Raw genomic sequence first — 244,796 nt, forward strand, 5'->3', positions numbered from 1 at the left:
GATTTGCTTGGATTTTAGGAAAGCTTTTGATACGGTCCTATATAGATTCAAGAACAAAATGAGAAGCTTGGGAATGGGTGCCAAGGTAGTAGCATGGAGTGCAAACTGGAGACATCATTTAATAGTAAATGGAACCTACTCGGAAGGTAAAGTTTGTCTATTTGCGGATCATACTAAGATCTGCAACAGAGTGGACATGTCTGAAGAGGTAGAGAAAATGAAAAGTTATTTAAGAAAGCTTGAAGATTGGTTGAGGATTTGGCAGCTGGGATTCAATGCCAAGAAGTGCAGAGTCATGCATCTGAGGTTCGATAATCCAAAAGAGCTGTATGTGATGGGCGGTGAAAGACTAATGCGCATGAACTGGGAGAGGGACCTTGCTGTAATAGTAACTATCTGGTGATCTAAAGACAGAGAAACAATGTGACAAGGTGATAGCTAAAGCCAGAAGAGTGCTGGGCTGCATCGAGAGAGGAATATCTAGATGGAATGGGACGATCCTTATGCACTAAAATGCAGACCTCCTACTCTGTGAGGTTTATGATGCTGCCCGTACCTGTACCACCCATACTCATTTCAACTTAGGTTCAGCACGAGAGAGATGTATTTCCTGTAACTGTGCTATATGTGCCTGAGATTTCCTTAGAAACTGCAACATCCTCTTCCTCTTAATTGGGTTGGAGACTCTGGATGCTCAATGAGACTATTCTAATCTGGGCCATATAGTAGTGGAAGAAAAATGAGATCAAATAACATTATTACACGCAAATATCGTATAATGAAGTCACATAAGTCTGCCATGTCTCCAACAGCCTGTCTGCAAATAGATGCAGCATTTAGTGTGCATTACTTGTTTCTGGAGTAACAAAAAATCCCCCCACCCATCTTGTAGAAACTGTCTGAACCTTAACTTTGTAACCCCCAGGTCACAAAATAAACCAGATCTGGTCAAACAACTTAACTTCTAGACTACCCTTATAGGTAATAAAACTAGGTAGCCAACTAAAACTTATTCTGGCACCTCTTCACAAAGAGATTGCCATCGGAATGTCTCTGAGCGGGATGCGGGTCTGGACCCAGAGACTCTCCCAGCATTGCATCAAGTATCCAAAGATATATATTCTCCAAACTTACATCCACCCAAACATTCCCCCTAAAACCCCTCCTCCAATCCAAATGTTATCTTCCCTTCCTATACCTCCCTCCCATACCCTCATCTGTCTTGACCCTGTCTCTCATACACCCCAACAAGGAAGAATAATAATGCAAAAAAGCATAAATCTGACTTATGAAGAGTAATAAAAACAATCCAAGGTGGCAGGTTAGTTTCTATGAGGTCAATATTCAAAGCTGTTTAGATGGATATCTCACAAGTTATCCATCTAAATGGTTAGTTACCCATCTAACTCCAAGTTATCCATCTAACTCATGTTATGCATCTAACTCCAAGTTATCTAGTTGACTCATTGTGTGGTGCACACATAGAGAAACAACATATATATAATATTGCATATGGCAATGCAAATACAGGAAAAAAAGCTTATCTGTGTTAGAAAATGTAGTATCTTTCTGCTTGTTCTCTGCAGTTACTGAGACAAGTACTGAAAAGAAAGTCTGTTAAAAGCTGTAAATTATTTCTGCCCACTCCCTGCTGATTTCCTGTTCTGATAACTCTGTGAAACCGCATGGCTAAGAAAGATATACTATACAATACAGGCACTGCGCTGCATTTAGATAGTTTTCTCATACTGTGAGCAAACAGGTAGGAGGGTAAAAACAAGTTTGTATAATCTTATAATTTATTTATTTATTTATTTATTTAAAGCTTTTTATATACCGGCATTCGTAGGACACATCATGTCGGTTTACAGGTAACTGAGAAAGGAAAATTACAATGAACGATGCATAAAAGGAAAGTTAGATAACACACGAAAGAACATTTTATAGAGGTCAACGAGAGTAGTAGAAACTTGGCTAAATAAAATATAAACTTATAATCAATAATAGTAAGGCATGTGAACTTATGTACAACTGAAAGGCGAACGCAGAGGGGGTGAGGAGGGGGGGGCGGGGAGGGAACTAAGGCGGAGGTGGGTGGGGAGGTGGAGCGGGGGGTAGAGGAAGAGGCAGGGAGAGCTAGGGTATTTTAAAAAGGGAGGGGGGGTGGGGCAGGGTGGGAGTGGGGAGGTTAGGCGGAGGTCACTGACTAGGTTTGAGAGGAGTTGGGGTAGGCCTGTTTAAACAGCCAGGTCTTGATTCCTTTTTTGAAATGGCTTAGGGATGGTTCTAATCGGAGCTCTGCGGGAAGGGAGTTCCAGAGAGTGGGGCCAGCGATTGGAGAAGGCTCTTTCTCTGGTGGTTGTGAGGTGAGCAATTTTGAGTGAGGGGGTGTGAAGGGTGCCTGCACGGAAGTTTCTGGTGGGGCGGTTGGTTTGACGGAAGTGTGGCATGTCTTCGATCCAGGGGGAGTTGTTTTTGTATAGCGTGTTATGAATGATGGTGAGTGTTTTGTATTGAGAGCGGAAAGTAATCGGGAGCCAGTGGAGATCTTGTAATACAGGAGTGATGTGATCAGTTTTTCTTGTGTTTATTAGGATTCTAGCCATCGCATTTTGTAGGATTTGAAGGGGTTTGATGGTGGAGGCTGGGAGGCCTATGAGGAGAGAGTTGCAGTAGTCGAGTCTTGATAGTATGGTAGTCTGCATAACAGTGCGGAAGTCATGTGTGTGGAGGAGAGGCTTCAGTTTTTTGAGGGTTTGGAGTTTATAGAAACCCCCTTTTAGAAGCGATTTGATGTGGGATTTGAAACTTAATTGATTGTCTAGGGAGACTCCTAGGTCTCTGACAGTGGGCGGGAGCGTGTGTGTTTGTGAGGCGTTTTGAGATATTTGGTGGATGGAATCGTTCGGTTGATTTGTTAGTATAAGGATTTCAGTTTTAGAGGCATTGAGTGCAAGGTGGAGATTGGAAAGGAGGGAATTGATAGATACAAGGCATGTTTCCCAGAAATGTAGGGTTTCTTTGAGGGATTTCTGAATGGGGATAAGTATTTGTACATCGTCTGCATATAAGAAGAATTTTAGTCCTAGTTTAGAGAGTAAGTGGCAGAGTGGGAGTAGATAAATATTGAAAAGTGTGGAAGATAGAGAAGAGCCCTGGGGTACACCTTGTGATACACCTTGTGATTGTAAACATTATTGGAAATAGAGTAAATACAAAATAATGATTGTACCGGAAAGAGTAAATTGGTAAAGCCAGGAAGTAAAACAGAAAGACAGGCGGGGAAGCAAAAAGCAGAGGCAGGAAAAGGAGTGCGTGTCATTGTGTCACCACTAATGAGAGAGTAAAACGCAGAAAACAGAAAATGTGAAGAACTTTTTGATGCAAATTAGGCAGTAATAAGGATAGGGAGACACATCCAGTAAGCATAAAAGACTGTGATGAGAACCAGGAAATGGGAAAGCCAGCAAGCTACCAATCAAACACAAGTTTGTGCATGAAGGCCCCCCTGTTTTCAATCATGATCCCCATCCTTGTGCAGTGACTGTTTCGCTTCCTGACTGGACAGTCTTTTCAGGGAAGTACACGGCCACTGCTTTGTACATGTATTTAGCTTTGATATGCTTTTTTCTACTTGTATTCTTTTGTAATCTGTGATTTTGTTAAGAGAAAAATATAATCACCCTCTCTATATCATTACCCTCTCTAGAATAGGAGAGGAAAAGGGGGGATGGTAGATGAATGTGTGATCGGTTCTTATAAGCTGCCACATTAGTAACTGGAATTGCTCACACTGGAACCCCTCAGTAGAGGTACAAAGTTGGTCAAAATCCAGGAGATCCTTGAACCCGTGCACATGACACATATAAGTTATCCATCTAACTCCAAGTTAGCCATTTAAATATTTAGTTTTGAATATTGACCTCCATATGTCTGAAGAGCTGTGCAACCAAGCAGCAACTTCTGGTTTTGAGCCCTGGGGCCACAGATGTCTGCACAGGTGACTTCTGGAAAGGCCTTCATTCCAACAAAGGTACTAACCTTGCAAATCAGCTCATCACCATCTGAGACGAAGCCCATCTGAAGAAGAATGAATGAAGGTACAACCTGACATCAAATAAATGAAAAATCATTAGTCCATGGTTTAATTCAGAATAACAGGACCATATATCAAATAAAGTAAATAAACAAGGCACCAGCCCACTTTTTTTTTTTTCAGTTTCCACTCCGTTTATAAAGCCAATCTTGATTATCCTGCCACAGTGTTAAAATATAATTTCTCTCATATTGCTCTATAGGAAAGAAAGACCCAAGAGAGTCAATTATATCCCATTTATTGAGACACCAGCTGTTAAGAAAATTGTTCTGGCCCTGTTTTGTTCAGGGTAAGATGCAGTGGCGTAGCTATGGGTGGGCCTGGGTGGGCAGTGGCCCACCCACTTTCCATTCAGGTCCACCAAAAACAAGGGAGAAAAAAATTAATAAGACCGCGGAGGAGTCTGTGCACACTGTGCCAGCGGGACCGAAGGAAAGAAAAGCGATGCTGCCAGCCACCACCGGAGACCAAGCTGGCGGGCTGAAGATGAACTGCTCACCTGGGGGCCTGTGTGTGTGTGTGTGTATTTGAAATCGGAAGGGTGTGTCTGTGTGTGGGTAGAGTGTATGTGAGAAAGGGAGGGCGCTTCTGTGTGTGTGTATGTGAGAGTGGAATGGTGCTTCTGTGTGTGAGATAGGGAAGGTGCTTCTGTGAGAGTGTAATGTATATGTGAGACAGGGAGGGTGCTTGTATGTGTATGTGAGAAAGGAATTGTGCTTCTGTGTGTGTGTGTGTGTGTGTGTGTGTGTATGTGAGAGTGGAATGGTGCTTCCACCCCGCCATCCCTGCCATCGATCTATTTCCCTTCCACCCCCACCATTGATGTAGTTAGCAGTACTGGAGCTGCATCTAAGTGAAGTATCTAGCTAATTGTTTAGGGGTAGTAACCGCCATCATAGCAAGCTACTCCCAGAAGAGGAAGTATACCAGTCAGACGAATACGGACCAATATTGATATGATGTGGACAATTTGTTAGGTATGAACTGAACCAGTTTAAAATAGTGTCTGTTAAGCCAATAGACTATAACTGGTGAAGAAGAATTTTGTGATTTAGTGGGTGGCTGAGATAACTAGAAGCACTAAGATATAATCAGTGTTGGTGTCAAAACCTCTTAGTAAGGTGACAAAAGAGGAGAGTAGTAATGTCTCAGTGCTATGGCCTTTATGAAAACCATGCTGTTTTGAGTGACGAAGAGCATTCTCGGATACATATTCAGAGAGTTGGTGTAAGGCTATGGATTCAAGAATTTTCGCTAGAGAGGTGAGAGAATGTTAGCAATATTCGTAATGTTCTTGTTTTTTTTCTTGGGAATTGGGCGAATAGATGTTTGCTTAAGTATGTCTGGGAAAATGTCAGAGTCTAAGGATTGGTTTACAAGCTGGCACAGAAAAGGGCTTGCAAGTTTGCCTAAGGCTTTTAGAAATTGGCCAGGGCAAGGATTAAAAGGAGAGGTTGATATTTTGATTTTGTGTAATATACGAGTGATAGATGAAGGATTTACATGTGAGAAAACAGACCAAGTGCAGATTGGTGAAGGGAAAATTGGTTGATGATATGAGGGTTGCGGGAAGCTACTGGTAATTTTGGAGATTTTATCTTGAAAGTGGGTTGTGATGCGGTTGCAGAGAGTATTGTTAACATCAGAGTGGTCAAATTGAGAAGTGGTAGTTAAAGATTTTACAATTTTGAACAAGACAGAGAGGTTTCTGTTTGCAGCAGTTATTTTTTGAGAATAGAAGGATTTTTTGGCAATGTCAATTTATTTTTTGTATTTCCTCAGGCAACTAAAATATGAATTGTTGGCCAAGGTTGTACGATGTTTGCACCAGTGACGGTCGTGACATCTAAGTGTGGATTTCAAACAGGCCGATACAGTACAGTGCGCTCCGATGGAGCGCACTGTTAGCCTGCTCTTGGACGCGTGTTTTCCCTTACCCCTTATTCAGTAAGGGGAGGAAAACACGCGTCCAACCCGCGGCACCTAATAGGGCCCTCAACATGCAAATGCATGTTGAGGGCCCTATTAGGTATGCGCACGGGATACAGAAAGTAAAATGTGCAGCCAAGCCGCACATTTTTCTTTCAGAAATTAGTGCCGACCCAAAGGTCGGTGCTAATTTCTTCCGGCACCGGGAAAGTGCACAGAAAAGCAGTAAAAACTGTGCACCCTCCGACTTAATATCATAGCGATATTAAGTCGGAGGTCCCGAAAAGTAAAAAAAGTAAAAAAAAAAAAAAGTGAATTCGGCCCGCGGCTGTCGGGCCAAAAACCAGACGCTCAATTTTGCCGGCGTCCGGTTTCCGAGCCCGTGGCTGTCAGCAGGCTCAAGAACCGACGCCAGCAAAATTGAGCGTCGGCTGTCAAACCCGCTGACAGCCGCCACTCCTGTCAAAAAGGAGGCGCTAGGGACGCGCTAGTGTCCCTAGCGCCTCCTTTTCCCCATTTTTACCGCGTCACCTAATTAAAATTCAGAATCGTGCGCACCGGCGAAAGGTCGGTGCGTGTGCCGGGAGAGCGGGCATTCGTCCGCTCTCCCGCGGACTTTACTGTATTGGCCCGAAAGTTTGTAGAGAAGTTGAGTACCAGGGGGATGGTGCTTCGCTTTTATGATTGAAGGGACTAATGGAACTGTAGCATTGAGTGTAGTATTGATTGCTGAATTCCAAAGAGATACAGTATTGTTTATGTCAGAGCTAATTGTTGAAGGCGTGTTTGGTAGAAAGGCTTCGATAAATGTTTCTGTAGTTATTTTCTTTCTTCTAAGGTGGATCTTTATGTTCTTGTTGGAATTGAGATTTAAAGGGTTGCCTTTAATGTTAAAGGAAAGGTGGAATAGCGAGTGATCAGACCAGGGTACAAGGTGTACAGAAAACATAGTTGGGGGTAGGGAGATAAAACTTGGGTTACAAAACACAAGATCAAGGGTACGGCCTAATTTGTGGGTGAGAACATCAATGATTTGTTCCCAGCCAAGGCGTTCCATGGCATCTAGGAAAGAAAATGCAGACGGATGAGAACAGGAGAAGTCTAAGTGGATATTAAAATCTCCAGTAATTATGGTTTTCGAGAGGTCAACCAGTAGGCTTGAGATGGTTTCAAGTAAAGGAGATGGGTCATGATGTAGAACGCCTGGCGGACAGTAGATAATCACAAGGCTAACAATAGCTGTGGTAATGAGAAGCATTTCATATGGATGAATCAGGGATAAAGATTTTATGAGAGGTTGCAAGGACGATTTGACGAAAGCTATAAGCCCTCCACCACGGAGATAAGGCTAATTAGAAAACAACCAGGGTTATGCTCATTAAAGAGGTCATGAATAATTATAACATTAAGTTCTTATGTTCTTAGATTGTGAAAAATAATGTAGGACTCTCTTCCAGACCAGCTTTGACTGACTGAATGTTGTAAGTAGTTTAGGAATTGTTAAAATAAATTACCTGTTTACTTTAGCATTTGACTCCAGTTGAGCAGCTCCAATCTGAGTTATGTCTTTTCCTAATTTTTTTTGTTGATTGTTTTGGATTTTATTATGTATGTACCCTTGTTACCCACTCTTAATGAATGATGCTCGCAGAATAGAAATTTAAATAAATATGAGATATGGAACTGCAAGAGGACCTTGAAAGGCTGGGGAATTGAGCATCTGGAGAAGTGCAAAATGATACATATAGGAAAGGATAATCCAAACTATAGTTCCACAATGCTGGGTTCTGTATTAGGTGTCACCACCCAGGGAAAGGATCTTGGAGTCACTGTGGAAAATACTTTGAAATCCTCGGCTCAGTGTTCGCCGATAGTCAAAAAAATAAATAGAATATTAGGTGTTATCAGAAAAGGAATGGAAAATAAAACAAGATGATATAATGCCTCTTTGTCGATCCATGGTGCAACCACATCTTGAGTATTGTGTGCAATTCTGATTGCCCCATCTTAAAAAAAGATGTAGTGTAACTAGAAAAGTTCAACCGAAATGATAAAGTGGATGGAACAACTCCCCTAGGAGGTGAGGCTAAAGAAGTTAGGGCTTTTCAGACTGGAGAAGAGATGACAGAGGACATAGGAGAGAGGTCCATCAAATCATGAGTGGAGTGGAATGGTTATTTACCTTTTCAAATAGTACTAGGACTAGGGGACACTCTATGAAGCTAATAGGTAGCACATTTATAACAAATCAGAGAAAATATTTTTTCACTCAGTGCACAAACTGTGGAACATTTTGCCAGAGGATCTGGTGAAAGCAGTTAGCATAGTTGGATTTAAAAAGGTTTTGGACTAGTTCCTGAAGCAAAAATCCATAAACAACTATTAGTCAAGCCATGTAGGCTTTGGAAACCCACTACTTATCCTTGGTTATGAGCAAGAAGGATTGAATCTATCATTTGGGATCCCACAAGGTACTTATGACCTGGATTGGTTACTGTCGGAGATAGGATGCTGGGTTTTGATGGGCCTTTGGTCTGACCCACTATGGCATTTCTTATATTCATATGTTCAATCTTAGCTGCCAGATTCTACACCATTTCTCAAACTTCGCTAATTCCCTCCTCATGTTTTTCTCATCTTCCTGGTTGATATCATTGGCAAAAAGACAAACTATTCCTAATAATCATTCAACAAAGGTTTACCTGCCTTTCCACCAGCCTGAGCCGTCCCACTGCCGCGTGGGTTTTCCTGCCCCTTTCTAATATCATCTAGGGATGATAGCATAAAGGGCCTGAAGCACTGCTGGAAGCGCCATGTGTGAAAGGTGTGCAACAAAGGGGAACACACCTTTGTGAGCTCCCTTCAGAAATTCAGTGTGCCACCTACTCTTCAAGTACAAATCGCACTTCTCTACAGCTGATTATCTTTTTCTGTCAATATTATCGTTCATTACAAAGCTTGTTTTTCTATTAAGCCAACTCTAGACGATATGGAGATCCCTATGGTATCTGTCAAGGGTAGATATGGAAGCCTCTGTATTCTGTACTGTAAACCAAAAGGTAATGATCGTAGCTGTCTGATTCCTATTGTTCCAACTATTGTTAACTCTATGGCTGTACTCTCCTCTCTCTCCCTGCTAATTTGAAATGCACAATCACTCAGAAAAAAACTGCTATTAGTGAGGTTTGGGTGGACCCTTGGACACTGTGGCAGCTGACCACGTCCACAGGGGGAAGTCCCGTGAGGGGCCACAGGTCAGGCTCAGCTTAGGACACACAAACGCAGAGATTGATCTTTTATTAGACAATGTGATGAAGCCACCAGAAGTGGCAGTAGTGAGCAGTAGAAGTAGCCCGGATGGAGTAGTATCCCTCAGGCACTGGAACAGCGACTCTTCCGGTAGCAGTGCTGTAGTGGAAAGAACTGAGAATAATGAGTACAGTGGAATATGCACAAAGCCCCAGTATGGAGAACCCCAGGATAGGGAGAGCAGGCCCTCGAGGAGTGAGTACCTGATCCCTGAGAGGCTTGAAGGTAATGTACTCACACAGCGATTCCACGTAGGAGATGGCACTAGGGCTGAAACGGAGGCAGGCCCTCGAAGAGCGAGTACCTGATCCCTGAGAGCTGAGAGGCTTGAAGGTAATGTACTCACACAGCGGTTCCACGTAGGAACATAAGAACATAAGAATATGCCATACTGGGTCAGACCAAGGGTCCATCAAGCCCAGCATCCTGTTTCCAACAGAGGCCAAAATCAGGCCATAAGAACCTGGCAATTACCCAAACACTAAGTCTATTCCATGTAACCATTGCTAATGGCAGTGGCTATTCTCTAAGTGAACTTAATAGCAGGTAATGGACTTCTCCTCCAAGAACATATCCAATCCTTTTTTAAACACAGCTACACTAACTGCACTAACCACATCCTCTGGCAACAAATTCCAGAGTTTAATTGTGCGTTGAGTAAAAAAGAACTTTCTCCGATTAGTTTTAAAAGTGCCCCATGCTAACTTCATGGAGTGCCCCCTAGTCTTTCTATTATCTGAAAGAGTAAATAACCGATTCACATCTACCCGTTCTAGACCTCTCATGATTTTAAACACCTCTATCATATCCCCCCTCAGCCGTCTCTTCTCCAAGCTGAAAAGTCCTAACCTCTTTAGTCTTTCCTCATAGGGAAGCTGTTCCATTCCCCTTATCATTTTGGTTGCCCTTCTCTGTACCTTCTCCATCGCAACTATATCTTTTTTGAGATGCGGCGACCAGAATTGTACACAGTATTCAAGGTGCGGTCTCACCATGGAGCAATACAGAGGCATTATGACATTTTCCATTTTATTCACCATTCCCTTTCTAATAATTCCTAACATTCTGTTTGCTTTTTTGACTGCCGCAGCACACTGAGCCGACGATTTCAATGTGTTATCCACTATGACGCCTAGATCTCTTTCCTGGGTTGTAGCTCCTAATATGGAACGTAACATTGTGTAATTATAGCATGGATTATTTTTCCCTATATGCATCACCTTGCACTTGTCCACATTAAATTTCATCTGCCATTTGGATGCCCAATTTTCCAGTCTCACAAGGTCTTCCTTGTTTGATAGGAGTTTGATAGGAGTAGAGCTATTGAAAGGAGAGTTGACGTGGATAGGATCCATGAAAAAATATTTAAAATTAAAAGAAGAATAAGAAAGAATTTATTCTAAAAGGGTTTACATTATAGTTTTCAATAAAGTAAAAATGGTGGCTGACTCCATGGGAGAAAGTCATTTAGTGGTTTAAACTCCGGGCAGGGGAAGCAGACATCAGAGTTTTGTCAAGGACATAGAGCATCGCTTTCATATTGTTTTGTGTTGACCATCATCAGGCTCATCAGCGTTTAGTTCCCTGGATCACCCCCGAGCCCTTTTTAAAAATGGGCATTACATCAGCTGCCATCTAAAAATGCAGTCATGCATTTGAGCAGCAAACCCCAAGGGAGCAGCACGGTATAGGGCGAGAAATTCTTCTATGCACAAAAGGTGTTTGTATTTGATGGTCTCAAGGCAATTAAACAGGTGAATAAAGCAACGGTAAAAGCCAGAAAGATGCTTGGCTGCCTAGGGAGAGGAATGGTCAGCAGAGAAAGGGAGGTGATATTGCCCCTCTATAGGTCCCTGGTGAGGCCTCACTGGGAACACTGAGTACAGTTCTGGAGGCCTCACCTTCAAAAGGATATAAACAGGATGGAGTCGCTCCAGAGGGAGGCTACTAACATGGTCAGTGGTCTTCATTCTAAAGCACATGGGGAGAGACTTAAAGATCTATGCTCTTCTCCAAAATCGATTACTGTAACTCGCTCCTCATAGGCTTACCCAAAAATGCCATCCACCCCCCACAAATTCTGCAAAATACTGCTGCCCAGATCCTCACCAATACACGCAGCAACGAACACATTACTCCTGTTTTAAAAGAGCTCCACTGGCTACCAATTTCCTCCCGCATACAATACAAGACTCTTTCAATCATTCATAAAGCACTACACAACTCCGACATGAACTGGTTCAAAGACTCCCTCCAATTTCACATTTCTTCCAGACCGACAAGAAACCAATACCTTGCCACCTTACGCACTCCCTCTCCCAAACTCACCAATCTTGCCTCCACCAAAGCCCGAGCCTTCTCCTTAGCCGGTCCCGTTTTATGGAATACAATGCCCGCAGATCTGCGCCAAGAACTAAACCCAAAAAATGTTAAGCAAAAACTCAAAACGTGGCTATTCTCACAAGCTTACTCCTAGCACAGCCAGCCAATCGGAGGAGCCACAGTCAGCCAATTGGGCTGCCCCAAGCAGGCATTTAAAAGGCTCTTCACGCCGGCGCTGCGATCTCTCTGCCGAACGACCGACCTGACCGAATGCAGGCCTGCGCTTTCGGCGCCGGAGACCCGCCGGGGTAAGGCCTAACATTACTCTCACTCACCCCAAACGGGTCCCCGGGCCGACCACGAGGCTCCCACGCCGCCGATTCGCGCCCGAGCCGCCTCCCTGCAGCGCTCCACTTCCGGCTTCCAGCAGCGCAGCAGCAGCACAGCCAGCCAATCGGAGGAGCCACAGTCAGCCAATCGGGCTGCCCCAAGCAGGCATTTAAAAGGCTCTTCACGCAGGCGCTGCGCGCCGAGCGTCGCGCGCCGAAGGAGCGCGTCAAAGGGGCTTGCCCCTTTGTGCGCCCCTTAGTGCAGCCCCGCAGGGCAGCCCCTTACCTTGAAAGCGGATCTTGAGCAGCCCTTAGAGGTAGGACCAACACCGCATCTTACCGCCTTCAAAAAAAAAAAAATACCCTACCTGCTACCATGCACTCCCTCACAATTCCTATTATCCACAACCAGATTTGGAGAGCACCCAAGCCCCCTTCCCTCCTTCACAGCCGTCAACAGAGGCTCAGGCCCATCATGCTAACACCTGTCACCCAACTACTCGGCCTGGCTCTATTCTCACTCACACTGGTCAACGCACAGTCCATCAACAAGAAATCACATATACTCAACGATCTCCTCTCCGACACCAAACCTGACATCTGTGCCATCACAGAAACCTGGTTAAAACCCACCGACACCGTCTTAATAAATCAGCTCCCCATTGAAACCTACGACTGTCTCTCTATTCCCAGGCTCAAAAAAAGAGGAGGAGGGCTCCCTCCTTGTAGCCAAAAAAGGGCTAGGTCTCACATTGCAAGCATCCAATAACCTATCAAATATCGAATTTGCTCTATTCAATTCAAAACATCTAACAATCGGCTTAGTATACGCTCCTCCTGGTCTACTGGAATCAGACCCTTCCCCAATCATTGAACTAACAGCAAAACACCTCAATACCGGGAAACCAACCATTCTGATGGGAGACTTCAACCTTCACGTGGATGTCCAACCCCACTCTTCCAATTGCAAAATTCTTCTCTCCTCCCTCAGCCACATGGGCTTTAGACAAATTGTGAAAGAGCCCACCCACAAAGCAGGACATACGTTGGACCTTATATTCATAAACGAAGGAATATCACCCCAAACCATACCTACCTGCATACCGGTACCTTGGTCAGACCACCAAATCATTTCCACTTTGTTAGAGATCAAGGAGCATCCTCTACAAACAACACAATCAATCACAATATCCGTCAGGAAACAGTGCTCAGGAGATCTCCTCAGCGAACATCTGACCAAGGAACTAGAACATCTGGACCTCTCGAATGCCAACTCAGCCACGTCGTCATGGATCAACATCACCAACAAGGTTGCAGACCAAACGTGCCCCATGACGACAAAATCCCTTAAGCCAGACAAAGACAACAGGAAACCATGGTTCTCCCCGGAGCTGAAGGCACATAAACAGGAGCTCAGATGTAAGGAACACAAATGGAGAAAAAACCCATCTACAACAACACTCCTTACCTACAAATCATGTCTGAACTCATATAGAAATGAAATCAACAAAACCAAGAAAGAATTTTTCTCCAAAAAGTTACACCACTTCATATTCGACTCAAGAGCCCTTTTCTCTTATGTATCAGCCCTCACCAAACCAGCCACACCAACCATACCAGATGAACAAGCTCTCAACAAAGCCAACGAACTGGCAGACTTCTTCGAAAAAAAAATCACCTCACTAGTCGCTCCCATCACAAGACCATCTCCGCTCCCAAATGACTCAAGCAATCACAGTACTCAATCATCGCACCCGACCGTCCAACAACCCAAGTCAACCCCAGCAGTGCTCGACTCCTTTGAACCCACATCCACCTTAGAAATAGAGAACATCCTTAAGAAGATAAAACCATCATCTCATCCTTTAGATCACATTCCCTCCAATCTGCTGAGTTCGATTCCTAACAACATTGCCAAACCCCTTGCAGACATCATCAACTGCTCTCTCGCACAAGGCCAAGTCCCTAACCAACTCAAGTTGGCAATGCTCAAGCCTCTCCTTAAAAAACCCAACCTTCCCACCACAGACCCAGCTAACTTCAGACCCATAGCAAACCTTCCAATGATTGCCAAAGTTATGGAGAAAGTTGTAAACAGACAACTTTCAGAATTCCTTGATGAAAATAACCTCCTCACCACAAACCAATTTGGCTTCCGTAAGACAAGAAACACCGAATCGCTATTAGCCACACTAGCAGACACCATTATCTTTAACCTGGAAAAAGGTCAACCTTGCCTCCTTGCACTTCTGGATCTCTCCTCAGCTTTCGACACTGTGAACCACACGTGCCTCCTTCAGTGTCTCACCAACATTGGCATCACAGGAGCAGCATTCAACTGGTTCAAATCATTTCTCGAGAACAGATATTATAAGGTCAAGATAAACAGTAAAGAATCCCACCCCATTGAATCCAAGATGGGGGTACCCCAAGGATCATCCCTTTCACCCACTCTTTTCAATATTTATCTTCTCCCGCTCTGTCATTTACTAACCAACCTCAAGCTTATTCACTTCCTATACGCGGATGACATACAAATTCTCATCCCTATAGTGGAATCTCTACACAAAACCATGTCATTCTGGAATAATTGCTTCTCAGCAATTAACAACCTACTCGCAAGCTTCAACTTGGTTTTAAACACAAACAAAACTGAAATCCTCCTTATCGCTCCTGAAAATTATGTCTGGCCCACCTCTCCTTCTACCAGCCAAAGGCATGACACCACCATGAACCCAACTACGCCTCAAGTAAGAGACCTGGGTGTACTCCTGGACGACAGACTCAGCTTCAACAAGTTCGTAAATAACACCACAAAAGAATGTTTCTTTAAACTTCAAGTATTGAAGAAACTAAAGCCTCTTCTACACTACAAAGACTTCCGCATGGTTCTACAATCAATCATACTCCCGAAACTGGACTACTGCAATTCTCTCCTTCTGGGCCTTCCCGCTTGCACTACCAAACCACTTCAGATGGTCCTGAATGCCACGGCCAGAATACTTACAAACGCCAAAAAAAGGGATCACATCACCCCAATCCTCCAACATCTCCATTGGCTCCCGATTAAATTCAGGATTCACTTTAAAACTATTATGATGATACACAAGGCCCTACACAACATCGCTCCTCTCAACTTAACTTTTCCACTGGAAATACACACTTCCAAGAAACCAACTAGAAGTGCATACAAGAACATGCTCATCTCCCAGACGGCAAAAACCTCGCTGAGAAAACGTGCACTATCGACAGCGGGCCCTACACTCTGGAACGCGATACCGCCAGACCTGAGACTTGAACCTTGCCATAGTACTTTCAAAAAAAAACTTAAGACTTGGTTCTTCACCCAAGCATTCCCGGAGAGCTAAGAACAGGACGAATGACATTATCAGCATAGTCGTTGTCCCCCAGCCTTTCTGTACATATGCCCCTTAAGATTTTGTCAGTATTAGTACTATAATTCATGTATGTACACTCTAAGCTCCACTAAGATCCTCGTCATGCCGCTGTAAATTGTTAACTGTTATAGGTTACGGTTTAATTGTTTATTTGTAAATTGTTAAATGTTCAATGTAAAACGCCATCGAGGCGACAGTTTCTTTCTTGTAAACCGGTGTGATATGTATACTTTACAGGAACATCGGTATATAAAAATTAAAAATAAATAAATAAATAAAATAAATAATATCTACACCTTGACCCCCTACTCTCCGCACGCACACATCCTCTTTGCCTATCCTCCCTCAATCCCCCCTTAGCTAACGCCCTTCTTTGATTCCCTCCCTCCCCTTTTTAGTCCCCCCTTGCAGTCCCAATGCATCTAGCTGTTACTTAAATTGTATATATTATATAGCATTGTTTTGCCATTATATATATCTTATAACTCTTATACTACCTTGTTATTCTATGTTACGCTATTCACTCAAGTCTAAACTCATTTATGCTCTCATGTTTATTGTCAAATGCCTACGGCGCCATACTCTTGTTCAATGTACACTGACGTGATATCCTCTATGAATGTCGGTATATAAAAACCATCAAATAAATAAATAAATAAATGTGCACCCTGGAGGAAAGGTGAGATAGAGGAGAAATGATAGAGAATCGGTGGTTGAAAACGCCCTTTATTTGGTGATGCCCGACTCTGGCCGAGTTTCTCTCTTTTTCATAGAGCTGCCTCAGGGGCAACTGAAACCAGATGATATATCTGGTTTCAGTTGCCCCTGAGGCAGCTCTATGAAAAAGAGCGAAACTCGGCCAGAGTCGGGCATCACCAAATAAAGGGCGTTTTCAACCACCGATTCTCCTTGTTTTTACTGCTGTACAGCCAACTGGATCGGCTTCCGCTTTGCTTTTTGGAGAAATGATAGAGACATTCCAATAGCTCAGGACATGAGCCTTTATCAAAGGAAAGGAGGCTCTAGAGCAAGGGGTCATGGGATGAGGGCAAAAGGGGGTAAACTCAGGAGTAATATAAGGAAATATGTCTTTACAGAGAGGGTGGTGGATGTGTGCAACAGCCTCCCAGTTGAGGTGGTGGAGACAAGGAGAATATCTGAATTTAAGAACACAAAGGGCAAGCACAGGAGACCTCTGAGGGAGTAGTAGGGATTGTAGAGTTGAGCAGTTGATGTGGATGGGCAGACAAGATAGACCAGTGACTGTGAACTCCAGTCCTTGAGTACCACCAACAGGCCAGGTTTTCAGGATATCCACAGTGAGAATATGCATGAGATAGATTTGCATACAATGGAGGCAGTACATGCAAATCTTTCTCATGCATATTCATTGTAGATAGCCTGAAAACCTGGCCTCTTGGTGGCACTCGAGGACTGGAATTCGCCATCACTGAGATGTGGTTTTTTTCCTGCTGTCATGTTTCTAAGTTTCTAGTGAGTTCTTAATGTAAGTAATACACTTTGGAAGAAGTGGCCTAGCTAAGGTCACACTGATTAGAGGAAAGATAAAAGTCCAGCTCTTAGGGTCACTCAAACTCTTCTGGCTGGAGACAGGAGACATCCAGACTGCCTCTATCAGATTATTATTTTGCCAAGATGAAACTGACAGGCCTGTCCCTGAGGCTGTGGCCCCTGGCTCAGAGCAACATTGGTTGGGACAGGCCTGTGCAGAATTGCTATAAATGGCCTCGGTGTAAAGAGAGGAGCTCTTATACTCACCAGGTCTGGTGTCCTCTGAGAATCGTCTGCAGCTGATCCCACTTCATTCCTGCCTTTCAGATGCCAGCAGAGCCGTGTGAAGATCTCAGCAGCAGCTGTGGCCTGGGATCACAGTACAGGGCATAAAGTGAAGAGGGTAAAGTGTGGTGGGCCTGCGCTGATGTGTGAGCACTCAGTGCCTTCCTCCCAGTGACTGAGTGTGGAGCTGATGTGTGAGCACTCAGTGCCTTCCTCCCAGTGACTGAGTGTGGAGCTGATGTGTGAGCACTCAGTGCCTTCCTCCCAGTGGCTGAGTGTGGAGCTGATGTGTGAGCACTCAGTGCCTTCCTCCCAGTGGCTGAGTGTGGAGGTTTGGTCACGGGGCGCTCTATGGATGCACATTTCAGGTCTCCCTGTGTGTAACTGGGTGCAGGCCAGGATCTCGCCAGAAGAGACTGTTTTCCTTCTTTGTGATGCAGAGTTGCTTGTGGCAGCCTATCTACCAGATGCTGAATTCAACACTGCCAGTTCACAAGAGTTAGAAATAAGCACCGTCCACTTCAGGCATCCTATTCGCAAGGCCGAGACCTGGCCGTGGTCACCATGCAGTGTCTGGTACTCTTCATGGACCTGCAGCTCAATCATGCTTGTAACATCCAGACCTTCATCCCAAAAAGTTGCAATGCTGCACACATTATCCAAACCTTGCAGCGCAGCCACTCTCCCATCAGTGCACTGATTCTTTCAGGGTCACCGGGACTCTCCCCTTCCTTCAGTCACTGCATGCAGAATGAGCGAGCGAGTTTTGCAGCTCTCAGCTGATAATCCCATCTGCAGCCGTACAGAAAACTGAAAGTCCTAGCGTAGCCCAGAGGAAGTGCCTGTCACACTGCTGCAGGGGGAAGTAATGGGGCTGTGGCTGCTGCGAGGCACTAAAACCAGTACTGCAGCCGAGGCGAGGCTGCGCTGCAGATCGGCACAGCCTTTCTATTGATTTACTGTAGAAATGCAGTGAATTAGAGTGAGCAGATCTGAAAGGCTGGAGAAGAGGAAGAACGAGAGATGACTGAATATTAATAGGAGAGCGTTCCACAGTCTGGACTGCAAAACAGATGAAAGGAACGGAGATTTGAAAATTCCTCAATACATAAGAACAGTGTTTTAGGAAAATTACAGATGCTTTGGAGCTGAGAGAGTGCAGACAGGAAAATAAATCATTCCTTACCCACAGGACAAAGCATATGAAAACAGCAGCTTTTCTTAGAGTCTGGACTGAGGTGCATTGATAGAGCTCTGTGTGTGTGTGTGTGTGTGTGACTCAGTTATCTAATAGCAGGGGTGCAGCACAATCAGAGCTGTATGAAGGGATCTCAGCAGTGCTGCAGGGCAGGAGTGAGGTGCATGGATAGAGATGTGTGTGCCTCAGTTATCTAATAGCAGGGGTACAGCACGAGCAGAGCTGTATGAAGGGATCTCAGCAGTGCTGCAGGACAGGAGTGAGGTGCATGGATAGAGATGTGTGTGACTCAGTTATCTAATAGCAGGGGTGCTGCACGAGCAGAGCTGTATGAAGGGATCTCAGCAGTGCTGCAGGGCAGGAGTGAGGTGCATGGATAAAGATGTGTGTGACTCAGTTATCTAATAGCAGGGGTGCAGCACGAGCAGAGCTGTATGAAGGGATCTCAGCAGTGCTGCAGGGCAGGAGTGAGGTGCATGGATAGACATGTGTGTGTGTGTGTGTGTGACTCAGTTATGTAATAGCAGGGGTGCTGCACGAGCAGAGCTGTATGAAGGGATCTCAGCAGTGCTGCAGGGCAGGAGTGAGGTGCATGGATAAAGATGTGTGTGACTCAGTTATCTAATAGCAGGGGTGCTGCACGAGCAGAGCTGTATAAAGAAGGGATCTCAGCAGTGCTGCAGGGCAGGAGTGAGGTGCATGGATAGAGATGTGTGTGTGTGTGTGACTCAGTTATCTAATAGCAGGGGTGCTGCACGAGCAGAGCTCTATGAAGGGATCTCAGCAGTGCTGCAGGGCAGGAGTGAGGTGCATGGATAGAGATGTGTGTGACTCAGTTATCTAATAGCAGCGATGCAGCACGAGCAGAGCTGTATGAAGGGATCTCAGCAGTGCTGCAGGACAGGAGTGAGGTGCATGGATAGAGATGTGTGTGACTCAGTTATCTAATAGCAGGGGTGCTGCACGAGCAGAGCTGTATGAAGGGATCTCAGCAGTGCTGCTGGGAAGGAGTGAGGTGCATGGATAGAGATGTGTGTGACTCAGTTATCTAATAGCAGGGGTGCTGCACGAGCAAAGCTCTATGAAGGGGCCTCAACAGTGCTGCAGGGCAGGAGTGAGGTGCATGGATAGAGATGTGTGTGTGTGTGTGACTCAGTTATCTAATAGCAGGGGTGCAGCACAAGCAGAGCTGTATGAAGGGATCTCAGCAGTGCTGCAGGGCAGGAGTGAGGTGCATGGATAGAGATGTGTGTGTGTGTGTGTGTGTGACTCAGTTATCTAATAGCAGGGGTGCTGCACGAGCAGAGCTGTATGAAGGGATCTCAGCAGTGCTGCAGGGCAGGAGTGAGGTGCATGGATAAAGATGTGTGTGACTCAGTTATCTAACAGCAGGGGTGCTGCACGAGCAGAGCTGTATAAAGAAGGGATCTCAGCAGTGCTGCAGGGCAGGAGTGAGGTGCATGGATAGAGATGTGTGTGTATGTGTGTGTGACTCAGTTATCTAATAGCAGGGGTGCTGCACGAGCAGAGCTCTATGAAGGGATCTCAGTAGTGCTGCAGGGCAGGAGTGAGGTGCATGGATAGAGATGTGTGTGACTCAGTTATCTAATAGCAGGGGTGCTGCACGAGCAGAGCTGTATGAAGGGATCTCAGCAGTGCTGCTGGGAAGGAGTGAGGTGCATGGATAGAGATGTGTGTGACTCAGTTATCTAATAGCAGGGGTGCTGCACGAGCAGAGCTGTATGAAGGGATCTCAGCAGTGCTGCTGGGAAGGAGTGAGGTGCATGGATAGAGATGTGTGTGACTCAGTTATCTAATAGCAGGGGTGCTGCACGAGCAAAGCTCTATGAAGGGGCCTCAACAGTGCTGCAGGGCAGGAGTGAGGTGCATGGATAGAGATGTGTGTGTGTGTTTGTGTGTGACTCAGTTATCTAATAGCAGGGGTGCAGCACAAGCAGAGCTGTATGAAGGGATCTCAGCAGTGCTGCAGGGCAGGAGTGAGGTGCATGGATAGAGATGTGTGCGACTCAGTTATCTAATAGCAGGGGTGCTGCACGAGCAGAGCTGTATGAAGGGATCTCAGCAGTGCTGCAGGGCAGGAGTGAGGTGCATGGATAGAGATGTGTGTGAATCCCAGTTCTCTAATAGCAGGGGTGCAGCACAATCAGAGCTGTATGAAGGGATCTCAGCAGTGCTGCAGGGCAGGAGTGAGGTGCATGGATAGAGATGTGTGTGACTCAGTTATCTAATAGCAGGGATGCTGCACGAGCAGAGCTGAATGAAGGGATCTCAGCAGTGCTGCAGGGCAGGAGTGAGGTGCATGGATAGAGATGTGTGTGACTCAGTTATCTAATAGCAGCGATGCAGCATGAGTAGAGCTGTATGAAGGGATCTCAGCAGTGCTGCAGGGCAGGAGTGAGGTGCATGGATAGAGATGTGTGTGACTCAGTTATCTAATAGCAGCGATGCAGCACGAGCAGAGCTGTATGAAGGGATCTCAGCAGTGCTGCTGGGAAGGAGTGAGATGCCGACCTGGGCACTGAATGCGCATTGTGAAAGGATGGACCCAGGTTCGGCCCATTCCAGGTGGATCCTGCCATACTGCCAACAGATGGAGATGAAGCAAGTTGACGTCACAGTATATATACTCCTGCAGTGACCCCAGCCTGCCAGAGAATCCACCTACACAGCCAGGGCCACCCCCTTAATCCAGCGAGCTATTTCAGCCAGTAAATCTGATTCTCCCTGCTTCCTTCCACCACGAAGGACAACAGGCAATCCATCTTCCGGAAAGGTTCTGAAACCTCCAGTTACCGCACAAGTCTCTCGACATCCAAGTGTTATGGTTGTGGACCCTTGGGCCGGCTGAGACTGCAGGTGTTGTATGGTGGGAGCCCACAGTGGGCGTCACAGCCGGGAGGCGGCGCTGAAGAGGTGTTCCAAAGAAGGCTTCACCACTGGAGACCCAAGGTCCCCCCAGGAGGGGCCCATAGGGACCCAGGCCTCTTGGACTTAGGTGTGACCCTATGCGACCAAGGATCAAGGAAGCGGCTGAAGAGATGGTCGATGGGAGCGGCTGGGCCCTGGAGGCCAGAAGAGTCTTCACCCTCGGAAGCCCAGGGCTCCCCCGGGAGGAGCCTGTGAGAGCCCAAGCTGCTGGGACTTAGGAGAATCCTCTAGGCAAGCGAGTACTGGATACCTGTAGACGACGAGGAAGCTGAAGTCGGAGTCAATGGACGAAGCAGGATCAGAAGCCAGAAGCCCGAAGCCAAAACCAGGGGCGGCAGCTGAAGACAGAGTCGATGGACGAAGCAGGGTCAGAAGCCAGAAGTCCAAAGCCAAGCTAGCCGGGGGTCCGGGAACAGCAACTAGCAACTCCTAAGAGCAAACCTCGTTGCAAGGCGAGGTAGGAGTGTGGCTGTAGGGTTTAAATATCCCTGCAGCATCTGACGTCAGCTTGAGGACGGTGCTGGAGTTTCCTGCGCTGGTCTCTTTAAATGAGCTCTGGTGCGTGCATGTAGGGGGTGTGGCCAGCCGCAGCAGAACGCCGGTGTCTCCCTCGAGGAGGGAGCGCGGCGTCGGAGGCCCTAACAGGCCCGGATGAGGAACCAATGGCCCAGACTGGGGCAGAAGGAAGTGAAGGTACCAGGGCATGGCCCAGGACCGCAACAGTACCCCCCCTGCTACGCCCCCTTCCCGGGGGCTTGGGCTTGGCTGGATGATCCAAGTAGAACTGATGGAGGAGACTCTTGTCCAGGATATGAGACGAAGGTTCCCACGAATTCTCCTCTGGACCATACCCCTCCCACGAGAGGAGGTACTCCCACCGGTGACAGTGGAATCGAACGTCCAGGACGTCCTTCACGGTATAAGTAGCACCCTGTTCAACTGTAGAGGTGGTCGGTTCAGGAGGTTTGGCTTGAAATGGGGAGAGGACCACAGGTTTGAGCAGGGACACATGGAAAACATTATGGATCTTCAGGGATGGACGGCAGTCATAGCAGATAGGACACTGCCTCAATTCGTTCTTCTCCCGTGAAGGACCGATATAGCGGGGAGCCAGCCGCATGGAGGGAATGTGTAGCTGAAATTTCTTGGTACTTAACCATACCTTATTCCCCGGATGGAAGACCGAGGTAGGACGTCGTGACGTGTCTGCATATTCTTTGGCCTTGGCGGCTGTCAGACGAAGTTTCTCCTGAGTGGACCGCCAGAGGTTGCGCAATTGTCGTGCCGTAAGCTGTTCTGCCGGAGACGGTACCATCAGAGGCAATGGCAATGGAGGCCTGGGGGTCTTTCCGTAGACCAACTGGAACGGGGACCGGTTAGTTGTAGAGTGTTTATGGTGGTTGTATGAGAACTCTGCCCATGGTAACAAGGCGATCCAATCATTTTGAAGGTTTCCGACGAAGGCCCGGAGAAAGGCCTTTAGAGTTCGGTTCGTACGTTCAGCTTGGCCGTTGCCCTGGGGGTGAAAGGCGGTTGTCAGGTCCAGTTGCACTCCGAATTTCTTGCAAAGAGCCTTCCAATATTTCGCCATAAACTGAGGACCACAGCCTGAGGAGATGTGCAAAGGGAGTCCATGTAGTCGGAAGATATGCTGTGTAAAAAGGTTAGCCAACTCTGGCGCTGTAGGCAGTTTAGTGAGAGGCACGAAGTGAGCCATCTTTGAGAATCTGTTGACCGTGACCCAGATCACGGTTTTTCCGTCAGAGACGGGTAAATCCACAAAGTCTGTGGACAGATGAGTCCAGGGCTCGGTAGGGATGGGTAGCGGCTGAAGGAGTCCCCAGGGGCGACCATGCAAAGGTTTCTGCTGGGCACAGGTAGGATATGATTGAACATAGAGCCGAACGTCTCTCTTGACCTGCGGCCACCAGTAGAATTCAGTCAGAAGTTCTAGTGTCTGGGCAGTTCCTGTTTGCCCTGTGGTCAGGGAATCATGGGCCCACGCTAACACTTTCCTTCATGAACGAGTGGGCACAGCTGTCCTACCCACGGGGGTCACCTCAGACACGGCTAGCAGAACTTTGGCCGGGTCCAGGATATATTGAGGTGGGTTGATGGTATCTTCTGTCTCCATTGTGCGGGAGAGAGCATCCGCTCGGACGTTCTTAGATGCCGGTCTGTAACGGAGGGAAAAATTGAATCGGCTGAAAAAGAGTGACCAGAGCGCCTGCCGTGGGTTAAGGCGTTGGGCACAGCACAGATACTCCAAGTTCTTATGGTCTGTGTAAACAACTACTGGGTGTTGGGCTCCCTCCAACCACTGGCGCCATTCCTCGAATGCTAGTTTGATGGCCAGTAGCTCTTTGTCCCCTATGCAGTAGTTTCTCTCTGCGGGCGAGAATTTGCGTGACAAATAGGAGCACGGCAGGGATTTACCATTCTTGGACAATTGTCTTAGGACGGCCCTGACTGCCATGTCGGAGGCGTCAACCTCCACGATAAACTGGCATTGAGGGTCCGGATGTCGGAGGCATGTGTCCTAGAGGAAGGCATTCTTCAGTTCCTGAAAGGCTCGTAGGGCCGTTGCCGGCCAGTTCCTAGCGTTGGCCCCCTTTCTAGTGAGGGCCGTCAGCGGGGCCACCATGCGGGAATAGTGTGGAATAAATTGCCAGTAGAAGTTGGCAAAGCCGAGAAACCGCTGAAGCGCCTTGACTTCCACAGGTTGAGGCCAATCCTTGATGGCCGTGACCTTCTCTGGGTCCATATGGAACCCTGTGGAGGATACAATGTACCCTAGAAAGGCTGGTGATTCTTGCTCAAATTGGCATTTCTCCAATTTAGCTTAAAGTCTATTATCTCGCAGTTTCTGTAGCACCCATTGGACATCTTGGCAGTGCGTCTCCAAGTCCTTGGAATATATTAATACATCGTCAAGGTAAACAATTACTGAAGTGTGTAGTATCTCCCTTAGTACCTCATTCATGAGGTTCTGAAAAACTGCCAGAGCATTGCAGAGGCCGAAGGGCATGACCAGGTATTTGTAATGGCCATCCCTTGTGTTGAATGAGGTCTTCCACTAGTCTCCTGGCTGAATTCTCACCAGGTTATACGCCCCACGGAGATCCAATTTTGTGAACACCTTGGTTCCTTGTAGCCGATCCAGAATTGGAATCAATGGTAGTGGGTAGCGGTCACGTCGCGTGATGCTGTTCAGACTGCGATAATTGATACAGGGTCGGAGGGACCCGTCCTTTTTAGCTACGAAGAAGAACCCGGCTCCGGCCGGGGAGTTGGACGGTTGAATGAACCCTTGGTCCAGGTTTTCTTGGATATAAGCGGACATGGCTCGCATCTCTGGGAGTGACAACGGGTACACCCAAACACTTTAGTGCACCCACCTAAGGTGCTAACCTAAGCGGCGAAATTGAAGCGCACAGTAAGCGTAAGCGCACAGGACCACCTGTATGCATAGGAAAGTGACCGGCCACTATGTGTCACTTAACATGGGTGCACAGACTACAAGACCCCACTGTGCGCCCAAAAACCGTGGTTCCCATGTGTCACGCGCAGAGCAGGGCCCTCCCAGCTTCAGTGCACAGACCCTGCAATGAGGCTGGTGGGGAGTCGGCTGCCACTGGGGCCCTACACTTACATTGCCAGGCGCGTCTCCTTCTGCGCCTTCTCTCACGGCGGCCCACGATCGGCACACACCGAGCAGAGGGATCCAGGAGTCTGTGCCCAGCTGGAGTCCCCTACAGGACTCCAGCTGGGCACAGGGGTGGCGTCATGCACAGTCACCCCCCGCTTCCTCCTTGAGGCTGCACGCAAAGGAGGAAACCTGAGCAGTGAGCACCTTCCTCGCACCCCCGGCCACTATCTGCTACGCTGAGCTCCTCTGCGGACGGCCCCTGGGCAGGAGGAAGGAGAGGTTTTGACCATGCACAGATCGCCCGGCCGCAGACACCTGCCTCACCACCAAAGATTTCTAGCCGTGCCGCAAAACAGAAAGCAATCTGATTCCTGCACCACGGTGGGGGCGACCTCCCTCCCCAACCTCCAGCTTCTCTCGGATCTCTGCACTGTGTCAGGGGAATCACGAATCGTGCAGCAGCGGCCTTGCAAAGCAGGAGCTCTAAGCAAGGAACAGAGAGAAGAGAACTCGAATCGCACTGCGTCGGGGCCCAGGATGGAACAGGCCCAACAAGGGAAGCTAGCGGTTTTTAAATTTCCCGCTGGTCTCTGCCCCCCCCCCCCCCCCCAAGTCATCGCACCGCTCCTCTGGGCCAATCAATGGTCCAGTGTCACGGCACATTATGATGACATCACCACTCCCGGCGCCGGACCAACGTCACAAGGAGCGCTGGCCCCACTGTCTGCGGCGCTCCACCCCCCCTCCACCCTGTGTGAGGGGACACATCTAGAGAGGTAGGGATCAATTAAATCCTGGCTCATGTACATCTGAGGATCCTGGATGTAACTGGACATTTCATTTCTGGCACCTCTTGATTATTTTGAACTAAAAGTAAACTTTAATTTGAACACCCATCCAGAGAGTCCAGCCTGGTTTGCAAGTGTACCTGACCCAAAGACAACATAAGAACATGCCATGCTGGGTCAGACCAAGGGTCCATCAAGCCCAGCATCCTGTTTCCAACAGAGGTCAATCCAGGCCACAAGAACCTGGCAAGTACCCAAAAACTAAGTCTATTCCATGTTACCATTGCTAATGGCAGTGGCTATTCTTTAAGTGAACTTAATAGTAGGTAATGGACTTCTCCTCCAAGAACTTATCCAATCCTTTTTTAAACACAGCTAAACTAACTGCACTAACCACAACCTCTGGCAACAAATTCCAGAGTTTAAATTGTGCGTTGAGTAAAAAAGAACTTTCTCCGATTAGTTTTAAATGTGCCCCATGCTAACTTCATGGAGTGCCCCCTAGTCTTTCTACTATCTGAAAGAGTAAATAACCGATTCACATCTACCCGTTCTAGACCTCTCATGATTTTAAACACCTCTATCACATACCCCATTCACCCCCACAGAAAAGACCCACCCTTTGAGAAAAGAATGGGAGTCAAGAGACTGAGCAGCTAGCCACAGATGATAAAATCTTTTATGGACCTTAAGAAACATGCCCCCTGCCAAAAATGGGTTACACAAGAGAAAGAAAGCATCTGACTGGTGAAAAGTAAAGAACAGAAGGACAAAAAAATTAAGAACATAAGAACTTGCCATGCTGAGGAAAAGTAGAGACGGTTTAGAGGAAAATCTGGAATGGCTCATAAAAGAAAATTGGTTCTTACCTGATAATTTTCGTTCCTGTAGTACCATGGATCAGTCCAGACTCCTGGGTTTTGCCTCCCCACCAGCAGATGGAGACAGAGCAAGTTTTCACAGGCTCTGCCAAATATACTCAGGTGCCACCCACAGTCTGCCAGTATTACGTATTGTCAAAGCAGAAAAGTATCAAATCAAACTAACTATATACAGGAACCAGAACCCAAAACGGATCACTAACCCCAACTGCGAACCACGTTCAGAAACCAGGGGAATGGAACAGCTCCCCTATGAGGAAAGGCTGAAGAGGTTAGGGCTGTTCAGCTTGGAGAAGAGACGGCTGAGGGGGGATATTATAGAGATGTTTAAGATCATGAGAGGTCTTGAACGAGTAGATGTGACTTGGTTATTTACACTTTCAAATAATAGAAGGACTAGGGGGCACTCCATGAAGTTAGCAAGTAGCACATTTAAGACTAATCAGAGAAAATTCTTTTTCACTCAACGCACAATAAAGCTCTGGAATTTGTTGCCAGAAGATGTGGTTAGTGCAGTTAGTCTAGCTGGGTTCAAAAAAGGTTTGGATAAGTTCTTGGAGGAGAAGTCCATTAACGGCTATTAATCAAGTTTACTTAGGGAATAGCCACTGCTATTAATTGCATTAGTAGCATGGGATCTTCTTAATGTTTGGGTACTTGCCAGGTTCTTGTGGCCTGGTTTGGCCTCTGTTGGAAACAGGATGCTGGGCTTGATGGATCCTTGGTCTGACCCAGCCTAGCAATTTCTTATGTTCTTACGTTCTTAAGAAAAATAATCTGCAGACTCGAAGAATCAACAATTATAGAAAAAGCGGACTCTCCTTTACTTCTCTACCGAAAAACGTGTGGGACTCTGGACTGATCCGTGGTACTACAGGAACGAAAATTATCAGGTAAGAACCAATTTTCTTTTCCCTGTACGTACTCGGATCAGTCTAGACTCCTGGGATGTACCGGAGCTTTACTTACCTGGGATGGGAACCGGAGAGGTCCGCTCTGAGCACTCCTTCCCCAAAATTCCCCGTACTGAAGCCTGAACATCCAGGTGATAATGCCTTGAAAAACTATGCAAAGACTTCCCTATAGCCGCTCTGCAAATCTCCTGCGGCGAAATGTGAGAGCATTCATCCCATGAAGCCGCTTGAGAACGCACATAGAATGCGCTCGGAGACCTATGGGTAAGGGTCTGCCTTGCAGCAAATACGCCGAATTTATCGCTTCCTTGAGTCCTTGCTTCTCTTTGTGCTACTGCTCTGCAAGCCAGGATCCAGGGCTTGGATTGAGCTTTCTCCTGTACCCAGCCCTCCATTGGACCCTCTCCTCCTCCTCCACCTCGTGGCTGTTAACCCCTCCCCCGGCTGGAAGACGGCCCTGCAACTAACGAATCCACCTTTAAATCTCTGTGCTGGATGTTAAGACTCATATTGATGACATCACTGATGCGCGACAAAGAAAAGAGTCAACTATAAAAGTCAAACTAGGCTAGGCGTCACGCGCCGAAGGAGTGCAACAAAGGGGCCTGCCCCTATGAGCGCCCCTTCGAGCAGCCCCGTCAGACAGCCCAGAAGGAGTTTGTGACTGTGTCCAGGCGGTATCTAACCCTTTGCATGCATTGCCATCGCTTTTGCTACGCACCATTTCCGGAAATCGCAGCTGAGCTCCCGGAGGACCAGCCCAAGCAAAACTAGGCTAAACAGTAATACTGGTGAAGTATCTAAGACCAACCATTCTCAAATGGCATTTTGAATTTATGAATGATATATCCTTGAATTGTATCCCATCCCTTACTGCTAAATATGTATACTACCTAATCCTCTGTACCATTCCTATCCTCCCTCCCCTTACGAAAGTTAGATTAACAACTTAACTGCTCCTTCCTAAGACCTATCATGCTAGTCTTGCTATTCATTACAACATTAGCTTTTTTGTAAATTGCATATTTTTGGTGCCTTATGTTTTGCATTCATACCGGTACTCTTACCTGTATTTTGCATCTGGTTGTTTTGCTTTCATTCCTGTACTCGCCTAACCCTGCTACTAGCTTTACTCTGTAGTGCAACAATGCCTCCTTTTCTCGGAGATTGCGCCTTAACATATCAAACAGAAGTCCACCCATATGTTTCCCTCTCATCCACTCATCAAACCACACACCACAAAACCCCTCACAAAAACAGAAGACTCATCCCTATACACACCATCACTCGCACTCAAGCTATCAGCCTCTCTCTCATTTCCATTATCCTTTTCAACGCACAATCTCTTCAAAAGAAAACCCATCTTCTACAAGACATTCTCACTGATTCTAATCCAGAAATATGCGCTGTCACTGAAACCTGGTTCAAACAGCATGACACTCCCCTCATCAACCAATTACCCTTGGATATCTATGATGTTTTCTCAATCCCGAGGAAGAAGAAGAGAGGAGGTGGCTTACTCCTGGCTGTAAAAAAGGACCTCCAACTTTTGTCCCATAAATGTGACATCCCATATCAATATGAAATTGGCTTCTTCAAATCAAAATCACTCCAACTGTGTCTCATTTATACCCCCCCCCCCCCCCTGGTCTCCTAGAGAAAGATTCATCACCCCTTATTGAATTCTGACGTACCCACGATCCTCCTAGGAGATTTTAATTTACACGTGGATACCTCACCACAATCCCCTGCCTGTGAAGCTTTCCTTTCTTCACTCGAAGCTATGGGCTTCCAACAGATAGTGAACTCTCCCACACACAAAGCTGGCCACACCCTTGATCTGATTTTTATCAACTCCCCCATCAGCATAACCAATCCTCCATTATGTATGGCAGTACCATGGTCTGATCACTCTTTAATCAAGACTAAACTTACACTTCCTCAAAGCTCCATTTCCGCACCCCGTCAGCCCATATCTTTCAAATTTCGTAAATCCTGCGATGTAGAGACCATCACACTAGCATGCTCAGACATAGACAAGCAAATTGACCTATCATCCCCAGATAATGCATTCTCCTCCTGGGTTAACCTCACCCTCAGCATTGCCAATGAACATTGCCCCCTAATAACAAAAACTGTCAACCCCAACCGTAAAAATAGGAAACCCTGGTACACGCCTGTCCTCAGAAATCTTAAAATCCAACTCAGAGCTGCGGAAAGGTCATGGCGCAAACACCAATCCCCCGCAACCAAAACTCTCTACTATCAACGTATGCACGAATATAGAAATTCCATCCTACAATCTAAATGGGAATACTACGCCAAAAAAATAAATGGTCTGCAATATAACCCCAAGGCTCTTTTCACTATGGTTGCTGACCTGACTTCTCCCACACACACGCAACAACCGGCTAACTCCTCTAAAAATCGTTGCAACGAGTTAGCACAATTTTTTAAAAACAAGGTATCTTCCATCACGGCACAATTCTCGCACAACAACCTCAATATCTGTCTTCCCAATATCAACTCTCCAGTCTCATTCTCCTCTTTTGAATCCTCATCCTCCCTAGAAGTAGAGAACATACTAAAGAAAATGAAACCCTCAACACATCCTTCTGAAACCATCCCTTCCAAACTCCTACTATCTATACACAATGTGATCGCCAAACCTCTTTCAAATATTCTCAACTGTTCTCTAGAGCATGGCATTGTCCCTAATTTTCTTAAACAAGCAATAGTGAAACCGCTACTCAAAAAACCGAATCTTGACCCCGCCACACTTTCTAATTACAGACCGGTGTCCAACCTACCCCTCCTAGCTAAAGTTCTTGAAAAGCTAGTTAATTCATGCCTCTCCGATCACCTTGAACAAAACAACATCCTCCCTTCCACCCAATATGGTTTCAGGAAGCATTTAAGTACTGAAACATTGCTCCTCTCCCTACACGATACCCTTATCAGAGGAACCGACTCAGGATCCTCCTATCTGATCGCCATGCTTGACATCTCGGCTGCGTTCGACACAGTCAATCACGATGTCCTACTCAACATCCTCAGAAGTATTGGGATCACTGGCAATGCCTTCACCTGGATTCAATCGTATCTCCAAAATCGCTTTTTTACTGTCCTAGTGGACAACTATGAATCTGATCCCATCAGTCTTCCCCAAGGTGTGCCCCAAGGTTCTTCACTCTCCTCGACGCTATTTAATATATACATGATTCCCCTTACCACGCTTCTCACTAACCTGCACATCAAGCATTTTATTTATGCTGACGATGTGCAACTCATCTTCCCTTTCTCTGACTCTATCCAAACTGCTTTACAAAACTGGGAATCCTGTCTTTCCTCCATCAACCAACTCCTAAAGGACATGCACCTAGCTCTAAATTCCAACAAGACTGAGCTATTAATCCTATCTAATAGGCAACCGCTCCCAGACATCCCACTTGCTTACTCATCCACCAATTTCCCATCACACACTCGTAATTTAGGAGTCATTATTGATAATCACCTTTCTTTTAAACCATTCATTAAATCCATCATAAAGGATTGCTATTTTAAGCTACAAACGATAAAGAAACTCAGACCCCTACTACACTTCACTGATTTTCGTACAGTACTCCAGTCTATTATTTTATTGAAAATTGACTATTGCAATGCACTCTTCCTTGGCATTCCCGCAACACACACTAAGCCGTTATAACTCCTACAAAATGCCGCCGCTCGGATACTGTCAAACACAAAGAAAAGAGATCACATCACTCCCACACTTATCGAACTACACTGGCTCCCTATACAGTCACGAATTCTATATAAAACACTATCTATCATACACAAGAGTCTATTAAATTCCAACCTCAACTGGCTTAATCCCCCCCTCCTACCTCGCACTTCCAAGAGACCTACCCGCCCTGCTCTCCAAGGAACACTTCGTGCCCAATCTATCAAATCTTTTAAACTCTCCTCTACTATAAACAGAGCCTTTTCTCTTGCCGGCCCCACCATATGGAACTCCCTGCCCCATGATATTCGCATGGAGACATATACCCCCACTTTCAAAAAGAAACTTAAAACCTGGCTCTTTCAACAAGCCTACCCCATGTCACCCCCTATTACATAAAACCCCTCTGTGAATTTTACAATGTTATTTTGTTATGAACGCCTTATGTCTGCTGATTTTGTACTGTGCACTCTCATGTATATAGTTATAGTTACAGTTCTATTGCATTGCATCTACCCATTGATGTTTGTTATATGTAAGGACTCCTCCCAAAAGTTAATTGTATTTTTCCTAGTTCACTAAGTTATCTGTTACCATGTAAGGGCCCCGCCCAAAAGTTTTTGTTTTTTGTGAACCGATGCGATGTGCGAACGGATATCGGTATAAAAGAGATGTTAAATAAATAAATAAATAAATAAATAAATAAATATCGTGGCCTTCGAAGCCATATTCCCTCGTTTAGGACCACTCCAGAGCACGAACAGATGGTCGGAAATGCGAAACTCATTAGTGACTCTGAGATACCGCAGCAACGTCCAATGCACATCCAGCTTCCTTAAATCCTGAGACAATGGATCCGAACTATCCAGATCTGAAAAGGACGGAAGCTCCACCAAATGATTCAAATGAAAAGCGGAAACCACTTTCAGGAGAAAAGAAGTAACCAAAAGTAAAGTAACACCCAAATCCGAAATTCGCAAGAAAGGCTCACAATATGACAGGCCTGGATCTCCGATACTCTACGAGCTGAAGCAATTGCCACCAGGAATAGCACTTTCAACGTGAGAGCCTTCAGGGTTGACTGATTTAATGGTTCAAATGGAGCCTTCATAAAGTGGACAGAACCAAATTTAAATTCCAGGAGAGACAGGGCAGATGCATTGGAGGACGTAAATGTTTCACTCCCCTAAGAAAACGAGAGACATCCAGGTGCGTAGCCAAAGGGAACCCCTGAATGGGATCGTGCAAACAACCCAGAGCCACTTCCTGCACCTTCAAGGAACTGCAGGATAAACCTTTAGCTAGCCCTGCCTGAAGGAAACATAAAACATCCGAGATGGATGCCTGAGTGGGGACCACCTCCTGAGCTACACACCAGGACTCAAATACCTTCCAGACCCAGACGTAAGAAAGGGAAGTGGAAGTCTTATGTGATCTCAACAGAGTAGCTATGACCGCATCAGAATATCCCTTGCACTTCAGACGCTGCCTCTCAAAAGCCATGCTGCTAGACAGAAGCAATCGACCTGGTCGAAACATACAGGACCCTGATGAAGAGATTTGGCAGACACGGGAACCGTAGAGGACCTACTATCGCCAGATTGATCAGATCTGCAAACCATGGACGGCGTGGCCATTTGGGAGCCACCAGGATCACTTTGGACGGGTATGCTTCTACCCACCTGAGCACCTTGCCGATCAGAGGCCAAGGAGAGAAGACGTACAGCAGTACTGTCGTCGGTCACGGGAGCACTAGGGCATCCACCCCTTCCGCCCCCGTGCTCCTTCGGTGGGCATAGAAACGTGGAGCTTTGGCATTTCTGAACGTCGCCATTAGATCCATGCAAGGTGCTCCCCCCACCTGTCGCAGAAGAGTTGAAACGCTTTGTCCGCCAGCTCCCACTCTCCGGGATCGAGATGATGGCGACTGAGAAAATCTGCATGCACATTGTCGACTCCGGTGATGTGAGATGCCGCTATGCAGGTCTGGTTCTGCTCAGCCCAGCTGATTAACAGCCGAGCCTCTGCTGCCACTGGACAACTCTTGGTACCCCCCTGGCGATTGATGTAAGCCACCATGGTTGCACTGTCTGACAGCACCCTGACCGACTTCCCGTGGATAAGTGGAAGAAAGGCCTGCAACACCAATCGGACCATTCTGGTCTCAAAGCGATTGATGGACCATCGCGCCTTCTCCGAGGACCACCGCCCCGTACCAATTGTCATAGACAAACTGCCCCCCACCCAGAAAGGCTGACATCTGTGGTGACCACTGTCCAGTAGGGAACCACTAAGGGAACTCCCCTGATCAAATTCTCGGGAACAAGCCACCAATCCAGGCTGGAGCGAGCGGACTGTCAATGGTAGGGACTGGTAAAACTGTTCGGACACAGGATTCCAACAGGAGAGTAAGGCGGATTGTAAAGGACGCATGTGAGCTAAAGCCCAGGGAACCAATTCCAGAGTTGATGTCATGGACCCTAGAACCTGTAAATAATCCCAAACTTTCAGAGGATGCTTGGCAAGAAACGCGCGCACCTGACCTTGTAATTTTAGCACACGATTGGACGTAAGGAAAACTCTTCCCTGTCGAGTGTCGAACATAGCTCCCAAAAATTCCAGGGACTGGGACGGGACAAGGTGACTCTTGGCCATATTCATCACCCAGACTAGCGTAGTCAACAACTGCATTACTCTCTGGACCGCCCTCTGGCAAAGCATTTCCGATTTTGCTCGGATCAGCCAATCGTCCAAATACGGATGCACTAACAACCCCTCTCTGCGAAGTTGAACCGCCACCACTACCATGACCTTGGTAAACGTTTTAGGGGCTGTAGCGAGACTGAAGGGCAAGGCTTGAAACTGGTAGCGTTGACCCAACACCACAAACCTCAGAAACTTCTGGTGATCCGCTCGGATCCCGATGTGCAGATATGCTTCTGTCAGATCCAGAGATGCCAGGAATTCCCCCGGTCACACTGACGCAATTACCGATTGTAACGTTTTCATGCAGAATCGTGGAATGCGAAGACACTGATTGACCCGTTTTAAATCGAGAATGGGCTGGAAGGACCCCACTTTTTTTGGCACGACGAAATAAATGGAGTAACGTCCTTGACGTTGAGCCAACCGGGGAACCGGGACAATGGCGCCGAAAGCGAGGAGGCGCTGCAAGGTCAGCTCTACCGCCCCCAGCTTTGTTGCATACCAGCATGGAGATATCAGAAACTGAGGACGCGGACGGTGTGCAAAATCTAAAACGTAACCGTGTCTTATCACCAAGAGAACTCACTGGTTCAAAGTGATCTTGGTCCACTCCTTGAAAACCAGAGATAGTCTGCCCCCTACTACCGGAATCAAGGAGTGGACCGGCTGCCCATCATTGGGTAGACTTTCCGCTGGCGCCGGGTCTAACGAAACGCTGACTCTGAAAGGATGGTGACCAGTCCTGCGGTCAAGAAGTGTTCTGCAGATAGGAAGGAGCGGACGTGCGAGGTGCTCGCGACTTGCAACTCCCCCAAAAACGGGATCTGGATGAAAAAGATCCTCTGGACCGAGGTCTATCTTCAGGCAATCTGTGAACCTTATTCTCCCCCAGAGACTGAATCATATCTTCCATTTCTTTGCCAAAGAGCAGCTTGCTCTTAAAAGGAAGAGAACCCAAATGGGATTTGGACAACACATCCGCCGACCAATTACATAACCATAACAAGCGCCGGGCCGAATCAGCAGAGTCCATGGACCGAACGGACGTCCAAAGGAGGTCATAAAGGGCATCTGCACTGTAAGCCACTACCGCCTCCAGGCGCCCCGCCTGGCGAGCCTCCTCCTCAGATAGACCCTCGTTGGCCAGCAACTGCTGCACCCAGCGAAGCCCGGCTCTCAACGCAAAATTACTACACATGGCCAAGACCTCAAGTATCTTTTTAAGTTGCAGCTCCAGCTTTCGATCCTGAAGATCCTTGAGAACCGTGGACCCCGTGACCGGGACCGTCGTCTTCTTCATGACCGCAGACACTGCCGCATCCACTTTTGGCACCCGCAGAATTTCCAGTGCCTCCTCCGGTAGAGGATAAAGCTTGTCCATTGCCTTTGTAACTTTCAACCCTAACTCAGGGGTGTCCCATTCCCTAAAAAGGAGATCCATAGCCGAAAAATGGGAAGGGAAGGAAGTAGGCGGACCCCACAGTCCAATAAAATGGGATCCATAGACCCCAACCGAGGCTTGGCTGGCAGCACCTCGATCCCTAATTCCCCCAAAATGGTGGGAATAAGGGGGAGCCCAGTTTCTCCTTGCGGAACAAACGGACAACCTTAGGATCATCGCCTTCGATGGTCTGGGAGCCTCGACCAGAACTTTGCTTGTGGTCCCCATCCCCCTCGACCCCCCTCGGGGGCTGGGATGGAATATCCTGGCCATCCGGATCCACGTCCTCCGAGGACGAGTCCGAAGTCTCCTGCTGAGGGATAGCCCGGATAGGGTGCTTAGCCTTGGGGGCCCCCCCCTGGTCCGCTTCTGAGGCTGAGATAGTGGGACAGCCAAACTCCCTCTGTCAGCTTCTTGTTTTTTACTGAGCTTCTGTGACTTAAAGGTTTTGTGCATCAATAATACAAAGTCTGAAGTAAATGACGATGAAGAATCACTAGAATCTGTATCAGGAGGGTCCCCCTGTGCAGCTGAGAGCAGCCGAGCTGGAGATTTTGGTCGCAGAGGCAGCTGCTGCGGTGATAATAGCGGCGGGAGATTCCCCCCTGTTATCTGAGCCGCTGAGGAGAATGCAGACAAGATGACGTTGTTTCCCGCGCTCAGCAGGAGAGGCAAAGGAGACGCGAGAGGCAGGGCTGCAAAGCCCATAGACACCGTCCGACCCTGAAAGACCACCCCCTGGGACTACCAGAGGGCCCTTCGCCACCGGGGATGCAGGCTACGCACAGCCCATCCCGTGAGAGCTGACTGTGACCCGAGCCACACACCTGACAGGCCGCCCTGCGTGGCATGAGTCCGTCTCCGCGAGAGACAAGAAAATGAAAACTGAGAATAAAGAAATGGAAACGCGCCAAGCAACCCGCTCCCGATCCGCTGTTGGCGACAAGTAAAAGAGAGAGTGAGCGAGAGCCCCAAAAATGGGACGCCTTCCTTTATTTATTATGATTTTTTTTTTCTAACCTGTCACTGTGTCTGCCACTGATGCTGAGGTGATCCCGTTGGGGTGAGTGATCCGGGTTCCCCGGTATCACCCCAAGCTCTAGGGCACTGGTGGCAGAAAAGGGGCCCTTGACCCTAAGCCACTGCCGATGTGCACACCGGGAGGGATGGTCCCCTCAGAACCTGGCCAGCTCCCGGGAGCCTGACGGACACCCTTCCCACTGAATCTTGCTTCTATGGGTTTTGTTTTTTTTTTTTTTAAAGAACTTTAACAAAGGGAAACAAAAATCCCTAGCTCTAGCTCCTCACAACTTTACTTACTTTCTTTTTTTTTTAAGGAACTAGTACAGACTGTGAGAGTTGCACCCCTACCATCTGCTGGAGACAGAGTAATACTGGCAGACTGTGGGTGGCACCTGAGTATACAAGGCAGAGTCTGTCAAAACATGCTCTGTTTCCATCTGCTGGTGGGGAGGCAAAACCCAGGAGTCTGGACTGATCCAGGTACATACGGGAAACACTGAAATCCTGGGATCCTGGAAAACTTTTCACAGTGCAAAATTTGTTGCAATTCCCTCTGTGGGTGTGGTAAGACACACAGCCACCTCCCTGAAGGACAAAGAAGACCGGAGTTCTGAAGGCTCCCTTCCCACAGGCTCCACCACTGTGAAATACCAACGACCACTGCCAGTATCCTACAGGCTCCCCACCTGACAATCATACACTTGTACCCTGAGTCAGAACAACTGCAGGTTCCAGGATAAGCAGAGTTTTATTACTAATGCTAAGTTACATTCCAGAAAGCACCGCAGCAAAGGTAATCCAAAACAGAGCAGAGACAATAGGTGCAATAATATAATACAATTATTAGGAGGGCAGCTGAAAGTTTGGGATTCTCTCTCTCTGTCTGTCTGTCTCCTCTCTTTGTCCATGCCTCTGTAAGTTATACCCTTTTCATCTACACATCTGAAAGCATGTTTTGAGAGATGCATGCGATTTCTCAAAACATGATTCAGGGAAAGAAAACACTTGGCTCTGTCTTGTGACTCTAGTCCCTCTCCACAGAGCCTTACTTCTTCCTTTCCCACCTTGGTTGTGCAGTCACATGATGTAGAGTCAAGGTGAGAACGCAGAGTCCAGTGAGGTCCTATCTCAAGTATGTCAGACATAGGCCAAAGCAATACCATTATACACACTCAGAATTCCTGTTCCCAGTCCTGTTTGCTTGCTTGCAAGAATGAAATGTATTGTCTCATTCTTTTAGACTACGATATACATTTATAAAAGTATGAGATGTACTATAGTGTAGTTTCCTTTGCAGACTCTTGTTGCTTATGGTATAAAACTAAAACAGTGCAACTAGAAATAATTACCATAATTAGCTACCAATCTTATGTTCTTAAGCTCTGCCAGAAATTTACTTAATTTGTTCTATTTCCAGAGGACAAAAAAAACTAAACTAAGCAGATAACTTTAGGAAATCTGAAGCACAATGTTTGCTGGACAAATTTATCAAATTAAGTTTAAACTAACAGGGTAAATTCAGCAGCACATCAGAGGCACTGAATATCCTGCCTAAGTCAGCAGATAAGTTTCCCAGTGGGTGAATATGGGCCCTCTCGATTTCCACATCCATATTTGCTTATTGCTACTGCTGTACACCACCTTAGCGAATATTCTTTCAAAAAGGCAGGTATTAAATAGTAATAAATTATAAGGATTACCCCTGCTTCACAGGTTTACGCAGAATAATGAATGCTGCCCCTCAAAGTCGGGAGGACCTGAATTCTCCTCAATCCCCTTCATTTTCAAAGACACCCACAGATGCTAGCACCTTCTGAACGTTTCGTTTCTCGACGAGTAATTCCTACCTCATTCCTGGTCTCCAGATCACCTTGGAATCTGCTCATCCATCTTCAGCCAATTCCGTAGACAGTAAGTGAATTCCCTGGAGACTTCTCCAACCTCGCAGTCTCCGATACCCTACAGCCCTGGCAGGAACCTAAACCTAAATATATACAGGAGAGGCTTTGCTCCCAACCTACAGCTGAAGAAATAGCAGTTTCCACTCCAAAGGCAGAAGCTCTCCCCGCTAATTCAGATTTTACAAACTCTTCCGCTGCTCGCATCTCAAACCCTAACAGGAACATGGTTGCAATGCAGAACATCAGTGTACCTAGCCTGAGAGAATATCCAAGCAACAGGAGCAGGAAATATATACAAATTAAAGCTAGGACATTTTATTTAAATTTATAAACAAAAAAGGTTTACAGAAAGAGGTCAGATTTCCTGATAAAGTGTGTGTGCAAGGCCTTCCTGAGTCCTCGCTCTCCTCCACAGCAGAAGAAAATATACAGGACGGGCACAGCTCAGACTCCTGACTGCCCCTGAGAAGGTTCTAGTGCTAGCACAGCAGGATGGACGCATGTCCAGTTAGCATCTCTGTCTTCACATCTGGCTTCCCGTGACCACTCTTGCACCTGTGCTTTACCTAAAAGTAGAGAAGGTTGGTCGTTTCTCATCACAGCTGTTAGCATTCGCTCTCCTGATCTCGGCAGTCTGGATAACAATGGTGTCCATTTCCTTGGCATGAGCTGGTGCTGGTGGGGGTGCTGGAGGGTCTTCAGAAACATACTTCAAGATGTGCAGGTTGCCTTCATGATGCCTGAAATACTCAAGGCTTATGAGGTGCATAATGCAAGACAAAACATCAGTATGACTGCAGGAAAACATCAGGAACTGCAGCTCGCTTCCTGACTTCCAGTTCTGGCAGGCATCCACTACCTGGTCAGGAAAAGAGAGCAAGATAAGTATCATGGAGTTACCGGACACCCAAACTATCCCATCACAAACCCCAATTCCTAAACGCTGTCCCTCTACAGAGCTTGAAACCTTCTCTGCCATGCCTCTCCTCTCTCTACCATACACACTGCTCTCTGTGCTACCTTCATCCCTATGTACCATGCCCTTTCCTCTCTCTATGCTGCTCTCTCCTCTCTCTACCATACACACTGCTCTCTGTGCTACCTTCATCCCTATGTACCATGCCCTTTCCTCTCTCTATGCTGCTCTCTCCTCTCTCTACCATACCCACTGCTCTCTGTGCTACCTTCATCCCTATGTACCATGCCCTTTCCTCTCTCTACGCTGCTCTCTCCTCTCTCTACCATACACACTGCTCTCTGTGCTACCTTCATCCCTATCTACCATGCTCTCTCCTCTCTCTATGCTGCTCTCTCCTCTCTCTACCATACCCACTGCTCTCTGTGCTACCTTCATCCCTATGTACCATGCCCTTTCCTCTCTCTATGCTGCTCTCTCCTCTCTCTACCATACCCACTGCTCTCTGTGCTACCTTCATCCCTATGTACCATGCCCTTTCCTCTCTCTACGCTGCTCTCTCCTCTCTCTACCATACACACTGCTCTCTGTGCTACCTTCATCCCTATCTACCATGCTCTCTCCTCTCTCTATGCTGCCCGATGCACTCTACCATACCCACTGTTCTCTGTGCTACCTTCATCCCTATCTACCATGCTCTCTCCTCTCTCTATGCTGCCCGATGCACTCTACCATACCCACTGTTCTCTGTGCTACCTTCATCCCTATCTACCATGCTCTCTCCTCTCTCTATGCTGCCCGATGCACTCTCTACCATACACACTGCTCTCTGTGCTACCTTCATCCCTATCTACCATGTCCTCTCCTCTCTCTATGCTGCCCGATGCACTCTCTACCATACACACTGCTCTCTGTGCTACCTTCATCCCTATCTACCATGCCCTCTTCTCTCTCTATGCTGCCCGATGCACTCTCTACCAAACACACTGCTCTCTGTGCTACCTTCATCCCTATCTACCATGTCCTCTCCTCTCTCTATGCTGCCCGATGCACTCTCTACCATACACACAGCTCTCTGTGCTACCTTCATCCCTATCTACCATGCTCTCTCCTCTCTCTATGCTGCCCGATGCACTCTCTACCAAACACACTGCTCTCTGTGCTACCTTGATCCCTATCTACCATGCCCTCTCCTCTCTCTATGCTGCCTGATGCACTCTCTACCATAAACACTGCTCTGTGTTACCTTCATCCCAATCTACCATTCCCTCTGTATTCTGCTCAATGCCCTCTTTACTATAAACACTCATCTGTGTGCCATCTGCATCTCTATATTCCATGCCCTCTCCTCTCTGTGCTGCTCGATTCCCTCTCTACCATACACAAGCCACTCTTAGCCATCTGCATCCCTATCTATCAGACCCTCTCCTTTCCGTGCTTCCTGATTCCCTCTCTAGGCTACACCAGCTAGACTGTACTTACTCAAAGGTTCAGATCTCCCAGTCTCCCCCTCCTCTAAACAGAGTGCACAGGTACCAATCTCCCAGTCTTATCCTCCGTTACTCAGAGTAATCTAAGGAAATATTTCTTTGCAGAGAGGGTAATGGATGCATGGAACAGCCTCTGGATTAAAGTGGTGGAGGCAAGGACAGTATCTGAATTCCAGAAAGCATGGGACAAGCACGGAGAATCTCTGAGGGAGAAGAAAGGGATATAAAGCTGAGCAGGTGAGGATGGACAGACTGGATGGGATGTAAGGTCTCTCTCTCCTCACCTCATGATCTGTGTTTCTCTGAGGGAGAGGAAGGGATATAAAGCTGAGCAGGAGGTGAGGATGGACAGACTGGATGGGATGTAAGGTCTTTATCTCTCCTCACCTCATGATCTGTGTTTCTCTGAGGAAGAGGAAGGGATATAAAGCTGAGCAGGAGGTGAGGATGGACAGACTGGATGGGATGTAAGGTCTCCCTCTCCTCACCTCATGATCTGTGTTTCTCTGAGGGAGAGGGAGGGATATAAAGCTGAGCAGGAGGTGAGGATGGACAGACTGGATGGGATATATGGTCTTTATTTGTGTTTGAAGATATAGGGAGCTTGTTAATTAGTGGATCAGAAGATTACTGTATGCAATGGAGGGGTTAATAGTGCATCAAAGCAATCACCAATAAATTTACAATTGTGGATCTCTCTCTCTCTCTATATATATATATAGAGAGAGAGATATGTGGATCTCTCTCTCTCTCTCTCTATATATATATTTAGCACTTAACTTAAGCAGAAGGATCATTAATTCATGAAAATGCAGTATATTGTCTTTGGGTTTCTTTCTAGTCTGCCTGGCACTAACGAGCTGAGATAAGAGCAAGGAACACATCTGTTCTCTGTCAGCTAAGGCTAGTGAGGACCAGTGCTTCAGATTTAGGCACAGTTTGATTCTAACAATCCATAGCCTAACGAGCTACAGCTGGGCATAAATCTTGTCAAAGTTGTGAGTGCAAATTAGAACATCTAAAACTTGCAAATAAACTTGAACTAGAGCCAGAAAATGAGAATATAAGAAGCTGCAATTGATAATATACTTTAGATGTGCCACAGACGCGAGCTGGTAGCCAGTTCACAGGGTCTCTGGACATGTACTGTCTTTCGTTTCCCAAGATACACTGTCTCATTGAAAGAAAGACCTATGAAGGAAATATCTTTGTATAAAATATTTCCTTACTTCTATCTTTATTTTTGTAATCCTATTTACCTGTTTACCTTATGCGCCATGGTTCAATGGAAATGTATTAGCTTGTAGATGGGATTTAAGGAAATCAGAAAGACATTGCAGGAAGAATCTTGGAGAAGAAAATAGGTTTCAGTATAATATGCAATTATGTGAATATAGAAAGCAATGTAAATTTTTTCACAGTAATTATTATGCCAAGAAGACTGAGTCCTCGATGAACCATCCATTAACTTTATTTGATGCAGTACACAAGCTAACCTATCATTCTAATGTTGATATTCAAAAGTTTCTTTCTTGTGAGAAATTAGCACAATATTTTGCGAAGACTGATGAGATTAAAATGCAAATTGGGGTAGATTTTCAGACGAGCGCGAACAGCCTACTTTTGTTTGCGCTCCAGGCGCAAACAAAAGTACGCTGGATTTTAGTAGATACGCGCGGAGCCGCGCGTATCCACTAAAATCCTGGATCGGCGCGCGCAAGGCTATCGATTTTGTATAGCCTGCGCGCGCCGAGCCGCGCTGCCTCCCCCCCGTTCCCTCCAAGGCCGCTCCGAAATCGGAGCGGCCTCGGAGGGAACTTTCCTTTGCCCTCCCCTCACCTTACCCTCCCTTCCCCTACCTAACCCCCCCCCCCGGCCCTGTCTACACCCCCCCCTTACCTTTGTCGGGGGATTTACGCCTCCCGGAGGGAGACGTAAATCCCCGCGCGCCAGCGGGCCTGCTGCGCGCCGGGCCGCGACCTGGGGGCGGGTACGGAGGGCGCGGCCACGCCCCCGGGCCGTAGCCACGCCCCGTACCCGCCCCCAAAACGCTGCCGACACGCCCCCGCAACGCCGCGCGCTCCGGCCCCGCCCCCCGACACGCCCCCCTCTGAGAACCCCGGGACGTACGCGAGTCCCGGGGCTCTGCGCGCGCCGGGAGGCCTATGTAAAATAGGCTTCCCGGCGCGCAGGGCCCTGCTCGCGTAAATCCGCCCGGTTTTGGGCGGATTTACGCGAGCAGGGCTCTGAAAATCCGCCCCATTGATCTTAGGGCAGATTGTTCACTGGTAAATGGAATGGAGCAATCTGTTAAGTGGTCTGTTTTTAGAGAGGTATCAGAAAGGGATCTCTGTGACTTCATTAGTGCAATAAAATCTTCAGCCATTTATTTAGATCCATGTCCTTTCTATATTGTGAAAAATTTATGATCTGAAACTTTTACAATTTTGAGGATGATAGTAAATAAATCAATGTCAGAGGGTCATTTACCAACTCAATTAAAAGAAACTTCTGTGAAACCTCTTGTTACAGATAAGGTTGCTTTGTCTGAATTAAATAATTGACAAATTTCTTAACTTCCTACTTTGATGAAAATGATTGAAAAATGTGTTTTAATGCAGCTGGAAGGATTTGTGGAAGTGAATTTAATTTTGGATGATCATCAGTTTGGATTTCATAGGGCTCTTAATACAGAGCACCTTGTTCTGTCTTACAAATATTTGTATCGAAGGTTAGACAAAGGGTTGTACTAACCTTTGTTAGTACATTTTGATATTGCATTAGCATTTGATATGGTTGAACATCATCTTTTGATTTCTCAGTTAGCAAGTTTCGGGATTGGGGGTGTAGTATTGAGCTGGTTTGGGACTTTTTTTGGCAGAAAGAAAGCAATGGATAGTAAATGGTGGCAAACAATCAGCGTGGCGGATTGTGTGTAGGTGAGTACCAAAAGGGTCGTTTCTATTTCCTGAATTGTTCAATATTTTTCTGGCTCCATTGGATAAGGTGATGGACTCTCTTGGAATTAAATACTTTATGTATGCTGATGACATCCAATTTTATATTCCTTGTGAAAATGATGATAGTTTACCTTATATGTTATTGGAAAATTTAGACACAATAAAAAATTAGTTACTTAGTAGAGGGCTACTACTGAATATCAAAAAAGCAAAAATTATTTGGGTAAGTAAGAATATTCTTAGCCCAATGAATATTAGGTATCATAATGAAACGTTATTGTTACATACTGAGGTTCGCAATTTGGGGGTCCCTCTTGGATTCCCAATTATCATTTAAATCATAAGAACATAAGAACATGCCATACTGGGTCAGACCAAGGGTCCATCAAGCCCAGCATCCTGTTTCCAACAGTGGCCAATCCAGGCCATAAGAACCTGGCAAGTACCCAAAAACTAAGTCTATTCCATGTAACCATTGCTAATGGCAGTGGCTATTCTCTAAGGGGTAGATTTTCAGAGCCCTGCTCGCCTAAATCCGCCCAAAACCGGGCGGATTTAGGCGAGCAGGGCCCTGCGCGCCGGGAAGCCTATTTTACATAGGCCTCCCGGCGCGCGCAGAGCCCCGGGACTCGCGTACGTCCCGGGGTTCTCGGAGGGGGGCGTGTCGGGGGGCGGGGCCGGAGCGCGCGGCGTTGCGGGGGCGTGTCGGCAGCGTTTTGGGGGCGGGTACGGGGCGTGGCTACGGCCCGGGGGCGTGGCCGCGCCCTCCGTACCCGCCCCCAGGTCGCGGCCCGGTGCGCAGCAGGCCCGCTGGCGCGCGGGGATTTACGTCTCCCTCCGGGAGGCATAAATCCCCCGACAAAGGTAAGGGGGGGGTGTAGACAGGGCCGGGTGGGTGGGTTAGGTAGGGGAAGGGAGGGTAAGGTGAGGGGAGGGCAAAGGAAAGTTCCCTCCGAGGCCGCTCCGATTTCGGAGCGGCCTTGGAGGGAACGGGGGGAGGCAGCGCGGCTCGGCGCGCGCAGGCTATACAAAATCGATAGCCTTGCGCGCGCCGATCCAGGATTTTAGTGGATACGCGCGGCTCCGCGCGTATCTACTAAAATCCAGCGTACTTTTGCTTGAGTCTGATGCGCAAGCAAAAGTAGGCTGATCGCGCTTCTTTTAAAATCTACCCCTAAGTGAACTTAATAGCAGGTAATGGACTTCTCCTCCAAGAACTTATCCAATCCTTTTTTAAACACAGCTATGCTAACTGCACTAACCACATTCTCTGGCAACAAATTCCAGAGTTTAATTGTGCGTTGAGTAAAAAAGAACTTTCTCCGATTAGTTTTAAATGTGCCCCATGCTAACTTCATGGAGTGCCCCCTAGTCTTTCTACTATCCGAAAGAATAAATAACCGATTCACATCTACCCGTTCTAGACCTCTCATGATTTTAAACACCTCTATCATATCCCCCCTCAGTCGTCTCTTCTCCAAGCTGAAAAGTCCTAACCTCTTTAGTCTTTCCTCATAGGGGAGCTGTTCCTTTCCCCTTATCATTTTGGTTGCCCTTCTCTGTACCTTCTCCATCGCAATAATATCTTTTTTGAGATGCGGTGACCAGAATTGTACACAGTATTCAAGGTGCGGTCTCACCATGGAGCGATACAGAGGCATTATGACATTTTCCGTTTTATTCATCATTCCTTTTCTAATAATTCCCAACATTCTGTTTGCTTTTTTGACTGCCGCAGCACACTGCATCGACGATTTCAATGTGTTATCCACTAGGACACCTAGATCTCTTTCTTGGGTTGTAGCACCTAATATGGAACCCAACATTGTGTAATTATAGCATGGGTTATTTTTCCCTATATGCATCACCTTGCACTTATCCACATTAAATTTCATCTGCCATTTGGATGCCCAATTTTCCAGTCTCACAAGGTCTTCCTGCAATTTATCACAATCTGCTTGTGATTTAACTACTCTGAACAATTTTGTGTCATCTGCAAATTTGATTATCTCACTCGTCGTATTTCTTTCCAGATCATTTATAAATATATTGAACAGTAAGGGTCCCAATACAGATCCCTGAGGCACTCCACTGTCCACTCCCTTCCACTGAGAAAATTGCCCATTTAATCCTACTCTCTGTTTCCTGTCTTTTAGCCAGTTTGCAATCCACGAAAGGACATCGCCACCTATCCCATGACTTTTTACTTTTCCTAGAAGCCTCTCATGAGGAACTTTGTCAAACGCCTTCTGAAAATCCAAGTATACTATATCTACCGGTTCACCTTTATCCACATGTTTATTAACTCCTTCAAAAAGTGAAGCAGATTTGTGAGGCAAGACTTGCCCTGGGTAAAGCCATGCTGACTTTGTTCCATTAAACCATGTCTTTCTATATGTTCTGTGATTTTGATGTTTAGAACACTTTCCACTATTTTTCCTGGCACTGAAGTCAGGCTAACCGGTCTGTAGTTTCCCGGATCGCCCCTGGAGCCCTTTTTAAATATTGGGGTTACATTTGCTATCCTCCAGTCTTCAGGTACAATGGATGATTTTAATGATAAGTTACAAATTTTTACTAATAGGTCTGAAATTTCATTTTTTAGTTCCTTCAGAACTCTGGGGTGTATACCATCCGGTCCGGGTGATTTACTACTCTTCAGTTTGTCAATCAGGCCTACCACATCTTCTAGGTTCACCGTGATTTGATTCAGTCCATCTGAATCATTACCCATGAAAACCTTCTCCATTACGGGTACCTTCCCAACATCCTCTTCAGTAAACACTGAAGCAAAGAAATCATTTAATCTTTCTGCGTTGGCCTTATCTTCTCTAAGTGCCCCTTTAACCCCTTGATCATCTAACGGTCCAACTGACTCCCTCACAGGCTTTCTGCTTCGGATATATTTAAAAAAGTTTTTACTGTGAGTTTTTGCCTCTACAGCCAACTTCTTTTCAAATTCTCTCTTAGCCTGTCTTATCAATGTCTTACATTTAACTTGCCAATGTTTATGCTTTATCCTATTTTCTTCTGTTGGATCCTTCTTCCAATTTTTGAATGAAGATCTTTTGGCTAAAATAGCTTCTTTCACCTCCCCTTTTAACCATGCCGGTAATCGTTTTGCCTTCTTTCCACCTTTCTTAATGTGTGGAATACATCTGGACTGTGCTTCTAGAATGGTATTTTTTAACAATGACCACGCCTCTTGGACATCTTTTACAAGATTTTTTTGTATTTTCTATTATGTAATATAACACCATTCATGCCACCGCTTACAATCTGCCATCTTGTTCTGTGTTTCTATGAATTCCTTTATTATTTTTGTCTTCAGTACCTCCACTATGAAGCTGTTCTATGTATCTATTACGCTTTCTGTAAAGAAATATTTTCTCCTGAGTTTATGCTCTGAGCGTCACACTTTTACCTGTTTTTCTAGAACAATCTTTCCTCTGAAAGTAAAGTCTGCATGTGCAAATATATGCTCGATTGTCCATAAGCTAACCCCACAGGTTTTTAAATTGGGGACAATTGTGCCCTAAAACCACCAGATATGGAAGCATGCTGTGCTTGTTTTGTAAATTCATGGGTAATAGGCCAGGTACACGCTAAAAGCATAACATCCCAACTCCACTCCCGCAACTCCTCTCCTCAGCAAGTGTAAAAGTACATGTGAAAATACTTCCATTTCATAACAGACACTTTATGGGCAGGGAACCAGGTTTAATGCATGTAAATATCTTTGAAAATTTATAATTTAAAGGTGAAAATTCCCTTCTAAAAGTCTCATCTGATATGGATCCTGCAGCCGACCTGTACCATTCTGGCAGCCCTTCTCTGCATTGCCTGTATTCTCGCTATAGGAGATTTCCAACCAGTGCACTGTGGAGGAGCCTCAGGAGTGCTGTGGAGCTTTGGCCCCCTTGTCAGACGTTATGATAGGCCAATGATTCATGAAAAACGTCAGCTTCCCTCACACGGAGCAACTCTGCAATGCGAAAAGAAATACTACCTATACTGGATTCAGTCAAAAATCTGCTCTGGATTTTGACTTGGCAGTATTCTAGGGTTTACAGCTTCTACATTCATGTGGGTGAGGTCTGAAGCCCTGCTGGTGATGAGGATGACAAACTCTGGAACCTGGGAATTCAACAATGACAGTGCCATCAGATGATATCACCCAAGTGTAGCTGCTTGTCCTGGGAAGAGTGGGATTCCCACAACAGGAATAATCTGTAGCCTTCCTCTACAATCTGGAGAACCAAAGGGTCAACAATTCCCCAAGAGTCTCATTGTGTTCTTCTTCTTGAGCAGTTTCGTGAAGACTTGATATAAATTTAAATAAATACAGTTGCATGGAAACGTTTAGGCACCCTCTATCAAAGTGAATGTTGCAGTGAATGTCTAAGAGTACAAAAAATGGCACAGCTTCTATATGGTGCAAAGTTAACATGATGTCTTTCTGCAATAGATCGACAATAATAAAACAGTGAATATGACATATGCAGGCAAGCACAGATTACTGCAACACCCTGTTTTTAGGATTACCATATACAACTATATATATATATATCTATATCTATCTATACATCTATCTATATATCTATATTCTCGCTATAAACATCTATCTATATATATTCTATCTATATATCTATATATCTATATCTATATATCTATATCTATATATATATCTATATCTATATATATATATATATATTTGTGCGAAAGTTTTGTTATATGTAAACCGACCTGATTCGATACTTGTATTGAGAATGTCGGTATATAAAAATCCGAAATAAATAAATAAATAAATATATATATCAATCCTAATATTAGGCAATACTACTCTCTCTTCTTGTGCCTATTAAATATTAACAACCACAAACACTCATTTCAGAGTGGAGTAAAAGCACAATTATATTCTCTCTAATATCTCCTTTATTTAATTTTCATATCAACAAATATCACAAATTCAGACTTTAATAAAATGACACATATCTCATCTCTACCTCTCTAAAATCAACATTCATTCATACTCATCCACACATTTCTCACTTTGTGCAAAATTTTCAAAAATAGAAATTACATAATATTTGCTTTAAATACTATAATGATAAACATTAATGTAATTTTATACAACTTGATGTAACTCAACTTTATATTTGCAAATTTCAGTAAACATACATGTTACCGATATTTATATTTAACAGCTCTGGATGATCACAAAATGCATAGCACTTTGCAAAATAGGCGCGCGAGTGCCCTACGCGCGTAAATCCAGCAGGATTTACGCGCGCAGGGCTTTTAAAATCTAGCCCAAAGGTTGGAACATCCTCTTCCAATTGAATCCTTACTACCTATTTTTAAAATGTGTTAATGTAGCACCATGAGCAGTCAGAGCAGCCAGAGGACAGATTCAGGGAGGACTCTAGCAGAAATCTTACATAAACTTCTTTAACAAACAAAAGCAGCTCTGCTATTTTTTGCATTCAAAAACACAAATGTAATATTACAGCTTATAGTTTAGTGGTGTTTCTTTTCTCTAAGCTTCCTTCTCTCCCCTGGGCCTGGCTAGTTATGCCTCTTCTCAAGGATTCCCTGCCTAAGGTGGACTGGGTCTGCTCCTTTAAGATGTTTTGGGGTTTCTTCGTGCGCACTCCTTCACATCCCCTCTCCTCCTCAGCTCACACTTCTTAGACTGAGCGCTTCCTCCCATTCCTCTCTTCCTTCCCAGCCCTATGCTGAGGCTGTTTAACCCATGTAAGGTTTCCCCCCTCTGCATCCCATTTGAAAAACTGTTCATGGGTTCGCGGGATTCCTGCTGTTCTTCGTTTGTCCCAGTAAGTTCCTTTACTTTGCTTACCGGGTTATCTAGAATATCCCAATTCCTTCTGGCAACAGTGCCGTCAGCTTCTTGCTGACAAGCCATCTGGCCTGGCTTGATTGTCCATAACCTGACCCCACAGGTTTTTAAACTGGTGATAACTGCACCAGATATGGGAGCCCGGGAAGTAGTCCCACGTCCATAATGGTTTGCCCCGCTGGAGTCGTCACTAGAACCTGACTAGTTGGATTCTGCTGCTGGTCACCATGTACACTGGCGAGTGTCGCCTTCCTCGTGTAATTAATCTGTTCTTTTCACATCCTGAACCCATCATTCAGCTCCACAAAATTACCAAGTCTGAAAATTCCCCTCATTCCCTCAGCTTTGCGTTTTTGTAAAAATATTTGCCCATTCTCGCTCCCATTGAGGACAGTTCTTCCTAAGGTGCTCGTCTGCTCCAAATTGGGAGCAGGCCTATGGGATTTGTTCCACTTTGATTTTCACAGGACCTACAAAACGTTTGGCTCTTCCTTCCTTCAGGAGGCTGCGTTCTCTCTTGCTCTGCTCTGCTAACTTGCGCTTTCGTTCTGTGATCTCCAGTCAGAGACAATCCTCATCGGCATGGTTCTTCATCTTACTGAAGGAACATGGCCATGACGCTTATTCAGTTTTAACTTTACCCCTTCTTTGTCCTGGGGCAAAACTCTTCCTCATGTCTATTCCTGGCACAAAGTGACCAAAAGGAAAATCTTTTGGCCCAAGGCATTTAGGGAGCTGGGGAAGTCACTTCCAGTCTTTAGAAGCTGTTTCATTTGGAGGTTATGAATTTACTAATTACTGTGTTAACTGAGTTCAGGCAAATGATTGTAATTTGTGTTCTAATTATGTACATCGCTAATTTGAATAAATGTAAAACTGTAACTGTTCCTCTCTCACAGTCCTCACGGACGTCACTCTCAGGAGGTTATATCTCATACTGGAAAAACAGATGGAGGATTGAAGTGGTGTTCAAAACTAATTTACTATAACTTAATATAAAGTCCAGTCCAAAACCAGCAAAAAGCAACAACACACAAAGGATAATGAAAACTCCATGCGATGTGAGTTCCTTCTCTTTTCTCAACCTCTGAGCAAGAAAAAAAACCCAAAACTCTTCTCCAAGGGCAGGGAGATGGTGGTGGGAAAAATCTCGCTTCTTCTCACAGGCAAAAACGTCTCTCCAAAATCTGTTGTTACTTGTGGGACCTTGCTAACCCCACTTCCCCAGCAATACTCAGGCAGCTGCAACTCTGCTTTAGCGAGGAGCAGAGTACAGAGCCTCAGCTCACACCCCCCTAAGACAAGGGGTAAATGGGAGCAGGTCAAACGTAGAACCCACTCTCTTCAAAACAAAAAATCCACTCTTCAAACTCTTCTGGCACAAGTCACAACTCCTCAGAACTAGAAGGGCCCTGGTAGAGCCAAAACTTCACCAAAACCCCAAAATAGCAGGTTCTCCAGCAGCTCCCCTCCTTCCTCCACCAACCACACTGCTCATGCTGAGACCCCAGGTTATATAGCCTGAGCTGGACCAACCCCAGCACCCATTGGTGGGAAAAAGTTAGGGATGGTCTCCAAAAGATGATAGCAGTTCCTTAGGGTAAAACCAAAGAAAGGTGGTTAGGGACAGAAATGAAGTGTATGGAGGCTGAGATGTCCTGCTCTGAGGACTGTTGGGGTCCCTTGCTCTCACTGCCATGATAGGGAGCCTGTGCGGATTCTCTCTCCAGTCTCCACACTACGTCTGGCATCAGCTGAGTCTGATGAAAGGCGTCTGCCACTTCCAAGGCTTTCTCCAGGGTGAGCCCTGGGTGTCGACACACCCAGTTCCGCATGGGTCGGTCCAGTTCATCCAGGAACTGCTCCAGAAAGACCAGATTGGTTACTTTCAGGCTTGTCTTCGCCTCAGGCTGTAGCCACTTCCATTCAGCATTTCTTAGCTGATGGAAAAGGCTTTATGTGGTTTCCACTGGCTGTAGGGTACTCCTTCGGAACTTCGGCCAATAAGTCTCAGTCGTATAACCCACTGTTTCCAGGACGGTGATTCTGACCACTGAATAGTTAGCTCTCCTTGTGGGATTGGTTGTTTGGAAGGCTACTTGAATCTTGCCGGTGATTAGGTTTCCTAGTTATGTAGTCCAACTGGCCAGCCTGTCAGGCAGGCAGTTCTTTAGAAATTCTTTAAGAGTACATACGGGTCTTCCCCCGCCTTCATCTTGTGGTAGGCATGCCCTGTGTCACTGTGGTTTGCATTGCTTGTGCCAACTGGGTCAGCAACATATGCTGGTTGCTCACCAATGCAAGATGCTGGGCCACTTGTTCTGTGAGGGTGTGGACCACACTCTAGTTTGTCTGCTGCTGCCCCTCGGTTAAGGCCTACATAGCTCTGTCCATGCCAGCCCACTGGCTCTGGCCCCACGAAAGGAAGCTGAAGGGCTTTGCCCTGTTCTGGAACACTCAGACACAACTTCCTTTCTCCTTGTACAAAAAATAAGACAAAACGTGCCTGTCCCTCACTCCAGACAAAGCTATTCTTCTTAGCCTGTTTGTAAATTAAAAGTTTCAGCTGCAGTTGCAGTGAGGCCCAATAAAGGAGAAAGTAACAGAAGGAAATAAAAATGTCCCCTTTTTCTTCTTTTGGCATGATTTCTCTGCATGTGCAAGTCTTTAGCACAGAAATCCTTCTGACTTCATATGTGGCACTGTGAATAGCCGGAACACAGATTCAAGCTGGACTCTGGCAGAAACCTTGCATAAATTTATTAGTGATAAGAAAAAGAAACAAAAACAGCTCTGCTATTCTTTGCAGTTCAACAACACAAATGTAAGTATCACAACTTACAGTTCAGCAGTGTTCTCTCTCCAGGCTTCCTTCTCTCTCCCCTGGGCCTCCTGTTCCCTCCTGGCTCTGGCTAGTTATGACTAATCCAGAGGAACTCGGCAACATTTAAATGCCAGACAAATGTTATATACATAATTTTATTTAACAATCATATCAAAAATACAATTTATACAGGTACCACTATGTACTACGAAAGATACCCACATTAAAATACTCACATCATCCATCCATCCACTACCATATCCCACACCCCAATATCACATTAAAATACATCATGTAAACTAACAATGCTTATAACCCATGCTGTACTTATACTATATCACACAATATTATATATTATATTCACATTTGATTTTCAAACTGTTAGGACAGATACAAAGTATCTACAGATATTCACACAATAATCATGCAACACAAGGATGCAAAATTGACGTATGAACATTGATGAACCTGTGCTTCGAAGACATCAATACATGCTTGTTATTTAAGCCAGATAGCATCTTTCCCTGAAGAAGCCCCAGGGGAGGGGCGAAACGGGATTCCCGTTGGGTATTATATTATTCATTACAACAGAGCTTTCCAAACTTTTCATGTTGGTGACACACTTTTTAGACAAACATAATTTCGGGACACAGTAATTCAGTTTACTAGCAAACCAAAGGTTAAAGGTTAAACGAACTAAATGTATTTCGACAATTTATGTATGTTTCCTTAAATATATAATAAAATGTTTCACGACACAACCTATCTTGTGAAAACCTCTCATTTATATTAAAAATATATAAGATTCCAAGATTAATGTTATTGTTATAATTTATGAGTAACAATAATAAAACAAAGTTATTGTGTTATTCAATTTACCTCTTTAATGAGATATATGAGCTTGATGGGATGAACACAGATTTTGAATATTTGGTGTTAATAAGAAAGTCCAAAGGGTCTTCTGCATAATTTTAAAAAGCTGGCCAGTTTCACACTATATAATTATTTGATAGCCTCATTCAACTAATTCTATTTGGCTATGAGAGTGAAGACTGGAATTTATAGGAAGGGACAGAATGTCAATATAAATCCTGCACCTCCAGTTCTGTAACTCTGTGCATCCACTGAAATTCCCCCAAACAATGGAGCTTGGATGTTTCCCTTACAGCTCATCATACTAATAGATATTTTCATATTCTGGTGTCACCTCACAGTAACAGCAGCACAAACACCTTCCACTGCCAGGCACATTGTGAACTAACACAAAACCTTGCAAAAAAGACACTCAAAATCTATACTGCAATCCCATCGTAACATAACAGTAATAACACCAAGGACTCAAACAACAATAACCCTACCTGTGAAAAAGCAAGGGTAAATATTACACTGGGTCCTAGAATACCAATACACCACCTACTGAGGAAACAAAACAAATCAGATTGCTATAGATCCCTATGCTAGCAGAAGCTCTCATCATAGTCACACACACAGAGCAGAGACAGACCCTCACCAAATACAGAATACAAAATAAAGGGGCACAAACTGGAAAAAACTGAAATGGAAACCCCAAGAAGCCAGACTCTGTGTATTAACAATGGAAAAATAGAACCACCATTCCTCATAAAACAAATAAAATCAAGAAACATAAAGCATCAGTTATAATAGTAAAACCATACTAATAAAAGAATATTTTAAAACTACTGATAAATAGAATTTCTATTAATTAAAATCATATACATTTTTTACAATTTCCCAAATACCAATAAAATATTTAAAAACAGCACGTATATCAAACACCCAATAATTAAAACTAATAAGAATTTTAAAAAGCCCCTGCTGTCCATACGTGGGAGCTCTTGATTTCCAGTCACCCTGATATTGTCAAGGATTAGGTTATCCTCTCTCTCTCACACATACTCACATGTCCATTCTCTCTCACACATACACTGTCACATACATACATATTCATGCTCTTATACCCACCATAACCTCTCGCTCTCACAGACACTGACACACTCTCAGGCTCTAAGACACTCTCTCCCCCTCCACACCCCCCCCCCACACAAAGTCTTACTCCCCTGGATTTTCTCATACACACTCATGCTCTCACTCTCTCTGGCTCCCTCACATAACACACAAACACACACACCCAGGCAAGTTCCCAATTCATTTTCACACCACTCCCTCACCATCCCCCATGCATGCACACATTCATTCTCACACAAACAGACCCCCAGGCAGGCACCAATTCATTCTCACACATACAAACCCCAGGATGACACCCATATATTCTCATACACAGACACACCCTCAGGCAGGCACCCATGCATTCACACACATACACCCCCAGGCAGACTCCCATTCATACACATGCACACACTAAAGGCAGACCCCCTCTCTTTCTTTTGCCAGCAACCTCAAGAGCCTCTCTCATTCCTCTGCTGCCACTGTCACTGATGCCGCATGGCTATTTGGGAGGCGCTGATTGCTGCTATTGGCACTGAAGCCCATTCTGTTGCCTCCTCTGTGTAGGCCCCGTGGGTTTCCACTTCCTCCATGTTGATCTCGTACATTGTGAGATCTGCATAGAGAAAATGCTACTTTTGCACATTACCAAAAATTACATGTGCCAATCAGTAAAAAGTATTTTTTTTTTTTTACCTTTGCTGTCTGATCTTAGTTTTTTATCGGTTGGTCACCGGCTTTTTTGTTCCACCTTTCCTTTCTTATTTTTTTTTGCCAATTCCTTTCATATTGTCTTTTTTTTCTATTTCTTTTCTCTCCATCTATCTTCTTCCCTCAAACATACAGTCAGGTTCTCATTCTCACATGCTTTCTCTCTCTCTCACATACACACACACAGGCTCTCACATGCTCTCTCTCATACAATCATTCATACACAGTCTCTCTCTTGCACATGCTGTCTGACTCTCACATACACAGGCTCTCTCTCACTCCCACATGCTGTCTTGCTCAAGCATAGACTCTCACTGTCACATGCTCTCTCTCATACAATCATTCATACACACTCTCTCTCTTTTGCACATGCTGTCTGACTCTCACATACACAGGCTCTCTCTCACTCCCACATGCTGTCTTGCTCAAGCATAGACTCTCACTGTCACATGCTCTCTCTCATACAATCATTCATACACACAGGCTCTCACTGGCACATGCTGTCTCTCTCACACACACACAGGCTCACATGCTGTCTCTGCAAACATGCAGGTCCTCACTCCCACACACAGTCTCTCAACTCATCTCATACATGCACTCTACGGGCCCTCAGCCTCTCTCTTACCTCTGGGCTCCTCTTCACGGGTCGCTGCAGGATGGGCTCTGCAGCGTCCCTCTTCTTCGTGGGCCGATCCGCGGCAGCGGCGTCCCTCTTCTTCGCGGGCCGATCCGCGGCAGCGGCGTCCCTCTTCTTCGCGGGCCGATCCGCGGTGGGGACTCTGCTACCGGGCCTCCTCCTCCTCTCAGCCCGCTGCTCCTCTTCTGCACGTGACTGATGCTCCACCTCCTTCCTGCCCGTGCGGCTACGGCAACATTTTTCTTCCGGGGCCGCGTGGGCAGGAAGAAGGAGCACCACGGCCCACCGATCTTCCTGCTGTGTGTCTCCGGCACACAGCACAGCCCAGCCCAGCGAAACTTCACTGCTCAGCCGCCAGTGGGATGAGGTCCACCGGCGGCTGCATTGGTTCCCACTTGCCGGTGTGTCACGTGCATCGGGCTTGCGCGGCACACCTCAGGCGACACACTAAAGTGTTGCGACACACACTTTGGAAAGCTCTGCATTACAATATAAAGTATTACAAAATTGTTTGCTTAAAAAAATCTGTAGCTACTTTGTATCTGTCCTAACAGTTTGAAAATCAAATGTGAATATAATACTGTGTGATATAGTATAAGTACAGCATGGGTTATAAGCATTGTTAGTTTACATGATGTATTTTAATGTGATATTGGGGTGTGGGATATGGTAGTATGTTTGGTATGTATGGATGGATGATGTGAGTATTTTAATGTGGGTATCTTTCGTAGTACATAGTGGTACCTGTATAAATTGTATTTTTGATATGATTGTTAAATAAAATTATATATATAACATTTGTTTGGCATTTAAATGTTGCCGTGTTCCTCTGGATTAGTAGTATATTGACTCTAGTAACAGAGGGATGCACTTATGTATATGATCTGGCTAGTTATGCACATTCCCAGGACCAGGATTCCCTGCTGTCTTAGGCTTAAAGTAGACTGGGCCAGATCTCTGGATCTGGTTCTTTAAGGGGTTTTGGAGTTTTCTCCTGTATACTCTTTCACAGCAAATAAGACCCAAAATGTTGATTGACTTGTTAAGCCTTGAAATTAGTCAGTTTAAAACCATTTCACTATTTTCAATCTGTTAAAAATATGCATTAAATAATAATTTTGCATTAAAAATTACAGAAAGATGCTGTGTTTAACTTTGTACCATGTAAAGTTAGTGTCAGCTTCTGTTTACATAAATATTCATTAAAACTTACAATTTGACCAGAGGGACCTAAACTTTTGCATACAATTGTAAATAAATTAACTCCTCTATCTTTTTCTGGTAGAGTTTACTAAACAGAGTGGGATTCTGGCTATCTTCTCTAGATTCAGTCAATAACTTGTCCCCGATTTTGAATGGGAGATTGAATAAAGTCAGAATTCTCTGGTCTTGATGAAGAGGCGTTAAGCTTTACTGCTTCTTAGGCAGACCATTATGGAAACTCTGAGATGTGGAAGGGAGTGACGGAGGTAGCAGCAGGCAGGGTCTGAACACTGAATGAAGTCTTATAGAAATGAAACAGAGAAATAACGGCAGAAGAAGACCAAACGGCCTATCCAGTCTGCCCAGCAAGCTTCGCACTTTTTTTTCTTCTCATACTTATCGGTTTCTCTTGGCTCTTAGTAACCTTTTGGTTCTATTTCCTTTCCACCCCCACTATTAATGTAGAGAGCAGTGTTGGAACTGCATCTAAGTGAAATATCAAGCTTGATTAGTTAGGGGTAGTAACCGCCACAATAAGCAAGCTACACCCATGCTTATTTGTTTTACCCAGACTATGTAATTCAGTCCTTGTTGGTTGATGTCTGTATATAGATCCACTTTTCTTCATTCCCCCTGCCACTGAAGCAGAGAGCTATGCTGGATATGCGTGAAGTATCGGTCTTCCTCCCCTGCCATTGAAGCAGAGAGCTATGCTGGATATGTGTGAAGTATCGGTCTTCCTCCCCTGCCGTTGAAGCAGAGAGCTATGCTGATACGCGTGAAGTATAGGTTTTCCTCCCCTGCTGTTGAAGCAGAGAGCTATGCTGAATATGCATTGAAAGTGAAGTATCAGGCTTATTTGGTTTGGGGTAGTAACCGCCGTAACAAGCAAGCTACTCCCCACTTTTTTGTGAATGCAAATCCTTTTTTCCACATTTCCTCTTGCCGTTGAAGCTTAGAGCAATGTTGGAGTTGCATTAACCATGTGCATGTTTATTGAATAAGGGTATTATCTCCAGGTAGTAGCCATCATTCCCGCGAGCCATCCACTCTTCATTCACGTCCTCTAGAGTTTATGGATCCACAGTGTTTATCCCACGCCCCTTTGAAGTCCTTCACAGTTTTGGTCTTCACCACTTCCTCCAGAAGGGCATTCCAGGCATCCACCACTCTCTCCGTGAAGAAATACTTCCTGACATTGGTTCTGAGTCTTCCTCCCTGGAGCTTCAAATCATGACCCCTGGTTCTGCTGATTTTTTTCCGACGGAAAAGGTTTGTCGTCTTTGGATCATTAAAACCTTTCAAATATCTGAAAGTCTGTATCATATCGCCTCTGCTCCTCCTTTCCTCCAGGGTGTACATATTTAGATTCTTCAATCTCTCCTCCACCTCACTCCTTTTTGGTTGCCCTTCTCTGGACCGCCTCCATCTTGTCTCTGTCTCTTTGGAGATACGATCTCCAGAACTGAACACAGTACTCCAGGTGAGGCCTCACCAAGGACCTGTACAAGGGGATAATCACTTCCCTTTTCTTACTTGATATTCCTCTCTCTATGCAGCCCAGCATTCTTCTGGCTTTAGCTATCGCCTTGTCACATTGGTTCGCCGACTTCTGATCATTAGACACTATCACCCCAAGGGCTCTCTTCTGCTCCGTGCACATCAGCCTCTCTCCCCCCATCGAATACAGTTCATTCGGATTTCCACTCCCCATATGCATGACTGCACTTCTTGGCATTGAATCTCAGCTACCATATCTTCGACCACTCTTCCAGCTTCCTTAAATCCCATCTCATTCTCTCCTCTCCTTCCGGCGTGTCCAATCTGTTGCATATCTTAGTGTCATCCGCAAAAAAGACAAACCTTACTTTCTATCCCGTCCGCAATGTCGCTCACAAAGATATTGAACAGGACCGGTCCCAACACCGATCCTTGCGGTACACCACTTAAAACCACTCTCTCTTCAGAGAGAGTTCCATTTACCATCACACATTGTCTTCTGTCTGTCAACCAGTTTGCAATCCAGGCCACCACCTCGGCACTCACTCCTAAGCTTCTCATTTTATTCACCAGTCTCCTATGCGGGACCGTATCAAAAGCTTTGCTGAAATCCAAGTAGAGGACATCGAGTGCTCTTCCTCGATCCAATTCCTTGGTTACCCAGTCAAAAAAGTCAATCAGATTTGTCTGACAGGATCTTCCCCTGGTGAATCCATGCTGCCTCTGGTCCAGCAATTCTCCTGACTGTAGATAGTTCACTATTCTCTCTTTCAACAGTGACTCCATTACTTTTCCCACCACCGAGGTGAGGCTAACTGGTCTGTAGTTACCAGCCTCCTCTCTGTTCCCACTCTTGTGAAGCGGGACCACCACCGCTCTCCTCCAATCACTCGGCACCACTCCCGTTTCTAGGGATCTATTGAACAGGTCACACAGCGGACCCGCCAGCACATCTCTGAGCTCCCTCAGTATCCTGGGATGAACCTCATCAGGCCCCATGGCTTTGTCCACTTTCAGTTTCCCCAGCTCTTCCCATACATTCTCTACTGTAAATGGAGTTACATCTACTCCACTCCCCTCCAGTTTCTTGTTAACTAGCTACTGTCGTTCTCCAGGGTCCTCTTTAGTGAACACAGAATTGAAGTATTCGTTTAATATTTCTGCCATTTCTTCATCTCTCTCCACACATTGATCCTTTCCATCTTTCAATTTCACTATACCACTTTGGACTTTTCTCTTTTCACTGATGTATCTGAAAAATGTTTTGTTACCTCTCTTCACGTCCTTGGCAATCCTCTCTTCCGCTTGACTTTTTGCCGTCTTGATTAATTTCTTCATCTCCCTCAGTTCCACCGGATATTCTTCTTTGTGCTCCTCCCTTTGGGATCCTTTATATTCTTGAACGCTGTTCTTTTGGCCTTTATTTTGTCAGCCAAAAGTCTTGGCACAGAGATGTGCAAGCAGGGAGACTGCAGCTGAATCTGTCTGCCTTCCCAAGGGGCCACATCAGGACGAAAGCTCAACTTTCCTTCAAGAGACTCAGCCACATCAGTGGAAGTGTTTTTTTGTGAGCTCCAATGCTTCCTTGACTATATTTCTCAGTTCCCGCCCCTCTATTACTCAGCAGTATGGGGAGGGATCTCTCAGTCTGGCCCCCCTCCCCCGATGTTACTCAGCCTGCAGTGTGAGGGATGTCTCAGTCTGGCCCCCCTCCCCCGATGTTACTCAGCCTGCAGTGTGAGGGATGTCTTAGTCTGGCTCCTCCTCCCCCGATGTTACTCAGCCTGCAGTGTGAGGGATGTCTCAGTCTGGCTCCTCCTCCCCCGATGTTACTCAGCCTGCAGTGTGAGGGATCTCTCAGTCTGGCCCCCCTCCCCCGATGTTACTCAGCGTGCAGTGTGAGGGATCTCTCAGTCTGGCCCCCCTCCCCCGATGTTACTCAGCCTGCATTGTGAGGGATCTCTCAGTCTGGCCCCCCTCCCCCGATGTTACTCAGCCTGCATTGTGAGGGATCTCTCAGTCTGGCCCCCCTCCCCCGATGTTACTCAGCCTGCAGTGTGAGGGATCTCTCAGTCTGGTCCCCTCCCCCAATGTTACTCAGTGTGCATTGTGAGGGATCTCTCAGTCTGGCCCCCCATCCCCCGATGTTACTCAGCGTGCAGTGTGAGGGATCTCTCAGTCTGGCCCCCCTCCCCCAATGTTACTCAGCCTGCAGTGTGAGGGGTCTCTCAGTTTCCCACCTGCATTCCCCCTTACCTGGAAGACGAGGTTATCAATATGCATCTCCTTCTCCTTCTTCATGATCTGAATGAGCAGGCAGCAAATGATGTTCCTCTTCCTCTCCAGAGTGTTGCCTTCATCCTCCTCCACATTCAAATACGTCTGATTTGGGAGCAGCCACATCTGGCTCTGCTGTGCTGCTTCCCCTGAGAGCCACCCTTCATTCAACCGCAGGACCCCTGCATCCAAAACCAAGACAACAGGGTTCAGAGGCACCTCTGTGACACAAAGAAACACGAGTCACAGGCAGCTCTGCAACTCACACAACCATACACAGAAACCTGGATCACAGGCAGCAATGAAATACACACACAGACCCAGAAACCTGGATCACAGGCATTTCTTTCTCTCTCTCTCTCTCTCTCTCTCTCTATATATATATAACCAGGTCACAAGACAGCTTTCCAAGACACACAAAGAAACATGAGTCACAGGCAGCTCTGCAACTCTCACAAGCATACACAGCAACCTGGATCACAGGCAGCAATGACATACACACACAGAGCCAGAAACATGTTTCACAGGCATTTCTCTCTCTCTCTCTATATATATATATAACCAGGTCACAAGGCAGCTTTCCAAGACACACAAAGAAACATGAGTCACAGGCAGCTCTGCAACTCTCACAACCATACACAGAAACCTGGATCACAGGCAGCAATGACATACACACACAGAGCCAGAAACCTGTTTCACAGGCATTTCTCTCTCTCTCTCTCTCTCTCTCTCTCTATATATATATATATATATATATATATATATATAACCAGGTCACAAGGCAGCTTTCCAAGACACACAAAGAAACACGAGTCACAGGCAGCTCTGCAACTCACACAAGCATACACAGCAACCTGGATCACAGGCAGCAATGACATACACACACAGAGCCAGAAACCTGGATCACAGACAGCAATGAAATACACACACAGAGTCAGAAACCTGGATCACAGACAGCAATGAAATACACACACAGAGTCAGAAACCTGGATCACAGGCTTTTCTCTCACACAGAAAAAGAAATGCAGGTGACAGGTAGCTCTCCAAATCACACAGCCCTCTCTGATTCCCAGAAACACACACAGAGCTCTCAGTCACAGACACCTTTCCAAGACACACACACATATCTAACACACATACATACACACACACACACACATCTAACACACATACACACATGCACACACACACACACATGCACACACACACACACACACACATCTAACACACATACATACACACACATGCACACACACACACACACACACACATGCACACATACACACACACACACATCTAACACACATACATACACACACATGCACACACACACACACATGCACACACACACACACATCTACACACACACACACATGCACACACACACACACATCTAAGTTACAAGCATTTCTATGAAACTCACACCCACAAACCCAGGTCACAGAGATAATGGTAAGGCAGGCTGCCTGTACGTCCCCAGAGGTTGCTCGTGGGCAAGGTGTTAGCCTGTAAGGGAGGGCTGTAGAGTACTCACCCCTGGGACAGAGATAATGGTAAGGCAGGCTGCCTGCACGTCCCCAGAGGTTGCTCGTGGGCAAGGTGTTAGCCTGTAAGGGAGGGCTGTAGAGTACTCACCCCTGGGACAGAGATAATGGTAAGGCAGGCTGCCTGCACGTCCCCAGAGGTTGCTCGTGGGCAAGGTGTTAGCCTGTAAGTGAGGGCTGTAGAGTACTCACCCCTGGGACAGAGATAATGGTAAGGCAGGCTGCCTGCACGTCCCCAGAGGTTGCTCGTGGGCAAGGTGTTAGCCTGTAAGGGAGGGCTGTAGAGTACTCACCCCTGGGACAGAGATAATGGTAAGGCAGGCTGCCTGCACGTCCCCAGAGGTTGCTGGTGGGCAAGGTGTTAGCCTGTAAGTGAGGGCTGTAGAGTACTCACCCCTGTCCTCATCACTCTGGGTCAGGATTCCCCCCTGTACAGTAAGAGGCTTTAGTGCGTGGCCCAGCAGAACTGGAGAGAGGCCCGTAGATAGTAGAAGAGTCTCCACACTTACTTCCTACAAGGCAAACAAATCAGTAAAGGGCAAGGCAGGGGCTTGAAGGGATGAGAGACAGACAGAGGGCAGAGGGCTGCTGAATGCAGGAGGGGTGAGTTGTGACTGAGGCTGAGACAGGATGGGAAAGATCTGACACAAAGAGAGGTGATGAGGATAGCAGCTGGAAATGTTCTCTGACCTACTCATAAGTAATAATGGCCCCTGAGACTTTCTGCAACCAAGATGCAAATCCATTGTATGCAAGAAAAAAAGCTAAAGATTATAGTTGCTGTTTTAGTCCACTTGGATCTGCAGAATTAAGGATCAGCACACAAGTTGTAGGTAAGAGCATTTTATTGGCCTGTGCTGCTTCCTTCATCAGGTGAGTGAAGAGACAGTACAAGAGTGCAGTATATTACAGGGTCAGCAAGTTATAGTTACAGCTTTTGCAGGTAATTTTAGAAAGATTTTACATGCATAAATGGTTTTGGGAATGGCCTCCACTAGCTCTGGAAAGGTTATTAGTGAATGCTCACTCTGCTAATGCAACGGGAATCTTTACAGGACCTCCTGCTGCATCAGAAACTTGAATTGCTTGTGTCTAACAGAATATTTTGAGCTGATTGTTTCCACGTTTATTTACATTTTTTCTACACTGCTTTTGCCAACAAGAAGAAAGTTCAAACGATGTAGAAAATGAGAACAAATACAATAATACAAAATAAAATGATAAACAAATAAAAACAAAATCAAGTATACCAAGATCACAGAATTAAAAGAGCTACACAAAACAATCCAAATCAGAAGAAAAGCCAAAATAATTAGCATCAGGAATAGAAATATCCAGTCCATTTAATCTCATAGCAGGACAAAGCCATGATTCCACCTTCTCACAGAAGACAAGATGGTTTAATTCTTGCCTAATCTCCACCGGCAGTTTATCCCATACAGACGGCCCTTCTGTCTAATCAGTGACACCTCAGACAAGGCCCTAAAAACTATCTGTTCAATTTTCAAATATATTCATAGAAACATAGAAACATAGAAATGACGGCAGAAGAAGACCAATCGGTCCATCCAGTCTGCCCAGCAAACTTCACACTTCTTTTTTCTCATACTTAACTGTTTCTCTTGGCTCTTAGTAACCTTACGTTCTAATTCCTTTTTCACCCCCACTATTAATGTAGAGAACAGTGATGGAGCTGCTTCCAAGTGAAATGTTAAGTTTGATTAGTTGGGTAAGCGGCAGCATAGCTCTCTGCTGTTGAAGCAGAGGGCAATGCTGGATATGCGTGAAGTATCAGTTTTTCTTTCCCCTGTCATTGAAGCAGGGAGTCATGCCCCGAAAGTGAAGCATGCCTTGAAAGTCACATTAACTATCATCAAATATTGAAAAGCCTAATAATTGGTAATACCTATAGCCCATGAACCCATCCCTGTTTTTTTCTTTTTTTTTTTTTAATTGGGAGATGGATGCCCTTCGTCCTTCTACTCTGTGAAGGTGGACACCTACCACTGGCATCCCGCTCCGTTAATGCCTCTGTGGCTACTGCCGCTCCATGCAGTGTTTTACTACCTGCTCTTTATATGCGTCCTCTAGAACTGATGGATCCCATCCCTGTTTTTTTTTTTATTATTTATTTAATTGGGAGATGACAGCCCTCCATCCTTCCGCTCCGTGAAGGTGGACACCTATCACTGGCCACTGGCATCCCGCTCCGTGAATGCCTCTGTGGCTACTGCCGCTCTGTGCAGTATTTTACTACCTGCTCTTTATATGGACACCTACCACTGGCCACTGGCATCCCGCTCCGTGAATGCCTCTGTGGCTACTGCCGCTCCGTGCAGTATTTTACTACCTGCTCTTTATATGTGTCCTCTAGACCTGATGGATCCCATCCCTGTTTTGTTTTCTGTTTTTTTTTATTTAATTGGGAGATGACAGCCCTCCATCCTTCCGCTCCGTGAAGGTGGACACCTATCACTGGCCACTGGCATCCCGCTCCGTGAATGCCTCTGTGGCTACTGCCGCTCCGTGCAGTGTTTTACTACCTGCTCTTTATATGCGTCCTCTAGAACTGATGGATCCCATCCCTGTTTTTTTTTTTATTATTTATTTAATTGGGAGATGACAGCCCTCCATCCTTCCGCTCCATGAAGGTGGACACCTATCACTGGCCACTGGCATCCCGCTCCGTGAATGCCTCTGTGGCTACTGCCGCTCTGTGCAGTATTTTACTACCTGCTCTTTATATGGACACCTACCACTGGCCACTGGCATCCCGCTCCGTGAATGCCTCTGTGGCTACTGCCGCTCCGTGCAGTATTTTACTACCTGCTCTTTATATGTGTCCTCTAGACCTGATGGATCCCATCCCTGTTTTGTTTTCTGTTTTTTTTTATTTAATTGGGAGATGACAGCCCTACATCCTTCCGCTCCATGAAGGTGGACACCTACCACTGGCCACTGGCATCCCGCTCCGTGAATGCCTCTGTGGCTACTGCCGCTCCGTGCAGTGTTTTGCTACCTGCTCTTTTATACGTGTCCTCTGGACCTGATGGATCCACAATGTTTATCCCATGCCCCTTTGAAGTGCATGGGATAAACAGACTACTCAACAGACTATTTCCTGGCATGACCTTGAAGACCAGAGACAAAGTCTTAAACTGAATGCGAGTGGAGTAGAAAAGTAAGTCTATGATTTATTTTAAATCTGCTGGCTGTCACGTTCATGGAGGGTCTCTAGTTTTAGTATAACCGTCGTCGTGATTTTGTCCCCTCCCGGCCGTCTCTGTTCCAGGCTAAGAAACCTGAGTACTCTGCCATCGTAAGGGATCTCTTCTAGTTCCGCTAGGTCTTCCTTGAGATGCGGTGGCCAGAGCTGCAGTCGTACCATGGCTCAGTACAGAGGCAAGATGATATTTTCCATTTATTCTTCATTCCTAACACTTTATCTGTTTTGACCACTGCCAGGCACTGAGCTGAGGATTTCAATGTGTTGTCTGCAAGGACTGAGAGATCCTTTTCCTGGGGGGAAGGTGGTGAGTGACTCCAATACACATCCCAGCACTGTGTGCTTCCAGTTGGGATTTTTTTTCTCTGTGTGCATCACTTTTCCACATTAAATTTCATCTGCCAGTCAGATGCCCAGTTTCCTAAACTCCAAGGTCCTTCTGCATAAGAACATAAGACTTTTCATGCTGGTTCACACCAAAGGTCCAGCAAGCCCAGTATCCTGTTTCCAACAGTGAACAAGCCCAGTCACAAGTACCTGGCAGGATCCCAAGGGGTAGAATCATTCCAAGCTGCTTATCTCAAGAATAAGCAGTGGATTTCTGCAGCTCTAACTTAATAATGATTTATGGACTTTTCCCCCAGGAACTTATACAGTTTCTCACATTTTAGTGCTATTTTAACAACTTTGAATAATTTTGTGACATCTACAAATCTGAGTCACTTCTTTCTCTCTTCCAGATCACTTATGAATAGGTTAAACAGCGCAGGTCTGAGTACTGATTCCTGTGGCATGTACTGACGCTAGCCTTACAGGTATTCCTCAACGTGCTCTGCAATTATTATAGGAGATAAGATACACTGCTCACTGCACTCAGATGCACACATGCATGTACTGACGCTAGCCTTACAGGTATTCCACAACGTGCTCTGCAATTATTATAGGAGATAAGATACACTGCTCACTGCACTCAGATGCACACATGCATGTACTGATGCTAGCCTTACAGGTATTCCACAACGCGCTCTGCAATTATTATAGGAGATAAGATACACTGACTGCATTCAATCAGAAGCACACATGCATGTACTGACGCTAGCCTTACAGTTATTCCGCAAAGTGCTCTGCAATTATTATAGGAGATAAGATACACTGCTCAGTGCACTCAGATGCACACATGCATGTACTGATGCTAGCCTTACAGGTATTCCACAACGCGCTCTGCAATTATTATAGGAGATAAGATACACTGACTGCATTCAATCAGAAGCACACATGCATGTACTGACGCTAGCCTTACAGTTATTCCACAAAGTGCTCTGCAATTATTATAGGAGATAAGATACACTGCTCAGTGCACTCAGATGCACACATGCATGTACTGACGCTAGCCTTACAGGTATTCCAAAACGCGCTCTGCAATTATTATAGGAGATAAGATACACTCACTGCACTCAATCAGATGCACACATGCATGTACTGACGTTAGCTTTACAGGTATTCCGCAATGCGCTCTGCAATTATTATAGGAGATACGATACACTGCTCACTGCACTCAATCAGATGCACACATGCATGTCCTGATGCTAGCCTTACAGGTATTTATTTATTTATTTATTTATTTAAAGCTTTTCTATACTGGCATTCATGATACAATCATATCATGCCGGTTTACAGGCAACAGGTGGTGTGTAATAACTCTAAGCAAATAACAAGTGGAAAGGAAACAAAAAAGTTACAATAAAACAGGATTGCTGGAACTGGGGGAGGAATGAAACGTGAGTAGAAGTAGCTTATAGTAATTTTATAGTAAAAAACTATTTACATAGTGCTGAAAGGTCTCTTAATAGTTTTCTTGATAGTTGTTGTTGTTGTGGAGAGTCAGTTAGAATCGGGAAAGGTTTGTTTAAATAGCCAAGTCTTAAGCCTTTTTCTAAAAGTTAGTAAACATGGTTCTAGTCTGAGATCAGGGGGTAAGGTAGTCCATAAATATGGTCCCACTGTGGAAAAGGCCCGATCTCTGAAGGCAAGATGGTGAATGGATTTAGATGGGGGAACCAGCAAGGAACCTCTGTAATCTTCTCTGATAGGTCTGGATGAAGTGTGAAATCTGAGGGGGATTTGGAGGTCAAGAGGGGCCTGGGAATAGATGGTTTTATGGATGATGGTGATGGTGATGGACTTGTGTAGAATTCTGAAGTGCATTGGTAGCCAATGTAAATTTCTGAGAATAGGGGAGATGTGGTCTCTTCTTCTGGAGTTTGTCAGGCTTCTGGCTGCGCCGCATTCTGTAGCATCTGAAGAGGTTTGATGGATGAGGAAGGGAGACCTAGCAAGACAGAATTGTAATAATCTATCTTGGAGAATATTACAGCTTGGAGGACTATTCTGAAGTCTTGAAAGTGGAGGAGAGGTTTGATTCTTTTTAGAACCTGCAGCTTATAGAAGCAGTTCTTGGTTGTGTTGTTAATGAATGTTTTTAAATTCAGGCGGTTGTCTATTATTACTCCTAGGTCTCTTGCTTGGGTAACAATGGTGTTAGCTGGTGCACTTTGTAGGGTACTACTGTTTTCCGGGGAGATGAGAAGGAGTTCAGACATAGCTGAGTTTAGTATCAGGTTTAAGTTTGCGAGAAGTCAGATGATCTCTTGGAAGCAGTTTTCCCAGTGTTTTAGTGATAGATTCTTTGATGGGGATCAAGATTTGTACATTGTCGGCGTATAGGAAATGTTTTAGTTGAAGGTTAGTTAAGAGCTGGCATAGAGGAAGGAGGTAAATGTTGAAGAGAGTTGGGGACAGGGAGGAGCCTTGAGGAACTCCTAGTGAGGAACTGAAGCGAGGGGATTCTTTATTATTGATTTTGACTTTGTAATGTATATAGGCCTTAAGCCTGAGCTGTGTATTTCCTGACTTTGCTGGCAACATATTTCACAACCATGTGCTTTAGCAAGCTCAGTACCGGAAGAAGCCAACACCCCAGAGACGATACCTGATTGGACTATAAAGTAACGTTCATAATTGGATATTAGAAGAAGATAATACACCCAGGATGCGCATCAATGTATTTCTATTGGACAATGAAAAAAGTTTAAAAACTCCAGCCCGAGGGCTCCGCATTTGAGAAGCAAGTTGAATGCCAATTGTCACTGACCTGCGTCTCCAGAGAAACGACTTCTTCCTCTTTTTCCTTGTTCCTCTTAACTGTATTGTCTTTGTATTGCTATCAATAAATTTGCCTTTTAGATCATAAAGCTGTCTGAAGGTGCTTTCCGAATACCCGCCAAAAACAGTAACCTCTGTTACAGAGGAATGTTTTGAACCAAGTGAAGGCCGTGCCCATTATTCCAATGTCCGATAGACAGTTGAGGAGGTTGGAGTGATTAACAGTGTCGAAGGCCGCTGACAGGTCAAGGAGAATTAGTAAAAAAGATTGTCCTTTGTCCAAGCCCATGATGAGGTGGTCTGTTCGTGAAAGGAGTAGGGATTCAGTACTTAATGCCTTGCAGAATCCATATTGGATGGGGTACAGTATATTGTGATCTTCGAGGTAATCAGAGAGTTGTGAATTGACTAGTTTTTCCATAATATTGGTTACAAATGGAAGGTTGGAAATGGGGCGAAAGTTGTTTGGATTGTAAGGATCCAAATCCGGTTTCTTTAGGAGGGGTTTGAGAGAAGCAAGTTTTAGGGCGTCTGGGAAAATTCCCTGTGTTAAAGAACAGTTTATGATATCCGCCAGTGGTTTGGCGATGGTTTCAGAAGTTTTGATGGGATTTGATCGAGGATTTGGGAGGAAGGTTTCATCTTCTTTAGAAGAGATTGAATCTCTAGGGCGGTGGTAGGTTCGAACGATTCCAGAGAAATTATTTTATTTAGGAGGTGGTAGGAGCTAATAGGAGAGGTGGGGGTAGGGGGCAAGAGGGTTAAGAGATTGGAGATTTTGCTTTGGAAGAACATAGCCAGTTCATCAGCTTTGGATTGAGCTTGGTCGAGAGGGATAGAGAGTGTGTTAGGTAGTGTAAGTTCAGATACATAGGAGAAAAGGGCTTTTGCGTCGTAGACGAGGTTATGAATCTTGTGGGCATAGAAATCCCTTTTTGACCTTAAAGTAGAGTTCCTGTAATGGTGGAGGGCGGATTTGTACGCGGATAGTGTGCTGGGGCAAGGTGTTTTGCGCCATTTGTTTTCTTTTTTTCTGAGGTTTTGTTTGAGTTTTTGAAGGTCATTGCTGAACCAAGGTTGTCTCTTTGGGGCTTTTGGGTTGAGTTTTTTGTTGACAGAGGACATAATTTATTTGCTATTTTCTCTGTGATATTGCTCCATGAAGATAAGGCTGAGTCGGGATCTGAAAGATTTGTGTGGAAGTTCATTAGCCAAGTGGTTGCTGAGGTCGTCGGTGGAGCAAGCTCTTCTGTAGAGAAAGGAAGATTGCAGGGGGTGTGTTTTATAAAGTTTCTGTTATTGAGAAGGTAGCGGAGATTACTGAGTGGTCCGACCAAGGGACCAGTGTGCATACAGGGGGGAATAAGTGCGTGATGCCTGAGTTTATGAAAATGAGGTCCAGCGTGTGGCCAGCTTTATGGGTGGGCTTATTGATGATCTGCTGGAAGCCCATGGCTGTAAGTGTGGAGAGCAAGGCCTCACAGTTGGTTGAGAGTGTGGTGTTGTCGACATGGAGGTTGAAGTCTCCTAGGATCAGGGCAGGGGAGTCCAGATTCATGTATTTTGCAATTATTTCTACGATGGGAGATGCATCTGCGTCAAGAAGTCCTGGTGGAGCGTAAACTAAGAGGATTTGGAGTTGGACAGTTTTGAAGAGGCCAACTTCTAGTTTTGAGTTAGATTTTACTGGGAGTTGGGAGACTCTCAACTCTTTTTTGGCTGCTAAAAGGATGCCCCCCCCACCCCTTTTCTTTAGTCGGGGGAGGGAAAAGAAGTGATAGAGTTGCGTGGGGAGTTGGTTTATTAGTGCTATATCTGTTGGTTTAAGCCATGTTTCTGTTATGGCGCATATGTCCGGTTTTGTGTCTAGGAGATAGTCATTGAGGATCAGGGATTTCTTTGTGATTGATTGTGCATTGAATAGTGTCAGGGAGAATAGTGCGAGACTTAAGAGTTGAGAAAGGGGTGAAAGCATGATTGGAATGAGAGTTTTAGTGGTGCTGGTTGATATTGCATTGTTGCTTTTCCTGTGTTGAGGAGACTGTGCTGAAGAATGGGGATTGGGAATCCAGGTAGCATTATGATCTAGTTGTGCAGGAAAGGATGGGTCGATTGCTGGATGAATGCTGGATGAGTGCTTGAGGAAGCTAGGTGAATGGAGGAAGAGGCTGGATGAATGCTGGAAGAGGCTGGATGAAGGCTGGAAGAGGGTCGCGAGTGGCAGTGCTGGGAGAGGCTGCCTTCTGAGGGGGGGCCTCTGACCTGAGTTCTGGGGCTCACAAAGGGGCGCACTAAGGGGCAGGCCCCTTAGGTTGCGCTCCTTCGGGCGCGCGGCGCCGTAGAAGGGAGCCCAAATTTAAAGGGCTGAATGGGCCGGCCTCCCAGGCGTCTGCGTGGAGGCAGCTCCTACCCCTTGATTGGAGGTTAGGGAGCTCAGGGAGGGTTCGTGGGCGGCCCTGCACGTCGGCGCGTTCTTCTATTAGTTTTCTTTTGTTTTAGTTTCTTACTTTTGGAGGAGGACGACCCCTCCCCTCGCGGTCTGCCGGCGTCTCTCTCTTTTGTTTAATTTACTTTTTCTGTCCCGGCGTCTCTCTCTCCCAGTCGCTTCCTGTGGGAGCCGCTCCCTCCGGTGGGTCCAGGGTGGTACAGGTTCGGGACCGGAGCAGGACCGTTACGGAACGGTAGTTGCAGGAGGTAGGCCTCTGATTCGGGGGAGGCGGTCGGGTCCGATGCTGGGGAGGGTTCAGGTCGGCGCGCTAAAAAGACTGAGCCGTTGAAGGGAGCCTGATGCGCGAACAAAAGTACGCGTGTGCGCAGATTTATAAAATCTGCCCCTGAGTGCTTGGAATAGACTTCCTGAGCTGCTCCCCAGGAAGGGAGACACTAGGAGGCAGAGAGATGGGAAACGGGAGCTTCCCCCTGGCATGGAGAGCTAAGCATGGATGCAGGCCCAGAAGAGAACCAGGAAGTCCCTGTGCACCTAAACCTCCCCAGGAAGGGAGACACTAGGAGGCAGAGAGACTTGGGAAACGTGAGCGTCCCCTTGGCATGGAGAGCTAAGCATGGATGCAGGCCCAGAAGAGAACCAGGAAGTCCCTGTGCACCTAAACCTCTCCAGGCAGGGAGACACTAGGAGGCAGAGAGACTTGGGAAACAGGAGCGTCCCCCTGGCATGGAGAGCTAAGCATGGATGCAGGCCCAGAAGAGAACCAGGAAGTCCCTGTGCACCTAAACCACCACAGGAAGGGAGACACTAGGAGGCAAGAGACGAGAAACGGGAGCGTCCCCCTGGCATGGAGAGCTAAGCATGGATGCAGGCCCAGAAGAGAACCAGGAAGTCCCTGTGCACCTAAACCTCCCCAGGAAGGGAGACACTAGGAGGGAGAGAGACTTGGGAAACGGGAGCTTCCTCCTGGCATGGAGAGCTAAGCATGGATGCAGGCCCAGAAGAGAACCAAAAGTCCCTGTGCACCTAAACCTCCCCAGGAAGGGAGACACTAGGAGGCAGAGAGATGGGAAACGGGAGTGTCCCCCTGGCATGGAGAGCTAAGCATGGATGCAGGCCCAGAAGAGAACCAGGAAGTCCCTGTGCACCTAAACCACCCCAGGAAGGGAGACACTAGGAGGCAGAGAGACTTGGGAAACGGGAGCTTCCCCCTGGCATGGAGAGCTAAGCATGGATGCAGGCCCAGAAGAGAACCAGGAAGTCCCTGTGCACCTAAACCTCCCCAGGAAGGGAGACACTAGGAGGCAGAGAGATGGGAAACGGGAGCGTCCCCCTGGCATGGAGAGCTAAGCATGGATGAAGGCCCAGAAGAGAACCAGGAAGTCCCTGTGCACCTAAACCACCCCAGGAAGGGAGACACTAGGAGGCAGAGAGACTTGGGAAACGGGAGCGTCCCCCTGGCATGGAGAGCTAAGCATGGATGCAGGCCCAGAAGAGAACCAGGAAGTCCCTGTGCACCTAAACCTCCCCAGGAAGGGAGACACTAGGAGGGAGAGAGACTTGGGAAACGGGAGCGTCCCCCTGGCATGGAGAGCTAAGCATGGATGCAGGCCCAGAAGAGAACCAGGAAGTCCCTGTGCACCTAAACCTCCCCAGGAAGGGAGACACTAGGAGGCAGAGAGATGGGAAACGGGAGCGTCCCCCTGGCATGGAGAGCTAAGCATGGATGCAGGCCCAGAAGAGAACCAGGAAGTCCCTGTGCACCTAAACCTCCCCAGGAAGGGAGACAATAGGAGGCAGAGAGATGGGAAACGGGAGCGTCCCCCTGGCATGGAGAGCTAAGCATGGATGCAGGCCCAGAAGAGAACCAGGAAGTCCCTGTGCACCTAAACCTCCCCAGGAAGGGAGACACTAGGAGGCAGAGAGACTTGGGAAACGGGAGCGTCCCCCTGGCATGGAAAGCTAAGCATGGATGCAGGCCCAGAAGAGAACCAGGAAGTCCCTGTGCACCTAAACCTCCCCAGGAAGGGAGACACTAGGAAGCAGAGAGACTTGGGAAACGGGAGCGTCCCCCTGGCATGGAGAGCTAAGCATGGATGCAGGCCCAGAAGAGAACCAGGAAGTCCCTGTGCACCTAAACCTCCCCAGGAAGGGAGACACTAGGAGGCAGAGAGACTTGGGAAACGGGAGCGTCCCCCTGGCATGGAGAGCTAAGCATGGATGCAGGCCCAGAAGAGAACCAGGAAGGCCCTGTGCACCTAAACCTCCCCAGGAAGGGAGACACTAGGAGGCAGAGAGATGGGAAACGGGAGCGTCCCCCTGGCATGGAGAGCTAAGCATGGATGCAGGCCCAGAAGAGAACCAGGAAGTCCCTGTGCACCTAAACCTCCCCAGGAAGGGAGACACTAGGAGGCAGAGAGACTTGGGAAACGGGAGCGTCCCCCTGGCATGGAGAGCTAAGCATGGATGCAGGCCCAGAAGAGAACCAGGAAGTCCCTGTGCACCTAAACCTCCCCAGGAAGGGAGACACTAGGAGGCAGAGAGATGGGAAACGGGAGCGTCCCCCTGGCATGGAGAGCTAAGCATGGATGCAGGCCCAGAAGAGAACCAGGAAGTCCCTGTGCACCTAAACCTCCCCAGGAAGGGAGACACTAGGAGGCAGAGAGACTTGGGAAACGGGAGCTTCCTCCTGGCATGGAGAGCTAAGCATGGATGCAGGCCCAGAAGAGAACCAGGAAGTCCCTGTGCACCTAAACCACCCCAGGAAGGGAGACACTAGGAGGCAGAGAGATGGGAAATGGGAGCGTCCCCCTGGCATGGAGAGCTAAGCATGGATGCAGGCCCAGAAGAGAACCAGGAAGTCCCTGTGCACCTAAACCTCCCCAGGAAGGGAGACACTAGGAGGCAGAGAGACTTGGGAAACGGGAGCTTCCTCCTGGCATGGAGAGCTAAGCATGGATGCAGGCCCAGAAGAGAACCAGGAAGTCCCTGTGCACCTAAACCACCCCAGGAAGGGAGACACTAGGAGGCAGAGAGATGGGAAACGGGAGCGTCCCCCCGGCATGGAGAGCTAAGCATGGATGCAGGCCCAGAAGAGAACCAGGAAGTCCCTGTGCACCTAAACCACCCCAGGAAGGGAGACACTAGGAGGCAGAGAGATGGGAAACGGGAGCGTCCCCCTGGCATGGAGAGCTAAGCATGGATGCAGGCCCAGAAGAGAACCAGGAAGTCCCTGTGCACCTAAACCACCCCAGGAAGGGAGACACTAGGAGGCAGATAGATGGGAAACGTGAGCGTCCCCCTGGCATGGAGAGCTAAGCATGGATGCAGGCCCAGAAGAGAACCAGGAAGTCCCTGTGCACCTAAACCTCCCCAGGAAGGGAGACACTAGGAGGCAGAGAGACTTGGGAAACGGGAGCTTCCTCCTGGCATGGAGAGCTAAGCATGGATGCAGGCCCAGAAGAGAACCAGGAAGTCCCTGTGCACCTAAACCACCCCAGGAAGGGAGACACTAGGAGGCAGAGAGATGGGAAACGGGAGCGTCCCCCCGGCATGGTGAGCTAAGCATGGATGCAGGCCCAGAAGAGAACCAGGAAGTCCCTGTGCACCTAAACCACCCCAGGAAGGGAGACACTAGGAGGCAGAGAGATGGGAAACGGGAGCGTCCCCCTGGCATGGAGAGCTAAGCATGGATGCAGGCCCAGAAGAGAACCAGGAAGTCCCTGTGCACCTAAACCTCCCCAGGAAGGGAGACACTAGGAGGCAGAGAGACTTGGGAAACGGGAGCGTCCCCCTGGCATGGAGAGCTAAGCATGGATGCAGGCCCAGAAGAGAACCAGGAAGTCCCTGTGCACCTAAACCTCCCCAGGAAGGGAGACACTAGGAGGCAGAGAGACTTGGGAAACGGGAGCTTCCTCCTGGCATGGAGAGCTAAGCATGGATGCAGGCCCAGAAGAGAACCAGGAAGTCCCTGTGCACCTAAACCTCCCCAGGAAGGGAGACACTAGGAGGCAGAGAGACTTGGGAAACGGGAGCTTCCTCCTGGCATGGAGAGCTAAGCATGGATGCAGGCCCAGAAGAGAACCAGGAAGTCCCTGTGCACCTAAACCTCCCCAGGAAGGGAGACACTAGGAGGCAGAGAGATGGGAAACGGGAGCGTCCCCCTGGCATGGAGAGCTAAGCATGGATGCAGGCCCAGAAGAGAACCAGGAAGTCCCTGTGCACCTAAACCTCCCCAGGAAGGGAGACACTAGGAGGCAGAGAGACTTGGGAAACGGGAGCGTCCCCCTGGCATGGAGAGCTAAACATGGATGCAGGCCCAGAAGAGAACCAGGAAGTCCCTGTGCACCTAAACCTCCCCAGGAAGGGAGACACTAGGAGGCAGAGAGACTTGGGAAACGGGAGCGTCCCCCTGGCATGGACAGCTAAGCATGGATGCAGGCCCAGAAGAGAACCAGGAAGTCCCTGTGCACCTAAACCTCCCCAGGAAGGGAGACACTAGGAGGCAGAGAGATGGGAAACGGGAGCGTCCCCCTGGCATGGAGAGCTAAGCATGGATGCAGGCCCAGAAGAGAACCAGGAAGTCCCTGTGCACCTAAACCTCCCCAGGAAGGGAGACACTAGGAGGCAGAGAGACTTGGGAAACGGGAGCGTCCCCCTGGCATGGAGAGCTAAGCATGGATGCAGGCCCAGAAGAGAACCAGGAAGTCCCTGTGCACCTAAACCTCCCCAGGAAGGGAGACACTAGGAGGCAGAGAGATGGGAAACGGGAGCGTCCCCCTGGCATGGAGAGCTAAGCATGGATGGAGGCCCAGAAGAGAACCAGGAAGTCCCTGTGCACCTAAACCTCCCCAGGAAGGGAGACACTAGGAGGCAGAGAGACTTGGGAAACGGGAGCGTCCCCCTGGCATGGAGAGCTAAGCATGGATGCAGGCCCAGAAGAGAACCAGGAAGTCCCTGTGCACCTAAACCTCCCCAGGAAGGGAGACACTAGGAAGCAGAGAGACTTGGGAAACGGGAGCGTCCCCCTGGCATGGAGAGCTAAGCATGGATGCAGGCCCAGAAGAGAACCAGGAAGTCCCTGTGCACCTAAACCTCCCCAGGAAGGGAGACACTAGGAGGCAGAGAGACTTGGGAAACAGGAGCAATGTAATAACCTTCATAAAACGCCTTTAATACACCCCAGTATAACATCATGTAATGTAATATCCCCTCCCCTTACATTAATAATCTACTGCACTGCAATCTGTCTGGAAGCAGCTGATCAGCTGTGAAAGGAGGAACAGATATTTGAATTCTGTCTTTGTCTGCATTTCTTTTTTTTTTTTTAATATTGACAATTTTTATTTTATAAAAGGTTTGAAGCTGCAGAGCAACACACAAATAAAACATTATAACAACCAATTTCAGCTAACATCCAAGACTTTCTCTAATATGAAATTACATATAATACACGTATCATGAGCTGAAAACAGCCACCCCTACAGCTCTGTCAATCCCTGATATGTTGAACCCCTCCCTCCAGTACCATTGCTCATACCCCCCCACTTCTAGGCTACCCCTCACCCCGTCCTGTAGAGCTCCTTTCGGTGATGAGGGTGAAAGGAGAGAGTGACTATATCTTATCGTTTCCCTGTATATAAGGCTTCATTAAAGTCCAAATCCTATTGAATTTGGGTATGGAGCCTCTTTTTACTGCTGTCAGATTTTCCATAAGGTATATATGGCGTAACTTGGTAAGCAATTGAGTACGATTCGGTATAATCGCTAGACTTCCACTGGGCAGCCATCAGCAATCTGGCTGCTGTCCCCACATATGTAAGCAGTGCCGACTGCTCTTCCCGGAGCAACGCATACGGGAACCCCAGAAGCCAATCTTCTGCCATGAGCGGAACCCGAACTCCCAGGGCGCTATCCATCATCCTCTGGCAATCCCGCCAGAATATTTGTATTCGCAGACAATGCACCACATGTGAATAAAGCAACCTACTTGAGAGCATTGGCCCAACAGAAAGCAGAGCTTCCCGGGAACCACTGCGCTATTCTGGCCAGAGAATAATGCCATCGATACAGGAGTTTATATCTGTTCCCCATCATGGCCGCTGACATCGAACTCTGTGCTAAGTAACGAAAACATTCCTCCCATTTACCCCTGACCCACATGGTTCCCAGATCTGTTTCCCATCTGAGAATCCCCTCCCTCCAGTAACCGATAAACCTTGGAAATGATTTTCCTCAGTTTGCCCGCCAGAATGCAATAGCCCTCAAATATAGAGCGTCCCTGTTGCAGGTCGGAGGCAACTCCCCTGGTGGAGATAAAATGTCGTAACTGGGCATATGCTAAGAAATCTGTATTGGGCAGGCCATATGTATATTGCAGTTGCTCAAATGGTATCAACCCATTAAGCCACACCTGTCCCAGAGAAGTAAGGCCTCTCCCCTCCCAGCGTCGATAGGTGAGAGGGCCAAATATGTAACACCATCCTACTTGGCCTTCCCGCTTCATACACCAAACCGCTTCAGATGGTGCAAAATGCAGCTGCACGAATTCTGACAAATACCAGGAGAAGGGACCACATAACCCCTATTCTAAAGAACCTCCATTGGCTACCGATACACTTTAGAATAATATACAAGGCCATTCTCACCACATATAAAAACATCCACCAACTGGCTCCCATTGACCTACAGATCCCTCTCCGACTACACAATTCGTCAAGACCGACAAGAGATGCATACAAGGGTTCGCTACAGGTTCCACCGCCCAAATCTACCAGACACAGCACACTAAGAGACCGAGCTTTCTCTACAGCCATCCCACCGTTATGGAACTCCATACCCTCAAATCTTAGAATAGAACCATGCATCTCAACCTTCAAAAAAAGACTAAAGACCTGGATATTCATACAAGCCTTCCCAGACGTCAATTGATCTAATACTTACAAGCCACCCCTAATCTCCATCTACACTATGGTCGACCTTATCTCCTATCGTTTACTTGTGTAAATTAATAACCTGTCCTTTCTCTTCCTCTAAGCCAAGTTCTTATCACCTTGTTATATGTAACTGCCTTTTCAGCACTTTGTTATTGTTATGTTTACTTTGCACCCCTGTTTTATGTGAACCAGCATGATGTGACTGCTGTCTCGAATGCCGGTATATAAAAAATCTAAATAAATAAATAAATAAATAAATATGACTTACTGCCCACAAGCTTTTGTCTCCAGCGTTTCCAGATAACATAAGTGCTTTGCAGTGCCGGTGGGAAGTCCAAAGTATCTCGGGGCGGAACCCCTCCACACCCAAACAGTGTATGTATTGGGGGGCCTCCCACAGGGCCTGCTCTCTCTCCAGCCCAGGTCATGACAATCGATCACATGTTTAAGTTGGGACGCAACATAGTAGTGCAGTAAGGATGGCAGTCCCACCCCACCTTCCCTCCGGGTCCTGCAAAGCACCGCCCTAGCAACCCTGGGTGGTCTCCGGCACCAGATAAAGAAGAGCAGCTTCCGCTGAAGCGGCTTTAAATCGTGGGTCGGAAGCAGGCACGGTAGTGCCTGAAAAAGATATCCCAGTCTGGGCAAGATATTCATTTTAGTGGCATGAATCCTCCCGAACCACGAGAGCTGTAATCGCTGCCATCTTTCCAACTCTCCAATCAAACACCGCATCAGGGGTTGATAATTCTGCTGCGCTAACTCATGAAGATTCAGGCCTAAATTAATTCCCAAATACCGAATGGGGCCCTTTGTCCAACGGAAGGGAAATTCCCGTTTCCCTGCCCACTCCAAGTCTTTGGGGAAATTTAACGGTAATATCTCTGACTTGTCAGGGTTTACCCACAAGCCTGAGAGGTGCCCGTATTTTTCTAACTGATGCCATGTCACAATCAAAGAGGTTACAGGGTGAGTGAGTGAGAAGATGTCATCGGCATAGAGTGATATTTAGAGCCTATGGGGATCCTTTGCACCTCTGGGACCTGACTTATTGCCGCTGCCAGAGGCTCCAGACTAAGAGCAAACAAAAGTGGGGACAATGGACAGCCTTGCCGAGTCCCACGTCATATCGGGAAATTTTTTGTATAGCTATTGTTCACTTTTAGGCAGGCTAGAGGATCTCGATATAGCTCCTTAACCCATGCGGAAAAGGACCCCTCCCAGGCCCACCTTTGTCCATTACCACAAACAGAAATGGCCAATATACCCAGTCAAAGGCCTTTTCAGGACCTATAGTCAAAAAGACCGCCGGGCTACCCCCTAGCTTGGAACTGTGGATCAGGTTGATCAATTTTCTAATATTGTCTGCTGTTGTCTGGCCTGGCATAAATCCAGCTTGGTCCATATGGATGAGCCCTTCTATCCTCCCTCACAAGAGAAAGGCCAATATTTTGGCCAAGAGTTTCAAATCAATATTGATTAGCGAAATGGGCCTATATGACGCGCAGTTCATAGAATCTTTCCCCGGCTTAGGGATGATTGTAATGCCCGCCACATTCCCAAAGGAATGCCTTTGTGGCAGGAATGTGGCAGGTTGCCTCCCTCCCGAATTTGATTGAACATTTGTGCCAAGGAACCTCGTAATATGGTCCTATATTTTTTGTAGAAATGTGAGGTGAAACCGTCTAATCCCGGGGATTTCCCAGATTTTAAGTCTTTGATTGCCCAATTGACCTCTAACTCTGAAATTGGTTTCCCCATTAATATCTGATCCTGGTCAGACAATTTAGGTAAATCAATCCCCGCCAGATATGAGGAAATGTCCGCCTTCACTGCCCTAACCTCTGGGGTATATAATTCCTCATAGAAAGTTTGGCCTCTGGGTCTTGTAGCATAGCACCCGGGCCCGCTTTTATCTATCAGCTCCTTAAGCTGCTTGGTTTGCAACCGTCACGCCAGGAGTCTGTTGTTCTTGTCGCCAAAGTCATATTATTGCTGTTTTAGGATATCCAATCTATGAGCGATCACCGCAGTAACTAATGACGCTATTTCCTCTCTTTCCCTGTTCAGGAGCCCTACCCATACTGACCCTGGGTTTTATGTCGGTGTTCCAGTCTGGCCAGCTCTATTAGTAAAGCTGCATGTTTCCTGTTTGTTTTTTTTTTATGATAGTTACCCAGGCCTATCAATTGCCCCCTTAAGACTGCTTTCATACCTTCCCATACAGAAATAGGTGATGTATCAGCTCCCCCATTCAGCCTAAAATAGTCCTCAAGCACGTCCCCCATGATAGGATTTGATTTTTAAGAGGTAATCATTTAATCTCCAAAACTTTCTGCCCTTGTCCCCAGCGGACCCAACTACCATCCACAATATAGGGGCATGATCAGACCAGGTTATACACTCGATGTCAGTTGCCCCCGTCCTAGCAATAAAGTCCTTGGAGATTAAGAAAAATCAATTCGCGTGGAGGTATTGTGGGGATGCGAGTAGAAAGTATAATTTCGACTATGAGGATATTCGAGTTGCCAAATATTCAATTGTCTAGCCTCGATCATTTGTTTTAATGCTTTCCTAATTTTCCCTTTTCCCCCGAGGGACTGCGCCGAGGTGTCGAGCCTGGGATTTGGTGCAATATTGAAATCTCCAGCAATGGGACCCTTACTGTTCAATATATTTATAAATGATTTATTTATTTTATTTATTTAATTTCTTTTCCTATACCGATGCTCAAGACTAGGTCTTATCGTACCGGTTTACAATGTAACTGAGGGGAAACCAATTAACATCAAGGTAGAAAGTAAAGTTACATTAAACAGGGAGCATAAAACCTGGGCAATGGAAGACAGTACAGAGTTTAAACTAAGAAACAATTAGAGAGAGATAAATATATAAATCAACAAAAACTGTAAGATACAAAAACATAGGTTTATCCTAGGCAGTTATTAGCCTGGTATGTCCAGAGGGAGAAGGAAAGGGTGAGGTTGGGTGGGGGGAAGGGATAGGGGAGGGGTGGGGGAGTGAGAGTCAGTGATGGTTGAGGAGATCCTTCAGCGGTAGGCTTCTGCGAAAAGCCAGGTTTTCAATTTCTTTCTGAAAGTTGAATGGCATTGTTCTTGGCGTAAGTCTTGTGGAAGTGAATTCCAATGTAGTGGAAAGAATTCCAATGATCAATGATCCAATGATCAATGATCAATGATCCAATGATCAATGATCCAATGATCAATGATCCAATGAAGTGAATTCCAATGTAGTGTAGTGAATTCCAATGATCTGGAAAGAAATACGACGAGTGAGATAATCAAATTTGCAGATGACACAAAATTGTTCAGAGTAGTTAAATCACAAGCAGATTGTGATAAATTGCAGGAAGACCTTGTGAGACTGGAAAATTGGGCATCCAAATGGCAGATGAAATTTAATGTGGATAAGTGCAAGGTGATGCATATAGGGAAAAATAACCCATGCTATAATTACACGATGTTGGGTTCCATATTAGGTGCTACAACCCAAGAAAGAGATCTAGGTGTCATAGTGGATAACACATTGAAATCGTCGGTTCAGTGTGCTGCGGCAGTCAAAAAAGCAAACAGAATGTTGGGAATTATTAGAAAAGGAATGATGAATAAAACGGAAAATGTCATAATGCCTCTGTATCGCTCCATGGTGAGACCGCACCTTGAATACTGTGTACAATTCTGGTCGCCGCATCTCAAAAAAGATATAATTGCGATGGAGAAGGTACAGAGAAGGGCTACCAAAATGATAAGGGGAATGGAACAACTCCCCTATGAGGAAAGACTAAAGAGGTTAGGACTTTTCAGCTTGGAGAAGAGACGACTGAGGGGGGATATGATAGAGGTGTTTAAAATCATGAGAGGTCTAGAACGGGTAGATGTGAATCGGTTATTTACTCTTTCGGATAGTAGAAAGACTAGGGGGCACTCCATGAAGTTAGCATGGGGCACATTTAAAACTAATCGGAGAAAGTTCTTTTTTACTCAACGCACAATTAAACTCTGGAATTTGTTGCCAGAGAATGTGGTTCGTGCAGTTAGTATAGCTGTGTTTAAAAAAGGATTGGATAAGTTCTTGGAGGAGAAGTCCATTACCTGCTATTAAGTTCACTTAGAGAATAGCCACTGCCATTAGCAATGGTTACATGGAATAGACTTAGTTTTTGGGTACTTGCCAGGTTCTTATGGCCTGGATTGGCCACTGTTGGAAACAGGATGCTGGGCTTGATGGACCCTTGGTCTGACCCAGTATGGCATTTTCTTATGTTCTTATGTTCTTAATGGCCACGCTGGCACCAAGGGAGCCTGTTGACTCACCTCCCTCAGGGTCTCTAACTGCAGGGATGGGGGCACAATAAACACAGACTAACACCAGCTGCAAGTTTTGCAAAGCTACTTTTAGTATCAAAAATCTACCATTGGGGTCCTGATATTGGTCTTGGACTTGCATCGCAAGATGCTGGGAAAAGAGGATCCCCACCCCATGATATCTGTGATGTAGAGTAGCGAAGGCAAAATACTGTAAGGGGTACTTATTTGAATAGAGTAACCGTTCATCGCGGCGCTGCAAGTGCGTTTCCTGGACGAACGCTATTGAGACTTGTAGTCTATTAAGCTCTTTAAAGAGCATTTGATGCTTATATGGCGAATTTAAGCCTTTGACGTTCAAAGAAATAAATTTAAGCTCAGCCATTTGTCCAGGACACCCACCCCCCATTCCCTCTCATATCTTCCTTGTGGTGAACAAACCCATCTTGGAAAATCTCTCCCACCCGCCAGTCCTGCACCAAGCATCTTCGCTCAACAGCCCGAAGGGTCCATTGCCCACCCATCCCTCCTCATGTAAACTCCCCCCCTCCATCCCCTGCCTCCCTCCCACCATAAAGGTAGACCCCTACCTAGAGGAGGACAGCCCGTCAGTCCCTCCTCCACCATTTTCCATTCCGCAGAATCCATATTTCAAATGCGGGTTTCCTGCCGTCCCTCCCTATTGCATCCCCAGCCCTGTATCGAATAAACCTGATTAACAATTAAACTGTACAACTGTATAACAAGAACACAGTCTCATCCTCATACTTGCAAAAATAAACATCTTGCAGGTAACTGTGTCCTTCCAAACTGTAGGACCGCCACCAACACGCAGTCACACCTCAATGAGACCACATACTGCACACCGGCAGCCCTGTTTCTGGTGGTATTGAGTCAAATTTCCTTTTCCTCTTCCCCGCCAGGAGTGGGGAAGTGGAGTCCTGCAAGTTATGAGGGCACGTACATGGCTGCGTTTCCCTTGCTCACAGGGTTCTTGGTAAGGCGGCGTCCTCTTTTCCCGATCTGCTGCCATTGTGGTTCGGCCTGCATACAGGATCGGATCGGCGACTTCTCCCTAGGTGGCACCGCGATGCCTGCTGCCTGTAGTATGGGTATCGCATCAGCCACGTTTTTAACCTGGGAAGCTGCACCGTGGATGATGAAAGCCAGGCCCCATGGGTAGATCCACCGGTACCGGATATTCTCCCGCCGGAGCACCGTTGTTAAACGTTGCAGCTCTTCTCCTGCGCAAAGCAGCTGGCGCCAGGTCATTATAGATCTGTAATTCATGACCTTCCCAGCTAAATGGACTCAAGCGTCTGGTGCAGCGCATAAGATCTTCCTTAGTTAAAAAACTGTGCAGGCACGCTATAATGACCTTCGGGGTGTTTCGCAGGGTGTTCCCCAAGGCCCGGTGGACTCTCTCAATTACAATGTCAGGTCACTGCGACTCCTCCAAATCTGATCCCGGTTCAGAGGCCAAGAGTGCCGAGCATACTTTTCTCACCACCTCCATCGTGTTTGCAAATTCTGGGGTCTCAGGCAGACTGCAGATTCGAATATTGGAACGCCGGGATCTGTTTTCGAGATACTCCATTTTTAACGTTGCTTCCTCCTGCTATTTCTGGAGCTCAGCGATTTCCTCCATGAGTGTGGTGAGTTGCGTACCATGCGCCTCGATGACCCCTTCGGACTCCTCTACCCGCCGGCCGAGGTCGCGCATGTCAGTCCGGAGGCTATGTTAGCATTCACATTACCTCTGAAAGAGCGTATATCTTGCCGGATTTCATCGAACCAGTTATTGAAATCTTTTTTTGTTAGCGTTGCTAAGGCCGCGTCCTGATTGTGGATTTCCCCATTGCTCACCGCTGGCGGTGCCGCATGGCCCAAGGCCGCCGGTTCAGCCGACAAGGCCGCAAAGCGGGATCCCCCCCGCATCATAGGAAAACTGGGCCAAATCGACCGTTTCTTTCTTGCTGGCCATGAAACTCACCCTATTATTTACCAGTTTCCACTATTTCAATGTGGATATCGTGGACATAAGCTAAAAAAAAATAAAATTGCTAAATGATCGTGGAGGGGACAGAGAGTCGGGCTTAGACGTCCATGTCAGATCGTGATGTCACTTCTTCCCCTGTCTGCATTTCTAAGGCCCATCCCCTGATAAATGGGTGAGGAAATCTGAAAATAAGTTTAGTATGTATTTTCTTCCTGCCTTTCTATTATTTATAATGTTTAAGAACAAGAAGTTTGAAATTAAAGACCATGTGTCGCACGTCTTTCTTCTCTCTTCCCCAAGCTCGCTGCTCTTACCTGCTGGCTGTTGAAGTTCAGCAGGATAAACATCTGCAAGGTGGAGACATGGAGAGTGACAGCTCCATACAAAACTTCTGCATGCCCAAGCCAGGTCCAATGCAATCTCCGAGGCTTTGCGTGTTCCAGCCCACACATGCTCTGACCTACAAGAGGAATCAGCCCATATCCTGTAATTTCTATACACCCATCACAACAATCCATAGACCCTTCTGCGCCACAATACAGACTCTTCTCATCCAGCATCACCCTCAACACACTCCTTCCCCTGTCACCATCATCCATACTCTTCTCATCCAACCTCACCCTCAACACTCTTTCCTCTGTCACTGTCATCCATAGACTCTTCTCATCCAACCTCACTCACATCACACTCCTTCCCCTGTCACTGTCATCCATAGACTCTTCTCATCCAGCTTCACCCTCAACACACTCCTTCCCCCATCACTATCATCCACAGAATCTTCTCATCCAGCTTCACCCTCAAACACACTCCTTCCCCCATCACTGTCATCCATAGACTCTTCTTATCCAGCATCACCCACATCACTCCTTCCCCTTTCACTGTCATCCACAGACTCTTCTCATCCAGCATCACCCTCAACACACTCCTTCCCCCATCACTGTCATCCATAGACTCTTCTTATCCAGCATCACCCACATCACTCCTTCCCCTGTCACTATCATCCACAGAATCTTCTCATCCAGCTTCACCCTCAAACACACTCCTTCCCCCATCACTGTCATCCATAGACTCTTCTTATCCAGCATCACCCACATCACTCCTTCCCCTTTCACTGTCATCCACAGACTCTTCTCATCCAGCATCACCCTCAACACACTCCTTCCCCCATCACTGTCATCCATAGACTCTTCTTATCCAGCTTCACCCACATCACTCCTTCCCCTGTCACTATCATCCACAGAATCTTCTCATCCAGCTTCACCCTCAAACACACTCCTTCCCCCATCACTGTCATCCATAGACTCTTCTTATCCAGCATCACCCACATCACTCCTTCCCCTTTCACTGTCATCCACAGACTCTTCTCATCCAGCATCACCCTCAACACACTCCTTCCCCCATCACTGTCATCCATAGACTCTTCTTATCCAGCATCACCCACATCACTCCTTCCCCTGTCACTATCATCCACAGAATCTTCTCATCCAGCTTCACCCTCAAACACACTCCTTCCCCCATCACTGTCATCCATAGACTCTTCTTATCCAGCATCACCCACATCACTCCTTCCCCTTTCACTGTCATCCACAGACTCTTCTCATCCAGCATCACCCTCAACACACTCCTTCCCCCATCACTGTCATCCATAGACTCTTCTTATCCAGCATCACCCACATCACTCCTTCCCCCATCACTATCATCCACAGAATCTTCTCATCCAGCATCACCCTCAACACACTCCTTCCCCCATCACTGTCATCCATAGACTCTTCTTATCCAGCATCACCCACATCACTCCTTCCCCCATCACTATCATCCACAGAATCTTCTCATCCAGCATCACCCTCAACACACTCCTTCCCCCATCACTGTCATCCATAGACTCTTCTTATCCAGCATCACCCACATCACTCCTTCCCCCATCACTATCATCCACAGAATCTTCTCATCCAGCATCACCCTCAACACACTCCTTCCCCCATCACTGTCATCCATAGACTCTTCTTATCCAGCATCACCCACATCACTCCTTCCCCCATCACTATCATCCACAGAAACTTCTCATCCAGCTTCACCCTCAAACACACTCCTTCCCCCATCACTGTCATCCATAGACTCTTCTTATCGAGCATCACCCACATCACTCCTTCCCCTTTCACTGTCATCCACAGACTCTTCTCATCCAGCATCACCCTCAACACACTCCTTCCCCCATCACTGTCATCCATAGACTCTTCTTATCCAGCATCACCCACATCACTCCTTCCCCCATCACTATCATCCACAGAATCTTCTCATCCAGCATCACCCTCAACACACTCCTTCCCCCATCACTGTCATCCATAGACTCTTCTTATCCAGCATCACCCACATCACTCCTTCCCCCATCACTATCATCCACAGAATCTTCTCATCCAGCATCACCCTCAATACACTCCTTCCCCCATCACTGTCATCCATAGACTCTTCTTTATCCAGCATCACCCTCATCACTCCTTCCCCTTTCACTGTCATCCACAGACTCTTCTCATCCAGTGTCATCTACATAACACTCCTTCTCCCAAAATCTGCTGTCTCTCATGTTCTATAAAACCATTTACCCATCACCTGCAATCTATAAACCTGGGAAGGGCGATTTTCAGAGCTCCATATTCAAAGAGGTTTGTCCAGCTAAGATCAGACAAAGATACAGAAGTCACAGGATTTTAATGTCTCCTTGTGCCAATCAATGCTGATTTAGCTGCCTAAAAGGGTGATGCATCAAGCTGCGGTAGCACTCTAAAAGCCGTGAAACAGTATATAATGTGTGTTAGCACACAGTATACCTGATAATATGTATGACTGTCAAAGTTGCCTCCCCTATTACAATGACCTTCTTTGCACGTTATTTGCATGCATGAATAATGCAAGAAATACATCAATAGGGAATTTGATGTTAATTTTTTATTGCAGCTGACTGCGAAAGTGGTCAGCCATGATAAAATTAAGTATTTTTTTTCAGAAAGCAGTGAATGTAATGCAGGAGCCCCAGTATCCTACTGAGGGTCCTGAGGCTTCTGCGTTATATTTAATGTGTCCAGAACTAAAATAAATCCAATACCACATCTAAAGAAAAGGTTGAGCCAGAGGTCAGGGCTGACTCCACGCTCAACCCAAGGCTGCTACATGATGCAGCCCCGACTCCTCCATGAAAAAAAAACCATGTGTTAAAATCTACCCCCACCCCTCCAATGTTTTAAATAGAGTAACCCAGCCAGGAGTCAGGGCTGCCACAAGTATCCGCCCTGAACCCTGAGGATTTGGGTTTCTGTTTAGATTGTGGCCCTTCAGGTTGTGGCCATCATCGCATCTAAAAGGACGTTCGCCACATTCTTTTGATGTGTGATGTTTGGCCATGAGACAAAAGAACGTGCCAGAGCCTCGATCTTTTTTCGGGAAAGATGCTCTACTATTGCAGCGACTCCCTCCTCCCACCCCCTCCTGTCAAAAAAAAAAATCATGGCTTGATGGCTGTAGATAAGATAAGCTGCTGAATATCCTGGGCCTCTTCCGGTGCCCTAAAGTGATCCAGCTATGTTATCTGGAGAATATCCTGCCTGCAATGCCTCCATCCCACCCCACCCAAGTCTTGGGTAGTCACACCAGTGGGATTTTAAATCCTGCAGTTTGTCCAGCTAAGTCTGAGACTTATCCGGATTAAGCACTTTCAATACTGACAAATGAGGGTGTTCCAGGGCGAGGCCAATATTCAGTGTTATCTGGATAAGTCTGATCATGCTGCAAGGCAGTCCTACAGTTATCCAGATAACCTTATCTGGATAGCTTTCATTTATTTGGGTCCATTCAGCTGCACTACTAAATATCCCATCTAAGTTATCCGGTAAAGTTTGTCAGGATAACTTAACCAGACTGCCCGTAGCTGAACAGGGACCTCTCAATGTCTACAGCGCAAAGTCCCCTGCCCTTTATCGATCTCGTCGGAATGAAGATTATTTACCTAAATCCCTCAGAGACTGCACCACACCCTCTCCCCCCCAGCACACACATGCAGCCTGCAGCAACCTGATCTCAGTCCCCAAAGAAAGAGTCTCAGACCTGCGTGCTACCAATTTCTACCACTTCCTTACCTGCTGCTCTCACATACAACGCTGTGCAAGGAGGCTGCTTGCAGAAATAACCCCACCACCACCACCACATCCAGCGCACACTCACTCTCAGCGTAGAAGTCTGCAAACTCTCCCAAGTAACCGGAGAGGCAGGCTGGCAAATACTTCCTGGGCTCATCCATGTGGCAGAGATGGGAGATGGTCCAGCAGCCAGGAGACAGAACCAGCACCTTCACTTCCCATTCCTTGTGCAGCCTCAAGGCCGGATCTTCCATTATCTAAAGGAGATAGAAAGGACTCATTCATGCATCTGCCCTTAAGTCTGAGAAACAACAATAAATGTTATGGAGAAAACTATTCCCAAATCCTCCAAGAGAAGCTAAAAGCAGAGCCCAAGATATTTACTGTTAACATAACATAAGAAAATGCCATACTGGGTCAGACCAAGGGTCCATCAAGCCCAGCATCCTGTTTCCAGCAGTGGCCAATCCAGGCCATAAGAACCTGGCAATTACCCAAAAACTAAGTCTATTCCATGTTACCATTGCTAATGGCAGTGGCTATTCTCTAAGTGAACTTAATAGCAGGTAATGGACTTCTCCTCCAAGAACTTATCCAATCCTTTTTTAAACACAGCTATACTAACTGCACTAACCACATCCTCTGGCAACAAATTCCAGAGTTTAATTGTGCGTTGAGTAAAAAAGAATTTTCTCTGATTAATCTTAAATGTGCTACTTGCTAACTTCATGGAATGCCCCCTGGTCCTTCTATTATTCGAAAGTGTAAATAACCGATTCACAACTACTCGTTCAAGACCTCTCATGATCTTAAACACCTCTATCATATCCCCCCTCAGCCGTCTCTTCTCCAAGCTTAACAGCCCTAACCTCTTTAGTATTTCCTCATAGGGGAGCTGTTCCATCCCCTTTATCATTTTGGTCGCCCTTCTCTGTACCTTCTCCATCGCAATTATATCTTTTTTGAGATGCGGCAACCAAAATTGTGCACATTATTCAAGGTGTGGTCTCACCGTGGAGTGATACAGAGGCATTATGACATTTTCCGTTTTATTCACCATTCCCTTCCTAATAATTCCTAACATTCTGTTTGCTTTTTTGACTGCTGCAGCACACTGAGCCGACGATTTCAATGTGTTATCCACTATGACACCTAGATCTCTTTCTTGGGTGGTAGCTCCTAATATGGAACCTAATCTAACATTGTGTAGCTATAGCATGGATTATTTTTCCCTATATGCATCATCTTGCATTTATCCAAACGGCCCATCAGTCTGCCCAGAAAGCGTTTGCACTTTTTTTTCTCTCTCATACTTATCTGTTACTCTTGGCTCTTAGTAACCTTTTTTATTCTATTTCCCTTCCACCCCCGCCATTAATGTAGAGAGCAGTGTTGGAACTGCATCTAAGTGAAATAGCTTAATTAATTAGGGGTATTAACCACCGCAATAAGCAAGCTACACCCATGCTTATCTGTTTACCCAGACTATATAATTCAGTCCTTGTTGGTTGTTGCCTGAATATAGATCCACATTTCTTCATTCCCCCCTGCTGTTGAAGCAGAGAGCTATGCTGGATATGCGTGAAGTGTCAGACTTTCTCCCCAGGTCTTCCTGCAATTTATCACAATCTGTTTGTGATTTAACTACTCTGAACAATTTTGTAGCATCTGCAAATTTAATTATCTCACTCCTCGTATTTCTTTCCAGATCATTTATAAATATAATGAAAAGTAAAAGAAAGGGTCCCAATACACATCCCTGAGGCACTCCACTGCCCACTCCCTTCCACTGAGAAAATTGTCCATTTAATCCTACTCTCTGTTTCCTGACTTTTAGCCAGTTTGTAATCCACGCAGGTTTTTATTTTATTTGAGGTTTTTTTCTATACCAGCATTCACGGAGTTCGTATCATGTCGGTTTACATAAAAAAAGGGGTGATCAATAAATTATAAACGTACATAACTATAACATGAGAGTATACATTTGCAAAATATAACAAATTATAACAAGTGCGCAGAAAAAAGCAGTTACAATAAAACAAGGATGGTTCTAACTGGGAGTTGAAGAAGAGGATGATAGAAGTTTAACAAGAAGTAGAACGTGCAGTGGTTGGTAAGTCTGTATCAGTTTAGTGGGTGATAATCAGTCTTGCTGTGTTTGGTGGGAGAGCATCAGTCAGGGTCCGGAAAGGCTTTCTTGAACAGCCATGTCTTAAGTCTCTTTCTGAAGGTTGGAAGACATGGTTCCTGTCGTAATTCTAAGGGGATTGAGTTCCATAGTGGGGGACCTACTGTAGAGAAGGCCCTGTCTCTCAGTGTTATATGTTGGGTGGTATTGGCGTGTGGTACCTGTAGATATTCTCTGTACGCTTCTCTGATGGGTCTGTTGGAGGAGTGTTTTTTGAGAGCTATTTGTAGATTGAGAGGAGCTAGTCCATGAATATTTTTGAAGATTTTGGTTGTAAGCTTCCAAGTTCTTGACTCCCGTTGATTGTAACTTTGACTTATTCCTATCTATGGTTATTTATTGTTTACCTGAATTGTTCCTTCAGTTATACCCTCTGTTAAATGTAAACCGATCCGATATGGTTATTTACTATGAAGGTCGGTATAAAAAAACTGTTAAATAAATAAATAAATAAGATTGTGGTGAGGGACTTATGGATTATTCTGTAGTGGATTGGCAGCCAGTGAAGGTCTTTAAGTACTGGCGTAATGTGATCTCTTCTCCTCTTGTTCGTTAGGATTCTTGCTGCCGTGTTCTGAATCATTTGGAGAGGTTTAGTATGGGATGATGGGAGGCCTAGTAGAATAGCGTTGCAGTAATCTATTTTCGCAAAGATTATTGCTTGGAGCACTGTTCTGTAATCATGGAAATGAAATAGGGGTTTTATTCTTTTTAATGTGTGTAGTTTGTGGAAGCAGTCTTTAGTTGTTTGATTAATAAATGATTTTAGGTTTAGTCGGTTGTCTATCGAAACTCCTAGATCTCTTACTTTTGAGATTTGTAAGTTGGCTGGCGGGTTCATGGAGATTTTGCAGTTATCTGGAGAGATTAGCAGGAATTCACTTTTTGATTGGTTAAGAATTAGGTTTAAGCTGGATAGAAGGTCATTAATTTCTTGAAAACAGTTTTCCCACAATTCTAGTTTTGTTGATGGATTCTTTAAGGGGGATTACAATCTGGACGTCGTCGGCATAAATAAAGTGTATTAGGTTCAATTTGTTTAGAAGTTGGCAAAGCGGGAGAAGATATAAGTTGAAGAGTGTTGGTGAGAGAGAGGAACCCTGAGGAACTCCTTGTGAAGATGGGTATCTATGGGATTCTTTGTTGTGGATTTTAACTTTGAAACCTCTGTTCTCTAAGAAAGGTTGCGTGAGTTGGGGGCGGTAATCCCAGTTCCTCCACTACTTTGTGGTGCCGAAGAAAGAGTGCACGTTTCGCCCCATTCTGGATCTCAAGCTGAATCCTGTGGTTTCGCATGGAGACTTTACGTTCAGTGATTGCGGCGGTGCGCTGTAGGGAGTTTCTGGCTTCCCTGGATCTGACGGAGGCGTATCTCCATGTCTCCGTTCGTCAGGATCATCAGCGCTTCCTGAGGTTCACAGCGCTGGGTCAGCATTTTCAGTTCCAGGCTCTCCCTGTTGGGCTGGCCACGACTCCTTGCACATTCACCAAGGTGATGGTGGCGGCAGCTCTTCGGCGTGAGGGAGTGCTGGTGCACCCTTATCTTGATGATTGGCTGATTCAGGAAAAATCGTTAGACGGCTGCCGTTCATCGGTACAGAAAGTTATTCAGCTGCTAGAGTCTCTCGGCTGGGTGGTCAATCTGGCGAAGAGTCACTTGGAGCCATCTCAGACACGCGACTATCTTGGGGCTCGTTTTGACACAAGGCAAGGCAGAGTGTTTCTCACGGAGGAGACAATGATTAAGTTACAGTCACAAGTTCGCTGCTTATTGACGTTGAGGGTACCCCAAGCCTGGGATTTTTTGCAGGTTCTGGGGTCAATGGCCTCAACACTGGAATTGGTGCCGTGGGCCTTTGCGCATATGCATTCACTTCAGAGGGCTCTGTTGGAGAGGTGGAATCCTCTGTCACAGGCTTTTTATTTACCAGTCTTGCTGGATGCGTCAGCACGAAGCAGCCTCTTGTGGTGGCTACAGTCGTCCAATCTGAAGCATGGTGTCCATCTCAAAGTTCCGGATTGGGTGGTTCTCACTACCGATGCCAGTCTCTCTGGTTGGGGAACGGTCTGCGAGCGGCAGTCAGCCCAGGACACTTAGTCGACAGTATAAGCCTCGTGGCCTATCAATCGGTTGGAGACTAGGGCAGAGCAGCTGGCACTTCAGGCCATCCTCCCTCTCATTCAGGGTCGATCGGTCAGGGTACTGTCGGACAATGCGATGATGGTAGCTTACATCAAACGTCAAGGCGGCACCAAGAGTCAGGGGGTGGCCCTGGAAGCTCAGGAGCCTTTTCTCTGGGCTATTAATCAAGTTTACTTAGGGAAGAGCCACTACTATTAATTGCATCAGTAGCATGGGATCTTCTTAGTGTTTGGGTAATTGCCAGGTTCTTGTGGCCTGGTTTGGCCTCTGTTGGAAACAGGATGCTGGGCTTGATGGACCCTTGGTCTGATCCAGCATGGCAATTTCTTATGTTCTTATGGTTCAGTTAGCTGTGTCTCATATCGCAGGCATCAATAACGTCCAGGCTGATTTTCTCAGTCGCAAGAGCTTAGATCCAGGCGAGTGGGAATTGGCGGAGTCAGCATTGCAGCTCATCCAAAAGCGGTGGGGTTGTCCTCATGTCGATTTTATAGCAACTCGGCTCAATGCGAAAGCTTCTCGGATTTTCAGTCGCAGGAGGGAGAACGGGACTGAGAGGGGGGGGGGCTCGATGCTCTGGTAGTGCCCTGGCCTCAGGGTATCCTGCTCTATGTTTCCCCCCCGTGGCCTCTAGTGGGCAAGGTATTGTGCATCCGGGGAATGTGGTGTTGGTAGCCCCGGAGTGTCTGCGTTGACTGTGGTTCACAGATCTAGTCAATCTAGCTGTGGACAGTCCACTGTGCCTCAGTCATCTTCCGGGTCTTCTCCATCAGGAACCCATATTTTCTGACCAGGCAGATCGCTTTTGTCTAGCAGCTTGGCTTTTGAGAGGCGTCGCTTAAGGCGGAGAGGATATCCAGAGCTGGTGATCGCTACGCTTTTGCAGGCTAGGCAGCAGTCTCCTTCCCTCTCGTATGTTCGGGTTTGGAAGGTTTTTAAGGCTTGGTGTACAGACAGAGGGATACAGGCGGTTCATGCCTCAATATCCCATGTATTGTCTTTCCTACAAGAGGGTTTAGCTAAAGGCCTTGCTTTTAATTCTTTTCGGGTATAGGTAGCGGCTCTAGCCTGCTTGCAAGGGAAGGTTGAGGGTTACAACTTATCTTCCCATCCTGATGTGCGGAGGTTCCTTCGGGGAGTTAAGAATTTGCGTCCTCCGGTGCGGAAGGGTCTGTCCCCCCTGGAACCTTAATCTAGTTCTGCGAGTGTTGTGCGACACTCCATTTGAGCCAATTCGGAAAGCGACTCTTAAAGACTTGACTCAATGTCATTTTCTTAGTGGCCATCCGGAGAGGCTGGCATCCATGGTAACCACTGTCCAGTCGGTCACCTCCAGAGGAACTCCACGAGTCAGATTGTCCATTACCAGCCACCAATCGAGACTGGAGCGCGCTGCATCTGTCAGTGGGAGAGGAAGAAGAAACAGTTTGAAGACGGGATTCCAGCGGGAAAGCAACGCAGACTGTAAAGGCCACATATGAGCAAAGGCCCAGGGAACCAGTTCCAAGGTTGAGGTCGTCAAGCTGAGAACTTGCAAGTAATCCCGGACCCTGGGAGGATGCTTGAGTAACAAGGCTCTTACTTGAGCCTGCAATTTGGAAATGCGTTCTGTGGAAAGAAATACTCTGCCCTGCTGTGTGTCAAATAGAGCCCCCAAATACTCCAAGGACTGAGAGCGCACAAGCCTGCTCTTGGATAAATTGACCACCCAGCCCAGCGACTAAAGTAGCTGGAGTACCTTGTGAACCGCCAACTGGGCCCAGTGGTTTCGACTTCGCTCGAATCAGCCAGTCGTCCAGGTAGGGATGAACCAGCAGCCCTTCCTTCTGGAGATGAGCTGCCACGACTACAAGTACCTTGGTGAACGTCCTGGGTGCAGTGGCCAGTGCAAAGGGCAGCGCTTGAAACTGAAAACGCTGACCCAGTATTGCAAAATGAAGGAACTTCTGGTGATCCAACCGGATGCCTATATGAAGGTACGCCTCCGTGAGATCCAGGGACGCAAGAAACTCTCCCTTTCACGCCGAGGCAATGACTGACTGGAGCGTTTCCATGCGAAAACGTGGCATCCTGAGGCATCTGTTCACTTGTTTAAGAAACAGAATGAGCCAAAAGGATCCCTCTTTTTTTAGCACCACGAAGTAAATGGAATAATGGCCCTTCCTTCTTGCCTCAGGAGGTACTGGGATGATGGCTCCTAACTGCCGCAGGCGTTGCAAAGTTTCCTGGACCGTTCTTCGCTTGGTTGCGTAACCGCAAGGAGAGATGAGAAACCTGTCCTGAGGACGCCATGCAAAATCACCCACTGGTCCATTGTTACCTTGGTTCATTCCTCGAAAAATAGGGATAGTCTGCCCCCTACCGCAGGCACCAAGGAATGGGCCGGCACCCCTTCATTGTGAAGACTTAGTCCCCGAAGTAGACTGGGAATTCCCAGCTCTGTCAAATCTTCTGCTCCGAAAGGGCTGGGACCAGGACTGTTGCCTAGTTGGTGTCTGACAAAAAGAAGAACTAGGGACTCTAGCTGGTTGGAATCGCCGATTCCCTCTGAATCTGGCCCGGGACGAGAAAGTCCCTCCTGACTTAGGCCTGTCCTCCGGCAGGCAGTGAACCTTATTCTCTCCCAGAGATTGAATCAAATCTTCCAAGTCCTTTCCAAAAAGCAATTTACCCTTAAAAGGTAAAGAACCCAGCTGTGCCTTGGAGGAGACGTCCGCCAACCAGTTTCTTAACCACAGGAGTCTCCGAGCAGAGACCGCAGATACCATGGATCTCGCTGATGTCCTCAATAGGTCGTGAAGTGCATCAGCATTGTAAGCTATTGAAGCTTCTAGACGGCCTGCTTCAGCAGCCTCCTCATCCGAGAAATCCGTGATGATCTGCAACTGCTGAACCCAGCGGAGGCCTGCTCTCAAGGCAAAATTACTGCACATGCCCGCCCGCACTCCCAGTGCGGATACCTCAAAAATCTTTTTAAGCTGCAACTCCAACTTCCTGTCTTGGAGGTCTTTGAGTGCTGTGGCCCTTGTGACTGGGATCGTGGCCTTCTTGGTGACCGCGGATACCGCCGCATCCACCTTGGGCACTCGAAGCAGCTCTAAAGCATCCTCCAGCAGAGGATATAGCTTATCCATGGCTTTACTCACCTTCAATCCAAGGTCTGGAGTATCCCACTCCTGGAACAGCAAGTCCGTAGCCGAGAAACGGAAAGGGAAGGAGGTAACAGGGCCTCTCAGACCCAGTAATACCGGATCCATCGCTCCCAGTTTGGACTCCTTGGGCGGACCCTCAATGCCCAGCTCAGCAAGAATGGAAGGAATAAGAGGTCCGAACTCCTCTCTCCTAAAGAGACGGACCACCTTTGGGTTGTCACGTTCTGTGACATGCGAACCCCTCGCTGAGCCTTGATGATGTTCATCAACGTCCCCATCTACCCCCTGCAGGGGCTGGGACTGAGGGTCTGGGTCTCTAGGATCAGTAACTTGATCAGAGGTAACTGAGTCAGTCTGAGGGACCTCTGTTCAGAAAGGGTGCTTAGGTCTCGATGGGTCAGCAGCCCCCTGAGACCCAGAACGTTTCTTGGAAATAGGCTTGGACCCCAGAGAGACGGATTTTAAGCCAGACTGCTGCTTCCCTGATTTTTTTGCTTTATAAGCTTTATGGAGCAGTAAAACAAAGTCCAACAAGAAAGAATAAGAGGAGGAGTCAGAAACCCCCTCGGGGCTCTCCTCCGTTGCTGGCAAATCATGATGCAAAAGGGTCCCTTTCACCTGGGAACCTCTACTGAGGAGAAAGAGAAGGCGGTAAAAACCCCTCCCCCATCGCAGCACAAGTGGCAGCTCTGAAAGACTGCAAAATGGTATCAGACTCCATGCTGAGCGGGAACGGGTCAGCACCAGCTTGACCTGCAGTATCTGAGCCCGCAGTCACTCGGGTAGATTTAGTTTCTACTATTTTGACAGCATTAACAGCCCCGGAGGACACCCCCCCGTCCCCGGCAAACACGCGGAGCAGAGGCCCTCCCGTGAAAGGCGCACGCAGGACGAGCCACACGCACTGCATGAAGAAGATCGCAGCATCGAGAGAAAACAGAAATTTACACGGACAAGAAAAAATGTGAAAAATACCTCACCCCCGCTCCAGGAAGGAGAGAGCAGCCGCAGGGATACTGCCGGCAGAATGAAAAGTTAAACTTTTTATTTTTTATTTTTTTTTTTAGAAACTTGCCCGGCAGAGGTCCAAGGTGCTGATTCCTGTAGGGTGGAGTGAGCCGGGCTCCCCGGTGTCGCACCCAGAGCTGCCCAAGAAAGAAATTAGAGTCCTCGATCCTCTTCTTATGCAGCTGCCTCACGACCAGTGGGGGATGGGCCTCTCAGGACCTCACAACCCCTGGGAGGCTGAGGACAACACGGCCACGACTAAAGTTTGTTTGTTTTTTTAAAGCCAAATTGACTAAGAAATAAGAAAAGGAACCAAAAAACCCACCTAACTCTGACTAACTCCCAAAACAAACTACCACACAGCCCAGACTGCAGGTTTGGCCCTCCCACATCTGCTGGAGGCACAGGAAACTGCCGGGACTGTAGGGGGGGGCCATTCTATTTATAGGCGGAGCGTTGTTATGGTAACTGCTCTGTCTTCCATCTGCTGGGGGGGGGGGGGGGGCAAACCCAGGCGTCTGGACTGATCCGGGTACGTACAGGGAATTTTCGTTCCTGTAGTACCACGGATCAGTCCAGAATCCACCCGGATTGGAGGGGGAGAGTCTTCCGCTCAGCTATAATCCTTTCAGCAAACTTCTGTTCTTTGTTTCTTCATAACTTACCAAGTTTTTATTACAAGTTTTTTGCAAGTTTTTATCAAGTTTTTGGCACAATGTTTTTGGCTTGAGTACAGATCAATACTGAGCTACTGCAGGTGGCACCAGGGCTTATCAAGCAGTGTCAGCGAGGCTTCCTCTGTCTCCATCTGCTGGCAGGAATGAATAAACCCAGGAGTCTGGACTGATCTGTGGTACTACAGGAATGAAAATTAGCAGGTAAGACCCAATTTTCCTATAATTTAAAAAAGAAAATTGGGTCTTACCTGCTAATTTTCGTTCCTGTAGTACCACGGATCAGTCCAGACAGTGGGTTGAGCTGCTATGAATGAGTAGGGTTGGGGAGAGGAGTGCACAAACATTATCCTCTCATACATGTATATATACATACGTTCATTCTCACTCAAACACGCATGCTCCCATTCTCTCTCTCTCTCACACAAGCCATTTCTCATCCACCCAGGCTCTCTTCTCTTTAACACTCACACATACACTCCCCTCTTTCAAACACACACTCTCTCATCTCATTCAAACACACACACACACTCCCTCATATATACATGCCATTACATGCTCATACAAGCACATATGCTCCTTCTTTCTCTTACACTCATGCTCTGTCACACACACACACAAACTTCCTGTCTCATTTACACACAGACACTCCCTGTCTCTCTCATACACACACACTCCCTCACATATACATGCTCTCTCATGCTATTACATAATCACACAAACACACACCCACACACATACAAGCGCCTCTCTCTAATTCACACAGGCACACATACTCACACACCCTCTCTCTCACCCAGGCTGCTCCCTCTCTTGCACTGGAATCTAAATTGGGAGAGAGTTCCAGTGGCCTTCTTCTCACTCAGGCTGCCAGTGGGGATGGGTGAGTCGGTGGCCCTGCTGCCTCCTACACTCTTTGACCGCTGAGATAGGATGTGCTGGTGGCCCTCTTCAGTGTTCAGACACCAACAGTATGAGGTTTGCCGATGACCTCTTGGGCCTTCTCTTTTTTGGCTGTCATGGAATGGAGTCTGTCAGGCTTCTTCTTGGTGCAGATTTTCACAGACCCCCTGTTATGATCTGGTGGATCCCTGGGGATTCCACGGACCACAGGATGGGAGCCACTAACCTATGCCATGCTCCTTCACTCCCTCCCACCCACCCACCACTACTGTTTGGTACCTACCCCTCAACTCAGCCTCCTCCTGCTATACTTGTATTCTCTCTATGGTCCCACTTGACCTTTTCATGTTCAGTTTCCTCTTCCCCCCATTCCCCTGTTGACGTCCCTCCCACCTACTTTCCTGCCTCTCACGTTCCCCTCAAGGTCTTACCAGTCTGTTCCACAAACATTCCTGTTAGCCTTCCCCCTGCATTTACTCCTCCATCCTGTCACAATTCTGAAACCTTCTCTCCACCATCTTCATTTCCTGACATCTTGCCTTATTTTCACATATCCGCACCTGATGGTCCATCTGATCATCAATCACATCCTCCTTCTCCGCATCAAGCAGCCTCTTATCCAGCTGCTGCAGTTGGAACAAGTGAAATTCCTGCTGCAGCTCTTCCGACTCGCTCACATTTTTCAACATCTGCTGTGGGAATCGGTTAGGAAAGCAAAGGCCAATCTTATCAATAACAGCACTCTCCAGCCAGATCTTTCCCTGGGTCAAGAGACGGTCCCCCAGATAATACCTGAAACACAAAGCATCATGGGAGAAACAAGCACCACACTCTCCACCAGCCTGACCTTTCCCTGGGTCAAGAGACTGTCTTCCCAGATAATACCTGAAACACAAAGCATCATGGGAGAGACAAGCACCACACTCTCCAGCCAGATCTTTCCCTGGGTCAAGAGACGGTCCCCCAGATAATACCTGAAACACAAAGCATCATGGGAGAGACAAGCACCACACTCTCCAGCCAGATCTTTCCCTGGGTCAAGAGACGGTCCCCCAGATAATACCTGAAACACAAAGCATCATGGGAGAGACAAGCACCACACTCTCCAGCCAGATCTTTCCCTGGGTCAAGAGATGGTCTCCCAGATAATACCTGAAACACAAAGCATCATGGGAGAGACAAGCACCACACTCTCCAGCCAGATCTTTCCCTGCATCAAGAGACTGTTTTCCAGATAACACCTAAAACACAAAGCATCATGGGAGAGACAAGCACCACACTCTCCAGCCAGATCTTTCCCTGGGTCAAGAGACGGTCTTCCCAGATAATACCTAAAACACAAAGCATCATGGGAGAGACAAGCACCACACTCTCCAGCCAGATCTTTCCCTGCATCAAGAGACGGTCTCCCAGATACTACCTGAAACACAAAGCATCATGGGAGATTCAAGCACCACACTCTCCAGCCTGACTGTTCCCTGGGTCACAAGATGGTCTCCCAGATAATACCTGAAACACATAGCATCATGAGAGATTCAAGCACCACACTCTCCAGCCTGACCTTTCCCTGGATCAAGAGATGGTCTCCCAGGTAATACCTGAAACACAAAGCATCATGGGAGAGACAAGCACCACACTCTCCAGCCGGATCTTTCCGGTATTCTGGAAAACCATCATGGGACAGATTAGCAGCATACTCAGTAACCAGACAAGTCTCCTAGTCAAGAAGACATTCCACACACTATTATCAGTGCCAGCACTTTATTTGTCTGGAAGAGAATGACCATAGTTGAGATGGAGACAGGGAATAAAGGTCTTACCTGTAAAAATGTTCAAAAGTGTTGGCGAGTTCCAGGCCAGAGAGGAACAGCATGGGCTCAAGAAACTGCTGCAGCTGTCTCAGTGTTTCTCTATTGGAGGAGTCCATCCAGCTTTCCTGGATCCGCTGATCAATGTAACGAGCAAACTGCTCACTGACCTACAGAAAAGCATACACAGTGACCCAGTGAATGAGCTAGAAACCTCTGTGCTATGGAGAAGAGGACACAGTAACCCAAGGTACACAGCTGGAAACCTTTATACCTCCAGAGATCCAGCAAGTCAGTGAAAGAGATGGAAACCTCTGTGCTATGGAGAATAGGACACACTAACTCAGGATACACAGCTGGAAACCTTTATATTTCCAGAGATTCAGCAAGTCAGTGAAAGAGATGGAAACCTCTGTGCTATAGAGAATAGGACACAGTAACTGAGGGAACACAGCTGGAAACCTTTATACCTACAGAGATTCAGTGAAAGAGGTGGAAACCTCTGTGCTATAGAGAATAGGACACAGTAACTGAGGGAACACAGCTGGAAACCTTTACACCTACAGAGATTCAGTGAAAGAAATGGAAACCTCTGTGCTATGGAGAATAGGACACAGTAACTGAGGGAACACAGCTGGAAACCTTTATACCTACAGAGATTCAGTGAATGAGATGGAAACCTCTGTGCTATAAAGAACAGGACACAGTAACCCAAGGAACACAGCTGGAAACCTTTATACCTCCAGAGATCCAGCAAGTCAGTGAAAGAGATGGAAACCTCTGTGCTATGGAGAATACGACACACTAACTCAGGATACACAGCTGGAAACCTTTATACATCCAGAGATTCAGTGAAAGAGATGGAAACCTCTGTGCTATGGAGAACAGGACACAGTAACCCAAGGAACACAGCTGGAAACCTTTATACCTCCAGAGATTCAGTGAGTCAGTGAAAGAGATGGAAACCTCTGTGCTATGGAGAAGAGGACACAGTAACCCAAGGTACACAGCTGGAAACCTTTATACTTCCAGAGATTCAGCAAGTCATTGAAAGAGATGGAAACCTCTGTGCTATGGAGAAGAGGACACAGTAACCCAAGGTACACAGCTGGAAACCTTTATACCTCCAGAGATTCAACGAGTCAGTGAAAGAGATGGAAACCTCTGTGCTATGTAGAACAGGACACAGCAACTGAGGGTACACAGCTGGAAACCTCTGTGCTATGTAGAACAGGACACAGTAACTGAGGGTACACAGCTGGAAACCTCTGTGCTATGTAGAACAGGACACAGCGACTGAGGGTACACAGCTGGAAACCTCTGTGCTTTGTAGAACAGGACACAAACTGAGGGAACATTCATTCGTTAGTTGTTTGTAAACAAGGTTCTTTATCGGATTTATTTAACCCTTGGATTTATTTAACCCTTGATATATGGTCTCTCCCGACGCAGTTGTCCTATGAAACATTGCCCATGTCGGGTGGACTGTGTAATTTATATTGAAACTGGAGTATCCTATGTTACATCTGAAAGAAGTTAAATAAACCTTTTTGAAAAAGGACAACTGAGTTTTCTGCCCTACCTTTATATTACTTTGTGTACAAAAGAAACCCATTTGAAGACATTATCCCAAGGAAAACACAAAACCTGCGCTCTACCTAAACCCACTGAACAACACACATACATGTACACCTTCAACTGCCATTCTTACCCTTCCCAAAGATCAGAGAAACAAAAGAACATAAGAACATGCCATACTGGGTCAGACCGAGGGTCCATCAAGCCCAGCATCCTGTTTCCAACAGTGGCCAATCCAGGCTATAAGTATGTCCCTATGTCAACTTGATTAATAGCTGTTAATGGACTTCTCTTCCAGGAACTTATTCATACCTTTTTTAAAACACAACTACACTAACTACCCTAAGCACATCTGCCAGTAATGAATTCCAGAGCTTAATTCTGCATTGGGGAAATAGAATTTTCTCTGATTAGTTTTAAATGTGCTACTTGCCAACTTCATGGAGCGACCTCTAGATCTTCTGTTATCTGAAAGAGTATGTAATGGACTCTATGGTCATGCTACAAGTAAATACTGGGTGGTAAGGTTAGCTAGTTAGTATAGGATGCTTAGTGGGGAGGATCCAGTCAAATTCAACCCCTCCTTCTGTGGGGTCTGGAATGGCCATCCCCCTGGGTAGGATATATAGCAGCTTCCTAGCTTGGGCGAGGGGGCGGGGGGTAACTCTCTTTTGGTTTGCACAAATTAAGGAGGTAGATATGAGCTTATCATTTGTTGTTTTGTAAGCCCAGTCAGAGGAGCCAAGCAAGCCCTATTTGGTGGTCCTGACCAGGTTTGGGGGGTGTTCCTTTCCAGTCCACTTACTGCCAGATCTGGATTTTGCCCTCTGGGCACATTTTTTGGAATTTACTATTTTAAGTGGTCGGAGGTTTACTGAGCCTGAGAGCTCCTGGGCCCAGGGAATGGGGAACCCTGGGTCTGGGGCTGTGCAGGTTAGGGAAGACCTTCCCTCCATACCCTTCATGAGGAAGGGGGTGCCAGTGACCCACTGCAAGGATACACTCTGGCATTATCTTCAGTTTTTGGTAAGATTTGATTTCAAGATCCAGGAGGAAGTTCTAGCTGCCTTCCTTCCTGTCTGAAGCACAGAGCATCCTGCTTCAGGGGACCCCTCCCATCAAAACAAAGAGATCATAAAATAAACGACTGGGGGTTCACGAGATGCGGTGAGCCAGGTAAGATGCGCTTCACCGGACTCCAGGTGTCACGCTCTCAATATCATCTTTTCTTAGCTGCTCCAGAGCTGTTTCTCACCTAATATTGCTTGGCTCCATTTGTGTATGTGTCAATTGTGCCGTTTATGTAGCGCTCTCTGTCTGGCTTGCCCATAAAAAGCGGCAAGAAAGAAAGAGAAACCTTGAGGGACAGAGTCTAAGATGGTGGCAAACTAGACCTGCAGATGGAAAAGTGGCCGACGCGATAGTGGAGGTGATCAAAGCAGTCGTTTTGACGGATCTGGATGATAAGCTCTCAGGAATCTTGGTGCAGCTCACGGAGGTGCGAGCTGCACTGACTGAGCTAAATCCCCATCTTGAACAAATTGAGGGAGGAGTCTCCCTCTTAGAAGATGACTCCCTTGCAGCTTCTGCTAAAATGGTGACCCTGGAGAAAACAGTAGCAGAGCAGGCCGCCAAACTCAATGATCTAGAAAATAGATCCACGCTCTGACCTATGATTTCTTGGCCTCCCAAAAACTATTGCAGATAGAAATCTTGGGACCTTTTTGGAGTCCTGGCTGCCAGAGTTCTTGAACATTCCAGAGCTGGACTCAGTTCTTCGGATCGAAAGGGCCCACTGTTTGGGACTGTGGAAGGAATAGGACTCCTGTCCGAGAATAGTTATTGCGAAAATTCTGAACTTTGCCCATAAACAGACTGTTCTTCAAGCTTATCAAAAAACAGATAAAATTCTCCCTTCAGTTTCCAGCTAGTTTGAAGCTCAGGCACACGGATCGGGTCAGGTTTTTTGACTCTGTGGAAGATGCCCGGAAGTTTCTGAACTCTGTGCTATTGCTGACACAACTGAGGATGAATTTTTCTTCTTCCTGGCCTCAGGTGTTACTTCAATTCAGTTAATGGCAGCCGCCACATGGTCTTCTTCGGATCTGTCTTTTTCCGGAAACTTGATCAAGTTTGAGAGCTTCTGAAATCTTCAATTCTGTTGGACTCTTAATTTCTTGCAGACTTTTCAATTGTGAGTTTGGTGTTTTATAAAACCTTTTTTTATTTCTACTGTAGAATGTTCCCACGAGGCGCCAGGACCCTGTTGAGGAGTGGAGGCTTCGCTTCATTAAGGCAGCAACATGTTTTTGTACTATTGGACTGAGATGCCATGGGGCTCTACTCTGTTTCTCCACATTTTCACTTATTTAATTTAATTTATTTTATCGTATTCTCTCTCATTTTTTCTTAACTCCCCATATTTTTGCATCTTATTTTTATAATTCATTTTTATCCTATTTTCATTCTATTATTATTTTTTCTTTATTCTTTGTTTACTCATATTCTGTTTGGATCGCCCATGGGCTATCACCCCTCTGCTCATTCTTGTTTTCATTTTTGTCTGCTTCTTTGCTTTTATTTTTCATTTTCCTTTCTCTTTCTCAGTATCATTTATCTTTTTTTTTTTTGTCATCTCTAATTTACTACCTAGTAGGCGCCGTGATTCTTCTCTGTTCTAGTTCATATTTTATTTTTATTGTGATTCTGATTTCTTCCGTGGCTTCTGAGTTTCAAGATTTTCCCTTATTTTAATCTTTACTTTTTCTTGGGGGCGCGACACCTGCTCACATCTAAACATGACCTCTCTCCCCTATTTGCTTCAGGGATTGTTGTTTTTTTTGGAAGGTTTGTAGGGTATGGGAAGGGATTTGGGGAAGGGTAGGGGGGAGGGTACTTTTAGGTTTTAGTTCTCGGGGTCAATTATGGCTGAGGAAGATGCTTAAGATATTTTTCGATAAGGGGGGAAGGGCTTGGGAGTGGGTATGGATTGTACACCTGGGAATGTTGCAGTGTGACCTTTGTGTTAGGTTGCTAATGGAATGTCTAGGATCTCTGGGGCATTCTTTTCTGCTAGAAACATGTCTGCGGGCCTTGGCAGAGTAATATAGCATTCTTCCCAATTTATTTCTCTTTATACCTCCTTTACACTAATTGGCATGTCTGGTGACCTTACCCGGGTGATTTCTTAAAATGTCAACAGTCTGGGTTCCCCCATAAAAAGAAAAAAAAGTTCTGCTTCATTTATGGAGATGTAATGCCACCATTGCTTGTCTGCAAGAAACCCATCTCACAGCGACAAAGTAAAAAGCTGACATGGGGATGGGTAAGTGCCTGCTATGTTACTGCTGCCAAGGACAAAAAAGCAGGGGTTGTATACTCATTAACAAATCGGCTAACTTTCAGGTGCACAAAGGTTGTCATGATATGGATGGTAAAGTTTTGCAAGTTGCAGGATCTCTACATGGAAAAGAGGTCTCTAGATGTAGTTTATATGCTCCTAACAATTATTCTCATGATTTTTTTGTCTATGTTCTCACCCAACTAACATTGCATACTCAAGGTTTCCTGATGGTGGTAAGGAACTATAATTTTGTTCATGATTCACACTTGGATAAATATCCTTCAGGTCCTTCTAAATCTTGCAGGAGTGACAAGGGGGTGGCCTTTTTATGTGCTGAACTGGGTCTTTTAGATTCTAGGTGGGTTCTTCATCCTGAAGAGAAAGACTACACCCATGTTTCCAGAGCCCATGCCTCCCTCTCCTGGAGTAACTCAAGCAGTAATAGGCCCCCAAGGCATCTCTGATCATGCCGTGATCTGGATCGATCTATAGTTTTCTGTTGTAGAACCTGGGGAATGTTTTTGGAAATTCCCAAGTTTTTTACATAATGACCTGGAATTTCAGTCATTTCTCCAGAAACATTGGGAGGATTTTACCCTTCATAATCAAGAGCACTTGGGCAACCCCCTGGCTTTTCTGAGAAATGGGGAAAGCAGTAATTCGAGGGGGAAATCATAAGAACATAAGAAATTGCCATGCTGGGTCAGACCAAGGGTCCATCAAGCCCAGCATCCTGTTTCCAACAGAAGCCAAACCAGGTCACAAGAACCTGGCAAGTACCCAAAACCAAGAAGATCCCATGCTACTGATGCAATTAATAGCAGTGGCTATTCCCTAAGAAAACTTGATTAATAGCCGTTAATGGACGTCTCCTCCAAGAACTTATCCAAACTGTTGCGTCCGCTGATCGTAGATGACTGCGACCGCTCTGCCTCACCTCTTTTTTACCTTTCTCCTCCTCCATGGGTAAGATGGCTGCCTCCGGTGCCGAGTGCCAAAACCCTCGACATCTCCAACACAGCATGGGCAACCCCATCCGCCATGCTCATTCCTGTGGCCTCCTAGGGCACGTTGCCTATGCTTATCTACACGTCATGGTGGGAACCTCGGGGGCGTCCCCACCGCATGATGTCAATACCTCCGTGAATTTAAGCCTCCGCTATGCTCCTAACAAACGAGTAAGCAAGGACTTCGGTTTAGCTACTCTGACCGCTTCTAAGCTTCACGCTTGGATTCCTCGCTACCTTCCGGGGTATCTCGCTCCTGAAGAAGCTCTGGGCACCCGCTCCTCGGGGGCCTCTCGCTTCCAACTACCCTTCAGGGTTTCTATCTTCTATTTATTTATTTATTTATGTATGTATTTATTTATTTAATATCTCTTAATATACCGATACTCAAGATAAAAATCTTATCGTACCGGTTTACATCAAACATGGGAAAACCAACGATATAGGATCAGAAAGTTACATGAAATAGGGTAATGAGTTCAGGATAACTATGAGAGGAAGAAAATAGCTTAACATAGCGCAACTATAGAGTAGATAACAAGTAGAGTTAAATAGTAACTAGGTGAACGATTTCTTAGGTTAACAGTAAACAAACAACAATTTTTAAATCTCTTCATAGGTGATCATATAACCAATAGTTTTTAAGGTGGGTAGACCTGAATGTGTAGGGCGACGGATTGATGGAGAGAGGATGAGGCTAAGGGGAAGGGGGGGGGGGGGTCGGAGGTACCGGAAGGGGGAAAAGACCCAAAGGGTGGGAGGAAGGGAAAAATGGGATGAGAATCTAGCAGGGAGGCTAGCATTATTACTGGTTGGGAAGGCTTGTTTGAAAAGCCAGGTTTTCAGTTTCTTTCTGAAGGAGACAGGGCATTGTTCCTGGCGAAGCTCTGGAGGTAAAGAGTTCCATAGAGAGGGTCCGGCAGTAGACAAGGCACGTTTCCGAATGGAGGGGTGAAGTGAGGCTTTAGCAGGGGGTGCGTGAAGAGATCCTTTGTAGGCCGTTCTGATTGGTCTTGTAGATGTGTGAAGGTTGAGTGGAATTATGAGTTGTAGAGTGGGTTGAAGGAAGATGGTTTTGTGGATAATGGTCAGAGCCTTAAACAATATTCTAAAGTTGATGGGGAGCCAGTGTAAATTTTTGAGTATAGGTGTGATATGGTCTCTTCTCCTTGAAATGGTTAGGATCCTAGCTGCCGCATTTTGGAGCATCTGTAAAGGTTTTGTTGTGGAGGCCAGAAGGCCTAGGAGTAATGCATTGCAATAATCAATTTTTGAAAACAGAATGGCCTGAAGGACTGATCGGTAATCATGAAGGTATAGGAGGGGGGTCTGAGATGTTTTAAAACATGTAACTTGTGGAAGCCTTCTTTGGTGGTGTTGTTTATGAACTTTTTGAAGTTCATGCGGGTGTCTAGAGTTGCTTCAAGGTCTCTCACATGGTTTACTGATGGTATGACAGTATTGCTGACGAGTGGGTTGGAGTCATTTGGGGTGATGACGAGGATCTCTGTTTTTGAAGTGTTGAGGACAAGCTTGAGGCTGGAAAGGAGAAGATTAATGGATTGAAGGCAGCTATTCCAGAAATTTAAGGTTTTGGAGATCGGATCTGTGAAGGGGATCAAGATCTGTACGTCGTCGGCGTAAATGAAGTGTGTCAGGTTAAGACTTTGTAAGAGCTGGCATAGTGGTAGGAGATAAATATTAAACAGTGTAGGGGAGAGAGACGAACCCTGGGGTACTCCGTGAGTGGAAGATACGGGGTGGGATTCGTTATTATTTATTCTGACCTTGTAGATCCTATTATTGAGGAAGGATTTAAACCAGTTGAGGGCGGTCCAGCGATGCCGATGTTGGAAAGTTGGTTGATGAGGATTGAATGGTTCACTGTGTCGAATGCTGCTGAGATGTCAAGTAGAGCCAGTAGAAAGGATCTTCTAACTAATACAACTGCTCCTTGGGGGTCTCTTCTCTTTCAGGATCATCTGTGCTCCCAGGTACTCACTCCGAGGGCCTAACAGCTCAGCGTATCCTGCACCATGGACCTCTGGTCCCACCTTCAACACCTACTAGGAGGATTCCTGCACTACTCTTCAGTGAGTACCTCTATGCTCCAGTTCTCCATTTCCACCCTCCAGGTTCGGCTTATCCCACTCCGCGGAACACTACCAACCTAGTACATCCGGGTGAGACTTCACTTCTGAGACTGTCTGAGCTTATTGGCACCTTGCTGGACTTCTGTGCCATCCATTCCTGCGCAAGTACCATCTATCTACAGCAGTACAATAAAGCTTTTCCTCTCAAGTGTCTGCTCTCTGAGTCTAGCCTATCGCTGTGGTTCCTCACGGGGCCCCTCCCCATGGGAGGAGTCATCACCACTGCGACTAAGAATCCACTCTATGCCACAAACTAAACACAAACCTTTTTTGAACCCAACTACACTAACTGCACTAACCACATCCTCTGGCAACAAATTCCAGAGCTTTATTGTGCGCTGAGTGAAAAAGAATTTTCTCAGATTAGTCTTAAATGTGCTACCTGCTAACTTCATGGAATGCCCCAGGTCCTTCTATTATTCGAAAGTGTAAATAACTGATTCATATCTACTCGTTCAAGACCTCTCATGATCTTAAAGACCTCTATCATATCTCCCCTCAGCCGTCTCTTCTCCAAGCTGAACAGCCCTAACCTCTTCAGCCTTTCCTCATAGGGGAGCTGTTCCATCCCCTTTATCATTTTAGCTGCCCTTCTCTGTACCTTCTCCATCGCTACTATATCTTTTTTGAGATGCAGCGACCAGATTTGTACACAGTATTCAAGGTGCGGTCTCACCATGGAGCGATATAGAGGCATTATAACATTTTCCGTTTTATTAACCATTCCCTTCCTAATAATTTCTAACATTCTGTTTGCTTTTTTAACTGCTGCAGCACACTGAGCTGACGATTTTAAAGTATTATCCACTATGATGCTTAGATCTTTTTCCTGGGTGGTAGCTCCTAATATGGAACTTAACATCGTGTAATTACAGCAAGGGTTATTTTTCCCTATATGCAACACCTTGCACTTGTCCACATTACATTTCATCTGGCATTTGGATGCCCACTCTTCCAGTCTTGCAAGGTCCTCCTGTAATGCATCACAATCCGCTTGTGATTTAACTACTCTGAATAATTTTGTATCATCCACAAATTTGATAACCTCACTCGTCGTATTCCTTTCCAGATCATTTATATATATATTGAAAAGCACCGGTCCAAGTACAGATCCCTGAGGCACTCCACTGTTTACCCTTTTCCACTGAGAAAATTGACCATTTAATCCTACTCTCTGTTTCCTGTCTTTTAACCAGTTTGTAATCCACAAAAGGACTTTTTAGTTTTCTTAGGAACTTTGTCAAACGCCTTCTGAAAATCCAAATATACTACATATACTGATTCACCTTTATCCACATGTTTATTAACCCCTTCAATAAAATGAAGCAGATTTGTTAGGCAAGACTTCCCTTGGGTAAATCCATGTTGACTGTGTTCCATTAAACCATGTCTTTCTATATGCTCTACGATTTTGATCTTGAGAATATTTTTCCCGGCACTGAAGTCAGGCTCACTGGTCTATAGTTACCCAGATCCTTTGTGTCTTCTCGCAGATGTAGGATAAATAATACCATTCTATAGTTAAAAATTGCTAAACAAAAATTTATTACCCACCCATCTCCAGAACATTTCCTTAAAAAGCGTTTTCTTAATCTAATTCCTTCTACTCTCAATGGTCCTGAATTATTCTCCCTGTTCATTGTAACTTTCATTTTCATAATTTATGGTTTTTCCCCTGGTTGTGATGTAAACTGGTACGATAAGACGTGGTCTTGAGCATCGGTATATTAAAAAGAATTAAATAAATAACATAACCTCGCCTACCATTCCATTTTAAGAGATTTAAATTCACAACTACAGCAGAGAGCACAAAAGTCTTTGCAGGTCTCTGAGCATAATGTCCTCCGCTTCGGAAACAAGGCAGCAAGATATCTCGCTAATTTGGTCAAGTCTTATAAGGGGAGAATCTTCATTAATCGCATGAAATCCACTCAAGAATTGGTAATTTCCAAAAAGGCCAACATCTACAAAGTCTTCAGGGCTTTTTATGAAACTCTCTACACTGATGATACTCCAGGGGGCCCACAAGATGAAGAGGGGTTTTTCAAGAACCTTCCTTTGCCAAAATTATCAGAGACCCACTTAACCTTTCTTAATAGACCCATCCAACCCTTTGAAATACTGAATGTGATTAGCATGAGCAAAGTAGGGAAGGCTCCAGGCCCAGATGGCTTTTCCTATGACTTCTATAAATTACTTAACACACAAGTGATAGGCCCTCTAACATCCTTCTATGGGGATGCGTTACAATGGGGATCCTTCCCACATTATTTCAACAAGGCATATATTACAGTGTTGCCTAAACCGGGGAAGGACCCCTATCTCTTGTGTCCTATAGGCTCATCTCACTTCTTAACTGTGATCTGAAAATCTTGGCAAAGGTCCTAGCAGACAGGGTGGGAGTCATTCTCCCCCACCTTATTTCGGAACACTAAGTAGGTTTTGTAAAGGGGAGGTGGCTTGCTCACATATTATCAAACTACTGTTTGTTTCATATAAGGAGCTACCACCCAAAAAATAGATCTAGGCGTCATAGTGGATAACACATTGAAATAGTCTATTCAGTGTGCTATGGCAGTCAAAAAAGCAAACAGAATGTTGGGAATTATTAGAAAGGGAATGGTGAATAAAACAGAAAATGTCATAATGCCTCTGTATCGCTCCATGGAGAGACCGCACCTTGAATACTGTGTACAATTCTGGTAGCCACATCTCAAAAAAGATATAGTTGCGATGGAGAAGGTACAGAAAAGGGCAACCAAAATGATAAAGGGGATGGAACAGCTCTCCTATGAGGAAAGACTAAAGAGGTTAGGACTTTTCAGCTTGGAGAAGAGACAGCTGAGGGGGGATATGATAGAGGTGTTTAAAATCATGAGAGGTCTAGAATGGGTAAATGTGAATCAGTTATTTACTCTTTCGGATAATAGAAGGACTAGAGGGCACTCTATGAAGTTAGCATGTGGCATATTTAAAACTAATCGGAAAAAGTTCTTTTTCACGCAACACACAATTAAACTCTAGAATTTGTTGCCAGGGGATGTGGTTAGTGCAGTTAGTGTAGCTGGGTTTAAAAAAGGATTGGATAAGTTCTTGGAGGAGAAGTCCATTACCTGCTATTAATTAAGTTGACTTAGAAAATAGCCACTGCTATTACTAGCAACAGTAACATGGGATAGTCTTAGTTTTTGGGAACTTGCCAGTTTCTTATGGCCTGGATTGGCCACTGTTGGAGATAGGATGCTGGGCTTGATGGACCCTTGGTCTGACCCAGTATGGCATGTTCTTATGTTCTTACTCATGGCAATTTCTACATGCACCTATCATCATATCCCTGCTTTAGCCATTGGATTTGATTCAGAGAATGCGTTCGACTGGGTATCGTGGCCTTACCTATTCTCGGTTTTGAGATTTGGGTTTTAGGGGGTTATTATATCCTATATTTCTAGCCCACTATCTAATATTATCGCAAATAGGTATAAATCAACAGATATTCAGATTTAGTGGGGGGTTTGACAGGAATGCCCACTCTCAGCGTTGCTCTATATCCTAGCTATTGACCCTTTCCTAAGAAAAACTGAGTTAGCGCAGGACATTATGGGCTTTCAAAAGGGCCAACGTCTTTAAAGTAGCTGCATTTTTTGACAATGTCCTGATCTTTCTTACTAAGCCTGAGACCTCGCTGGGTCCTTTAATAAAGCTACAGGTGGCCTACGGTAAGTTTGCGGGCCTGCAGATCAATCAGGATAAATTGGAGGCTCTTGATGTGGGAGGTACAGTCCGACCTTTATGGGCAGATTGTTTTCCCCTATAATGGGCAGATAAAGAAATGAAATATCTTCGCATTAAGATCCCGAAGGATCCTCACGTTCTATATTCAGTTAATGTTCGCCCGCATTTTTGTGGTATGTTTCAATCTCTAAAAAAGAAAAAATGGCAGGGTTTACCACTATCCCTTTTAGGCAAAATCCATCTCTTTAAAATGATCTTGTCTAAATGGCTATATCTCCTTCAGATGTTACTGATCTGGCTTAATAAAACAGATTGCAAAGAAGTAGAAAAATTGCTCCACAAGTTCCTCTGGAATGGGAAAAAGGCTAGGATATCTTTGGAAGTTCTTATGAAACCTCTGACACGGGGAGTTGGGATGCCTCAATTTAAGATTATATAACTTAGCATGTATGTTACATTTCTTAGGGGACTGGATCCTGGGTACTTCATATTTTGTCCCCTAGCAGCAGTTAGTTAGCTGGTACAATCTACCCTCTCTAAATCACATCCTGCAAGTAGCAAGTTCCTTAATCTCACCTGAGCTTCACATTCATACATTGGGAGTCTCTGGCCGGAGGGCTTCGGCCTATCTTTGCAAGTATATTAATCTTCCATTTCGGTTAACCTCTGTATTAAGTATATGTGATAACTGATTATTCACCCTGGGAATGGGTCATTCTGCCTACCATCATTGGAGGGAGAGGAGTCTCATTTATATTTCAATTATTCTCCATGAGAACTGAATTACTGCTCAGTTTCCAGGAGCTGCAAATGCAATTTTCTCTACCACTCCAAGATTTTTATGCTCATTTACAGCTACGACATTTTGCTAAGGCATATGAAGGATTGTTTAGAGATGCCCTTCCTCCTAGACTCCTACATGATATTATCCTGGGCGACAAGAAACATAAACCTTCAATAGCTCGCTTTAACAAGTCATTGGTGAAGTGCCCTACCCAGTGGGTTTACAAACCTCATATGAAAGATGGTAGAAATGGCCAGAATTCAATCTCTCTTTTCAAGAATTATTCAATGTTTTAGTGACATTCCGACCTTAACAGAAAATGTCCTTTTCCGTGAGTTACAGTTTAAGTTTTTATGGCAATTTTATTGGTCCTCAGACCAGGCTTTTTTAGCTAAACAATCTACCTCTAACTTATGTCCTAAATGTGAAGTCGCCCCAGGTACTTACTGCCATAGTTTCTGGTCTTGCCCTGGCATTCAGGCTTTCTGGGCCAAGGTGAGATAAAATTGCAGCAATATTCTTAGATTGCATATCCCAGTCGACCTTAACCTCTGGCTGTTTGGGATTACCCCACACACTATCAGCGGGAGACCCACATTCCTTAATATTCCTACGGAAAGTTAGTCTAGTGGGAAAGAAAGTTATCCTTTCTTCTTGGGTGGGTTCGTCACTTCCCCAACAAGCACATTGGTTTCGCTTTTTAATGAAGCTATTTGCCTTTGAATTCCTCTCTGCTAAGATGTCCTCACCCAAACGATTTCATGATATGATATCTGTATGGAATAAATTCAATCAGTTTCTCTCCCCTAAGTTTTTCAATCCAATTATCTGCCCTGAATGTTTGTTCTATCTTATTGCTCTAAATCACTGGCATGTTTAATTGGGAGGTCGCCTTCCAAGAGATTGGCTTTTTTCAATATTGGAGTCCCTAGCAGATTTTTTTCTCCCTGCTTCTCTCTCATGTTTTTTTCTATTTTTATCTTGTTGTTGATCTCCAATTGTATTTTCTTCACTGAGCACCGCCCGAGGGTTGAGGATTTCTATATAACCTAATATGTCTACATGTACACTATGTATATTGTTCAGAAATTGTGATGTTCTTTCTATATCATGTATTGTTTTGGTTGAAAAACCCAATAAACATCATTGAAGACACCCATCCAGTGCTTCCAACCCTGGGAAGAAAGAGAGTAACTTTGTTTCTTTGCCAGTTGGAGGGGTGTTCTGTCTTTCTATATGTTCTCACATGACCTCTATCATGTGTTAGTTATCACATGGTTATTTCTACATCTGGATGTACAAGCCTGGGCATGCTCATGCAAACTAAGTTGCATACAGCCATCATATCAACCCAACCTTTTGTCCTAGCAGGTCTGTGTAAAGAATAAGTATCTTGATCTGTAAGCCATTCAGTTACTTGTTTTCTGGTCACTGTTTCATTACATGTTTTAGCAGCCTGAAAAAGAGGATTTATTCCATCAAGACTTCCTATAGCGCCTGGGTCATAATAAATTTTATTTAATAGCTGCTCATGCATGGCTGCAGTGGTCTGTATTTAAAACAAAAACTCAAGCCTTGTTTTATTCACTTTTACATGCCCACACCCTATTAATCATTCTTTTGTTGTGCTGGTAGTGGACCCTTGGCCCAAGGTGGGGTGGATGCTACCCGTAGGGCAAGCCCCATGGGTCCCCACCATTGGGAGGCGGAGCTGACTCGTTCCCCACAGGTTAAGCCCTTGGGTGCCGGGGCCGGCTGGCCTTAGGCGGGTCTCCATGTGATGACTCCCAGTAGATGAGAAGCAAGGGTTGCAGAGGACCAACAGAGGTATCAAGGGACCAGTGTAGGTCTAGAAGAGGCAGGGATCCAGAGACCCGGATGCCAAAAGGAACTGGGTGGAGAGAGGTGGTGCCCAGATAATAGAAGGCCGAAGCTTGAAAGGCCAAGTCCAGGGAGATACAGTAGGCGTAGTCAAAGGCAGGCTGGTGTGAGGGCAGGCAGCTGACCAAGACAAGGTACAGAGTCTAACGGAGCAAGGGTCAAAGCCAGAAGGTCAGTCCAGAGCATGGTCCAGTGTAGTAAGGGTCAAAGCCAAAGGTCAATCCTGAGCATGGTCCAACGTAGCAAGGGTCAAAGCCAGAGGGTCAATCCTGAGCGTGGTCCAACGTAGCAAGGGTCAAAGCCAGAGGGTCGATCCTGAGCGTGGTCCAATGTAGCAAGGTTCAAAACCAAAGGTCAGTCCGGCAAGAAAAGGAAGGGACCAAGTTACGGGTCAGGAACAGGAACCAGGAACCAGGAACAAAGTCAGGATCAGGAACCAGGAGTGATGGACAATGAGCACATGAACAAACGTGGAGACCTGTTGCCAAGGCAAGGAACTAGTGGCGGGCCCTGCAATATGTCATCATCCGGGGTCGCAGCCTAGTTTCCCGCCGAGGCCCCTTTAAAGGTGTGAGAGGCGCGCACACGAGCGCCTAAGCCAAGGTCCATAGGAGACTGGACGACGGCATCTCCCTGCGGCCCACGCGGGGAGACCTGTCGGGAGCTGGAGAGGTATGCGGAGGAGCCAGGAACAGCAGAGGAGGCAGCAGGTGCTCGGAGGCGTAGACGGCTGCCCACAGCCGCGAGGATGGTCTGGGAGCACAGCTGCAAGGGTGAGCAGGCCCGGTCGTGGACCTACCGCGGACGGGACACGAATACCATTTGTATACTACAAAAGGATCTGCTCACATTTCACTCTCCATGCCTGCATGGCAGGATCATGGGCATGCGTATTTACTTATGTTAGATTTTTTTATATTGTCCTTTTTAACACTTCAAAGTGGATTACATTCAGGTACTGTAGGTATTTCCCTATCCCCAGAGGGCTTACAATCTAATTTTGTACCTGAGGCAACGAAGGGTAAAGGATTGCCCAAGGTCACAAGAAGCAACAGTGGGATTTAAACCCAGGTTTCCCTGGTTTGTAGCCCGCTGTTCTAACCACTAGGCTACTCCTCCACTCCTGCACATCCCTAGTATGTGAATGGGTGTTTGTCACGTTTATGTATCTCTGTATGAATGTGTGTTTGTCACGTTTATGTATCTCTGTATGAATGTGTGTGTGAATGGGTGTTTGTCCCGTTTGAGTGTCTCTGGATGAATGATGTATATGATAGGTATGTGCATTCTCTGGTCGATTCATTTCGGTGCTACGCACATATCTCACAAATGGAGAGTACTTACACACATTGGATACTGTATGCATTTATAGGTCAGCAACAGATGTACGTGCATACTCTTTATTCATAAGATACACTTGTACCCCGGAAACAAATCAACCAATGAATGCACAACCCTATAATGTGAATGGGCATCGGTCCTGATTCTGTGTCTCTGGATGAATGGTGTATGTGTGTGTAAATGGGTGTCTGTATGTCTCTCTGAATGAATGATTGTGTGTGAATGGGTTTCTTGTTTTTGTGTCTCTGGATGAATAATGATTGTAAGTAAATTGGTGTCTGTCTTGTTTGTGTTGCTAACCAGGCAGTTTCTTTCAGGGAAAGTCATGTGACAGGCAGTTTTGTGTATATTGATTTTATTATATTGATAATGCTGAGTTACTGTACTGTTGCAAACATTAAATAAATGCTTAAAGAACAGATACAATGAGATTCTGTAAGGGGTTTATAGATGTTTATTTGGTGCTGATGGCTGAGAAAGTTAAACAGATGATGTTAGCAGGATAGGAACATTAAAATGTTTAAGTGCTGTAGGAAGATGTTTTGTCAAGGTATATTCTTGTTAATGCTAACTGATTTTTATGTTACAATTGTAATCCTCATGGTACAACGTTTGTTGAGAAAATGTGTAATATAATTTTTTAAATAAATAAATAAATACCGTATTTGCTGGAGTATAGGACGCAGTGCCTCTTGCCCCTAAGGCACCCCAAGGCAGCCAGCTGGACCCTTAATGAGTTGAAAGCCAAACCTTTTACCAACCCTTGCTGCAAAAAGGACAAAATGTAGGCCACTAATGCTCAAAATGGATTCACACAATGCTCCTTACACCAAACTTCAAACACCTTCCACACCCGCACGTATGCCAAGGAGGTGGACTTCTTCCTTGCTTGTAACAAAGTGGTAACAACATCCTCTGGATACCTCTTTTCTCTCAGGCGCTTCCTCTCAAAAGCCAAGCCATGAGAGAGAAGCGACCTGCCTGAACCAAAAATATAGGACCTTGGTGCAGCAGGTTGGGAAGATGAGTCAGACGTAGTGGGCCATCCACTGCGAGATTGACTAAATCCATGAATCACGGCCGATGAGGCCATTCCTATGCCATCAGAACTTCCTGCCCCGAATGAAGCTCTATCCTTCACAAGACTTTGCCCACCAGCAGCCACGACGGGAACACTTACAGCCATGGGAGGACTGAGACATCAACTCCTTCTGCCCCTTGCTCTCTTCTTCGACTGAAGAACCTCAGAGCCTTAGCATTCTTGCATGTTGCTATGAGATCCATGCATGATACTCCCCACCTGCGATGAATCAGGAGCATGGCTTCCTCTGACAACCCCCACTCCTCGGGATCCAACTGCTGGTGACTGAGGAAATCCATCTGGAGATTTCCAACCCCACTATGTGGGAAGCTGCCAGCATTAACAGGTGGTGCCTGCCCAGTGAACTAATTTTTGGGCCTTCTGCGCCACTGCCTGACTCTTAGTACCGTCCTGCCGGTTGATGTAAGCCACTGCCGTCACATTGCCCGACAAAACTCTCACTGGCCTACTCTGAACAAGTGGCAAGAAAGCCTGCAATGCTAGATGCATTGCTTTCATCTCTAGACGGTTGATGGACTACAAGTCTTCTCCAGAGACCAGTCTCCCTGCACCACTTGAGCCTGACATACAGCCCCCCCAACCGGATAGGCCGGGATTGGTTGTGACCACTATCCAATTTGGAACCTCAAGGCGCTTTCCTTAAGAGGCAGCAGTAGATGAAATTGTTCCGATACCAGGCTCCACCTGGAGAACAAGACCAACTGAAGAGGCCACATATGAGCGAATGCCCAAGGGACCAATTCCAAAGTGGAAGCCATAGACCCAAGAACCTGCAGATAATCCCAGACCCTGGAAATCGCACTGTTTAGCAATCTGCCAATCTGTCCCTGGATCTTGACAATCTGCTCCTCGGTAAGAAAAGCTCTCCTGAGTTGGGTGTCAAAGCGTACTCCCAGGAATTCCAGAACTTTCCCGGAGAACTAAGAGCAGGATGAGCTAATACTATATCAGTTTAGCCTTTGACCAGACCCACTTGTTGTCCATAAGTTCTTGAAGAGCTCATCATTGAATCTTAATCAACCCCGATTGTTTACTGTAACCTCCTCTAATCTTTATGTTATCTGTTAAAATGTTAAATGTATTTATAATGTTATTTAAAATGTCATATATAATGTTATTTAAAATGTTATTTGTTATAATGTAAGCTGCCCACGTGGCGACAGTTTTATTTCACTGTATACCGATGTGATATGTATTTTATACAGGAACGTCGGTTTATAAAAACTAAAACTAAAAATAAATAAATAAATAAACTTGAGATGGCACCATCTGGCTCCTGGGAAAATTCACAACTCAGCCTAGGGACTGTAAGTGCTGCAGCACTACTGTCATGAACCTGAGAAACCTTTGATGGTCTGGACAAATTGGAACGTGGAGATATGCCTCGGTCAAATCTAGAGAAGCCAAAAACTCCCCTTTGCGCATTGCAGCAATCACCGACCTCAATGTTTCCATCCGAAAATGAGGTACCTTGAGCGCCAGATTCACCTTCTTTAAATTCAGAATCGGATGAAAAGCAACATCTTTCTTCGGGGCCGGTACAGGTACGATGGCCCCCAACAGAAGTAGACAATTGACAGTTTCCCAAACTACCCTCCTTTTCTGCTTGTAAGTGTAGAGGGACCTTATGAACAAATCTTTTAACGGTCGAACAAATTGTAAAGCGTAACCGTGTTCTATCACACTTAGGACCCACTGATCCAACGTGATCTTGGCCCAGTCCTCGAGAAAGGATGTTAACCAATCTCCAATTCTTAGAACAGAGGAGTGGGCCGGCCTCGTTTAATTGGGAGGACTTGAAATTGGAGGCTCCCTGACTGGAACCATTTCTGACTGGTCTACAGCCTCGAAAGGACTGATTCTAAGACTGCTGCCTCCTGGCCCCTTGTCTCTGACCTCCACCTGAAGGACAAGACTGACGGGGTTGCTGGCTCGACCAGGAAAGAACCCATGTCAAAGAGAAGCCTCTGACAATCTTTGGCTTGTCCTCTGGCAGCTTGTGCTCTTTGGTCTCTCTGAGAAGCTTCACAAGCTGCTCCAAGTCCTCTCCAAAAAGCAGCTTCCCCTTAAACAGAAGCGATCTCAGCTGAGACTTAGACCAAACATCCGCAGACCAGTTCCTTAACCACAGAAGACTTCTAGCAGAAACCACAGACATCACTGAATGAGAGGAAGTACATATGAGATCTTAAAAGGCATCTGCCCCGAGGGCCACAATGGCCTCCCGCCTCTCAGCCTGCTGCACCTCCTCCGGAGATAATGACTTGTCGGACTGCAATTGCTGCACCCAGCGCAATCTGGCCCAGAGCATAAAACTGCTACACACTGCAGCACGAATGCCCAGCGCCAATACCTCAAAAATCTTCTTGAGATGCACCTCCAACTTCCTATCCTGTATAACCTTAAGTGTGGCTGAACCTGCTACTGGAATCGTTGTCTTCTTTGTCACGGCCGAAACTGAAGCATCCACCTTTGGAATCTGCAAAAGGCATCAGGCAACGGAAACTTCTCCATGGCTCTGCCAACCTTCAAGCCTGTATCTAGAGTCTCCCACTCCGGAAGCACTAACTCCTTCACTGACTTGTGGAAAGGAAATGTTTTGGACCCACTCCCTCATGGTCCGAATTTACTTGGGGCTCTTTAATAACTAGTTCATTAAGATCACATGGTATTAAGGGCCACAGTTCCTCCCAGTGAAAAATATGGACCACTTTCGGATCATCTCCCTCCACCGAGGGTGCTTAATCCCGTGCCTCATCAGAGTCCGTGCCGTCCAAATGAGGACGGATCTGCCACCAGGGAATCATCAGCCTCTGAGCTTTCCAAGCTATCAGCCTTCCCTGGGGCAACTGATGTGCCAGCACTCTCCGAATTCTGGTCGCCCCCACCAGATTGAGACAAATGCAGCCTCTTGGCCACAACTGGCTCCTGCAGGTCCAGTGGCTTGGGATGGCAATATCCAGCCACCCTTTCTGCCAAAAAAAGCTTTATGCATAAGCAAATCAAAATCTGGGGAAAAATCCCCAGATTCTTCTGGATCCTGCTCCAGGAGCTCTTCCTCCTCCTCCTCCTCCCCCAACAGAGGATCCCAGGATCCCCGGGGCTCTGAGAGCCTTCAATTAGTTGGTGACAGCAGTAGGGGCAGGGCAGCGTCCCTGTAGGCCCTGTCAGTCACGGTAGCAAAGGTAGACAAAATGGCTGTAGTTCCTGCCAAAATCGAATGATGTACAGTATTTTCAAAAGACACTGGATGATCCGGGTAGCAAGTTACAGATATTTATTAAAAGGTTTTTGGAATTGGCTTTATTAGAAAAATCTATTTCTGTAAAGGAATTTAGATATCTGGCTCCTTCTTGTCCATTAGTACCATATATATATATTTTGTGCCTAAAATCCATAAGTCTATGGAGAATCCTCCAGGAAGGCCGATTGTCTCTGGAATTGGGTCCATTTTTTAACCTTTAGCGAAATTGTAGTCACGGGACACTGTTGTGGAAAAGTTTGATGAGGGGATATTTTTGTAGTAGATTGAGGGATTTTAATTGGGGGAATATTTTATGATGTATATAAGCATTGGGTATGAGTGATGGATGTATGGTATTTTGTGTGATTAAATTAAGAGAAAGAGTTAGAACTGTGTACCTCAGGAATATATAGGTGTATAAGATTACTTTATAGAGATTGTAATTGAAGACATGCACATTATGTATATTCTGATTGGTTTAAGTTTTTTAAATTTGTACACAGCTAAAATAATCTTTTGTATAAAAACATTTTTGTGTAATAAAAATTATTTTTAATGATGCACCATGTAAGTTTATTTACCCCTGTTTTTGGTATATATGTTGACATTATATTCAGTGGGTTAGTTTTGCTTTCCTTGTCTACACAAGGTTAAGTGACAGTGTCAGTAAAACATTCTCTGTCTCCATCTGCTGGAAGGGAGACAAAACCCAGGAGTCTGGACTGATCTGGGTGTGTACAGGGAAAGAAGAGATATTACTCACATGAATGTCTGTCTGGAAGGAGGAGGGATATTATGGGATAAAGAAGAGATATTACTCACATGAATGTCGTCAGGGAGGAGAAGGAGTGATATTATGGTATTAAGGGTGGGAAAGCATTAACATGCATAGCTGTCATGGAGATGGAGGGATTTTATGGTTTGGGAACGGTTATTACTCACATGTATGGCTGTCAGGAATGAGGAGGGTATTATGGGCTAGGGAAGGATTATTATTCACATGCATAGCTGTCAAAGAGGTGTAGGGTTATTATGGGGTATGGAAAGGTAATTATTCACAAGAATGCTTGTCAAGGAGTTAGTGGAATATTGTGGATTGTAGAAGGATTATTACTCACATGTTTGACTGTAAAGGAAGGAGGAGGTGTATTATGGGATGAGGGGGGGGGGTATTACTCACGTGCATGGTTGTCAGGAAGGAAAGCTGAAGGAAGGCCCCAGAAAAGCCATGACGGAGTGCCATGACAAATGCCATCTGCTGTCCGAAGAGTTCCTCCATGGCATTCTTCAGGCGCAGATAAATATTCCGATAATGCTCCACAAAGTCCAAAGTATTCCAAGCTGATTCCAAGAATTTCTTCATCTAGGCCAAAGAATACAGGATGTGTCAAAAAGACGAGGCAGGAAAAGTGCTGTCTACTGTCACAAACACACACATGGTCATTTTGACCCTCCACAGACTGACAGGACTCCTTACAACCAACCAGGAAGAGCCTGAGTTACTGCTTTACCTTTATTTATTTTTATCTAACATAAAATGCCCGCTCCAGCCAAGGCCCCTTTAGGGTGTGAAGAGACTATGGCCTGCCCAGAATCTGCAGCAATTTAGACCCGGAACAGCAGGAGGTAAGAAGGAGAGATCCATCACACTCCCTAGGGCCCCTCCCCCTCCCATCGTGATCATCGAGGGGAACGCCTGATCCAGGCAGCTCCTCCTTGGGACCGCCTTCTACTTTTCTCCCGCTTGAGCCAAGCCTCTTAAGAGGCTGACTTAGGCAGACCCAATGTCAAAGGGCATACCCCTTTGTGCACCCAGAAAAGCTTTTTTTCATTGTTTTTATTTATCCACAAGGCCTTGGGGAGCCATCCAATAGTAAGTAACCATTTAAAACACCATCATTATCATTTCTGTCATATGCTATATTTTTTTCCATTCAATATATGTTAATATTTATTTATTTATTTAAATAATTTATATACCGGAGGTTCCTGTATAATATACATATCACCCCGGTTTACATAGAACAGTAACAATCGCTACATTTTGCGGTTTACATAGAACAGGATTAAACAACGAAGTTTTACATTGAGCAAAAAGAAGTAAACAAGTTTTAACATTGAAACAAACGAAGTAAACAAGTTTTTACTTTGAAACAAATTAATAGAAGTAGGCAAATAGTAAGTACTATTAAACCATTAATAGACATGCGGTTAATAAATCAAAAAATAACATGGAGATATGTAAGTCCACATGAATATATGTATGTAGACTGTATGTAGACAGCATGAATATGTGAATCTCTAATTGAATAATGAAGATTAAAAAAGATCTGAAAAATATCATTGTGGGAGTGAAAAGACTTTTTTCTTGTTCTTGGTTCTAGGGGAAGGCTAGTTTGAATAACCAAGTCTTAAGTTTCTTTTTAAATGTAGTGTGGCATGGTTCCAGACGCAGGTCTGGAGGGAGCGAGTTCCAAAGTGAAGGGCCCGCTGTCGACAGTGCACGTTTCCTTAGAGCGGATTTCGCCGGTTGTGTGATTAGTCTGTTCTGATAAGCGCTTCTGGTAGGTTTTACGGATGTGTGTAGTTGAATTTGAAATGTTAAGTTGAGATATCATTGAAAAATTAATAAACATTAAATTAATTAAATTAAATTAATTTAATAAAAATTAAAAATTAATAAATAAATAATATCATTGAAAAATTAATAAACAGCATATTGGAAAAAAAACACCCACTAATCTATGGAGGAGTTCCACTCTTGGGTTTCACTGTCCAACCATATTCAATGACATCGCAATCAGGATCACCCACCCATATACACTAGGTACCCTACCTAGTCCAACATCCTTCACACAATTCAAATTCCCCTCTTGACCTAGCAAGATAAGAATGAAGAAACTTTAATTTTTACAAAAGCCTCCCCAAAATCACTGTAGTGCATTCCCCCATGAAGGCTAAGATTACAAAGAAGAATCAAAATACTCTCCTTCAAGACCACTACATGTCATCAGAATATGCTTCAACAAGACCTTGATCCCTATTCAGTGACATGGGATAGGAGAACCCCTCAGCCATCCACCCAATCCAGTCACTATACAGCACCATAACTACACCAAGGATACGCATAACCCCCTCACTCCACGATGACTTGGGTTCCTAAATACCCACTCAGCAAACAGTAAATCTCACCACATCTTCAACTTCATCGAAGTATACAACCTTCACAGAGACCTGGATTGGAGAGAGTGACGATATCACACTAACTCAACTCTGCCCATCTGGTTATTCTATAAGCCACACACCTCATCTCATGGGCTGTGGAGGAGGTGTTGCTAGCATTTTAACCACTCACTGACACTAGATCTAATCACTTCCCAACAAATAGGGAAATCTGACTGCCTAGTCTTACATTTCCAAAGCCACAAAGAACCCAAACTATTCCTGATCTTCCACTCTCCTGACACCTAGCCTGACTCCTTTCTCAAATCCTCAGAATTCCTCTGTGACATGACCACTGTGCCACAAAAACTCAATTCTTGGAGCTTTCAACTACCATGCAGAGAACCCCCCAGTAGCTTCTCTGTTAACTTCCAACGTAACATAGAGGATCCTTGATTCACTCAGTTAATCAAGATCTCTACTCACAAGCGCGGTCACTCCCTTGACCTTACCTTCCATTCTTCAAACTTTAATCTTGACTCCAACAAGATAACAGTAGACCCAATTTCATGGTCGGATCACTAACTAGTCCAAGCCACCCTTCCTATCCAAAAGCAAACCCACCTGCCCCTCCCTTCAAATTGCCATCTAAGAATCTCTCCTCCATCACAACAGTCCGGAAACTCCTCTTGAAACAGCAATCCCATCAATTTGAATGAGCTTGGCAGAAACATAAGACAGACTCAAACCTCCACAACTGCAAGGAGCATGTGAAGAAATATAAAGCAGCTATTTGCCAGGCTCCAAACAACTAGAACTCTCTAGAACCATCTGAATAAACTGTTTAAACTAGGACAGAAACTTTCCAAAACTTGTTTCCCACCACAGGGACCATATAGCTGAGGACTTTGCAAAATTATTCACTAATAAGATCCTGCAATCCATTTCTCCTTAGACAACTCTCCCCCCTCCTTCACACCTTCCATAATGCTCCCATCTTCTCCATATACAGGAACAATCCAACACCCTCCAAGCAACACCACACTGTCAGACTTCAGAACCATCACCCCCTGAGAGGGGAAATATCCTCCAGAGAATTAGCCAATCTCTTAGCTCACTGGACCCTATTCTCCCAAGATTCTTTTGCAATCTAAAACAAGATCTAGCCCCTTGGCTTTCCAACATAGTCAATGGCATCTTAACTCAAGGCTTCCTTCCTGCCTCACATAAAGAAGTGGTAATCAAACCTATCCTCAGAAACCAGGTTCAGACTCCAAAATTGATAATTATCAGCCAGTTTTAAACCTTCTCTTCTTTTCAAACTTGTTAAAAAGGTGATCTATTTTCAATTCCTCAACTTCCTTGAAGAGAGTAACACCCTGCATCCACCAATCCAGTTTCAGGAAAGATCACCGCACTATAATCTGACCTATTGGACATCACCAAAGGTATTCATCTAAATGCAGATCACAGAGGCAGCTCCATGCTAATACTACTTAATCTTTCTGCAGCCTTTGACATGGTTGATCACTCTGATTTAGCGGCTAGGGAATATCGGCATCGAAGGGACAGCCCTTAGATGGTTTGTATCTTTCATACACAATAGAACTTAATCAGTCATTTGGGCCAACAAACAATTCACCCCAAAAAACCTAGTTTGTGCAGGACCTCAAGGCTATGTTCTTTCCCAGATTCTCTTCAACATCTACATCCATCCTATTTGTGATATGATTCTATTTTTCAACATTGAATTCACCTGTTTGCTGATGTCTAACTTTGTCTTAAACTAGAATCTGACCAATCCTCTCCCATTGCCAATCTCAACAACTGTCTGACAGCAGTAGCCCAACAGATCAACAAACTAAAACTTAGCCCCTCCAAATCTGAACTCCTCTGGTTAAGCCATTAAAGTCATCCCCTACAGTTCATATCCTACCTATCAGGAACTCCCTTCCAGCCCAAGACTCTTTACGAATCCTAGGGGTTCAACTCGATTCTAATCTCACCATGGAGCCTCATATCACTAAAGCAATGACAGCCTCATTTATATATCTCTGCCAGGTTAACCAACTATGCAACTATCTTGATCAGGACAACCTTGCATCAGTTATCTATGCATTAATCAACAGCCAGTTAGATTACTGTAACTCTTTACTAAATTGTATCTCCTTGACCTGCTTGAAATGACCTCGACTCATACAAAACACAACAGCGAGAATCTTAGTAAGGGCCAAATAATTGGACCACATTAGGCCCATCCTTTACAAATTGCACTGGCTACTAATTGAAAACAGGATTAAATTCAAAACACTCTGTCTTCAAATATGTGAAATAAGAGACCCCGGAGTACCTCACCTGTCTGCTTGCTTCTACACCTCTGCTAGAGAATGCCAATCCTCTGCGAAATTGAACCACACAAGATTGAGGGCTTTCAGCTGCTTTGTTCCCAAGATCTGGAGCAAGATTCCACTACCTATGTGCTACCTCGCTTTCCAGAAAAAGGCAACGCACGGTTTTTCAACCAGGCCTTCCACAAATTAACTCATTAGAAAAACAAAGTTCCCTCCCTGGACTCTATTTTATTAAAATGACTTACATTACTAATTGTTATTTTCAATAATATATCTGTTAATCCTCAAATTCATTGTAATCCACTTTGAGCCCATTCCTGGCAAAAAGTGGAATATCAAATGTTTGTACGCAAGTAAACAAACAACTCAAATGGAGAACACAGTCAATAATTCATCAGCAACAAAAATAAACTCAAAATAAAAATATTGCAACAAAGAACACCCAGTGTATTGCATGGAACAAAACTTATAGGACGATCAAAAGAAGCCCTTTATTTCAATGCCCTACATGCGGTGGGTACTTCTTAACAATCCAAACTGGACATTCTTAGACAAGTTAGATGAAACCTGAAGGGAACAATTTTTTCATTCACCAGGGCATTGAAATAAAGGGCTTCTTTTGATCGTCCGATTCTCATTGTCTTTACTGTAACACAGCCAACTGGATCGGCTTCCGATTTGTTTTTTGGGTACAAAACTTATAGGGTCAGAAAGACAAGTTTTCAAGGCTCATTGAAAAGAGATAAGTTTTGTCAGCAGAAACTGACCAGATCTTGGCAAAAAAATACGGATGTTTCTTGATACAGTTAGAACTATCCAAGAGCAAAGTAAAAAATGTCTTGGGATGGACCAGAAAGTGATTTCCCCTGCAGCAAATGTCTGCTCACTTTGGTTAATATGTGGGGTGTGTTGGAGTATTCTGACAACTCCCTCATTCTACCTTAAAGAGCCCATTCAGGTTTTTAACCCAGGCCTCCTTAAGGCAGACGGCTGCAAAGGATTCTGGGAGAAGGGAGGTTCCCTTTACCTTGCCATACGAGCCCAGGCCTAGAGAGCTTGGCAGGGCCTCACAGGATATCCGTATGCTGATGCAAGGTGAGCTATTTCTTTGATTTATGCACGTTTGAGGCACTGTAAATAAATAATTGCACCTGAACCAAGCTAGTCAAGTCTTGTGGTATTCCTGAAACTGTTCCTGTAGCCACAGCTGGCCCAAATATGCTAGACATGGTGTCAGGTGTGGGATTTTGCTTGCTGAAGTGGGAAGCAGAAGTAAAAACCCACAGCCTCCAAGAAGAAGAAAAAAAATTGCTTGCAGAGTTTTTTTTCCCTGGGGCCTCCTGACTTCAATTTCTATTACTGCAAGCCAGGTGGGCTATCCCTGCCTGAGCAGTCAGGGGTCAAGTAGCAGGGCCAGACAGGCCAGCAGGTGTTTTTTGTTTTCTCTGTCACATGTGAGTTATCTGTTTAGGAGCTGGGCCCAAAGGGGGTTAAAATGGAGCAGGTAATCCAGGTCCTGGCCACAGCTGCAAAAGACAAAGAAACAGCAATGGCTACAAGAAGGCACTGCACAAAGACAAAGAAACAGCAATGGCTACAAGAAGGCACAGTCTTAGCTCCGCTAGCTGAGGCTTTGCAAGCGACTCTGTCCAGAATACTTCAGGCAAATTCTGCTTAAGATGAAGGGAGAAGAGGACCTGGAGGTCTTTCTAAAGAACTTTGAATGGGCTGCCCACCTGTCAGCCTGGCCAGAGACCAGCTGGACAACCTACTTGGCTAATTTGCTCACAGGTAAAGGTCAAGAGGTGTTTCAGGCCACCAATCCAGATGGGAGGGCTTCCTGTGAGGACGTCAAGGCTGCTCTACTACAGAAAGGGGGGAGTACTCCCCAGAATACTATCAGCAGCAGTTCCCATGGGTGGAAGTGGCTCCAGCTAGAGGCAAGGTCAAGTCTGACAGTGGCTCATCAAATACTCCTGGAGCAGTTCCTAGATGGTCTGGACCGACCCATGTGGAATTGGTCTCTTGACCTATCAGACTCACCCTGGAGAGAGCCCTGGAAGTGGCAGAAGCCTTTCACCATGTACAGTCAATGCCTGCAGGCACAAGGGGCTTGGAGAGACAACAGATAACAGTGCCTGGCATGGTACAAAGGATAGAGGACCTCAGCAACAAACCTCTAAGATAGGGGGGTGGGGAGGAGGGCTCAGCCTTTGTACCTGGATGCCAGACACCAATCTCACCCACATCTTTTATTTATTTATTTATTTATTTTACAAATTTATTTATTTTATTTATTTAAAGCTTTTCTATACCGGCATTCATGATACAATCATATCATGCCGGTTTACAAATAACAGGGGGTGCAATAACTTTGTTCTTTTAACCAATGCCTAGGAAGTAAAAAAGTTACAATATAACAGGGTTGTTGAAACTGGGGGAGGAAGGAGACAGGAATAGACAAGAATTATATAATCTTTACAGAGGTAGATTATTTACATTGTGCTGTAATGTCTCTTTATGGATATTATTTACATTGTGCAGTAAGTTCTCTCAATGGGTATTGCCGTAGGATCTCTCCCTGGCTATTAAACTCGGGAAAGGCTTGTTTAAATAGCCAGGTCTTAAGCCTTTTTCTGAAAGCTAATAGGCAGGGGTCAAGTCTAAGATCCGGTGGTAAGGTATTCCAAAGAGCGGGTCCCGCTGTAGAAAAGGCCCGGTCTCTGAGTGTAATATGGTGTGTGGATTTAGTTGGGGGAACAGTCAGCAAACCTTTGTAGGCTTCTCTGATGGGTCTGGATGATGTGTGTAGTCTGAGGGGGATTTGGAGGTTGAGAGGGGCTTGGGAGTGGATGGATTTATGGATGATGGTGAAGGACTTGTGTAGGATTCTGTAGTGTATTGGCAGCCAGTGCAGATTTATTAGAATGGGAGAGATGTGGTCTCTTCTTCTGGAATTAGTTATGTTTGACAGTAATTATACATGTCAATATTAAGGCATTCAATAACAAATAACAGGAATTCAATCCTACAACATAGTAACAGATATCAACGTGTTTGCCCTTTATAAGGAATCTAAAGATCCTAGATACAATCAAGATAGGAGCATATTAAGAAATATTTAACAGGAAAACCGGTGAGTTTAAATGTCACTTCCTATCTGCCTATGACCAACCTGGAAATAAAAAGATCATGTTAGTTTAACAATCGGTATATAAACACTTTTAAATAAATAAATCTTACATCCAAGAATTTTCTGAGCTCAGATGGTTCTAAAAATACATATCGTTCATTTAGATGTTTTATAATACATTTACAAGGAAAATAAACAGTCATCTGGGCCCCTAGTTGTTTTACCTCTGGGCCCATCTGAATAAAATTTCTCCTCCATATTTGGGTGTTTTTTGTAATATCTGGATACATCCAGATCTTTTCAGCAAGATATAACTTTTCTCTATTTCTTAAAAATAATTTTAAAATATCTCTATCTTCCATTTTTTGAAACCTCATGCACAGGGTACCTCTTGACAAAACTTGATCTTACATGGATTCTTCTAAATAATTTGTGAGATTATCTAATTGTTGGGATTGATTTGATACATTACCATTTTCCTTCTTTTTTACAACAATGTAAAAGATTTTTTCTATTAAAGGAATTTTTTCTCATCCACATGTTTTAACTGTGGACAGAAAGAGCACTTAGCAAGGGACTGGCAGTATGGATGAAACAAACCTATTTACGTTAGCCTTGTGACCCAGCCAATGCCCGAGAAAGAAGTACACATACTTAAAAATAACACTCCTAAGCAGCGATGACTCGCAACCCAAAAGAAAAAGGGGAATCCGGAGAGATGGTAACAACCCATAAATAGGGCCTTGCAGACCCTCTCTTTATATGCCCTTTGTGAGGAGATTGGGCATGAAGAAGACCTCTGTCCATATAGGCAGTCGGAAACTGAAGAGTCTTTAAATAAAGCTGGTAGGGCAGAAACCCGGTTGGCCCTATGGGAGTGTGCTTTCTGTAAAACAGAAGCTCATGCAAAGGAAGAATGTTTTTGGCTTGATGATCTGGAGTGCAAATGCAAGTTAGCAGAGCAACGCGAGAAGGAGCAAAGAATGGGGACAGAGCCCCAGAATGATGATGACGGCATGTGGGAACATGCTTGGGATCAGAAGTTGTCACAACTTCAAAGCTACAATTTTGTGGATGTCCTGCATGCATGACTAAAGGTCTTTATAATCCAGGTAGAACTGGAGGGAGCTTCTACCCAGGCCTTGATGGATTCCGGTTGTAGCAAAAAGCTCATTCGCCAGGACTTACTATGTCAAGGACATATCAACTATAAGAGGAAAGAGACATTAACATGTATACATGGGGATGAACAGAAACATAGAAACATACACAGAAACATAGAAGTGTCAGCAGAAGAAGACCAAACGGCCCATCCAGTCTGCCCAGCAAGCTTTCACACTTAATTGTTTTCATACTTATCTGTTACTCTGACCGCTGAGATCAGGGCCCTTATTGGTAACTTTTTGGTTCCAATTCCCTTCCACCCCCACCATCGATGCAGACAGCAGTGCTGGAGCTGCATCTAAGTGAAGTATCTAGCTAATTGATTTGGGGTAGTAACCGCCGTAATAAGCAATCTACTCCCACGATTGTTTACCCTGCCTGTGCAATTCAGTCCTTGCTAGTTGTCTAAATATAAATCCTCTTTACTTCATTCCCCCCTACCGTTGAAGAAGTGAAGTGTTCAACCTCCCACGTCCTCTTGGTGACTGCCGCAGGAGAAGCCGTGCTAGAAGCGGGTGTCCTCCCAAACTCAGTAATCCTGAGTCCAGATTAGCCCCATTTTGCATCTGTATGGAGACAACTCGTGGCGAGTGGGGAAAGTATGTCTGGAGGGGAGTGTATTTGAAGCTGACCCTGGGCATGTCTGGATGCTGGACCTGACAAGGCTGAGCTGAGGGGGAGAGTATGTGATGGAGTATACGGACAACTCCCTCATTCTACCTTAAGGAGCCTGGTTCAGGCTTTTAACCCAGACCTCCTTAAGGCAGAAGGCCTCAAGGGTATTCTAGGTAAAAAGGAGGTTCCCTTCACCCTGCCATAAGAGCCCAGGCATAGAGAACTTGAGGGGCCTCAGGGGAGCTGGTAGGACCTTACGTGATATCCGTATGCTGATTATGTCTATCTAATGTGTGTTCCTAATCCAAGGTGAGCTATTACTTTATTGATGCACGTATGATGCACTGTAAATAAATAACTGCACCCAAGCCCAGTCTTGTGATATTCCTGAATCTGCTCCTGCAGCCGCTGCTGGCCTGAATACACTACAGGGTTTGTTTGGTTTTTAACCATCACAATTACATTTCTTTTTGGATTCTAAAATTTACAGCACAGGAGGCTGCAAGTTTGTGGGGTTCGGCCTGACTTTAAGGAGGAGGCTCCGTCCCCCCCTTTTACCTGTTCTTGTAAAATAGTGTTTCCTGCTTTTTCTTTTATGGACCAATCCAGTCCATGGATGTACGAGAACTTTGCATACTGCAGGCTATAGAGATTTTAAATTATTATACAAAACGTATTTTTAACTGGGGAATTCTTCCCAGAGGGAAATTTCCACCCATGTGTCTCTATTTCTTTCAAATTGCTTTTGATGTTTCTATGAATTTATTTGAAAGGCAAACTAATAAATTGGCCCCATCTTATGCAAGGTTTTGAACACCTAGGTCAAGGTCTTAAACCTGATATGAGAAATAACCGGCAGCCAATGCAGATCAAACAAGACTGATGAAATCTGCTACTGAAATTCTACCTTTACCAGGAGCCTTGCTGCAGAGTTACCAGGAGCCTTAGCAGGAGCCTTGCCGCAGAGTTTAGCAGGAGCCTTAGCAGGAGCCTTGCTGCAGAGTTTAGCAGGAGCCTTAGCAGGAGCCTTGCCGCAGAGTTTAGCAGGAGCCTTAGCAGGAGCCTTGCCGCAGAGTTAGCAGGAGCCTTGCCGCAGAGTTTAGCAGGAGCCTTGCTGCAGAGTTACCAGGAGCCTTGCCGCAGAGTTACCAGGAGCCTTAGCAGGAGCCTTGCCGCAGAGTTTAGCAGGAGCCTTGCCGCAGAGTTTAGCAGGAGCCTTGCCGCAGAGTTACCAGGAGCCTTGCTGCAGAGTTACCAGGAGCCTTAGCAGGAGCCTTGCCGCAGAGTTTAGCAGGAGCCTTGCCGCAGAGTTAGCAGGAGCCTTGCCGCAGAGTTTAGCAGGAGCCTTAGCAGGAGCCTTGCTGCAGAGTTTAGCAGGAGCCTTGCTGCAGAGTTACCAGGAGCCTTGCTGCAGAGTTACCAGGAGCCTTGCTGCAGAGTTACCAGGAGCCTTAGCAGGAGCCTTGCCGCAGAGTTTAGCAGGAGCCTTGCCGCAGAGTTAGCAGGAGCCTTGCTGCAGAGTTAGCAGGAGCCTTGCCGCAGAGTTTAGCAGGAGCCTTGCCGCAGAGTTAGCAGGAGCCTTGCCGCAGAGTTAGCAGGAGCCTTGCCGCAGAGTTAGCAGGAGCCTTGCCGCAGAGTTTAGCAGGAGCCTTGCCGCAGAGTTACCAGGAGCCTTGCTGCAGAGTTAGCAGGAGCCTTGCCGCAGAGTTAAGCAGGAGCCTTGCCGCAGAGTTTAGCAGGAGCCTTGCCGCAGAGTTAGCAGGAGCCTTGCCGCAGAGTTAGCAGGAGCCTTGCCGCAGAGTTTAGCAGGAGCCTTGCCGCAGAGTTTAGCAGGAGCCTTGCCGCAGAGTTAGCAGGAGCCTTGCTGCAGAGTTACCAGGAGCCTTGCTGCAGAGTTAGCAGGAGCCTTGCCGCAGAGTTTAGCAGGAGCCTTGCCGCAGAGTTTAGCAGGAGCCTTGCCGCAGAGTTAGCAGGAGCCTTGCCGCAGAGTTTAGCAGGAGCCTTGCCGCAGAGTTAGCAGGAGCCTTGCCGCAGAGTTTAGCAGGAGCCTTGCCGCAGAGTTAGCAGGAGCCTTGCCGCAGAGTTAGCAGGAGCCTTGCCGCAGAGTTAGCAGGAGCCTTGCCGCAGAGTTAGCAGGAGCCTTGCTGCAGAGTTTACCAGGAGCCTTGCTGCAGAGTTTGGTACTGACTGTAGCCGGGCTTAGAGTGTTTTGAGGTAACAAGGTACAAGATGCCGGCATTACAGTAGAGTGTAAGAAAGATGAAAATCAGTGGGTGCAAATCATGGGTGAATGACAGAAGAAGTTTCTCTGAAGAGATGAATGTTGTACTTGCCGTGTGACCCATGGGACCTCCGCCCTCCCAGTCCACCCCAGGGCAAGTGGGCAGATACACTTCCCTGTCTTTTGAGGATTTTTCTTTAATTTGGTCTTGGTCATCAAGCACAGATTTAATTTCTCTAATGATCAGGATATATAACTGAATGTCATCCAAAGATCTGGAACTGCATTCCAAATTTAGTGACAACCTTAGTCAGTACCCCGGATATTTGTTAAATAGAAGCAGGGACACTAGGAGCTCTGCAATGTAATAAATATTGCCTGGAGGAAAGAATCCATGCATTGAACCGAATCCTGCCAGATAAAGAATGAAACCCTTGCCTCACAGCCGGCTCTTCCAGGAAGATACGCCGCACACACGTGCAGGTGTGAAAGCCCCTGAAGCTGTACCTGCTGTTGCACCACCTCCTGCCAGCAGCGCGCGATCTCACTCAAGGTGCTCAGCTTCCCCTGCTCTTTCACAGCTGCAGAGTCCAGGCCTTGTCCCGTCTTCTTCTTTCCAGCTGTACAAGGCAAAAAGCAGAAACCTGAACTCCCAAGATACCAGCAAGAAAAGAGAAGAACAGAGGTGTCTTACCCACGTAGCCCTGAGCTACCAGAAAGTGGCAGGGAAAGGGGAGAATGGGGCAGTCTCAGAGAGAAAGGAGATCAGGGGAGCCCTATGCACCCAGCAGAGGGAACACTACATATACAAACGAACGAACGCACGCCCAGACGCCTCCAAGCAAGAAGGCAACAAAGGAATCTGACCCACTCTGACTTAGGTCAGATAACTTAGCTGTCCTACAGGAGTAGCACAATGGGGGTAGTGCATGTAAATACAGCTCATTCATATTTATTGTGGATATCCTGAAAACCATATCAGTTCCCACCTTCCCCAGAGAGGGAGAGGGGAACTACATCATCCTATGTACCCAGTCCTAAGCTCCCAGACACCTCTAGGGATAGGAGAAAAGGCGAGTCCTACACACCCAGCCCTGATCTGCTCATGTCCACGGTTTTAGGCCTGCTTATGTCCACGTGCACCAGGAGGTGGCTGAGTCTGCGTACACAAGAATTAAAGATTGCGGCTTGGCACTTGGTGCAGCGTGGCAGCTCCAAATTCTCCAGGTACTCGGTGAGGAGCCAACACAGAGGGCTGAGGCTGCTGGCATCTGAAACACAAGCCAAGATTAAATCAGTCACTGAGATGATCATCAGAAAGTGCAAAGCAACAGCATCATGGCCCATTATGGTTTTATTCTACAAAGACATCTGAGGTTTCGGCTTTAGAAAGCAGAGTTGCTTACCTGTAACAGGTGTTCTCACAGGGCAGCAGGATGTTAGTCCCCACACATATATGGGTGACATCATCAGGATGGAGCCCAATCACGGAACACTTTTGTCAAAACTTCTAGAACTTTGACTGCAACTTACTGGGCATGCCCAGCATGGCACTAACCCTGCAACCAGAAGGGGTCTCCCTTCAGTCTCGTAATATAGCAAAAGAACATGCGAAAAATAAAATAAATCGCAATATGGAGAAGGTACAGAGAAGGGCAATCAAAATGATAAAGGGGATGGAACAGCTCCCCTATGAGGAAAGAGTAAAGAGGTTAGGGCTGTTCAGCTTGGAGAAGAGACGGCTGAGGGGGGATATGATAGAGGTCTTTAAGATCATGAGAGGTCTTGAGCGAGTAGATGTGACTCGGTTATTTACACTTTTGAATAATAGAAGGACTAGGGGGCACTCCATGAAGTTAGCAAGTTACACATTTAAGACTAATCGGAGAAATGGGCTGCGAAGGTATGGAGAGAGCGCCAGGTCGCAGCTTGACAAATATCAATAAGTGGCACCCAACGGAGGTGTGCCACTGAGGTTGCCACGGCCCTAACAGAGTGTGCCTTTACACGGTCTTGTAGCTGAATGCCTGCTTGCTGGTAGCAAAAGGAGATACAGTCTGCCAACCAGGAGGAAAGGGTCTGTTTTCCCACTGGATTTCCCAATTTGATGTTATCGAAAGAAACAAATAATTGAGTGGATTTCCTGTGGGCCAACGTGCACTCTAGATAAAAGGCAAGGGCACATTTGCAGTCCAGGGAATGCAGAGCCTGTTCTCCATTCCCTGGATGAGTATGAATGGGGCCTTGGAAAAAAAGTAGGTAGGATGATGGGTTGATTAAGATGAAAATCCGACACTACCTTTGGTAAAAACTTAGGGTGTGTACGGAGGACCACTCTTTCATGAAGAATTTTAGTGTAAGTTGGATAGGTAACTAGTAGGGATGTGAATCGTTTTTTGACGATTTAAAATATCGTCCGATATATTTTAAATCGTCAAAAATCTTTAGGGCCACGATACAATACCACTTCCCCCGATTTATCGTCAAAAAATCGTAAATCGGGGGAAGGGGGAGGGCAGGAAAACCGGCACACTAAAACCCCCTAAAACCCACCCCCGACCCTTTAAATTAAATCCCCCACCCTCCCGAACCCCCCCCCAAATGCCTTAAATTACCTGGGGGTCCAGCGGCGGTCCGGAACGGCCTCCTGCAATTGAATTGTGTTGTCTTCAGCCGGCGCCATTTTTCAAAATGGCGGCGCAAAATGGCGGCGCAAAATGGCGGCGCAAAATGGCGGCGGCCATAGACCAACACGATTCGACTGCAGGAGGTCGTTCCGGACCCCCGCTGGACTTTTGGCAAGTCTTGTGGGGGTCAGGAGGCCCCCCCAAGCTGGCCAAAAGTCCCTGGGGGTCCAGCGGGGGTCCGGAAAACGATCTCCTGCCGCGAATCGTTTTCCGTACGGAAAATGGCGCCGGCAGGAGATCGACTGCAGGAGGTCGTTCAGCGGGGGTTCCGGACCGCGGACTACAGAATCGATAGGGGACCCCTATGGGGTAGAAATTGTTTGAAATTTTTTGAAAAAGTTCCATGAGGAAAATTCCTGTCAGGAATCTCTGGAGAGCTCCTTAACCCACATGGCTACTGCTGCGCAAAAAAAAAAAAGAATGAAGAGGGACCCCTGTTGGTTGCAGGATTAGTTCCATGCTGGGCATGCCCAGTAGGTGCCAGTCAAAGTTCTAGAAACTTTGTCAAAAGTGTTCCGTGATTGGGCTCCATGCTGATGATGTCACCCATGTGCGAGGACTACCATCATGCTTGTCCTGTGAGAAAGTAATAATATAACAATGCTGACCTAGGATTATTACTGAGGACAGCTAATGGTAAATTAGATTCTCTTTAGCCTCTTACTCAACCTTCTTAGCGCAAGCATCTAATTTAAGCATTAACGTTAGCAGCCACCACTTGTTCAATCTGTATTGGCGTTCCTTTGTCGCCAACCCTGTTTCCCATCTTGTACTCCCCATTAACACACCCGTGATCTAAGTAAACACGCTACAACTGTTATTTGGTGTAAACAAAAGGCCGCAGCTTTATTCCTTAATACATTTGAATAAAATTTCCTGGTATACCCGAGCCGATGTTCTTCCTCTAACTGCCCGCCGTACCTAGCCGGGCGTCTTTTAGCCAGGTCCGCTGGTGGTCCCGCCATGTGGTCTTTGCGGCCCCACCGCCTTATCCGCGCCTCCCTGGCGCTGACGACTATCACGCCGTCCAATGATGCCTCCGGCATCCCTTACCATATAGCCAACCGGCCCGGGTAACCGCCTTCACCAAAGCTGCGACAATACCCTCCCTTTTCTTCCTTGCCTTATGAAATTGACTAACCTCAATTATTTATTTAAGCTTCTTGTAGGGTGGGTGGGTGGGCTTTCGCTTGGCTCCCGGCTCTCGTCTGAAAAGGGGTGATCGCCGTTCCGCGATCACCTTTTAAGGGGGCCGTTGCGTCATCATCTGGCGCCGTGGGCGCCCGATGATGACGCCCTATTCTTTCTCCCCTCGTCCCGCCCACCAGCTCCTTCGGACCGCCGCCCGACATGGGGTGGCGCGTCCGTTATTGTTGTGGGCTCGGCGATCCCGCCTGGGCCCACCTATTAACGTTAGCAGCCACCACTTGTTCAATCTGTATTGGCGTTCCTTTGTCGCCAACCCCGTTTCCCATCTTGTACTCCCCATTAACACACCCGTGATCTAAGTAAACACACTACAACTGTTATTTGGTGTAAACAAAAGGCCGCAGCTTTATTCCTTAATACATTTGAATAAAATTTCCTGGTATACCCGAGCCGATGTTCTTCCTCTAACTGCCCGCCGTACCTAGCCGGGCGTCTTTTAGCCAGGTCCGCTGGTGGTCCCGCCATGTGGTCTTTGCGGCCCCACCGCCTTATCCGCGCCTCCCTGGCGCTGACGACTATCACGCCGTCCAATGATGCCTCCGGCATCCCTTACCATATAGCCAACCGGCCCGGGTAACCGCCATAACGTGAGGTAGGTGTAACCTTGCCTCGCGTTCCCCATTTTAATTACTTAGCTGCGGCCTTTTCTAACTGTACGCCCTCTGCTTCTATGGCCTCTTGTAGGCTTCTATGGCCTCCTGTAACATATTGTTAAATATGTCATATCCTATGTCAGATAAGTGTATCCCGTCTTTTCTGTACAAACCCTGGCACCCATCTTCTGTCCATTGGTGCCTAATCTGATGCCACCCTTTTTTGTGCGTCCACGTTTCCATCTGCTTGTTAACCTTCTTTCGGCCTCTGTTCCATAATTTAGAGTCCCTCCATTTTGGCCTCTGAATGATTTCTGACCAGACCAATGCAGTGTTCGGGAATAATTCCGATATTGAGACCAGGTCTCTCTGTACCATTTGTATCAAAGTTTTGCATGTCGTTGAATTCAGGTCATTGCCCCCCAGGTGCATGATTATCACGTCTGGAGCCGCCTTTTCTTCCTTTAGGCGCCATAACCAGGGCAATAGTTGCTTCCACTGCATGCCCGACTTTCCTAACCAGATGATGTTCCACCCGTGTGATGCTAAACCGAGATGTCGCCCGTACGGTCTTCCGCTCGCTCTCTTGGCCGCCCATCTCACATATGAGTGGCCAATGATCCAGGCTGACCGCTGTACCCGCTGTTCTGTAAAATAGAATCAAGAGGTTGATTAGTTCAGTGGGATATAACCTTGTCCAGTCGTACGTAAGTATCGACGGCGTTCGACCTCCATCTTCCGATCCTTTTAATTGTCTCTTTGTCTAAACCTGCCATCGCCGCACTTGTTGCCGCGCCGATTCGGAACGAATGGGAGCTAAACTTCCTGATATCCCACTCCAGTTTGTTAGCCGCTGATTTTAGTACTGCTACCAGCTGGAATCTTGTCAGTGGTGATCCGTCGTGATGTATCAGTAGATGCTTTCCTCCATCTGGGCGGGCGGCTAGATATTCTTGTGAATTAAAGATTGGGCATGTCCTACAACCTGCTATTCTATTGAGATGTAGTATAGCGCCTTTTCCTTGCTGATCGGTCTTTGATCTGTTTATAGTAATGCTGAGGGTTTCCGATGAGCACTGTACGTTCTTCCGCAATAGCCCGCTCCCTCCCTCGTCTTTCTTGTTGCGGGCTACTAATTCGCTTATTCTGAGCGCACCGAAGAATGCCAAGGTGAAGGCAAGCCTAAATAACTTGATCTCGTACTTAGATGAGCAGATGTCCGCTAGTGCTACCCATAGCGCTTTCAGCATGTTGTGTGTAATGGGGTGCCTTCTGTCTTTGTTTGGGCCGATCTTCCTTGCCCAACCTGACAACATTTTTTTTATCAGGAATGATTTCGTGGGGTCACCCCAACCGAATGCTTTGAAAAAGAATGCTGTTCCGGCGAGGTGCTTGATGACTGTGTTCCTGGATACACCGTTGTCTTTTTCGTAGGCGATGAATTTAATGAGAAGCTCGTTTTTTGCCGGTCCCTGTCTCCATCCGTTTTTCTGAAGGAAACTGGATACTACTTCGTAGCTCTTGCAGTACGAGGTCCATGTTGTTGATGCTACTGATCTTCGTAGCAGGTCTTTTGTTGTATCCGACCAATTTGCCATAACCGTTCCGGCATTGCTGTTGGTGATTCGTCTGCTGTAGGGACCTGCTTATGAAATAAATTCCATTTAGCCCGGGATAAAGCGTCGGCGGCGCCGTTTAACGCCCCCGGCACGTGTCTAGCTCTTACGGTTATGTTGCATTTTAGCGCCTGCAAGACTATTTCCCTCAGTAGGTTCACCACTATTGCGCATTTTGCGGATTGCGTGTTCAAGACGTGCACTACCGCCTGGTTGTCACACCAGAAGATGATGTGGCGGTTGCTTAGCTTTTCGCTCCACAGCACCAGCGTTACCCATATTGGGAAAAGTTCTAAGAATGTGATGTTTTTTGTTATGCCCCTCTCTTTCCAATCTTCCGGCCAAGGTTCCACGCACCATTCCCCTTGACATAGGGCACCGAATCCCCAACTGCCCGATGCATCTGTTTGAATGTCCAGGTCCCGATTGGATAAAGGAGCGTCCTGAACGACTGACACCCCGTTGTAGCTATCGAGAAAAGAGCTCCAAACTCTGAAGTCGTCTCTAATTTCTTTTGAAACCCTGAGGAAATGATGCGGCTTCTTTATCCCTATGGTTGCTGCCGCTAGTCTTCTCATAAACGCTCTTCCCATGGGGATCACCCGGCATGCGAAGTTCAGGGTTCCCAATATGGCTTGCGCCTCTCGTAGTGTTATCATCTTTGCGGATCCCGATTGCCGTATCATGTCGCGCAGCTTTACTACCTTTTCTGCGGGTAGCCTCGCTATCATTCTTGTGGAGTCTAATTCTATTCCTAGGAATGATATGGTAGTTGCTGGGCCTTCCGTCTTGTTGTGTGCTAATGGAACGCCTAATTCGGCGGCGATGAACTGAAACTGTGCTAGCAGTCTTCCACAAGCTTTGGAGTCTTGCGGACCGACGAATAGAAAGTCGTCAAGATAATGTATGATATTGCTTGAATCCGTTTTCTTTGCTACGACCCAGTGTAGGAAGGTGCTGAAAAGCTCAAAGTATGCGCATGATATGGAGCACCCCATGGGCATACATTTGTCAAAGTAAAATTGATTATTGAAAGTGAAACCAAGTAGTGGGAAGCTATCAGGGTGCACTGGGAGCAGCCTGAAGGCGGACTCTATGTCCGCCTTCGCCATCATGGCTCCTTTTCCACACGTCCGCAGCAGGGCCAGTGCTGAATCGAAGGATGTGTATTGTACCGAACAGTCCTCTTGCGCAAGGTGGTCGTTTACTGACCTTCCCGGCAGGGATGATAAGTTTAAGATGAGTCGGTACTTTCCTTTTTCCTTCTTCGGGATAACGGCTAAAGGCGATAGGAACATGTGGTGGAATGGTTGCCGCTTGAATGGACCTGCGATTCTTCCTAATGCTAATTCCGTTTGAAGCTTCTCTAATACGATGTCCCTGTGTTTCATTGCCGAAGGAGAGTTGTTGGTGTTTTCTCCTTGTAATTGTCCCTGGAATGGGATCACGAATCCTTCTTTGAATCCTTGCCATATTTTATTTGCCTTGTCCTTGTTTGGGTATAACTGGAGCCAAGGTTTCAATGCTTCCAGTTGTATGGGTGAAGGTGCCTTCTCGTATTGTATCGGTCGTAAGGGTGAAGGTGCCTTGTTGCATTGTATCCTCTTATGAATTGACCTTACTCCCCGGCGAAGCTTTCTTGTTGCACTTTATCATGGGGTGTGGAGCGCCGCAGATTGTGCACACATGCTTGAACTTGCAGTCCTGAAATGTACATACGGCTTTGTTGTACTTCCAACATGTGTTATCGTGGGCGTGTAACGGCTTTGCTGCGAATCTGTACGGGGAAGTTCTTCTTGAGCCCCTGGGTCTCGCTCCTTGCTCCGTGGTCTTGCATGTCATATGTTGTATCCAAAGGCTGACGTCTTGAGTTCCCCAGGTCATATATCTGTTCTCCTCCATCTTATCCCGAAACTGTTCATCGTAATTCAGCCATGACCATCCGCCATGCTGCTGATAGGCTCTGGTGATATTGACTGCGTACGCCAGCATCGGTCCGTATTGTGAAGGATCCTTCCTACCAACTACGCTGGCCATGTAATGGAATGACGTGATCCAGTTAACTATGGTCTTCGGTATTCTCCTCTCCTTTTCTTTGTTGTGTGTTGTCTTCGATTTTTTGCGCCCCTCGGCTTTCCTTCTCCCTAACAGTATGCTAAATATATCGATGTATTTCTTCTTCTGTATCTTCTTTCTTAATCGCCTGGGCACGTCCTCCCATAGCTCAGATAACGTCGTTAGTGCGGGAGGACCTCTTGAGTCTTTGTTGCCTCCTTTCTTATGTTCCTGTTGGTCGTTGCTAGATTCGGAGGATGATGAACTAAGAGAGCTAGAAGAGCTGGAGGAGTTGCTTGAGCTGGTGCTGTCCCTGCGCTTTACTTTATGGCTCTTTTTCCCCGAACTGGAGCTATTCCGTGACCCTGTACACTCTGCCCCGTCCGGCGGAGCATTGAGCCCCATATCCCCGTCTTTACTCAAACACTCACCCTCTCCGCCTTGCCTTGCTCGACTTGTGGATGGTTGTTCGTCCTGGTCGCGTTTGCTGCCATGCGATCCTCCTTGTTCACCTTGCGATGTTGTACCTCCACTTCTGGCGAGAGTCGCAGTCCTCTGTATCCTGTCGAACTCTTCCAGTGCCGTGTTGTACGTATTTGGTCCTGATCGCATGTCGTGGGAAGTAGGGCGTGTGTACTGCCACGATGCGCTTGGGCCCCACTCTGAGTCCTGATGTTGTTGTGCACGTCGGGGGGTTTGTGCCAGATCCCACTCGTCGGGATGACCTTGTTGTTCGTAGGTGTTTTCTGGAATGTGTTGGTAGTGAGGTCTCGTGATGTGGTTCCTACTTGAGTAGGTCATTTGATTTGTCTCAGTTCGCCAACCTCGTCCTTTGTTCCAATTTGACGCTCCTCCATGGATCTCTCTTGCGCTGCCGCGAAACGTCTGGGGATAACCATCCTGATCGCTGTACGCGCATTGGTTGTGGGACTCGCGTTCCCGGTAATAGTTAAACCGTGGCGAGGTATTCTGCCATTCTTCACCAGTCCATCTGTCGTAGTTCGGGGAGCGGGTACTCTGCCAGTGTTCATCTGTCCTACCGTCGTAGTTCGGAGATCGGTTTCCATGACGTGGTTGAGTGATGTCTGGCTGTCTTGCCGCGTCCTGCTCCCTGTCGTTTACGTATTCTTTCTCCGCTGCCTCTACCGCTACTTCTTCGGTATTAACTTCTATATCTGGTTCGCCCGTTGGGGGTGTCTCGATGATTGGATCTCTGCCGTCAATTCTTCCGCTCCTTCCGCGCTCGGCTCTTGTTCTCTTCCTGCCCCGGGTCTTTTGTGTCCTTGGTGGCTGGGGGGTCTTTGCTCTTCCTGCGTTTTCACCCTTATTTGCCGCCTTGGATCTCGTCACTCTTTGAGGCTGCTCTACGTTCTTAGACCTCGATGGCCGACCTGTATTTTTGCGGGGTGGCATTCTTTGTCTACGAATGCTGTAAGAAATTGCGCTGTGTTAGTATTGATTTAGTAACTATTCATACCTGAGCCCGGCTCTCCACAATGTTTTACAAACCCCTTTCCTACAATCTTATATATAGGCTGGCATTGATCCTTGCCCTCTCCCTCCACTGTCCTCTGCTCCCCTGCCAGAGTTATCTGCGCCGTCCTTGTTGCCCCTCCCGTGTTTAAAAGCCCGTACGCGTCACGTCCGCCCCTTTTGCGGAGTCCTTCATAGCACTACTGTCCCGCCCTGGAATCTGTATTCCTGGCATCAGAATTCCGGGAACGCTCCTTGTTACCCCTTGGGGCCTCAATGCTGCCTCTTATGCTCCCTTGAATGCTTTGCCGCACTCTGCCCTACTCTACTCTTACATCGATGGTCCCCTGTGCTCCCGGCCTCCTTCCGTCCCCCTGCTATCGCTTCCCGTCCCCCTCATTGCTTTTTTTTTTTTTTTTGGCGCGTGCATGTGTCACTTACCTTCGCCCCCCCCCCCCCCATCAGCGCTCGTGTCATCCTCTTCCCTCTGGTTGGGGGGGGGGGTGATGGGGCACCACGGAATGCCGTGACAAGCAGGGTCTCGCAACAAATGCAATGCGGGGACCTCGCAAAGTGTTGGCATATTCACACACAATTCACTCACAATTTATCCATTTATTAGCATTACGCCTCTTCTTCCTTCTTCTGCCAATCTGCTCGAGTTTCACAAAAAACCCCCATCATCGTTAAATATCATTATTATTATTATTATTTATTTATTTATTTTTTTAAATGCATGTATCCACCATCACCAAATCTTAATGTTGTATTTTTTTTTTTGCAGGCGTTTGGGGGGGGGGGGGCAATTTTATGGGCACTTCCCACATGGTCCTACTGCCCGGCACCCCTTGGGTGGGGTATCCCGCCGGGGATCCCCAGGTGCTCTGCTGGGGGGTGGGGGGCCAGGCACAGCCCCGGGGCTTGCTGCAACAATAAACTTATTATGTATATATGTATATATATCTATATATATTTTTTTTTTTTTTTTTTTTTTTTGGGGTTTTTACTAGGGGGGTCCGGGGGGGGGGGGGGTGCACCTTCGCTGGGTGCGCTGCGCGAAAGGCGATGCGGCGCGAGCGGGAGCTGTGTGCGCGTGCTGCCCGGCTCCGGCTGGATCCCGGGGGGGGGGGGGGGTTGGGGCCCAGCAGGTCAGCGAAATGCTGCACATCCGGCGAGGGGCGAGCGGGAGCGGCTGCTCAACAACAGCGGCCAGGCCGGCCGGGGCGCGTGCAGGCCGCCGCCATGCTGGGTATACAAATGCGGCGGTACCGGTTCGCCATGCTTGCCAGGTGCTAGCGGGGGTCGGCGGCCGCATGGGCCCGGCGCGTCCTGTCCGAAAGGAGGCTGTCTGGCCGGAGGGGGGGGGGGGGGGGGCAGTACGCTTCGGGAGCGGGTTAGGAGCATGGGGCAAGACGCCTGTGTGGCGCTCGGTCGGGTATCGGCGGCTGGCCTGGGGGGTCTCGGGGGGGGCTAACGACTTCGAAGGGGAAGCGGCGTCCGTCGCGGAGGGTAAGCAGGGATGTGATTTGCGGAGGGGGGATAAGCCAGCGGCCCTTGCAGCCGGATCAGGGCAGGTGGGCCATCTCCGCCGTTTTGGGGCCTTAACGCTACGGGTGGAATCGTTTTTTTTTTTTTTTTTTTTGTATCTGGCTTACCCTTCTGTTGTGTCGCTACCGCCTGCTGCACGCTGTTTGCTGCTCTCAGCTCGCCTTTCGCCTGGCTCCCGGCTCTCGTCTGAAAAGGGGTGATCGCCGTTCCGCGATCACCTTTTAAGGGGGCCATTGCATCATCATCTGGCGCCGTGGGCGCCCGATGATGACGCCCTATTCTTTCTCCCCTCGTCCCGCCCACCAGCTCCTTCGGACCGCCGCCCGACATGGGGTGGCGCGTCCGTTATTGTTGTGGGCTCGGCGATCCCGCCTGGGCCCACCTATTTCTATTCCACTTTCCAAGATCAAAGACCCAATCAAAGCGGTTTACAGCAAATCACGGTGGGGTCCATTTTCAGCTGCTATGCAGCTTTGCTAGTTAACCGGATAAACACATCCAGCTAACTAGCCGGGTATATTCAGCAGTGCAGTCACACCACTGAATATACCCCCTATCTTAAAGTACCTTCCTATCTTAAAGTTAGCCAGTTATATCTGACTGGCCAGCTTTAGGACAGTCCTATGGCCTGGCCAGAATTAGCTTAATTTATGTGGCTAACTCCGCTCCTCCTTGGAACACCCCTTCTTATCCAGCTAAATTCTAGTTATCCAGATAGGGCTAAATATAACTATTATATTATCCATGTAAATGGCTTTTGAATATGATTTATTTAAAATTATTTATTTCTGCACATTCCAAGGATCAAGGTGGTTTACAACTTGAATGCATACATAAAATAGGTTCTTTACAAAATATAGAACATGCATACATAGAAACTATGCAAGATAGTTTGCTTCAATGATATTACACATTTTCTGTTCTCTGGAATAAGAAGTAATTTTAGATGTTATCTGATAACAACCACCCTCACTTCAAATAAACAGACACCCAACACCCAACACCTCTCCTCCATTCACTTTAGGAAATCATGTGCTTCCGAGACACTCAATGAACAGCTCACTAAGGATCTCAAAAATATAGATCTATCCAACCCCAACACAGCAGTGCTCTCCTGGCACAAGATCACAGAAGATGTAGCAAATAAGCTCTGCCCATCTATCTCGAAAAGAATTAACCCCACAAAAAAAGGAAATCAACCTTGGTTCACCCAGGAACTCAAACAGTTAAAACAAGAACTACGTCACAAAGAAAACAAATGGCGTAAAGCCCCTTCCCCCTCCACGCTTTCATCATACAGAGGAACCTTACATTATTACAGGTCATCAATTTTAAAAGCTAAAAAAGTTTTTTACGCAAATAAAATCCATGACTTCCAATATGATGCGAAGGCTCTCTTCTCATATGTGTCTCAAATTACAAAGTCACTACCACCACCGATCCCAGACAAACAAGCTCAATCCAAGGCAAATGAGCTAGCCATATTCTTTCAGCAGAAGATATCAAACACGATCTCCCTCCTCCCACCCAATACCAACACCCTCGTTTCATTTACCAATACCCATATGCTTAAGGAAGCCAAATTAGAAAACTTCGAATTAACTTCATCTAAAGAGATCGAATCCATTCTCAAGAAGCAGAAACCATCCAGCCATCCCACAGACAACCTACCAACCAAGCTACTTCTACTCATACCAAACACTATATCCGGACCACTGGCCAACATCATAAACTGCTGCTTAACCCAAGGACTGTACCCAAACATCCTAAAAAAACGCCTCTCTCAAACCCCTCCTTAAGAAACACAACTTAGACCCTAGTGAACTAGCTAATTTCCGCCCTATATCGAATCTTCCATTCTTAGCCAAACTCACAGAAAAGGTGGTTAACACCCAGCTATCAGAATATTTAGAAGATTACAATATTTTATATCCTTCACAATATGGTTTCCGCAAATCACGCAGCACAGAAACCTTGCTCATCTCCCTAACTGACCATATTATTATGGGACTAGACAAAGGACATTCTTTTCTTCTAATCCTTTTAGACATATCAGCGGCGTTCGATACCGTCAACCACGCCATCCTCCTGAATCGTCTATTAGACATAGGCATCTCAGGACAAGTCTACAACTGGTTCAAGTCTTTCCTTAGCGATAGAAGTTTCAAGGTCAGAATAAATAATAAAGAATCACCACCAACAAATTCATCACTTGGAGTACCTCAAGGATCCTCCCTGTCCCCCACCCTTTTTAATATCTACCTCCTCCCCCTATGCCAACTATTAACAAGCCTCAACCTTATTCACTACATTTACGCGGATGATGTGCAGATCCTGATCCCCATAACGGAATCCATCACCAAATCACTCTCGATCTGGAACAACTGCCTACATTCTATCACTAATCTCCTCAACAGTTTAAATTTGGTCCTCAATGCTAAAAAGACCGAACTCCTCCTCATTTCCGCCTTCCAAGATAACTATCAGTCACAGGCCCAACATAACCACGCCCTCTCTCATACTCAAGTTAGAGACCTTGGGGTTATACTTGATAACCGTCTTAACCTAAAGAGTATGATTAACACTATAACCAAAGATTGCTTCTTCAGACTACAGGTATTAAAAAGACTCAAACCCCTTTTATATTTCCACGACTTTAGGACAGTTCTTCAATCATTGATTTTTGCCAAAATAGACTACTGCAGCGCGCTCTTCACAGGATTACCCAACTCATCCATCAGGCCTCTCCAGATGATACAGAATGCTGCAGCTAGAATCCTGACAAGCACCAACCGGAATGATCATATTACACCCATCCTCCGAAATCTACACTGGTTACCAGTCAATTACAGAGTCCTTCACAAATCTTTAACATTAATACACAAATTCATCTATAATCTCCTTTATCTCGACCTTGAAATTCCATTAAAACTCCATACTTCTAACAGGCCAATGAGAGAAATATCCAAAGGAACGCTACAAGCCCCTCCAACCAAAGCCACACGACTCATCGCATCCAGGGACCGAGCATTTTCGACAGCAGGCCCAGCCATCTGGAACAACCTCCCTGCAGAACTTAGGCTGGAACCTTGCCTGCTAACTTTTAAGAAAAAACTCAAAACGTGGCTGTTCCGCCAAGCCTTCCCAGAACCCTGGGATACACATTAGGCGTTATCTACCCATGATTAATGGATCCTCCCCTCCTCTGAATACCTTGACAGCATGGATACCGACTCTAACATGTGGACTATCTCTAGTCTGGACTACCTCTAGTCCGGAATTTGTTTCTCTCCCTTTAACTTAACTTTATATTTCTCTTCTAGCTTCCTAAGCTTCCAAGTTCACAGTCCTCGTTGTAATGTAACTTTGTTTTTCTTCCTTTATCTAGTTATTTTACCCCTGTTCGATGTAAACCGTCCTGATATGGTATTTAACCATGAAGGTCGGTATAGAAAAATGTTAAATAAAATAAATAAATAAATGTTAATTTACAGCTTCGAAAATTGGTTTAAATAGCCATGTCTTAAGATCTTTTTAAATGTTCATCGTATTTCTTACAATTCCAGATTATGGACCTAGCCATTTCTCATTTCCCCCAGTTGGACTTGGTGGATTGTTTGTATGGTTAATAAATCCTTATTCACAGATCTTAGAGTGCGCGTTATTGTGTGTGCAGATGAAGTGCTGCACCCATCCAATGTGTGTGGGTCTCTGTAATTATCTTACATAGAATTAATATTTTGCACTGTATTCTAAACTGAATCAGGAGCAAATGCAAAGTGGACAATATTGGCATTGTGTGTCATATCTTGAGTGTCCAAGTATGCATGCATGCGGCAGAGTTTTGGAACAGTTGGAGTGCTCTCACTGTGCTTCCAGTTATGCCTAGTAAGAGTGAATTACGGTTGTCTATACTTATGAAAATAAGTGTTTGAAGAGCTATGCAGAATTCTTTGAGCTCTAAGAGGTTTTAATCTTTTTAGTATGCACAGTTTGTAATACCCTGTTTTAATTAGATTTTTAATGTGTTCTCTCATAGTTAAGCAGCTATCCAAGACCACGTACTTTCATGGCAACACTGATTTTTTTGTCCCATGAAAACAAAAGGAGGAAGCTCTTCAGCGTGGTTTCGTCTTGACAGAAAGATTATTTCTGATTTTGAAATGTTCAAAGATAAATAGTTATTGTTGATAGATATATTTCCAGCTGTGTGTAGGTGGTAGATATAGAATCTGTTACTAGGACAAAAAAACTGAATATTGTCCACAAATTCAAAACTTGAGTCCCAAACTGCCTAAAGGTTTCCATAGCAGAGATAGATGCATGTTGAAGAGCGTTACAGAGAGTGCCTATCCTTGGGGTTCCCATAGCAGAGACAGATGCATGTTGAAGAGCGTTACAGAGAGTGCCTATCCTTGGGGTTTCCATAGCAGAGATAAATGCATGTTGAAGAGAGTTACGGAGAGTGCCTATTCCTGGGGTTTCCATAGCAGAAATAGAAGCATGTTGAAGAGAGTTACAGAGAGTGCCGATCCCTGGGGTTTCCATAGTAGAGACAGATGCATGTTGAAGAGAATTACAGAGTGTTTATCCCTGGGGTTTCTATAGCAAAGATAGATGCATGTTGAAGAGCGCTACAGAGAGTGCCTATCCTTGGGGTTTCCAAAGCAGAGATAGATGAGTGCTGAAGAGAGTTACAGAGAGTGCCTATCCCTGGGGTACACCAGCAGCATTTTTCACTCTGTGTCATTTATCAAAGTGCTATATGGCGTTTTCGCATGTATTAAGCACCTTTAACGCATGCGAAAACGCATTAACGCATGCAAAAGCACCATAATGCATGGTATAGGAGGAGTTTGGGGTGAGATATCTGGCCAAATGGGCTGGATTCACAGTTTTGCGAAGCCATAATCGCACAGCTTTAACGTGAATTTTAACTACACATTTTTCATTTGCGTAAAGCCATGCGATAGGACTTTATCACGTGTTGCGAGGTTTTCACACATGCTGTTTTAAGCTTCTGGAGAGCCAGCCTAGGTGGGCCTCCTATAGAGATATAAATACCTACCTAGGATGAGGGCATTATGGCTAGTCTCTGTCTCTCCTCCCCCCCCCCCCCCCCCGTGGTTGTAGAAGGGTCCTGACAGCTAGACTGGCTCTCCAGGAGGAAATACAATTCTGGCACTTATTGCAATTTGCGCTTAGTGCTTTGCACAGGTATTAGCGCAAATTGCGATAAACAGCCTATTACTATAAACACGCCCCTTTTCCTATCGCATGCGATATTTAGTGCATTTTGATAAATCCAGGCCTCAGTTTGATGATTTATTTCCTATTTGACTTTGGTGTGTTTGTCCTTCAATAAATGAGTTAAACTATTTGAGTACTATCCCTGAGAGACCAGATTGTATCAAACCGATACTAGCAATGTTTCTGTGCTCTAGTTTTTCCAAAATCCAAACTGATTCAGATTCAACAGGTTGTTCTCTTCTAAATATTCAATTAGCTGTTTATGTACTATATTTTTTTTTTATTATTTTGGTTATAAATGTCAGTGACGATATAGGTCTATAGTTCACTAGAGCTTTAGGGTCAATACAATTATTTTTCAGAATTGGTTGCGCTGATGCTTTTTTTTACTGGCTTCAGGAAGCTGTCCTATTGGGCATAAATTTACAATTTTTGGTGATATGACCTTGTGGATGCATTTGAAAGAGCCAACTGAGATGGGATTTAGAACGCAAGGAGCGGCGTTCAGTTTGGCTATCACCTGCTGAATTTCATTAGAAGATACATCTGAGAAATTTTCCCAAGATGCATCTGTTTTGTAATGAATAGCCAGAAGAGAGTCATTTAACCTACCAAAAACAGACTACACTGCATCATAAAATGCAATAACGAAAAAAAATTAGAAGAAAATTAACCAAAAATAAAACAAGTTCTTAAAACAAAAGCTAAAAAACTAAAAAAAACCCCAAAACCAAAACCCCAGCAATGCAATGAAAAATTAAAATAAATCTTGTAAAAATACATTATTCACATTTAACAATAGCTAGCATAAAACACATCACAGTAAAAAAAAGTCTACAACACAAGCAAAAAAATTTGAGTATAAACCATAGCAATAATTTCAAAGTGGCAGTATATTACTTATAGAATCCAAAAATTATAATGACAAGGAAACTTACAACACCAGATGGCCAAAAAGCCAGTTTTTCTAGCTTCATGGACCTCAGAAGAGCATTCCAAATGCTGAGCAGCAACTCCCAAAAACATACAAACTCTAGATCTTTCCTTCATAATGGCCTCAGTTGAGGGTAACACTAATCTAACTTCTTGGCATGAGTGCAGATCCCTTGTCAGGATGTATCTCACAATTGTTTCACTTAGGCAGGAGGGGCTAATCTCTGCCAAAACTCTGAATACAAAGCTTAAAATTCTGACTTGAATTCGGGCTACTATAGGGAACCAGTGTAAAGTTAACAAAGGGGCATCTCTCTCCCCCAGTGGGCACTCCCAGGTAAAGTCCTTGCTGGTGCATTTTGAACCAACTGGAATCTGTTTCCAGTTTTTTTTGGGTTTTTTTTTTAGAATTTCAATAATTAGCAAATGTTGCTTACTTGTAACAGGTGCTCTCACAGGACAGCAGGATGGTAGTCCTCACATATGGGTGACATCACAGGATGGAGCCCAATCACAGAACACTTTTGTCAAAGTTTCTAGAACTTTGACTGGCACCTACTGGGCATGCCCAGCATGGCACTAACCCTGCAGCCAGCAGGGGTCCCCTTCAGTTTGGTTTAAAAAGCTACAGGAAGTGCTGAAAAATAAAATAAGAAACGTAACGAACCCAACACTGCGGGGCGGCAGGCAGGTTTCGTAAGGACTAACATCCTGCTGTCCTGTGAGAACACCTGTTACAGGTAAGCAACTCTGCTTTCTCACAGGACAAACAGTATGGTAGTCCTCACATATGGGTGAGTACCGAGCTGAGGATGTCCGGACGATGGCGAGGTCGATGATTTCGCTCCCTCGATGGTCCAAGACTTCCGATGTCTGTGGCGATGTTTCTCTCTACGATCCCCTCGGTCCTGAGGGGGAGTAGAGGTGGTTGAAGGCCGAGAAGTCGTTGATGCTGGACGGTCACCGGTCAGTGGTCGATACTGGCGCAAAGTTGACGGTGCCGGTTCTGATGACGTCAATGCAATAGACGGCATCGGGGTTTGAGCACGGAAGAGAAGCTCCATCTTCTCCATTCTGGCCTTGCGACCTTTTGGTGTCATTAGGGCACATTTGGTGCAGGTCAGGACATCGTGCTCACATCCGAGACACATTACACAGACCTTATGAGGGTCTGTTATGGACATGGTGCGATTGCAGTCCGGGCACCGACGGAACCCCGATGCCATGGCCATGAAAAATTTGAGCCATGGTACGGTCGACGGTCAGTAGGCCGCGAGGACCAAACTCGATGAGAATCGACCGAAAACGGGTAGAAAACTTACCGGAGTACCGCGGCTTGAAAAAATTGAAGGAGGGACCCTGTGGGGTAAGAAAAGTTGTAGTAATTCCGTGAGGAAAATTCCTGTCAGGAATCTTTATGGAGCTCCTTAACCGCGTGGCTACTGCTGCGCGGAAAAAAGAAGATTGAAAGGGGTCCCCTGCTGGCTGCAGGGTTGGTGCTATGCTGGGCATGCCCAGTAGGGGCCAGTCAAAGTTCTAGAAACTTTGACAATAGTGTTCTGTGATTGGGCTCCATCCTGATGATGTCACCCATATGTGAGGACTAACATCCTGCTGTCCTGTCAGAATAAGTGCAACAGACTAGTGCCTGAATCAAGGAAATAGCCAGAAATGCCTAACCAACCGAAAAGGCCAGGAAAGCTCTTTTTGATACTGCTTTAACCTGCGCCTTTTCAGCAAAAGTTGAGTCTCATTTGACTCCCTTATTTTTGGCCTCTGCCACAAATGAATAAGACAGCATTTCAGATCCTAGCCTGTGCACATTCAATAGACCATGGGGAAGTACCAATAACATTTCAATCATATTTCATTGAGTTTTTCAAAAGTACTCCTCATCCAATATTTTAACTTCTCAATCCAAGAACACTGCCACGGGACCAACATTTTATGGTATATTTAAAGAGATAATTATAGTCCCAAATAAGATTAATTCCCTAGCAGCCTCATAAATGGCATATTACTTGCAGCTGACAAGACAGCATTTTTATGAGTATGCCAATAAGAAGAGTAAACTATTACTGTGGAAATCTGAGGGATCAAAATTAAAAGGGGAGACAATATTAAATTGATTGTGAAAATGGTACCTATAAATCCAGTGAGATTGAGAAGAATGTTTTGCGATTTATTACAAATCACTGTATATCTCACAATTACAATCTTCCCTAAGAGGAAATGTCTGACTGGTTGATATTCAAAAACCATTTATTTATTTATAACTTTTATATACCGAGGTTCAATTAACAGAATTAATTATCACTTCGGTTTACATTACAACCAGCGAACGACAACAATGACATAGTCTTGTCTTACATTGAACAAGGTGGAGAAACCTGGATAAACATAACTTGGGATAAAACAGTGAGAGTGTTTTGAATTACATTGAACAGAGTGGAGATAAAACTTGTAAAAAACAACATATGGGAGAAGGTGAAGTGAAAGAGTAGTGAGATGTACTCGAAGGGTGAAAAAACCGGTATGGCGGGGTTGGTTAAAGGGGTGAGAAGGGGATGGAAATGGCAAATTCTGAAAAAACTGAGACCTTTTTTACACATAGGGGATTTCCACACAGTGTTACAGGCACTTATTTCAGCGAAGTTGGATTATTGCAACGCCCTTCTGCTGGGAGTACCAAATTCAACTTTATGCTCTTTACAACTATTACAAAATGCAGCAGTGCGCTTGTTAACCAATAAGAGGAAATATGACCATATTTCACCCGTTTTGAGAGAGCTTCATTGGCTACCAATCCAGTCAAGAATTCAATATAAATGTCTAATATTAATAAATAAAACAGTATATGGTAGCAATACCGAATGGTTAAACGCATCTCTTCGTATCCATACTCCAGCCCATAATTTAAGATCTTTGGGGAAAGCATTGCTTACGATACCTTTACCAAAAATAGCGCATTTGAGCTCAGTCAGAGAGAGGACCCTCTCCCTGGCTGGCTCAAAAATTTGGAATGCACTACCTCTTGACATTAGAACAGAACCAAGCATTCAGAAGTTTAAAAAACTAATAAAGACCTGGCTATTCGAGCAGGCGTTTAATGAAGTAAATGGAGCTAGTAGTTGATTACTTCCATAGCCTATTAAGACATTACATTTTATTAAGTTTGAGTCTATGGTTTCATTAGTAAGAACATAAGAAAGAACATAAGAAAATGCTATACTGGGTCAGACCAAGGGTCCATCAAGCCCAGCATCCTGTTTCCAACAGTGGCCAATCCAGGCCATAAGAACCTGGCAAGTACCCAAAACTAAGAGGATAAATTTCATAATATGGTGGTCAGGAAGGTTAGGGTAGAATCCTTAGAGCTGAGGAATTTTGTTGAAATTCTGAAGTATTAATGATAGAATTAGTTGAAGAAATAATGGGCCGGATTTTAAAAGGGTTACGCGCATAAGGTACGCGCGTAACCCTTTTAAAAAACCCCTGTGCGCGCCAAGCCTATTTTGCATAGGCTCGGCGGCGCGCGCAAGCCCTGGGATGCGCGAATTTCAGGGCGTTCCGGGGAGCATGTCAGGGGCGTGGTGCAGGCCCAGGGGCTTGGTCGAAGCCTCCGGACCAGCCCCCGGGTTGGGTGATGGCGCGCCAGCAGCCTGCTGGCGCGTGCAGAGATATGCCTGCCTCTGGCAGGCGTAAGTTTAACAACAAAGGTAGGGGGAAGGTTTAGATAGGGCCTGGGGGGTGGGTTAGGTAGGGGAAAGGAGGGGAAGGTGCGGGGGGTAGAAGGAAAGTTTCCTTCTACCCCCCGCAGGGCTCGGCGCACGCAAGTTGCACAAATGTGCACCCCCTTGCGTGCGCCGACCCCGGATTTTATAAGATACGCGTGGCTATGCGCATATCTTATAAAATCCGGCATACTTTTGTTCGCGCACCAGGCGTGAACAAAAGTATGCGCGCGCGTAGATTTATAAAATCTACCCCAATGCGCAGAAGTGTGTAGAATTCTGCTAGGAATTAATTTTATGCTCTGTTTTATATTATTTTAATGTATGTATACTTTTAGATCTATTTTATTGTGAGTTAACTGAGATGTATTTGCTGTACTGTTAACCAACTTGATATCTTTTGAGGAAGGTCGGTATATAAAAATGAACAAATAAATAAATAAGCAATTCTCAACATGATCCATATATATTCAATTAATGAATACTAGATTTATTTTGGTTACATCTATTTGAATTTTCTTATAGTATTATGTATATTAGATTAATTTTCAATATATTTATTTATATTAACATATTTCAAACAAATTAATTTAATAATTTTTAGCATTTTTACATATTTATTCATTTTTGTTAATCTATTTTTCATATAAAAATTTATAGTATAGAAAATTTTTACAATACGAGTTTTCAAATATTTTACACCCACTATATAGAAGGGGTGTTTACAAAAAACTTATTGTTATGCCTGTCAGTCGTAGACGGCTGCGACTTCTCATGCTCACCACTTTTTTCCCCGCTCCATCAAGTCTGGGAAGAATGGCGGTCTCTACCAGTCCACGCCAACCTCTCCGGCGTTCCTGGGAACAGCATGGGCGTTGCCGACCGCCATCTTGGACCCGGAGTTATCTAGACGCACATGCGCGCAAGGGCCTCATTTGAACACATCATGGCAGGAACCTCGGGGGCGTCCCCACCTGATGATGTCAACCCGCCGGAGTATTTAATCTGACCTGCCCTTGCCTTCCTCGAGTTAGCAAGGAGTTCCATCTTGCTGAATTCTCCACTTCAAAGACTTCCTGATCCTGACTCAGTCTTGGCAAATGGACGCTCTGAGTACCCACTCCTCGGGGGCTCCCCTGCGTTCCTGGCAATCCACTCCTCAGAGGGCCTTCTTGCCTGACTGCTACTGAACCCGCTTCTCTGGTCTCTATCTCGCTCCAGGAAACTCCTTACTGTGAGTACCTTACTCCTTACTGTGAGTACCTTACTGTGAGTACCTTACTCCTTACTGTGAGTACCTCACAGTACCTCACAGTAAGCCGCGCTGTGAGTACCTCACAGCGCGGCTCATTCAGCAGCAAGGCAGATAAAAAACAGCTGCCCACATTTAAAAAAACGCGCCGAGAACGCCGCGATCGGAAGCCCCGCCCGCCCTCCAATAGGAGCCAGCCCAGAGGGGATTTAAAAAGTCTTCAGCCCGGCGCCATTCCCTCTTTCACGCTGCTACTGCCATCGGGGAAAGCCTGCGCGTTCGGCGCCGAGCCCCGCCGGGGGAAGGTAAGGAAATAAACTCTCTCCCCCCAGGCAGTCCCTGCGCCGTCAGCGCGGCTCATTCAGCAGCAAGGCAGATAAAAAACAGCTGCCCACATTTAAAAAAACGCGCCGAGAACGCCGCGATCGGAAGCCCCGCCCGCCCTCCAATAGGAGCCAGCCCAGAGGGGATTTAAAAAGTCTTCAGCCAGGCGCCGCGCGCCGTGCGTCGCGCGCCGAAGGGGCCTGCCCCTTTGTCTCGCCCCTTCGTAGAGCTCCGAGGAGGCTCGAGCCATACCTGCGGAACAACCTAAACCCCCAAACCTCCAACATAGGCAACAGCCAGCAAAGTTATGGAACAAACCGTTTCAGCAGTATGGAATACAAGTCTACCTCTCCAACAACTCTCCAGCCACCTCTGAGACCCCATGCAAAGGGCATCACCCCCTACCCTCCCGAAGCGCACAACGCTCAGCCCTCCTATCCAGACAGACTCAAACAGCTCGCTCAAACATCCAGCTCTTCAGCAGACAGACCCATGCTTCACTCTCAAGTTGACCTAAGCTCTTATATCATTCCTCCCACTGTCAGACTAGCCTTCCACCACGACCCACTTCCTTCCTAGAGAAGTCAACATGCAAATCTTCCCTATTCCTATCATATACCACCGCCACCTCCATCACACAAAAGCCTTCCAACAACCATCAAGACACACTAACAGATCTCTCATTCCAATCATGACGTCTCCGCTCACGCAGATGCTAGGTCTCACCATGTTCTCACTTACCCTTCTCAACGCACAATCGCTAACAAAGAAAACACACGTCCTCAATGACTTCCTCTCAGACTCAAAGCCAGATATCTGTGCCATCACAGAAACCTGGCTAAAAAGCTCAGACACAGCCCTAATAAACCAGTTACCGACTCACCTCTACGACATCATCTCGATCCCCAGGAAAAAGAAACGAGGAGGTGGTATTCTTCTAGCCTCCAAAAAGGAATTTAAACTTAATTCACTTCCAATCAAAATCATCACACCTACAAAACTCGAATTAGGACTTTTCAAATCTAAACTCCTACAAATTCTTCTAATATATGCTCCGCCAGGACTTCTGGACTCAGATATTTCCCCCCTAATAGAAACAATAGCCAAATACATCAATATGGACTCGCCAGCCATAATAATGGGGGACTTCAACCTCCATGTAGACGCCTCTCCCCTCACCCCTAACTGTGAAGCACTCCTTTCCACCCTGGGTGCAATGGGCTTTAAACAAATCATAGAAAAACCAACCCATAAAGCAGGACACACTCTGGACCTCATCTTCATCAATTCTAATATATCTTATAAAAATGATCCTATCTGTACCACAATTCCCTGGTCAGACCATTCAATAATTACAACTACACTCATGACTCAAGAAAGCCCTAAACCTCCTCAACCACCTTCCACCATCCAATTTAGGAAAACCTGCACTTCTGACACACTCAGTGATCAACTCACCAAAGAACTCCCCAACCTGGACACCACGAGCCCAGATGCAGCCTTCCTCTCTTGGCACAATATCACCGAGGCAATAGCAAATAAATTATGTCCTAAAACGGTGAAAATAATCAACTCAATACAGAAGAAGAAACAACCCTGGTTCTCCCCAGAACTCAAGCAGATGAAACAAATCCTCAGACACAAAGAATACGAATGGCGTAAGATCCCCAACTCCACTAATTTAGCTGATTACAAACGCACCCTCCACAACTACAGGATCACCATCTTAAAGACAAAAAGAGACTTCTATGCCCACAGAATACACGACCTTCAATTTGATGCCAGGACCCTATTCTCTTACGTCTCTCAACTCACAAAATCCCCTACACCCACCATTCCAGACGACCAAGCACAAACCAAAGCAGACGAATTAGCACTCTACTTTCAGAAAAAAACTGCAGACACATTAGCACGCCTACCGAACAATGCAACTCCACCCTCCATAATTTTCAATTCCAGGACTTATATTGGGGCCATCCTTGATTCCTTTGAACCTACAACACCACTGGAAATCGAATCTATACTTAAGAAACTAAAACCATCAAACCACCCAACAGATCACATTCCAACTAAACTACTGCTTCTCATCCCGAATACTATTTCCAGAGCATTGGCCAACATTATAAATTGCTCACTCTCCCAAGGAATCTACCCGGACAGGCTGAAAACCGCATCCCTCAAACCTCTCCTGAAGAAACCTAATCTCGACACAAGTGAACCTTCTAACTTCCGCCCCATATCCAACCTCCCTTTTTTAGCAAAAATCATGGAGAAAGTTGTTAATACACAACTTTCCGTATACCTGGAAGAGCACAATATCTTTCACCCATCCCAATATGGCTTTCGTAAAGCAGCGAGTACAGAAACCCTTCTTATCTCCCTTGCCGACCACATCCTCATGGGCCTAGACAAAGGTCAATCTTTTATCCTAGTCCTTCTGGACATTTCATCCGCATTTGACACCGTGAACCACTCCATCCTACTAAATCACCTAGCAGAAATTGGATTAACAGGATCTGCACACAGCTGGTTTAACTCCTTTCTAAGTAACAGAAGCTTCAAAGTAAAAATCAATAACAACGAATCCCCAGATGTCAAATCAACATTAGGAGTACCACAAGGCTCTTCCTTATCACCCACACTATTCAATATATACCTCCTGCCCCTCTGTCAACTGCTCACGGACCTAAAATTAAAATTCTATCTATATGCAGATGACGTACAGATTCTGATTCCCATTACAGAATCTCTCCCTAAATCTCTCGCCTTTTGGGAAATCTGCCTCAAATCTATAAACAGTCTGCTCACCAACTTGAATCTAGTTCTGAACGCAAATAAGACTGAACTCCTAATCATCTCCTCGGACCACTCGGCCGTAATCAATCCACCAGCAGGCAACACCCAGATCACGCAAGTAAGGGACCTTGGAGTAATCATTGATAACCGTCTGAATCTTAAGAAAGCCATCAATAACACTACCAAGGACTGCTTTTATAAATTACAAGTCATGAAAAGGCTCAAACCCCTCCTCCACTTCCAAGATTTCAGGACAGTGCTCCAAGTCACACTCTTTTCCAAAACAGATTACTGTAACTCTCTTCTCCTCGGGCTCCCTACTTCATCTATCAAACCACTACAGATGCTCCAAAATGCTGCGGCAAGAATCCTGACTAATACCAACAGAGGAACACACATCACCCCCATACTACAGAACCTGCACTGGCTGCCAATCAAATATAGAATATTACACAAGGCTATCACTATAATTCACAAAGTCATTCACAACCAACAACAACTAGACCTCCAGATTCCCCTCAAATTATACACATCAGACAGACCGATTCGAGAAGCATATAAAGGCACCCTGCAACCCCCTACAACGAAATCTACCCGCCTATCATCTACCAAAGAACGAACCTTCTCTACAGCTGGCCCAGCCATCTGGAACAAGATGCCCACAGAACTCAGATTAGAACCATGCCCGTCTACCTTCCGCAAAAAACTTAAGACATGGCTCTTCATCCAGGCCTTCACTTAACCAACAGTTCCAGCAATTCCTCACTAATTCAGACACTGACTCCTAGCTAAACTCTATGACAAGTGTAGCCTATACACTTACGCCTCTTCTCATCATATTATTGTATCATCTAATTATCTAATTTGTTCAGTTATGCCTTCTATCGCTCCGGCTATTCTAGCCATCCAGGTTAATACCCCCTGTTATATGTAACTTTCATTTCTTGTTATATGATTGACTTTGTTATTCCCCTCATGATATTTGTAAACCGATCTGATATGAATTTCTTTCATGAAGGTCGGTATATAAAAATGTTAAATAAATAAATAAATAAATAAATAGACTGCATTGATGATTCCACGTGGCATACCCTGATCCTCGGGCCACTATGGCCTTCCTTTTGTGGGAGTCATTCACCTTCCTGCTCTACAGAATACATACATACCATCTACAGGAGCCATTTCCGGATTCCGGCATCGCTACCAGTTCTTCAACATCAAACTGTACAGACATCCTCGGTATACCCCGGCTCTGCGGGCCACTACCAGATCTGTATTCATGAAGCTGCCTACGCTCAGAGGGGATCCCTGGCATACCCCACTCCGTGGGCCACTACTGGATCTTCTCAGCTGTGTCTCACTCTGGGTAATTTCCATCGCCCAGGACTGTACGAACATTTCCATTTCTGTGGAGACTAATCCTTCCTTCCTTCCTATTTAATAAAGTCTTCATTCCTAGCTGTGGTGCATGTCACTGAGACTGTGCCTGCTGACGGTGAGGCTCACAGGGCTCCTCCCTGTGGGCGGAGACATCGCTCATCTCAGCCCAAGGGTTCACATCCTTCCTTAAACAGAACACTTATTTCTGCCCAAGTCAATATTTAATTTATGGTTCTTATTTTTCCATACATATATTGCGTATAATATTTATTCTCTTACCAAATCATTCACATAAAAGAAGATACTGTAAAAAGTTTATGTATTTCATGCCCAATATTTTTTGATACCAACATAAACGTCTTTATTTTTTATTCGTGTTCACATATAAATACCTAACATTAAAATCTCTCTAGCACATACATCCATCACACACATACCCATACACATAAAAATCACATACCTCGCTGTTTAAACACAAAATTCAGATTCTATAACAATATGAATCAATAAAGTGCAGCAATATAATTGTCAAGACAAATCTGATTCTGTAACAATATGAATCAATAAAGTGAAAAAATATAATTATCAAAGAATATAATTGTCACATTTAAATTCAATGATACTGAAGAAATAATGGTAATGATGTTGGTCCCTATATCCTACAAAGATCTTTGTTTCACCCTCTTTATCTGAAGGGCTTCCTCAGGGATGGACTAAACCGACCTGATTCGATACTTGTATTGAGAATGCCGGTATATAAAAATCCGAAATAAATAAATAAATAAATAAAAAATGCATCCACAATATCTCGATTAAATTAATCATATGACATCTCAACGATATAATTCCATCCTTCATTCATTAATTCTTCATGTACCCCACATCAATCTAAATACAAATAACAAAAATAAAATAAAAATAAATCAAAAATCACATGACAGCTACTGAATTTTTAATTAATGCATTAGCCATCACACACACACGGATGGCTCAATACTTCTTACCACTCGCCAGGCATTCTCAAAATTATCACATGGATCTTTTACTTTCTTTATTTTAAATTTCCTCACAAAACCCCGCTGATTTTCCAAAAAAGAACTTATAATGCAATCGATATGTCACACCACCTGGCATATATCTATAAAACAGACAGATCAATGCATCGTCAAATTCAAAATATGTTGAAAAAGTCCCCAATGGGACATGCTCAATCAAAAAGTGATTCAACATGAGAATACTAACCGGGATAACAGATGTATTCTACATCATTTAACCTCACACCAACCATGGAAATATTCAACAAAATATCAATTTCATCACATCCACAAGGAGATATCTATTTTACCATATCCACATGTACCAAAAAACCGAATGAGAATTCACCATCTGCAAAACATAACCATACCCGGGGTTAAAATGATTAAGACCTCATACACTTGCCGATGCGCTCCTCCAACTGCTGCATCTTACACTTACCCGGAACTGATGCATACCTGGCGTTTGAAAAGACGACGTGATGACATATAACCTACCACCTCATAATATATACACTCCCACAATAGTAGTCCCCAAGCCAATCATTCAATGGACAAATCGATACCCAACGTAACCCAACGTTATCTAACATCATATGAATACATTCCACTCCACCGGACCATTAAGTCCCTTCGGGGCTGTAGAAGACCATTTAAAAATGAACCATTGTTTGGCTTTCTGCAACGCAGCAGACAAATCCCCACCATTCTTCAAATGTATTTTCTTTATAACAAAAAACTTTATATCCTCCCATGAATGTTTTTAGTTGATCCAATGATCAACTAAAGGGGCATGCTCTTTCAATGCCTTTACACGACTCCGATGTTCTATAATGTCTGCCCCACATATATCAAGTCGCAAGGACATTTAATTATATATATAACCCCACTACTCTCACACGTAAACAATTCTGGTAATGAATATATATAGCTGGCATTTGGAGGCTGAAAATTTGTGCACTGTAACACATGTCTACAAACCGAACATGATCCACAGGGAACCTGTCCTCGAGTTTGATTATTTTCTATATCCCTGATATTGCCCCCTTTCAATCTGTCACGCAAAGATTGCCGTTTAATGGCAAAAATCGGAGATTTGTCAAACATTTTTAATGGCGACAATATATACCAATGTTTTAAAATGATGTTTTTTATATCAAAAACCTTCGTTGAACGAGGGACCGCACAAACTACCCGAGAAGGTGCATCCCTATTATTTGGCAAAAAAAGATTTTTTCTATGAGCATACAGAGCTCTCTTGTATGCTTTCTTTACAGAAGATCTAGAATAACCTCGAGCCAAAAACCTCAGACAATTTTTAAACATTTTTTGAATTTGACGATGCATTGATCTGTCTGTTTTGTAGATATATGCCGGGTGGTGTGACATATCAATTGCATTACAAGTTCTTTTTATTCATTCATTATTAATTCATATTGTTATAGAATTAGATTTGTCTTGATAATTATATTGCTGCACTTGATTCATATTGTTATAGAATCTGAATTTTGTGTTTAACCAATTAGGTATGTGATTTTATGTGTATGGGTATGTGTGTGATGGATGTATGTGCTAGAGAGATTTTAATGTTAGATAGGTATTTATTGTATGTGAACATGAATAAAAAATAAAAATGTTTATGTTGGTGTCTTCTTCTTGTGTATGCTGAAGTCTTACTGTAAAGAAGAGGTTGTTATTTGGTTACCCTTTGTGTAATTATACAATATTTTTTGATAACATACAATCCTATAGTCATTTTATAGGCTGCATACCTAATTCCAATGGCATTCAGGCTAGTAATTTTCTCATTAGTCTATCAGTTCTTGACAAAAACTAGCCTCAGCACTGTAGCACGGTTCAGGCACTTTCTTTTATCTCAGCTGTTCTGTCTGTAAGGCAACCAGGCATCACAGGAAGAAACCGGTCCTGATGGTTGCTTTGACATTTGCTGATGCCTTTAACCTAGTGGTAAGCTCTGCTGGAATGAGTTTCTTCTTCACAATGATTCTTAGAAAACACTGTTTACAGCATTATTTTAATTGTAGCCTTGGTTGCACTGGTGAGGTGCTAGCACTGATTAGGTTTCCCATGGAAAGACAGTGCTGTTTTTAGTGTACGTTTGTTGCACGGTGCCAGTGTTTCTGACATCCTTCCTTTTCTCGGGGGTGTGTGTTTACTTTCAGAGCCTCTGCTGAAGCAGGATGGACTTTGTTGTGATTGTTTCAACCTACACAGACTCTGGCTGGGAACTTCCTCAGATCTTTTCATCCAGCAACTACCCTCTCAATATCCTGAAGCAACTGCCCTCTCAATATCCTGAAGCAGGTTTTCATTCCTCACAGGATTCTTACAAGAACTCTGCATTTTCAATAATCTTTAAAACCAGCTTTGTAATATTGTTTTTACTCCTCATTGTGCAGCGCTAGCTAGTTTTTTTCTTTGTTTTTCTATACAATTCAAATATTGTGAAAGCTTGTATAAAATATAAATATTAACTATTTCATTTTTTGTGATTTTGTATAATGTTCCTGTTTTCCTGTTACAGTATATATACTTTTTTTATTTTACAGTATATATACTTAAGAACTTTTTGACCTAGTTTCACTGCTTTAGGCATATCATCCTCATATATATATATATTATATAGCATATTGGATCTAGTCTTTAATTATTAGAAAGGGAATGGTGAATAAAACAGAAAATGTCATAATGCCTCTGTATCGCTCCATGGTGAGACCGCACCTTGAATACTGTGTACAATTCTGGTCGCCGCATCTCAAAAAAGATATAATTGCAATGGAGAAGGTACAGAGAAGGGCAACCAAAATGATAAAGGGGATGGAACAACTCCCCTATGAGTAAAGACTAAAGAGGTTAGGACTTTTCAGCTTGGAGAAGAGACGACTGAGGGGGGATATGATAGAGGTGTTTAAAATCATGAGAGGTCTAGAACGGGTAGATGTGAATCGGTTATTTACTCTTTCGGATAGTAGAAAGTCTAGGGGGCACTCCATGAAGTTAGCATGGGGCACATTTAAAACTAATCGGAGAAAGTTCTTTTTTTACTCAACGCACAATTAAACTCTGGAATTTGTTGCCAGAGGATGTGGTTAGTGCAGTTAGTATAGCTGTGTTTAAAAAAGGATTGGATAAGTTCTTGGAGGAGAAGTCCATTACCTGCTATTAAGCTGACTTAGAGAATAGCCACTGCCATTAGCAATGGTAACATGGAATAGATTTAGTTTTTGGGTAATTGCCAGGTTCTTATGGCCTGGATTGGCCACTGTTGGAAACAGGATGCTGGGCTTGATGGACCCTTGGGTCTGACCCAGTATGGCATTTTCTTATGTTCTTAAATGAAATAAAAATAGTATGTGGGTACCTAAAATGATATATCCATCAGAGAACCCTAAAAAAAGGGAGCCCTATTTGACACTAACATCCAGCGTCTGCACTGCAGAGAGGCATTGAAGCCTGTTCCAGATACAGCTCCAGCAAAGAGACTTGAAAAGGTTTCCAACAATTACAAATCGAGTCCTCTTTACTGAATACAGTCCATGGCATCAATGCAAGAATAGTTAGGAACCATATTTTCTCCTGAGGAAGACTGGATGGCGAAAGAGAGGCCTTTGTAGGGACAGAGAGAATACAGGATATAGCAGAAGTGGTCAGAGACTACAGAAACATCACTGGACCAACAACAGTCCTGTGAAACAATTACAAAGTACCCTTTCTTCTGCACTGTGATGCATCTGTATCCCCTTCTTAATCAAGGGATCTTCCATGTGACTCATCTTTCTTGAAGTCCAGCTCTATTGCAAGTGTCACTGTTTCATTGCAATATTTTATGTCGACATCTGTACATGTTATAAATGCATAACACTACAGAGAGTTTAGAAGCGCTGTGAATGAGGAATGATTGATAAATATGTGTGTGTGTTATTGTACCAATTTCATTCTTTGAAATATTTTTTTAATAGTTTTGATATGCTTTGCCATTGTGTAAGAGAGAGAAACGCCAGTGAAGAACTGCAGCAAAAGTCTCGTTTGAGCAGTCTGACGTTTTATGTGGAAAGAAGAATCTTCAAAAGAATCAGTAAAAGCGGGTATGTGTTGCCTACAGGTCTAGAGCAACTCGCTACCTACATAATTGTACTGGGATAACAGACTCAAATGGGACTTCATATCGTTTTGAGGCTGCTGTACTACCACGGAGCTCATCATTAACCATGTTTCTTTCTTATTTGATGTTTGCCAGCTTGTTTATTGCTTACCATGTGTCTTATTGTACTATATCAGCTACCTCTACGGGGAGGGGGGGGGGGATCTCTAGGGGGTATATTTGAGTAAAAGAGCTTTCAGTTATGCTGTTTCTTAGCACTCTTAGTTCTATTATGGTTGCATTTCATTATGTACATGGTGCATTTCTGTTTTGCTTTATGCCAATAAAAGCTATAAATGGAAAAAAAAAAAAAAGAACAACAGAGACCCCCCTGAGGCAGACATCGAAACTTGGACCCAGGTCGGGGTAGTAAACCCAAATACTAAGATAAGTGGCATTTTATTTTGAGTCATTCCAAAAGTGGTATTATTTAATAGAGACTGCTCTAATGAGGGATCTTCAGTACAAGATGAATTTATGTCAAACCTCTGAGAGGTTTTGAGAGACCGGATGCCGCCATAAGGACAGTGAGGTACTTGTAGAAACATCCAAATGGTGAAGGATGACCGGGATAATTTCGAACAAGACACTTGTTAAAACGCTTACCCCGAGCCAATTAAAATGGTTGACGGAGAGAGTGTCAGCTGTGAGCTTTAAGTCCAGATCCCGCCTTGAATATTCAGAGTTTTGAGCTTATATTGAGGTGATATTCTATAGGGTATAAAAGCCCTTGATATATGCACAGCGGAGAGCGTGAAGTTTTTCTTTTGATGACAAACAGAGGTTCAAGAGTGGTCGTGTCAGTACACTAGGGTTCGGAAGATTCATTGATCAAACAGTGAAGCGGGAGCCGAATGGCCATATTGAACCTAGTGTTTTTTCTGATCCACTCCTTTTTGTGCAGAACCGAGAGGTAGGAGTAATATTTTCTCATTGATGTTTGGTCTCTTCGAGTCAATTCCCCTGAAGAAGCCAGGAAGGCGAAACAAGGGTCTTGTTGGGACAGAAGAAAAAATTATACAAGTGGGGCACACCACAGAAGAGGGGGTTACAAATATGCTTTTGGGAATTTACATGTGGTATTGCTGAGTAGTAAGAGTGATTTAAGTATCACATTATAATATGATTTAAGGGTTATACAATACCAATATGGGGATATTTGTATAAGATATCGAATATATAGTAGTGTTCCCCAATGTAAAAGACCAACAACATTAACATCAGATAATTTGGGAATGCAAAAGAAGTTGAGGGACAGATTGAGGTGAGAAGTAGGATAGAGTTGAGGGCTATCAATAGTTGGGTCCAGGTTGATATGTGTGTGGGAAATTGTCAAGATGTTTATATGAAGCAGTAAGCAATATATCAACATCAGTGATTAATATATATGATTGATTTTATGCAAAAAATTGAAAAAATGTATGTCTTATTGTATTTCTAAATAAATAAATTGATTTTAATACAAAACTAGATTTTTGGTATGGTTTACCTATAAGCAACAAGTGCTTTTTTTCTTCTTTTCCCCCCAATTATTTACAATTGGGAGATTTTTTGTATATATATATATATATATATATATATATATATATATACACTCACATACACACATGCAGCCCTTAAAGCACAGTCAGAATCAGAAATATACTTCAAAGCATAATCAATCGAATGATGATTTATAAAATTATGAGTTGTGTACAGCATGTTAGTAGGGAATGGTTATTTACACTATGAAATAATAGCACAGTTAGGGGATACTCCACTAAACTAACGGGTAGAAGTTTTAATCCAAATTTAAGGAAGCAGGTTTCCATTCACCATGCAAACTGTGGCATTTGTTGCTGGGGAATATGGTGAAGGCTAGAAGTGGTGCTAATTGTACAAAGGTTTGGAGGAGAGGTCTGGGTACTTCCAGGAGAATGCAGCACAGGTCTGACCCAGCAAGGGCTCCTGCATTCGCTGTCCTAACCAGAGGCACGCCTCACTACGTAGCACATGTTCCCATCACGTGCCGCAGCTACCACTTCTCTGCACATCTCCTCAATGCATACAAACTCCTCAGCAATGCCCTAGGGAATCCTGCTGGGCTGGAGTTATCAGCAGATATAGAAATACTGCCCTTACTGCACCCTCCAGCTCACTCACACAGAGATCCAAGCACTGACCCCCACCTCCCCCGTCAGTCACCATGTCTCACCTGTTTCCAGTAGGAACACACGCGGTTAACTATATCCACACCCAGCTCCTCACACTTAGCATCTTAAAAGTCAAATCTTCAAAAGGAACTGTATAAAATGCTTTAATAAAATCCAACAGCACTGCTCTGAAACCATACCTGGGGTGGTGATACTCTGCACCCAAGCACTGATCAGCCTTTTGTAGCACTGCTGTTAGAGAGACATTACAGTGAGGGGTACCTGGGGTGCTGATACTCTGCACCCAAGAACCGATCAGCCTTTTGTAGCACTGCTGTTAGAGAGACGTTACAGTGAGGGGTACCTGGGGTGCTGATACTCTGCACCCAAGCACTGATCAGCCTTTTGTAGCACTGCTGTTAGAGAGACGTTACAGTGAGGGGTACCTGGGGTGGTGATACTCTGCACCCAAGAACAGATCAGCCTTTTGTAGCACTGCTGTTAGAGAGACGTTACAGTGAGGGGTACCTGGGGTGGTGATACTCTGCACCCAAGAACAGATCAGCCTTTTGTAGCACTGCTGTTAGAGAGACGTTACAGTGAGGGGTACCTGGGGTGGTGATACTCTGCACCCAAGAACTGATCAGCCTTTTGTAGCACTGCTGTTAGAGAGACGTTACAGTGAGGGGTACCTGGGGTGGTGATACTCTGCACCCAAGAACTGATCAGCCTTTTGTAGCACTGCTGTTAGAGAGACGTTACAGTGAGGGGTACCTGGGGTGGTGATACTCTGCACCCAAGCACTGATCAGCCTTTTGTAGCACTGCTGTTAGAGAGACGTTACAGTGAGGGGTACCTGGGGTGGTGATGCTCTGCACTGATCAGCCTTTTCCAGTACTGCTGTTAGAGAGATGTTACAGTGAGGGGTACCTGGGGTGGTGATGCTCTGCACTGATCAGCCTTTTCCAGCACTGCTGTTAGAGAGATGTTACAGTGAGGGGTACCTGGGGTGGTGATGCTCTGCACTGATCAGCCTTTTCCAGCACTGCTGTTAGAGAGAAGTTACAGTGAGGGGTACCTGGGGTGGTGATGCTCTGCACTGATCAGCCTTTTCCAGTACTGCTGTTAGAGAGAAGTTACAGTGAGGGGTACCTGGGGTGGTGATACTCTGCACCCAAGAATTGATCAGCCTTTTCCAGCACTGCTGTTAGAGAGATGTTACAGTGAGGGGTACCTGGGGTGGTGATGCTCTGCACTGATCAGTCTTTTCCAGCACTGCTGTTAGAGAGAAGTTACAGTGAGGGGTACCTGGGGTGGTGATGCTCTGCACTGATCAGCCTTTTCCAGTACTGCTGTTAGAGAGACGTTACAGTGAGGGGTACCTGGGGTGGTGATGCTCTGCACTGATCAGCCTTTTCCAGTACTGCTGTTAGAGAGACGTTACAGTGAGGGGTACCTGGGGTGGTGATGCTCTGCACTGATCAGCCTTTTCCAGCACTGCTGTTAGAGGGAAGTTACAGTGAGGGGTACCTGGGGTGGTGATGCTCTGCACTGATCAGCCTTTTCCAGCACTGCTGTTAGAGGGAAGTTACAGTGAGGGGTACCTGGGGTGGTGATACTCTGCACCCAAGAATTGATCAGCCTTTTCCAGCACTGCTGTTAGAGGGAAGTTACAGTGAGGGGTACCTGGGGTGGTGATGCTCTGCACTGATCAGCCTTTTCCAGCACTGCTGTTAGAGAGACGTTACAGTGAGGGGTACCTGGGGTGGTGATGCTCTGCACTGATCAGCCTTTTCCAGTACTGCTGTTAGAGAGAAGTTACAGTGAGTGGTACCTGGGGTGGTGATACTCTGCACTGATCAGCCTTTTCCAGCACTGCTGTTAGAGAGATGTTACAGTGAGGGGTACCTGGGGTGGTGATACTCTGCACTGATCAGCCTTTTCCAGCACTGCTGTTAGAGAGACGTTACAGTGAGGGGTACCTGGGGTGGTGATGCTCTGCACTGATCAGCCTTTTCCAGCACTGCTGTTAGAGAGACGTTACAGTGAGGGGTACCTGGGGTGGTGATGCTCTGCACTGATCAGCCTTTTCCAGTACTGCTGTTAGAGGGAAGTTACACTGAGGGGTACCTGGGGTGGTGATACTCTGCACTGATCAGCCTTTTCCAGCACTGCTGTTAGAGGGAAGTTACAGTGAGGGGTACCTGGGGTGGTGATACTCTGCACTGATCAGCCTTTTCCAGTACTGCTGTTAGAGGGAAGTTACAGTGAGGGGTACCTGGGGTGGTGATGCTCTGCACTGATCAGCCTTTTCCAGCACTGCTGTTAGAGGGAAGTTACAGTGAGGGGTACCTGGGGTGGTGATACTCTGCACTGATCAGCCTTTTCCAGTACTGCTGTTAGAGAGAAGTTACAGTGAGGGGTACCTGGGGTGGTGATACTCTGCACTGATCAGCCTTTTCCAGCACTGCTGTTAGAGAGAAGTTACAGTGAGGGGTACCTGGGGTGGTGATACTCTGCACTGATCAGCCTTTTCCAGCACTGCTGTTAGAGGGAAGTTACAGTGAGGTGTACCTGGGGTGGTGATGCTCTGCACTGATCAGCCTTTTGTAGCACTGCTGTTAGAGGGAAGTTACAGTGAGGGGTACCTGGGGTGGTGATACTCTGCACTGATCAGCCTTTTCCAGCACTGCTGTTAGAGGGAAGTTACAGTGAGGTGTACCTGGGGTGGTGATGCTCTGCACTGATCAGCCTTTTGTAGCACTGCTGTTAGAGGGAAGTTACAGTGAGGTGTACCTGGGGTGGTGATGCTCTGCACTGATCAGCCTTTTCCAGCACTGCTGTTAGAGGGAAGTTACAGTGAGGGCTACCTGGGGTGGTGATACTCTGCACTGATCAGCCTTTTCCAGCACTGCTGTTAGAGGGAAGTTACAGTGAGGGGTACCTGGGGTGGTGATACTCTGCACTACGGGATTCATCAGCGCTTCCCAGCACGTCCTGCCCAGAGCCTGTGCTGCCTCTTCATCGGCAAGAAAATGATCCGCAAACACCTGCTCGTGCTGCAGTGCACTTTTCAACCTGGGGGGGTGGGGTGGAAGAGAGACAAAAGGAAAATTAGTTCTTACCTGTTAATCTTCGTTCCTGTAGTACCACGGATCAGTCCAGACTGTGGGTTGAGCCTCCTTTCCAGCAGGTGGAGACAGACTAAAGCTGAAAGGATATCCTATATGAGGACAGAGCCTATCCTGTAACCCTTCAGTATAACCATTGTCAAAGCAGAAAATAACAAAACCAGAACAGGATCAAGTAGGTAACCAAAAAGCTCAATGGGGCAACTGCAACAAACAGAGTAAGAAAACATGGTAGAACTATCCGCTCTTGCATATACTTGGTGCTGAACAACCAAGGCTTCTGGTGTAATTGCTCAGGATTATAGTATAGAATCAGGCATCAAAATCTGTGAATCTAAGGAACAAGCTTCGAGAGGACAGGAAAAGAAAATACAAACAGGGAAGGGCGTCTTGACTGATCCGTGTACTACAGGAACGAAAATTAACAGGTAAGAACTAATTTTCCTTTCCCTGTACGTACCTGGATCAGTCCGGACCTTGGGATGTACCAAAGCTTCCCTATACCGGGTGGGACTGAAACAGTCCCGCTCGAAGCACTTGTTGTCCAAAGGAACCAAAAACCGGCGCTTGCACATCCAAACGGTAGTGTCGAGCAAAAGTATGCAGGGACGTCCAGGTGGGGACCCTGCAAATCTCTTGCTGAGAGACCGATTGGCTCTCCACCCAGGAAGTAGCTTGAGAACATAGCGAGTGAGCCTTTAAGCCCTCCGGAATTGACCAACCTTGGCAGAGATAAGCAGAGGAAATGGCTTCCTTCAACCACCGTGCAATAGTGGTCTTAGAAGTCAGCTTGCCCCGATTGGGACCGCTCCAGAGGACAAAAAGATGGTCCGAGACCTGAAAGTCATTGGTAACCTGAAGATACCTGAGTAGAACACGTTTGACATCCAGTTTACGAAGGTCGCCTCCAGCGGTACCCGCAATCTCGTCTGGAGAAAAACGCAGGAAGCTCTACCGATTGGTTGACATGGAAGGCGGACACCACTTTCGGAAGAAAAGTGGGCACTGTTTTAAGAGAGACACCGGAGTTGGAGATTCGCAAAAAGGGTTCCCGACAGGACAATGCTTGAATCTCAGAGACCCGCTGAGCGAAGGCGATCGAAACAAGGAAAATAGCCTTGAGCGTAAGGTCCTTTACCATAGCCTGATGGAGAGGTTCAAATAGAGCAGAACAGAGGGCCCGGAGGACCAGATTGAGACTCCATGAAGGACAAGTATTGCGAGCGGGCAGATGCAGGTGTTTGACTCCCCTCAAGAACCGAACTACGTCCGGGTGAGCCGCTAAAGGATGACCATCGACCTGTCCGAGAAGAGAGCCAAGAGCGGAAACTTGTACATGGAGAGAACCGAAGGAGAGACCCTTCTGCAGAAAAGAAAGAACTACTGAGACTGGGGCGAAGCGAGCTGAGACACCAGACTTCTCACAAACAGTCTCGAAGACCTTCCATATGCGCACGTAGGCTAGGGAAATCGACTGCTTTCGGGCTCGAAGCAAGGTGGAGATGACCTCTTCCTTGTAGCCTTTACGTCTTAAGACGCCGCTGTTCAAAAGCCAGGCCGCTAGACAGAAGCGATCGGCCTGGTCGAAATATACGGGTCCCTGCCCCAGTAGACGAGGAAGATGGCCCAGCCGCAGAGGTCCGTCCTTCGCCAGGGTGACAAGATATGCGAACCATGGCCTGCGAGGCCACTTGGGTGCTACCAGAACCACTGGTCCCCTGTGGAGTTCTATTCTCCTGAGAATCTTTCCCACTAGGGGCCATGGAGGAAACACGTACAGAAGAAAGTCTGCGGGCCAGGGAAGAGCTAGAGCATCCACTCCCTCCGAGCTGTGGTCCCTCCAGTGGCTGAAGAACCGATCGGCCTTGGCATTGTGCATGGTCACCATTAAGTCCAGGTGGGGCTGACCCCACCTTCTGACGATCAGGTCCATGGCTGCTTCCAAGAGTTCCCACTCTCCAGGATCGAGCGATTGGAGACTGAGAAAATCCGCTTGAACATTCTCCTTGCCTGTAATGTGAGAGGCCGTCAGGCAATCCAGGTGTCGTTCCACCCAGGCAAAGAAACGGCTGGCTTCCAGGGCTACCAGGCGACTGCGGGTGCCCCCCTGACGACTGATGTACGACACGGTGGTGGAGTTGTCGGACAGCACTCTCACCACTTTGCCGCGTATGAGGGGCAAGAACTCCTGCAGAGCCAGAAGCACCGCCCTGCCCTCCAGCCGATTGATGTGCCAGCAAGTCTGAATGGGTGACCATATCCCCTGAGTGGACCGGGACAGGCAGACCGCACCCCAGCCCAAGAGACTGGCGTCCGTGGTCACTATCGTCCACTGTGGAGACTGAAGGGGCATTCCCCAGAGAATATGGGGGAGCGAAAGCCACCACTGCAAGTCGGCGATGGTAGGGGCCGAAAGAGGGAGGACCATGTGATACTGTTCCGACACCGGCTGCCAACGTGATAGCAAAGCTTTCTGTAATGGTCGCATATGAGCAAAGGCCCAGGGGACTAGGTCGATGGTGGAAGCCATGGACCCTAGGACCTGCAAGTAGTCCCAGGCCATTGGAAGAGGCAGCAAGATCAAGTCCCGGATCTGATCGATCAACTTGAGGGCCCACGCACGAGGCAAGAAGACTTTGCAGAGTTGGGTGTCGAAGCGGGCTCCCAGGAACTCTAATTCCTGGGAGGGCTGGAGTTTGCTTTTGGAATATTTCACTATCCACCCGAGACACGTGAGGAGGGCCAATACCCGATCTACCGCCTGTTTGCAGAGAACCTCCGATTTGGCCCGCACAAGCCAGTCTTCCAGATAGGGGTGAACTAGAACACCTTCCCGATAAGGGCTGCCACAACCACCATGATCTTGGAGAAGGTGTGAGGCGCGGTCGCAAGGCCGAATGGCAGGGCCCGAAACTGGAAGTCCTGATTGAGAATGTGGAAGCAAAGATACTTTTGATAATCATGGTGGATCGGGATATGGAAGTACGTCTCCATCAGATCGAGCGAGGCAAGGAACTCTCCGGGGCGAACCACCGCGATGACCGTTCGCAGGGTTTCCATGTGAAAATGTAGGATTTTGAGGGCTTTGTTGACCCGTTTGAGGTCCAGGATCGGCTGAAAAGCCCCGTCCTTCTTGGGAAGGACAGAGTAGATGGAATACTGACCTACGCCAAGCTCTCTTTCCGGGACCGGGACAACTGCGCCCAGGCTCAGTAGTCTGGTGATGGTTTGCTCCACCGCTTCTCGTTTGGAGCGCTCGCAAGGGGAGAATAGGAAGAGATCCGGTAGGTCGCGGACAAGCTCGAAAGCGTACCCATCTCGTACAATGTCAAGGACCCACTGGTCCGACGTGATCTTTTTATTTATTTATTTATTTATTTAATAACTTTTATATACCGACGAACGTTGGGAACATCTCGTCGGTTTACATAGAACAGAACTTAGCAACAGGCTTTACAATTATTGCATAATTAAATAAGGAACATTAAGAACATCTTGACCCATTCCTCAAAATAAAGGGAGAGGCGACCACCCAGGAACGGGATCGAGGAATGGGCCGGCTGACCTTCATTGAGTGGCAGGCTGGCCCTCGCGAAAGGGCCGACATCCATGAAAAGGCTGCGACCAAGACTGAGACCATGAAGAATAACCCCTCGTGGCACCACCCAGTCCGCGTGGGGTATACCGTCTCTGTCCCCGGAAACGAGGATGGGAGGGTGTGAAGGAGCATGCTGGTCTCGGCCGATCCTACGGGAGCTTATGGACCTTATTGTACCCCAAGGAATCCATAAGCTTCTCCGGGTCCTCACCAAACAGCAACTTACCTTTGAAGGGCAGCAAGCCCAACCGTGCCTTTGAGGATGGATCAGCCGACCAATTGCGTAGCCAAAGGAGTCGCCTAGCTGACAAAGCCGAGGCCATCGCTTTTGCCTGAATGAGGAGGAGGTCATAGAGCACATCAGCCCCATAGGCGATGACGGCTTCTAAACACTCCGCTTGCTCTGCCTCTGCCGACGGAAGATCTTAGGCCCCAAGTAGCTGTTGGATCCATCTAAGACCTGCCGAAAACATGAGACTGCTGCAGGCAGTCGCGTGGACCCCCAGGGCCAGGACCTCGAAAATGCGTTTCATGTGCGCTTCAAGCTTGCAGTCCTGCCCGTCCTTCAGGGCTGTCAATCCTTCCACTGGGATGGTAATGTGTTTGGTGACCGCAGAAACGTAGGAATCCACAGAGGGATTTCTCAAGATTTCCAAACCGTCCTCCGGGAGAGGGTATAGCTTATCCATAGTGTGTCCCACCCGGAGTCCCACTTCAGGAGCCTCCCACTCCCGCAGGAGCAATAGCTTGTGCATGGGATGAAATGGAAAAGCGCTTGCCGGAGCCCTGAGTCCCTCCAGGATCGGGTCCATATTTTTAGGCAAGGAGTCTGTGAGGGTATCCGCAGAGGGCCCCTCCAACCCCAATTCCTGGAGGACAAAGGGGATGAGGGGCTCCAACTCCTCCCTTTGGAACATTTGGAGGGCCCTGGGGTCGTTCCCTTCCAGGGGAAGGAGGATAGCCACAGAATCAGAAAGGGGGTTGGGGTCCGGGAGGACCGGGTCCACCGGGGGATCAAGAGGGGGGGGCATACCCGGAACCACCCGCACCTGAAGGGACCCCCTGGGGTTCCGCAGCCGGGCCACAAGTCAACGGCGCGGAGCGAGGAATTTTTGCCGGGGGGGGGCTTCCTCTCCTCCTGCAGGCTAGCTAGGTAGGATTTATGCATAAGCAAAACAAATTCTGGAGAAAAAACGGGTCCTATATTTGGTATTATTGTTTTGAAATACTGCTCTAAGTTAGAATGGATCTCCCAATACTAGTATATAAGTGTAAAGGGCAAGTAGCATTATTTTTGCTGTTAAACTATTTAGGAAATGATATTTTTTAATTTTTGTTTGTTACTTGGAAAAAGTATAAAATCTGTGTAAAATGATAGATATATGTTATGATTTATTGAAAATTTGAAAATTAAAAAAACAAAAACAGGTCCTGGAACTCCCGGGGGGGGGGGGGGGGGGGGTAGCTCCATAAAATTTGGGTCCCCAGCCCCAGGCAGCTCCGAAACGGGAGCTGCTGAAAAATCCAAGATGGCCGCCATTCCCGGGCTTTGCTGACCCGGGAACAGCCTGGCCATGCGTTAGGGATTCTATCCCAGGGCTAAAATTTGCCTGCCCTGCCGAGGAGGGGCCTTCCCCACCCAGCAGGCAGGCAGAGCAAAGTCCCTCCTCCAGAATGGCGGGAATCAGGGGGGCCAGCTCATACTTTCTGAAGAGGCAGATCACCCTTGGGTCATCCCCTTCCGAAGCCTGGCTCTACCTCGTCGCCCCCTGCGGTGGCGCGCCATCTCCCTCAGCCCCCCTCGGAGGCAGGGAGGGCTCCTCGAAAATCCCCGGATCCAACGATTCGGATGTAAAGTCCGTGTTAAAGTCAAGGCCTAAGGATCTTGCAAATGTGTGTTCTGTTTATAGTTCCAAGGGGCTAAGGTTCAAGGTCCCCTCTCGCTTAATTCGAATTGTTTATATATTTTTGCATCTTCATATTTATCTACAGTTTATTGGACGCTATGTTTTTAAGTTATTTGCATCTTCTTACTTATTCATAGTTTTTTTGGACGCAATGTTTCAATGTAACGCCTTTCCGCGACGGTTCTGTTGTATTGTAAACAGATATGATTTGTATATTATACAAGAATGTCGGTATATAAAAATTCAAAATAAATAAAGCCCGCAAGGGGCGTTTGGCTTTGGACTGCCCCACCGCGTTGTCCGACTAAGTACGTGGCTGGTCCATGTTGATTGGCCAGAGGGTCGCTTGTGGGCTTTGCGGGCCTTAAAGTCCCTATGCATGGCCAAAATAAAATCAGGGGAAAAGGAAACATCGGAGCCTTCAGAGTCCGTGTCCATGTCTCCCCCTGCCCTCCCCCCCCTGCCCCCGATGGAGAACAGGCCGCAAAGCCGGACGCCGGGGGGAAGAGGGAAGGAGGGGAATCCCTGGGGCCTGCCGCGCTCGGCGCCGGCGCCAAGATGGCCGACTTTCCCACAATTTTCGCGTGAAAGGCCAGCGGGCAAATGGCTGACTTTAATGCAGTTGATACAACTGCTTGGAGGGGGGGGCCGCCGGACAGTCCCCGACCGCGAGGGTCTGCCGCCTAACATCCACCCCCCAAAGCGAGACCGAAGGCTCTTCACCTCCTGTGACGCAGGCTGAACACAGCCCATCCCGAGAGAGGTGCGCGGCGCTGGAGCCGCAAACCGACCCATGTGTCATGCTCGGCGGAGTGACAAAAAAAAGTCAAAATTAAAACCAACCTGAAAAGGAGAAAGGGAGAGGAAGGGAGGGAAACGCCGAAACGACCGCTGCGGAAGAAAACCCGGAGACGCCGCCCGCGCTGAAAGAGAAACCGCTCCTTTTTTTTTTTAAGTTACCTGGAGCTGTCCCTCGCCGTGATACTGCTGCGGTCCGGCTGGGGTGAGTGAGCCGGGCTCCCCGGTATCACCCAGGCTGGGCTGTAAACTAACACAGGATCCTCGACCCTTAGCTCAGCAACTGCTCTACCAGGGGGGATGGTCCCCTCAGGACCTGGCAACCCCCTGGGAGCAAAGGACCAGCTCTACCAGCAGCTTCATCCCTCTTCCTTGTCACAGAATTTTTATTTTTTATACCTAATAAGAGGAAAGAAAGCCATACACAAGAAAAACCTAACTACACTAACACTCAAAAAATAAAAATAAAAATAAAAAATCAGATCCACTGTGGGAAAAGCACCCGACCATCTGCTGGAGACAGAGTAATACTGGCAGGCTGTGGGTGGCACCCTGGCATTTATGGCAGAGCCTGAGAAGTTTTGCTCTGTCTCCATCTGCTGGTGCGGAGGCAAAACCCCAGGAGTCTGAACTGATCTGGTACGTACAGGGAATGCGTTTCATGTGCACTTCAAGCTTGCGGTCCTGCCTGAGGGAAAAAAAATTCTAAAAATTAAAATGATTGGCAGCCCGCAGGCAGGAGTGAAGCAGGGGAGGAACCTGCTGACTCCTGCCTGTCTGGCTGCTGGTTCGAGCCCCCTGGACACCAAAAAATAAAATTATAAAAAATAATTTACAAGTGCTGGAAAAGTTTACAATTTAACTTTTAAAACTTTTTTTTTTTTTTTTTACACTGAGCACAGCACTGGGCTCTGAGCCCCCTCGGCAGCCAGAGGAGGGGGAGACGAGAACTGGACCACCAGTCTCGGTCCCCACATCAGGAAGCACAGACGGACTCAGGCTATGCAGCGCACAAGGGGCTAAGCCCCCCTGAGTCTGACAAGAGCCAGGAGACGGCACCGTCTCCTGTACAAGAAAAGAATCCTAACGGATCTACTTTATTATTTCTATGAAAAGAAAAAACAGCTAAGAATTAAGTACTTGCTTGATCCAAAAAAGATAAGGATAGACAGCTCAGAAGCCGAATCAGGAGACGGAAGGGCGAGCTGATCCACCTGCTGGGAGACAGACAAATACTGAAGGGTTACAGGATAGGCTCTGTCCTCATATAGGATATCCTTTCAGTTTTAGTCTGTCTCCACCTGCTGGACAGGAGGCTCAACCCACAGTCTGGACTGATCCGGGTACGTACAGGGAATGCAGTGTTAGGGGCTCCCACCCTCCACCCCTGCTCGAGCCGCTGCGTAACCCGCGGGAGAAGAGAGAGAAACCCAGCGTTAGGGGCTCCCACCCTCCACAGCAGGGTAACAGGGAGGGAGGGAGGGTCAGTGGATGCAGGAAGCTGGAAAGGGCATGAGGGTTAAGAGAAGACAGAGAGCTCTCACTTGTTGAAGAGCTGCAGCAGCTGCATGCGATCCTGGGAGATCTCCTGGCACCAGGCATGAGCGTGTGTAGTGTAGAACAGGGACGTGCGTCGGCACAGCTGATCCTTAAATACAGGCCAGAACGTGGACTTGGGACCCAGAACCTCGATGCCACGAACTCGTGCGTTAATCCCATCCTATAACATAAAATACACTGCATGAGTCACTTTTTCTAGCAAACAGAGACTATGATCCCAGCCCTTTCTTAAAGAGCAACTAAGCTTCACAGCACTCAAGGAGGCAGACGCACACTGAGAAAGGATGATAAGGCTAAGATTTACATAGTAATGACAGCAGAAAAAGACCAAATGGTTCATCCATTAAAGACAGCATCGAGCTAAACAGGAGAAAATTTCTGCAGGAAACAAAATGCAATGTTGAGTCTTTATGGATAGAAATTCCAGGTGAAAAGGGGAATAATATAGTAATGGGGGTGCATTACCATCTATCTGGCCAGAATGAACTAACAGACAATGAAATGCTAAGAGAAATTAGGGAAGCTAACAAAATCAGCAGCACAGTAACAATGAGTGATTTGAATTACTCCAGTACTGACTGGGTGAATGTCACATCAGGACATGCTAAAGAGGCAAAGTTCCTGGATGAAATAAATGACTGCTTCATGGAGCAGCTGGGACAAGAACCAACTAGATCATAGTCCTTAGTGGCACACAGGATTTGGTGCTAGAGGTAACAGTGTTGGAATCACATTATCAAATTTGACTTAATAACTGAAGGAAGTGCATTAAACAAATCTACTATGATAGCATTAAACTTTCAAAAACGTGTCTATGATAAAATGACAAAAATAGGAAAAAACTGAAAGGAGCAACCGCAGAGATTAAAAGTTTAGCTCAGGCATGGATGATGTTTAAAAATACCAACTTGGAAGCCCAGCACAGATGTATTCCACGCTTAACTGCTGGCATGGTTATTAAAAGGTGACGTGAGAGAGGCTAAATAGCTAAAAGAACATCTTTCAAGAAATGGAAAAGGGATCCAAATGAAGAAAACAGGAAACAGCACAAGCACTGGCAAGTCAGATGCAAAAGCATTGATAAGGAAAGCAAAGAGAGAATTTGAAAAGAAGTTTGATATAGAAGCGAAAACTTATAATAAAAACCTTTGCAGGTATAGTCGAGGTAAAAAGCCTGCTAGGGAGTCCATTGGATCATTAGATGATTAAGGGGTAAAAGGGGTACTTAGGGATGACAAGGCCATGGCAAAGAGACTAAATGAATTCTTTGCTTCAGTATTCGCTGAGGAAAACGTAAGAGATACACCCATCAGAAAGAAGTGGGATCAGGGAAGCTCACATTGAAGAGTCATAAGAAAAACAGAATGAGGTGCTGTGGTGGACGTGGCGCCCCTAGTGGTGGGTCCTTGGGGGTGGGATCAGGGAAGCTCACATTGAAGAGTCATAAGAAAAACAGAATGAGGTGCTGTGGTGGACGTGGCACCCCTAGTGGCGGGTCCTTGGGGTGGGATCAGGGAGCCTCACATTGAAGAGTCATAAGAAAAACAGAATGAGGTGCTGTGGTGGACGTGGCACCCCTAGTGGCGGGTCCTTGGGGTGGGATCAGGGAAGCTCACATTGAAGAGTCATAAGAAAAACAGAATGAGGTGCTGTGGTGGACGTGGCGCCCCTAGTGGCGGGTCCTTGGGGTGGGATCAGGGAAGCTCACATAGAAGAGTGATAAGAAAAACAGAATGAGGTGCAGTGGTGGACGTGGCGCCCCTAGTGGCGGGTCCTTGGGGTGGGATCAGGGAAGCTCACATTGAAGAGTGATAAGAAAAACAGAATGAGGTGCTGTGGTGGACGTGGCGCCCCTAGTGGCGGGTCCTTGGGGTGGGATCAGGGAAGCTCACATAGAAGAGTGATAAGAAAAACAGAATGAGGTGCAGTGGTGGACGTGGCGCCCCTAGTGGCAGGTCCTTGCGGTGGGATCAGGGAAGCTCACATTGAATCTCATAAGAAAAACAGAATGAGGTGCTGTGGTGGACGTGGCGCCCCTAGTGGCGGGTCCTTGGGGTGGGATCAGGGAAGCTCACATTGAAGAGTGATAAGAAAAACAGAATGAGGTGCAGTGGTGGACGTGGCGCCCCTAGTGGCGGGTCCTTGGGGTGGGATCAGGGAAGCTCACATTGAATCTCATAAGAAAAACAGAATGAGGTGCAGTGGTGGATGTGGCGCCCCTAGTGGCGGGTCCTTGGGGTGGGATCAGGGAAGCTCACATTGAATCTCAAGAAAAACAGAATGAGGTGCAGTGGTGGACGTGGCGCCCCTAATGGCAGGTCCTTGCGGTGGGATCAGGGAAGCTCACATTGAATCTCATAAGAAAAACAGAATGAGGTGCAGTGGTGGACGTGGCGCCCCTAGTGGCGGGTCCTTGGGGTGGGATCAGGGAAGCTCACATTGAATCTCATAAGAAAAACAGACTGAGGTGCAGTGGTGGACGTGGCGCCCCTAGTGGCGGGTCCTTGCGGTGGGATCAGGGAAGCTCACATTGAATCTCATAAGAAAAACAGAATGAGGTGCAGTGGTGGACGTGGCGCCCCTAGTGGCGGGTCCTTGGGGTGGGATCAGGGAAGCTGACATTGAATCTCATAAGAAAAACAGAATGAGGTGCTGTGGTGGACGTGGCGCCCCTAGTGGCGGGTCCTTGGGGTGGGATCAGGGAAGCTGACATTGAATCTCATAAGAAAAACAGAATGAGGTGCTGTGGTGGACGTGGCGCCCCTAGTGGCGGGTCCTTGGGGTGGGATCAGGGAAGCTCACATTGAATCTCATAAGAAAAACAGAATGAGGTGCAGTGGTGGACGTGGCGCCCCTAGTGGCGGGTCCTTGGGGTGGGATCAGGGAAGCTGACATTGAATCTCATAAGAAAAACAGAATGAGGTGCTGTGGTGGACGTGGCGCCCCTAGTGGCGGGTCCTTGGGGTGGGATCAGGGAAGCTGACATTGAATCTCATAAGAAAAACAGAATGAGGTGCAGTGGTGGACGTGGCGCCCCTAGTGGCAGGTCCTTGGGGTGACTTCAGGCTTGGAGGCTTATTCTCAAGGACGGCTGCAGCAGAGTCAGCACCGAGGCTTCTCCTGCCAGTAATGCTGACAGTGTAACCTTTAGGCAAGGAGGCTATAGGTTAAAGCTACTTATATAGGAGATTGAGACAGGTCTGTACTCATCCCATACTAAAAGTAAGCCTCACCCTCCAGGCAGGGCACCCTTTTGCCATAGCTTAAAGTAAGGTATTATACACCCAGGCAGTAACTTCATACAGTGCTCTGGAGTTTATGGAAACAAATTCACAGACGAGAAGTCACACACAACATAAAAGCATTGCCTGAAATGCATTTCCACTCAATCAATGTGAGCTTGGGTTTGCTATCCTTTTAAACCAATGATTAGTTAAAATAAAACAAGCAGCTTCTTTCTCTAGGCTCTACTATGCTTTCCTTCACATACATATAGGCAAAGCTGGTTTAATACAACAGTAACTCCCGATTCTCCCAGATATAAAGCAGTGCTGGGAAAACCTCATTAACAGAAGAACGACTCCCTAGGCCAGCTCCATGGCCCTAATTACAACTCTCCACAGCTGCCATCGTTTAATACAAGAACCCGATTTACACAGCTACTCGCTCACAGTTACTGATAACCCCCAAAACATCTCCTTTTCTTCATACTAATTCCTACTTGGTTCCCAACCACAAAATAAGTGCTTTCAACATTTACATAAAAGCTTCTACCTTTGCCTCTAATTATCCAAAAAACTGCTGCCCAGAAGTGAAAAGGCAAAGAGATATCTTAGGGCTGACTTAGCTTTAGAATAAAGGTGCAGCAGGGCACTGCTCTCCTTCTGCCTCAGCCTCTCCATCCTCCTCCTCGCCTTCCATTCAGCTCTCCTGAATTGCCTGTCCCTTTCTGGAGGGCTCCTCTCTTTATGTGAGACAGACTACCCCACCCTACGAAGACACCGCCTCTTTGCTTCCCTGCCCCCAACCCTTCCCTGGGCTGACTACCAGGGCATCTGGGAAGTGTAGTTTCCTTTTACTTCCTCCAAAATAACCTTCACACTTTAAGGAAAACACCCAAAGTTTTACAGCACAGAGACTCGGCTCTGGCTCAAATCACCACCGGTGCATACAATTTTGAACATAAAGTTGGACTCCATTCGTAGGACAAACCAGTTCTGATCAAGGGGCTAAATTCAAAGTGATATAAACCACAGAGATCAGTCCCCAGGAATGATTGTGTTTCTCATCTGGGCTGCATCGGGAGGGACAAAGTATTGTAAAAGCCCCACAGCCATCCCAGAGCTACATACACGTACCTGATGTGAAGAGACTGGAACATGCAAAGGACTGCCAAAGAATTACAGTATCGAGCAACAAAAATGCTTAAAGAAAGTAAAAACTGCGCCAAAAGAGGTCATATGTGCAATCTCAACCAATGGCAAAAGGGGAATGGGCAGGAGGGGGAAGGGGGAAAAGGGGAGAGATGGGCAAGGAAGGGATGTGGAAGAATAAGGAAGGGGGCAAACAGACTGAAGGCAGTCATACATAGAAAACTATGCAGTCCAACAAGTCCATTTGTACAAACCATATGTATTCAACAGGTAGAAAACTAGGGCACAGAGGAGACAGGAGAACAACAAAATTGGTCAAGGATGAAAACGTTTAATGATATATTTCAATATTCATGTACATGCTTAATAATATCATAAGAAGAGCTGGGTGCATTACATATAGAGGAAAAAAAATCAGTAGAAGGAGACCAAGCGGACTCCAGATGTAATGAGTCTAGCAGAAATATCCAACATTGCTTGCGGTGCAGCAGCAAATTATCATAATCACCACCACAAGGGAGGGGGAAAGCTAGATCAATAACCAAAAAACAAAGATCCTCCACCAAATGGCTAGCCGATTACCAGTGAGAAACCAGGGGTGCTTCTTCACACATTCATGGGAGACAACTGCAGGGTTTTACGACACGGGTACATATCTTGCAAATGGCTAGCCGATTACCAGTGAGAAACTAGGGGTGCTTCTTCACACATTCATGGGAGACAACTGCAGGGTTTTACGACACGGGTACATATCTTGCAAATGGCTAACCGATTACCAGTGAGAAACTAGGGGTGCTTCTTCACACATTCATGGGAGGCAACTGCAGGGTTTTACGACACGGGTACATATCTTGCAAATAGCTAGCCGAGTACCAGTGAGAAACTAGGGGTGCTTCTTCACACATTCATGGGAGACAACTGCAGGGTTTTACGACACGGGTACATATCTTGCAAATAGCTAGCCGATTACCAGTGAGAAACTAGGGGTGCTTCTTCACACATTCATGGGACGCAACTGCAGGGTTTTACAACACGGGTACATATCTTGCAAATGGCTAGCTGCTTACCAGTGAAAAACTAGGGGTGCTTCTTCACACATTTATGGGAGGCAACTGCAGGGTTTTACGACACGGGTACATATCTTGCAAATAGCTAGCCGAGTACCAGTGAGAAACTAGGGGTGCTTCTTCACACATTCATGGGACGCAATTGCAGGGTTTTACGACACGGGTACATATCTTGCAAATAGCTAGCCGATTACCAGTGAGAAACTAGGGGTGCTTCTTCACACATTCATGGGAGACAACTGCAGGGTTTTACGACACGGGTACATATCTTGCAAATAGCTAGCCGATTACCAGTGAGAAACTAGGGGTGCTTCTTCACACATTCATGGGAGACAACTGCAGGGTTTTACGACACGGGTACATATCTTGCAAATAGCTAGCCGATTACCAGTGAGAAACTAGGGGTGCTTCTTCACACATTCATGGGACGCAACTGCAGGGTTTTACAACACGGGTACATATCTTGCAAATGGCTAGCTGCTTACCAGTGAAAAACTAGGGGTGCTTCTTCACACATTTATGGGAGGCAACTGCAGGGTTTTACGACACGGGTACATATCTTGCAAATGGCTAGCTGCTTACCAGTGAAAAACTAGGGGTGCTTCTTCACACATTCATGGGAGGCAAACTGCAGGGTTTTACGACACGTGTACATATCTTGCGAATGGTTTTGCTAAAGTACAGTAAAGGGCAAAGACAAAGAATGATGTAAATGACACCAGCAGAGTTGCAGTCTGTTGAGAACTGAAGGTTGCAGGTCTTATGAGTGGTTGGATGGTGAAAATCCCTGACTGTCAAGGATGAAGGACAAACACTACACAAACCACAGGGACCATGCCCAGACACTACAGAGACGGGGGAAAAAGGTTGATACTCAGATGAGATTAAGGTATCACAGAGGTTCCGGCTCCTGTGAAAGGCAAAACGAGGTGGAGATGTGAAAACAGAGTGAAGGGACAGCTCACTCCAATGGCGTTTAAGATCTTGCACATGTGTCGCACCCAGCTAGAGAAAAGGGGAACACAGGTTAAAATATGAGAATCAGAGGATGTGCATCGAAGAAATAAATCACATTTACAAATACAGCACATTTAAATGCTTTTTTGATTATGCATCAAGGATAGCCAAGGTCCAGAAAGTGTTGGGCCATTATAGCAGATTGGTGAATGAAGTTAGTGCGATTAGAACAGAGGTGGTGGAGACATAAAAATTGTCCATCTGGTATGTTGTTGCATAGGGCATGAGGATGATGACTAATGTATGCAAAGTATCTTTATCTGTGATTTTTCAGTAGATGGACATTATTAGAGAGTCAGCTTCAGCAGATGCCAGGAAATCTAAAAAGGAAATCTGAGTGCAACTCATAGTATGAACAAATTGTAAATTTGGGTCTAGTGAGTTAAGACAATCCATAACCAAACAACTGGATATTGGTACCTGACCAAATAGTAAAAATATCGTCAATGAACCGTAACCACATTGTAATCAGAGGCCAAAAACTTGATGGATACAGGTGATAGGACTCAAAGTCAGAGACACAGAGGCAGGCTATATCAGGGGCCATTGTGGCGCCCATAACTGTGCTTTTAATTTGTTTAAATAAACTGTTTTCAAATGAAAAAAGGTTCTGAGTGAGAGCAAGCCAAGTGAGTTTAATAAGAAACTCAGTAGGAATTCTACAATCTGAGGGGTGCTGGTTGAAGGTATCCTGAATGACAGAAATGGCAGCTTCTTGGGGAATACTGGAGTATAGGGAACGATATCTAGAGTTACCAAAAAGAATGATTCAGTAGGTAGGGCAAGGAAGTCCAGGATAGTAATGAAGTGTCCAGAGTCACGAATATATGAAGGAGCAGAAGGTAAAAAGGGCTGTGGAAACTGGTCAATGAATCTAGAGAGTGGTTTCAGTTACAAGCCAATGCTGGTGATGAGGGGATGAACAGGAGGATTAATGAAGGACTTATGAACTTTCGGAAGGACATAAAAAGTTGGGGTCACAGGGTTATTCTCAATCAGAAAATCGACCTCTTTGGATATAAGCAAATGAGCTGAGAGCCATTTGTTCCAACAAAATAATCTCATTACGTAAGTGTCGGTAGGGTCCATTGGAAGTTCTTGATAATAGTGAGGGTCCAAAAGTTGATGGTATACCTCAATCCGATATGACAAGTGGTCCAGAATAACAATTCAGTCACCCTCGTCTTTGGGCTAATGATGATTGAAGAACCTGAAGACAAATCTCAGAGAGCCAGGTGTTCATCACAAGAAAAATTGTAGTATTGCTTGTAAGTGGTCTTTTAGCAGGTGGCGACATAACTGAGCACAAATCTATCAAAAGTGTGAATCGATGAATCAATGAGGCCAGGAGGTGTCCATCTAGAAGGATGAGTCATAATGGAGGTGTCAACAACCATGATCAGAGAAGAAAAGATTCTAGCTTGAGAAGATGTAAAAACCTCTGTAAGTGTATCCAGACCTCAAAAGGGTCATAATGTATAATAGGTATGAAGGAAAGACCATAATTCAAGACTCTAGCTTCAGTAAATGACAAAGGGCAAGATGAAAAATTGAAAATCAAAGAGTCAGGGTGTGGAGCTCTCCTGGCAAGAATAGAAATAGGAGTCAATGAGACAACCAAAGGTCTGTGAATTGCCAATTCTGAGGCTGTATTGTTGTGAACATGTCACTCGGAAAGGCACTGAAGAGGGCTCGTCAAACACAGCCATGTGGGCATCTGTCCCAAAAAGGATGAGTATCTGACTGTTGGTCCAGCGAAGGGTCAGTTGCAAAGTCTGAAGAAGAAGAGCCAGAAGTGTGCGATGAAAGTATGACCTCATCACCCGACAAATTGTCTGAGGAGGTGGTGAAGGCTACTTGCTTGTGGGGTGAGCGTTTTGAAGACATCCATGGGTAGATGAAACCACGAGTATAGTCAAGTTCATTCCTCTGGAATTTCCTATATTTTGCAGCTTTAAATTCACTGCAGAATTTTTCAAGATCTTGTTTGAAGGTGGTTAATTGAGCAGAGAAGGTATTGCTAGGAAGAACCGCTTTTAATCTATCAATCTGGGTAGACAATTGAGATCTTAATTCAGACACAGCTTGCTTGACTGTGTCAACTATCAAAATCATCAAGTCGATGGAGCATTTATTGAGAATCTGGTTCAATGATTAATAAACTCTGAGTTATCAGTGTGGAGCCGAGCCAGAAATGATACCCATGCCAGAAATTATATTCAAAGATGATGATTCAGAGAAACTGAAACAAATCTTGTCAGAAAATATCTTAATATTTTGTGCTTTATTGATAATTACTTATATTTAGTGAAGTCAGTAATCAATTAGCCATAAAAAAAAAAAACATGTTAGCATTTAATACCCATAAGCCTTTACTTTTAAAAGCCATGACATCGGTCATGGCTGTGCTGAAAAAGCTTCAGCACATAGCTTTCACCTTTCCCCTACTTAAAACCTCAAGATTTCACCTTTCCCCTACTTAAAACCTCAAGATTTCACCTTTGTCCCACTTTCAGACTTTGAGAGTACAGTTGTTTACCACTTTCTCTTATCTCAAGTAAGAAAGCACCTGCATTTTATGACATTGAGCATCCTAACGCAGGTGTCATGATTGACCACCCTAAAAACAGATGGCCAGCCAATTAAGCGTGACAGAAGGGAGTGAAAAAGATTTTCTCTTAGAACTACAAAAGAAATCCAATTAAAAATCAAAAATGGGCGAAGCTATAAACAGAATAAGAATAAATCCTATATTTTACTGTTCTGATATGAAAAATTGATTGAACCATAGTCAAGGTCTTCTTCAAAGGCTAAAATATAGATGTGTTGATGGAAGTGTAACAGCGACACTGGATCAAAGGGTCTTAAGTGTATAAAACAGTGGCAGTTTGAGGGAGAGGGAGAGGTGCTACTTAGACTTTCTTCGCACGTGATTGAGAGAGACACAAGCGGGGTGCTTCAGATAATTGGTAAATATAATTTTTTATTCAAGTATATGAGAACCTTTAAATTGCTTTGTTTCTACATTGGCAGATGTATTAGAAATGTATTAATTTCTAAAAAGATGACATTAATAGACATTTATTTGATATTAATAATTTCAATTTCCTTATTAATGGCTCTTGCATTGATTGTAGGATATACTCTGGTAAAGTTAAGATTTGAACATAAAAGTGATTCTTAGTCATTTAGAGATATTTATTTATGCCTTTCTGTATCTGTGAAATAAAGAAAATATTTTTACAATAAACTGACTGGTTTATTTATGCATGATGTGCTGCAAGAATTAAAGGTTAATAAAAAATTTCTGTGGTAGATTCGAACACACCTCTGAAAGTAAACTTTTTGTCTCAAGGCAGAAAGGGTAGGGAAATAGAAGTGGAAGTGGGATATTTTATCCAGGCAGGATTCCCTGGTTTTAAATTCTGCTAAGGGTAGAAGCCTCAATACTTCCATTCAAAATTTACCACATGGCGCCCAACGTGGTTTAAATCTCCTGTAGAATTAAAATATTATTTTCCAGTCATGTATTTTTGCCTTTTGCAGCAGTTTTTGTAATTGGTTGCAATGGCTGACCCTTATAGAATTAGAGCTTCTCAAGAAGCAACGTTCCGTAAGTGGGTTGAAGCCAATCATATCAGGGAAGATCAGTCCTTTGTCCTGCATTTACAAGTGGCCAGTGACTCGTCACCGTGCTTTCATGTTGACATTTGTCGTTTAAAAGCTCTTACTGCACAGGGCAGACACCAGGGGCTAAATAGAAGAGCAGAAGAGGATTTTGTTCCTTTTGCTCTCCCTGATTGTCAGATGTCTTTTTCACTTGGTAAATGCTTATTTGTAGAGAATCCGGTAATTCTGGTTTCTGAAAAAAGAGGGGGCTTGGCGTTCACTGAACTGCGTCCGCCTCTTGATGCTATTTTGTCCTTTGATGCCCCGCCTGTGGATCAAATTCCAGCGGGGAAAAAGAATGCGTTTTACAATGCCCTATTGCACTGCTTTCAAACGCTCAGAGATCATTACGGACAAACCTCGTTTTCTTTGGGGACGCCTGGAGAATTCGGGGCCCGTAGTGAGATTGATCGAAAAGCAGATAGAGTAAGGCGGGCTTTGGGGACGCTTCCAGCTGATGTTAATCTGATACCTCTATTCGTATTGATCTTAGTAATCGTTTAAGTGCATTGGCCCCGGCTGATCGACATGAGCAGTTCCCATTCATTATCCAGCAAGTCTTCGAGGCGGCTGGTCGTCCATTAATCCCTTCTAAGCCACTTAAACAGGCTCAGCCAGGGTCTGACAGACCCAGGGAAAGGGGCAGAGAGATCCAGCGCACTCAGTCTGAGAAAACTTCCAGACGGGTGAGTTTTAATTTCAGGAATCCTTCTTCCCAGGATAGAAATCAGAGGGACAATAGGGGGTTTGGGAATTCTAGACAGGATTATACACCCCCCCCTCCACGAAATCCCTCTAATACTGGGTGGGTTCCCCGCTATCCTGTGAGGGATAATCGAGGGACCCCTCCTGCCCGCTTTCCAGCTCCTGAGAAACCTCCAGCGGTGTCCGGAGCTGTAACTAAGGCAGACCGCCCTCCCCCTTCTTCTCACAAAAAGCCTGTGAAGCGAGCCACTTTCCATGGCAATGCTGGCTCCACGTCTAAACCCCCTGTGGATCCAGAATAAGGAGCAGGGTGATCTATTTGTGGGCATGATGGACTCAGGTACTACAATTAATATCCTGACTAGAGAATGGGATACAATTCAATATTTAAATGAAAATGTCACAATTACTATGTTTGCAGGGAAGCATTCTCAAGCTCCCTTGGCGACTGTAGAAATCTTTTCCCCTTACTTCACAGGGTCCCGAACCATAAAAGTGGCATGTTTATTTGATGAGGAGGATCCTTTTGCAATTTATTTCACACAGGCTGCTGTGCCTGTTTTGCCTTCTATGATGTTGGAGGACCCCCTTTATGGCTTTGAGGCTGTAAAAGCTTCAATTTCTCCTCAGCTCAAATCCATCATTGGAGAGGCTGAGCTGCAGAGTTTGTTTACTGAATGGCTTAAATTAGGGCTCGTTCAGCTCTATTATACCCACACTGGTTTAGTACAGACCCCTAAGCCAATAGAAATAGTTTTAAATAAGCCTTTCAGTCCTCAAAAACAGTATCCTGTTCATAAGAAATTCTATAATGATTTAAATATTATTATTTCTCAGAAACTTACTCAGGGTGTTTTAATTGAGGAATATTCTGAATTTAATTCACCCCTCCTTCCTGTGCCCAAACCAAATGGGAGTACTCGTATGGTCATTGACTATAGGGTACTTAACGCCTCTTCTGAGACAGTTGCGGCTCAGACTTTGAATCCTGCATCTACAATTGATAATTTGCCACGACCTAGGTGGAAAGCCACCTTGGATTTAGCTAATGGTTTTTGGAGTATTCCGATTAGCACTTCCCCTGTCACTGCATTCACATTCAGGGGTAAGCAGTATCAGTATACCAGGCTCCCTCAGGGTTTTAAAAATTCCCCTGTTTTATTTTCTGCTGCCGTTGAGGAACTCCTTCAACGACATAACATTGATAATGCTGTTCCTTATGTTGATGATATATATCTGGCTTCTGATAAGCTGGATGTGCTTTGGGATTCTGTTGTTAAACTAATACAGGTACTGGGTGAGGAAGGCTTTGTAGTTAATTTTGCCAAAGCCAGAATTGGTTTTGAGGAAGTTAAGTTTCTGGGATTTTTAATCGGGGTGGCAGGTGCTAGCCTTGCCCCCACCCTCCAAGAAAAGATTATATCCTTCCCGGTGCCTAAGACATCTCGCCAATTGCAAGTAATCATGGGGACACTTAATTTTGCACGTAAAACTGTGCCTAGTTTTGCCTCATTAGCAGCCCCCTTGTATGATTTGCTTAAAGGAGATGCCGTTGTGGCACGTGATTGGACTGCTGTTCATTCTGAATGTTTGAGAGCGCTGCAAGAGGCTGTCAAAGTTTCAGCCCCTTTGGCGCACCGTAAATCATCTAAAGATTTAGATGTCACGTTGCAGGTTTCTGATTCTCATTTCTTGGCTACAATCAGTAACCATGCTGAATCTCAGCCCATATGTTATATTACACATACTTTCTCTCAGCCTGAGAGGAAATTTAATATTGTGGAGCGTACACTGACGGCTGTCAGATATTGCCTGTCTAAAGTCTCTGCTCTTGCTCAGGGTAAGATTATTCATTGTTATACTGGGATTCCTCAGTTACAGGCTGTCACTCGCCATTCCCTCCCAGAGAGTAGGGCTCTCTCCACACGCTGGGTGCAATGGCGTGCTGATCAATATAGAGACGATGTGCAATTCCATTATCAGAATGGTTTGGCTGATTCTGACATTATTTTAACTTGTGAGGATCTTTGCTTAACTACTGAGACGGATAGGCTCCTTCCTCCTATTTATCGGAAGGTTCAATTGGTAATTTTTACTGATGGTTCTGCCACACCCTCGGGTGACTATCTTACTGCATTTTTTGCTGGTGCGGCTAATGTTATTTTAACTCCTAATAAAAGGGGTCAGTGGAAAGTCTTTGCCACACATACATGGCGATTAGGTGATATGAGTTCACAGCAGGCGGAGCTGATTGCCTTTCAAAAGGCTTTGACACATATTGAGCAAACGCCCAATTTGGATCCTGAAAGATCCGTTATGGTTTGTTCTGATTCTACATATGTGGTGTCTGGGTTTAATTCACATATGAAAGTGTGGGAAAACGGTGACTTTTTAGATGTTACAGGCAAGCCTATTGCACACAGAGCTCACTGGAGATTAATTTTTTCTATTTCACAGAAACTTACTGTGCAGGTGCTTGTCTTGCATGTGCCTGCTCACCAGACCGTGGGCTGGTACTCTCGTTACAATTCTTTAGCAGATGAAGCAGCTAAATTGGCTGCCTCTCAGCAAGAGATAACTGTAAGGGCACGTCTTGCTAGGCATGGCTCCTTACATTTGAATGCGGCTACTTTGTGCCAGCATTCAGATGGGTTTTTGACTAGAAGTCAGGCAAAGAAAATGGTCAGTGACTGTTTGGATTGTCAGCGCACAAATCCCAAACGGACTGGACACCCTTATGTTGAAGGGACACTTCCACGGGGAATTAGACCAGGGCAGGTGGTCTATATGGATCATGTTGGTCCCCTTACTTCTTCCCGTGGTTACAGACATATTTTGGTTGTGCTTGATTCCTTTACTGGCTTTGTGTTTCTATTTGCACAGAAACGCATTACTGCTATTGTAACTGTTAACCGTCTGGCTATTGTATTTGGTATTTTGCCTTTTCAGTTTCTTTGCACCGACGGCGGTCCAGCCTTTAAAAATGCTGAGGTTGAGACCTTTTGTGCTGATCATAGCGTTACTCATCGATTCTCCTACCCACATCGTCCAGAATCTAATGGAATGGTTGAAAGGATTAATGGTGAGGTTAAGCGTAGTCTGCAAATTTTTGCTTTGCAATCTAACCCCAGTAATTGGTACCTTCATCTTCCGGAGATCCAAATCCGGATTAATAGTACCATAACTGCCAATCATGAAGCTCCCGCTATGTCTCTCTTTGGGTTCTCTATGCTTGAAAATATGGCCTCCTCAGATGCTATGGTTACTTCTGACAAGGCCTCTCGGAGTCCAAATCCTTTTCAGATTGGTTCCGTAGTTTTGAGCAAAACGCATGTTCGTGGCTCTTTAGAACCATACTGGTCTAATCCCTTTATTGTTACAGAACTTCTAGGTGACTCGGGACTGTTGCTTTCTGACTCTGAGGATCCAAAGAATAGGAAAGTTGTGTCCATTAGAGATGTCAAGTTGGTATCCGAGACATTGGGGTTTTCCGGTACCAGAGCCTCGGTTCAACCCCCAGCCTCTGCTGCATCCGCAGTTTCCGCTGATGCCAATGGGTCAGGAGGATCTGCCGCTGCCCAGCGCTCCCAATGCTCCAGCAATTGATGTCATTCTCAGCGGTGACATGGCTGTGCCTACCCCGGAGCAGGAAGATCAGGTCGTTCTCAGTGTAGCTTGTCCCGCATCTGAGCGTCCTCCATGTTTAACCCGCTTCCAGCAGAAGCTTCTGCTTGCATGCTGTATGGTTTGTTCCCCAATCAGTACCTTTTTGCATGCTGTGTTTCTTTTTTACAGACCTTATTGTAAGTATGTTATTGCTTGCTGGGTGCTTTTAATTATTGCATCTCCTATCTCACTATTTTATCTCTTATCTAATACCCAGCTGCATTCCACCTTTTCTCCCGCAGCTTCACAGGAGCTCCGTTATTCACACTCACATGTCAGTAAGCGCTCACCTTCTGAGCCTTTGTCTCTTCTGGCAGTGCCTTTGCCTTCTGGTGTTATTCTTGTTCCATACCATGGCTGGCTGGTGCAAGATCCTGTTTTATTGCATATTGATGTTCCTTTCCGGTTTTACACTCACCAGGTTTGGCAAGGCATCTCTCCGGAGTCCCTGCCTGCGGGTCTAGAGTCCAGACTTGTTGCTCTGTTTCTGCAGCTGGAGCGTTCCTCCCTGCGGCTTTCTTCCATCACTTCGGAATCTCCTCTTGATGGCTTCCGTGCAGAGTTCTGTTCGATTAGATATCAGAACTTGTTCCTGGGTTTCAGAGCAGTGAGTGTCAATCTTACTGGGATCCTTGAAACTCCATCCTGGAAGCTGCAGCACTGCTCTCAACCACATATTGGTGCTTCTGAACAGTTCCAGCGGCTGTTTGCCCTTCGTCCTTGTTTTCATAATGGATCTTGTGCCTGCATCAATCCCCTTTCGAAGGTGCCTCTGGGGGACTCCTTGTCTGGCTCTAATTATGAATTTTCAGGTTTGATTAAAGGTCTCATTTTCTCCTGGATGGACATCTTTCCTGAGGTAACACTTTCTTACGCTAATTATTCCACATGGGGGGGAGAGGATACAGGATTCCCCCTTCCAATGATTAAGGACTCTCTGTCTTATGTTTGTAGACTACCTTATGAAATTCTGTTTTTAAATAGTACACATTATCATGTCTTTTGTGATGAATTGCCTGTCTCTTTTACACATTGGCGTGGAATTTCTTTTTATAATTTATCTTTGTGGAATAATGCGTGTGGGAATAATCCATTCTTTTGTACCCGATCCTCGTCCACCCAGACGAATTGCTTTTGTTGCCCTAGTTGGCAATATCAGGTTAATCTTTGTAATAAAAGGTTTTCTAATAGGGTATGGGGACCCTTCTTTACTCAGGAGGCTAATTTTTTTCAAAATGCACCTGTGCTAGGCCGGTCTTTGACCGCTGCCTGTATCAGGGGTTTAGCTGAGGGGTTAAATGACACTGAGGTTACTTCTGTGTTAGATTTAATTGTACAGACAAAATGGCTGAATGACTCATTTCCCTTGCCCGCTTGGGTGATGAGAACAGCCAACAGAAAGCGCAGGAATGCTTTGAAACAGGAGGTTCAAAATACATTCCTTAATCTTAATGATAGAATTAAAACTGCTATAAAAGGTATTCAATCCAATGAATATCAGCTAAGAGCAGGTATTTTTCAATTAAGGGATTACTTAGCTCAAACCTTACAGTTAGGGATTGATGCCATATCCACAACTGATGAGAAAATACAGGTTCTAGCAAGAATAGAACAGCTTACTCACTTTATTGATGGTCTTACTTCCCCAAAACCCAAATGGGGAGACCTTCAATTGGGAAAAATATTAGAGGAAATAAACCTCACAGCTGAGCAAATTCAGTATGCCCATGTTGAGGCTTCACAAGTTATTTTGCAGGTCAGCAAACATGAAATGGGAAAAGAACCATGGGCAACCTTAGGTTCAACCCTAGTACAAGGGGTCAGACGTATCTTTCTCCCAATCACTACTCAGGTCTATAAACGTTGCTGGGAAATCCAGAACTTTGGTCAGTTCTTGGAAAGCTCAAATGGAAGCAACACCTGGATTAAAACAATTAAAATCTTTGAACCAACCCACTTGTGTATTAATAATGCTGGTTATCACTGGATCATAGCACAAGGTTGTCACAAAGTTCCTGTAACTGTGTGTAATTCCCTGGTGCAGGTCTCTAATACTTGCCTCACACTAGAGGGAGAAGCTGATTGTCCTCTAGAACCGAATCCCGGTCCTCTAGTAGAAGTTTTTTTGAAATTACCCAATGGATCTTATATCCTTCGGTCAAACAAAGCACAGTGTGGGTTTCAACCGGGAATATTGTATTTAGTTACTGCACTATCTGTCATTAAGTGTGGACCGTGGGAATTTTTTCCTACACTTAGTGCCCGGTTAACTGAAACAATAAAGTACATGGAATTTAAACCAGTACAATTCACTGAGTTAAAAATGTTATTGACTCATGTTTTAAATGTAAATGTATTATTAAGAAATTTGTCTTCACTTTGGTTAATGTCAGAGGATGAGTTTTTACAGCATCTGAGAATGATAGAACTAACAGCTAGTGAATGGGAGCTGATCCTAGACGAGCTACTGAAGCCAGAGGTATTTTCAAATGCCCTGGGTCGTGCTTTTTCTGGATTAGTGGGTGGAATAGCTAAAACAGCTGTTGGTGTAGTTAAAACCATAATGGAAGGGGCAGGTGGACTCCTTCATGACTTAGGGATCAATTTATTCCCATTAATCCTGGGAATCATAGTAATAATTGGTGTTCTTTTCTTCTGTCTTAAGAGAAATTAGAACGAAGAGCAGCAAACCAGAAATGGCAGGTGTAAACTCAAAGATACATATTCCAGCTAATCCTAGGAAGAATGCGATGATTGTCTGCCTGGGACCTGATCTCATAAATGAGTATGCTGATTATGGAAGCTGGATGTATTCAGAAAACAATCCTGATACATGTGCACCTTATTATCTGCATAAAAACTGTGATATTTTATTTAAGTTCCCACAATATTCCTATTGCTGGACTTGGCCAAGAAGACTGGCATCTGTTCGTGAAGCACTACGAAGAACCTTGAGTGCTCACATTTGTCAGTGTGCTCCCTGGGAACTTGTGCCCTGCTACTTCAATATCTACTCTTTGGCAGAATATCAATTAGGATATGGACATGACCTATCAAATGCCAATCCTGTTGCTTCAGATGGAAATTCAAGAGCCTCCAGCCCGGGGTTAAGCTCGAATTGGTTTCCAGTACCTAGTCCACAGTCTTTTGCGACGGATGAAGAATTGGATCCAATGCACCTTGCTCCGGCTAATTCTCTAACAGATGAAGGACAAGACTTTGTGCTTTGGCTGAATGCAGCTCTCTCCTCTGAGGATGATCAATCAGTCATTCTCCAACATCAGCAACCAAATCCTACTCAAGATTCTGCTCCGACTAGACCAGCAGTGGAAGGCGAGCAAACAGATTCCAATATCTATAATTAGTCAGACTGACTTCACAGATATCTGAAACGTCTGATCCGGCTGGATCTACTGAGAACTGTGAATAACTGCCTATTATTGACTGGACTGGTATGTGTCTTATTCAAAATGCACCTTGCCATTTCAGGATCGTAGCTCATCAATTGGTAAGTATAATAGGCATTTAATGCCCACAGATCCCTATACATGATGGAATCAGTGATGACACATCACAGATTTCTGACCCATAGAGATTATTTTAATTATGAACCCTCATCTTATTTGACTGGATGAGTAGCTTCAAATTTAAAATTTACATTCCCTGGGTATGAATGTTCTCTATTTCCCATAAGGAAATATTGTGAAATTCTTTATATCTGGTTATTATTAGAAACTAACTCAGATTTGTCAACTCATATCTCTTTATATTCAATTTGGTAATGTAACCAATTTTTATTACACTTGTATTATTACATTTGATTTTCACTTGTATCTATGCAATGTTGAGCACTGACACAACTCATTATATGTAGTTTATTGTGTGATTATTTTCCCCCAGGCTTATTAGTGCCTTACTGATTTATATGTATCTAGCTATGTCTAGTATTTGTTTTACTGACTCCATGGGGGGGTGTCAGAAAATATCTTAATATTTTGTGCTTTATTGATAATTACTTATATTTAGTGAAGTCAGTAATCAATTAGCCATAAAAAAAACAAAACATGTTAGCATTTAATACCCATAAGCCTTTACTTTTAAAAGCCATGACATCGGTCATGGCTGTGCTGAAAAAGCTTCAGCACATAGCTTTCACCTTTCCCCTACTTAAAACCTCAAGATTTCACCTTTCCCCTACTTAAAACCTCAAGATTTCACCTTTGTCCCACTTTCAGACTTTGAGAGTACAGTTGTTTACCACTTTCTCTTATCTCAAGTAAGAAAGCACCTGCATTTTATGACATTGAGCATCCTAACGCAGGTGTCATGATTGACCACCCTAAAAACAGATGGCCAGCCAATTAAGCGTGACAGAAGGGAGTGAAAAAGATTTTCTCTTAGAACTACAAAAGAAATCCAATTAAAAATCAAAAATGGGCGAAGCTATAAACAGAATAAGAATAAATCCTATATTTTACTGTTCTGATATGAAAAATTGATTGAACCATAGTCAAGGTCTTCTTCAAAGGCTAAAATATAGATGTGTTGATGGAAGTGTAACAGCGACACTGGATCAAAGGGTCTTAAGTGTATAAAACAGTGGCAGTTTGAGGGAGAGGGAGAGGTGCTACTTAGACTTTCTTCGCACGTGATTGAGAGAGACACAAGCGGGGTGCTTCAGATAATTGGTAAATATAATTTTTTATTCAAGTATATGAGAACCTTTAAATTGCTATTGTTTCTACATTGGCAGATGTATTAGAAATGTATTAATTTCTAAAAAGATGACATTAATAGACATTTATTTGATATTAATAATTTCAATTTCCTTATTAATGGCTCTTGCATTGATTGTAGGATATACTCTGGTAAAGTTAAGATTTGAACATAAAAGTGATTCTTAGTCATTTAGAGATATTTATTTATGCCTTTCTGTATCTGTGAAATAAAGAAAATATTTTTACAATAAACTGACTGGTTTATTTATGCATGATGTGCTGCAAGAATTAAAGGTTAATAAAAAATTTCTGTGGTAGATTCGAACACACCTCTGAAAGTAAACTTTTTGTCTCAAGGCAGAAAGGGTAGGGAAATAGAAGTGGAAGTGGGATATTTTATCCAGGCAGGATTCCCTGGTTTTAAATTCTGCTAAGGGTAGAAGCCTCAATACTTCCATTCAAAATTTACCACAATCTCAGTGAATCTGGAAGACGTACTAAAGAGTAGCAAATAACCTGGACCAGATGGCATATATCCTAGAGTGCTGAAACAACTAAGAAATTTAATTGCGGACCTGCTATTGGAAATTTGTAAACTATTAGCTATCAATGGTAGCTGAAGACTGAAGGCTTGGAAATGTAATGCCAATTTTTAAACAGGGATCAAGGGGTGATCCAGGAAACTACAGACCAGAGAGTCTGATATCTGTGCCAGGCAAAATGGTAGAAACTATCATAAAGAACAAAATTCTTGAGCGTATAGACGAGCATAGTTTAATGGGATAAAGCCAACATGGATTTATCCAAGGAAAGTCTTGCCTCACAAATTTGCTACATTTTTTTGAGGGAATAAACAAACATGTGGATAAAGGTGAGCCAGTTGATATAGTATATCTGGATTTCCAAAAAGCATTTGACAAAGTCCTCATGAGAGACTTAGGATATTAGAAAGTCATGGGATAGGTGGCAGTGTCCTATTGTGGATTGCCAACTGGTTAGAAGATAGAAAAAAGAGAGCAGGGCTAAATGGTAAATTTTCTCAATGGAGAAAGGTGAATAGTGCAGTGCCCCCAAGGATCTGTTCTGGGACCACTGCTTTTCAATATATTTATAAACAACCTGGAAATGGGAACAAGGGAGGTGATCAAATTTGCGATAACACAAAATTATTTAAAGTTGTTAAATCACAAGAGGATTGTGAGAAATTGCTAGAGGACATTGCAAAACTGGGAGACTGGGCAAAAAAATGGCAAATGAAATTTAATGTGGACAAGTGCACAGTGATGCACTTAGGGAAGAGTAACCCAAATTTTAGCTACAAAATGCAAGATTCCACATTAGGAGTCACCACTCAGGAAAAGGATCTAGGCGTCATCATTGAAAATACGTTGAAATCCTCTACTCAGTGTGCAGCAGCAGCCAAGAAAGCAAATAGAGTGCTAGGGATTATTAGGAAAGGAATGGAGAATAAAACCAAGAATATCATAATGCCTCTGTATCACTCCATGGTGTGACCTCATCTTGAGTATTGTGTGCAGTTCTGGTCACCACATCTCAAGAAAGATATAGCAGAATTAGAAAAGGTACAGAGAAGGGCGACCAAAATGATAAAAGAGATGGAACGATTCTTCTATGAGGAAAGGCTAAAGAGGTTAGGACTCTTAGGCTTGGCGAAGAGACGGCTGAGAGCAGTTATGATACAGATCTATAAAATAATGAGTGGAATGGAACAAGTAAGCGTTAATCAGTTGTTTACTCTTTCAAAAAGTACAAAGACCAGGGAACATACAATGAAGTTACTGGGTAATACATTTAAAATAATAAGAGAAATTTTTTTTTTACTCAACACATAATTAAGCTCTGGAATTTGTTGCCAGAGGATATGGTGAAAGCTATTAGTATAGTTTTGTTTAAAAATGTTTTGGGCAAGTTAAGAACATAAGAACATGCCATACTGGGTCAGACCAAGGGTCCATCAAGCCCAGCATCCTGTTTCCAACAGTGGCCAATCCAGACCATAAGAACCTGGCAAGTACCCAAAAACTAAGTCTATTCCATGTTACTGATGCAATTAATAGCAGTGGCTATTTTCTAAGTCAGCTTAATTAATAGTAGGTAATGGACTTCTCCTCCAAGAACTTATCCAATCCTTTTTTAAGGACAGCTATACTAACTGCACTAACCACATCCTCTGGCAACAAATTCCAGAGTTTAATTGTGCGTTGAGTAAAAAAGAACCTTCTCCGATTAGTTTTAAATGTGCCACATGCTAACTTCATGGAGTGCCCCCTAGTCTTTCTATTATCTGAAAGAGTAAATAACCGATTCACATCTACCCGTTCTAGACCTCTCATGATTTTAAACATCTCTATCATATCCCCCCTCAGCTGTCTCTTCTCCAAGCTGAAAAGTCCTAACCTCTTTAGTCTTTCCTCATAGGGGAGCTGTTCCATTCCCCTTATCATTTTGGTCGCCCTTCTCTGTACCTTCTCCATCACAATTATATCTTTTTTTAGATGTGGCGACCAGAATTGTACACAGTATTCAAGGTGCGGTCTCACCTTGGAGCGATACAGAGGCATTATGACATTTTCCGTTTTATTCACCATTCCCTTTCTAATAATTCCCAACATACTGTTTGCTTTTTTGACTGCCGCAGCACACTGAACTGATGATGTTTTGACGGAAACAAAAATGTCTAAAAAAGCTATTTCAGACGGATGGACACAAAAATTAAACCGTAAGTGAATGTTCAAAGAGTTTAACCAATCAATGAACATGTATAGTTGGACATCAGTGCCCAACCATATCAAAAATACGTCATCTATAAATCGAAGCCATAGATGTATAAAGGGAGACCAAGCGGAAGGATAAACCAATGTTGTTTCAAAGTGGTCCATGTACAGGCAAGCAAGACTGGGGGCCAGTCTTGCTTGCCTGTACATGGACATCCGTCTGAAATAGCTTTTTTAGACATTTTTGTTTCCGTCAAAAATGATCAATTTGTCACCACTCTTTTTCGGAAAGAAACCGACCGGAACACCTTATTAGCCTATTCTAGTTGCCATCCTAAGGCACTACGTGATAACATCCCCACGGGACAATTCTTAAGATTGCGAAGACTGTGTACCTCCCGTTCGGAGTTTCTGATTCAATCACAACATATGACTACTAGATCTTTACAGAGAGGTTACCCAGCCAGGATAGTTAAGAAAGCATTCAAACGTGCCCTTTATTCTCATCGTGAGTGGCTATTCCTCCCTTCGGGGGGGGTCTGAAGAGGTGGCTTATAATTGTATTTTACCTTTTTCAATAGTGGGAAAATCAATTTCTAAAATGATTCGGAGACATTGGCATGCACTATCTTTGTCTAACATTTTTCAGGGCCCTCTCCGGTTTACTTTTCGAAGGGGAAGGAATCTCCGTGACCAATTAGTTCATGCTAATTTCTCGGATCGGGTGAGAGAGTCCACCGGGGAAGGGGTGCATAAATCCTGTGGTCATTGCACCATGTGTAATCACACGACTCAGACTACCTTTTTTAAACATCCCCATGTTTCTGTTAAGGATAGTAACTGCCGCTTCGTGCAGGTTACCCCCATGTTTCTGTTAAGGATAGTAACTGCCGCTCTGTGCTGGTTACCCCCATGTTTCTGTTAAGGATAGTAACTGCCGCTCTGTGCTGGTTACCCCCATGCCTTATGTTAAGGGCAGTAATATTTAAAATCAAAACCAAGCAACTGTCAATTCCATAACAAAATTACTTGCCCTCCCCTCCCCAGCAACCCCAAATACATCAAAGGAGGCTAAGATTCTTTCCCTTCTGCCCATCCAGCCTGCTGAAGCCTGGGGTAATGAGGAAGGCCAAGGTTCACCTATCCATCCCCTATCCTGGGGTACTTAAAGAAGTTGATACTTCTGAGCCTGGGGCAGAAAAGGAGGCCAAGAAATCAATCCATCCAAGCATGGGACAATGAGAGAAGGCTAAGGACCACACCTTTCAACCAAGACTCAGGGGTTAAGAAAGCATCCCCCATGGTAGCCCATTAGGGCAGTGGCAGTGCAGGAGGTTTGGGTTTGATTCCTTAGAGAAAGAGGAAGTCTCATTCTTCATACAAAGAGAAGGATTTCAAAGTGAAGGCTCTGCTCATACGCACCTCTCTCACCCCAGCCCTAGACTCAGTCTTGCCCCTCTACGTACACAGGGGCAATGTTTAAAATGCTACTTTAAGCGGCTCAGGTGTTTACTCACATGAAAACCTTTGAACATAGGAACATAAGAACATGCCATACTGGGTCAGATCAAGGGTCCATCAAGCCCAGCATCCTGTTTCCAACAGTGGCCAATCCAGGCCATAAGAACCTGGCAAGTACTCAAACATTAATGGGGAGATTTTAAAAGGGCCATGCATATGCCCATAAACGTGCGTTTCTCACCGCGTGCAAAGATACGCACTATTTTATAAAGCATGTATAGGTTTTAAAATACTCTTCTCGTGCAGCCTTTACACACGCAACTTGCATGGAAGAGAGAAAGACAGAGAGAGAGAGCATTCAGGCAGGCCTCTAATACCCCATACAAAGAGTCTCCGTGGCACAGTGAACATAGACGCCAGTCATACAGTACATACAATGAGCTCCCCCCATACACTATGCACATTGCCCCAATACACTATAGAGCCCCCATGACACAGTGTACATAGATCCCAGTTATACTGTAAACACAACAAGTCCCTCATACGCTATACACATAGCCTCAATACACAAAACAGCCTCCATGACACAGTGTACACAGACCCCAGTCATACTATAAACACAGCAAGCCCCCCCATACACTATGCACATTGCCCCAATACACAAAATGGCCTCCATGACACAGTGTACATAGATCCCAGTTATACTGTAAACACAGCAAGTCCCTCATACCAGTGGCAAAGCCAGAATTTATATTTTGTCAGGGCCTGAGTTTAACTTGCGTAGGCACTAGGCATACAAATATGATGATGCTAATTGTACATTTATCCAGAAACTGACACCCCCCCCCCCATGTATTTATTTATTTAAATTCCTTTCTATAGCGTCGCTAAGTTATATACCATCGCAACGGTTTACATGTAGGCACATCAATTAATGTAGGTGGATGCGTACTATAGTCCATTCTAACAGGTGCCACAAAAGGTTCAGTTACAATAAATCATTAAAGACAATCAATTGTTTAGTGAAGTAGATCATGACCAGGTGTACCTGTAAGGTACTGTTCAGGGGTAAAAAACATATTTATAGTGTTTACAATTATGTTTATTGTGATATAGAGTTCATAGTCTATTATTTATTTATTTATTTTATTTAAATGATTTTATATACCGACAACCGTTTGCACATCGTGTCGGTTTACAAGTAACTTACAACCAAAGTATATATAGGCATTGCCTTTACAAGGAACAGTATGCAAGAGAACGTAGTAACAGAGCAAATAATTAGATAAATTGAATAGGGAGGGATTCAAGTTGGGAGTGACAAAGGGGGGGGCGGGGGGAGGGTGAAACAGTGACACAAAGGGTTAAGTTATGTACAGGGTTTAGAGAAACATTCGTTATGTACACTGGTTATATACAAAGTTATATGACCGTGAATATAGCACTCGTTGAGGTGAGGTTATATATGAGGTTATGTAACATAACATTCTTTATATACAAAGGTTAAGAGAAACATTTGTAATTCCTTACTGATTTTCTGAGTGGGAGGGAGAGGACGGGGGGGGGGGGGGAGGGCTAGAGGGGGAAAGTATTAGATGTAGGTCCTGAGATGGGGTGTTGGTAAGAGATGATGATAGGGTTCGAGTGTTAGTAAGTGATGATGATTGGGGGTATGCTTGGAGGAAAAGCTAGGTTATATTATTATTATAATGCACATTCTTAGAATACTGCTGTGTGCTGGTGCTCTTCTGCCTATTCCTGTATATTTTCTATTCTCCAGTCTCTTTATAAAATGCTTGTTTAAAAAGCCATGGTTTTAAACTTTTCTTAAAGGTTTTGAGATCTCTTTGTAATCTGATCTCTAGAGGCATTGTGTTCCAAAGTGTGGGGCCTGCTAATGATAAGGCCCTTTCTCTCACTTGGGTTAGTCTCGCTGTTTTTACTGAAGGAATGGTTAGAGTGCTTTATTTGCTGATCGAAGGTTTCTGTGTGGGACGTGCACTCGCAATGCTGTGTTTAGCCAGTCTGATTTTTTATCATGTACCATACATAAACTAATACATAGGGCTTTGTATTTAATTCTGTGTTCTATGGGTAGCCAATTTAATACCGCCATGGTTTCAGTTATATGGTCCCTCCTCCTTTTTCCGGTTAGTATTCTAGCTGCTGTGTTTTGAAGTATTTGAAGTGGCCTTAATGTTGAATTCGGGAGTCCTAGTAAAAGGGCATTACAGTAGTCCGTGCTGGAGAAAACTAGTGCCTGAAGTACTGTTCTGAAATCAGCTAGTGTTAGTAGTGGTTTTAGTTTTCTGAGTACCGTGAGTTTTGCATAGCCTTCTTTTACTTTTGGCCCCATGCTGTCACTCCATCTCTCTCTCCCTCTCTCAGTGCTCCCTCTCCCCATGATGTGAGAGAGAGAGACTGGTAGAGGAGGGGCATTGAGAGAGCACAAGATTGCTGAGGACAAGATGGGTAACAGGGGGTGAGTCTCTCAAATCTACTTCCACCCCCCCTAATCCTCAGTAGTTCAGAGCCCCTCCCCTGTCCCCAGCAGTGTCTCTCTCTCTCTCAAACCCCTTCCTTCCCACAACCCTCTGAAACATGCCACCAAGTCCTCCCAGAATCAATGCCAGCTACATAATATCTTGGGGCTCGAACCTATAGAAGTCCCCAGCAAAAGTTTGGTAACAGAACCAATCATGATTTCCAACCTCCCACCCCCAAGAACAATCCTGTCAAAACACATAATTGAACATTATACTTTTATAAAGCAAAATTGCTTACCTTGTAATAGGTGTTATCCCAGGACAGCAGGATGTAGTCCTCACATATGGATGTAGTCCTCACATATGGTGACATCAGTAATGGAGCCCTATACGGAAAAACTTCTGTCAAAGTTCCTAGAAACTTTTGACTGGCACAGTGTGCCCACTGAGCATGCCCAGCATGCCATGATATTCCTGGCCCCAGGGGTCTCCCTTCAGTCTTTTTTGTAGCAATTTGCGTTAGCCAAAAATAAAATAATAAAACGTATCGGACCCAACTCCGCGGGGTGGCGGGTGGGTTTCGTGAGGACTACATCCTGCTGTCCTGGGATAACACCTATTACAAGGTAAGCAATTTTGCTTTATCCCAGGACAAACAGGATGCTAGTCCTCACATATGGGTGATTAGCAAGCTACAGGCTGAGTCATTCTTGTATTGGACCAACAGTGTACAACTTGTGCAACAGGCACAACAACTGGCGTACCGTTGGGAAAAATGAGGCAGCCTGAAATCACGAAAGGTTGGATGTGGAAGGAGTTGGAATTATACTGGAAACAAGTTCTTTAAGACAGATTGTCCATAGACTGAATCTTGTCGTCCTACCTTGTCGAGACAGTAGTGGACTGCAAAGGTGTGAAGAGATCTCCATGTTACTGCTTTACATACGTCAAGGATTGGCACTGAACGATAGTGTGCTACTGAGGTTGACATTGCCCTTACTGAATGTGCCTTTACGTGCCCTTGGAGAGGAAGGCCTGCTTTTTCATAACAAAACTGTATGCAATCTGCTAACCAGTTGGATAGAGTATGTTTACCCACTGCTTTACCTGGTTTGTTTGGATCATAAGATACAAAGAGTTGATTGGATTTCCTATGGACTGTAGTGCGGTCTAAGTAAAATGCAAGCGCATGCTTAAGTCCAAGGTATGTAAGGCCCTTTCACCTTTGTGAGAGTGAGGTCTTGGGAAGAATGTGGGTAAAACTATGGATTGGTTCAAGTGGAATTCCGTGACTACCTTGGGAAGGGATTTTGGATGTGTACGTAGAACCACTCTGTCATGTAGGACTTTTGTATAGGGTGAGTATGTGACAAGTGCTTGTAACTCACTAACCCTTTTAGCCGACGTAATGGCTATGAGGAAGATAGTTTTCCATGTAAGAAATTTGAGATCGCAGGAATCTATGGGTTCGAAAGGAGAACGCCATGAGTCTTGTTAAAACCAAATTCAGGTCCCATTCAGTGACTGGTGGTCGAATTGGTGGTTTAAGGTGTGTTAGCCCTCTCATAAATCTACTGACGAGAGGTTGCGTTGAAATAGGCGCATCTCCCATTTTGTTATGGTAAGCTGAGATTGCACTTAAATGTACTTGTACAGATGAAGTCTGGAGACCAGAGTCTGAAAGATGGCATAAATAGTCTAATAGGGAAGTTGTAGAGCAGGAGAAAGGATCAATACTCTTTTGCCTGCACCACAAAGTAAACCTTTTCCATTTCGAAGAGTAGTTCTTTCGTGTTGAAGGTTTACATGAAGCTAAAAGCACTTGAGATACATTGGATGAAAGATTGAGTAGCTGTAAAATCAAGCTTTCAACATCCATGCTGTCAGGGATAGGGATTGAAGGTTGGGATGGCGCAACTGACCCTGATCCTGAGTTATGAGAGTGGGAGCTACTCCCAGGCGAATTGGATCCTTGATCGAGAGGTCTAGAAGTGTGGGAAACATACTTGTCGAGGCCAATATGGGGCTATGAGTATCATGGTCCCCTTGTCCTGTTGTAGCTTCACTAGAGTTTTGGTTATGAGCGGTATCGGAGGATACGCGTATAGAAGGCCTGATTTCCAAGGGCGAGCAAAGGCATCCTTGGCTGGCTGGTTTTTCTGTTTGTGTAGAGAACAGAATTTGTCCACTTTGTGATTCAGATGAGACGCAAAGAGGTCTATGGTTGGTTGTCCCCAACATTGAAATATCTTGGTCATTACGAAGGGGTCGAGAGACCACTCATGAGGTTGGAAGTGACAACTGAGGCTATCTGCCACTACGTTGTGAATGCCTGCCAGATAAGTGACCCGGAGAAACATTGAGTGTGTTAGGGCCCAGTCCCAAATCTGTGCAGCTTCTTGACAAAGGAGATACGAGCCCGTACCTCCCTGTTTGTTGATGTACCACATGGCAACTGTGTTGTCTGTTTGTATGAGAACAGTCTTGTGTGAAAGGCAGTCCTTGAACGCATGTAGCACATAAAGTATAGCTCGAAGCTCTAGGAAGTTTATCTGAAAAGTTGCTTCGAGTTTCGTCCAAGTACCTTGGGTCTGTAGATGGCCAATGTGTGCTCCCCAGCCTGAGGAGGATGCATCTGTAGTTAATGTCACTTGCACAATTGGTTGTTGGAAAGGTAGGCCCTTGAGCAAGTTGTCCATGTTTGTCCACCAGAGGAGCGAGGAGTGTAGTTCTTGAGTTACTCGAACAGGGAAAGACATTTGTTGAATGGCTTGTATCCATTGACTTTTGAGCATCCATTGAGTGAGTCTCATAACTAATTTGGCCATAGGAGTGACGTGGACTGTGGAGGCCATGTGACCCAAGAGGGTGAGACATTGATGCGCTGTTATTTGTGTGCGTGCTCGAAGAGAGCCGGTTAACGAGGCTAGTGCCTGTGCACGGTCCTTTGGTAGGAAGGCTCTTGCTGCTATAGTGTTTAACTCTGTTCCAATGAACTGTAACCTGTGAGACGGTGTGAAGTGGGATTTCTGGTAGTTGATGAGGAATCCCAAGGAATGGAGAAGATTTATTGTGAGCTGGAGAGAACTGAGAGTTCCTTGTTGTGTTTGACTCCTGATGAGCCAATCGTCTAGATAGGGAAATACGTGCATGCCCTGCCTGTGCAAGTGAGCCGCTGCCACTGATAGACACTTTTTGGACACTCGAGGTGCTGAGGCAAGGCCGAATGGTAGTACCTTGTATTGGAAATGTTGAGTACCCACGAGGAATCGTAGATACTTGCGATGAGGAGAGAATATGGGAATGTGAGCGTAAGCATCTTGAAGATCCAGAGAACAGAGCCAATCTCCCTTTTGAAGTAGAGTTAACATGGTGCCTAGAGAAACCATCCTGAATTTTTCTTTTTTCAGAAATTTGTTGAGATTTCTGAGGCCTAGGATTGGACGTAGAACTCCGGTTTTCTTTGGAATGAGGAAATAACGGGAGTAGAAGCCTCTGCCCTGCTGAGGCCGGGGAACTGGTTCCACGGCCCCGGCTCTCAGAAGGGTGGATAATTTTGTTTGTTGAATTGTGGATTGGTCTTTTATTGTCCAAAACGAAGTGGGAGGAGCGTTGTTTGGTATAGTGAGAAAATCCAAGTGGTACCCCTGAGATGTGATGGAAAGTACCCACTGGTCTGTGGTTATGAATGACCAATTGTGATGGAAGAATGTGATCCGACCACCCACTGGTATGTGTGGTACCGGATTGGTAGAGAGGCTGCTGTTCCCTGGAATCACTTCAAAACCCCGATGTGGATACTGTCTGTGGAGGGGGTTGTGGTCTGGTTGTTCTTGACTGCCTAGGTTGTGACCGTTGAAGTGGTCTAGATGAACGCCCACGTGTAGGAGGAGGATAATATCTTCTCGGCCTGTAGTAAGGATGCTTAGCCTCTTTCCTTGGGAGTCTCTTTGATGATTGAGACTCTTGAGGTATAGATGACAATTGTTTGAGAGTTTCAGAATGTTCTTTCAACAGAGAAACTGCTTCTTTAACTTTATCGCCAAATACGTTCTCCCCTACACAAGGGAGATCAGCTAATTTGTCTTGTATTTCGGGTCTTAGGTCAGATGCCTTAAGCCAGACCCATCGTCGAGCACTAATACCATTGACCGACATCCTGGATGCAGTTTCAAATGAGTCGTATGCTGCACGAACCTCATGTTTGCCTGCTTCTAGGCCTTTATGAATGATGGTTGTAAAGGAATCTTGAAGTTGCTGGGGGAGATCCTCAGAGAGTTCCTGTAATTGTTTCCATAGGTTCCGCTGGTATTGAGTCATATACAATTGGTAGGCAGCAATCCTGGATACCAACATAGAACCTTGAAACATTTTTCTACCAAGGTTGTCTAGGAACCTATTATCTTTGCCTGGTGGGGTTGAAGAGTGAGTTTTCACTCTTTTTGATTTTTTCTGTGCTGACTCAACTACCACTGATTGGTGAGGTAATTGAGTCTTTTGAAACCCCGGGATGTGTTGGACAAAGTATGTTGCATCTATTCTTTTGTTGATTGGAGGGATGGAACAGGGATGTTCCCATAACCTGTGCAATAACTCTACTAGCACTTCGTGGACTGGAACTGCCAAAACATCCTTGGGTGGGTCCACAAATTGCAGCACTTCTAATGTCTTTTGTCTGGAATCATCCTCAGTGTGTAATTGGAAAGGGATGGTGTCTGCCATCTCCTTGACAAAGTTGGAGAATGAAAGATCCTCCGGAGGAGAACGTCTTCTCTCTTCTGGAGGTGATGGTTCAGAGAGGACTTCCTCTGAGGATGTGTCTGTATCTGTATCTTGCCAAGTGTCCAGTGTATGAGGATGAAGAGGTGTAGAAGGTGTATACTCCCTTGGCCTCGATGTATGTTCCAACGGTTTAGATGGAAGTAATGGTGATATTGGTGGATGAGGGTGTGGAATCCCCAATGGATCGGGGATTAGCTCTGAAGGTGGAAGTTCCCTTGGAATATCCTCTCCAGTGGGTGGTGGTATTGTTGGTTCTGGAGATATTATCGGAATGGCACCGATAATAGTGTCTAGTTTTGCCAAAACCGGTGCAAAGACAGACAAATCCAATGTATATTATAATCTTTATTCCCCCTTTCTTATTTCCAAACTCCAAGTTTACACGTCCCTGTTATAATGTAACTTTATTCTCCTTCAATTTGTCTACTGTTTGGTTGGTTACAGTTTCTACTTGTTCGATGTGAACCGGGTTGATTTGATTTGTATCAAGAAATCCGGTATATAAAAGCCTTCAATAAATAAATAAATCAGGCATTGGCATCGACGGCATCGAGGGCGGTGGCGCTGGTGGCATCGAAGGAATCGTCGATGGTATCGGCAAGTTCATGGGAACTGGCATTGGTGGAATCGGTGATGTCGACGGTGGTATCGGCAGGTTCATGGGAACCGGCGTCGACGGCATCGGTGGTGTCGATGGTTTTGGCGATGGCCTCGATGGCTGAGTTGGCATCGCACCGAGGAGTGCATCCTGTACTGCCTGGCGGATATAGTCGTCCAGTTCCGCCCACATAGCTGATGATCGATACCGACCTGAACGACGACGTAGATGGGGTTGGCGATGCCCTATCCCCTGCCTCATCGGGTGCTCGCTTTTTTTAGCACGACTTTGCGAATCGCTCCAGCCGGAGACGATTGTGTGGATGTTGACGTCTAAGGCATCAATTGTAAATGGAACAAGTGCTCCATTTTCTCCATCCGAAGTTTTCTCCCTTTTGGCGTCATTTCAGCACACTTTAGACAAGTTAACACGGCGTGCTTTTCTCCAACACACAACACACATTCTAAGTGTGGGTCTGTAATGGACATATTACGGCAGCAGATCGGGCATTTTTTGAAACCCGAGGCCATATTTAAGTCGGACAGCCATCGACGACTTGAAGGCCAAAAAGACGGTACGGAACCGGCAAAATGGATAGAAAAACTTACCGCGATGTTATACACGGGAGACCCCTGCGGTTCTAAGGTTTTTCCTAAGTTTTTACAAACTTTTTTATGAGGTAAATTTTACCTCAGAGGACTCCCCTGCCTCTGGAACCAGCTGAGGCATTCTGACTAATTTTTCACTTTTCTCCCAGGTTTTTTGCTTTTACTCTCTCCCTTGCAGGTCTCTTCTTGTGCTGCCGAGCCCTGCAGGACTTCCTGGCTGTGTTCCTCCCCCCCTGGGGACGTGGCTGACGTCAGCAGGGCTCTCTGAGGATAAAAGACAGCCAGGGACCTGGCAGGCACCACGCGCCGGTGGCGCGCACCGAGGGGCGCAACAAAGGGGCAGGCCCCTTTGTACACCCCTTCGTACAGCCCCTAGTACACCCAGAGAGATTAAAAAAAATGGATACAGACCAACAGCTACCTGACAACAGGACTTTATCAACGACCACAAGCTCCACTTCCACTTTCACCATCCAAGTATGCACAGGAAATGGTAAGTATGCAAACACAAAGAAGCATCAACACAAACACCATCACAGCACTAATGAACAAAGGGATACAACTACAAATAACCTAATTCCAGTAACACGTACCATCAGTACCAAATTAAACAGCATACTGTTTAATGATCTCTTTTCTTCTAGTTAACGCACAATCAGTAACAAAAACATTTCCCATCATAACAGACCTGCTATATGACACAAAACCTAATTTTATAGCAATAACAGAATCATGGCTAAAAAAATCAGATGTAGTTCTAAAGAATCAACTACCAAACAAAAACTACGAGGTCTTCTCGATCCCAAGAATAAATAAAAGAGGAGGCGGATTATTATTAATCATTGAAAAAATATTTAAAACTAAATTACTCTCAATCAAAACACCAATGAATCATGAAATTGCCCTTTTTGATACTAATCATTTTCAAATCTGCCTGGTATACTGCCCTCCCAGTCTCCTCGAGCTAAATATCTCCCCACTAATAGAATTTTTCACAACTCATCTAAATCCCTCTAAACCCACCATAATATTAGGTGACTTTATTCTACACATGGATGCCCTCCCCCTATCCAATACCTGCCAAACACTATTAGACATAATGACTGCACTAGGTTTTAAATTGATCACAGACAAACCAACGCATAAAGCAGGCCACTCATTAGATCTAACCTTTATTAACAGTAGCCTCCTTGAAAACATAAAAACAGAATACAACAAATCCCATGGTCAGACTACTTCCTCATTAACTCCCGGATAAAGCACAAAGGACCCATAAAAAAACAGAACATAGAACCAGCCGAATTCTCATACCGCCCCCCTTATAACACTGAAACTCTTAAAGACAAACTATCCAAAGAATTAACACATATCAACTACGTAGATAGCACAACGCTACAACTGACTGGCTAAACAGAATAACTTCTTTAGCTAACAAACTAAATCCTCCACAAACGGCCCGCATTAAAGAACCAAAGTCAAACAATCCATGGTACAGTGAACAAATCAAAGAAGTAAAACGGATACTTAGAAAAAAAGAAGAAGAAGAAAAACAACAAATCAACCGAGAATCTAAGTACAGAAAACAACTAGCATACTACAAAAAAACAATCTTAGACACAAAAAAAAAATACTACAGCTCAAAAATAGAAAAATTTGCAAACAACGCCAGAACCCTATTTAATATAGTAAACAACCTAACATGCGACAACACTATTAATCATCTAACCCTACAAGAAAATCAATGCAATGATGTAGCCCAATTCTTTAAAGACAAAATTGAGAATCTAAGGAAAAAAATCCCCGTAACTACAAAACAAGAGATTAGGATGCCCATTAGAGACATCAGTATCTGGTCTGAATTTGAGGAGGTATCACACCCTGAAGTAGAAAAAATGATTAGGCAATTAAACCCTGCTACCCACAAAAGCGACACCATACCCATTACAAAACTTAAAAAAATAGCCGACACAATAACCCCAACATTAACTAAAATCATCAACCTCTCACTAGACGAAGGAGTAATGCCGGATACCTTGAAAGGAGCCATAATCAAGCCAATTATTAAGAAAAAGAACCTTGACCCCTTAAATCTTAGCAACTACAGACCAGTCTCCAACTTACCCCTAATAGCCAAACTAAACGAAAAATCAGTTCAAAAACAACTATCGAACCACCTTGAAAATAACAACATACTATATCCAGCACAACATGGATTCCGCAAACAATACTGTACAGAAACATTGCTATTAGCTCTATCAGACAATATCTTAAGAGGATTCGATACAGGAACACACTACATTCTGGTTCTATTAGATCTCTCTGCAGCATTTGACACTTTAAATCACAGAATACTAATCAATAGACTGAAAGAAATAGGACTCACTAACAAAACACTAAAATGGTTCGAGTCATACTTAAACAATAGATGTTTTCAGGTACAAATCAAAAACGCACTTTCAGATAAAGTCAAACTGCTAACTGGTGTCCCACAGGGATCAGCCCTATCTGCAACACTCTTTAACATCTACCTCCTCCCAGTATGTCACTTACTAGCAGGACTGGGAATCATACATTACATTTACGCAGATGATATACAATTACTGTTACCCATTCCAAACACCATTGAAGAAACAATGAAACTAGCCAATATGTACCTAGAAATAATCAAACAGCTCCTAAACCAGATGGAATTGGTAATAAACATTGACAAAATTGAATTCTTACACCTTGAATGTAAAAACACTCACCACACACAACCAACATTCACAATCAAAAATATTCAAACCACCGAGTTAGCAACAAAAGTTAGGGATCTAGGAGTAATAATTGACCCTGAGCTAAACATGAAACAACACATCTCACAGAAAATAAAAGAAGGTTATGCAAAACTAATGATCCTAAGAAGACTAAAACCTCTATTAACGATTAACAATTTTCGCACAGTTCTACAAGCAATGATATTCGCTAGCACAGATTATTGTAACTCCCTGCTTTTAGGACTACCCCAATCTACAATTCGACCTCTGCAAATACTGCAAAATTCCGCTGCCAGAGTTTTGACAGGCAAAAAAAAGAGTGACCATATTACAGGAACACTTGCTGAACTCCACTGGCTCCCAATTGAACAAAGAATACAATATAAAGCACTTTGCATAATCCATGATGATAAAGCCAACTGGCTTAACACGGCACTGCGCGTGCACCACAAAGAAACCTGAAATCTGCAAATAAAGCTCTACTAACTGTCCCCTCTGTCATATCAGCACATCTCACGCAAGTAAGGGAAAGAGCACTGTCACTGGCTGGTCCTGTACTCTGGAATACCAAGCCACTCGAAATAAGACTACAGACACATCTGAAATTATTCAACACTAATCTGAAAACCTGGCATTTTATAAAGATAAAGAAAAGGAGAAAAATAGTTGGGCGATAAGGATGCACCAAGCTAGAAGTTATTAGTAACCTACATAAGCATATTAATGTTAAAATCAAGCTGCCCAATTTGTTCCTAACAATCAGGTTTAACTTACACACCTAGTTTATTATTTTAAATTGTTACCGTACTATGATGGCACACGAGTAATTTGTAATCTATACCACCCATATTTCTCTTTATTGTGCCCTTCTGTGAATCGTTGTGATGGTATTTAACTTAACGATGGTATAGAAAATTTTTAAATAAATAAATAATGCCCGCGAGGCTAATGGCTCCGCGGAAAAAAGAAGACTGAAGGGAGACCCCTGTGGCCAGGAATATCATGGCATGCTCAGTGGGCACACTGTGCCACTCAAAAGTTTCTAGAAACTTTGACAGAAGTTTTTCCGTATGTGGCTCCATTACTGATGTCACCCATATGTGAGGACTAGCATCCTGCTTGTCCTGAGATAACGTAAACTTTAAATTAATATTCAAATTCTAGTGTCACTTTAGCAACCACAAAAATGCTCTCTACTGCCAGGCACAGTGAGGGAGTACAAAACATCAGAAAATAAGTTGTGCCATGCTGGGTTAGACCAAAGGTCCATCGAGCCCAACATCCTGTCTCCAGCAGTGGCTAATCTGGGTCATTAGGAAGTGTTCAGCAGACCCCAACGTGTAGCTCCAGTTCTATTGCTCACTCCCAGGGATAAGAGGTGGTTTTCCCCTACCTACCTGGCTAATAACTGTTTTTGGAACAGTTGTCAGCTTCTTTTAAACCAGACTATAACAGATGCCTTGACCACTTCCTCCAGCAACAAATTCCACAGCTCAATTGTGCACTTAACGAATGCAGACAGCAAGGAAAAGTCAGCAGTGCAGGCCCTAGAACCCTAATACACCTCCAAATGGGAAAACAGAACAAGCTGAAGTGCTACAGATCCCTACACAGAGCAAACCGACCTTTACCTAATACAGAGTAAGTGACCACAAACTAAAACAGAATTATGTAGACAAAAGTTAAACAGGAAACCCCAAGAAGCCATCTTTGGAAAAAAAGAAACAGAAATGCATTTTCTCCTGCACCAAACAAAATATAAAGGTATCAGAGATGCACATTACCAAAATTAACATATTGGAGTCAGAGAGATACTGAAGGATCGCAGGTGGCACACCAGGTAATCTAGGGGGTGCTTTCAGCTTTTCTCTGACTCCATCTGCTGGAAGGGAGGCATAACCCAGCAGTCTGGACTGATCCTGGTACGTACAGGGAAATTAACATATTCCAGTCATTAAATTGCAAATAAAATGCTTTTTTTCTCCCTTTATTGTCTAAGCATCTTAATTTTCTTATTGCATTGGACCCAAATTCTCTCCCATGTTCCTCTATCTTCTTTTAACTCTTTTTCCAGGGTTTCCTTTCTTTTTTTTTTTTTCTTTTTTTTTTTATAATTTAACTTTTTATTTGGGCAAACGATAATATACATGCCAGTAATTTTCATATAGCTACATCTCCGCAGAGACAGTCAGATTATCCAAAGATTTTTATACTCCCAGCCTGCCCCCCCCTTACCCCCTACCTAGTATACAGCAAATATCTTTTCTAGTATATTGTCGCAATGAAACAGCATATCCCACATGAACAGTAACAAAGTATGTAGATATGTAAAAGAAAATTATTCCTTACCTGCTAACTTTCGTTCCTGTAGTACCAGGATCAGTGCAGTAAGTGGGTTATCTCCCCCTTCCAGCAGATGGAGTCAGAGAGAACTTTGAAGGGTGCTTCCTTATAAGGTAGTGCACCCTCTACTAATCCTCAGTATTCCCTGTACGTACCAGGATCAGTGCAGCAGTGGGTTATCTCCCCTTCCAGCAGATGGAGTCAGAGAGAATTTTGAAGGATGCTTCCTTATAAGGCAGTGCACCCTCTACTAATCCTCAGTATTCCCTGTATGTACCAAGATCAGTGCAGCAGTGGGTTATCTCCCCTTCCAGCAGATGGAGTCAGATAGAACTTTGAAGGATGCTTCCTTATAAGGCAGTGCACCCTCTACTAATCCTCAGTATTCCCTGTACGTACCAGGATTAGTGCAGACAGTGGGTTATCTCCCCCTTCCAGTAGATGGAGTCAGAGAGAACTTTGAAGGATGCTTCCTTTTAAGGCAGTGCACCCTCTACTAATCCTCAGTATTCCCTGTACGTACCAGGATTAGTGCAGACAGTGGGTTATCTCCCCCTTCCAGTAGATGGAGTCAGAGAGAACTTTGAAGGATGCTTCCTTATAAGGCAGTGCACCCTCTACTAATCCTCAGTATTCCCTGTATGTACCAAGATCAGTGCAGCAGTGGGTTATCTCCCCTTCCAGCAGATGGAGTCAGAGAGAACTTTGAAGGATGCTTCCTTTTAAGGCAGTGCACCCTCTACTAATCCTCAGTATTCCCTGTACGTACCAGGATCAGTCCAGACCGTGGATTATCTCCCCCTTCCAGCAGATGGAGTCAGAGAGAATTTTGAAGGATGCTTCCTTATAAGGCAGTGCACCCTCTACTAATCCTCAGTATTCCCTGTATGTACCAAGATCAGTGCAGCAGTGGGTTATCTCCCCTTCCAGCAGATGGAGTCAGAGAGAACTTTGAAGGATGCTTCCTTTTAAGGCAGTGCACCCTCTACTAATCCTCAGTATTCCCTGTACGTAACAGGATCAGTGCAGACAGTGGGTTATCTCCCCCTTCCAGTAGATGGAGTCAGAGAGAACTTTGAAGGATGCTTCCTTATAAGGTAGTGCTCCCTCTACTAATCCTCAGTATTCCCTGTACGTACCAGGATCAGTGCAGACAGTGGGTTATCTCCCCCTTCCAGTAGATGGAGTCAGAGAGAACTTTGAAGGATGCTTCCTTATAAGGTAGTGCTCCCTCTACTAATCCTCAGTATTCCCTGTACGTACCAGGATCAGTGCAGACAGTGGGTTATCTCCCCCTTCCAGCAGATGGAGTCAGAGAGAACTTTGAAGGATGCTTCCTTATAAGGCAGTGCACCCTCTACTAATCCTCAGTATGGAGTATATCAAAGCAAAAAGGAAAATCAGGATGGATCAAGAACAATAGAATTAAGTAACAAATAACAGTGTGCAAAAGGCACAAAACAGTGTCAAACAGCAAACTTGCAGAATGAACCATTAACCAGCCAATTCAGATCTCCACTTTTACACCATTCCCCAGAGCCTCCAACATCCAATCTACCCCACTCTGGAGTTTCCATTCTCCCCATGAAGTCTCCACTCCCTAGTCCCTAAGCTTTCATTTAGTTCTTCATCAGAGCTCTTTTTATTCCTTGGAGTCCCCACTTTCTAGAGCTTTCACCTTACACCCTTCACCACCTTCCTCTGTGCTCCAGCATAGACGAGCAGTTGATCTAACCCTCCAACTTCTAGCCGCAGGTGTTTTTCCTACCCCTCCCATTCAAATGTCTCCCCTTTATACTGTGTATAGGCAGGACTCCTATATGATGGAGGGCCCCAAAGCTCCTGTACGTACAAGACAGACAGACCTGCTGACAGCGCTTTATTCTGATCTGGATGACTGGCCAATATTGTGCCATCTTCTCCAGAACAATAACTTGGCTGGCTGTGGAAGGGACATCCACCTGTGTAGGAAGATAAAGAAAAGTTCTATTCAGATCTTTCAAAATGCTGAATGTATCCCATCAGGAACAAACTTTAGTTTTAACTTTTATTAAACTGTATAATTTGAAAGTGGGGTGTGTTTTTGCCTTTTGCTTGAGATGTGAAGTGCTGACAGGTGGTGTACTTCACATGACACTTGAGTGCCATCTTTCAAAACTTCAGACATTAAACTTACAACTGCAAACAAGCAACTTGAGATTCAGAGTGGTACTGAAGTTCTCATGGCAAGCAATAGAAACCCACTAGCAGAAAGAATTTCCTTTCATTTTTTTATATTTCTTTATGAGTTTTATATCTTGACATGAGATAAAACAAAAAGAAATAATAGATAATAGGATATTTCAAATTTCAATGAAACATCACACAAGAAAGTATCACAAGTCCCCATTTATTAAAAGAAACAAAGCAGAAAACAATAAAAGCAATAATTCCTGTCACATGTTGTGCAAGCATTGACCCACCAACCCAGATTATAATCCAACTAACAAGTGTCTCGCCCATCAGAAAGGCTTCCAAATAGTGAGAAACCCAACTAGTCCTTGTTTCATGATTCAGCAAGTTTTCCAAATGGAGAAGAACCCAACTAACCTGTGCCTCGTCCATCGGAAAGGCTTCTAAATGGAGAAAAACCCAAGTAATTTGTGTCTTATCCATCAGAAAAGCTTCCAAATGGAGAGGAACCCAACTAACCTGTGTCTCGTCCATCAGAAAGGCTTCCAAAAGGAGAGGAACCCACCTAACCTGTGTCTCGTCCATCGAAAAGGCTTCCAAATGAAAAAGAAGCCAACTAACCTGTGTCTCGTCCATCAGAAAGGCTTCCAAAAGGAGAGGAACCCACCTAACCTGTGTGTCGTTCATCAGAAAGGCTTCCAAAAAGAGAGGAACCCACCTAACCTGTGTCCAATCCATCGGAAAGGCTTCCAAATGAAGAAGAACCCAACTAACCTGTGTCTTGTCCATCAGAAAGGCTTCCAAATGGAGAGGAACCCAACTAACCAGTGTCTTGTCTATCAATGGAGAGGATGAACTAAAACACATTTCTCTGCTGAACCACCTCTCATTTACCAGGGAATTCAGTTAGCAGGAAGCTTAAATATTAAGAACACATTACTTCCTTCCTATCTGAGTCTCCCTGCAAATGTCTGGAAATATCTGAATTTTCTGACCACAGAATAAACTACTTTCATAGTTAAAGTACTACTGAAACAGAAGATCTTTGTCAGAATCAAGTACAAATGATTAAACAGTACCTGAAGGGTAATTTTATCACGTGAAGACAGAAAAAAACTGAGATAATTGGTACTATCAAATGCAGCAAACAGATCAGCGCGACAGTCTTTGAGATTAGGAAACTTGTTTAAATGAGGCACATAACAGCTGGAAAGAAAACGTTCCTCAGAAGAGAACTGAATGTGATGATATCTATAACTCTAAATTGATCCAAGTCCTCAAATTTAACTGAAGCACCAGAAGAATATACACATCATTGAGAGGTTTCCAGACAAGTCACTGCTCTCCATATGTCCTGCAAAGAAATATCAGGGGGTTCAGAGAGACAGTCTGCCCCGTCCTTAAGAGCTGAAGCATTTAGAGGAGGTACAGGCAAAGGAATGGGGACCCAGGTAACACCTGGTCCTCATTATCTAAAGCAGTGGTTCTCAACCTTTTTCCCATCGTGACGCACCTGACAGGCCACGCTCACATGTCTGACACACTGCTCATTACAATTCACAGCGGAAATAAAAAAATAAAGGCCCAGTATTATTTTTATTGTTAAGAATGACACAAGGGAAAGATACATATTGTATCTGAACAGAAATTGCATAAATAGTAAACTTCCCACACCAAAACAGCATCAATTTCCAGCACTTAAACAGTAACCACCTTACCTAAGAAAAGGCAACAGTGAAAATATTACACCAGGCCTTAAGACACCAATACATCTCCTATTAGGAAAACGGACCAAGCCCGACACAGTAACTACACGCCAGCAGAAAACCTCACCTGAATCACATGTGCTGACCCTCACCTAACATAGAATAAAGAGACCAAAACGCATAACAAGAAGCATGCAGACAGAAACTGAATTGGAAACTGCAACAAGCCAGAGTCTCTGTATGCAGTGCAACAAAGGGAAAAAGAAACATCACCAGTCCTTATTTATTTTTATTTTATTTGGCATTTTTATATACCGACAACCGTTTGCACATCGTATTGGTTTACAATTAACTTAGCGCTAATAGGCAAAGGCCTTTACATGGAACAGTAACTATAGTTAACAGCGAAAACAAGAAGCAATAACCGAATGAGGAAAACTAGTTTACAAAACTTTACAAAAAAATAATCAGAGAACAGAGTCACAAATATTTCAGCTAACAATCATGTGGAGGGATTGGCGGATGGGTAGGCCTGTAAAAAGAGCTATGTTTTTAGTTTCTTTTTGAATTTAGGGGTGATGTCTCTGTACACAGATCTGGAGGGAGGGAGTTCCAAAGGGTGGGGCCGGCGAGGGAAAAGGCTCTCTTCATTGTGGAGATCAGTTTGTAGGGTTTAACAGAGGGAGTGCGGAGAGTTCATTGAAGGGCAGGACGGGTGGGTCTTGTGGAGAAGCGAGGAAGGAGAGGGGGGGGCAGAGCCAGTGGAGGTTTTCATTAGTAATGCTCTTGTGGATGAGAGATCGTGTTTTGAACAGGATACGTGATTGGATTGGTAGCCAGTGGAGCTGGATGAGGGTTGGTGTGATGTGGTCTCTTTTTCTAGTGTTAGAAAGAATATGTGCTGCGGCGTTCTGTAGAAGTTGCAAAGGTTTGGTGTGGTTGGAGGGGAGGCCAAGGAGGAGAGCATTACAGTAATCAATTTTGGAGAATATGATAGACTGGAGTACTGTGCGAAAATCTGAGAAATGCAGAAGGGGTCTGAGTTTTTTTTGATAGTTTGTAGTTTGAAGTAGCAGTCACTTAGGAGAGATTTGATGTAGGGTTCGAAGGAGAGTTGGTTGTCAAGGAGAACACCCAGGTTACGGGTGTGTGAGTGGAAGGTAGTGGAAGAGGGAGATGGGGGAAGAGGCAGAAGAGGGAGTTTAGAGGAAATGATAAGGAGTTCTGTTTTTTGAGGGTTGAGGGCAAGATGCATGTCAATGAGGAGTTTGTTGATGGCGGTAAGGCATGAATCCCAGTTTTGGAGAGCGGATTGGAGAGAGTCAGAGAAGGGGAAGAGAATTTGCACATCATCTACGTAGATGAAGTGTTTGATGCCAAGGTTAGTTAGGAGGGTGGTGAGGGGAAGCATGTAAATGTTGAATAAGGTTGAGGATAGAGAGGAGCCCTGGGGAACACCCTGATCCAAAAATTATAAAACAAATCAAGAAATATAAAATCAGTAGCAGTAAAACCATATTAACAAAAAGAACAGATTATTTCAAAACAGCTGATGAATGGAATACCCAATAATTAAAAACTCATATAAAAAATTTCTAGATACCAATAAAATATTTCAAAATAGCAGACACAAAGACCCAGTAATGAAAAATGATACAAAAAATGTTTTGCTCTGCATACCTGGGAACGTTTTATATCCAGGTGCCCTGAGATTGTTTTGAATTAGCAGGAGGTGGGGTGGTTTGCTTGGAACTTTCTCCTCTCTCAGTCACATACCAGCGCTCTCTCTCACACTGGCTCTCAATGACACACCTATACACACATGCTCTCAGTACTCACATATACACATGCTTTTTCTCTCTCACTTATATAGGCTCTTAATTACACATTTACACACATGCTGTCTATCTTTTCAGGCTTACACACACACAGGCTTTCAATCACACACATACATGCTGTCTTTTTCTCTCACACACAGACTCTCATTCACATGCTTACAAACATGCTCTCTTTCTCTCATTTACACACAGGCTCTCAATCACATACTCACATGCTCCCTCACCTAAACCAGCTCTCAATCACACACAGACACACAGGCTCTCTCTCTTACTTATACACACAGGCTCTTAATCATATATACACATGATCTCAATCATACACACATAGGCAGGGCGCGCAGTAACTTCCGGTACTGCGCGCCCAAGACATATATATGTCTAAGATATGGCTTCCTTCAACCATCGGGCAATAGTGGCTTTAGTTGCCTTATGTCCTTTCTTAGGACCACTCCATAAGACAAACAGATGATCAGACAAACGAAAAGCATTAGTGACCTCCAGATAGCAAAGCAGAATCCGCCACACATCTAATCTTCGCAAGTCACGGGCCTGAGGTGAATTCCAATCCAAATCTGTGAAGGCAGGCAACTCCACGGTCTGATTCAAATGAAACTCCAACACGATCTTCGGTAGAAAGGAAGGCACCATCCTAAGGGACACCCCTGAATCCGAAATCCTGAGAAAAGGCTCCCTACAAGACAATGCTTGAAGCTCAGAGATGCGCCGTGCTGAAGTGATAGCCTCCAGGAAAATCATCTTAAGTGTCAAGTCTTTCAAGGTGGCCTGTTTCAAAGGCTAAAACGGAAGACCGCACAAGCCATGGAGAACCAGATTCAAACTCCAAGGACACACTGGACGAGCCGGAGGGTTCAAATGTTTAGCACCTCTCAGGAAACGCGTTACATCTGGATGAGCTGCCAGGGATGTCCCATCAATCTTCCCCCACAAACATCCCAAGGCCGCTACTTGAACCCTGAGAGAACTGCACGCCAAGTCTTTCTTCAGACCCTCCTGCAAGAATGCCAGAATATGGGCGCGCCGCGGGGACACATTCAACCCGCTACACCAGGAATCGAAAACCTTCCAGACTCAAACATAGGTGAGTGAGGTAGATGTTTTTTGCGCCTGCAGGAGGGTGGAAATAACGGAATCCATATAACCTTTCTTCCTCAATCACCGCCTCTCATAAGCCAAACCACTAGACAAAAGTGAACCACTTAATCGAAAAATACTGGACCTTGTCGAAGAAGATTCGGTAGATGACCGAGCCGAAGAGGACCGTCCACCGCTAAGTTGATCAGATCTGCAAACCACGGTTGCCATGGCCACTCTGGAGCCACGAGAACGACTGAGCCTGTGTGAACCTCTATCCTTTGCAAGACTTTGACCACCAACGGCCAGGGAGGAAAGACGTACAGCAGAACTTCGCAAGGCCACGGAGGGTCCAGAGCATCGACACCTTCCCCCCGTGTTCCCTCCTGCGACTGAAGAACCGAGCCGCCTTCGCATTTCTCTGAGTCGCCATCAGGTCCAGGCGAGGAACACCCACCGACGAGTCACGAGATGCATCGCCTCCTTGGAAAGTTCCCACTCTCCGGGATCTAGATGCTGGCGACTGAGAAAATCCACCTGAACGATGTCGACCCCGGATATGTGAGAAGATGCTAGATGGATCAGATGGTGCTCTGCCCAGAGCATTAGCCGGTCAGCCTCCAATGCCACTGGATGTCTTCTGGTTCCCCCCTGACAATTGATGTAAGCCACCGTTGTCACATTGTCAGACAATACTCGCACTGATCGACGGCTCACCAGGGGGAGGAAACTGCACAATGCCAGATGTACTGCCATGGTTTCCAAGTGATTTATGGACCATTTCGCCTGCTGCTCTGTCCATCGGCAAACCGCACCCCAGCCGGGCTCCTCCAAGTTCATCCCGCGCTGCACGTGGGCCGGAATCAAGCACCAATGGAGACTGGACCTGGCATGTTCCAAGAGCAGCAATCGGATCTGGAACTCTTCCAACTTCGGGTCCCAACGAGAAAGTAACGCCCTCTGCAAGGATCTCATATGAGCAAAGGCCATAGAACCAAGCACCTGCAAGTAATCCCAAACCCGGGGTAGCGGTAGAGTAACAGCCACCAGATCTGCGCCGTTAACTTGTCGATTCGCTCCTGCATGAGAAAGACCTTGCAGACCGATGTGTCGAACTGAGCACCCAAGAGGTTCAGCACCTGGGACGGGACTAATTGGCTCTTGGCAAAATTGACGACCCAACCGAGGGATTGAAACTGGTCCACTACCGACTGAACCGCTGCCCTGCAAAGCTCCTCCGACTTTGCGCGGATGAGCCAATCGTCCAGATAGGGATGAACCAAAATCCCCTCCCACCTGAGAGCTGCAGCTACTACCACCATTACTTTGGTGAAGACGCGGGGAGCTGTCGCTAATCCGAACGGAAGCGCCTGAAACTGATAATGCTCGCCCAGAATAATAAATCTGAGAAACCGCCGATACTGTTCACGGATCCCTATGTGAAGATACGCTTCCGTCAAGTGTAAAGAAATCAAATATTCGCTGGCGTGGACGGCCATAATGACTGAACGGAGAGTTTCCATGCAAAAATGGGGTACCCGAAGTGCTTTGTTCACCTTCTTCAGATCCAAGATTGGGCGGAAGGAGCTCTCCTTCTTGGGAACCACAAAATATATATGGAGTATCTGCCGGTCCTGAACTCCTCTGGTGGGACCAGGACAATGGCTCCCAGCTCTTTCAACCGGCCCAGGGTTTGAGTCACCGCTGTCCATTTTGCGCGGATCCTGCAGGGCGACATCAAGAACAGGTCCCGCAATGGGCATGCAAAATCTAAAGCATAGCCATGTTCGATGATGCTTAGAACCCATTGGTCCGATGTAATCTTGATCCACTCCTCGAAGAAGAGAGACAGGCGGCCGCCGATCACCGGAACAGAGGAGTGGGCCAGGACACCTTCATTGGGAGGACTTGCCCCCGGAAGATCCCTGAGGACCCCCATCGTGGAGAGGCCTGCGGCCGCGAAAGGAATGAGACCAAGCCTGAGACCTCGTCGACGGCTGAAGAGGAATGAAGGCCGGAGCCCTGCCCTGCCGCAACTTGCACTGTCCCCGGAACAGAGGGCGCACCAACCCAAAAGCCCTGGAGGTTCGAGGCTTGTCCTCCGGCAACTTGTTCACCTTATTGTCCCCTAGGGATTTGATAAGGGTCTACAGATCATCCCCGAACAAGAATTTCCCTTTAAAGGGAAGATTGCCTAGCTGGGCCTTGGAGGAAATATCGGACTACCAGTTATGGAGCCACAGAAGCCTTCTAGCCGAGACCGCCGAAGCCATAGTGCACGAGGACACCTGAAGATCATACAAGGCATCTGCGGTGTAAGCCACAGCTGGCCTCCACGCGATCTGCCTGCTTCGCTTCCGCTGGAGGCAACTCCTGCGAGGTGAGCAACTGTTGCACCCAACGAATAGCTGCCCTTTGCATGAGGCTACTGCAGACTGCTGCCCTAATGCAAAGCGCAGAGACCTCAAAAATCCTCTTAAGAAGGACCTCCAGCTTCCTATCCTGAAGATCCTTAAGAGCGGCAGCCCCTGCAACTGGAATTATTTTCCTGTCAGTGCGCAGTAACGGCAGATAGTATGCGCTAACTCCCCGTTAATGCATGCTAAGGCGAAAATCAGGGTCTCCGAAACCCCCCCCCCCCCCGAACCATGGGAAAAACGAAATTCCCCTGGGGGGGGGGGCCCAAAACAAAGCCCGACACGATATACCAACCCAAAGCACATCTCTATTTATATACAGTTTTTGGGGCTCTCTGATAGTAACTTACTGTACATTATACATAGTGTTTTGTGCTCTCTGATAACAGCTTACTGTATGTTATACACAATGTTTGGTGCTCTCTGATAGTAACTTACTGTACATTATATACACAGTGTTTGGGGCTCTCCGATAGTAACTTACTGTATGATATAAACAGGCTTTGGTGCTCTCTGGTAACAGCTTACTGTACATTATACAGAGTGTTTGTGCTCTCTGATAAAAATCACTGTACATTATATACAGTGTTTGGTGCTCTCTGATAGCAGGTTACTGTATGGTATACACAGGGTTTGGTGCTCTCTGATAGTAACTTACTGTATGATATACACATGGTTTGGTGCTCTGATAGCAGCTTACTGTATGGTATACACAGGGTTTGGTGCTCTCTGATAGTAGCTTACTATATGATATACACAGGGTTTGGTGCTCTCTCATAGTATCTTACTGTATGTTATATAGGATTTTGAGCTCTCTGATAGTAGCTTACTGTATGTTGTATAGAATTTTGTGCTCTCCGACAGTAGCTTACTGTATGATATACACAGGGTTTGGTGCTCTCTGATAGTAGCTTTCCTTATGATATACACAGGGTTTGGTGCTCTCTGATAGTAGCTTACTGTATGTTATACACAGAAACATAGAAACATAGAAATGACGGCAGAAGAAGACCAAACGGCCCATCCAGTCTGCCCAGCAAGCTTCACATTTTTTTCTCATACTTATCTGTTTCTCTTAGCTCTTTGGTTCTATTTCCCTTCCACCCCCACCATTAATGTAGAGAGCAGTGATGGAGCTGCAACCAAGTGAAATATCAAGCTTGATTAGTTAGGGGTAGTAGGGGTAGCACAGGGTTTGGTGCTCTCTGATAGTAGCTTACTATATGATATACAGAGGGTTTGGTGCTCTCTGATAGTAGCTTACTATATATATTACAAGGTTTTGGCACTCTCTGATAGTAGCTTACTGTATGTTACACACAGGGTTTTGTGCTCTCTGATAGTAGCTTACTGTATGTTATACACAGGGTTTTGTGCTCTCTGATAGTAGCTTACCGTATGTTATACAAAGGGTTTGGTGCTCTCTGATAGTAGCTTACCGTATGATATAGACAGGGTTTGGTGCTCTCTGATAGTAGCTTACTGTATGATATACACAGGGTTTGGTGCTCCCTGATAGTAGCTTGCTGTATGTTATACGCTGGGTTTGGTGCTCTCTGATAGTAGCTTACTTTGTTATAAACAGGGTTTGGTGTTGTCTGATAGTAGCTTACTGTATTTTATAGACAGGGTTTGGTGCTCTCTGATAGTAACTTACTATATGATATACAGAGGGTTTGGTGTTCTCTGATAGTAGCTTACTATATATATTACAAAGTTTTGGCACTCTCTGATAGTAGCTTACTGTATGTTATACACAGGGTTTTGTGCTCTCTGATAGTAGCTTACTTTATGTTATACACAGGATTTTGTGCTCTCTGATAGTAGCTTACTGTATGTTATACACAGGGTTTTGTGCTCTCTGATAGTAGCTTACTGTATGTTATACACAGGGTTTTGTGCTCTCTGATAGTAGCTTACTGTATGTTATACACAGGGTTTTGTGCTCTCTGATAGTAGCTTACTATATATATTATACAAGGTTTGGCACTCTCTGATAGTAGCTTACTGTATGTTATACACAGGGTTTTGTGCTCTCTGATAGTAGCTTACTGTATGTTATACACAGGGTTTTGTGCTCTCTGATAGTAGCTTACTATATATATTATACAAGGTTTGGCACTCTCTGATAGTAGCTTACTGTATGTTATACACAGGGTTTTGTGCTCTCTGATAGTAGCTTACTATATATATTATACAAGGTTTGGCACTCTCTGACAGTAGCTTACTGTGTTATAAACAGGGTTTTGTGCTCTCTGATTGTTCTGTCCCCATTAATGGGTACATGTTTGTGTTTGGGACAGACAACCTGTGTTTACCACAGCCCCTCCTTCATAGTAAATGTGACACCTTTGGTAACCCAGCAGAGAAGTCTGAAAGCCCTGCCTGTAATAGGGAGTATGCCTTTAACAAAAGCCCCCTCCCTTCAGGTTCCCTCCTGAGTCACTGGGTCCAGGCTCTCTCCTATTGGCTCTCGCCCTTACCTCAGCTGAGGAGATTTCTCCGGTATTCATTGCCGTGACGGTGGGTTAGTCCCAGCCAAGCCAGCAGGTGTTTTACGTGCCTGTAACCGTGTTACAGAACAGCTTTTTACGTTCCATCTACTGCTTAATTATAAGACAAATCAGCTTCAACCCCACGATCTCTTTCCCTGCACCCCAAGAATCTGCACCTTCCTTCCCTTGCCTTATCCAGCGACACGGATCTCTGCCTGTGGCACAGACGTTTGAAACCAACTTTTGTAAGTAGTTATTAATTAGCTTTAAAATAAAGATTTCAAACTTAAAGATCTTTGTTTGAGGACTGATTGGATGGAACGTTGACTGCTTTGAAAGAGGGAACTTGGAAATTTCTGTAAAACAAAACAGTATAAAGCTGTACAGTGAGACTGTACAGTAGAGAGCTGTACACTGATAGTAGCTTACTGTATGTTATACACAGGGTTTGGTGCTCTCTGATAGTAGCTTACTGTATGATATACACAGGGTTTGGTGCTCTGATAGTAGCTTACTGTATGTTATACACAGGGTTTGGTGCTCTCTGATAGTAGCTTACTGTATGTTATACACAGGGTTTGGTGCTCTGATAGTAGCTTACTGTATGATATACACAGGGTTTGGTGCTCTCTGATAGTAGCTTACTGTATGTTATACACAGGGTTTGGCGCTCTCTGATAGTAGCTTACTGTATGTTATACACAGGGTTTGGTGCTCTCTGATAGTAGCTTACTGTATGTTATACACAGGGTTTGGTGCTCTCTGATAGTAGCTTACTGTATGTTATACACAGGGTTTGGTGCTCTGATAGTAGCTTACTGTATGATATACACAGGGTTTGGTGCTCTCTGATAGTAGCTTACTGTATGTTATACACAGGGTTTGGCGCTCTCTGATAGTAGCTTACTGTATGATATACACAGGGTTTGGCGCTCTCTGATAGTAGCTTACTGTATGATATACACAGGGTTTGGTGCTCTCTGATAGTAGCTTACTGTATGTTATACACAGGGTTTGGTGCTCTCTGATAGTAGCTTACTGTATGTTATACACAGGGTTTGGTGCTCTGATAGTAGCTTACTGTATGATATACACAGGGTTTGGTGCTCTCTGATAGTAGCTTACTGTATGTTATACACAGGGTTTGGCGCTCTCTGATAGTAGCTTACTGTATGATATACACAGGGTTTGGCGCTCTCTGATAGTAGCTTACTGTATGATATACACAGGGTTTGGTGCTCTCTGATAGTAGCTTACTGTATGTTATACACAGGGTTTGGTGCTCTCTGATAGTAGCTTACTGTATGTTATACACAGGGTTTGGCGCTCTCTGATAGTAGCTTACTGTATGTTATACACAGAGTTTGGTGCTCTCTGATAGTAGCTTACTGTATGTTATACACAGGGTTTGGTGCTCTCTGATAGTAGCTTACTGTATGTTATACACAGGGTTTGGCACTCTCTGATAGTAGCTTACTGTATGATATACACAGGGTTTGGCGCTCTCTGATAGTAGCTTACTGTATGTTATACACAGGGTTTGGTGCTCTCTGATAGTAGCTTACTGTATGTTATACACAGGGTTTGGCGCTCTCTGATAGTAGCTTACTGTATGATATACACAGGGTTTGGTGCTCTCTGATAGTAGCTTACTGTATGTTATACACAGGGTTTGGTGCTCTCTGATAGTAGCTTACTGTATGTTATACACAGGGTTTGGTGCTCTCTGATAGTAGCTTACTGTATGTTATACAGAGGGTTTGGTGCTCTCTGATAGTAGCTTACTGTATGATATACACAGGGTTTGTGCTCTCTGATAGTAGCTTACTATATATTATACAAGGTTTTGGCACTCTCTGATAGTAGCTTACTGTATGTTATACACAGGGTTTGGTGCTCTCTGATAGTAGCTTACTGTATGATATACACAGGGTTTGGTGCTCTCTGATAGTAGCTTACTGTATGTTATACACAGGGTTTGGTGCTCTCTGATAGTAGCTTACTGTATGTTATACACAGGGTTTGGTGCTCTCTGATAGTAGCTTACTGTATGTTATACAGAGGGTTTGGTGCTCTCTGATAGTAGCTTACTGTATGTTATACACAGGGTTTGGTGCTCTCTGATAGTAGCTTACTGTATGTTATACACAGGGTTTGGCGCTCTCTGATAGTAGCTTACTGTATGTTATACACAGGGTTTGGTGCTCTCTGATAGTAGCTTACTGTATGTTATACACAGGGTTTGGTGCTCTCTGATAGTAGCTTACTGTATGTTATACACAGGGTTTGGTGCTCTGATAGTAGCTTACTGTATGATATACACAGGGTTTGGTGCTCTCTGATAGTAGCTTACTGTATGTTATACACAGGGTTTGGCGCTCTCTGATAGTAGCTTACTGTATGATATACACAGGGTTTGGCGCTCTCTGATAGTAGCTTACTGTATGATATACACAGGGTTTGGTGCTCTCTGATAGTAGCTTACTGTATGTTATACACAGGGTTTGGTGCTCTCTGATAGTAGCTTACTGTATGTTATACACAGGGTTTGGCGCTCTCTGATAGTAGCTTACTGTATGTTATACACAGAGTTTGGTGCTCTCTGATAGTAGCTTACTGTATGTTATACACAGGGTTTGGTGCTCTCTGATAGTAGCTTACTGTATGTTATACACAGGGTTTGGCGCTCTCTGATAGTAGCTTACTGTATGATATACACAGGGTTTGGTGCTCTCTGATAGTAGCTTACTGTATGTTATACACAGGGTTTGGTGCTCTCTGATAGTAGCTTACTGTATGTTATACACAGGGTTTGGCGCTCTCTGATAGTAGCTTACTGTATGATATACACAGGGTTTGGTGCTCTCTGATAGTAGCTTACTGTATGTTATACACAGGGTTTGGTGCTCTCTGATAGTAGCTTACTGTATGTTATACACAGGGTTTGGTGCTCTCTGATAGTAGCTTACTGTATGTTATACAGAGGGTTTGGTGCTCTCTGATAGTAGCTTACTGTATGATATACACAGGGTTTGTGCTCTCTGATAGTAGCTTACTGTATGATATACACAGGGTTTGGTGCTCTCTGATAGTAGCTTACTGTATGATATACACAGGGTTTGGTGCTCTCTGATAGTAGCTTACTGTATGTTATACACAGGGTTTGGTGCTCTCTGATAGTAGCTTACTGTATGTTATACACAGGGTTTGGCGCTCTCTGATAGTAGCTTACTGTATGTTATACACAGAGTTTGGTGCTCTCTGATAGTAGCTTACTGTATGTTATACACAGGGTTTGGTGCTCTCTGATAGTAGCTTACTATATATTATACAAGGTTTTGGCACTCTCTGATAGTAGCTTACTGTATGTTATACACAGGGTTTGGCGCTCTCTGATAGTAGCTTACTGTATGTTATAGACAGGGTTTGGTGCTCTCTGATAGTAGCTTACTGTATGTTATACACAGGGTTTGGTGCTCTCTAATAGTAGCTTACTGTATGTTATACACAGGGTTTGGCGCTCTCTGATAGTAGCTTACTGTATGTTATACACAGGGTTTGGCGCTCTCTGATAGTAGCTTACTGTATGTTATACACAGGGTTTGGTGCTCTCTGATAGTAGCTTACTGTATGTTATACACAGGGTTTGGTGCTCTCTGATAGTAGCTTACTATATATTATACAAGGTTTTGGCACTCTCTGATAGTAGCTTACTGTATGTTATAAACAGGGTTTGGCGCTCTCTGATAGTAGCTTACTGTATGTTATAGACAGGGTTTGGTGCTCTCTGATAGTAGCTTACTGTATGTTATACACAGGGTTTGGTGCTCTCTGATAGTAGCTTACTGTATGTTATACACAGGGTTTGGTGCTCTCTGATAGTAGCTTACTATATATTATACAAGGTTTTGGCACTCTCTGATAGTAGCTTACTGTATATTATACAAGGTTTTGGCACTCTCTGATAGTAGCTTACTGTATGTTATAAACAGGGTTTGGTGCTCTCTGATAGTAGCTTACTGTATGTTATATACAGGGTTTGTGCTCTCTGATAGTAGCTTACTGTATGTTATACACAGGGTTTGTGCTCTCTGATAGTAGCTTACTGTATGTTATACAGAGGGTTTGGTGCTCTCTGATAGTAGCTTACTGTATGTTATACAGAGGGTTTGGTGCTCTCTGATAGTAGCTTACTGTATGTTATACACAGGGTTTGGTGCTCTCTGATAGGTTACTGTATGATATACACAGGGTTTGGTGCTCTCTGATAGTAGCTTACTGTATGTTATAAACAGGGTTTGGTGCTCTCTGATAGTTGCTTACTGTATGTTATACACAGGGTTTGGCGCTCTCTGATAGTAGCTTACTGTATGTTATACACAGGGTTTGGTGCTCTCTGATAGTAGCTTACTATATATTATACAAGGTTTTGGCACTCTCTGATAGTAGCTTACTATATATTATACAAGGTTTTGGCACTCTCTGATAGTAGCTTACTGTATGTTATACACAGGGTTTGGTGCTCTCTGATAGTAGCTTACTGTATGTTATACACAGGGTTTGGTGCTCTCTGATAGGTTACTGTATGATATACACAGGGTTTGGTGCTCTCTGATAGTAGCTTACTGTATGTTATAAACAGGGTTTGGTGCTCTCTGATAGTAGCTTACTGTATGTTATATACAGGGTTTGTGCTCTCTGATAGTAGCTTACTGTATGTTATACACAGGGTTTGTGCTCTCTGATAGTAGCTTACTGTATGTTATACAGAGGGTTTGGTGCTCTCTGATAGTAGCTTACTGTATGTTATACAGAGGGTTTGGTGCTCTCTGATAGTAGCTTACTGTATGTTATACACAGGGTTTGGTGCTCTCTGATAGTAGCTTACTGTATGTTATAAACAGGGTTTGGTGCTCTCTGATAGTAGCTTACTGTATGATATACACAGGGTTTGGTGCTCTCTGATAGTAGCTTACTGTATGTTATACACAGGGTTTGGTGCTCTCTGATAGTAGCTTACTGTATGTTATACAGAGGGTTTGTGCTCTCTGATAGTAGCTTACTGTATGTTATACACAGGGTTTGTGCTCTCTGATAGTAGCTTACTGTATGTTATAAACAGGGTTTGGTGCTCTCTGATAGTAGCTTACTGTATGTTATACACAGGGTTTGTGCTCTCTGATAGTAGCTTACTGTATGTTATAAACAGGGTTTGGTGCTCTCTGATAGTAGCTTACTGTATGTTACACAGAGGGTTTGTGCTCTCTGATAGTAGCTTACTGTATGTTATAGACAGGGTTTGGTGCTCTCTGATAGTAGCTTACTGTATGTTATAGACAGGGTTTGTGCTCTCTGATAGTAGCTTACTGTATGTTATACAGAGGGTTTGTGTTTTCTGATAGTAGCTTACAATGTGTTATACACAGGGTTTGGTGCTCTCTGATAGTAGCTTACTGTATGTTATACAGAGGGTTTGGTGCTCTCTGATAGTAGCTTACTGTATGTTATACAAAGGGTTTGTGCTCTCTGATAGTAGCTTACTGTATGGTATACACAGGGTTTGTGCTCTCTGATAGTAGCTTACTGTATGTTAAGCACAGGGTTTGTGCTCTCTGATAGTAGCTTACTGTATGTTATACACAGGGTTTGGTGCTCTCTGATAGTAGCTTACTGTATGTTATACACAGGGTTTGGTGCTCTCTGATAGTAGCTTACTGTATGTTATACACAGGGTTTGGTGCTCTCTGATAGTAGCTTACTGTATGTTATACACAGGGTTTGGTGCTCTCTGATAGTAGCTTACTGTATGATATACACAGGGTTTGGTGCTCTCTGATAGTAGCTTACTGTATGTTATATACAGGGTTTGGTGCTCTCTGATAGTAGCTTACTGTATGTTATACACAGGGTTTGGTGCTCTCTGATAGTAGCTTACTATATATTATACAAGGTTTTGGCACTCTCTGATAGTAGCTTACTGTATGTTATACACAGGGTTTTGTGCTCTCTGATAGTAGCTTACTGTATGTTATAGACAGGGTTTAGTGCTCTCTGATAGTAGCTTACTGTATGTTATACAGAGGGTTTGGTGCTCTCTGATAGTAGCTTACTGTATGTTATAGACAGGGTTTAGTGCTCTCTGATAGTAGCTTACTGTATGTTATACACAGGGTTTGGTGCTCTCTGATAGTAGCTTACTGTATGTTATAGACAGGGTTTGGTGCTCTCTAATAGTAGCTTACTGTATGTTATAGACAGGGTTTGGCACTCTCTGATAGTAGCTTACTGTATGTTATATACAGGGTTTGGTGCTCTCTGATAGTAGCTTACTGTATGTTATAGACAGGGTTTGGTGCTCTCTGATAGTAGCTTACTGTATGTTATACACAGGGTTTGGTGCTCTCTGATAGTAGCTTACTGTATGATATACACAGGGTTTGGCGCTCTCTGATAGTAGCTTACTATATATATTATACAAGGTTTTGGCACTCTCTGATAGTAGCTTAGTGTATGTTATACAGAGGGTTTGGTGCTCTCTGATAGTAGCTTACTTTATATATTATACAAGGTTTTGGCACTCTTTGATAGTAGCTTACTGTATGTTATACACAGAGTTTGGTGCTCTCTGATAGTAGCTTACTGTATGTTATACAAAGGGTTTGGTGCTCTCTGATAGTAGCTTACTGTATGTTATAGACAGGGTTTGGTGCTCTCTGATAGTAGCTTACTGTATGTTATACACAGGGTTTGGTGCTCTCTGATAGTAGCTTACTGTATGTTATAGACAGGGTTTGGTGCTCTCTAATAGTAGCTTACTTTATATATTATACAAGGTTTTGGCACTCTCTGATAGTAGCTTATGTATGTTATACTCACTGTTTTTTCTTGCTGACTGATGACAGCATACTCTGTTGGCTATTACTCATTGTGTTTGGCTCTCTGATCGATAGCAATATGTTCACTGTACATTGCTCACCGTGTTGAGCTCTGTGTTGAGACTGGATGGATTTTCTCCTCCCATGACAACAATACAAGATGGCATGTAGCTGGATTCTTCATTTGAAACTTCTAGCAGCATCTGTCTAGTGAGAGGAGGAGCACATGAAGTAAAAGGGGAAAAAAGTATCAATGCGTTAAGGAAAAAAGGGAATAGAACAAGAGCAGGGAAAAAGACAAAGGAGAAAAATAAGAGAGGAGGGGAAAGGGAGGAAAAGATGGCAAGGGTTAGAAATATCAAATAAACCAGAAAGAATTGAGATGTGGGGACCAAATAGTCAAGCAAATCTTACGTAATACTTATGCTTGTTCTATTAACATCATCCTTAAGAGGGAAGAGACGACAGAGAAAATGGTGTCAGGATTTTAATCCACTGTCTCTTGCCCGCAATGGGCTTCAAACAGTATCAATTTTACAACACTTCAAATTCAAATCATATATCATCATTCTTCCTCAAAATAATTTTGTTTCTTTGAAAAAAATGTTTATTCAAAAATAAAACTATTCTTCCCTCTAAAAATATTATTTATTTATTTTTAATTTTTATATACCGACATTCTTACATCCGATGTAAATCATACCGGTTTACATTAAACAGAATAGCAGGAAATAAATTTCCATAGTCTAATACAATGAACATTTCTAATTAAAATTGTTAACAAGCGAAAAGAAAAGGTAAAGAATTGGAATAAAGGTTAAACTACAGAAAAATATAAAAGATTTTTTTTTTTTTTTTTAGAAGCACAAGGGTTGCACAAAGGGGTGCACAAAGAGGAGAGCCCCTTCGGCACGCGACGCACGGTGCGCGGCGCCTGATGGTGAGGCGCTCTTCAACCGTCACCGGGGCTCCCAGTGACGTCAGAGGGGGGCGTGGTCACTCATCGCATCGCAGTCATTCATTTCCCTCACCTCCTGCTGTTGGTTCCGTATCTTTTTTTCCCCCTGCCGTTCAGTTTGGTGTTTAGTTCTAGCGGGGGCCCAGGATGGAGGGTGGCCTCCCCGCTCGCCGGCGCCTGATGGTTAGTTTTTAATCTAACAATCAACAATGGCTACCCAAAAGATGAATCCATTCAATTCCAAAATTCTCTTTTTACTCCAGCAATAGTTAAGAGTTGCAACAGCTTGTTCAGTGAAAAGCCTACTTGTTTAAAAGAATACTTTCTCTGATTCCGGTTCAAGCAACACTTTCACTTCACCAACTCAACATGCCATGTTTCAGCATCCAAATAATGCCTTCTTCAAGAGTTTAATAATACATTCTCTAAAATAAAAAAAACAAACACACACATTTTTAATATATACAAAACCACTGAATAATAATAAAATGCCAAAAATGCACACCCATCATCAATCAGAAGGACACTCTAGAATATAAAAACATAAGAAATTGCCATGCTGGGCCAGACCAAGGGTCCATCAAGCCGAGCAAACTGTTTCCAACAGTGGCCAATCCAGGCCACAAGAACCTGGCAATTACCCAAACACTATGAAGATCCCATGCTACTGATGCAATTAATAGCAGTGGCTATTGTTGCACGTTCCGGCCACATGGGAGCCACGACCGGGCCTGCTCACCTCGCGCTGCCCTCGATTAGGTCCGGTCTCACCGCTGCTGCCATCCCCCACCGTCCCCGTCACTCACCACGGCCCTCTCCAGCTTCCTCCACACCGTAGGCCTCGCAGCGGAGCTCCCATCGGGGCTCCTCATCTTTGGCCGCCTCGGCCCTTCCCCTAGGCACGTGCGCGGTCGATGTGCTCCAATTTAAAGGACCAAGCACGGGAACACCGATGGGGGCACAGATTGATGACATCACTTGAAAGTCCTATATATAGCGAAGCCCTGTCCCCAGGACCTCGCCTTGGCAATCGGGTCGACACCATGGTGTAGTAAGCTTGCCTATCCTGTGTTCCAGCGTCTCCTTTTTCCTGAGTCTCTGTGTGTTCCCGATTCCACACTCATGTAAGTACCTCTCGGACTGATCTCTGGTACTGACCTCGGCCTGTCTGACTACTCTCTTGTCTGCTGCCTGGAACTGACCACTGCCTGCCTGACCATGCTCTTTGTCTGCTGCCTGAAACCGACCCTTGCTTGCCTTGACTACACTTGGACTGACTTTGGTATTTGACCCCTGCTTTGGCTGACCACTTCTGGACTGATACTCTAGCTCTGACCCTTGCGCTTCACTTGGACACACTCTTCTGGCCTACTGTGGCTACCAGACCAATCTGTTTTAGAATGGCTGATCCTTTCTCCCAAAGGATTACTGTAAGTTATGGAAGCATTTCATAGACTATATTTTAATCATTTGGGAAGGAGGAGAGGTTGATTTTTCTGCTTTCATGTGTTGGTTGGGAGCATGTGAGTTTTAAAATTTGAAGTTTACTTCAGCCTGTGAGTTTTAAAATTTGAGTTTTACTTCAGCCTTCAGTGTAATAGGGTTGCCCTACTTGGATATTTTCATTTCAATTCAAGAGTGGAGCTTTGATTTTACGGTTTTTCATAAGCCAACAGACAGAAACACTCTACTTCATTTTGACAGTTGTCAGCCTAGACACCCTACGTGAGAACTTACCGATCAGACAATTTTTCCGATCAGACAATTTTTTCACCTGAGACGGTTTTGTTCTAATGTACATGAATATAAAATCAAGATTGTGGTTACCCTTCATACATCTTGAAGAGGGCTTACAAAAGAGCTCATTGGGTAACTCGTGATTTGTTATTGATGCCAACAAATAAAGAAGATAATTCTAGAATTAAATGTGTTTTGCCTCATTCACCATAGATTTTGTAAGTCCAACAAAGTATTAAAAAAACATTGGCCATTTTAAATTTGCATAAAAGTTTTGAGTCTGGCCCGATATTTGCATTGTGTTGAGGTCTGACTATTAGAGATAAAATTGTACATTCTGAATTCTATGGAACTGTTTTGGGAGATACTATGCCTATGAGGCTTGGGCATTACTCTTGCAATAATTGCTCTGTTTGTCATACATCTTTTTCAGGTCAAATTTTGCCATTTTCAAAGACAAACATTTATTTTTCTGAACTATTCAACTACTTGTGCCTCTGTGGGAGTCATCTACTGTATTTGGTGCCCTTGTAAGCTTTTATATATTGGAAAAAACAAAAGCAATCCTTGTGTATACACATCATTGAACATCGGAGTGCCATCAATTGTGATCGTGTTTGTTGTTAAGGATGGCCTCTAAAGGCCTTGCATTCTGTTGTACTCGGGTGTTTTAGTGTGCCCTTGAGCCTCAGCCCGACCCCAGACGGATCCAGGACCAGACCAAGGGTTGACGGCGTGTTCCACCATGGCTGACGGTCTATCCTCTGCCAGGCCGGCAAGCTCCCATGGCCAACAACAGAAGATGTTGGAATGTGAATGGTCCTCCGACCATTCCGAGCCCTTTCGGACCTGCTGCATGGAGCAGCAGGCCTGGCCTGAGGTCGAGGGCAGACGGGCCTTGACACATAGACATGACAGCAGGGTCGATACAACGGCATTGCGGATGAAGACATGACAGCAGGATCGATGCAACGGCATCGCGGACGAAGACTTGACACCAAGCTGATGCGAAGACATCACGGACCAGTGGTCGATGAGACGGCATCCCGGACCAGGGTCGATGCGATGACATCAGGAACATGACAAGATACCAAGATGATGCAACGGTATCCAAGACGAGACGAGGAACTGATGAAGTCCTGACAAGACGAGAAGCTGGGCGGAAGGACATTGGCACTGTCTCTCAGGGCGCCCTACTCAGGCCACCCGTGGGACTGAGTCGTGGACCACCCTGTCCCACTGCGTGCCCTACACAGCCCGAGGAGGCTGGTCACGTACCATGCTGGGAGCGGGACAAGTGCAGGGAAGGATCCAGTCGAAGCAGAACTCCAACGACGGAGCCGATGTCGTCCAAAGCTCTACCAACGGCTGGCAGAACATGACGGCTCAGGAGCAAAGGACACCAGTCCACCTGTAGGCTAGTCCACGCTCGGGCACACATCATCCAAGGGACCCCCGGCCTAACAGGTACCAGAAGGCTCCAGAGCGCTGAAGACGAAGACGCAGGAGCAGAACATCAGGAACAGAAGATCAAGACAAAACACCAGGACACCTGGACAGGGACCTCAGGCACGAACATGACTTGGCATGACAAAACGAAGCAACAAGAACTCCATGGAGAAGACAAGGAAGACCTGACGGAGCTCTGGCAGGCAGGAGCCTCCAGAGTGAAGGAACTCCAATGCAAGGCGAAGACAGACTGACGGAGCAGCCCTTTTATAGGGCTGGGCAGGAAGTCCACTTTCTAGGTGGGGTCAGCCACACTTCCTGTGGCTGGCCCTTTAAATCCTGAAGAGAGGTGCGCACCGGCACCTAAGGAGCAGCAGAAGAGCTGTGCAGGACCACGGACAGCGGCCTGCAACGACATACAGCATAGAGGGAAGCAGGGCTGAGCCTGGGCGCAGGCTCCGACGTCGGAAGCAGCTCCAGCCGCTGCAGGAGGCCCCGGGGGCAGCTCCAGCCACCACTCGAGCCCAGGGATGCGGCCTTCGCGCCACGAAGATGGAGCAAACGTCAGCAGCGTTCCCGGCCACGCAGCAGAGGGCAGAAGGCCCGCGACTCCGGGCCCGATGAAGGGAGACCTGATGGGCGGCCTCCGGGCCGCAGAGGAGCACAGAGTCCGTGGCTCCAGCTGCGTGGGAAGGCCGATGGAGGCGTGCTGCCATGTCGGCTGAAGAAAGGCAGCATGGTGAGTGAGCCTGCTCACGGGGAAACCCGCGGGCAGTGAGTTCATAACAGTGTTGAGGCTCCTTTGGTGCAAAACTACAGGAATGAAAGGTATGTCTTCACAGATCTGACTTTTGCAGTGATTGAGCAACCTAAATTGCCTGATCATGGGGGATACTGGCAGATTGCTTTTGCAGAAAGAGCAGAGATGGATTTATTATTTTGATACTGTCGAACCAAGGGGCATGAATAAAGAGAAAGATAGATTCTGATAGTTAAATTTGATAGGGTGTTTTGTTTCCCTTTAAGAAGAAGGTGTTAGTTATGTGTGGATATTGTGATTGACATTGTGTTGAACGTCATTGCTGTTCCTTTTAAATAGTAGGTGTGCCATTTGGGTTTAAATGCATCAGCCATTCTAGAGTGGAGCATCCTGATTGATGATGGGTGTGTGTTTTTTGCATTTCATTATTCTTCAGTGGTCTTGTATATATTAAATTGTTGTTTGTTTTTCTATTTTAGAGAATGTATTATTAAACTCTTGAAGATAGCATAGTTTGGATGCCGAAAGACTGCCATGTTGAGTTGAAGTGAGTCGGTGGATGATTCTACGCAGCATGCTCGCAAGCTTAAGTTATTAGATGTCCATAGAACCTTGCTTCACTATCTCAAGGTTACTAATGAGTTCAGAAGATCTGATCATCTTTTTGTTTTATGGAGCGGTTCAAAGAAGGGTACCCATGCCTCCAAAGCAACGATTGCCAGATGGCTTAAGAAGGCTATTGGGTCGGCATATATTCTCAAGGGCTGTCAAGTTCCTGAGGGTTTGCGAGCCCACTCGACACGGGCTCAGGCTGCTTCATGGGCGGAGGCTCGGTTGGTGTCTCCGCAGGAGATTTGCAGAGCTGCGACTTGGAAGTCGTTGCATACTTTTGCAAGGCACTACTGGATGGATTTGGGATTTTCTGATTCCAGGTCTTTGATGAAGGTGTCTTGTGAGCAGGACTCTCCAGGTCCCACCCTCTCTAGAAAGCTTTGATACATCCCAGGAGTCTGGACTGATCTGGGTACGTACAGGGAAAAGAAAATTGGTTCTTACCTGCTAATTTTCATTCCTGTAGTACCAACGGATCAGTCCAGAACCCACCCAGGTTAGAGAGGAGAGTCGTCCGCTCAGCTATAACCTTTTCAGCAAACTTCCATTCTTTGTTGTAAACTTGTACATTTTTTCAAGTTGTTTGACACGTTTTTAGTCAGTTTATTGCACATAGTGGTTTTTTTTCAGCTTGGGTACAGATCAATACTGAGCCACTGCAGGTGGCACCAGGGTTTTCAAGCAGCGTCAGCGAGGCTTTTCTCTGTCTCCATCTGCTGGCAGGAATGAATAAATCCAAAAGTTTGAAAATATTGGTGGAAGCATATTTTGGCTTGATGTGTTAACTTTATACCACGTAGAGGTTGTTCTGTCAGCTTCGGTTCACACAAAGATTCATTGAAACATACGGTTTGAGCAGGGGTGACTAAACCTTTCCTCACAACTGTACCATCATCTGAAGTACAGGTTAAGAGCCGTCTCAGATCTCACAAAATTTGCTGCATGCCCTCCTGACATCTGACAATCATATCATGCCCTTTATCTGATAACGATATTACAACCTGAAAACATACCAAACCCCCATTTATTTGATATCCACACCACTCCTTCCCCTCATCTGATAACCCCTCAGACACTCTTCATTCATGCCCATCCCTTCCCTGATAACCAAGCATTTAACTTTTCTTCACCTAAAAATCCCCACCCTTATCCTCCCAATGAAACAATCCTTCCCAATCCTTCCCATTACCACACACCTCACTTCCATCTATTCTCCCCCTCATACCAAATAAAAGAAAATTATTACTTACCTGCTAATTTTCGTTCCTGTAGTACCATGGATCAGTCCAGACAGTGGGTTATGTCCCCAATCCAGCAGATGGAGTCAGCACAAGCTTTGAGGGGGCGTATCCATATATACTACTACCCCCTCTGCAGGAGTTCAGTATCGAGTATATCAAAGCCAGAGTAGAAACCCCCGAAGGATCAAGTTTGTGGAAACAGATAATGAAAACAATTGTAACCGCAACAAGTAACTGCAAACATCCTACCAACTTGTAGGGAGCTGTGAAAAACAGCGAAAAGAAACGACTGTGAAGACACAGAACACTGCGAGCAAGAAGTAGCGCAGAGCTGAGCAGGATCAAGAACCCAAACGCGGTGGGCGTCTGGACTGATCCATGGTACTACAGGAACGAAAATTAGCAGGTAAGTAATAATTTTCTTTTCCCTGTACGTACCTGGATCAGTCCAGACAGTGGGATGGTACCCAAGCTTCCCTAAATCGGGTGGGGTCCTGCGAGGCCTGCTCGGAGAACCTGCTCGCCAAAGTGTCCAGAGACTGAAGAGGCGAGGTGCCGCCTGAGATCGTGTAGAATGCGCTACGATTCCGGGTGGGGGAGTCCGACCCGCCCCAATGTAGGAAGCAGCAATGCCGGCCTTCAGCCATCTGGCAATGGTAGTCTTCGAGGCCTGAGACCCCTTCTTAGGACCGGCCCAGAGTACGAAGAGATGGTCAGAGGTCCGGAACTCATTTGTAGCCTCCAGATAGAGGCGCAGAGTGCGCTTGACATTCAAGAGACGGAGAGACTTCGGCTCTGAGGAAGAGAAGGACGGCAACTCCACCGTCTGGTTCACATGGAATGCAGAAACCACCTTCGGAAGGAAGGAGGGAACGGTGCGAAGCGAAACTCCAGAGTCGGAGAAACGGAGATAGGGCTCTCTACACGACAGAGCCTGCAGCTCCGAGATGCGTCGAGCGGAACAGATGGCCACAAGAAATACAGTCTTGAGAGTGAGATCCTTTATCGTTGCGCTGCGCAGCGGCTCAAACGGTGGTCCCGACAGGGAGCGAAGCACAAGGTTAAGACTCCAGGAGGGACAAGGGTTCCGTAACGGAGGACGCATATGCTTGCCACCCTTGAGAAAACAAGCAATGTCAGGATACTGTAGAAGAGAGCCCCCATCGCTCAACAGCGAACCAAGGGCGGCCACCTGAACCCGTAGTGAATTATAGGCGAGCCCTTTTTCCACCCCCGCCTGTAGAAACTGAAGGATATGAGGTACAGAAGCCTTAGCGGGTCTCGTGGCCTGGCTGGTACACCACAGCTCGAACACCTTCCAGACTCGAAAATAGGCCGCCGATGTCGATGTCTTTCGTGCCCGCAATAGCGTGGATACTACCGCCTCCGGGTAGCCCCGACGCCGGAGGCGGCGCCTCTCAAAAGCCAGGCCGCAGAGACAGAAGAGTTCTGCCTGCTCGAAAAATACCGGGCCCTGATGTAGGAGCTGGGGGAGGTGCCCCAGCCTGATTGGCCCGTCGATCACCAGCTGTAGCAGGTCCGCAAACCTGGGTCGCCTGGGCCATTCTGGGGCGATGAAAGCCACGGTCCCCTGATGGCTTTCTATTCTGCGGAGCATCCTGCCCACCAGGGGCCATGGTGGAAAAGCGTAGAGCAGAAGATGTGGCGGTCACGGGAGGACCAGGGCATCCACTCCCTCCGCACTGCGCTCTCTCCGGCGACTGAAGAAGCGTGGAGCCTTGGCGTTGAGAGCGGACGCCATCAGATCCAAGTGGGAGGCCCCCCACCGATGGACGAGAATTTGCATCGCTTTGTCGGAGAGAGACCACTCTCCGGGGTCCAGCAGTTGACGACTGAGGAAGTCCGCCTGGACGTTGTCCACACCGGCGATGTGCGAGGCCGCTAGCCGGACGAGATGACGCTCCGCCCATTGCATCAGCAGCGCCGCCTCGAGCGCGGGCTGCGCGTGCCTCCTTGTCGGTTGATGTAGGCCACGGTGGTAGCGTTGTCCGATAGGATTCTGACTTCCCGGTTCCGAAGAAGCGGGAGGAAATGTCGCAGAGCTAGCCGGACCGCTCTGGTTTCCAGACGGTTGATTGACCACTTCGCCTCCACCGTGGACCACGTCCCCTGCGTGGCGCTTCGATCGCAGACTGCACCCCAGCCTGCTAGACTGGCATCGGTGGTCACCACCACCCAATTTGGCAGATCGAGGGACATGCCACGGGCCAGGTTCGGCGGATCCAACCACCAGCCCAGACTGTCCCTGGCATTCTGCGGGAATGGGAGAATCATCTGGTAGTCCTGCGATACTGGTTTCCAACGGGAGAGGAGCGCCCACTGTAAGGTCCTGAGGTGCGCGAAAGCCCAAGGTACAAGGTCGATGGTGGACCCCATCACTCCCAGGAGTTGCAGGTAGTCCAGGAGGTGGGCTCTGGTAACGCAGAGAACCGTCGTGTGTGATCCCGCAAGGATTGAGCTTTGTTCTGGCGCGGAAAAACTTTGCCCAGTAGGGTGTCGAAGGTCGCCCCCCAAAAAAACCCAAGCGTTGCGAGGGCATGAGGGAGCTCTTGGAGAAGTTCACTACCCATCCCAGGGAATGTAGAAAACCGTACTACTCGAGTCACCGCTGAGCGTCCATGATCGAATGACTTCGCCCGGAGGAGCCAATCGTCCAGATAAGGATGAACCAGGATGCCCTCCTTCCGGAGAGCTGCCGCCACGACTACCATGATCTTGGTGAAGGTGCGCGGCGCCGTCGCCAATCCGAACGGGAGAGCCGTGAACTGAAAATGCTGGTCCAGAATTTTGAAACGAAGGAAACGGTGGTGGTCCGGGCGGATGGGAATGTGCAGGTAGGCCTCTGTTAAGTCCAGGGAGGCGAGGAACTCCCCCCGATGCACCACCGCAATCACTGACCGGAGCGTTTCCATGCGGAACCGAACGACTCGAAGGGATTTGTTGACTTCCTTGAGGTCTAGGATAGGCCGGAAGGAACCGTCCTTCTTTGGTACGACGAAATAGATGGAATAGTGGCCCGAGCCCACCTCTCCGAAGGGCAGAAGCGCAATAGCGCCTATCTCCCGGAGTCTGTCCAGAGTCAGCTGCACTGCTCCTCTCTTGAGGTCCAAGCCACAGGGGGAAAAGATGAACCTTCCCTGCGGGGGGCGGACAAATTCCAATGCGTAGCCGTGTTTTATGGTATCCAGGACCCACTGGTCCGAGGTGATCCGTGCCCACTCCGCGTAGAAATACGTTAGTCGGTCCCCAATCTTGGGGACAGGGGAGTGGGCGAGACTGGCATCATTGTGAAGACTTGGTATAGGGGTTCCCGGTTCCGGGAGTAGTGCGTGCGGGCAGACGCCCGCGAAAGGAGCGCGACCAGGGCTGAGACCTGAGGGCGGATGACCGGGAGCCCGCCTGTCTGTATCCCCTGTAGCGCCGTTGCGCTCTGGCTCTGGTCTGAGAAGAAGAAAATGCTCTGGATGGTCGAAACCTATCCTCCGGCAGCCGATGAACAGCGTTCTCCCCCAGGGACTTGATGATCTGGTCCAAATCCTCCCCGAAGAGGACCTTGCCCCTGAAGGGAAGAGAGCCCAGACTCGACTTAGAGGACGTATCAGCCGCCGAATTGCGTAGCCACAGTAGTCGTCGTGCTGCCACTACCGAAACCATGGATCTTGCGAGGACCTGAAAAAGGTCGTACGAGGCGTCCGCCCCATACGTCACTGCGGCTTCTAGCCGATCTGCCTGGGCAGCCTCATCGGACGGCAGGTTCTGAGACGTGAGGAGTTGTTGCACCCCAAGGAGACTAGCCCGCTGGGCAAGCGAACTGCACATCACTGCCCGCATACCCAGAGCGGAGACCTCGAAAACCCGCTTAAGGAAAACTTCCAACTTACGATCCTGTGTGTCCGCAACGCCGCACCTCCCGTCACTGGGATAGTCGTCCTCTTCGTGACCGACGACACTGTGGAGTCCACCTTTGGGACTTGATGAGGTCCAGAAAATCTTCGGGGAGCGGGTACGGCTTTTCCATAGCCCGGCTGCTCTTCAGGGAGGCCTCCGGGGTGTCCCATTCCCTGGTGAGAAGTTGTAAAAACGAGTCATGAATGGGAAAAGCCCGAGCCCTCAGCCGGA

The 244,796-nt window shown here is 45.5% G+C and overlaps 2 protein-coding genes across 2 annotated transcripts in view; both read right to left on the reverse strand.

The window, feature by feature from the left end:
- LOC115086653 (transmembrane protein 121-like) overlaps window positions 1-4,096 on the reverse strand; it is a 20,335-nt gene extending 16,239 nt beyond the window's left edge. The window contains exon 1 of the mRNA XM_029592794.1: window positions 4,042-4,096. The gene's annotated coding sequence lies outside the window, so the exon portion shown is untranslated. The remainder of the gene's footprint in view (window positions 1-4,041) is intronic.
- A 34,551-nt stretch (window positions 4,097-38,647) lies between these two features.
- Window positions 38,648-235,729, reverse strand: LOC115088463 (cullin-9-like). The gene is made up of 15 exons (XM_029596737.1): window positions 235,629-235,729; window positions 234,001-234,106; window positions 217,170-217,265; window positions 178,305-178,480; window positions 170,271-170,404; window positions 134,237-134,419; window positions 133,656-133,768; window positions 121,683-121,865; window positions 100,350-100,507; window positions 99,090-99,321; window positions 88,547-88,718; window positions 84,649-84,794; window positions 62,636-62,753; window positions 60,677-60,879; window positions 38,648-39,213 (listed from the first exon to the last, which is right to left on the reverse strand). The coding sequence occupies exons 1-15, from the start codon at window positions 235,727-235,729 to the stop codon at window positions 38,917-38,919; spliced, it is 2,418 nt and encodes an 805-aa protein (XP_029452597.1). The 3' UTR covers window positions 38,648-38,916.
- Window positions 235,730-244,796: the final 9,067 nt, after the last annotated feature.

This window comes from Rhinatrema bivittatum, chromosome 3, assembly GCF_901001135.1.
Source record: "Rhinatrema bivittatum chromosome 3, aRhiBiv1.1, whole genome shotgun sequence".
NCBI lineage: Eukaryota > Metazoa > Chordata > Amphibia > Gymnophiona > Rhinatrematidae > Rhinatrema > Rhinatrema bivittatum.

Bases quoted from the DNA above. Each gene is read 5' to 3' on its own strand.
- LOC115088463 (XM_029596737.1), bottom strand. From the start codon at position 235,729: ATGAGGAGCCCCGATGGGAGCTCCGCTGCGAGGCCTACGGTGTGGAGG. The intron at 217,266-234,000 runs GTGAGCAATGTA...CTTCCTACACAG, and splicing joins TCAACACAGAGCTCAACACG to GTGGATGTCCCTTCCACAGC. The intron at 84,795-88,546 runs GTGAGTGTGCGC...TTCCTCTTGTAG, and splicing joins TGCAGACTTCTACGCTGAGA to GTCAGAGCATGTGTGGGCTG.